At 40.0% G+C, this 243,209-nt stretch overlaps 5 protein-coding genes, 12 non-coding genes and 1 pseudogene across 28 annotated transcripts; 7 read left to right on the top strand and 11 right to left on the bottom strand.

Annotated features, from left to right (window-relative positions):
* The first annotated feature begins 91,844 nt into the window (after positions 1 to 91,844).
* CEP295 (centrosomal protein 295) lies at positions 91,845 to 140,993 on the top strand. Its single transcript, XM_069470939.1, has 30 exons — positions 91,845 to 91,887; positions 96,462 to 96,595; positions 97,459 to 97,659; positions 98,354 to 98,478; positions 99,234 to 99,327; positions 105,369 to 105,464; positions 109,284 to 109,424; positions 111,430 to 111,613; positions 111,827 to 111,994; positions 114,607 to 114,828; positions 117,427 to 117,519; positions 117,675 to 117,778; positions 120,015 to 120,152; positions 120,574 to 120,671; positions 120,945 to 124,455; positions 125,455 to 125,623; positions 125,761 to 125,904; positions 127,557 to 127,709; positions 132,512 to 132,615; positions 133,175 to 133,277; positions 133,696 to 133,944; positions 134,731 to 134,852; positions 135,868 to 136,048; positions 136,700 to 137,361; positions 138,284 to 138,424; positions 139,985 to 140,078; positions 140,235 to 140,402; positions 140,587 to 140,686; positions 140,760 to 140,859; positions 140,955 to 140,993. The coding sequence occupies exons 2-30, from the start codon at positions 96,488 to 96,490 to the stop codon at positions 140,991 to 140,993; spliced, it is 7,812 nt and encodes a 2,603-aa protein (XP_069327040.1). The 5' UTR covers positions 91,845 to 91,887; positions 96,462 to 96,487.
* On the bottom strand, positions 129,400 to 129,495 carry LOC138385566 (U6 spliceosomal RNA; annotated as a pseudogene).
* Positions 131,937 to 132,044, top strand: LOC138385530 (U6 spliceosomal RNA). Its single transcript, XR_011233763.1, has one exon. It is a non-coding gene; the product is annotated as a U6 spliceosomal RNA (small nuclear RNA).
* Positions 132,736 to 132,815, top strand: LOC138385618 (small nucleolar RNA U2-19). The gene has a single exon (XR_011233838.1). It is a non-coding gene; the product is annotated as a small nucleolar RNA U2-19 (small nucleolar RNA).
* On the top strand, positions 133,018 to 133,088 carry LOC138385617 (small nucleolar RNA U2-30). Its single transcript, XR_011233837.1, has one exon. It is a non-coding gene; the product is annotated as a small nucleolar RNA U2-30 (small nucleolar RNA).
* Positions 140,994 to 141,058: 65 nt separating the features above from the next.
* TAF1D (TATA-box binding protein associated factor, RNA polymerase I subunit D) lies at positions 141,059 to 149,665 on the bottom strand. 6 transcript variants are annotated; one of them, XR_011233688.1, is made up of 12 exons: positions 149,572 to 149,665; positions 148,585 to 148,960; positions 147,545 to 147,720; positions 147,204 to 147,261; positions 146,659 to 146,825; positions 145,523 to 145,558; positions 144,329 to 144,379; positions 144,062 to 144,097; positions 143,309 to 143,351; positions 142,444 to 142,490; positions 141,436 to 141,931; positions 141,059 to 141,177 (listed from the first exon to the last, which is right to left on the bottom strand). XR_011233688.1 is itself a non-coding variant. In XM_069470941.1 (7 exons), the coding sequence occupies exons 1-6, from the start codon at positions 149,640 to 149,642 to the stop codon at positions 145,546 to 145,548; spliced, it is 861 nt and encodes a 286-aa protein (XP_069327042.1). In that variant the 5' UTR covers positions 149,643 to 149,665; the 3' UTR covers positions 143,338 to 143,351; positions 145,523 to 145,545. The 6 variants fall into 6 exon arrangements, 2 of the variants coding, with proteins under 2 accessions (XP_069327042.1, XP_069327041.1); XR_011233689.1 differs by having other exon boundaries at positions 141,842 to 141,931; XR_011233687.1 differs by having other exon boundaries at positions 141,059 to 141,931.
* On the bottom strand, positions 141,274 to 141,401 carry LOC138385608 (small nucleolar RNA SNORA25). Its single transcript, XR_011233828.1, has one exon. It is a non-coding gene; the product is annotated as a small nucleolar RNA SNORA25 (small nucleolar RNA).
* Positions 141,688 to 141,808, bottom strand: LOC138385612 (small nucleolar RNA SNORA32). The gene has a single exon (XR_011233832.1). It is a non-coding gene; the product is annotated as a small nucleolar RNA SNORA32 (small nucleolar RNA).
* Positions 142,203 to 142,275, bottom strand: LOC138385605 (small nucleolar RNA Z40). Its single transcript, XR_011233825.1, has one exon. It is a non-coding gene; the product is annotated as a small nucleolar RNA Z40 (small nucleolar RNA).
* On the bottom strand, positions 143,052 to 143,184 carry LOC138385609 (small nucleolar RNA SNORA1). The gene has a single exon (XR_011233829.1). It is a non-coding gene; the product is annotated as a small nucleolar RNA SNORA1 (small nucleolar RNA).
* Positions 143,422 to 143,560, bottom strand: LOC138385606 (small nucleolar RNA SNORA8). Its single transcript, XR_011233826.1, has one exon. It is a non-coding gene; the product is annotated as a small nucleolar RNA SNORA8 (small nucleolar RNA).
* LOC138385633 (small nucleolar RNA SNORD5) lies at positions 144,212 to 144,283 on the bottom strand. The gene has a single exon (XR_011233852.1). It is a non-coding gene; the product is annotated as a small nucleolar RNA SNORD5 (small nucleolar RNA).
* On the bottom strand, positions 144,421 to 144,552 carry LOC138385614 (small nucleolar RNA SNORA18). The gene has a single exon (XR_011233834.1). It is a non-coding gene; the product is annotated as a small nucleolar RNA SNORA18 (small nucleolar RNA).
* Positions 145,964 to 146,091, bottom strand: LOC138385622 (small nucleolar RNA SNORA40). The gene has a single exon (XR_011233842.1). It is a non-coding gene; the product is annotated as a small nucleolar RNA SNORA40 (small nucleolar RNA).
* A 3,229-nt stretch (positions 149,666 to 152,894) lies between the features above and the next one.
* On the top strand, positions 152,895 to 170,377 carry C6H11orf54 (chromosome 6 C11orf54 homolog). Of its 7 annotated transcripts, none has more exons than XM_069469064.1 (10): positions 152,895 to 152,937; positions 154,875 to 154,992; positions 155,695 to 155,842; positions 158,248 to 158,346; positions 161,134 to 161,207; positions 161,394 to 161,495; positions 162,461 to 162,637; positions 164,681 to 164,830; positions 167,813 to 167,929; positions 169,122 to 170,377. In XM_069469064.1, the coding sequence occupies exons 3-10, from the start codon at positions 155,788 to 155,790 to the stop codon at positions 169,293 to 169,295; spliced, it is 948 nt and encodes a 315-aa protein (XP_069325165.1). In that variant the 5' UTR covers positions 152,895 to 152,937; positions 154,875 to 154,992; positions 155,695 to 155,787; the 3' UTR covers positions 169,296 to 170,377. The 7 variants fall into 7 exon arrangements, with proteins under 7 accessions (XP_069325165.1, XP_069325171.1, XP_069325168.1 ...); XM_069469067.1 differs by having other exon boundaries at positions 152,897 to 152,937; positions 154,967 to 154,992; XM_069469068.1 differs by lacking the exon at positions 152,895 to 152,937 and adding an exon at positions 152,963 to 152,984 and having other exon boundaries at positions 154,967 to 154,992.
* An 11,883-nt stretch (positions 170,378 to 182,260) lies between these two features.
* Positions 182,261 to 203,209, top strand: MED17 (mediator complex subunit 17). Its single transcript, XM_069469063.1, has 12 exons — positions 182,261 to 182,672; positions 184,944 to 185,110; positions 186,896 to 187,115; positions 188,315 to 188,451; positions 188,544 to 188,628; positions 189,288 to 189,440; positions 190,310 to 190,440; positions 191,720 to 191,904; positions 195,366 to 195,503; positions 198,840 to 198,957; positions 200,721 to 200,880; positions 202,814 to 203,209. The coding sequence occupies exons 1-12, from the start codon at positions 182,423 to 182,425 to the stop codon at positions 203,023 to 203,025; spliced, it is 1,956 nt and encodes a 651-aa protein (XP_069325164.1). The 5' UTR covers positions 182,261 to 182,422; the 3' UTR covers positions 203,026 to 203,209.
* On the top strand, positions 191,396 to 191,494 carry LOC138385639 (small nucleolar RNA U13). The gene has a single exon (XR_011233857.1). It is a non-coding gene; the product is annotated as a small nucleolar RNA U13 (small nucleolar RNA).
* A 7,994-nt stretch (positions 203,210 to 211,203) lies between the features above and the next one.
* On the bottom strand, positions 211,204 to 238,044 carry VSTM5 (V-set and transmembrane domain containing 5). The gene is made up of 4 exons (XM_069469062.1): positions 237,954 to 238,044; positions 211,678 to 212,004; positions 211,425 to 211,565; positions 211,204 to 211,298 (listed from the first exon to the last, which is right to left on the bottom strand). The coding sequence occupies exons 1-4, from the start codon at positions 238,042 to 238,044 to the stop codon at positions 211,255 to 211,257; spliced, it is 603 nt and encodes a 200-aa protein (XP_069325163.1). The 3' UTR covers positions 211,204 to 211,254.
* Positions 238,045 to 243,209: the final 5,165 nt, after the last annotated feature.

The following is a 243,209-nucleotide window of genomic DNA, read 5'->3' as shown; positions in this document are numbered from 1 at the left end:
ATACTAGGCCAGAGAGGTTGAGAGGACAAGGGATGCTGCTAAATATGAAGTCAGCAAGCCTCAAGGTCCAAATTGGGGCAGTGGTATTGCAGTGTGGATTGCTTTAATTCATTATCATTGTAAAGGCTGTTTTCCTCTAAATATTATGTACATAACTTCCCAAGGCCACCGCTAAAAATTAATGAATAATTTTATGAGGCAAGCAGTGCCATCGATGTAGGATTTAGTCCCTTAATAAGGTGACTCCAAATGCTTCCTAATGCTAGTAATAATGTATATATTGTATCTTTCTGAAAGTGCCATAAATTATAGGTTAGAGTTGCATATCTTGCAATGCAAGTCTAAGAGGGAGAGTTCACATATTGTTACACTAATGGCTTCTAATGAATTATACCTGCAGAGGTGTCCTTGTGTAGCCCCCTCCCACATTGACCCTGGATTTGGCCATGGGACTTGCTTTAGCCACTGGGACAAGAGCTAATGAGACACAAGCAGGGGCTTTTGATGAGCACTGTGCCTTGCTACTTGCTCTCTTGGAATGCTGCCCTGAGACTGCTGTGAAGAAACCTGGTCCAACCTCCTTGAAGATGAAAGACCCTAAGGAGAGAAAGGCTTGACATCCCAGCTATACAACCCACCAGCTGAATTCAGCCACATGAGTGAGCCCCAGGCAAAGCCAGCCCACAATAACCCAGCCAACCCAAGAACTGTGAAAAATAAAATGGTGGTTTTAAGTCACTAAGCATTGGGGTGGTTTGTTATACAGTAAGAGATAACTGACACACATACCACTCATAGGCTTTTCTACAGTTACAAGGTCTTGGTGAAATTCACCCAAGAATCAGTATTCTCACTAGTGTTTTCTGTCATGAAGCATTCAGTGGAAGTCACTATGTCTAAGCTTAGCGGAGCGTCACATTTTATGTAAATACCCTCTTTCAAAGTCCTCACTGAATTGGTTACTGAGCCTAGTACTGTTTAAAATCCTTTTACACTCAATATAACAATGGGCAGGCAAAATCAGCTTGTAAACTACCAAAATCTTTAAACATCATGACTCCTTAGAACACCAACATCAGGTATCATAGAGGTTAGATATGTTTCTCTCTCCTACTTTATTGTAAACTCCTTAATGACAATTAAGTTTTTATTGACAAGATTTTATCATAGACCACAAAACATCAGAAAAGGAAGGGTAGTTAGAGATCATCTCATCTGCCACATTTTATAGATGAGAGCACTGGGGCTAAGAGAGATTATCAGAACCTTACAAATTCCCAGAGTCCTAGAGCTATCTCAGAGCAGAACCGAAATGACCCATTCAAAGTTTTTTATGCTGTTTGTTGAACTCCTCTGTTTTTCCTTTGTGACATTTGTTGTTATTGAACACATTTATTGTTCCCAGGCTCAAAATATGTCTACAAGTTTCCTTTGCATTTAGGACAAAATCAAAACTTTTAATGTGGCCCTGTGGCCCCCTGAGGGCTGGTGCAGCTTGCCTCTCCGGAGGCATTGGTTCTGCTCTGCTGCTCACGCAACACATTCTGCCATACTGGCTTGCTTTCTGTTCCCCAAAGCAGCAAGCTCTTCTCCGCTTCAAGCCCTTTGCACTTGCTGTTCCCTCTACTGGCATTCTCTCCCCCAGGCCCTTCATTTTGCTAACTCCTGTTTATCAGAACCCATTAGAGTTCTGTGGTTGCAAGCAACAGAAAACAATTCAGGGAATAATGTAAACAAAAAAAATATGGTGGACAGATAGGTAGCTCACAGTCTTTTCAGGCAAGTTTCAGAAAGGTCAACAACCGGCATGGTTAAGGTATCTAAGGACAAACTAACAGGCACCTGTCAAGGCTCCTTGTCAAGGAACAATGCACTCCAGTTTTTCTATCCTTGAACCACGCCACTCAGGATTCTGGACCTTAGAAGAAAGTCAGCTTGACCTTGCTTGGTCACACGCCCACCCTCAGCCAGAGGAGAATAGGACACCTTGAATGGAAGTCCCCAAAGATAATCATCAGAAGGGAAAGTTGATCAGGGATGAGAAAAACAACGAATGTCCACCATGTAATCTCTTAGGCCTTGGCTTAAATATCATCTTCTCAGGGAAGCTTTTCTTTTTCTTTTTCTTTCTTTTTTTTTTTTTTTTTTGAGACAGAGTCTCACTTTGTTGCCCAGGCTAGAGTGAGTGCCGTGGCGTCAGCTTAGCTCACAGCAACCTCAGACTCCTCGGCTTAAGCGATCCTCCTGCCTCAGCCTCCCGAGTAGCTGGGACTACAGGCATGCGCCACTATGCCCGGCTAATTTTTCTATATATATTTTTAGTTGTCCATATAATTTCTTTCTATTTTTAGTAGAGACGGGGTCTCGCTCTTGCTCAGGCTGGTCTCGAACTCCTGACCTTGAGCAATCCACCCACCTCGGCCTCCCAGAGTGCTAGGATTACAGGCGTGAGCCACCGCGCCCGGCCAGGGAAGCTTTTCTTAACCATTTTATTTGTTGCACTCTCATGGCACTCAGTTTTTCATGGTTCTCATCACATTTTATAGTTACATATTCATGTGTGTGTTTGTTTCTCTCCTATTCTCCCTCCACGAGAGAAGGTACTGTGCGTGCTTGCCCACTCTTATATACTGCATAGTGCCTGGTGCATAACAGGCTCTCAATAAATATTTATTAAATGAATAAATGAATGAGAAAACAAATGAATGAGTAATATAGGCCTCGTGAGTCTTCTGAACTGATCCATGTGAAGTTAACTTTGTAGGAATGGTGAGAAAAGACAAAGAGAATGTGGTGAGTATAGGTTGTGGAAGTAAAGGACTTCTTCTGGGTCCCTGCGTGAAGCCGTGGAGAGGACCAAGACTCCTGCAGGATAAATGTGCGTCAGAGATGAGCCGTGCTGTGCTGTGCTATGCTGTGCTGTTCTTGAGGGATAAATTAATAAGCAATGAAATAAGAGGGAGGAAGCCTAGAATGGTGAAGTTTGCACGTCTCAGAATGTTTGCAGAAGTAAGAACCTCAAAACCGAAATTGGGCCTGTGGCCTGGCTGCAGTTGCCAGGAGCTGAGGTCAGCAATGTGTGTTCCTAAAACTGCTCCTGCGGGCTCAGTGCATGCCCAGCTCTGCATTCTCTATAGCAGAGGGCCTAGACTTACCTGCTGGTGGCTGTGAGCCCACAGACAGGATTTCACAACTCAGAGGCAAAATGAAAGTAATAAGAGCTATGTAAAGCTAAATGTATGCAATTTTTGCATCAGTGATTATTATACTCGGGATAGCTTGGGTGCTGGATTTTTTGTTTCGTTTTAGTTATTTTTTTGCAAAATAAAAAGTTGACAACCTCAGCCCCACCCCCTACCCCAAATGTTTTTATAATGTTTTTGGTCCATGAAATCTGAAAGCCTCAGAAATTCCCACTTTACAATCTTAGAGACCCGGGAAATCCCTGCAAAGGCTTTAGTTGTTGTTGTGGTAGTGGTGGTGGTGGTGGTGGTTGGGGTTATTGTTGTTGGTTTGATCACATAAACCCAGCCTGTTTCCTTTTCTGCCTCACACCTGCTTGGCAGTCACATTAGCTCTACTGGTTGGAAGAGGCTTCTCTGGGAGGCATCTGTGGCCGAGGGTCAGGGGGAGCTGGGCCTTGGCTCTGTCCTGCCAAGAAGGAAGACCTGGACTTGAGGTCTGGTCAGTAACCATGAATGTGTGTGTGTGTGGTGGTGGTGTAGGGTGTGCACACGTGTGTGTAAACACGCACACATGCACGTGTGTACTTATGGCAGGGAGAATCCTTCTTAGGTCACCGACACTAGTCTACCTTAGGGGAACTACTTAACCCTAAGAGGAGATATTGTTTTTAATCCTTGTTTTACAAAGAAGACAACTGAGATTTAGAACATTTCAGTAATTCACCTCAAGCCTGACTAAATCCAAAGCTCAAATAATTAACCTCTTTGGTAATGCTTTAGGTGCTCAATTGGTGTTAGTTGAAGTTAAATCTGATATGAATTCTCAGAAGCCAACATTATGAAAAGACTCTTCTAGAACTAGGAAAAGGGTGAAATTTACCTTCCCTAAGCTGAGACAGGAAACTATCCAGCTTCTTGTATTTGGGAAATAATATAGCTTTATATTTCATATACATTTACATTTCCACCAGAAGCTGACCTATCCATTTTATACACTTAGCTGGAATTTGAATTCCCCAGAGAAAACCACTGCATATATATATCAAGTATTATAATAAAAATGTCTTTTTCTCACTGGTAGTAATATCTCATATATATTTTAAACAAAGACAGAACAAAATTATACCTACTCAATTCTACAGTAAAGGTAAGCTTGTTCATATTCGTAAAGCTGTAAAATCCCATAAAAGGAAAAGTTTTAAGATCTCTGCTTGCATTTGTATAAAGGCACTGGAGCACTAATGAAAAGTTCAGCGAAGATCTTCATGCTCGCTGCCTCTGGTTTTCTGAAATTTAAGTCTTCAGCTAAAGGATGGGAAGGAATCCCCGCCCCATTCCTGCTGCCAGCAACCAAATCAAGCCGAGAACACCAGTGGACTCTTTAAACTTAATTTCTTCACAACTTTCTCCCTGCTGGCAAATGTCAAGTTTCTATTTCAGGAGAAATAAGAGCGTCATTAACTTGCCTGTCTTCATGCTCGTCTAACTCCTTTCAGGATTTCAAGTTTTTTGCTTGGGAAAATAAGACCACACTAAAACCACAAGTCCCCAGAGTCCCATTAAAAGTGGAACTGTCAGCATGTTTAGAAAGGATCAGGGGAGCTCCACTTTTATTCCATAGGTTGTAAATAGTCCACTACGGTTTTTAAATTCCAAACTGAAAAATAACCCTTCTTAATTACCTTAACCTTCAGACCCATAACCTGCAAGATCTTCATCAGTGACTCATATGCCAGCCATCCCTTTTGGCCTGGCACATTTTTAACATCAAAAGGTATTCCTATCAACTATGTCCTTGTCCCCAACAGAACTTCATTAGTATCAGAAAAAAATAATAAGGTTTCTAGTCTGCACTTAACTCTTGAATCATTCCACATATATTTACTGAGCACCTAGTATGAACAGGCAATGTATTGAATTTTGTGAATACAGAGGCATCAAAGCATAAAAGGCACAGTCCTTTCCCTCCCTAGAGGAGCTCACAGAGCAGTGGAGAGAAAAATAAACATATAATTACAAATTATGTTACGTGCGCTGTAGGGAAAAAAAACAAGGTTCTATGAGAAAGTTTAATAAAGGGAATTAGTTTTAAATTAAGAGGTCAGGGAAGACCTTTCTAGAAATGATCTAAAAGCCAGATCAAAGAGTTGAACAGGTATTGGCCAATGAGGAGCCTACTGGGCACATGGTCCTCCTCACTCAAGGCTTCTGAACATCTCGGACAGCAACCGGGATGAAAAGTATAACTTCTCAGGGCATCACTGCTTTCAAAGAGGAGTCCTGGGATCCTATCTCCCCGCAGGTACAGACACAAGGCAGGGACTCCCCAGCATCTTCCACAGGGGCTCCCTTCTCCTCCCAACCCACACTCTGCTCTCTGAACCCTCGACTCCTCTCGGCTATAGCAACTAGGTTAGCAGTCCAGGTGAGTAGCAACTAGGTTAGCACTCCAGGTGAGTAGCACTTAGGTTAGCACTCCACGTGAGCATTTTACTGGTTCCTATGCATGTGCAGTCTCTACCCCTACCTGTAAGCTCCTGGAAAGCAGATGGTTCTATCTTATTCTCCTTCTATAATGTTCATGATGCCCAGAAGAGAACTTGATTCGTAGCCACTGTTCAATAAACACCTGTTTAGTGGAATTGAATTTTATCTCAACATTTAGTAGTGTGCCAAACATCTGATGTGAAATAAGAGCCAAATTAGACAAAGTAAGTATGCTTTCGAAATTCAGAGATTAAAAGAAAACGGCATGAAGAGCATTGATTTAGAGGCAACTCCTGAAACTTCGAGGAATCCAGCTTGTCTGGCTTTGATTGACTTTGATAAGGACACAATTCCTTGGTTCTGAGACCCCTCAACTGTAAGATGCAACACTGACTTAACAATGGCTTGTTTTTGAATGGCAGGAAAGGGCTGCTTTCAATATCTACATATGTTAATATTAAGAGTCATATCCTGACTTTGGAAACAGTAAAATGTTTCCACAAAATGTGTTTTATAATAAGAAAAAAAAATCAGTACTCATCACCACTTTTCACTTTAAGTCTAAGTTTATTTTATCTTTTGCCTGCCTCGTGTCCACACCAATTTTATTTTATTTATTTATTTATTTATTGTAATTGCACCTCAGATTCCTTTTGGGAAATTACTCTTCCCTGTTAGACACAGTCTGCTGGAATATTCCATCAAGGCGCCCAGCTGTCCCCTAGTGAAGGGAGGGGTGGGCACTTGCCCCACACTAGGCCACTCAGACGTATGAACGATGGTCAGAGTGGCAAAAGCCTGGCCACAGATGGAACTTACTCATTCTAGACGTGGGATGCAGATAAGACTGTCCTGAGCTTCTGCTACAAAGAGCCTCTAAAACTACATGGTTCCAGAGTCAGTTTCTATTATTTACAGCCAAAGAATTCTAAATGGGGTGGTGACCTTGACTGTTGCTACATCCAAAACTGGAGTTCTTAACCAGAGGTCCGTGGACTTGGGAATGGTCCGTGGGTGGATACCAGGGGGTCAATGGTCATACAATTTTTACGTCCATAGACAAGTACATTTTTCTGGTGAAGCGGTTTACAGACAGCTTTTATCAGATTCTCAAAGGGCCATGGATGAAAATGGATTAGAAATCATCCCTCCCAGAGCAAGGATTCTTAACAAAGGTCTGTGGATAAACCTGGATGGGGGAAAATTATATCTGTTTTCACTAATTTCTACTCATGTTCCCTCAATTATGAATGTGGGCAACAAACCACAGTATTGGCAATTTCTGTGAATTTGTCCCCAATAGAAATCAGATATCTTCATATCACATTATATATTGCAGATATCTCAAAATATAATTTACACCTCTCACTACTTTAAAATTAAAGTGTTATTAGACCCAAGCTAGATCTTATTATTCAATGTGTTAATTAAAAAGCATATATATTACTTGATCATTAAATATTTAAAAAAAAATTTTTTTTGAGACAGAGTCTCACTCTGTCACCCAGATTAGAGTTCAGTGGCATGATCATAGCTCACTGCAGCCTCGAACTCCTGGGCTCAAGCAATCCTCCTGCCTCGACCTCCCAAAGTGCTATGATTACAGGCATGAGCCACCAAGCCCAGCCTACTCTAATATTTTAAAGCTGCATTTCAACATAATTGGTTTCCTTATAATCTGCTTTATTTTATTCAAAACATTATTCTAAGAAAAGGTGTAAGAGCTTCATCAGATTGCCAAGGGACCCATACTAGAAAAAAGTCAATAGCCCCGTTAGGAAAATCTTAGTAGGACTGTCTCATAGCCTCACATGTGTTGGTTTTACAAAGCTGGGTTCTATCTGGTGGTTCCTCTCCTTTCAACAATCTAACATCTTAGTTCCCAGCATCGCAACCCCTGAATTCTTCCAAAGCAACACGCATTGCCTAAGGTCTAGAGAAATACACAAACTTGTGTGAACCCACAGGACAAAAACAAAAATGAAAAGAAGGAAGAGAGAGAAATAGAGAGAGCGCATAAATCCATAGAGACAGAAAGCATATTAGTGGCTGCAAGGGGCTGGGGGGAGGAGGAAATAAAGACTAACTGTTTAATGGGGGGACTGACAGCTTAATGAGTACTGGGTTTCCTCTCAGGGTGATGAAAATGTTTTGGGACTATATAAAGGTGATGATGGCACAGCATTGTGCATGTACTAAATGCCAATGAATTAGATATTGTAAAAGGGCTAATTTTATGTCCTGTGAGTTCTATCTCAATAAAACATAAAATCAAATAAGAACTAAACAAATAAATAAGAGGCAACTTCATTACAAATTCACCTGGGGATTATTCAAGGTCCCACTTAGAGGCATAAAGAGAAAATATCACAAAGTTTAATGGTATTTTGTTGTTTCCCTCTTCTCCCCCCAGCCCACCCTCCCCTGCCATTGCTCATGTACGGTGCAATTTTAGATCACTTATGAAATTGCTAATGTGTACTTTAGCCCGCACATTAAATTCTGGTTCGCACTTATGCATATTAAAACATACCACTAAATACTCATCTGACAAGCTATATTTTAAACCTCAAACTAGGTTTCATTAGTGCCTGGATGCATTTTTAATATGCCCACTAAATTTCAGCCAGACCGAAGGATGGCTGGCAATGATGATTCTTAAGGGCGGTAGAGTCTCTCACTTTCCATCCCACAGAGTCTGCTCCCACTGGGGGGTCTAGGGATTGGCAGCCCCTACTGCCTGCTGCCTTTGGGGAGATTTCAGGGAAAGATTTCAGGCATGACCTCAGTGCCTCGAGCTGGGTCTGGGAGATCACTGAAAGGCTTCCCAGTCTGGCAGCTCGCCCTGCACCCAGGACCTCAGCAAATCCCATCAGTGCTGGTCCTCGCCAGCCTCCATCAGAGCAGGCTTGGTTTAACCTTCCGCAAGCCCCTCTCACATGCTTCTCCATCACTCCTCTCTGCCAGGGTTTGGAAGTGCCTTTTCCTGCTCACAAGCCCTGGCGGCTCTCCACGGGCTGCAGGGTAGTGTCCAAGCACCTCAGCCCAGGATGGAAGAAGCAACATTTTATGAAGTCCTGGACAATAAAAAGCTTTCGCGTCGAGTATCCCATTTAGCTTTATGAACAGCACTACAGGGCTGCTAATGGTCATTTGGGGGATGCGGAAACTAGGCCAGGCTCATGCACAGTCACACAGCTACTTGAGCTTGCCTCACATCTCCCTGCCCCCTTCCTTTCCAGCCCTTTCTCTGCCACTCTGTCCTGTGCTTCAGCCAGGCAGGCCCCTGCTCCTGTCCCCTGACAGTGTCACACCTTGTCCACCTAGAAAGCCTCTCCCCTCCTACCCATTCCTCACGGTTTGGCTCAAGCTTCCCCTTCTCCAAAAAGCTTTCTCAGACCCCAGTTCTCTCTCCCTCCTGTGAGTTCCCATTTATTATACCACTGCTCACGGAACACACGCAGGTATCACCTAGAGTGGAGCATAAACAACTAAGCAATAAACTCCCTGAGGGCGGGAGCTGTCTCTCATTCCTCCTTGTATCTACTGCAGTACCCAGTAGGGTTGAGAGATGGAAACTACTTGATTCTCTCAATCAACAAGGGATTGATTTTTTTCAGGCCAAACCTCGATCCTTTTTCCCAGCTTCTGCACTTCTCCTCCCCCTTCTCCCCTGGGGAGGTCTGACAGGGCTTCCTCCTGGTCATCCTGTCCAGCCTGCCCTACACAGGGGACCCCGGCCTCACGCAGGGCTTCTTCCCTGCTACACCACCTCGCCTGGGTGCAGTCTGCTTCCTTTGTAGCTAGAACACGAAAAGGCTCTTTTTGCTCTTTTACATGTCTAATGATGACATCGTGCTTTTCAGACAGGGACTTTGGGAGAAGTCGTGGCAAATGAAGTATGGCACTTATTCAAAGAATGAGCAGTTTGGGCCCTGTCTCCAGGTGTCTGGCAGCTGCTGAGGGGGTAGTATGTGGCTTGTATTGGCAGGAAGAAGGGATTCAGTGGCACTAAGCGCCCGCAGGAAAGGACAGGGGCCTTGGGATGGGGCATATGGCTGGAAGGCACAGCTGCCTGCATCATGCGGTTTGAGGGATGCTGTTAGACTCCAAGGGCCCCCAACCACGTCCCTTCCAGCTTATGCTGCTTTCTTCTTCTTTTCTTCTGTGTTTAAAATTCTTATCATTTTAGGTCTTCTCTAATTTAGATTACGTGGTTAGCTAATATTTTGTAACAAAAATTTATATTTTCTTCCCTTTTTTCCTACCCCTCCTCCCTCTCCCACAGCTTCCAAAACTGCCTTATTTTTTTCAGGGAAGGTATGTGGCAGAGAAGAAAACAGGGATTAGTCAGTAAGTTCACTAGCCTTTATTTTCTAAAGTGCTATGTCCTTTAAAGACCCAAGAAGGTTTATGGAGGAGGTTAAAGAAAGACAGGATTCTCTGAATAGCTTGAGTGTTTGGAGCAAGGCATTGGCAAGAATGGAGGATTCTCCCAAGACCAGAGATTCCCCAGGCCAGAGCAGGAGAGAAGGAGGCTGAAGGGTCCAGAGAGGAATGGTTGTGAGCTCACACACACAAATGCCTTCAAAGGATCAGGAAGGTATTGTAAATGAATAAATGAGCAAGACTGGTGGGGAGGTAAGAGGGAAGGATAGGGACTGTGTCTACCTGAGGTTACATGTCCTAAGTACATTAATGTTTTTTTAAGATTTTAAACACTAGGATGGTGAAATAAACATATCTCAAGGCTTAATTCCACCCATTGGCAATCTCTGAATCTAGCTAGTTGCGATGGTCTTGTAAAAGATTTTTGTGCCTCCAAGCATGAAATAAAAGCTACAGAGAGACACTTGTTCCAAAAGGGCCTTGTAAACAATGGGAAACTGTGAACCAATGACCTCATGACCAAAGAGGCATCTCCCCACATCAGAGGCCTGGGGTATGCGAAAGAACCTGAAACTGTACTCCAATCCCTGGGCTTGGAGGGGGCAGAGAAAGTCCAAGAATGGCTTAGGTTAAGTAGCCCTTCCCCAGTCTCCAGCATAATGGGATGGGAGAAATTAAGTTGGTTTTTCAGAAATGTAAAAGGTACAATATTCATGTATAAAGTTTCAATTGGTATAACTACAAACGTTTGGGTTAATTTAATTCTCCGTACACTTACTGTGTATCTCCTATATATCACTGTTATGTTTATATGTGTCACTTAACATAGATACAGGATTAAGTTGTGCCAGAATGTCCCATTTGACCCTTGGAATAAAATAAAGCCACATCCCTGCATTCAGGGATGGAATCGCATATGAAGGAATGGACACTTCCAGTGTTGCTGGTCCTGGAAGAGGAAGTGAGGAATAAGAAGACAGGACTTAGACTGGGGTAAGGAAAGAATGTCTTCCCTTCTCTGGATGTGGCTCTCTTGAGCTCAGGCTCCAGGAATTTAGCAAGGACTGAATGTCCTCCACAGTGTGATGGGGGCTAGGGGAGATGAAAAATGACTCTTGCCATTTGGAGTTGGACAGGGAGGCAGATCTGGAGGGGCTTCCCAAGGAGGGGCAGGTGCAGGTGATGAGAATAACCATTTCTATAGACCAATAGTCTTACGCATCATTCTCTTCTATTAGCCCAAAGCCTTATCTAAGCACAGTTGTTCTGGAAGATATTAAGGGAAGAGAATTGGCCCATTCTTAGGATAGAGAGGTAAAGAATATTGATAGCACCTAAGGTCGTCACAGTGCTGGAAGCCACAATTACGGACACTCCCAAGGAAAAGGTGACCCTAGAAGAAGAAGTGTTAAGGGCATTGTAGGGATCTTTTCTCAACTGCCCACTCTGAGGGATCCCAGAGTGTTACTTGGTTAAGCCAGCTGGTAGGTTCCTCAGTCACACACTGCTAAATTCTGGGAGATAAGTAAGACAGTGTCTCTGCCCTCCAGAAAAAGTGGGCACATTTGTATGGTGGAAGAGCTTGAGTATGATGTGTCATCAAAGAGATTTAGAGTGTTTCCAAAGAACAAGAATCACTTCCCACAGCTGGTGGGAAGAATCAGGGAAGGTTTTTGAGAAGAGTTTTTAACAGTTTAAAGAGGAGAACATTAGTGACAAAGGGGTAGCTCAGAGGGTGTTCCAAGTGGAGGGAACAAAGGCATAGACAACCTTTGCTCAGGGAAGAGTGAGCTATACCATTTGGCTGCATAAAAGAGACATGAAAAGAGGTAAGCCTAGAGAAATACCTGGAATCACAACCTGGAAGGCCTCACTTGCAAGGAAAGAGGTTTGGTATTAATCAGAAGATGAAGGGGAGCTGTATAGTTGAGATTTCTTAGTTACAAACAACCATGTCAGGTAGTTTAAATAGAAAGTAAATTGATGAAAAGATATTGCAGATTTGACCGGGCGCGGTGGCTCACGCCTGTAATCCTAGCACTCTGGGAGGCCCAGGTGAGCGGATCGTTTGAGTTCAGGAGTTCGAGACCAGCCTGAGCAAGAGCGAGACCCCATCTCTACTAAAAATAGAAAGAAATTATATGGACAGCTAAAAATATATATAGAAAAAATTAGCCGGGCGTGGTGGTGCATGCCTGTAGTCCCAACTACTCGGGAGGCTGAGACAGGAGGATCCCTTGAGCTCAGGAGTTTGAGGTTGCTGTGAGCTAGGCTGACGCCACGGCACTCACTCTAGCCTGGGCAACAAAGTGAGACTCTGTCTCAAAAAAAAAAAAAAAAGATATTGCAGACTTGCGCTTATAAGATGAATAAGTTCTGGAGCCCTAATGTACAGCTTGGTGACTATAGTTAATAATAATGTACTGTATACTTGCAATTTGCTAAGAGAGCAGAACTCAAGTGTTCTCACTACAAAAAACGGTTAACTATGTGAGGTGATAGATATGTCAATTAGCTTGATTGTGGTAATGATGTCACAGTGTGTACATATATCAAAACATTGTGTTGTACACCTTGAATATTTACTATTTTTATTTTTCAATTATACCTCAATAAAGATGAAAAAACTGGGTAATTTTGGTAAAAATATAGAGATATTGGGTAACTCACAGGAACTCCGGGAGGGCAGAGAACAGAGCTTGAAGACTGAGCAGCTAAACCACCCTCTGTGCCAATTCCGTGCAGGCCTACAGTTCCCACCACTGGATACTAAACACTAGAACCTCATCTCCATCTCCAGAAAACGTATCCCATTTAGTATGGCTTCCTGGCAGGGCTTTTGTCTGAACCCAAGACTACTGCAGAGGGGTCTCCCAGCAGAGCCAGGGTCACATGCTTGTGCTCCAGCTGCAAGGGAGGCTGGGAAGGTGAGGTCCTGGTGTGTGCCTTGAGAAAACAGGACTCCTAATGTGCAAGTTTCCCTGAAGGTAGAAAGGCTTTCGGAAGAGGCTAAGCAGCCATAAGGCATAGGAAAGGTCACTGCAGTAGCCAGAAAAACTCTTCAAGAAGGAGAGTAAACACAATCTAAGCATGAGTTAGGAAGATTAATTAAGGGTGGGGTGGGTAATGCCCATGTGTTTTCTGGGAAGATGGACCCAACTGGGGAAAGGCAAGGAAGGCTAGAACGAGTAGCCTTTATTCACTTTCTGCAGAGGAGCGACGGTCACTCCGGGACACTGTGACTGGTCTGGGGAGTCAGAAGAGCAGGACAGATAAATAGGTAGTAGTGGAGGATAGTAAGCAAGTGTCCCCGGGGGAAGGACTGAGGGTGAGTGGGGAAGAGGACACTGACAGCACTTGACACAGGTCAGCCCAACCAGATTCCCGAGATGGGGCAAGTCCGTGCTGGGCCTGGCACCCGACAAGGACAGGCCACAGATGCAAGCTTGGACAAGTGACTGGTATCAGGTGGAGCCACAAGAGAGACGAAGGCACAGCCAGCCAAGAGCCACACGCAGGCAGGCAGTGGGAATGAGTAACATCCACCACAGGCTCTCAGGTAGCACAGAGCTCCAGGCCGGCTTTCGTGGGAAGGGGAGAGAGAAGCGGAGGGAGGCTGCCCTTAAAAGCAAGCAACCCTGCAGCACAGGGACTGAGGGGCTGAGCAGTTTCTCCCCAGAAAGATCCAGTCATGGGGTAGGAACCGAGAAACAGAAACAAGGCAGAAGCACATCCTGTTGCACGAGAAAAATCAAGGTCTTCAAAGAGAGCTGCACCAGGTTTTCATTTGTCTGCTTGCTTGGTATTTTTTATAAAATGCAGGTAACATTAAACTTGCTGTTTTAACCAATTTAAAATGTATAACTCAGTGGCATTAAGTACACTCACAGTGCTGTGTACCCATAGCCACTATCTAGGTCCAGAACATTTTCATCACCCCAAATGGAAACTCCATACCATTAAGCAGTCACTCTGTTCCCTTCTCCACCGGTCCCTGGCAACCACTCATCTGCTTACTGTTTCTATGGATTTGCCTCCTCTGGATACTTCACATAAATAGAATCATGCAATATGTGACCTTTTATGTCTGGCATCTTTCACTTAGCGTAATGGTTTTGAAGTTCATCCATGTTGAAGCATATGATGGTTAATTTTATGTCAATTTGACTGGACCACAGAAGCCCCCATATTTGGTTATTGTTGGTGCGTGTGTGAGAGTGTTTCCTGGGGAGATTAACATTTGAATTGGTAGATTGCTCAGTGTGAGTGGGCTTCATAGGATCCATTGAGGGCCTGAATAGAACGGAAAGACCGATTAAGGGGGAATTTGTTCTCTCTCTGCATGAATGTTTTCCAGCTGAGACACTGGTCTCCTCTTGGCTTTGGGCTTAGAATGTGCACCCATTCTCCTGGTTCTCAGGCCTTTGGGTTAAGACTGGAACCATATCATCGGCTTTCCTGGGTCTCCAGCTTGCCAACTGCAGATCTTGGGGCTTCTCAGCCTCCCTAATAGCACAAGCCAATTCCTTATAATACCTCTGTCTCTGTCTCTGTCTCTCTCTCTCTATATATATATATGCATATGCAAATACATTTATGTTAATACACACACACAAGTATATATCCTATTGGTTCTGTTTTCCCAGTTTTTCTAAAACTATGTATTAGATGATTATGTATTAGTCATCTAATACATAGTTTGTATTAGCACTTTATCCCCCTTTAATGGCTGAATAATATTCCACTGTCTGAATACATCACATTTTTTTTTATCCACACATCGGTGGGCAGATACTTGGGTTGTTTCTATCATGCACCAGGGTTTTGAGTCCTGGTTCCCCCACTTACAATATAGGGTGGCTTGGTCAGATCACTTACCCTCTTTAGGCATAATTATGAGGATTAAATGACAGAAAGCATGTAAGAGCCTGACACAGAGAGGGCAATCAACAAACAATCAGCAAGTTGGTTCCCTCAGCTGGAACCGGGGCCCGGAGCAGACGGGACCGGCAGCATTACTAACTTGCAATGGATCAGGGACCCTTAAATCCCCCCTCAAATCGGAACTGGCCCAGAGCCAGGGCAGGGTGGACACCTGCAGGGAGAGGATAAGAGGTCTTAGTTCTGAGGGAAGAAACTGGACCCTTCCTTACCCTCCTGTCTCTCCTTGGTGCACATGCTTGGGGCATTCGGGGTTCTAAATCAGGGCCCCAAAACATGGCTATGCCTCTGTTTCACGACATCTTAGGCCAATAAGTATGATGAGAAAATATCTCACATCTACACCATTAGAAATATCACACATTTTACAAATATTTGAAAGATAGGCATACCCTGCTATCATGCCCTATCTTAAAAATAAGTACTCTTGGGTTTATTTACAACTTTTGTTCAGATGATTCCATAGCATGCACTCACATTATATAAAACTCGTGAAAAAATAACACCTATCATTCCCTAAATCACAATAATTTCAGAAATTTACACTTACATTCATTTTTCTTTTAATGATCTGTAAGTGTAAACATCCCTCTCGTAGGTATCATAAAAGACTACATAAAAAATGAGTTTAACTGCACAGAGCCTTCCTTGCTGAAGGCATACAGGTAGAACTGCTTACTCCACAGTCAGGGGTAATTCAATAGCTGACCCAGGAATACTGGCCTGGGGTCATCAGGCCCTAGGTGCATGCTCCTGTGGGGCCATGAACATGTTCCTCAGTTTCCTCATCTGTACAATTCATTCATTCAGCAGCCTGAGTACCACAGTGGGTCAGGCACTGTGCCAGGCTCTGGGGCTGCAGAGATGAAGGAGACTTGCACCCCTACCCTCAGAAACCACAGTCCAGCAAGAAAAGAGCTAACACACTTAATGCACTTAATGCTTACTATGTGGCTGGGATTGTTCTTCAACTTTTACATGTATCAGTTCATTAGATCCTTCCAACAACCCTATTAAACAGTATTTGCTATGGTCCGAGTGTTGGTGTTGCCCCAAATTCATATGTTGAAATCCAAACCTAAAACCTTATGGTTTTAGGAGGTGGGGCCTTTGGGTGGTAATTACATCGTGAAGACTCATGGATCGGATTAGTGTCCTTAAGAAAGAGGCCCGAGGGAGCCTCCCACCTTTTTGGCCTTTGAGAAGGCTAAAGTGAGAAGATGGCCGTCAGTGAGGAAGCAGCTCCTCACCAGATGTCGACTCTGCTGGCACCTTGATCTTGGACTTCCCAGCCTCCAGAACTGTGGGAAATAAATTTCTGTTGTTTATAAGCCACCAGACTATAATATTTTGTTATAGCAGCTGGATCACTATTATTATAGATACCATGATCTTCATTTTACAGATGAGGAAACTAAAGTACAGAGCATTTCAGTGACTTAACCCAAAACAAACCTAGTCAAAAACAAACATTAACAACTTGGCTTTATAGAGTCCACACGGTTAATCACCATGTGATTGCACCTTGATGTGTATTTACATAATAGATCTTGATGCAAATAACACAGGAGAATAGAGCAGAGCAATTAATTTTATCTGGATAAAGTTAAGAAAGGTATCTGATGTGACTCTGTATCTCGGCCAAGAAAAATGAGTAGGATTTCATCCAGCAGGGATGGGAGAGAGAAACTCACCAAGGTCCCAGCGAGAGCAAACAACTGGGCTTATGGCAGAGCCAGGGACCTGGAAGAGGCCCCAGTGGAAAGAGCAAGGCCATAGAGGTGCAAATGAAGAACAAGGGCACCCAAGTCTGCTCTGAATCTCCTTTTCATTCTTAATCCTGTGACATATCTAACAACCCTACCTGCAATCCTTCATTTAAGGACATGCAATGCTTGTCTATGTGTTAACAATCATGCTGGGGAATAAGGAGGCATTTACCTACCTCTCTATCCTACCACCTAAAACAATTTTCCTTTAACGAGTTCTTATAATGCGTTGTTTATTTCAATGTGCATATTTTAAATACCTGGTGTTACTGAACAAACACGCTAAACATTCACTCCGTGCACAGCATCCTCTTCATTCTTACTGCACCACCTGAGTGGAGGGAGGGGCTCACGTCTTGCCTACAGCGTCTACTTTCTCCAATCCATGTCCCCTCTTCTGTGTGGCATTCATCTAATCATTCTGACTTCCTAAGCCCTGCCCCACGGCCACAGCTTCCAGCACAAAATCTGTCCTGGTATTCACCACCTTTCTCCATCATTTGCAGTGTGACCTTCAGCCTCATCTTCCGCCACTCCTCACCCCTCCGTCTTTATCCCATCTATCCCAAGCTCCAGCCCACACCAAGCCACTCCACTCCGGAGAGGCTTCACCTGCCGCCTGAATTGTCAGCCTTTCTGGGAGCCCCAGAGAGCTCTTCACTCTTCCCCGCCACTGCTCGCTGCTCTAGCTGTATGCTAGTGCTCACCTTGTCATCAGCCTTATCTAAGACATTTAGGTATGTTTCCCCAAATACCTGGGTCTGCTTTCCTTATGATCACTCAGCCAACAAATGCACACACATCTAGTGACCATATAAAAACCAGGCCTGCTAAATTATTGACTATTGGCATGAGTAGGTGGTCACTAATAACAAAAAATATATATGGGGTTTTTTTTAGCACTTACTAATTTTTTATTTTTTGTAGAGACAGGGTCTCACTATGTTGCCCAGGCTGGTCTTGAACTGGGCTTGACCTCCCAAAGTGCTGGGATTATAGATATGAGCTATCATGCCTGGCCCAGCATTTATTATTTAATATTCTTAAGATACACTTATTAATTAATTCACCAAATACATATTGAGCCTCTGTTTCTCGAACACACTAGGCACTGGTCATAGAGTAATGAGCAAGACAGTTTACAAAATATTCTAGGTGGGGAAATAGACAAACATGAGAAAAGACCTAAACATGACCATGAAAGGCTCCGATAAGTTCTCATCAGCAAGAAAGGATGTCATAATCAGAAGCAGCTGCTTAGATGGAGTTGGTAAGGGCAGCCTCCCAAAGAGGTGACATTTGAGCTGACACCTGGTGGATATGCATAAGCCATCTGTGAGAAGAGCTGGAACAAGAGTATCCAAGGCCAGGCCAAGCGTACAGCAAGTGCAAAGGCCCAGGAGTGGGAAAGGGCTCTATGAGTATTTGGAAGAAAAAGGAGAAAAGTGTGGCTGCTACGTAAATTAGAGAGGAGAGATAGGACTGTCATAAAGATTAAACGAGAGAAAACACGTAAAGTACTTAGTGGATGCTCAATAAACACTTTCTATCATCATTATCATGACAACATCATTATTATCATCATACCAGTTTGAAGGGATAGGAGATAGATCATGTAGGTCACTGCAGTCCATGATAAGAAACTTGAGTTTTAATCTGAAAACAATTGTAAATCAACTGGGCTTTTAGCTGGTAAGTGACATGGCCTGATTTGTTGTTTTGGAAGATTCCCTGGCTGTTCTGTGGAGGGGGATGACGGTGGGGTACAGAGGACGCAGATGAGTCAGGAGGCCTTTATGATAATCTTGGCAGGAACTTAAGAACATAAAATGTTTAAACACCTATATCTTATTTTGATCTTGCTACAGTTCATACAGATAAAATTCTGTATGTTTTTGAGTCTGCTACACACATTTCACAGAAGATGTTTATATCTTCCTTTGCCCATGTTTAGTCATGAACGAATTTATGTTGCTCTCTCAAGAATCCCACTGGAGTGATTTCCAACACCAAGGAACAATTCTCTAATTTTCTGAGTAGCAACTGAGTGTCCTACAATTCAATTTAACTCTGACACTACTCAGAGTTAGCGTCAGATCCCACAAGTTAGGGGCTCAGTCCCCCAACACTGCACTTCAGACACCAGTCACAAGTCCCAGAGCACCTGTACTTCTGACTGGCTGTAACTCAGGAGTTCCCATGACACCCTCCTCAGGTTTGACAATGTGCTAGAATGGCTCACAGAATCCAGGAAGTCAGCTTACTTACTATTATCAGGTTTTTTTAAATAACGGATATGACTCAGAAACAGCCAAATGAGACAGATGCATAGAGAAAAAAAAAAAAAAAAGAGGGTGGAATGTGACATTTCTTGTCCTCCCAGCACCTCAATGTGTTCACCAAACTGGAAGCCCTCCAAAACTCGTGGTTTCGGAGTTTTTATGGAGGTTTCATCATATAGGCATGATCAATTATTGACTCAATCTCCAGCCTCTCTCCTCTCCCCAGAGGTTAAGGATCGGGACTGAAAGTTCCAGACTTCTTATCAAGGTTTGGTCTTTTTTGGTGGCCAGCCACCATCCAGGATCCCACCAAGAATTACATAATTAGAACAAGAGATGCTCCTCTCACCCCATGACTCAAGAAATTCCAAAGGGTTTAGGATCTCTGTGTCAGGAACCAAGGACAAAGACCACATATATATTTCTGAGTATGCCACACCCATGATTGGACTAATTTAAGTATTTTTTCTGAGAAGAACTCACTTGTTAATTGCATTTAGAATCAAATATATGAATAAATAAAACACATTAATAGTCTATAAATAACTGCAAAGATCTGTTAGAAAAGCACATTTCCTGCCAGATGGACTTTGTTATTTTGTAATAACTCATTGACTTCCCTAGGTACTACCTTCATAGAAGTATTACCTCCCAAAGAGCAGACCCTATGATTTTTTGTCTTTGTATTGGTAAATGTTTGGCATAGTACCTGGCACATAGTAAGTGCTTAATAAACGTTTCCCAAATGCTTGAATGAATACTATGGAAACACCTTAGTAAGAAACAGTCCCTTCTCTCAAAGAGCTAAGAATCCATTTGGGAAGAAAGCAGAGACATGAATCTTTAAATAATAATTTTTTTTCACAGTCCTCACAAGAGAAGGACCAGTATGTGGTTAAAGCGCTTAAACTTTGAAGTTAGCCCAGGCTTTAAGTACACTCGCTGTGTGCCCTTTGGTGAGTTACCTCACCTCTCTACATGTTCATGTCCTTTTCTGCAAAGGGTGGTTGTAAGAGGTGGACAATCTACATAACGAGCTTATAGCAGTGCCTGAAACAAACAAAAGGATATCCATTTGAACCCAAAGGAGGATATAATTTTTGTCCTGAGTAACACCGGAGTCAAAGCCAAAGTGTTTTTGTTTGGGTTAATAAGAAACAAGATCAATAATGAGATGATGGAAAGCCTGTGTGATCTGGCATCCTGTGAACCTTGGGGGATTAACCCCAACTCAGCAGAGCAGTCTCTGGTCTTCAAAAGAACAACTTGTGTTGGCAGTCCCTGCCATGACACCGGGACCTTGGCTGAGTCCTGCTCAGAGCCCTGCTGTGGAGTGTTGGCTCAGAAATGATCCACGGGTTAGCTGTGGCTGAACCATCTCCAAGAAGCCAGTTACTCTGCTTTCAGCTGGAGGGAGGCTTTGGTGGCCACGACTGCCAATTCCAGCTGGGCACTGGCCACGCGCTGGCAGCGAAGCTCTGGGAAAATGTGACCTCTTATTTCGCTATATTCTGCACAGGTTCATCTCCAGAGCTGGGTTTTGGCCTCAGCCATGGAGCTGGTGCAATGCAATGAGGCAGTAGCTGCTTCATGGGGCGAGCGATTCATTAGCTGGGGCTCTACCCAGGTGATTTAGTGTCAAGCAGACTACCCCTGGCTGCCTCCTCTCACCCTGCTCTAGCCGGAACGTGATGCCTCCCAGCACTTTCCCCTTGCTGTCTTGGCAATACCATGGATTTAAAATGCTGAAAACAAGACTCAGAGCCAATCCGTCATTCTGCCCCCTCACTCCCATCCCTCACCTTTTCTAAACCATCAAAGGTATGTCACACTTCAAAAAACTGAACCAGAGAAGCCCAGCAGAAAATAAAGGTGATGTGCTAAGGTGCTCAGCCCTTGACACATCCAATTTCTCAATTGCCCTCAAATGTTATCTGACACATTCCTAGAGCACAACATTTTTCCATAAAACTGAATATGATTATGGGCCTGTTCATTTCTAACGCTGCCCCAAATGTGGTTCAATGACACAATCTGTTGCTCTTCCTCTCAATTGCCTGTTTCTTTTTCTACTTATATAATATATTCATTTAAATTAGAATTGGTCATATATTTTATCTTTATTATAGGGAGGCAGAGTAACATGGTGATTAAAATTCATTTGATGGAGCCTCATTGCTTGGATTGGAATCCCAGCCATGACACTTACTAGCGGGTAACCTGGACCAAGTTATATAACCTCTCTCTGCCTCAGTTGCCTTCTCTGTAAAAATGAGATAAATGGGATTTTCATGAAACATAAATGAGATCATACGTAAAATACTTAAAGGAGCACCTGAAACGCAGGAAGCCTTTGGTGAATGTTTGCCAGCAACAGTCTAATTCCCAAAGCCTCTAACCAGTTACTCATATCATTACCTCATTCCATTCTTTAGCTCTACTGATTACAAATATAACAGGCATTTAGTTCATTCATTTATTAAACTTTTTAAATAGAAAAGTTAAGTATTTTAATTTATGCTAATTGGCCAGAGTTCTCTAGAGAAATAGAACCAATAGGATATATAGAGATATATGTAAGAGGAGATTTATTATAGAAATTGACCATGTGATTACTGGGGCTAAGTCCCACAATCTACCATCTGTAAACTGGTCAACCAGGAGAACCAGTAGTCTTATTCAGTCTGAGTCCAAAGGCCTAAGAATTGAGGGGCCGATGGTGTAAGTTCCAGTCCAAAGGCCCAAGAACCAGAAGTGTCAATATACAAGGCTGGAGAATATGTACGTCCCAGTTTAAGCAAGAGAGCCAAGGGAGTAAATTTGCCCTTCCTCTACCTTTTTTTCCTATTCAGGCCCTCAACAGAGTAGATGGTGCCCACCTGCATTGGTGAGCTCAATCTTCTTTACTTATTCTACTAATTCAAATGCCCTTACAGACACACCCCAAAATAATGTTTTACCAGCTATCTGGGCATCCCTTAGCCCAGTCAAGTTGACACAAAATTAACCATCACAATCATAATAAAAATAATACTAAATAGTAGAAGTTAATATTTGTTTAGTGTTTTTCCATGTGCCAGGCTCTACACTCAGTCATTTGTACATATTATCTCATTTAACCTTCATAATTAATGGATTCCAAAGGCTAGACATAGACTAGTGCTGGTGTAGGACTAAAGTTTTTACCAGCCTAAAATAAGGGCTTTGGAAAGATATTTTTTAAAAGACATGTCCATTTAAAAGAATTTATCGGCCGGGCACGGTGGCTCACGCCTGTAATCCTAGCTCTCTGGGAGGCCGAGGTGGGCGAATCGTTTGAGCTCAGGAGTTCGAGACCAGCCTAAGCAAGAGCGAGACCCCACCTCTACTAAAAATAGAAAGAAATTATATGGACAGCTAAAAATATATATAGAAAAAATTAGCCGGGCATGGTGGCACATGCCTGTAGTCCCAGCTACTCGGGAGGCTGAGACAGGAGGATCGCTTGAGCTCAGGAGTTTGAGGTTGCTGTGAGCTAGGCTGACGCCACGGCACTCACTCTAGCCTGGGCAACAGAGTGAGACTCTGTCTCAAAAAAAAAAAAAAAAAAAAAGAATTTATCCTTACCAATTTTTCGGGTTAAATACTCTTTCTTTCATGGTGATGGTAGATGATAGTTTCTTTTTTGGAACATTCTTACTTAGAAAAATAAAAGGTTGCCAACCATATATTAGTCACTAGACTTTGTTTGCTTTGGGCCCATTAAATGCAAAAGTCCAAAATCTGTTCCTCACTACAACTCTGAGGTGTAGCTGTTATTACTTCTGTTATATGGACAAGAAGCCAAGGCTCAGCGAAGTTACATGACTTCCCCAGGGCCACACAGCTAGGAAAAGGGAGATCGCAGCGTCTTAGCTTTTAAGTTTTTGATAATAAATTTATTGATTACCTATTGCATACAGGGCACATATCTCATTGCATTCCCTCAGCTGCCCTGTGAGGGGGTGTGATTCCCCATTTTACAGAATAATGGGATTTGGGAAGGTTAAGTATTTGCCAAGGTTCTACAGTATGAAAACATGAGAGCAAAACTGGAGCATTGAGCTCTTTGATTCTAATTCCTGTTCTCTGTGCCAGACACCCTACAAAAGGTATGCCTGTCACAGATAGCTAAAAACTGTGCTCTGGCCTCAAGGGGCTCACCATCTCTGCAAGGAGACATCCAAACAATTTGTCATCATGCCCCAGTAAACACTATACTGAGGTGTGTCTAAGCTACTTTGAGAGCACGAAGAAGGGAGAAGATAATTCTGAAGCTTTTGCAAACATTTCTGACAACATTGTAATGTTTTGCTATATCATTTTTAAAGAAACTTTGGATTTCATATGGCTGCTTTTTATGTGGCAGAAAAATCTTTTCCATCAATAACATATTTTTTTTGTATCATATAATGCTCTGATTAGTTCAGTTGGTGAGGATTTTCTGCAGTCTTGTAGGCTAACACATTTTATTTTTAAAGTCAAAAAAGATTTTTAATAACAAAAAAAAACCCTGCAGCTTCTATTGTATCCTAAAGCAACAAAACATTTCTCCTTGTGTCTTTAATTGTGGGACTTTGACAAAAGACTAAAAATATCTTGATTTAGCTTGATTTTTCAGCTGATCCCACCTTGCTCTGCATTCAGATTTTTATCTAGCAGTACATAAATAATAAAATAGGAAATACAAATGCAATAGTAGATGAAATCTACACCAGAGCAAAAAAAAAAAAAAAAGAAGAAGAAAAAAAGGATGAATTTGGAATTTCACTTTAATCCCCCAAAGAGGTAAACAGGTAAACAGGTAGCAGGTGAAATGTCTTCAGGCCAAATTCTTCCCCTCCAAAGTGCACTGTGGAGGCTGAGTCAGACACGCTGGACACAGGGAACTCTCACTGACGTCAGTGCAGATTTGAAGAATAGGCTATTAAAGCTGCAGTCAGGCAGGGAGCCCTTGCAGCAAAATTGTGCCCTTGGACTTTGCCTTTGAGGGTTAATGTATCACCACGCTTTCAAAAGTGAGGCCAGCCAGCTGGCTTTCGACATAGGGTATTGGGAATTGCCAAGTCCTAAGCTATGGGGAGAGATATGTTTCCTGGCCTACAGGGCATGCGCCTCTGCAAGTTACAGTGTCCTTGAATCTTGTTCATTCAAAGTAAATGATTCTTGGACCCAAGACTTAGAGCCTAGGCTTGCATCGTCCTACAGATCATTTTTTTTCTTAATCCATTTCCTAGGCATCTATTCACTCTTTTAAAAATATTGAGGACTTGCTGTGAGCAAGGTCCAGATACATGGAAGTGCAACCGCACACATGCATGGCCCAAGCTGGTATAAAACCCAGAGTGGAGCTGAGAGTCAGATGTTAATCAATCAAATCAATGACACCAGTGAATGTGTGATACAGAATAGGGATAAATAAACTCAGGAAGGAAATAAGGTTTTTTAAGAGTGAGTAATAAAGGAATCTGACCTGGACTGAGGACTCAGGAATGAGGAGGTTGAGGATGAGATTTCCAGGCACAGGCTGGGCTTCAGGAGGGACTGAGAGAAGGCAGCGTGGCTGGGAGCAGAGGTGGCATAGTGAGGAGGTGCTGAGAGCTAGACAGGGCCACAGGAGGCAGGGCCTTGAAGGGCTAGGTAAGGATTTGATCCTTGTCCTGAGAAAGATAGGAGTCTTTTGGGGATCCTAAGCAGGGGATGATGTGATCAGATATGCCTTTTGGAAAGATGGCCAAACAGCAGTGTAGAGAATAGAAGAGGTGGAGGAGGCTGTCAGATGAAATGTGGGAGGACCAATTAGAAGACTGTTGTGACTGACTATGCCAAATGCTGGTGAGGAGGTGCAGCAACAAAAATTCTCATCCGTTGTCAGTGAGAATACAAAACGGTACAGCCACTTTGAATGATAGTTTGGCATTTCCTTACAAAACTCAACAAACTCTTACCGTCTAATCCCACAATTGTGCTCCTTGGTATCTACACAAAGGAGTTGAATACATATGTCCACATAAAAACCAGCCCACAGATACTTATAGCAGATTTATTCACAATTGCCAACATTTAGAAGTAATCAAGATGTCCTTCAGTAGGTGGATGGATAACTGTCCTACACCCAGACAATGGAATATTATTCAGTGCTAAAAAGAAATAAGCTATCAAGCCATGAAAAGACATGGAGGAATCTTAAATGCACATTACTAAGCCAAAGAAGCCAATATGGAAAGGCTACCTACTGGATAACTCTAACTATATGACATTCTAGAAAAGGCAAAACTGTGGAGACAGTAAAAAGATCAGTGGTTGCCAGGGCTTGGGGTGAGCGGGAAGGGATGAATAGACAGAATATGAAAGACTTTTAGGACAGTAAAAGTACCCACTATGACACTGCAAGGTGGATACGTATCATCCAGACTATAGAATATACAATACAATACCATGGGTGAATCCAAATGTAAATTTGGACTTTGGGTAGGTTCATCAGTTGTAACAAATGTACCATCAGGGAGATATTGATAATGGGGCAGGATGTGCATGTGTGGGACTGAGGGTATATGGGAAATCTCTGTGCCTCCTCGCAACTTTGCTGTGAACCTAAAACAGTTCTAAGATAATTAAGTCTTTAAAAATAATATCTTGGAAAGAAAAAAAGGAAGAAGACCATTGTAATTGTGGTGGTCCAGCCAAGACGTGACAATATCCTGGCCTGGGGATGGTGACAATGAAGTTGGTGAGAAGAGATATTTAAGGAAAATGTGACAGGGCTGAAGATGGATTGGATACAAGCATGAAAGAGAAGGAGGTGTTAAGGATGGTGCCTAGGTGTCTAGCTTTTGGAACTGGGAAGATGTTGGGCCCAAAATACTATGATGAGAGACCTACAAGAGGACCAGACGGTGAGGGGAAAGGTCATGATTCAGCCTCAGCCACAGGAAGTTTGCAGATACCCAGGTGGAGATGACCCTCTGAGCATCAGACTCATGGAGGCCAGAGGTGGAAACACGAGCTTGGGAGTCATCAGTTAGCCATAGCCATTTGAGATTGGAATGAAATCCTGAAAATCAGGGGAGCATATAGCATTAAAAGAGAAAGGGGCTTTGATGTGTCTTTAGGAATTCCACCATATGGCTTGATAGAAGACGATGGGCATTAAAAAAAACCTGAATATTTGGGTACATCAAAAGACCAGACTTCACCACTATACAATATATACATGTAATGGAATTCAATTTGTACCCCCTAAATCTATTACAACTTTTTTTATTTTTTTATTTTTTTTTTTTTTTATTTTTTTTTTTTTGTTGAGACAGAGTCTCACTTTGTTGCCCAGGCTAGAGTGAGTGCCGTGGCGTCAGCTTAGCTCACAGCAACCTCAGACTCCTCGGCTTAAGCGATCCTACTGCCTCAGCCTCCCGAGTAGCTGGGACTACAGGCATGCGCCACTATGCCCGGCTAATTTTTTCTATATAGATTTTTAGTTGTCCATATAATGTCTTTCTATTTTTTTTAGTAGAGACGGGGTCTCGCTCAGGCTGGTCTCGAACTCCTGACCTTGAGCAATCCACCCGCCTCGGCCTCCCAGAGTGCTAGGATTACAGGCGTGAGCCACCGCGCCCGGCCACAACTTTTTTTAAAAGAAAAAAAAAAGCCTGTGGTAGATTTGCCACAAAATAATTCTCTGCCTTGTGTGGGCCCCATCCAAGGCCTTTTATTCACAATGTTATACTCCTTTAAAACAGCCCTCAAAATTGAAAACACTTCAGGCTCCACAAAATCTGGTTGTGCCCTGGCATTCTTAGAGGCAGGAGAAAATTTAGGTAAACATGCCAGACACAAAACCAACAGAAGAGAGTTTTCACATAGGAGGGACTGTTCTAAAATGTTAAAGGCTGCTGAGTTGTAAAGTAAAGTAATGTCTAGAATGTAGATCTGAGAGTACTTAAAAGCCATCAGGTAGGTAGGAGGGAAGGAAGTGAGGGAGAGTTGAGGATCCCTCCCAGGTTTCCAGCTTGTAGGACAGGGTCGGTGGTGGTGCTGAGGTAGGAATTCAGGAAGAGGAGCAGGATTGGTCCAGCCCTCTCTCAGGGCCACACGGAGTTCCCTTCCAATCATGGAAATCACCCATCATGATTCCACCAGGCCTCAACCTCCTTTCTTTAAGTGAGGGATCACCTTTTCCTTCAACTGTTCTCATTACTTTCCTCTGGACAAGCTCCACATTCAGAAACCGAAGGCTGTCTTCCAGGTGTAGTCAAGCAGCCCAGAGGAGCTCACTCTGCTGCCCAGTATCGTCATTCTAGAGACGCCATCTTGGTGGTTTTCCATGGGCAATTCCTTTCACAGCCTTGCTAACTTGTCAACTAATCCACCCCACTTTCTGTTCATGTTCTGCTTCTAAGCCACATCTCCCCCAACCTATATTTGTGCCACTGGATTTTTTTTTAGCCCAAATACCATGCTTTAGCTTTGTCCATGTTCAATTTCAAATCTGTAGATTTAGTCCATCTCTACAGTTTATTAAAGATGTTTTCTAGCCCTGATTCTTAGTGTACTATCTCTTCAGAGATATCTATACCATACTGTGGCATAGTCTCCTGTACAGTCGCCAAAAGAAGGCATGCCATGTATTGAGACAGGCAGATAATAAGAATCATCACTGCATTATATAACATGTTCTCTGCTTACAGAGTCGGGCTACATCTAATTGAACAGTCATGCATGCATACATGCTTTAACTTACTCATTAAATTAGAGTTACAAGTATTGACATGGATAAATCTAACACTAGGACATTAAGCCAAAACAAAAACCAAACTTTAGAATATCTGCGGCACCGTATTATTTGTATAAGATTTTGAAATATGCAAACAATACTATTAGTTGTTTATGAATTCATGCATACATAGTATAAAATATGCAAATAAATGATAAACACCAAATTTAGGAGAGTGATTGCCTTTAAAAGGGAAGAATGGGAATGGCATTGGGAAGGGGGTCTCAGGAGGCTTCAACTGTATGTACAAGTGTTAGATTTACTTTTAAGAAACATTTGAAGCAAATAAGGCAAAAATGCTAAGATTTGACAAGAATGAGTACGTGGGAGTTTATTTTATTATTCCCTATAGAGTACTTTTCCAGGTGCTTAAAATATTTCAAAAAAAATTTTAATTTCACAATCTAGTGGGAGAATAATAAGTGATACAAGAGAGGCATTGACAAAAGATTTTGGAAGTATAGGAGAGAAAAAAATTTGTTCCAACAAAAGAATTTATGTTGCTAACCTCATCATCAATAGAAATATGGCCGATGTATGTGTCTGGTTGTTTTAATTCAATATATAACTACTGAGCCCCAGCATGTTAGTTGTCAGAGGTGCAGGTGTGACTACGACAGGGTCGATAACATCAAATCATACACAGTCTAGAGAGGGAAACAGACTTTGCAGACACAATGAAGTGATAACCAACCAATGCTATGTGAGGGCTAAGTAAAAGGTTCTGAGACCCCTATGTCTGCCTGGGTAATTGGTAAAATCTTCACAGAGGAGGAAATATCTAAGCTAGACCTTAAGAAGTAAATGGGAAGAAAGAGAGAAAAAGGCAAAACAGGTGGCAGGGACAGCATACAAAAGGTGTGGAGTTGGGAAAGATAGAAGTGACTAAACATGAGCTTTGAGAGGGAGCAATTTATGAAACGGCTCTGCATGGTGCATTGAATGCCTGCCTGTTCCCAGTAAGTATTTGTTGAAGAAGGGAAGGAATCTGTATCTCATCCTATGGACAAAAGGCAGCCAATGGAAGTATTTCATCAAGAGAGTGACAGGATGTGATTAATTAAGAGGCGTGAGAAGGAAGGTGTTGGCTGGAGTTGAGTTGGGGAGGGAAGCAAGGCAGGAGGCTTTGACACTGCTGCAGTGGAGAGATCTGACGACCTGAACTAAGACTGGGTAGTAGAGAGCATGAGAGCAGAGAGCAGAGAGAAATGTTTGAAGTCAAGTCAGGAGAACTTAATAATTGATTCGTTTTAGGGGGTGACAGAAAGGAGGAAGTTGAACACATTTTTAAATCCCAGTGGCAATCTAAATCAACTTTACAAAGATATAATTTACATAACATAAAAATGCATCTATTTAAAGTATACAGTTTGATAAGTTTGGGCAAATATATATATACCCAAGTAAACGCAACCAAGATATAGAATATTTCCATCATCCAAAAAATTCTTTTATGACCTCTATAGTCAGTAAACAACTCCCCCACCCCACCAACCCAGAGAACAACTGATATGCTTTCTATCACTATAAATTAGGTTTTTTTTCTAGAATTTCATATAAATAGAAGTGTACGGTATCAACTCTTTTTTGTCTACATTCTTTCACTCTGCATAATATTTTTGAAATTCACCTATTTTTGTTGTTTATAGCAGTAGTTTCTGCCTTTAAATTGCTGAGTGGTGTTCCATTGTGTGGATATACCATGTTTTATTTATTCACTCACCTGTTGATGGATGTTTGAGTTGGTTTCAACTTTGTGCTATTATGAATAAAACTGTTACGAACATTTATTTACAAGTCTTTGCGGACATATGCTTTTATTTCTCATGAGAAAAGTAGCTAGGAGTGAAATTGCTAGAGCACATGGTAAGTGTGGACTTAACCATACAAGAAACTGTCAATCATTTCTCCAAAGCGGTTGTACCATTTCATATTCCCACGAACAATATATACAAATTCCAGCTGCTCCATATCCTTGCCAACATGAGCACTGGCAATCTTTTTAATTTTAGACATTCTTGTGGGTGTATATATATATATATATATATATAATGGTGTCTCATTGTGGATTTAATTCTTATTTATATGGTGACTAATTATGTTGAGCATCTATTCATGTGCTTGTCCGCTTATATATACTCTTTTTAAAAATGTCTATTCAATCTTTTGGTTGCAAGAGTTCTTTACATATCTTGGGAGAATAGGAAAGTAGGAAAGGCATTAACTGAGAAAGGGAGCAGTGGAGAAAGAGCAGTTTTAAAAGATGGAACAATAAGTTCACCGTTGAACTCCTTATGTTTGAAGCACATACAAGACATTTTGGCTGAAAAGCAGGAAGAAAGCTGGAAATGTGTTGCAGAGCCCACAAGAGAGTGATCCGCAAATAGGTTGAGCTTCCAGACATAGAGGATTACCTAACGGTGTCAAATGTCACAAAAAGATCAAGAAAAATGAAGACTAAAAAAAATGGGCTTCTGTAGAGGTTTTTAAACTGTGGGCAACAACCTTTTAAGAAATCAATTTAGTGGAGCTTGACCAATATTTTTGAAAAGATGAAATAGAATGGAAAAATGTGTCGCAGGTACTAAGGTTAAGTACAGTTTTGTGAAACTTTTTCTCTGTTATACATGTGCATTATGTACTGGGTCGCAGCGTAAAATATATCTTTTACTTTGGATTATGGTAAAAGAAAATCTTTGTGAAAAAAAGGAGGCCACAGACGTCCTCCCCAGTGTTATTCTAGAATAGGGAAGTAGCTAAGAATATGGATTCAGATCTGCCTTCAGGCTCCGGCTTCCTCTATTTGTGAGATGTATGATCTTGAATAAGTTAGAGAAACAGAAACTCTCTAATTCTCACTGTCACGTTCCTTAAATATGAATCGGGAATAATGATGATATTTACTCAAAGGGCTATTGACAAAGCCGCTTTTGTGCACACTACCACCAGGACTTCTCCCAGGACAGACACAACCTGAGCGAGGCGCTTCGCGGAGCCAGTGGAGTTTGGGTTGGATATCGGCCCTGCGCCCTCTGCTGGGCTGCCTGGTGTGAGACCAAACCGCCCAAGTTTCGCACTACGCCGAGTAAATGGGACCGTGCTTGCTAAGCACGCTGCACCATGCCCAGAATAGTGCGAGCTCACCATAACCGTTGGCTATCCTCTTTACTGGCTATTACTCTTGTTAGGGAAGAAACTGGATCCCAATAGATTAAGGAAACAGAGAGGATGCATAGGTGCTACCCTTAAAATAACCTAAATACAGTGGAAACAGCCCAAATGTCCATTAACTGATAAATAAATGTGCTATGTTCGTATAATGGAATATTATTCAGTCATAAAAAGAATGAAGAACAAATAGCGTGCTACAAAGAGGATGAACCTATCCAAATGAAAGAAGCTAGTCACAAAAGGTCACACACTGAATGTAAAATATTCAGAATAAGCAAATCCATAGAGACAACAAGCAGATTGCTAGGGGCTGGGAGAGGGGGAGAGCGAGGCATGACTGCTTAATGGGCATGGGTTTCCTCTTGGGTTGATGGAAATGTTCTGGAACAAGATAGTGGTGATGGTTGTACAACATTGTGAATGTAATAAATGCCACACTAAATTGTACACTTTGAAATGGTTTAAGTGGTAAATTTTATGTGTAATTTATCACAATTTTTTAAAATCCCCATTCAGTTTAGGAATGCTTCACTACAGCTCTTTCACCATCTCCCCAAGCTGTCTCAAAAAAAAAAGAAAGAAAAATTTTGCTTGGGAGCACAGTGAGAACGATGAGCTCAAGAGGGTGGTGGCACTGGGGGAAGGTTTTCCTGAGAATGGACAGAGCTGAGCACGTTTGGAGGAGGAAGGGAGCCAGGAGAAGAGAAAGTGGCTGCGGAAGAGGGGAACGATGTCTCCTTCACGGAAAACTTCTGCCAGCCTCTCTGCCAGCACTCACTTCTGTGCAGCTCTGAAGGCTTCCTAAGGACCCGTGCTACCTGCTGAAATGTTCTCAGGGCCAACCCACGACATTCTCTGTGTTAGAAGGACCCTGACGGAGTGGAGTAGGCACAAGTGTATCCTTCCTGCCCTCATTAGAAGCAGAGTGTATATTGTTGCTGTTCCTAAGGGAGAGAGGAATAATTGGACAGATAATTAATAATAATAACCCCTCATGACTGCCTCTCTGGCAGGTGCTTAGCTATAGCCCCAGGAGCTTAGTAGCTAAATAATTCTTTATTATAAACTGATTTCTTGGTGAATGGTATTATTGGTATTAACAATTAGAGTCAATTTACTATTTCATACACTATTGAGTGGAGCAACAATGTGTATAATCTGGAGCACAAGATGATTTTGAAAATGCTTTGCATTGTGTTACAGGTATACAACTCCCCTTCAATATATTAACTTTCTTGATTATGTCTGACTTAGGATCATTTGAAAGTCACTTTGCATTCCCAGAGGTGGCCATGCAAGCATCTTTCTCGTGGCTCCTTTCCTCCCTCAAACATGCTTAGCTCTCCCCATTCTAATAAATTTTGGCCTTAGACTAAAATCTGTTTTTTATAAATAACATCATTGAGAGTGGGATATATTAGAATGATCATGGCAGTAATTAATAAGTCTCAGTCTAATCTGCCTTAAAACATTTTGGAAATATTTACTAGTCAATAATATTTAAATCTCCTTGTTAGTTATTCATCTAATAAACAAATTTTTAGGGCCATGTAGCAGGTGCAGATACAGAATTAAATAAGATGTGATCATTGCTCTCAAGAAACCACCAATATAGTAGAAGAAACTAACATAGAAACAAACATTTGCTCTCAAATTTAATAAGTATAAGGAAAAAGCAATCAACTCAGCCTGGGATCAAGGCCTTCAATGAAAATACACAGGAGCGCTACCTAAAAATATTGCTTTCTGTAGCTTCAAGATATTTTATTCACATATGTAGTCCCAACCCAACCAGACATTATAATATGCCTGTCTTCAGTGTACCTCAGACTCTCTCTGTTTAAACAATTATTGATATTTTTATTTTTTCATTTATTATTACTTTTATTGCATTATCATTTTTGCATTTATTGACACATGCCAGCATCTTTCCATCAACCTAAAGGAATTACAGAAGTTGAAAAGTGTAACTGCTTATGTTGTGCTAGCAAATGTCTCAGGCCCAAAGTTCCTAAGTGGGAGTTTTTGACCATCTGCAAGAGGACTGATGATCACACCCAGACTTTAGCTGTGGGCTAAGGCAGATCATCTGCAGGACTTTAGACACCATGGTGTATAACATTTGTTCTTTTCTCTTTCTCTCCTCAACCTGTGTTGTGCAGTATAGTCGAGGCACTCTAGGTCCAGGAAACTGTTAAGGCATTGGTGATTAAGACACTAGTAGGATGAGAAGTGAGCACAATTTTCATCTCTTCCAGGCCTCTAGGTAGATATCACTGCAGCTCAGTGTTCTGCATATCGTATTCCCTCTGGCTGGGCAGAAGTCTCTTAAATACTGTCCCAGGGGAAGAGTAAAGAAGGAGAAGGTAATTGAATTCTAGGGTTGGAATGGACCTTGAAGGTCATCTCAATTCATATCCCTTGTTCATTCATTTACTCATGTGTCAATATTTAATGGGTGCCTACTATATACCAGGCATTGTTCATGGTGCTAGAAACAAAATATGCTGTATAGATTGGCTGACCTATGGAATTTATAGTCTGACAGGGGAGAAAGACAGGTAACAAGTCAACAGATAAGGCAATAACATCTGAAATTAATGTGGGAATGGGTGGGTTGAGGGGTGGAGTGGGGTTGAGGGTGAGCGAGAGGTGGCAAGCACTTTAGAGAGGGTGGTAAGACCAAGTAGGGCCAGAAGATTAAAGCCAGATGTCACCAGATTAGGGTTAAGAAATTGTGGCTGGATGAGTGGGAAGACTATAAAAATATCCCACAAGAGTTCTATAAGAAGAATCTAAAAGAAGGGTTTCTCTCTGAATCTGCAGAGAGGTTTGAGCTAGCTTTCACAGGGCATAGAATTTTAGAGATTATCTAGCTGTTAGGGGCTGAATTGTGTCTCCCAAAATTCATATGCTGAAGCCCTCACTCCCAGCACATCAGAATTTGGAGATAGGGCCTTTAAAGAAGTGGTTAAATTAAAATGAGGCCATGAAGGGGCCTCAATCCAACCTGATTCGTGTCCATATAAGAAGAGGAGATTAGGACACACACAAAGATACCAGAAGTAGCTGTGCACAGAGAATTGACCAGGTAAGGACACAGTGAGAGCATGGCCATTTGCAAACCAAGGAGAGAGGCCTCAGAAGAAGCTAAACCTGCTGACACCTTGATCTTGGACTTCCACCCTCCAGAACTGTAAGAAAATAAATTTCTTTTGTCTAAGCCTCTCAGCCTATTATGGTATTATGCTACAGCAGCCATAGCAAACTAATATACTAGCCCATGATCACTCATATCAGGTACTTATTAATTTACAGAAACTTGTGTCCTGTGCCCCATCCAGACTAACTAAAGCAAAATTGATGTGGGGAAAGGGGTAGAAATCTGGATTTTACATAAGCACCCCCTCCAAAGAAAAATATAGATTCTCAACTACATTGACGCTTGAGAACTACTAGCATTAAGGTCAACTTGTTCATTTTGGAGATGAGAAAACTGGGGTCCAAAGAAGGAAAACAACCTGTGGAGCAGGGCGTGCATGCCAGTCTCTTAACACAGAGCGTGCTGCTCTTTCCTCTGCCCCAGCAGGGGCCTGGGCTTGTGCCACAGAGCGTTAGATCTAGGATCAGAGCAGAGACAGCCCAGCAGTAGTGATTAGGCAACTGGCAGTTGTAGCTCCAGTAATCTGTCTCGCTGGAACTGAGATTGGGGGTGTGTGGGTGTGGTGGGTAATGAAAAGTAGGGGAAGGAGCTCCTGATCTCTTACCTATGCCAAGGCCCTGCCCTTTGCTAATACAGCTCAGTCACATGGACTCAATAATTTTATAATGAGGTTGCATTATAGCCTCTGAACTCTTCTTGCTTTAGTGGAAGCCTATTTCTTGTTATTTTCTCTGCCTGGCAAAGAAAAATAATTGACCACTATTTTTTATAATAACCTTTTATATAATTAAAGGTATTGACTGATAAAAATTCAATTTTTTTTCCTTGAGCAAACAACCACTTTTTAGCAAAGCCCATTTCTTGACCCTTTTATCAATTTGATTGTTTTTCTAGTTTTCCAAATGCTTTCCATACTATGGGACCCCAAACTAGCCATAGTGAAAATTTAATACATGATTTTTAAATAATTACATGAATAAATGAAGGAATGTTTCTCCTTGTGTTCCCTCCTTGCCTCTAGGCTATCAGTTTCTGTGGTTAAAAAAAAAAAATCTATAAGGATGAAAGAATTCATGCATTTACTCAAAGAAAATTAGTCATGCAAAATGTTAGCTTATAAGAGATGCAGATGCATTGTGTTGATCTTAACGGAATTACCAGCTTATGCTGACCTGGTCTCTCATAGCCTTATCAGGTTCTTTAGATATTGTGTTCATTTTCTATCTTCTGATCTTTTATCTCTGTCTTGTTTTTATCACCTTTTATTATAAAGCATTTTTTTCTTTTACATAATGAGAAGTTGTCATGGAAAACCTCAGTTCTGCTATTTACTTAGCTGTATCAGGGGCTCGCAGATAGAAAGTAAGGGATCTTTGGGGACATGAATAGATATTAGGCACATTAAGGTAGCTATGTAAATAAACAAGGGTCTCAATGAGATCAGGCTGGACTTACATTTAATAACTTATCAGCACATAACTGGATCTTGTTATTCTCCTGCTCAAACACACACACATGTTTAGCTTTGCATGGATCTTGGCATAGGTAAGTATTAAATATATGGTAGTAATTAATTATGAGGCAGAGGGGAATAAGAGATCATTTTCCAGGCAGCCAGAGCATGCTTTCAGGGATAATGAAAAAATTTGTTAATGGACATGTCCGTAAGGGGGAAAATGCTTGATTAGGGGGCATTTTCATGGGCCCTGAGCTATATAGGACTTGAGGGGTGCATCTACCTAAATGCCTGGCCCTTCAGAGCAGGACAGCTGGTAGCTAGTATAGCCCAACAGCCCATCAAGTCTCAGTCCCATCCAGCTGCCTGGCTGGGTCTGTTATTGGTATTGCCAATCACAGGATCCTGGTCTGAGAAGCTCAGAGTTGGAAGGGGCTCTAGAAACCACTGCAACCAATATTCCACCCATACACAATAATGGCACCACCTCATAAGACTGTCGTGAGAATTAAATGGATTAATATTTGCCAAGCATTTGGAACAGTGTCTGACACACAATAAGGCCTTTATGAGTGTCGGTTAAACACCCTTCACTGAGTGCCAACCAGTCAAGACGCTGGACAGACGTTATATCTTTAACCCTCTCATCCGCCCTCTCACCCGTCCTTACTCCATTTCACGTAGGAGCAAGCTCAGCAAGCTTGAGTGACTGGTCCAATGCACAGTGTTAGTAAGTAGTGTCGCTGGGATTCACACTCAGTTTGATCTCAAGCCCACATTCCTCTTACTGTTAACTTTGACGTTCCAGTGTCCTTGACAAGAAGTTCTCCTTGGGTTTGAACAGTTCCACAGACGGAGAATGCATCCTTCTGAGAGGAGCCCATTCTACAGATAAAAATAAGCACAACTGTTTTGAAAAAAGAAAAAAAAAGCATTCTTCATATTGAGCTGAAATTCGCCTGCAGTGATTGCTTCTCCTTGTGCTACGTAGAGTAAGTTTCCTGCCCTTCCACTCCACAGGCCTAAACAATACTTGAGAGCAGCTAACAGGAGAGATAACAAACCTGGAGCCCAGAAATCACTCATCAAACCAGTTTTCTAATCTGCATGTTGGGTCAAAACTGGAAGAGAAAGCTCTGACTGCCCGGCCACTGTGCCCCTTAGCTTTTCCTGTCTAGATTCTCGGGGACCATTCTGCAGATGGGTAGACCTGCGAGTGGGGACTGGCAATTGCTGCTGTGGTGCAGGGGAGTGGGGGATGGGATGGGGGGAATCCCTGAGAAGACGTTCCCGCCAGGTTTCATTCTGCGGGAGCCAGGAGCTATCATTTCAGCAAGCCCTCAGGCTGCGCCAAGGGACTGCCAGTGCTGTGACGCTGCTGTCCAGTGGGGATCTGCAGAGAGAAGGCTGACTGTGAGGGAGGCGGCAGCCAGGAAGCCAGCATCAGCCAACACTCAAAGACAGAGAACGCACCTGTGCAGCTGCCAATAAGACAGTGATTACAGACCCCCGAGCTCTGGAGACTGACGATTGAATCCCAGACTCAGCTCTGGCACTCAAATAACCAAGTGACCTTGGGCAAGTTACTTACTGTCTCTACGTCCCCTCCTCCCCGCCTTTTCTTCCTCTATAAAAGGAAGGAAATTATTATTATACCGATAATGTAGTATCTGTGCTATAGAGTTGTTTTTAATGATTTACTGAAATGAACATGTATCAGATATTTAGAAAAGTGTTTGGCATCCCAGAAATGTTCAATAAATAGTAGTTGTTATTGTTTGAAAGTTCCCCATATGCATAATCTTCACAGAAAAGCTTGAAGCCGATGTTACTAACCCCATTTTGTAACTGAAGAAACTGAGGTTTAGAAAATTAACTAACTTGCCCAAGGTCACCAAGTTACAGACTGAAGAGTGAAGATTCAATGTGTCCGAGGTCCTCTTTTCACCTACCCCAGCAGCCAACGAGAAAGCTCCCAGCCCTGGGAAATCGGCCCCAGCAGGTCCGAGGGCCTGGTCTGGAGAAGGCAGGGATGTCTTCTCCTGTCCAGGGATGAACGGGAGACAGACAGCATGACACTGGCATGGAGCCAGGGCGTTTAGTGAATAGAAGATGAGAAAAACATGATTAAAAGAAAAAGGCATCAAGTTCACTGACCTGGTTGAAACTATAGCAAAAGGGTTACGTGCAGAGCATGCTGGGCAGATGACCAGTAACTTATTCCAGGCAGAAAGTCTTCCACGGCCTCCACCTTCCTACCTCCTTCATCCAGGTGGGGAAGTGGTCGGCATCGATTCAGTGTCCATCCTCAAATTACCCCCACCCCCACCCACACCTGCTGTGCCTGCTGTCCAAGAGATCTTTAATAAAGTAAAGAGCCTTTTAATCTGCAATCTGAGAAACTTTTAAAGCACATCTGCTTAAAAAGCAGATATTCTGGGGAAAGCAACAAATTGACTTTAAAACTATATGCTTTTAGACTATAAGGGTATCTGCTTTGTTTATTGGTAAAACACCAGCCTCTAGCCTTGCACATAAAAGAGTGTGTTTTGTGTGTGTGTGTGTGTGTGTGTGTGTATAACAAATAAATATATAAATGATAACAAAATATTGCCCGAGAACAGGTTTCCTAATGTTATTTATTGAGACAGATAGTGCTCAGTAAATGTGGAAACTAAATGATGTTGTTACAAGAAAAGTACCTCGTGAAAGGAGAGAAGATCAAATTAGCCAATTTTACAATTTGTGAACCAGTTTTGTTATAACCACTCTTTGCTGTTTGTGTAAGACTTTGTATTTCTGGTTTGCAATTGTGTAGGAAGAGAAAAGAGAGTGATCAGAAAGAAATAGCACACTTGATTAATGTTATTTAAAAGTAGTGAAAATGTGTGTGCGTGTGTGTGTGTATCTTTAAAGATTTTTGGAACTAATTAGTAAGGGACAGTTTTAATAGATTGCATAGACCAAATAGGCCTGACATATTCCAGATATCGAGCTCGATACATGTCTGACAAATTAGCTGAACAGTACTGCATATGTACGTATATATGGAACTGAACTTTAAAAGAGAGTTTCAAGCAAAGGTAAACTTTGCTTGAAAATAGAGACCAGTTCAGGCTGGTCTCTACACCATTGTGTTGGTGCATTTATTTTGGTGCAGTTGAAGAATTTACTTTAGCCGGAGCTGAGAAGTAGATTAGTAAATACTTGTATTGCTCTGTTTGGGGGCCTCATCCCTTGTTTTAATCTGTCTTCTTCCTTTTCTTTCTTGTTTCCCTCTGTTCCCATTTCCTTTTATTCTCTGGAATCTATAACATTGCCTCAATCATTTTTCTCTGTTTATATGCACAAGATGTGTATTAATGACAAGGAGCATTCACTCACTCACAATTAAATTTTTCTCAAGGGAGACGCCTTGGGTTATGGTTCATTTCTCATGGACACTCCAAAGTTCTTCATTTCCCTTTCAGCAGAGAAGCGTTTCCACAGGTGCTTTCCGATCCTGAGAATTGCTAGGCTTGTGTAAGTGATTTAAGATCAACTTGTAAATCAGTCATCTGAAACTACAATGTTTCCTTAATGTCTTAATAGTAACGCCTCAGCTATATCAAGTGTTGTCGGATGGGTAACAATAATGAGCAAGTAAATGATTAAGGGAAGTAATGAACGAAATTTTTAAAAAAGAAAAATGTTTTTTCTGGCTTTGCCACAAATGAAATATTCCTTATCAATAAAATTTAAAGGTAGTGGAAACTCTATCCCCAAAACATTTTAAGATTTTAAATATTTTCCCACCTTAACATAAGTCCGTTGAACATAATACTTGCTTGATTGTTCAGAGTCATATTTTTATGTGTTAATAATACAGAAATATGCTTGGGGATTATTGAAGCACTTTATTCCCTACATCAAAGACTCTGGATTGGGAGGCATTGCGTTTGGATGTTACTAGACCTAGTAGATTATATCTCCTCTTTCAGTATTGCATTACTAGCAATTACAGCCGCCACTACCAGCACAGGTTGTTTCTAATCACCAGCTGGCTAAGAAACCAGACATTCAGGTAGTTTAGAATTACATCCAATATAAGAGTAAATCTATTCTGAGTGAAGAGTCATGAAGTTCTATTACAAGAAAAGTGTACGAGTTTAAGTTTGCTGATTTGAGGCCATCTGTTTTATTTACTCAGTATTTGATTTTGCTCCAGAGTTTTTTTGTTGTTTTTTGTTTTGGGGAGTGGGGCAGCTTATATTTTATTTTTTGCTTTATTCGAGGTCATCTACTTTGTTTTAGCTAGTTGAGGCTGCTACCTAAGTGACCTCTGATTAGTCTTTGATCCTAAGGATCAAAGACTAGGCTAGTCTCAATACTGTGTCTTTCAAGGGAGAATATTTTGGCATTTCAAGAATTAATTGAGTAGAAGATTAGATTATAAGAAACTCTGGACTGGGACTCAGAATTCCTGGCTTCTAATACAAAATCCCCTAATTCACTGTCTGGAACATGGCACATACTCAAAAAAATACCAGTTCATGTCCCTTAAGGCCATGCTTTTAACTCCATCCTCAGAATTTATATGACATTTGGACCCTATAACTTGTTTTATTTTTCTCCTTCCTTGGTTAAAAATAAACTGGCTTAAAACACACATAAATTCTCCTTCATTGAGTTCCCACTAAATTTGAACTCATGAAAGAGCAATGTGAAGTTTATTTTTGAAAGGTTACTAAGGTGAACAAAATTGCAAGAAGAATATTGAAGGGTGAAAACTTAAAAATGTGCTGAAGGACAGCACTTTAGAAGTATCAATTATACATCGTCACTATGCTAATTACAAGTCCTTGTCAGCTCCAGTCACAAAACTGGCCCTCCAAGAACATCCACCTGGCTAAATGGGTACCTGGTTGGAGTTACTATTTGTATTTAGACGTATTAAAGTTGCATTTCTTTGAAAACAGTCCATAATTCAGACATTTCTTCTCCCCGGTTAGTCTCAATAAGCAAGGTTTGGCAGAGCAGCCTGGAGAAAGGAATTGAACCAAAGCAATGCTGCCTCTGCACTTTATTCATTTTTCCCTTTCATCTTACAAAAGGAGAGGGATTCTAATCTTTTGATTTGCCTAATGTATTTTGACAGCATGTACTCCTAGCTGCTCTTACAAAGACGCTGAGTCCCAGGACGATCCTTCACTGGAGACATTATTCCTTTCCCCCTGTACCTTTTAAGCCTGGCATCCTCCACAGGTAATTATTCTTATATAGATGCGGCGGGCTGTATTTTAAGAATTTCTTAGTTCAATCAGCATAATGGGTATACTGCAGGGGAGATGCATTTTAAAGTGTTATTACCAGGTGAGTATTTCCCAAATCCCTAAGTCATAAGGATAGAGACAGCAATTTAGAAAGAGTATAGCAAAAAGTGCATTTCATAAAATGGATTGTGCTTCATGAATTTCAATGTGGCAGGATATTCACTCTGCTGTCCTGCCATTACCAAACAAGATGCTTGTTATAAAAAAGAAATATGCATGACTGTTGAGGATGTTGCCTTATTAATGACTCTGTTCTGCACTCTGTAAAATACTTCACTGGAATGTTGTCACCTGCACTGAAAGATATATACAAACTTTCTTACCTAAATTATCTTGCTGAAGACATTCGGAATATGCTAACTCCACAAAACCCCAAATAAAAAGCCAGTTTAACAAGCTCCCATGTCTTTAAATTTAATGTGGGAGTAAAATACCATAACCCTGACATCTATGGGTGATCCTTTTCCAGTGAGCGGTAAGGTATTTTTCTTTATTTAATTGCTCCAGTGCAGTTAGTTCTAATAAGCAAAAGCTGTGTAAAAAGTCAAGTGACTTATATTTTTAATCTGAGAACATATGATTGGCTTATGGGGCGTTGTTATAAGTAAAAATGCATGGTACTTATCAGGGCGAAGATAATGGGCAAGACTTCTAAAGAAGGTGCCAGGATTTCTTCCGTATGTGTGAAAAGAATAGATGTGCCTCCTCTCTGAGACTAAGCATTCCTTCCCCTGACCTCTTCTCCTGAGTTCTACTTTTTCCAGGCTCTTTCAGGATTTAGCTCTTTTTAATATATCATTAGTCTCTCCTTTTTCCACTAGCTCCTCCCTTTCAGCCTAGAATTCTGCTCAAATCTGCCTCAGCTTGAAGACCTTTCCTATTTTTCACAATAGTATAAGGTCTATTCCTAAAATATATCCCTGTCCCATAGTATTTATAGTGGGTCTGCTTCCCCCCTCGAATCCTGTCTGATACCCCAGCCTTACCACTGCCTTTATTTTCAACACTCAAACCACTGCCTTCAGGGCCTAACTGTTCATTCTCCCATCAATGCATCTTGACCATCGCTGCCAGACTCATCCTGATCATGAATATCGAAGGATGAAGAGTATCAGCCACTGCCTCCGAAATAAAATCTGAAGCATGGTCAGGATCCTAGCTTTTCAGATTTATTTCCCACGTTCTCCCTCCATGAATCTTTCTTTTCTGCCAAATTGATCAACTCACCATCGCCTGATACTCCTTGCTCTTATCCACTCTACATATTCCTTGACTCCACTTATCATCTTTCTCCTTCCTTAACTTCTAATTCATTTATTCAAAACCAATACACCCTAGAGGAGCCAGTGCAAAATCCACCTCCTCCGCAAAGCCTTTTCTGTCCCAGTGAGAAATGATTGCTGTCTTTACTGAGCCACCTCCCAAAGTAATTAGGGCCTTCTCTTGACACATCCATCATGTGTGCCAGAATGCTGATTCTGAAAACACTTTCTTCATTGGACACAAGATGAAACTGTAATATAGAATTTGACTTTTAGTAGACCTTAGTCACCAGTGAAAAGGAAACAAGCACTATATAACTTTGAAATGTATTTTCAAACCAAATAAAATGTATTGTTTATAAGAAGCTTTATAACTCCCTATCTTGTAAAGTGAATCGGACACCCCCTCCCCTTGCTCAGTGCTGAGGATTCAGCTAACACAGCTGGTGAGGTCAGCAGGGGCAAGGCCAGAGGTCAGGCCAGTGTGGTTAGACTGGTGGAGCTGGGTTGAGGAGACATCCTGCATGGCCAGGAGATTGCCTACACACGGGGAGGGAGGACACAATGCATTGATGATGATGAGAGAAGGGAAGACTAGAACATGCCCATGGTGATTGGTTGGAATTGGAAGTATCAATGTTAACTTGCTTACTGACAAATATAGCAATAGATGTGTGTGTCTGTGTGTGTGTGTGTGTGTGTGTGTGTGCGAGTGAGTGTGTTGCAGATTGGGTTCTCCAGAAGCAAATGTTGAGATGAAGTTTGGAGTGTAAGGTATTAATTAGGGATCAGAACCTGTGGAAGGAAGCAGATGGGGCCAAAGGGGCACTGGAATTGCAATACAAGCGCAGGAGAGCCTCGGCCAGCTCCACTCTGGAGCATGGATCGCCTGTCACAGTTGCTTCTCCTTGGGCTAAAATGACCAGTTTTATACCTGGTCCCTGATCAGCGATTAGGTATGAGCTGGCTGCCCCAAGGAAGGGTGACATTGGGCAAGGCAGTTCTCTGCAACAAGTGCTCCCTTGAAGGAGGATCTGAGAGGTTCATGTCCACGTCTACCACAGTATGTGTGGCTGGGTGTATACATGTGTGTGTACCTATATTCTCTAGCTCTGGGAAGGCCTAAAAGCAATGAAACCCCAGCAGAATGAGCATCTAGTTCCCAGGTCTTGGTTGCTAAATATCATTCTCCACAAAGTATCTCCCCATAAAATGCCTATTAATTACTTATTAAATAAGGTATAAAATATTATTTATGTTTACAGTGAAGAAAACTGATTAGACAGCATTTTACCAAGTAATAAAAGTTAACGTCTCTAGTAATGGGACCAGTCCGCATCCTGTGCCTCCTGGGACGATGGACTAAGCAGAGTACAACATCGCTTCTGCGGGATTCCTGCCACCAGGGCATACACCGGATCTAAATATGAGGAAATGTCAGACTAACACAAACTGAAGGACTTTCTGCAAAGTAACTGTCCTGTACTTTTAAAAAAATCAGTCATAAAACACAAGAAAAGACAGAGGAACAGTCCGTGGTGCATTGGAGCCAGCTGGTTCTGGCTCAGCCCTGCTCTAGACATCTGATTGTGTACATCTCGTCCCAACTCTGCGGTTCAGTGTTACAAAGTTGGTAACTTGAATGTCAGAATGGGAATATGCATACCAAAAATAAATTAATAAGCATTTTATGGGGAGATAATTTGAGACTATTTAAATATCCAGTTCCTCCTTAAACTTTTAGTTTTAATATTAGTTTTAATATTAGTTTTAATATCCCATTGATGATTCTTGCCTGATCAATTATTTCTATTATGGTTGCCAAGTAGTGACTTTTTAACATTTCACTAACCCTTCTACAATTATTAGTTGTCATCCTATTGTAAGATGGATGCTTCTCTTCAATTTCTTCATTTATATTAATACGAATTCATGGATTCCTATTTTATTCAATGGCAACCACCACAAATCAGAGCCCCCAGCCCCCAATGTGAACAGTTTAGCAGCACAGCACTGGAAGAGTTCTCAACTGAAGGAGAGTAAGGACACATGACAGCTAAATACAACACATGCTGCTGGACTTATAAAGGACATTATTGGGGCTATCAGAGAAATTTGAATGGGCTCTGAGGATTAGATGGCAGTATTATATCAGTGTTACCTTCCTGATTTTGGTGACTGTACTATGCTTATGTAGGAGAGTGTCCTTGTTTTTAGGACATACACACTTAAGTATTAAGGAGTAATGAGCCACCATCATATCTGCAACTTATTCTCAAAGGTCTTTAAAAAAACCTATGTGTATAAATGCATATGGAAAGAGAATGAAAGGCAAATGCGGTAAAATGTTAACATCACATTAGGGAAATAAGGGTTAAGGAATGGGGTAAAGGGCATATGAGAGTTCTTTTTACTATTCTTGCTTCTTTTCTATAAATTTGGAATTTTTTCAAAAAAATTAGTAGGGAATTATGTATTTATTTACTTTTTAATATGAAGAGGGGGGTGAGGAGGGCGATTCAATTTCCTTTTCTTTCTTTCTTTTTTTTTTTTTTTTTGAGACGGTCTCACTCTGTCATCCTGGGTAGAATGCAATGGCATCATCATAGCTCACAGCAACCTCAAACTCCTGGGCTCAAGCAATCCTACTGATCCTACCCGCTCAGCCTCCTGAGTAGCTGGGACTATAGGCCCCTCCACAATGCCTAGCTAATTTTTCTATTTTTAGTAGAGACAGGGTCTCACTCTTGCTTAGTCTGGTCTCGAACTCCTGAGCTCAAGCAATCCTCCTGCCTCGGCCTCCCAGAGTGCTAGGATTACACTGGGGCAAGCCAGTGTATTTTAATTATTTTATTTAATTTGATTTAATATATTTCAACAGCATGCTTTTAAGTCAGTTATATGGCCCCCTTCCTTTTATGCTAGGAGCTGAGTTCCTTTCACATTCAGCAAAGTTAGAGAAACACCAAAGGGGGAAACAGTGAATTTACTAAGTATTCATTTACAGTACCGTGTAACTAAATGCCATCTCGGCTGGGCTGTTGTCCCCTTCCTCTTGGATCTTTAGAAATTCTGTTTTGTTTTGTTTTGTTTTGTTTTATTGAGTAAATATAGGTACTAAGATATTGGTAGTGTAATGTTCTGAACCCTCATTACTAGATACTAAATATTATTTCTTTAAAAGTGTTAATTTATTAGCTTTAAATATTAAGCATTGAACCTCTAATAAATTCTTAAACAATTCAATTTATTTATTTTTATTATTTAACTATTATGGGTACATAATAGTTGTATATATTTATTTATAGGGTACATGTGATGTTGTGACACAGGCATACAATGTAAATTAATCAAATCAGGATAATAGGAATATCCATCATCTCAGACATTTATCATTTCTTTGTATTAGGAACATTCCAATTCCACTCTTTTAGTTGTTTTAAAATACACCCTGGCTGGGCGAGATGGCTCACATCTGTAATCTTAGCACTTTGGGAGGCCAAGGCGGGAGGATCACTTGAGGCCAGGAGTTCAAGATAAGCTTGAGCAAGAGTGATATTCTGTCTCTACAAAAAGTAGAAAAATTAGCTGGGCATGGTGGCACATACCTGTAGTCCTAGCTACCTGGAAGGCTGAAGTAGGAGGATCGCTCAAGCCAAGGAGTTTGAGGTTGCAGTGACCTATAATGACGTCATGACATTCTAGCCCAGATGACAGTGAGAGACCCTCTCTCAAAAATAAATAAATAAATAAATAATAAAGCATACTCTAACTTATTGTTGATTGTAGTCACTTTGTTGTGCTATCAAATATTGTTTATTCTACCTATCTAACTATATTTTTGCACCATTAACTGTCCCCACTTTATCCCCTCCTCCCTGTTACACTTCCCAGCCTCTAGTAACCATCATTCTACTCTCTGTCTCCATGAGATCAATTGTTTTTAATATTTAGCTCCCACATATGAGTGAGAACATGTGAGATCTGCCTTTCTGTGCTTGGCTTATTTCGATTAACATAATGTTCTCCAGTTCCATCCATGTTGTTGCAAATGGCAGGATTTCATTCTTTTTGTGGCTATATAATATTCCACTGTGCATACATACCACAATTTCTTTATCCATTTATCCATCAATGGACACTTAGGTTGATTCCAAATCTTGGCTATTGTGAATACTGCTGCAATAAACATAAGAGTGTAAATATCGTTTTGATATACTGAATTGCCCTCCTTCAGATGTATATCCAGCAGTGGGACTGCTGGGTCATATGGTAGTTCTAGTAAATATTTTCAGTTTTTTGAGGAACCTCCATACTGTTCTCCATTGTGATTGCGCTAATTTACATTCCCACCAACAGTGTACAAGGGTTCCCCTCTCTCTACATCCTCAGCAGCATTTGTTATTGCCTGTCTTTTGGATAAAAGCCATTTTAACTGGGGTTAGATGATATCTTATTGTAGTTTTGATTTGCATTTCTCTGATGACTAATGATGTGCATTTTTTCATATACACATTGGCCATTTGTATGTTTTCTTTTGAGAAATGTCTATTCAGATCCTTTGCCCGTTTTTTATTTTTTTTTATTTATTTATTTTTTTTTTTGAGACAGAGTCTCACTCTGTTGCCCAGGCTAGAGTGAGTGCCGTGGCATCAGCCTAGCTCACAGCAACCTCAAACTCCCGGGCTCAAGCGATCCTCCTGCCTCTGCCTCCCAAGTAGCTGGGACTACAGGCATGCACCACCATGCCCGGCTAATTTTTTCTATATATATTTTTAGCTGTCCATATAATTTCTTTCTATTTTTAGTAGAGATGGGGTCTTGCTCTTGCTCAGGCTGGTCTCGAACTCCTGAGCTCAAACGATCCGCCCACCTCGGCCTCCCAGAGTGCTAGGATTACAGGCATGAGCCACCACGCCCGGCCTGCCCATTTTTTAATCAGTTTATTTCATTTTTTCTCATTGAGTTGTTTGAGCTCCGTATATATTCTAGTTATTAATCTCTTGTCAGATGGGTAGTTTGCAAATATTTTCTCCCATTCTGTGGGTTGTCTCTTCTCTTTGTTGACTGTTTCCTTTGCTGTGCAGAAGCTTTTTAACTTGATGTGACTCCATTTGTCCAATTTTGCTTTGGTTACCTGTGCTTTGGGGGTATTACTCGAGAAGCCCTTGCACAGACCAATGTTCTGAAGCATTTCCCCAATGTTTTCTTTTAGTACTTTCATAGTTTCAGGACTTAGGTTTAAGTCTTTAGTCCATTTGATTTGATTTTTGTATATGGCAAGAGATAAGGGTCTAGTTTCATTCTTTTGCATAGTGATATCTGGTTTTCCCAGCACCATTTATTGAAGAGACTGTCCTTTCCCCGCTGTATGGTCTTGGCACCTTTGTCAAAGATAAGTTAACTATAGATGTGTGGACTTATTTCTCAGTTCTCTATTCTGTTCCATTGGTCTATGTGTCTCTTTTTATGACAGTACCATGCTTTAAACAATTGAATTTTTTAAAAATTTCATAAACAATTCAATTTAAAAATACTGAACAAAGATCAAAAGGAGAAAAGAAATTTGTTTCAAAATTACTTCTCCTCCCTTCCTTCCTTCATTCCTTCCTTCCTTCCTTCCTTCCTTCTTTCCTTCCCTCTTTCTGGTGGTAAATAAGCACTATGTGTATGTTTAATCTTCTCAAGTAGAATCAGTGTTCCTTGAGGCTTATGCTTCTTTTGTCCCCCACAATACCTACCTTCAGTATTAACCTTTTACATGGGTGATTGGGTTGCTGAATGGGAAAACAGCGTTTATTGCTAATGCTGAAAGAGACAGTGAGACCCTTGGGGACAGTAATCTGAATTTTCACTGTGTTGATCTGAGAGTCAGGATGGAACTAAGTCCTGACAAAGAGCCCATGGTGATCCGATGGGAATAAAGCTCTTCCCCACCTCTCCCATTGTCGCAAAGCAATTTATAATAGAAGGTAGGAAGGCAAAAGGCTGGCTGTGAACTCATTTAGCAACATTTTTCTCTTGGGCTGTTCAGATTTGTTGAATGCTCTCAATCTGACATTTAAGAGGGCCCTGCTGTGTTTCTCTTTAGGGAAGATTAATAATGCCAATCACCAGTTTCTGTGCCTGTTTACTTGTAGTCAGGTAAGTTCCATCTCTTCCTTAAGTTCTAAAAGAAGCAAAAAAGAAAGTCCTGAGCACTTACATGAAAAATTAACAGGGTCTGCTGCACTGTAAGTGCATTTGTGAGAGAACCACTAGCCACCTAAGATCAGGGCCTAGGAGGAGTGGCTGGGCTTGAAAACACGCCCTCTGATTCTGGCAGCTTTTTCCCAGCTTGTGGGCCTGCATAAGGACAACCACATAGACTTGCGCTTAACCATTGAGAGTGGTGTTTCCAACAAAAACAAATAAAACTCACACTAACAAATTGTGTGTGAACTATTTTAAACTCGGAACTATATATATGAAATCAGTTTAATTTTTTGCAATCTTTAAAATAAGCTTTTCTCTGCATTTCTATACTCCCTAGTGACATTGCAAATAAGGTCCTTTTGCAAATGGGCCTTCACATAAGTGTCCCTTAGGGAGCAGGAGGAAGCATTTGGGGCTGTCACCCGTCATTTCCCAGTCTAGGGCCCTACCTCCTCCCCCACCAAAATCAGCCAACAATTAAAATTTTTGATTGAGGTATAACTTGTAGACAGTAAAACAATTAAATATTTTAACTTATTTTAATTACATTAAATAAAAACAAGAGCAGAAGGGATACATCCATGTGTACTAGAATTTATCCTTCAAAATATCATCATTCTGGAGTCTCAGAACTTCCCCTTTTCCCCAACAATTTATACACATTAATTAGTAATTTCTTGCAAATACAGTGTGCATTAAATTATAGCTTTATGTAAACAAAAAAGCAGGAACGGTGGAGAATAACCCTTTCAGTGTATCCTGGGGATTTAACTTCAAATGTTTAATCAGGTGTTCGACATATATTCTGAATGCGTATAATTTTTAAAAATTCCTGTATTAAAATTGTTCCCTTCTGTCACCTTTTTGTAGCTGGTTATGTTTAGTAACCATTTAAAGTGGCTTTTAATTACATTCTGCCAATCAAAATCTTGGGCACGGTGGGCTACGTTTTAGGCCCAGGGAAGACACCAGTCTTTAATCACCATTGCATTGTTCCTAATTTCACTTTCAAAGTATGTTCTCATCTGGGTAACACGATGTAAAAAAAAAAAAAAAAAAAGAAAAAGAAAAAAATTCTTACATTTCACATTTTGTACATACAATCTGCACAGGACACAATGGTAATCAGACTATATTGTTTCAATCCCAAACCTAACAGTGGTGGGAGATGGGGCTCCTAATGGAAAGAATTAATCAAGGGCTTTTTTGATATTCATGGAAGGGGGAGATAATCTAGCTGCAGAGTGGCATCCTTTTGAGAGAGCCCAGCTTCTGGCTGTGAAACCCATTCCCACGCGATTTCTTTCTAACAAGCCAGAAAGCTGCTTTAATCTTTAAACATGAAGCATCGTGCTTACGGTATCAAAGGTAGGCAAGTTCTCCTACTGAGGTTCAAAAGCAGATAATAATAAGAACCCAGTTGCTAATGTCAGGCTGATGTCAGGCCTGAAATCACTCTTCACTTGATTGAGCCATTTTGTCCTCAGGATCACTTTGTTCTGTTCGGCCGAATTTCCTCTCGCCCCTAATTGTGAGCAGCGCACCGAGGCTTCGCCAGCGGCTCCTTGTCAGAAGCTGGAGCCCCTGTGAAATAGACACGTTATTTAACATCCAAAGTCCGAGTGGCCTTGGGGACAGCAGCGGAGTTCTTCTCCTCAGTGCTCCAGGCGCACTTGTCTGGCTGCTGTCACTTCCAGCCCGACTCCGGGAGGAACCAACCAGACAGGCAACCGGGGCGCCAGACTTTCCTCTTTTACCTGGAAGGACTAGCAAGATGCTGGGTTTCATGAAGATTTTCGGGATTCACTTGTATAATTTGAGGAACCATCCTGTAAAAAGTCTTCTACCAAAAATATAATAAGTGAAAGAGAGAAAATAACTCTCACAGTGAAGTTCCATTAGCTAAAGGTGAAGCTGAGATAAAGGAAATCCAAATAAACACAGCCTCACAGATCACTGGCATCTAATGACGTATACACTACAACTCCAGATTCCAGGGAATGTACAGTCTGCAGTTGGGGGTAATCCAAGCGTTGGGAAGTCCCCAAACTCCGACCATCAGTCTCAGGCTCACCTTCATTTCTTTAGCCACTAAAGAAATTTTTATTTGTATTATACCCAATCAGTCTCAGGCTGTCTTTTAGAGCCCAGTTCTGAATCAGTTGTGGAGTCATTTTATTTTATTTATTTTATATTATGTTATTATTTTATTTTTTGTAGAGATGTGGTCTCACTATGTTGTCCAGGCTGGTCTTGAACTTCTGGCCTAAAGCGATCCTCTTGCCTCAGCATCCCAAAGGCTGAAATTATAGGCATGAGTCACTGTGCCCGGCCCACAGCTGTATTCCTTAGACTTCCTATCTTGGGGCAGATTCTGGCATGACAAAGGATCTTTCTCTCTGTCCCCTAATATGATTTCCCTGTTTTATGAGTATCCTATGGCTGCTATACCAAATTACCACAAATTGGTGGCTAAAAACAACAGAACTTATTCTCTCCTAGTTCTGGAGAGGTTCAAAATCAAGGTTTCAGCAGGGCTGTGTTCACCCAGAGGCCCTGGGGCAGAATCTGTTCCTTGCCTCTCTGGGTCTGGTGGCTGCTGGCATTCCTTGTCTGGTCACTCTAATCTCTGCCTCTATTGCCACCTCACTTTCTCCTTTTTTATCTGTGTCAGATCTCCCTCTGCAAACAGCTTATAAGGATACAGGTGATTGCATTGAATGCCCACCTGGAAAACAACCTAGGATAATCTCACGATGTCAAAATCCTTAATTTAATCCCATCTCCAAAGTACTATTGTGCCACATAAGGTAACATGCATAGGCTCCAAGAAGTAGGACATGGACATCTTTGGGGAGTGGGGCATGATTCATCCTACCACACTGTTACTGATTGCTGAAACATGACCTTTCTGTGGCCTGAAGGTAGGGGCTAAGAGAAAAGGGCTGAGTAGCACATCCCAGCTTGACCTCATAGGGCATCCGAGGCTCCTAAGCCTTCCTTTATTTAAACTACCAAATAAGGCAATTACTCAGTTTCCAATCACATTGAGAGCCTCCAGATAATAAAGTAAATTATAGAAGGTTTTTCAAACTGCCTTAAAACTCCCTTTTGGAGGATCCACAAAGAGCTACTTAAATTTGACCTGTGTTTGACTCAAATAAACATACCACGTAAACTAAAAAATTCACAAGCAATGTCTATGTCTAAAGGTTCTAGGGAAACTGCATCACATTATCTTACTATCTTTTTGGTCACCCATTCCTATGAACAAATAGTTAATTGTGCAGGGCTTCAACAACCTACAGATCAAAAGTTGGTAGCATTTACAAAAAAAAAGAAGTTGGTGGCATCTGAATACCTAGATTTAGCCTATAAGTCTTACTAACGTGACTTAGGCTAAAATCCATTCTGACCTAAATCACATGGCTTGCTGTCCTGTGCCAATCAAATATACTGGATAATTTTGCAGTATTGGACTTTGCTTTGGTTGGGCATATACATTTAGCTTAGCTTATCAAGAGCAGCAATACAGCAGTGCAGCTTGGATATATAGAAAAACCAGACCTCAGCTCCAGCACTGGATTTAATGGGCAATGCATAAGTAATGAGAAAAGCAATATGTGAAAAATAAAAGCAAGGGACCAAGAAACCTTGCCAGTAAGCTGATGAGACATTGAAAGCTTTCCTTATAAACCTCAAAGCCTTCTTGCTCAGCTTGTGATCTAGCCCCATCCGGAGCTGCCTAGCAGTAAAATCTACTCTGTATTAACTCTGAATGCATTCATATTGCAAAACATCCAGTAATAATGATGTCCCTGAGCTGCTAATTGATTGTGAAATGCTTTAAGAGCTTTATGACAGAAGGAAGGTACAATTAGTTATTATTAGATCATGTAATTTATTAACTTTAAGGGCAAACAAAACCTCAATGGCAAGTGTTTCTTCATATTTCCTGTGGGAAAGTAGACTTGTCAAGCCCCTGTTCTCTGCCATTAGCAATGTCACCTCCTTGCCAGAATGGAATTTGCATATATTGTCACAATATGAAGTTTTCTTATCAATATAGTGGGAAGCAGAGATGTAAGTGTGATAATTTGGAGGGGATGCTTCATCTAAACTATAGTTGGACCTCATATCTAATAACCAGAATTCAAGCGTAAATGCTTTTTCAGTGTCTTAAATATCATAGAGTTAAAAGCAGAGAGGGAAGTTATGATTTGACACTATTAGAAGCCCATCAAAAGAATTCCACTTCTGTAATAGAAAAAAAGGTTCAAAGCTATAAGTTTACTTTAAAAAGAAATATTTAAATGGTACTTACAAAATAATCTTTCTATGTGAATTAATACTGGATACTATCTCATTTTCTGTTCCCGAAAACATCTCCTCAATGAGAAGTCTGATTATCTTCCTTTGATAATCAGCCTACAGCTATAGGCCAGCTACTATTCTAAGCAACCTCTCTAAAAATTGGGGAGCCATCGATTGAAAGATGCCCTCAAGAAACAAACCTAGAAATCAATGTTTTTGGTCTGTTTTAGTTATTCCATTGGTTAGACAGAAAGATAGAAAATTTGCTGAAAGAGTTTCTGTATATTCCATCTATTGGGAAATTGCCTAGATTCTTTGATTGCCAGTGGACAGATACCCCAACCCTGCCATTCTAAGCTAGGGAACGTGTTGGCTTATATAGTCACAGAAACAGTAAGGATGGAGCTGGTCTTAGAGACACCTATATCCAGGGACTCAAATGCTCTGGGGACTCTGTCTAACTTGTCTCTGCTCCTTTCTGCATTCCAGCTTCATTTGCTTTATTAAAAGTGGAATTTCTCCACATGGCAAGGGACGTGGCACAGGCTGCTCTGGGCTTACAGCCTCCTAGTTGAATGATCCAGATGTAGTTAAAACATTCCAGGGAAGGACTGCAGGTGGCTTGTGTGAGCCACATGACTATACATAGACCAATCCTTGAGGACAAGGGAATGGTATATTATAACTGGCCTAGCCTAAGTAATGTGCCTGTAATACCCCCGTGATTATTTATTATTATAAGTAAATAAATAAGTAGAGGGGGTATCTTAGTCCTTTTGGGCTACTATAACAAAACACTTCAGATTGGATAATTTATGAACAACAAATTTATCGTTCACAGTTCTGGAAACTAGAAAGTCCAAGATCAAGGCACCAGCAGGCTGCGTACCTGGGCTCACACTGTGCTTAAAAATGTACTTTCTTGCTATGACCACACACTGTAGAAGGGGCAGACGGCTCTCTCAAGCCTCTTTTGTAAGAGCACTAATCGCATTCAAGAGGATAGAGCCCTCATGAAATAACTCCTAGAGGTCCCATCTCTTACTACACCACAATGGGGAGTAGGTTTCAACATGAATTTTGGAGGGACATGAAGATTTAGATCACAGCAAGGGGATAGCATAGCTACAGCCATAGTCTCAGCCACTAAAAAAAATATTTAATGTCATCTCCCACATTTAAAAATTTTCATAGAAGGCATCATTCTGTACATATCCTTCTGCCCTTACTGTTTTTACTTATCATGACTTTGAGATTTATCCATGTCGCTACATGTGATTCTAGTTTATTCATTTTAATGGCTGAATATTATTACATTATATGAATAAACCCATTCATTTTTTCACTCCCCTACTAAGGAAGAATTAGGCTGTTCTAATTTTTTTTTAATATCATAACAAGTGCTTCAGTGAACAACCTTTTGGATTACTCCTCATGCCTGTGTAGGAGAGTCTCTCTAGACCTACCCATAACCCATAACCATACAATTTCTGGGTTGTAGGATGTATGCATTTTCAACTTCATGGAGTTTTAAGTTTTAATGTCATTTGAATTAATCAGTTTTTTTTTCCAAGTTGATCTGAGCTTTGGTATCTTATTTAAGAAATCCTTCTCCACACTTAAGATCCTAAAAATAATCTCATAGTCTCTTCACTTGTTCATATTTAGCCCTTTAATCTGCTTGGAATTTGTTTTTGTGTATGGTGTTGTTACAGTAAGTGTTACAGCGGGTGATCCCGAGGCAAACCGAGCGGCACAAGGAGAGTCGGAGAATCAAGGTTTATTCATCAGGGGGCTCAGAGGGGTCTCGCCACCAAATTCTGAGCCTTGTCTACCCAATTTTTCCCACTTTTATTAAGTTGGGGTGGTCCAAGGGGTGGGCTCTCAGGTGGCTAAGGCCTGTCAGGTAATAGGTTAGTTGATGTGTTGGTATAGGTTAGTATTAGGTTGATGCACCAGGTAATCGGGTAGTTGATGCACCAGGTAATAGGTTAGTATTATGCTGATGTGCCAGGTAATAGATTAGTTGATGGGCCAGGTAATAGGTTAGTATTATGCTGATGTGGGTCTTCTGTGAGGGGTGGGGGTCTCAGGTGGCTGCTGTGCCTAGTAATAGATGGAGATTTTCGTTATCAGTGTGAATTATGAATCTAATTTTGTGCTTTTTCATATGAATGGCTGGCTGTCCCGAACCATTCTTTGAAGAGTCCATTCTTTCTCCACTGATTCATACTCTACCCTGCTTGCACAACCATTCTTCCATACAGCTGAGGCTGACCCTCAGCTCTTTGTACCCTTCTAAATTCTTCAAAATTCTCTTGACTCTCCTGGGCTAAGTGCCTTCCTAAGAAAAATTTTTAGTTGGGTGAGGCAAGGCTGACAACTTAAAGGAGTAAAATATTTGATGGAAGAAGTTTAATTAAAAACTCTTTAGTACTTTTTGTCACAGAGCAGAAAGCAGGCTTGGAAAGAGTCTGAACATAAGTGACCTTCAGATAGAGAAAGGAAGCAGGGAGTCTGACTGGTGTGGCTCAGGCTGGTGAGGAGCCGAGGTAAGACGCTCTGGAGAGCTGGGTGCTTGGGGGAAGTGGAGGCAGCAAGCCCCGGTTGGCATCCTTGCCAGCTTGCTGCAAGGAGCCCCTGCATTGCTGTGTCTCTAACCTTCAGTTACTTGATATATACGATGGATATAAAAATACCATCTGTCTGAAACTGTCCTTTATAAAATTAACAAAGAGCCACAAGGTGGGAACTGTGGTAGGGGCCTGAACTCTGCAAAGGTATAGGCAAAGTTTAAAAAATATATATTTCACCAGCCCTTGTCACCTGGTTTGCTTTCCTATAATTGCTACGCAGGAGTCACATAGTTGATGGTCATAAAGATTCCTAACTTTCTTAATTACTCCCATAGATAACATCACCCTTGTGAAGCTTAAGGCTAGTTTTTGAAATATATTCCAAGCCCTGCATTTCAGGGGATCGGCTGACCCACCCCGGCCAGTGGCCCATACCAAGGAACTGACTCAACTGGTCTTGTGACTCCCACCCAGGAACTGACTCAGCACAAGAAGACAATTTCTACACCCTCCCCCCACCCCATGGTTCCACCACAAACCCGGCTAATCAGCAGAGCCAATCACCTAGCCCTTTGCCCACCAAACTATCTTTAAAAATCCTTTCTCCCAAATTCCTGGGGAGACGGATTTGAGAACTTCCTCCCATCTCCTCACATGGCACCTGTGACATTAAACTCTTTCTCTGCTGTAACGCCTGTTGTCTCAATGTATTGGCTTCCTCTTGAGCAGTGGACAGTGGGCCCTGAGGGGTGAGAGCCACGTGGAGAGACAGACTACATGGAGGAGAATGAGGCAGCCCAGTGGAAAGTCAGCACCAGGTCCCAGGCGTGAGAGACAGGCCTTCAGGGACCCCCTAGCCCGGTCCATCTGCCAGTTGAATGCAGCTGCATAAGTGAGCTCAGACAGCACCACATGGAGCTGAAGAACTGCCTGGCCAACCCACAGAATTGAGGAAAATAAGAAAGTATTGTTTTAAGACTAAGTTTTGTAATGCTTTGTTACCCAATAGAATAGATAACAGAAACAATCATAGATACAACAGCTTAAATATGGTGATTGCATTCTCTTAAGACTAGCCAGAAAGCCTGTTTAATCCATAAACATTATACATTTGCAGTGAGAAATAATAGAAAAATCTACATGCTGATCCAGAATGCCCAGAAAGTCCAAGGGAGGCTTGCGTATTGACAGGCAGATGAAGACAAGAATTCCTCATCAGCATCAGACAAACTAGAAAAGCACTCGAGGGCTACCTGAATTCCAATTCTTTGCCCTGAGGCAATCTGTTTTTTAAAAAGAAAAGAAGAGAGAAAGAATCATTTAAAAAAAAAAAACCTTCAGTTCCAATCACTTTTCAAACTTAGGCAGAACGACTTTCACAGCTTCAGTCAAGTTTGTCAAAAAGTAATTTTCTACCTAATTTACTTTCGCAGGACACAGATCTTCTCAGAGGCTGGAGGAAAAATCCCTTTCCGACAAGGGTGAGAATGGAACTTAGATTTTCTCCAAGGTTTCCTTCCTTCTGGCTACTTTGCACGTGTCAGGGGCACCATGGACAGGCTTTATTTAACCCAGCAGGTGGCCTGGGCGGAAAGCATGGAGAATCCCTCAGTGGTGGGACCAGGAACTTGCTTGCAATTCCCTGTGGTGGCTGCTCTGTTAGCCCCAGAATCAAGGTCAAGTGGAAAGCGAGATCCTGGTTTTGGGGGGCTATAACAGCTAAGAGTAGGAGAAAACCCAGTGTGGCCTTTTGTTTACACAGGGGTCACATGGAGATGGAACAAACTGAAAACAATTTTAACTCCAAGTGTTACTAAGTAATTTATGACAATGTGCACAGTAAAAATCTTCCCAGAAAAGGAAAGCAAACAGGTAAATTTCTGTGGTTTCTAAGTGATCTGTAGTTTTTTGCTTATCTTATCTTTTTTTCCCTAAATTGTTCCTTTGCCTCATTATTTCTGTATACAAATGAGAAGATTTTGTATTAGTGAATGGCCCTGAAGGACAACGACACCATTTCCCAGCACGGACACCTCTATGCCTGGTGTCCCCACCACCATCAGCACACCCCAGTCTTTTCCTCCGTGCCCCGAATCCAATTGCAGAGCTGTCATAAAACATTAGTGATTTTTAATTATAGAGTCTGATTACAGTGAGAGAAATGATTATGCAGAGAATAATTTGGTGCATGCACCGGCACACTCAAACCTTTTCACTGTGCTTTTATTTGCATTCCTGGACTCACCTGGACATGCCGTGTGCTGAGGGGAAAAGCTGAGAAGGTAGCCGAATCCCCTTGCAACCTCTGCAATTAAAATGCACAGAATATGGGCGGTTTGAGATAGTGGAAAATGTATGATCTTTGCCGGACCTAACCTCCCACGGACCATGGGGAGCCCTATTACGTCCAGAGGTCAGCCTTGCCACAAAGAGGAAACTAGGGGACAGAATACCATGGCCGAGAGGGTGGGGATCGGCCTCCTGAACTGCATGGAAATAGCACCTGTTATGGACTAGACTAGACACTTTTTATATACATAAATTTTCTCCATTAATTCTCACCCCAGCCCTATGTGTCAGGAATTCCTGTCCCCATGTTATGGGTGGTCACTTCTCCTCCACCTTCAGCACTCTCCTCCTTAACCAGCCCTAGCTCCCTCCACCTGGTTACCTCCTACTTACCTTTAGGACTCGCTCAGCCATTACCCACCACCTCTAGGAATGTTTCTCTTACTCCCCTCCCCTGGGCCCCCGAACTCCCACAGCAGCCTGTGTTGAACGCTATTACAGCCAGTATGATGTGCTGCGTGGTAATTATTTGTTTACTTTTCTGTCAGCCTCCACTAGACTCCTGGAGGGAGGAATTTCATCTTATTTATCCTTGTGTCTCTCATACTTAGCACAGCGCCTGGCGTGCGACCTGTGCTGAGTTAACATTTATGGCATGAGCTGAGTAACCTGCCCACAGGTATACAGTTAGTAAGGGGGAAAGCTTCTGTAGCAGTTTAGGGCTGTTGGGCTCTAAAGCCTTCTCATGAGAGCTTCTATTCAAGTAGACATTTGTACCCCATAATATTCTGAAATTTAAAAAAAAGTAGACATAGTATGCAGAGCATTATTTCAGCAAAAAAGGGAGAGAGAGGAAAACTCATTATCTAAGTTAAATTAGGAGTTATGGGGAACCTTCCGGCATCCTTGGAGAAAGGGCGTGCAGTGATATGTCGCTGGTGAACACCAGGGTTAGTGCTGCAGCACTGTGTGGAATGAATTTTTTGTTTGTAGACACCAGAGTGATCCTGCCCCCTTCCCAATCTTTCTGTGGCCTCAATAGTGCCCCCTGCTGCCTCTCTTCAGAGTACAAAGACTTCAGAACACCTGGAATAATAGCCCAAGAATTTAATCTTGTTCCCCAAAGTAAAAGCTAAACAAACAACTTTAATTTGCAAGCTTTGGCAAGGTATGCTGAGTATTCAAGTGATGACCTTTAGTGGTAGATGACCATAATAGGCTTTTTTTCCACCAAGAAGACACAGGAAAAGGAACTTACAGAGATTGACAAAACTCTGCATAACAATATAATATTCTACATCCAACACGGGCAATAGCATTTTCAGTGGATCATGTTGCAATTAGAAAAATGTTTCATTTCATCGGTATGGATTTAGATTGTATTGTGTGAGTGTGTTGTTAGTGTGTGTGTCTAAGGGACCTGATAGTTATACATAGGATCACCCAGAAGCATGAGGGGCTCTATGTGCTCCTCATCCCAGCTAAGAGATCCTGAAGGGGGCAGTTAAAGTCCACCCTAAACTATTCTGTCAATTCCAGACTAGAGTGTCCACAGGCCGATCTCAGAGATAGTGCAGGTTTGCTTCCAGATCACCGCAATAAAGTGAACATCACACTAAAGCAAGTCACATAGACTTTTTTTTGTTTCCCAGTGCATATAAAAGTTATGTTTACACTATACTCTGGTCTATTAAGCGTGCAATAGTATTATGTCTACAAAAACAATGTATGTAACTTAATTTTAAAATGCTTTATTGCTAAAAAGCGCTAAGAAGCCTTCAGTGAGTCGTATCGTTTTGCAGGTGGAGGGTCTTGCCTCAATGTGGATGTCTGCTGACTGATCAGGGTGGTGGTTACTGAAGGTTGGGGTGGCTGTGGCAATTTCTGAAAATAAGGCAACAATGAAGTTTGCTGCATCAACTGACTCTTTTCATGAAAGATTTCTCTGTAGCATGTGGTGTTGTTTGATAGCATTTTGCCCACAGTCGAACTTCTGTCAAAATTGGAGTCAATCCTCTCAAACCCTGCCGCTGCTTACCAATTAAGTTTATGCAATATGCTAAATCCTTTGTTGCCATTTCAATAATGTTCAGGGTAACTTCACCAGGAGTAGGTTCCATCTCAAGAAACCACTTTCTTTGCTCATCCATAAGAATCAACTCATCCATTCAAGTTTTATCATGAGATTACAGCAATTCAGTCACATCTTCAGGCTCCACTTCTAATTCTATAATAGTTCTTTTGCTATTTCTACCACATCTGCCATTACTTCCTTCACTGAAGCCTTGGACACCTCAAAGTCTCCTTAAGGGTTGGAATCAGCCCTGGGTTTCAGGACTCCTCAGCATAGGATATTGAAGTCGAGCTTGAGTTAATCCCCTACTTTGAATTTAACCTTTCTGTGATGATGGAAATAGCCCTATATTTGCACTATACAATATAGTAGTGTGATATTGTGAAATACATATTTGGTCTTCAACCCCTTTTCCTGATGTACAACTGCTAAAATCCTTAGAATCTCCAAAGTGATGGATTTTGTATGCCGATGAGTTGACTGATGGCTGGCCGCCCCCATGTAGCTTCAGGATGGAGGCTGATCACTGGACTTCCAGCTCGCTCCCCAATCTCCGGGGAAGGGAGAGGGGCTGGAGGTGAAGTTGGTCACCAGTGGCCAGTGGTTTAATCAATCATGCCTATGTAATGAAGCCTCTGTAAAAAACCAAAAGAACAGGGTTCAAAGAGCTTCTGGATAGCTGAACACGGGAAGGTTCCTGGAGGGTGGCACACCCAGGGAGGGCATGGAAGCTCCAGGCCTCTTCCCACATGCCACGCCCTGTGCATCTCTTCCTCTGTATCCTTTGTAATATCCTTTGAAATAAACCAGTAAACGTGTTCCCCTGAGTTCTGTAAGCCGCTCTAGCAAATTAATTGAACCCAAAGAGGGTCCTTGAAACGCCAATTTGAAGCCAGTCAATCAGAAGTTCTGGAGGCCTGGACTTTCAACTGGTGGGAAGAGGGGGCATCTTGTGGGACTGGGTCCTCAGTCTGTGGTTTCTGAGGCTACCTCCAGGTAGATAGTGTCAGAATCGAATTGAACTGGAGTACACCCAGCTAGTGTCCACTGCAGAATGAACTGCTCGCTTGGTGTGTGTGGGAAACACCCCCACACATTTGGTCACAGAAATCTTCTGTGTTGATTGTTTTTGTTGGTAGGAGAGCAGAGGAAAACACTTTGAGTTTGACTGTGTTTCCCCTCAGAAGTAGCCACTAGACACATGTGGATTTGAGCTCTTAATATGTGGCTAATGTGACTGAGGAACTAAATTTTTCAACTTCTAAATTAAGTGTATATGTGTATATTAAATAGCTGTATTGCTTTAAATTGAAATAACCACACGTGGCCAGTGGCTACTATATTGGACGGCACAGGATTCTAGACCATCAAGTCAGGCAAACTTGAATTCAAACCCCAAATCTGTCTGACCTCACTTCTCTGAGCCCCAGTACCCTAAAATGGACACAATGAGATCTACCTCGCAGAGATAATGGATATAAAGTGTCCAGGAGAAGGCCTGGCACCTAGAAGGTGCTTTTTATGTCACTGTTGTAATCTTTCGGTTAATGCCTCTAATTCCTGCAGGACTGTAAACTTCACGAGGACAGGAAATCTATCCTATTCACATATGCATCCCCAGCAATTAGCACAGTAGACATAGTAAGCACTCAATAAATACGTCTTGAGAGGAATTAAATAAAGGATGGCAAGCTGAGCTAAAGCAAAGCCAACTAAAGATAATGGGTAGCCTCTGTCCCCTTCATCCCCCAAAAGTGCATTTTTTCTGAATTACACTTGGGGTAATACCATCTGCCTGTACTGGAAGATATTATGAGAAACAGTACCATAAAACTTGCGTTAGTGCTGTTGTGATGATGCAGTTGAGGATGTTGCTTACTAGGTTAAACAGTGTAATTTTATGAGGATATTCAGAATAATTTTCTGTCTTGATTTAGTAGTTATATTCTATTTTATCTCAACTATACAAAGACAAAGTTTTCATGTTCACATCGGCTACCACATTACATCTGGAAAGGCCAGAAAGATAGGGTAAACTTATTTTTAAACTGTATATTAGTTACTTTTTCAGACAATATGCTAACTAACATGGATCTATGTCCAAAATAAACGCACTATAATATGTCAGATTGCCAATCTGAAAAAAGGTCACTACCCTATGTTGTGAAACTTTTCTTTTGCCACTCTGTCATGCATTTATTGTACTTTTTTTCCAGGATAATAATTGGATCCACTAATTAAAATCTAGAGGTACTTCATTAGCAAAGATATCTGGAGATTGAGCATATTATTTGAAAATGTAACTAACATATTGTATACTAATAAGAGCAGGGCACGGTGGCTTGTGCCTATAATCCCAGCACTTCAGGAGGCTGAGGTGGGAGGATTGCTTAAAGCCAGGAGTTCAAGACCAGCCTGGGCAACATAGTGAGACCCCATAGCTACAAAAAATTAAAAAATTAGCCAGGTGTGGTGGCATGTACCTGTAGTCCCAGCTACTCAGGAGGCTGAGGCAGAAGGATCGCTTGAGCCCAGGAGCTTGAGGCTACAGTGAGCTATGATCTTTCTTCTGCACTCCAGCCAGGGTGACAGAGTGAGACCTTGTCAGAAAGAAAGAAAGAGAAAGAGAGAAAGAAAGAAGGCAGGAAGAGGGGGGAGGAGGGAGGGAAAGTTAAATGTAAAGTAACTACACAGTAGCTGCCCAGACACCCAATCCAGATAGTTCTGGCTCTGAAACAGATTTTGGAGGACCTGAATTTGTCATTCATTTAAGTAGGTTTTAATTCTGCATTTAAATCAGCAACAACCTCCACCCCGAATCATGTATAATGGTGAAAACCACTTATAAAAATCCTTAAGGAGTCTAGCTCTTGACTTCAGTTGTGGAACTCAGCCAAGAGGCTTTTTAACTGAAGCACAGACATGGTGGTGTAGCTTAATCACGTTGGGTCAAGATCAAATCTGACAACAGGGAAGTCATCTATTAAGGAAAATCATTCAAAGATCACAGCAGAATTGCTTGTTAAAAGCGATCGTAAGCTGTGGTGCAAATATTGATGTTTATTAATATTTTTATCATTGTCATTTTAAATGGATGACTTAGCAAATTATTTATTTATCTGTTCTGTGGGCCCCCCAACTTGACCCTAATGAGTTGTCCTTATAAAATTAGTGAAATCAGGCCATGCTGTAAAAGCTGGGGCTAAACAGTCCCTGTGAGGGATTCTCAGCAAAAACAACAATCAACATATACTGTATTACTGGACGGGGACAGTGCCACTCAGAATGGGAGAAGGAATGAAGTTGCCTTTGGCAAGAATATAAAATTAGATAGTTTTGGAGCAATGGGAGAGGAAAACACGTTTACATTTTCAGTTTCTCAGTCACCAATGTGAATGACGCTCTGTCTCCTACATTCTCTTTTTCTTTCTAGTTGAGCTTTTTCTTCTCTTGGCTCTACAGACTTTTCTCCACACTCTTTGATCAGAATAAGACATCCTTTCCATTCCTCTGCCCACTAACCTGGGCATGTATGCTCCTCTCTCCTTGTTTCTCCTAATCACACTGTCTTTGCCTATTTTATAATAGCAATATCTTGCTTCACTGCCAGAAGAGCAGAAAGCCAATGTCTCTGGTGGGACAGCAGGTGGGGAGAGCAGCTCTCATCTGCTGCCCAGACCCTGCCTGCATGTCCTGTGTGTTCCTGTATCCATGTTCCCGGGCTGGATGCTCCTCAGGACTCCATGTACCGTGCTTGTGAGCAGCTGACAGGCTCATGATCGGACCAGCTACGGCAGCCATGGAAGTTCTCAAAGAGTATAAAAGGGAACATGTAAAGTTAGCTTTCAGTGCAGGTTTAAAGAAGACTGGGAATTCTGAAAAGGCATTTTGTAGACTAGAACATTTAGAATACACTTACATGCATAAGAAACTAGTTACAGTAGTTTCCTCTGGGGAAAGAAACTGGGAGACTGGGACAGGGTGGAAGGATGACTTCACTCTATTTAAATCCTTTCCATGTTTTGGATTTTGTATTATGTGTATATTTTTATAAAATCAGGTTTTCATGGATCTTGGGGGTCACCTAGTTGAAGCTGAGAGGTAAGGCATAATTTTTAAGAAATAGAACCCTTGACAACTGTTCATCTGCCTCTCCCCTAGACCTCCCGGAAGTCCTCTCAGATGGAGGCAGCCCATTTGCCCGTTCCCCAGGTTTGCCCACACAATTGGCGCAAGAGTGGGAAGCAGGTGGGACTAGTGTTCATGCTGCTTCCAATTCACTTGTCATGTACTGTCATATAAACACCACTCTTTCACTGCTCTGCCCTCCAAGTATTCCATGCTTAATAATATCTACATTTGTTGAGTTTTTAATAAGTATATAGCATTCCTAAATGCTCTAAATACGTAATCTAACTTATTCCCATTTACAGATGTGAAAACTGAAACTAAGAGAAGGGAGTATATGGATGCTGTGTGCTGACACTGGGATTCAAATCCAGGTGTGTCTAAAGCCTACACTCTTAATTCCAACAGAATACTCCTTTTGCTTCTAGTCACTGTTTCTCACTTCCATTACTTCCTGTCACCCCATATTCACTGAAGAGTTTTCCACGTGACATGGTATTTCTATCCTCTCCTTACCTTATTTACTGTCATCCTAGGGTGAGGGAAGGGACCCAGGAAGTGCAGGTAGTGAAGGTGAAGGAAGGGAAAAAATCATCAGGGAAAAAATAACCATCAGGAATATCCAAGTACTACCTCCTTTTCACACTCTATCACCACCTCGTCCCCGCAACACGCACGAGCATACATACACACACACACACACACACACACGCACACAGAGTCATAAACACCAATACATATACTAAAGCTCTGACAACTGTGGATTCCATTGTTCAGAATGCTGCTTCTTTTATTTCTAAGACCTTGTGCTTGGGCTTTTTATTTCATCTTTTATTAGAAACATCACTAAGAGACTCACTGGAAAGGAGAACAGAAAGGACTACCTGGTGAGTGCCTGCGTACTAGACAGAGAAGAATACTCTCTCACAGGGGAGGCTGTAGGGGTTGGGATGTGTATAATCCAGAGTGGAACAGAGTGAGGAATTGGGACACAAAGGCTGGCCAGCAACGGGCTGAAACAGGAAGAGGAGGGTAACTGGGAGCAGGGAAGCTCAGGAGGACAAAAGGAAGAAAGACATGTGTCTTAGTCTGCTCGAGCTGCAATGAAAAATTGCCATAGACTGGGCGGCTGAAACAACGGACATTCATTCCTCACAGTTCTAGAGGCTGGGAAGTCCAAGATAAGGCACCAGCAGACTTGGTGTCTGCTGAGGGCCTCTGCCTGGTTTTCAGATGGCCGCCTCCGTGCAGTGTGCTCACATGGCAGAGAGCGCAGGGAGAGAGAGAGAAAGTGAAAGCAAGCTCTCTCTAGGGTCTCTTCTTACAAGGGCATTAATGTCATTCATGGAGGCTCCACCCTTGTGATCTTATCTAACGTTAGTTACCTACGAAAGGCCCCATCTCCCACTACCATCACATTGGGGGTTAGGACTGCAACATATAAATTTGGGGGGATGAGAGGGAACAAAAACATCAGGTCCATAACAGGATCTTTTTTTTCTTCAAAATTTACAAAGCAATCCTAGCAATGAGAAAGTTAATCATCTCTTTCCCCTTGCCTTCTGGCTAATCAATGGCCTGAACATAAATAACTGAATTATTGTCCTGCTCTCATCCCAATGAACCATCCTACAGCAAAAAAAAAAAAAAAAAAAAAAAAACCAAACAAACTGCAAGCAGAGCCTGCACTGGGAACAAATACCTAGCTCATCTTTGGTTTTCAAACTTGTAAGTGGTTGCCACAGCCTTCCTAAGGGATGCACGCGTGTGCACACACATGCACACACACACAGAGCCTAAGTAAGAAAATTATCTAGGTAGGTGTCTTGGAATCTTTTAAGTTTCCTACAGCCTGTGTCTCAGGATGTTTCAAGTTCTGACAGGGGACTGGCTTGAAAGAGAAACTTTGAAGGATTTAAACAGCTTTCTGAATAAGGCAAAACTCAAACTGTCAAGAAGATTCAGAATATTTTTCTTATTTTCCCTCACCTTTCTTTTTATTTCTCTTTTTGTCTCCCTTGTGGCACCCTCTGGTCGTCTCCTTTTTCCACTCTGCCTTCTCTCGTGCTTCACAAAAGCTATTAAACAGAGCAGCCAATAATGTTGTTTTAACTATAATCACAGTGTTTGGGGAATTAGAAAAAATAAATGCCAGACCTCATTAGAAGACTGCAAGCCCGGGAAAAAAAAAGAATCTAACTAAGAGAGGTGGAAGTGGAATATCTGGCACTCTCAGAGCAGCTCATAATCAGGGAGATGCATCTTCAGGGGATGGTTTCACTTCATCAGCTGGGTTGATGGTAACTGATATTCAAGTAGTTTTACTGAGGTTAGCGCCACGAGCACAGGCCAAGCCTGCAGCAGCTCTCAGTAAATATTACCTCATTAAGATACTTTCTCAGAACATATAAGCAAGGTCTTTAACATTGTGCCACTAGTTTGCAAGCCTCTATGAGCCCCTTTGCCAGACACACAGTGGCAAAAGAACCTGAATGCTTTTTAGAGGTGTTCTTTCTATAGGTTTGAACATTTGTGTGGAAAGCTTGGCGGGGATGGTAAAGAACCCTGAATTAGGAGTCAGGCAAAGCAAACAACACACACTGTGCACCAAACCTATGCTGGCAAGCTTGTGGTCTCTGCTCTGGATGCATTACAGTCTGTGCTAAGATAACACATAAAGAAAAAACAGTATACCAGGATCAATGCAACAATAAGGTTAAGAAAATGTATGGAAGAATTTACTCTGCTTTGATGGGTAGAGACAGCTTTCTAACTACCTGTAGCCTCCACATTCCTCTGCCCTAACCAGCTACATTCTCTTCTCACCTCTCAGTTCTGATCTGTGGCCATGAGCCCAACCAAATGCTGACATCACTCCTGCTGAGACAGCTTTGTAACAAAGATGCTTTGCCTGTGAAAACCCCTAGTGTGCCCCTGGCCCTGGCAGCTAGTAGCCCTTGGGCCCTTTGTGGTTCCCCTGGCTCCTCACTCTTACCTATTTCTGACCAGAATTCCCATTCACTCCTTAGCTAGGCTTCTGGGATGCCTGACTTCTGTCTGTCCCAGTCCACTGGTATCCTACTCTCATAAGTCTTTGGCTCACCCCCACCTAGTGATCTGGCCAATGCCCAGATTCCAAATTCTCCCTATGGACCCTCCCTCCCCCTGGGCTGATGAAGTCCTGATCTGTGTCTTGTTGGGTGGAGGGTCAAGACCCAGCATTCTTGCCCCAGTTAAGTGAGTTACATTATATTAATGGAAGAATGGAACAATGGCAGAATTTCCTCTTGCTATGACTTGTTATCCTTGTCTAGGTGAAATTACCCAACCAGTTCCTATAATATTTGGAATCCAGAAAGAGGTCTCCATGGCTGTAAGAGACCAACCAGGAGGTCACCCTGTCAGAGTGAGCCTCTTCCTCTTCCTACTTATAAAATGAATTAACCCCACAGAGGAAGTCAGCAAGTATCACTACCTTCAAGAGCTCCAAAGGGTACCACAGCTTGACCTTCCAAATGTTTGGGAGGCACTGAGAAAATGAATTTATTACGGTCTGGCTCCTGTGTGGCTTCAGTCTGCATGGGAAGGAGCAATGGGGAGCTAACAACAGGGACAGCCATGCCAGCTGCCTTCTCTTTCTCCCTATCTATACACCAGATGTGAAAACACAGCTCCTATGTTGGGGGAAGGTGGTGCTGAGGAGACATTGTGGGTCTTCTCACTGCATTAGAAACCTCTAGGCTGGAGGCAACAGCTTACCTATCTCCAGGTTCCTGTGCTCAGGTCAGTACCTGGCACATAGTAACGGCTGGATTGATGTTTAGTGGACAAATGAGTAGGTCTGTGTTTTACTCCATTTTGAATCTTCCAATTAAGTATTCTTTCAATTAACACTTCCTGAATTGAATCCAGTTCTCATTAACAGAAGTTAGGGGGCCCTTTCTGAAATGTTGGCTTAGGAGACCCCAAATTTTTAATTAAAGCAATGATTCTCCTTTTGTTTAGGTAGCACAATCTTCGGACAAAAAAATTAATCTGGGTCCAACCTAATCTGGATCCTTTCTAAGGTTGGTGTCATTGAGCTGTGACCCTCAGATATTAGTCTGGCATTTGGAAGTTGGAGTCTTGGGTGAACTAAGGTTGAGAGCAATGAACAGAATGGAATTGACTAAGACTTCCTCATTTGGACAAATTTCAAACATTGATGTAAAAATGATATTATATTTCTTTAAACACAGCAGGAATACCAATGGAAAGGAAGATACAAGCCTCTCTCTCTCTCTCTCTCTCTCTCTCTCTCTGGAGTAATTCCAAAGCACTTCATTGGAATCTTGAATAACAATGATGACTTGGATATGGCTTTTGGAAGCAGTGACAGTGCCTAAGAATCACTTTATCTGAGACTGAAATGCATCTACTTCTCCATGTCTACTACCTCAGAAAGCGTTGCACATGGAACCTACTGAAGATTAGTGGAGCCAGGACCGAGTCTGATAGGAAATCTGTTATATTTCCTTCAAAATAGTAATGTGTTCTACCAGAGATCATGCCAGGATCCAGGAGTCAATAAGGCATTTTCTAAACCTCTTAATGATGTCCCAGTTGCAAAGCCAAAGTCATTCTCTGTACAGTTTGGTCGAAATTATCACATTTGCTTGCCAAGACTTGGCTGCTTCCTAATGCGGACTAACTCTAGGTAAAACTGTAAAGGTGTCCACATTTGGCCTTGTGTCCTAATTCAATTCTCTGCATCTCCCCTACCTCCTCTGTGCCACCTTCCTTGGCCCAGCCACCCCTTAGATACCCCAGGCCCACAGGCAAAAGTTCTTCTCCTTTCTCTGTTCACAAGAAAGCCTTGATGTAAATTCAAGTGACTATATTTCCTATTCTAAAAGTGTTTTTGTGGAATGAAAGTCTTTGTTGTTGTTGTTGTTGTTGTTGTTGTTTTTATCTTTTTAAACACAAGGTACTTTGTTAGTAGAAAGTCTTTGTTTTTTAATTTGGGGTGGAGGGGTGGGGAGAGATTGGTATTCGTGCATGTATGTATGGGCTTACATGCCTAAGGAAACCCTTGTCTGGTACCCTTCAAGTTTAACAAATGTATTCCAAGCACTTTGCAAGGATAAATGGTGTTTGGGCAGTGACTCTCAACCTTGCCTACATATTAGGATCACCTGGAAGGCTTTGGCAATGTACCAATGTCTGGGCCTTACTCCTGCCTAGGTAACGAGACTCCTAGCCAGAGTTTAGAACCACTGGCACAATGAAACACACTTGGGCTTTGGCATTGGAAGATGTAGGTTCAAATCCCAACTCTGATACTTACAAATAGCACAACTTTGAATGATACTTAGCTTTAGTATGTTCCAGTGTCTTCCTATTTAAATGAGGTAGTGATACCAATCTCACTGCAGTGTAGTTAAATGACCAATGGAGTGCCTGATCCCTAGCACAGGCTCAATAATTTTGGTTCCTTTTCCCCAGTTGCTAGACACTTGAGCTAACACAAGAAATCACAGATGCAAAGAACCAAGTACCACAACAGTGTCTGGCCCTCCATAAACAGATACATTCCTTTTGAAGAAAAAACCCATTTTCTCTGCCAGTCCCAAAAACTGTATCCAGAGCAGTGATTTCTCACCTCTAGATATACATTAGACTCACTATCAGAATTTTAAAAACAAAATAGGAAAAACAAAAAAATGTAGATGGATATTGTCTCCACCCCCAAAGATTCTGATTTAATTGATCTAGGAGAGGTCAATGTGAGTCCAGAATTTAAAATATGCTTTTTGAAAACAAAGACATATACATTATTGTGGAAACAACAATAACTAAGTGGTCAATTGTACAACTCTTAGTGGAGGATTGAAAAAATAAAAAATAAGTGATGAAAAGATTGATGTGCCTTCCAGTTCTGCCACTTATAGTATGACCTTAGGCACGTCATATAAATTCTCCAAAATTAAAAAATGGAAATAATAATATTTGGCTTAGAGGATAGTCATAAGGATCAAATAAAATAATGTAAGTGAAAGCGGTTTTTAAACCATAAAGCTCTGTACAATTTTAGCTTTTATCATTCTGAAAATGACAATGTCTTGGGTTATTAACATTAATATATAGTCTTATTAATATACTCTATTAATATATATTCCTTCTGAGATTTTATGATACCTGGGGGGTGGGATGGAGGGTTTGGGCATGGGAATACATAAGGACATAATATTCACCGCAATAAGACTTTGCCCACTATCTCCAAATGGGAAAAGAGAAGATTTTTCTCTTGGTCAAGAATCCATCAAACTGGGCTGGGTGTGGTGGTTCACACCTGTAATCCTAGCACTTTAGGAGGCCAAGGCTGGAGGATCGCTTGAGCTCTGGAGTTTGAGGTTGCAGTGAGCTATGATGATGCCACTGCACACCAGCCTGGGCAATAGAATAAGACCCTGTCACAAAAAAAAAAAAAAAAAAAAGGAAAAAAAAAAAGAATCCATCAAACTTCAAGGCAAATATCTCACCATCCCAAACAACAATTTATCTAGTAAGCAGATGGTTATTGGGACTTCTTATTTTTGCAATACAGTTTCTACTTCCCAAATTTGGCTTCCTCCTGCTCCTACAATACTCCCCTACTGACAGGTCTTTGAGGTAGATTAAAATAGTGCATTATTCTAATCACACAGCTCCTGGGTATCAGGTTTAATTTAGCTGCCTGTGCAGTAGGATGCTGGGATATTTTCAAACCTTTAACCTCTGGCATGTAAATCAGTCTGAATGTCAGCCAAGAAAAGTATTGAGATGTGAGTTAGCCTTGTGTCCACAGATACCACTCAATACTTCTGTAATAAGGAAAAAGAAAAAAAAAATGTTGCATTTAAACCTGACTTTGTGGCAGGTCCTACATACCAGGAATGATGAATTGGGAAAGTTTTCTAAATGCTGCCGTGATTCCCCCCTCCCCTCAGTGTTCAGACCCTCATTGCAGGTTGTAGCCACGTGCCATTCCAAGATTCTTTCAGACAGTGGTTCTCAACCTTGGTTACACCATTTGGAAGTTTGGGAGAAATCAGAATCTCAGGCCCCATCGCAGACTTGCCAATTCAGAATCTGCATTTTAACCTGAATTTCCCACAGGTGATTCCTATGCACATTAAAGTTTGAGAAGCTCTGTCTGACAAAATCATCTCATCAAAGCCTCCCAAGCCAATATGGCAGTTAATATCCTCCATCTCACAGATGAGGCAACTGAGACTCAGACGGGAGAAATTACGTGATTAGGTCAGGACCATATGGCTAGTTACTGACAAGCCAAGACTCGTCCCAGATCTGCTGGTTCCAAGAGCAGAGCGCTTTCCACCTCACAACAACGGCCCTGATGTAGGGTTGTTTGGGTTTTTTTAAACTGTCATTGAGGACACAATGTCTATAATTTATTTTGCATCTTCTGCACAAAGCAGCTTCTCAGAGATTATTCCTAACAGATTAACTGCAAACAGAAGTAAAAGAGAAAAGTTTTGAGAGACACACCATCCAGAAAATGAAGATGACAAAAAGTAAGATTTCTACTGATTAAGGACTTTCACAAGAAAGCCGGAGAAAGGCTCCAATCTATGGATTTCTGGTAACCCTGGAAACCTGCACTTCTGTAGCACAGGGATAAAAACCCTCAAAGGACTGGGATGAAGATTAGTAACATAATTAGAGAGAAGGCAGATGGAACCCTTTGAGAAATAAATCAATACCCACACAGACGCAGAATACCAAAATAGGAACCCTCCTCCACCAGGTGATGCCCTGCAGCGAAACACTGTGGCCATGTCCTAGGTGCAGCCAAGCATTAGGGACATTGACTGATGACACTGTTCTGCCATCTTGCACCTTTGCCCTGCCTGATCCAAACTCCAGGCACTAGCAGTCCAGGCTGTGCCAGTGGCTGAAGGAGCAACACTACACAAAGGAAAAACATTGAAATGGATGCGGGTGGACTAATTAGCTGTGTGACCTTAGATAACTCACTTAATCTCTCTGAACCTCAATTTCTACATCACAAAATGGGAGATAATAAACCTGTCCTCTCTCCATCGTGGACTTTTGAGTATTAATTAGGTTAATTCATGTGAAAGTGCTTGAGAAATCATGAAGGCTGATGATAAGTTATAACTAGTGTTATAATTACTAGTTTTTTCCTGGCCATGCAGGCATTGACACTTGAGATCCAGATTCACACTATCTTGCTGAAAATATGACTTAGTACTATGCAGAAGCCATCAGCTGCTGGTCTGCTTGAACTGTGTGTCAAGCTGGGTGCTCACAAATACAGGTTGTTCAGAAGAGACAAGAAATAAACCCAGGAAGGCCCCCTAGCAAAATAGCTCCCCTACTGGCAAGCTACACTGCCTCATATTCCACTGTTATGGCAGTATTATATTTTCATAGTGGAAGCATTGTCCTTGGGAAGATCTGAAATGCAAATTTTCCTAGGAAAGGTAACAGAGTGACTGGTTATCAGTCATTTATACTTGTAGCCACATGCCATTCCAAGATTCCTTTAGACAGTGGTTCTCAACCTTGGTTACACCATTTGGAAGTTTGGGAGAAATCAGAATCTCAGGCCCCATCGCAGACTTGCCAGTTCAGAATCCGCATTTTAACTTGAATTTCCCACAGGTGATTCCTATAGGAATCTGAATTAGTCCATCCATAGATTCCTTTGGTACTGCTCTTACGTAAGGGAATCAAATGGTAATTTCAACAGTGGAGAAAAGACAGAGAATTCTGGAAACTGAAATCCTGCCTTGAGAGGCAATTCTTACATCCCTATTACAGCAGGATGCAAGAGAGCATAGGAGGTAAGAGTCCCAAACTAGTGAAAAGAACACTAAATAAAGGAGTGGTAGAGAAAACAGAACCAAACTCTTTTATACATTTTTCCCAAGGCCTAAAAGGGGAAGAATTGAATCCTATGTTCCTTTGCCTGATCCAAGTCCCTGTTAGCTTTGATTTCTTTGTCTTTTCCACTTTGGAGCAGAGTTTAGCTTGATATTGCTGCAGGTAATGGAAAAACAAAGCTAATTTAACATTCTCGACTATTGCTCCTCTTAAGTCATCATTTACTGCAGACAAGTAGCTAATCTGCAAGGCTCTCCTAATTGTAGCATCTTTTTATCAAAAGTCCGTTAAAGGGGATTGGAATCACCTATTTGAAGAAAAAAAGCATTCAGGGTCCTAAAAATGATCCTCTAAGGCCATAGGCCTGGAAAATATTCTAGAACCCTTCACTGGTGTAACATGCTGCCTCGGTTTCCCCAGGAAGATCAGTGTCTGGAGAACTAAAGACAAGCCAATGAGGGGATAGCACTGAACTAACTGAACAAAATGGATAGCTCACACTACCCAGACAGCCCTAATGAATCCTGTTCCCCAAACCTGCACATTCGTGAGCTTTTAAACCTGCCAGCTCATCCATGTCCCAGCTAGCACTGATCAGTGGATACAAACCACTCAGGGTGTCTATGCAGTCACCTTTGATCCCACTCTTGCTGTGAATCCCTGCGCTCCTCCGGTTCTCGTGGATTCTAACCTCGCTGGTCTTCCCTTTCATTTCTGGCCTTGCTCTCATGCATTGTACTTGACCCCTGAATTTAGATCCCAAATGTGATCCTCAGAACTCTTCACCCATTGTAGTAGATTGGATGTATTCATCACCAATTTTTCTGATTCTCCTCCCTGTGAGAGGATTACACAAGCCTGCCCTGTTGAACTCTCACATGGCCGATGAAAAGGGAGCAGAAATGCTACTCAGAATCAGAGCATGAGTTGCCATCTCTGTTTTCCCTCTGCCTCAATGACCAGAGATGTTTCAGGAAAAGGCTGGCCCATGTCTCTGGGCCCAGCATAGAGACGTGGAGCAGAGTTGCCACTGGCCCATGTTGGACATGGGAGTGAGAAATAAACCTTTGTTATCATAACATTGAGATTTGGGAGTCTCGTTTGTTACTGCAGCATAACTGATTGACACATCCTTGGATTCCTTCTACCTACAGCAACTTCAAACACACAGACGACTGCTAGATCTGACTCTAGCCCCAACACACTGTGATCATCAGAGAGGGAGGACAGACACAACAGCCAGGGAAAAGCAGTGTATTCTGTGATGACTTCAGCACCTGGGTAGTGGTGTGTAATGTTGAATCCCTTGGTCACATCTGTCTTTTTGCGTTAAGGCCTTTACCAAAATCTCATCCCAGAATCTAGCTTCCTACTCGATACCAGGGGCCTCTTTGGGTAAACTCAGCATTATTTTATGAGAAGGTTATGGTGGACTCTCATTACATGTATCTTTTTTAGACCTCACACAAGGAAATCACCCACCTGGCCTTACCTAGGCCATCTTCTAGTTGAGTAAATTGCCAAACTCTACTCAATACTACAAAATTGAATTTCTGAAAACCCAGTGGCAATCACTAGAGGTGTGACTTTCCATGTCAATTTCCTTCACATATGGATTTTCGTTTCTTCTCTTTATCACCTTCTCAACCATGGAAATAAGGTGGCAGGACTGAAAGAACGCTGCTCTGGAGTCCGACACACACAGCTCCTGATGATGCCGTGTTCCCCCGTGTCACCTTGGAACGCTTTTACCCTCTCCAGGCTTCATCTCCTCATAGGCAGGTCTGGGGCAACTTCTGAGATTGCCAGCTGCTACGAGGTGTGTCTGACACAGTGTAAGTAAACATTCCAAGATCGGTGGCTACTCCCTGTTACATCTTCCAAGCCCCGCATTTCCTCCTTATTGATAACAGATAAATCCCAGGGAGATAGCTGTGGGGGAGGCATCCCCTTCATCAAGCTAATGTGTCAAAACTGCGCATGTGTGTCTTCTCTCTCCCACCCCACCACTCCGGAGACTGTGGTACTTTGAGGATGAAGATGGTGGTGTGCTCCTGTTCGCCACGTAAGTAGTTACCGAACAGCCCAGAGTATACTAAATGCTCAGTATATGTTGTTAAAGAAAATAATGAATGAATGAATGAACTCGAAATAGTGAGCCTTACAAAATAAGGCTCACCACTACTTACTCTTTCCACTTCTTTCACCTTAGTTCTCTCTGTTTGTATGCTCAGTTGGGGCCATGATCAAATGAAGGGAATGTGAGTGTGCGTGTGTGTGTGTGTGTGTGTGTGTGTGTGTATGCACCCGTTGCACCCCGAGGTCTTCAGAAGAGGAGTGTTATGTAAAACAAAATATATTTTAAACAATGTATTTTGTTGAAATAAAGTCGGGAAGGAGAGATCCTGCCCCTCTATGGCTAGTTATCGGTCCTCATTCTTTAACTCTGTCATGCCCTGAGGGCTGCAGGAATAAGCAGACTGACTCTGCTGTGTTGGCGGATTTTTATTGTGTTCGGAGTGTACACAATTTATTAGCAGGAGTTACAGCCACCCAGTGATTTAAATTATACATGAAATCATGATAAAAATTTTAAGAGGCAACCAACCTCCCTGCCTGTGTTCGATTTTGTAGAGTGTGAAATATAACAAGCTTTTGGGTTTGTTCTTGAACAGATTTTTCCCTTACCTGGTCTCCTCCACACTTTCTCCCAAAGTTTGGGATTGGATCCAGGGTTTTCTAGGGGATCTCAATCCAGAGCTAGGTGAAAATTCTTTTCTTACTGTCAGCCAAGCCCTCATTTTGAAATGCTTTGGAAATAAAAGTTAGTTCTCTCCCCAAAAGCACTTTCAGTAAGTATAATGAAGCGCAGTGCTTTGTAAATTGTGTTCTGTGGCCATCTCCCTCAAAGTCCCTGGGATGGATGAGCTAAAATGCTGATTTCTGGGCTCTGCCCTAGATGGGTTGGATCAGAATTTCAGGGAGGAAGCTCAGGAATCAATATTTTTAATAAGCTCCCTAGGTAATTCTTCCACACACTAAATTGTGAGAATCACTAGTATATTGGTTAAGAACATGGGTTCTAGAGTCAGATGGAACCAAGTTTGAATTCTTACTGGCTATGTAACCTTACGCAAGTTACTTAACTTCCCTAGACCTCAACACTCACACATCTGAAAAACTACCCCGTAGTTTGTTGGAAAAATAAAATGAAATGAGATTACATATATAAAGCAGTGCTTCTCAAACTCTATGTGCATAGAAATCACCTGGGGATCTTGTTAAAATGCAAATTCTGATTCAGAGGATGTGAGTTGGGACCTAAGATTCTGACTTTTTGTAGCAAGCTCTCTAGTAAAGCCATTGCTGCTGGTCCTCCATCCACACTTTGAGTAATTAGCAGGCATAGAGTAAGTTCTTAATAATTGTTAGCTGTTCCACTAATCAGCTGGGTGCTAATGGAAAGAGAGAGAGTGTGCAGTGATTTTTTTTTTTAACCCTCATCATCCATTAGAATCACATGTGGTGTTTTGAAAAATGCAGATGCCAAGCCCGGTACAACGTGCACACCTGTGATCCCAGCTACTTGGAAGGCTGAGGTGGGAGGATCACTTGAACCCAGGAGTTGAAGCCCAGGAGTTCCAGGCTCACCTGGGCAATGTAGTGAGACACCATCTTTAAATGTAAATTAAAATGTTAGGAAATGCAGATGCCTAGACTCCTATCTCTGAAGATTCTGATTTGGCATCTTTATGGTAGAGCCCAGGAATCCATGTTTTTACAGTGCTACAAGTGAAACAAGATGGAGAACCAATGGATCTAAAGTAATAAATATCTTGGGTAAGAATTATTTTGTAGCCACTGAGAGAGTGTCCAAATGTCCGCCCCCCCCTCCCCTCCCACCCCCCACCCCATACAAAACTCTTGTTTACCATGATGCTAATCTAAAGTGCCTGAGTACTTTGGCCATTGAAAGGGGCGACCTTGCTGAAACAACAGGAAAATGTTTAACCTCGAAATTTCCTAATAACAGCTAAAGATCAATCCTATGAACTCTCTCTGCTCTCTCTGCTGGCAGGCATCCTGCTGGTTCCACTTTCACAACATCTAAAAGGAGCCCAACAGACAAAAAAGGAAATGTAAATCTTTCTGCTTACATTTGCCAGAAAGTGCTTTTAGAATACCTTTTAAAGCCTCAAGGTGTTCCTGAGAAGCTTCTGGACAGACAGCAGGGGAGCAAACTAAAGGCCTTAGTTTCCCCGCCCAAAACCATATCTCAGGGACGAAGTCACATCCCCTGCAATAAGCCTGACTACCTTTCAGAGATAACCAAGTCCCCAGGAGCAGAGAAAACAAGAAAAACAGAGAACCTCACACCTTGCAGCTGCCTCCTGCTAATTACTCCACAGCGATGCTTCTGTTACCATCTTGCCACCAAGAAGAAAGAAAAGGAGCGGATGCAGCAGTTTCTCACAGCACTTACTACTTTTTTCCTTTCTCTTTGTCCCCTTTATAAAATCAGCAAGCCACTTGGCCTCAGGGATGACACCCCTTTCTCATTCTTTCCTCTCTCTCTTCCTCTCTCTCTCCTTCTAAAAGGATAAAATAAACACTTTAACTTTTACATATCCTAATCTCTGTGTCAGAAACTTTTCTCCACCTGCACCATGAGAACCTACCAGGCTTTCCACCCGAACAGCCATCAAAAGAGGAGAAGGAAAATTTTGGCCTTAGACCCTAGACTGTTCTGGAGCCTCTAGCAAGTCTAGGGCCAGTCTCCATTGTCTGCTATCCTTTACTGTACAAAGGAATAATGGGTTATAGGAGGCAAACACCATCGGGCATCCAATTCCATCCATTACTAGCTATGGGATCTTGGGCAGGTATTTAACTTCCTGTTCCTCAGATGCCTTATCTATAACATGGGGATAATATCTTTCCCTGAGGACTCTATTGATGAAAAAAAATGATCTAAAAAATAAAGAAAAAAAACTGTGGTCCATGGATCATCGGTATCAGTATCACCTGAGAGCTTGCTTGAAATGCAGAATCTCAGATCTACTGAATAAAAATCTGCATTTTAGCAAGATACCCTCCCCACAGTGATTTCTATGCAAAGTTTGCAACACTGCTTTATGATATTAAAAAAATGTCTGAGGAAGGGTTACAAGATGAAATTGTCCTTGTTCTTTAGAGTCTCACAGTCTCATTGGAGAGGAGCAAGCCTTATACATGAGCAATTAGAGATGGATACAAAGCCAGCAAAATCAAGTGCTAAATACCATCCATACTTTTTCCAGAAAATAGAACTATTTAAAAACAATAGCAGCAGCAACAACATTATTTAACACTCTTTCTGCTCTGGTTATAATCATCAGTGCTCTCCAAATGTTTTCCTGATCAAGAAACAAAGAATAATTGTACATCAAAGTGGAATTAAAGGATGGGGTTGTTCAAGAACAGAGTCAACTGTTTCGGGTACAGCTTCTGAAACTTCCTGGCAAATCACCTGGGCATCTTGTGAAAATGCAGATTCTGAAATAAGGTCTGAGCTTCTGCATTTCTAACAAGATCCCAGAAGATGCCCAGGCTGCTAGTCCACAAATAGTACTTTGAGGTGTAAGGGTGGGGGATTCAGACCAGCCAGGCCCTGTACCAGCAGCCCTAAGGGCCAGGGAGGAACAAATGTCTCGGTATGCCTTAAGCCTTCTGTGGCATAACGCATGGAAAGTGCTACCCTAGCTCATCCCATGTATATGGGACCAGAATGCGTTGTTTCTGCACCTGAGGACATCTTTAGTGCCTGAGGCACATGGGGGTGAGGGTGGATGGAGAAACGTTTGCCTTACCTGTGCATATGTACAGCACCACTTAGTGGTGATGTTTGTCAGCCAATACTGCCGAGAGAGGAAGGGAAATAGCTATTGGGATATATGGTTCTGAAAGCTGAGAAATCTGTCTGTGTAAACTTTTCTGCTTCTCCAGAACCATGTAGCTGCAGTCACATACATGTCTCTCCTTGGAGCAGGACAATATGAGTGCACAGCTTCCAGGAGCTACACGATGTTCTTTCTCTGGCACCTGCTTTATGCACAGATGTTTAAAAACCACGTCAGCCCGCTCTTCCATGAACACCCCTGGTAACTGGTTTCACGTCATTTTGCCTTGTTACAGCATTCTTTCTCCCCATGTCCATGGGACTACACGTCTGATGGCCAGGTAGTGCTATATTACCTCCTTCTACCTGCACACATGATATAAGACTTTATCAAGACCTTTATCTACAAAAAAGAATATGCTTAATTAACATTACCAAGAAGGGCTGACGGCCTCAATATTCAAATATTCGTTCACATAACTGTTAATATATTCTTACTGGAGAAATCAAAAACCACAAGGGAAAAAATGAATATATTTAGACAAAAATTTTAATTTCTTTTTGGCAGAAACACCAAAAATAAGATTAAAAGACAAATGGCGGCTGAGCACAGTGGCTCACACCTGTCATCCTTACCCTCTGGGTGGCTGAGGTGGGAGGATTACTTGAGCTCAGGAGTTTGAGACCAGCCTGAGCAATAGTGAGACCCCATCACTACAAAAAATAGAAAAAATTAGCTGGGTGTGGTGGTGCACACATGTAGTCCCAGCTACTCTGGAGGCTGAGGCAGGAGGATCCCTTGAGCTGCGATGACACCACAGCACTTTACCCAGGGCGGCAGAGTGAGACTCTGTCTCAAAAAAAAAAAAAAAAAAAAAAAAAAAAAGGACAAGTGGCAAACTGAAGAAAAATGGCAATTTAAACAAAGATTTAATATACCAAAGAACAAGTCAATAAGAGAAATAGTCATAAGATTAATAGTAAAGGGACAAAGAACATAATCTAGGAATTAGATCCACACAAACAATGCATATACAAACGTCAATAAATATATACATGAAAACATGCAAATAATCCCAAAATGTAAACTTTGAAAAGAATTTGCCTGTCAGGTTACTAAAGAAGAAAATTATTGACAAAAACACTTTTGTTGAGGGTCTAGCCAATGGCACTGTCATATACTCTGTTGATGGGAATATAAATTAGACAATGTTTCAAATAAATCTTTAAAATTCATACCCTTGGAGTCAGTAATCCCACTCCTAGAAATCTACTCTAAGGAGATAATTGCGTTAGAAGATGAATATTCGTTCACTCATTCAACAGATATTTATTGAGCCCTTATTTGTACAAGGCATTAGATTAGGAGTTAGGGATACAGCCAGGAACAAAATAAGGAAGATTCTCTGCCTTCAAGAATCATTCTAGGCTGGGCACGGTGGCTCACGCCTGTAATCCTAGCACTCTGGTATGCCGAGGCGGGTGGATTGCTGGAGGTCAGGAGTTCGAGACCAGCCTGAGCAAGAGCAAGACCCCATCTCTACTAAAAATAGAAAGAAATTAGCTAGACAGCTAAAAATATATAGAAAAAAAATTAGCTGGGCATGGTGGCACATGCCTGTAGTCCCAGCTACTCGGGAGGCTGAGGCAGAAGGATTGCTTGAGCCCAGGAGTTTGAGGTTGCTGTGAGCTAGGCTGACACCATGGCACTCTAGCCCAAGCAACAAAGTGAGACTCTGTCTCAAAAAAAAAAAAAAAAGAAAAGAAAAAGAATGAAATTATGTCTTGTGGCAACATGGATGGAACTGGAGGCCATTATCCTAAGTGAAATAACTCAGAAAGTCAAATATCACATGTTCTCACTTGTAAGTGGGAGCTAACTAATGTGTACACACTGCCATAAAGAGTGGAATAAGAGATATTGGAGATTCCAAAAAGTGGGAGGCTGGGAGCAGGGTGAGGGATGAGAGATTACCTATTGGATACCAGGTACACTATTTAGACGATGGTTACACTAAAAGCCCAGACTTCACCATTATGCAATATATCTGCTGGGGCTCAGAAAACAGTGCCCCCAATGAAGGCCTCAGAAGCAGCCACAGGAGCACAAGTTTTTCTCTGACCTTCTCCTCTCTGGTCTCTCTGCCCCATTCTCCCCTGAGGTTAGCCATAGAAACTAGAATCCCTCTTCTCCAAAGCAGGTCATAAAAGCCAGAACCCCTTTTCCCAAAAGCCAGCCATAAAACCTAAAACTATTTTGTGTAAAAACTGGCCATAAAGTAATCATCTGACCTACCTTGTTTGACTAGAAGCCATGAGACCCCATTCCAGAGAGGGAGGAATGGAGGAGTGGAATGCATCCCACCCCGGAAGGAAGGAATGCAGGCTCAGAGGGGCCAAGAGAATCTAGACAGGCCTTGCTGGGTTTCCCTGGACTCACTCTATTAGCAGTAGATCATACCCTTTTGTCCAATCATATTTTTATTAGTACATGGCTGCCCACACTTCGTTAAGCCTAAACATAAACATGGACAATGTCCCCTGTACCTTTGGGTTTCCATTCTGAAGGCTCCCATGTATACACATTAAATCAATTTGTATGCCTTTTCTCCTATTAATCAATCTGCCTCATGTCCTGTGATTTTTAAATGAAACTTTAGGGGGCCAAGGGCCTTGGTCCCTACATATCTAAGTAACAAAACTGCACTTGTACCTCCTAAATCTATCTTTAAAAAGAAAAGCATTCATTATAATCAGGGGAGACAAATGACAAAGTGGGGAGGGTTGGGGTAGTGAAAACGGTAAGGAAAGTAAAGCAAGGTTAGGGCAATAGAAGATGCAATGGGCTGCTCCTACAGGGTGATCAGGAAAGGCCTCTGGTAAGGGCACATTTGGGCAGAGACTTGAAGGTGGTAGGGAAGCAAGTTGTAGAGATGCCTGCGAAAAGGCAATTCCAAGCTGAGGGAACAGCGCATGCAAAGGTGGGGGGGGGGTGTTGCTGCCTAAGGACCAGCGAGGAGGCCAGTGAGCCTGGAGCAGAGGGAGGGAGGGATGAGGTGGTGGAAGCAGAGGTGGGGTGGAGGGGTGGGAGCGGTGATCTGAGATCACTCTTGATGAGACATGCAGAACCGGAGGGCCTTGAGCAGAGGAGTGATGGGCTATGACTTGAATCTGTAAAGACTCTCTGGCTGCCAGTGGAGAACAGGCTGGAAATGGGCCAAAGTGGAAGCAGGAAGACCCTCTGGCAAACCATGACAGTAATCAAAAGGAGATATGATATGATGGGGAGGTGGGAGAAGGTGGTTGAATCCTAGATAGGTTTTGAAGATAGAGCCATCAGGATTTCCTGATGGAGCAGATGTGAATTGTAAGAGAAAGAAAGGAGTCAAGGATAGATCTGAGATTTGTGGCTGAAAAGTATAATATGTATTGAGATGGGGAAGCCCATGGGAAGAGAATTTCACCATGGGTGAAGAGAGGTCAGAGAAATCAAGGGCTTTCAACTTGTCGAGTTTGGGATATGACTTAGACATCTAAGTAGAGATGTCAGGCAAGCAGTTGGGTTATGAATCTGTAGTTAAGGGAAAGGTCTGGGCTGGGGATGTACATTTGGGAGAGTATGCATGGTATTTAGTCCTGAGACTGGACAGGCTGGACAGGATCACCTAAGGAATGATCTTGTAGATAGGGAAGAGAGGAGGTCTGAGAATGAAACCCTGGGATATTCTGAAATCTGAAGGTCAGGAATATGAGGGACTGAAGGGCAGTAGCCAATAAAATAGGAGAACCTCCAAGAGAGTGGTGTCCTGGAAGGCAAGTGAAGAATTCCAACAAGTAAAGGAATGATCAGCTTGTCAAGTGCTGCTCACAAGTCGAAGAAGATGAAGAAAAAGCATAGACCAAGGACTTGACAACACAGAGGTCATGGTGACCTTGACAAGAACTGTGTGTAGAGGAATGTGGATGCAAATCTGATGGAATGGGTTTGAGAGAAACAGGAGGAGAGGAAGCAAGGCTGGCATGCATAAATAACTCTTTCAAGCATTCTAGGTGTATAAGGAAACAGAAAATGGGGTGTAGCTGGAGGTGAAGTGACATCACGGAAGTTTTGGGTTTTTTTTTTTAAGATGAGAGCTATTATCTCACACCTGTTTGCTAAAGAAATAGTATGGCAGAAAGGGAAATGGCAAAACAAAACTAGGGGAGAACTGTTTGATTAAGGGAGATGGGATGGAATCCAATTTACAAAAGAAGGGATACCTTGGAAATAGCAGACACAAATCATTTATTACACAATTGTTTATAGTGGTAAAGAAATAGAAATTAATGAAAAGTTTATCAGTAGGTACTAGATAAGTTATTTAAGGGGTCTAACTACAATAGAATAGAGCACAATCATTAAGCATTGTGTTCATTAATAGAAAACAATCATTAAAACCATGATTTTAATGATTAAAATTGATGGTGAAGATTCTATATCTATCAACATGGTAACGTATACACAATAAAAAGCGAAGCAAAACAGTTAAGTCAGATCCTGACGAAAAATGGTTAAAAGTGCTTTATAAACATGAGATGTGAAGGTAGTTTTGTTTTCTTCTTTATGATATTCTGTACTGGTTAATTTTTACAATAAACACATATAATTTGCTTAAAACTATTTTCTTCACTTACAGCCACTGCCATAAGACAGACAGTAACCCTCCCTGAAGACCTTTGGGAGGCTTTGCATGGTGATTTATCATTTAATTTTTCAGGCCCTTATCCCATCTCCCCTCCCCCACAAACATCTGTTCAAATCTCTACACTGCCACTTACTAGCTGCTTGCTTTTGAGCAATATATTTAACCTTTATAAGCCTGTTCCTTCACCTGTAAAATAGTAATTTAAAACATTTGCCTCAGAAAGCTGTTGTGAGGCTCAAAGAAGGTGATATAGGTAAAATACCTAGCACAGTGCCCGGCTAACAGTATCGGGTTCTGAATACCAGGTTGTTATGTGGGTAAGGCTGCCCTAGGGCAGGCCCAGTATGCTATTCGCACTTAGGGAAGAGATCATGGAGGACTGCTCTTATCAATAGCAATGATCCTGCCTTTGCTTTTTCCTATTTTTGGTGACTCTGGTCTCTCTTCCCTCGTCTCACAAATTTGTGAGCACAGGAAAAGAAGAAATTCCCTGAGGCCTCTTGATTGCGGGCGAACATTCTAAAGTTTGGCTAATCCGCCCTCTAGTGGCAAACGTTATAATTTCCACCCGGCTTTTTTTTTTTTTTTTTTTTTTCCAACTGGAGTTGTAAAAAAATGCCCATACAGAAAGTCATTTGAGATATTCACCTCATCTCCTCCTACTGGTTCTGTCACCACCATGTAAAGTTAGGATAGTGCCTAAAACTGGCCTATTGCTGGCTTCCTTGTGTTCAAGCTTTGAAGGTCCTTCTTCAAATGCAAACATGTACCTAGGAAGAGAGGTCTAACTGAATCCTTTAGCTTGCATTAGCTAAGCCTGAGGAGTGAGTTGCCGAGTAGATGGGGACCAGGAAAGGCCATGGAAAGTTAGCCATAAAGGTGAGCCAGAAAGAGGAGCCATGTCAATCCCAAGGGTGGGGAACAGAAGGCACAAGTGTCAAAAATGTTTTGTCTGCTCCCTCAAAAATCATAATTGTCTGTCTCGGAGTAATACCTCAAGCAGAGGTGGATGTCATACAACTCGAACATAGGTCTCCAGGGAAAGGAATGCAAAACTTCCTAGCCCAAAGGTGACTCTCTTTAACATGTCAGTAGGCATTCATGCTGGCATCACGAGCCTAGATTTTGAGATAGAGTGCTACTCTTGCCATTGACAAGGTGTGTCATGACGAGCAAGCCATTTTAGCCTTTCTGAGCTTGGGTTTTCTCATGTGTAGAATAGACATGCTGGTGATAATTCTGCTCTCAGTAAGACGCTTGGTAAACCATAGACTATGCAAAGGTTTGGTTATTTTAAGTCTCCCTGAGAATGGTGTGTTGTGACTAGTGCTGAAGGTGAAAGAGAGGAATGTATAGGAAAGGGATACCCTGCTTTGACCTGGGCCTGGCGGCTTGATGACATCAGAAGAGCTTATGATGTCTCTGGCCCTTTGACAAAGCTGCGGAGGGAAAGTGCAGGATGAACAGATCCCTACTGGAGGACTGCAGATGGGGGAATTCTAAAAGTAGAATCCAATAGTGAAGTCTTTGGAGCAAAGATGGTGGGGAGAGAAAGAAAAAGGCAGAGAGAGTAGCCAGAAGTTTGAAACCTGGGAAGTGTTATTGGCAATAAGAGATTCAACTCAGAGAAATAAGATAAGGGCTTTATCTAAAGGAGAAAGGCCAACACAAACCCAAATGTGGAACCTACAGAGATGGTCTTAGTGTAACAGAGGGAATGGCCTGAAAAAAAAATGGCAAAGAGATTTTCTGTCTTTAAAACTTCCCCCACTCTTTTGGGAACTGCAGCCTGGCCTGCATCCCTGAGGCAGGTTAAGACTTTTGTTGAAACTCCCAGGTGAAACCAGCCCCTAGGTGGGCGGTTGGTTCACAGGCTTTGTTTTTGGCAGAGATGAGAGGATTAGAATAGTTAACCAAAGTAATTGCCTGTAGCCGAGAACCCTCCCTTTAAAAGCTCTGTATTCTGCCTATGTTGGGAGAAATTTGGGATTTTGAGACGAGAAGGTATACCATATTTCCTCCTTTGCCGACAAAGTAGACTCTCTTTCCTTCCTCCTCAAACCGCTTGTCTGCGTTTTTCTGATTCGGCCTCGTGGACAAGTGGCAGAGCTTTCGGTAACATTAGAGAGATGGAACATGCTTCGGGGGGTTCTGGGAGCTCCAGAAAAAGTGGTTCTGTCATGGGTGGTGCATAACAAATGGTGATGAGACCATTCTCAACTCATTTGACTTGAAAATTGGATCATGAAGTGCCGCTTGAGAACAAGTCAAGTAAAAGGTGGTACCCCAAGCACATTCTTATGGCCAAAGTTTCACCACATCAGACATACAGGGGTAAAAAGCTCCCTACTGGCCAATGAATTAAAGCCCAGAGTTATTTTTTAAGCTGGATTGTATTATAATAATCAGAACAAAGATCATGAAAACAGTCAATTATTTGTGGGTACCTACCTTCTTTCATTTGTTCATCATATATTTATTGAGGACTACCTGTGGTTCAAACACTGTGCTCTACCTGGCCCTGTAGAGGTGCAAGATAGATTAGACATGGTGGTTTCCTTCAAGGTAGAAGGTGCCATTAACGTTGAGCAGAGAAAGTTCAGGGTACAGAGAGATCACAGCTGGAGGAGAAACACAGACAGCACAGAGCATTGTTCACATAAGAACTCAGTAAATATTTGCTGGGTGATTGGGGTGGAATAGAATACAAGGGAGTGAGCAGAAAGGCATGAGAAGGATATGGACTTTAGTGTCAGAAAACCCCAGCTCTGTTGCTTGAATCATGTAACACTGGGCAACTTAAGGGCTCGATAAAATGGTAGGTATTAGAATTCTTAAGACTACATTAGCCCTGAAAGTTTTTGGATTTGTGGAAATGAAGGGAAGGGCATTTTTTATCTCATTACTTACCAGCACATACTCAGCTTGATGCTCTCAGGAATCATCCTTCCCACCTAGAAACTCACATAAAAAGCAAGCAGCACAGCAGGCATGCTGGAAGATGACAGCAACACTTGCTGTGATACAACATTAATTCCACCCTAATAAGAAGCAAGAAATCCCACATTCTTTGCCCATCCAAAGACACTATGATTTTATACTGCCCAGTTCTGAGTTGGGAATATGTGAACAAATGGAGTTTTTCTTGCATTTCACAATCCTTGCTCTAGTTTCAAGAGGAAATGTTACAGGTTGGATTGTGTCCCCTGAAAATTCATATGTTGACATCTCAACCCCCAGCACCGTAGAATGTGACTTTGTTTGGAAATAGGGTCATTGCAGATGTAATTAGTTAAGAAGAGTAGGGTGGGCTCCAAATGCAATGTGGAGTGTGTCATAAAAAGGGGAAATTTGGACACACACACACACACACACACACACGGAGACCACCACGTGAAGCTAAAAACAGAGATTGGGGTCTCCACAAGTCAAGGAACTACCAGAAGCTAGGAGGCTTAAAACAGACCCTCCCCTAGCACCTTCAGAGGGAACATGGCCCTGCCAACAGATACCTTGATCTCAGACTTCTAGCCTCCAGAATGGTGAGGTGATAAATTTCTGTTGTATAAGCCACTCAGTTTGTGGGACTTTGTTATGGCAGCCATAGCAAACTGACATGGGAAGTCTTTAAGGTTCTTGAGAAAGGGAAGAGCATGTTTGGGGTAGAAATAAGAGTTAAATACTCTCCATGAACAGAGGAAAGGACAAAAGGCTCCTAGTGAAAATGCAGGGAGATAGCTTAAGAGAACCACACACAGAGATGAGTGTCTGAGGCCAGAGCAGATGTGTGGATGATACTGAAAGGGAGGAAGTCAAACAGACAAGATTTCCAAAAAAGAATGACAGTGTACAACAACTGGTCATACTGATTCTAGGAGATAAGATCTGGATGTAGGAGACTGGTCCTGCCATAATTCAATCAGAAAACTAAGATTGCAATTAGGAAACAGCACCAATTGATCCAGTGATTCCAAAAGGTATAGCATCAAGCATATTTACTTCATATTGGGCTTTGTGTAGAGCAGTGCTTCTCAAACTTTAATGTGTGTACAAACTGCTGCAGATCTCGTTAAAATACAGGTTCTGATTCAGCAGGTCTGGGGTGGAGCCTGAGGGTCTGTATTTCTAACAAGCTCCCAGGGGATGCCAATGTTTCTAGTCCTTGAGCCACACTTTGTGTAGCAAGGCTGTAGATTACAGTTATGTTCACAGGTAAATGGAAATAATTTTGGATGAAGAGAATGCTATGCAAACAGTACTACTGATTCTTGTTCTTGTTCTATAAGAGCTATCAGTTAAAGCAGGTCAAATGGCAGCAACAAAGACATGGTAGTGTTGAAGTTACATGCCCCAAATCTGGACTGGTGGCAAAATCATAGTAGGATCTTTTATAGTTATTTGTATGCTTCTATGTAAGATATTTACAATTTTTCTATCTGGTCTTTACGACTTAAGTTTTTAAAATGTAATCTTTACGATTGCTCTATATGATAAGATAGGTATTAACATTTCTGGCACATGGAGTGTCCAATAAAGGTTAGGTATTTATATCCCCATTTTATAAATAGAGACTGAGATTCAGAGAGGTCAACAGTTGGTCCAGGAGATGTTCAAACCCACATCTTTGGACTGCAACTGCAAAACCCTTCCCAACCCTACCCAACTGCCCTCAATGGCTATCTATGTATCTGGGTCATAAATGATCTCCCTGCAGCAGAGTAGTCACCCCCTCCCCATAGTCACAGAAACATAAAATTGAGAGTGGGGAATATGTAACAGAGGGAATGGCCTGAAAAAAAAAGGCAGAAATATTTTCTGTCTTTTTAAAATTTCCCCCACTCTTTTTGGGAACTGTGGCCTGGTCTGCATTCCTGCCTTGGGCAGATGGTCAAGAGGAGCAGGGGGATGTCTTTTGTTCTTTGTGTTACAGCCTTCCCAGGCCCAGCACCAGCCTCCAAAGTGGGCAGAGGTCACAGGCTTTGTCTTCGGCAGAGATGCGATTAGAATCATTAACAACAATAGCCTACAACTGAGGGCCCTCCCTGTAAAAGCTCTGTATTTCTGTTTATGGACAGGAATTCGGATTTTGAGCTGAGAGTCTGCCATTTTTTCTCCTTTGCCAGCAAAGTAATAAACTTCTCTTTCCTTCTCCTCAAACCACTTGTTCTTGTTTTTCTGATGCAGCCTCCAGGACAAGTGCCAAGCTTTCAGTAACATCCCTTCTTTTTTTCTTTTTATCTAGACTTCCCTGTCTTTTTAAGCATGTAATTCAAACCATATACACTTATGCTTAATAAATGTTAGTAATTTTGATAACTACATTAACAAAGTGCTGAGAAAGATTTAAAAGATGGAATAAGACCAATGAATTTCCCTATTCTCTCCTCTCTTTTCTTCTCTATTTAAGTAAATGGCTCAGTTTCTTGGTTCAACTCCTGCCCCACATCTTTAGATAATAGCTATAGCCTTTAAAAGTCTTTCTCAGCCCATTTTTCCTGCCTGGCACTCTTTATCTCACTCCTGGTAGCAGCTCTAAATTATCCTATTGAGATACTGTCACTTGTTAAGCTCTTGTGGTGTTGTGCCAGGGAAAGAGAGGGCAATTGGCAGATGGCCAGATGGAAGGTCTTCAATTACTTCTGGCAGAGATACCGTTTCTTCTCAATTTTATATATAAGAATTGAGGGTTCCTTCCCACTTAAATGTCAGTTCTCATACTGGATGTGGATAAAGATTAAAGTGAACTCAGAACAGTGAAACCTGTACCATCAGAGAATCCTTTTAAACTGCTCCAATCCTAAATGGCTTCAGTTGCATTTTGAATAGAGGCAGCATTACATGGAAATGACACTAATGTCATTACTGCCTAGGGCAACTCTTCCTCTCTATCACTGGTTATTGATGTTCATTCCCAACAGCTTAACAACACTAGAAGCTAAACACACATACCTCTCCGTAGGCCTATAATGTACAAAAGGACCTAATTAAAAATCAAACCCAAAACACCAATGAACACACTACAATTTTGGGGTTTTCTTTTCTTCTGTAGCCTAAAATAAATGTATTAAAATATGAGCCAGAGAAAATAACATTTATTGTAGACTTTGTGCCAGGCATTGTCTTAAGAGCTTTAGACCTCACAACAATCTTTTGAGTACTTTTACAACATCTCTTTTAGGAAACTGACTTTTAGGGAGGTTCAGTAACTAGCTCAAAGTCACAGAATTGGTGAGCCAGAAATTTAAATCCAGGCAGTTGACTCTAGGTCTAAGATCTTAACCATTATTCTATATTATCTTCAAGATGTCCAGATGTTATTTGTCTATGAGAATTTAAATGTAAACCTACAGCCTCATTTAATTTGTAAAAAAAAAAACCCCAGAAATTCCTTCAAAGCAGCTTAAGTAAAAGGAAGGATTTAACGGCGCCTATTCCAAGGCCTTTAGAATGGATAGGCATGTTGCTGACCTCAGGGGTTTCTGGAACCAGGGATTCAACACCGCCGGGATTCTCTCTCTGTGTTCCTTGCTGTCTGTCAGACTCATTCTTTCAGACCAGCTTGTGGGGGACCACATGGTGGAGAACTTCCTGGAGAAAGCTCCAGGGTCATATCCTAACATAAGCCCAGAGAGAAAAACACTCGTCTCTGCTAGCCCCAGTAAGAAAAATTCCTATGAAAGACACTGATTGGCCCAATTTAGGTCATGTACCCACCCTTAGTCAGTCACAATGGCAAGGGACATAAAGAATTGTGAACCCATGACCAGGCACTAAACCTAACACAAGGCATGAAATAATAGGCACATCTTTTTTGGAGTGTGGAAGGGTATCTCTGAATCTGTATTGAGGCTGCTGAAGAGTATGTTTAAAATGAATACAATTATTCTTCAAGATAAGTATGACAGGAAATGGTGGCAAAGGCAGAGAAGAAGAACCCTAGTATTTGGGATGGGGACATAAATTCTGGTCCTGGTTCCATCCTTCATTTGCATGTACTCTTGGCCAAGTGCTCTGTAACTCAGCTTCTTAGTCTGTAAATCTGAGGTGGGGTCACGCTGCTTCTTCTCTGTGTGCCTGCTAGTTCCCTCCTCCAGCTTTTGATGTTTCTCAGAGTTTGGTCCTTAGCTCATTGCTCTTCTCACTGCAAATTCTCCCTAAGTGATCTCATCCACTCTTCTAGCGTTTGTTATTACTCATGTAACAATGAAATCCCTTTATGCTTAGCCCAGTTCTCTCTGTGGGCTATCTACCAATGTATTCATCTGTTTATAACACATCACTGGATGTCCCACAGGCACATGAAGTTCATCATATGCAGAGCTGAGGGCATTGCCTTGCCCTCTTAACTCCCATTTTTGATTTCTCCCTTGAGAATCAAGAATCAACATTGCTACCCTAGCTAGTGGCCTGTGAGATTAACTTCACTCTCCCTTTTCCCTCAACCTCACACGCAAGTGTTTGTCAAGTACTGCTAATTTTGTCTCCTAAACATTAATATTTCTGGAATTCATCCCTTTGTCTAGATATCTCATAAACAGCTCAAATTCAAAATATTCAAAACTTAACTCATTACTTCCCCTTCCAAAACTCGCTCCTCTTCTGTGTGTTCTGGAACTTGGGCATCATCTTTGATTTCTTCCTCTCTTTTGCCTCCTATAACCAGGTAACCTCCAATTCCTGATGTTTGGCTTCCTATGCAGTCTACCCACTTTTCCTCATTTTCATTGCTACTATCTTTCATTTCCTGCAGTGGTATCCTAATCAGGTTCCCTGCCTCTGTCTTCATTCTTCATTCCCTCTGACCTCTTCCACAGTGCAGCCAGATCTGATCATGTCTGCAGCTTCCCATGTCCACCCAACATTTTCTGATCCTTTCTTTCCTTCTGTTTTTAACCCCCTAGACTGCAAAATCTAGCATAGAAGTCATAATCCAGTTACTCTCAGATCCCCCGCACCTGGCACAATGTACTTGGCACATAACAGATGCTCATTAAATATTAACCTGTGCTCACCCTAATTGTAAGTTTTTTTTTACAGCAGATAAATCCCTGACATGTTCTAGCTGCATCGGATCTCTGGAGGCACTGGGTAACACGATATGGCTCACTGATGTACGAGCTGGAGTCCTTAAATGAAAATTATCTGACATTAACTGCATATAATATTATATAGTATCAATGAATTGTGTAGTCAGTACATAAAAGGATGCATATCCCAAGATATCTTGATGATGGGGCCTTAAAACCCTTATGCCTCTGGGCAAATATCGTCCCCTTCTCGGACCTCTGTCTCCTGATCTGTAAAAGGAGCACGTTAAGAGAGGAAGTAAAACTCCCAAGCCTTGGTAGGTTGACAAATAATGGACTTCTACGTAGGGCCGGCGCGTGTTTGTGCGCGTGAGTGGGAAGCGGGGAGCCGGGCTTTAAAGCAGAGCGGCCTTCCCAGCGGCCCGCGGGGGAGGAGGGACCGGCCGATTCCCGCGGTTTGGTCCCGCCATTGGCGGGCGGTTTGAATGACGGAAGTGACGGCAGCTCGCCAATGGCTGCCCCGCAAGCGCACAAACGGCTGTCGGGCAGCTGATCCGCTGGGGTTGCGAAGGCCGGCTTGCTCAGAGCTGCAACTCTTGAGTCCGGGTTTCGGGTCCTCAGGTGAGTGGCGGAGTGCGAGACTCCGGGTCCTAGGGAGGCGCCGCGTGGTGAACGCAGCACCGCCCGCGGTTCTCAGGCGCCCGGGCTGCGGCTGTAAAGAGCCCCCAGGTAGCAGGCGCGTAGGGCCCAGACCGACAGCTTGGTGCGAGAGGCTGCTCCGGGCCCTGTGCGCGAGTGGCTTTGCACGCCCCCCCGGGGCTGGGTCGTGCGGGCTTCCTCCGCAGCCTTTCTGGTCCCTGAGCTTCCAAGCCGGGGGGCGGCCGCGAGGGCCTCTGCTGCTGCCGCAAACTTTCCCCCAGGTCACCTGCGGGGATGGCCGGGCACCTGGTAGCTGTTAAGAGTATTGCCTAGAATCTTTTCATGCAAGAAGCGCGCTCTCTTTTGGTGTCTGCCGCCTTTGATTCCTCAGGTATCAAGACCTGTCAAAAACTCAGCTTTTAAAACGATGGCAAACGTTTGAGTCTTTAATATTTAGGATGTATTTGGCATATCACACTGATTAAATCACATAATCAGAGCACACCTGTTGAGGGAGATAGTATTACTTCCTTTATACAGTTTAAGAAAGTGAGACTGAGGTGACTTGGCCAATGTCTTCCTGCTAATGAGTGGCAGTGTTGGGTCTAGAACTCAAATCTTCTAAATTTAGTATTTTGTGATTATCGTGTAGCAGGTGCTTTGATAAAATCCTCAAGACAGAATCTTGTAAGATAAGTAGTATCATTCCCATTATTGGATAGTAATAAAACATAAAATTTAAAAGTCTATTTTTATATGAATAAGTAATACATAAGTGGAGCAGCAGGGGAAACTTCCTTAGAGTAGAACTCCAGTTGATAAGTGTAGAAGGAATAATGGACTTAGGAAATACTATTTGATAACACCACAGGAGTTGTTTCTAACAATCATAATTGGATACTAAATGTAGGGGCAAAAGTATGACGAAAAACGTGTTTCTCTAGCCTCAGCTATCTCTCTTCACCAGATACTTGTAAAGGAAAAGTATTAGCTACATTGGAGGAACCTGGTAGACATCACTTTAACCGAGTGATTAAAATTTACATCACCAGTGGGAAGACATATTGCCATCATTTACCTCTTGATATTATGCACTGAAAAGGATACATAATCACTTCTGTGGGGTTCTTGCCAAAAATGCATAACCTCAGTCTAATCACAAGAAAAATTAGACAAATCTAAGTTGAAGGGCATTCAACAGAATAACTAGCCAGTATTTTTAAAAATGGCAGGGTCTTGAAAAGACAGACAGACTGAGGAACTGTCCCAGATTAGAGGACACATGATAACTTTGGCAGTCATGAGAACGTGACTCATACCTTCGTCTCCTGCATTTTGAAACCCCCATTTGCCTGGTGGCCGTATTTCCCATGGGCTGCCCCTAGCCAATGACCGAGTGGTAGAGATACGAATGCGGGCCTATTCCTGAGAAACTCCCCACAGGTCTTTCTGAACCTTTCTTAGACTACATGGCTCTCTAAGAGGCAATCGACCCATTCTTAGGTACTTCTTTCATTCAGTGTCAGACTTGGATTGAAGCCTGAGGTGCTTCTAGGTTTTGCCAGCTCTCTCCTCTCATTCTTTCACACAGGCATTTCCCCTGATAAAAATCCTTGCCAGTTTAATCCCCTTTTTAGCATCTGCTTATTGGAGGACCCAGAGTTACACAACAGCAAATACACTGTGTTGTCCTTGGGTTGAGTTCCTGGTCCAGAAAGTAGACATTAGTGGGATAATTGAGAAAATTTGACTAGGTCTATAGATTAGTTAAAAGTATTAAGTTGGGCGCAGTGGCTCACACCTATAATTCTAGCACTTTGGGAGGCGGGAGGGTTGCTGAGGCCAGGAGTTCAAGACTAGTGTAAGCAAGGGTGAGACCCCATCTCTATAAAAAAGAAAGAAGAAAAAAGAAAAATTAGCTGGGCATGGTGGCACGCACCTGTAGTCCCACCTACTCCGGAGGCTGAGGCAGAAGGATTGCTTGAGCCCAGGGATTTTGAGTGGCCATGATGATGCTACTGCACTCTAGCCTGGGCAAGAGAGAGAGATCCTGTCTCAAAAAATATATGTATTGTATCAAGGTTAATTTTCTGGTTTTTAATCGCTGTACTATGATTACTTAAGATGTTGACATTTGGAGAAGCTGGGTATATGAGAATTCTAAATCTGAAATTATTTATAAATAAGTTTAAAAATTATACACAAAAGTTATTCTATTACATCTTAGGAGCTAAAAATAATAAATGTATATATGTTTTCCTATAATCTGATATGAGATGATGGATACCTAAAAGAATCTGAAAAAATCATAGTTCTTTCCTTTTATATTGAGGTATAACTTTGAATAAAATACACAAATTAAGTGTGTGATTTGAGGAATTTTTACATATGTATACACCTGTGTAACCATCATACAGATCAAAATATAGAATCTCCCCAGCACTCCAGCTATCTTCTTGTGCCCACTCCTGGTTAATAACCTCCAGAAAGGTAACCCCTATATTCATCTCTCTCATAATGGATTAGTCTTGCTTGTTTTTGAACTTCGTATACGTGGAATACTCTTTTGTGTCTGGCTTTTTTTTTTTTTTCATTCAGTGATATGTCTATGACATTCATCAGGAAATAGTTTTAATAGTTTGAATATGAGTGAATCTTCAGACACATTGTGAAGAATAAATTTAATCTTGTTCATTTTTCTTCTTTAGTTCTTCCCTGTTTTTCGGTCCTCACTTGCAAAAAATAACAGCTTAAACAAAATGTTTTCCACTCCACATGTTTTAGCATGTCAGAAAGTTAGGAGCCATTTGGAATAAGAAAACCAGATTCTTCCCTTGGCTCTGCCACTAGATATTGTCACTTAGGACAGGACCTTTAGCCCAAGGGGCCTTTGTTTCTAAATACATATGAGAAGAATAATCAGCACTTTACCCTTAACAAAGCCTTGTGAGTATCCAGTAGGATGCATTGAAAGATTTTTAAATGCAGTATTCCTTTTTGACATTAGGGTCCTATAGAAGATATTAGTAATGACTGTGTATACCTATGTAGCACTTTACGTGAATTAACTCAATGAGTGAGTCATTCAGTCAACACACTTACTAAAGTACCTACCCTCATGCAAGACACTATTTTTAGGCTATGGACATAAAACAATGAATAAGACCATACCTGCCCTCATTGAGCTTACATTCTGATGGAGAAGTCACTGGAAAAGTATTAGTCCCTATTAGGTAACCCCTCGGTCTCCCAGCCCCTATTCTTTTTACATCTGATTGAAAACAGTGTCCATCCATAGTATGTGAAATACTGCCTGGTAATTATTTATTAAAATTTTTAAAAAACTAGCCACCATTCTTGAGTTGTTAGGAATCTAGCTAGAAGGGACAAACTGTAATTGAAAAACTAGAGGAGGTAATACCAAGACAACATAAACTTAGTCCCCATATGCATGTATAGGTAATATGCACCATAGGTGGCCAGGTCAGGAGTGGGTGAGTGAGTAGAACAGGAATTACTAGAGGACAGCTTTATGGAGGACATGGGCCTTAAGCTAGCTTCAGAAAGATGTAAGTATGCAGAAACTCAGTTTGTCTGCCTGGTCATTGAGGAGACCTAAGAAATGTTGACATGTCTCAGGTAAAATCATGGTTGTGTACTGATGTTAAGTGTCTAATGTTTAAAAATGGTGACAGTGGGAACAAGTTGATATCAGAAGTACCTGAGGAGGGTTTTCAAATTAAACTACATATTATAATTCTTTCCATTTTTCCCCACCATACTACCCCAAATAGGAGCATGTTTAAATCTAGGGAGGAGAGTGAGAACACCCAGGCATAAACAGTAGCAACAGAAGAATAGATTATAGAATCTAAACATTTGACACATTGAAACAGAATTATTCTTCTACAAGGGATTTTTAATGGTCATTCATTTAAAAATTGCATCGTTGTAATTATTGTTTAGAGTATAGAGCATGATATTGATGTGATGTCATGACATGCAGTGACACTTGGTGATGAAGTTATATACAACAGACAGTTGAATCTAGGGACCAGGAGCTCTTGAAAGTGTTAAATTGTAGTTGTGAAAAATTTGTCCTGTGCTAACACATCTTTTTAAATCTTTGTGCTATTTTACATTTAAGCTAAGTAAACTCTGGAAATGCCAATCAGGAATAAGTCAGATTATTGTTTACCCAATACTCTAGGTAAATAATAACCTGTAGATGGGGAAAATCTTTTCTGAGTAATTCTGAAAATTCCCTCTTCTCATCTGAGTACTGCTGATACAAGTGCTGAATTTGAACTCGAGACCCCCATCTCTACAAATATAAAAAATGAATAAAAATTTAAAACAGTGCTGAATATATAATTGCTATTTATAAATAAGTTGGACTTTGTTTACCCAAATTATTTCCTTGCATGTATATAACCCTTTAAATGTCAAAGGTATAATATATATATAATATTAACATGAATTTTAAAAATTAATCTTTGCTGCCCTGTTTTAATGGTATATATCTTTATAGATATTTTTCTTTTTTAAATATTCAGAACCTGCATATATAAAGTATACAGAAATGAAAAGAAAAGTAGTGAATGCTGGCAAGCTGAGATTGAGTCCTAATGAGGAAGCCTTAATTTTGAAGGAAGATTATGAAAGAAGACGAAAACTAAGATTGCTACAGGTATGATTTATTGGGAATAAAGTTTTAAATTCTTTTGCCTTCCCCAAATTATTTGTATTTTTTTAAATTAGAATGTTCTAAATGTTGCATTTAAAAACCTTTTCTGGCTGTACAAGACCCTTGGTTCTTGCATATTAACTAGTTTTAGAACATTTGAAAAATAGGCTGAGATGATAAGAAGATTGGAGAAGACTTGGAGGATAGGTATTATTTGACTAAATATTGGAAAATAGTTCTTAAAATATCATTTTTTAAAAACGATCTGTAATTGATGATGATTAGAACAGGAAGCTTAGAATGACTTTGAAGAAGACTTATTGGAAAGGGTATTACCTGGGATATTACCTGAAACAAGTTTATTAGGAAGTTGTAGATTATCCTTTTCTAGAAGTCTAGAAGTAAGATAGTTAAGTCTTTGTGAAGCATGTTTTAGGTACTATTCTGTCTAGAATCAGTGATGATGTACCACAGAAATGGGGTTCTCATCTGGCTCTGTATTCCTCTGGGCTATAGATTTTGTTGAATTGTATTTTATCATTTTAGCCTTTTCTAGATTATTAGAATGATAATGGCAGTCCCATTAGTGCTTTGGAGGGAAAAAAATAGAAGCTAATCAGTTGGAGGACTTTAGAAGTAGTCTTGAAATTTTTATTTTTTCTACATCACTTGGATTTTCTGCTGTACATAGTCCTTATATAAGATGAATATTCAAGAGAATTGATACACCTAAAGACAATTCATTGAGTTCCTATTTCCAGATAGCTTTTCAAAAACTTTTAAACTATTCTTAGCTTTTTGGGCTGTAAAAGAAATAAATAAATAAAACTTCCTTTCATACAATCTGTTAAATACATATTCTTTAGGTTCGAGAACAAGAAAGAGATATCGCCTCACAGATAAGACAAGATATAAAACAGAGGAGAAATCAGCAATTTACTCGTTTGGCAGAGGAGCTAAGGGCGGAATGGGAAGAATCACAAACTCAGAAAATACAGAACTTGGAAAAACTATATTTGGCAAGTTTAAGAAATATGGGAGAAGGACATCAACAGGCCAAAGAAAATGTGAGTGAGAGCTTATTTGACTACCTGATTGTGGCAATAATACTAGTTAAAAGTAAATTATAGTTGTTGAATGCTTATATGATAAAAAATGTTTTCATGTATAGAATTTGTTTGGGGCAGCCTGAGGTTTTTCAGTGTTTCTCTTAATGAATTTAATATAAGTTGAGAATAATTGTAGGTTCATTTCCTAGTAAGAGTCATGTCAAGTAAAATTCATGTCAAAATCTGTCTTCCTATGATGTTTAAATTAGCAGTATTCTCTTCTGGTAAGTAGAAGCCTACTTACCTAGGCTCAAGTGCATTGGTGCAATGATAGCTTACCGTAACCTCGAATTCCTGGGCTCAAGCCATACTCAGCCTCCCAAGTAGCTAGAATTACAAGCACGTGCCACTTTGCCTGGCTGATTTTTTAAACTTTTAGTAGAGGCAGGGTCTTGCTACATTGCCTAGGCTGATCTCAAACTCCTGGCCTCAGGCTTTCCTTCTGCTACAGGCATGAGCCGCTGTCCCCAGCCTACTTTAAATTAAAATGTCTGTGTTTGTCCCTATCAGTAATATCATTACCATGCTTTGGGAAACACTGCTATTGTATGTAGGAAGAGGATGACAAAATTGAAAGGTTACTTCTGATATCAAATGAGATGCATTTCTATTAATAGTTTGACATTACATTTTAAGTAATGTATGTTTTTAGGAACCTGATTTGGATGCACTGGCATGGCGGGCAGCAGAAAGGAAAAGAAAAGCAGATATGAGGCATAAAGAGGCCCTGAAAGTACAGAAACATCAAAAAGAAATATTAATGAAAGAAAAAACTTGGTAAAGTAATCATTTTTACCTTAGTCTCAACTAAAACTGACATGGCTGGAAGTAGAGGGTACATAGGATAACATAAAAGCAGATATTAAATCAAAGTCACATAGTGTATCCATTCCATGTGTTAAATTTGGTTTAACAATAATGCAGTGGGGAAGTAATATTGCTTAGGTGAACATAGTAACTAATGAGCTTTCTCTTCTAGTTGTGGTTTGAAAATTCTGAGTTTGGCAGCAATTACTAAGTTTCTGGAGAAATGTATGGCTAGTTCACAATGCATGTCAACCAAAATCTGTCTCTGACGTAAAAAAAGAAATAAAAATCAGAGTGATTAAGAACATCAAAAGAGGTTGTAGACTGTGGAGTCATTAGTAATTTTTGCATATTGTAAAAATTAAGGGTCCTGTTACTAGTCAGCAGTGGTCATTTTATACAATGGCCCATTTTTATCAACATTTCTAGTATTTTTACTCTTAACTATTTTAAATTAAAGAACATCAGAAGTTTATTGGGCTGGTCCCCACTGTAGAGCTTTATGTCTTTGGATGTGGCTCTTTTGGTTGGTAAACATTTTCTTGCATGCCCACTGTATATAGATCCTTTCCCTTTATTAGCATACCCTTTAATAGCATACCAAGCCTGTGGGATCAAACTGGAGGATTTCTTGAGATCCTGTGACTTTTATGTTTTTAACCACGAGAGTTGTACTGTAGTATTACTACTGAAAGGTTAATTGATGCCTTCTCTTGTTTTTCAAGGCATATAAAAGCTCGAAAGGAAGCACTGCTTGTGGAAAAAGAGAGATCTGCCAAAATTACAAGTCTGCCCCCTCCTCCTCCAGCTCTTTTTGAGGTAAATTAAGTGTTAAGAGGAACTAGGTTATGATACTTTTTCTTTACTATTAGAATTCAGTGGAGGTCAAAATACTGTCATTTGTTTAAACTTAATTTTTAATTGTACAAAAACACTTCAGTATATCTAGAGTATTTTAAAATAATACTCATTTCACCTGTAAATACTTTAGTATGTATAGAGATACATACTAAATGTATAAGGATGGATAAGGACTTTTTTCTTTTTATAAAACTAATATTGTTACTAGTATCATCTAATACCTAGTATGTGTTCAGCCTTCCCCAGTGGTGTCAAAGTAGCTTGTGTTGTTTGAAAAACTATAATGGTTTTGTTTTTTAAAAAAAAACTATTAATAGTTCTTCCTTTTTTTTTTTTTTAAAATGCCCTTTGTTTATTGGGTAAAAAAAAAACTAAAGTATTTATCCTATAGACTTTTCCACATTCTGGATTTGGCTCATTTTAAATAGTCACCATTTTTATAGATAAAGAAATTAAGGTTCAGGTAAGTTAATAAATTTATACAAGATTATAAAGTAATGAGAGGGGCCGGGCGCGGTGGCTCACGCCTGTAATCCTAGCACTCTGGGAGGCCGAGGCGGGTGGATCGCTCGAGGTCAGGAGTTCGAGACCAGCCTGAGCAAGAGTGAGACCCCGTCTCTACTAAAAATAGAAAGAAATTATATGGACAACTAAAATATATATATACAAAAAATTAGCCGGGCATGGTGGCGCATGCCTGTAGTCCCAGCTACTCGGGAGGCTGAGGCAGGAGGATCGCTTGAGCCCAGGAGTTTGAGGTTGCTGTGAGCTAGGCTGAAGCCACGGCACTCACTCTAGCCCGGGCAACAGAGTGAGACTCTGTCTCAAAAAAAAAAAAAAAAAAAAAAATAAAGTAATGAGAGGAACCTATTTCTTTATGGGAGTAAAATGTGTACTTTTGTGATTTAGAGCTCATTTTTAAAACATTTAATTCATTAAGTAAAGCTGAAATTTTTAAAAGTACTGGTTCTCTTGTTCACATTAGCTTATTGTGGTTATTGAAATGTCTATTTGGATGATATCAAAACTACATAGTTATTTTTATCTGAAAAGTTGAGTAGAAGTAATAAAAACCCACAAATACAGGGATGTCTAATTTAATTTTACACACAGGTATGTTTTATGTATATGTGAGATCAGTATCAGAACTAGATATTTGCCTTGTAGGCCTTTCGTTCTGTCAGCTTCCTGCTTTTATGTTGAGCCATCTGCCGTGTAACATTTGATCCAAGCTTCAGATGGAAGAGTCATATTTCAGTCACTCCCCCAGTGCAATGTGAGATGATAAAAGGCAGGCAATACTTTATCCATGATGCCTGTTGATTGCCTGTGTCATGATTCCTAATGTTTATAAAAAGCCAAGGTCAAAAATTTATAAAAAGCAAACAAAACAGTTTGTGCTTTAGCAAGTATGAATTATATGTAAATATATGGTTATACTTTTTTTCCCCCAACTTCTTGTATGAAAATTTTCAAAATACGGAGAGGTTAAAAGAAGAGTACAAGTGCCTATTTGTATTGTGTATAGATTTCAAATAGATATACATGTATGTATACATTTAATGTAAATTTGCAGAAATAACATTTCACCCTAAATACTAAAGCGTGCTGCTTGTAAGAATAAGGACATTCTCTTGGTATCAATTGATCAACACTTACGTGCACATCGGGTGTTGGGCAGGTGGAAGGGGGGAGGTGGGGATGGGTATATTCATACCTAACGGGTGCAGTGTGCACATCTGGGGGATGGACGTGCTTGTAGCTCTGACTCCGGCAGGGCAAAGGCAATATATGTACCCTAAACATCTGTACCCCCATAATATTCTGAAATAAAAAGAATAAGGACATTATCTTACTCAACCACAATGTCATTATCACACTAAGAAAATTAACATCAATTCTTTAATACTACTTACTGTTAAGTCCATAATCAGAAATTCTTCATTTGTTCCTAAAATTGTCTTACAGTTTTTCTTCTTTTTTTGAAACCAGTCCAGGTTCACACACTGCCTCTACTTGTTTTGTCTCTTTAGTCTCTCTCAACTTAGAACATTATCTCCTCCAACTCAAGCTTTTTTCAGACCTTTTGAACAGACGAGACTAGTTTCTCACGTTCTGCCTTTGTCTCGTTGTTTCCACATGGTGTCCTGCACTACGTTTTCATTAAACTGGAATTTAATTTTAAAACCTTGATTATATTTAGGCAAGAATACTATATACACGGTGCTGTAAAGGTTTTTGCATCAATCAGGAGGCACATAATGGGAGGTTACTGCCCTACTAATGATGCTAAGTTTGATCGTTTTGGTTATGGTGGTTGACTACAACGGCCACAATCAAAAAGGTCCCTTTTTAATTACCAAGTAATCTTAAGACAGAATATATTTTTCATTTTTCCCCCTACCAATTTTCAGCATAAAGGGTTGGTGTAATAATGCCAGTGGTGGAAAATGTGTTTTTCCCTGCTCTTTTGTGAGTATCACTGTGGACTTGTGGATTTTTATTTATTCAATATCACATAGTCAATTATGGTCATTATTCTTTTTATTTTTACTGATGTTCATATGTGTGAAATTAGGTCAGTAGGAGGCTCTTTGAGTTGGCTCTATATCCTCATTACTCCATGAGCACTTCCTTGCTCTCTGGCCCAGCAGATGACCTAGGTTCACTATGTACTTACCCCGTCCCACTTATGGAACCTCCAAAGAGCCCTGGTTCTTTTTAGTGGAGAAGTGATACTTACAAACTAAGATCTGGGTAATTATATGCTTATTTGACTAAAAACCATTGTTTTAGAAAGAGATCCATTACCCAAGCCAATAAATGTGTTTGGGATAGAGCAGTGTCTCTGAATGTCTTGAGTTGGTGGTGAATATGGCACGAAAGGGAGGAAAAAGATTCTGGTTTGGGAAAGACATGGGGTATTGGGGGACCAGGGAAGCCGACCAGATAAGGACATTGTGTCATATACCCAGGATGTAGGTGCATCTGTATCCCTGTTTATCCAAGCAGATAAAGATATGAATGCTGAAAAGCCTGGTGAAATGAATCTAGACTATTTAGTCTTCTCATACCAAGAAGGTCTTTTCTTAATTAATCCAAGAAAATAACATTTTTTTGTGAACTAAAATCTTATGAGATAACTGTTCACCTAGTAAAGAGAATGGATACTTATTGTGTACTTACAAGATTTTAGTTGTACTGGGTTTTTTATTCATATTTTATTTAATCACATTATTCCTAAAAGGTAAATATTATTCCCATTTCACAAATGAGGAAAATTGAAGGTCATTGGTTAATTAACCTGACCAAAGTCATTTAAGAGGTGAGGGAACCAGAGTTTATATCAAGATCAGTCTAATTCTATAAATCTCATGATCTTTTTACTGTGACATTTAGCTTCCCATGAATATACCTTTCAGAGTTTGCTAACTGTTCAAGTTAACTATTTAGACATTAAAGTCTATAAATGTAAATAACCATAATCTTTTAATAAGACTATTAATAAAGTTTGCATTAAAAACCCTGAGATGCTGTACAGACTTACCATATATCAAGCATCTTCTGTAGTATATTATACATTTTAAAAACATAATACTTTATCTTTTCTGCACTGCTTTTAGAGATAGTTTGCCAGATGCAGGAGAAAATCAGCTTTGTTTTATTTATAGTCATGGGACTTCTTCCCTTCACTATACTTTTTTTTTTTTTTTAAGAGATGGGGGTCTCACTATGTTGCCCAGGTCGGAGTGCAGTGGCTATTTACCCCCACGATCATAGTGCAGTGCAGCCTTGAACTACTGGGTTCAAGCACCCTCCCGCCTCAGCTTCCTGGGTAGCTAGCGGGCCTGTCAGGCACTTACCACCTCCTCTGGCCTTTTTTTTCCTTCTTTTTCTTTGCTGTGGAACCAGTATCAGGTACCACAGAGTGCTGGCTTTGCCCTGTACCTGGGTAGGTAAGACTAGAAATAGTTACTGTGGAGCAAAACTAAGGCTGGAAGATAGAACACAGGAAGTAAACCAAGTGATTTTAAATCATTAATGAATCATCCTAACTGTACCAGCCTAAGGACTGATTTGACTAAACACTTAAGTGCAGTTCACTAGAAATCATGTTATAATTGATAAGGGTTGGTGGTAATTTAAATCTTAAACTGAACCCAATTTTGGAGGGATTCCAAATTCAATCTGTATATAATTGCCTTTATTCTGCAATTACTGGTACTTTAAAGTTGAATGTAAATTGAATCACATTTTTATGTCTAATTACATAATTTTAAAGATTTGTTTTCTTCAGTTCTTAACTTCCTTGTCAAGAAGCCTATAGTTTATTTTTTAAGGCATTGATTTAAAAGTGACTAAGATTATTTTGGGGAGTGAAACATTCTTATCTACTGTGTACTACCATCTTTGAATTTTTGTTTTGTGACTTCAGTTTCTTACTGAACTTTAATTAGAGTATTAACTAGTTAATGTTTTCATTAGTGGAATAAAATCCTTTTTAGTTTTATCCTTTACCTAAATTATAAGACCCTGAATAAGGTCTCCCTATTGTAACCGTTTGGATGTATTTCCAGGTACTTGCCATCAATTACCTTCTGATTTGTCTAGATAGTTCTCAACTTTGGCTGTACATTGGTCACCTGAGGAGCTTTCAAAAATACTAGTGCTATGCTCTATCCCAAACATTCTGATTTTATTTGGTTTAGTGTGGGGCCAAGACAGCAGCAGTTTTTAAAAACTGCTCAGATAATTTTTCTCTTGTGACACTGTTCATTTTTACGTGGTTTTCCTTAATCCCGTCCTCTTGCCTTATTTTTATGTTGTTTCCTCTTTTCACTTCAGTCCTTCTCATCGTTCCACAGTCATATGTGTTACAAGTATATCTTTGATTAATTCTCAACCTATTTAAACTTTTCTGCCTTCCAAACTTGTGTTGAATGTATGTCAGTGTTGGCACTTCATAATATTACTAGTGTTTTATCAGACATAAATTGATTACAATAATTGTCACAATGATCATATGATATAGTGATAGCTATATAACCTACTTTTCTTGAGAAAGCTGAGGGACTGAGAAGTTAAGGGACTTTGCTAAGGTTTCACAGCTAGGATAATAGTACAGAAGAGATTAAACAAAAGTGTTAGCATTTCTTTGTGCATTGTCTTTCCATCATGTTATATATAAAATGCACAGTTTATTATTTAATTTATGACTAATTGTTAGAACCTCTAGTTGTTAGAACTATTACTTTGAGCTCCTTGAAGGCAGGAGCCATTATTTTATTTTACTTTTCAGTAAAATTCATAATGCCTAGAATGTTTAAGACATAGTGCACACTTAAAATTCTTTGTTAGTTTAGTTGATTTAGTTAAACATCAGTGTGTAGCAGGTTATGATGGGCTAAATGCGTTTATGACAAGATATAGGAAAGGGATGGAGGGAAAGTAGTTCACTTTCATGTTTCTGAGAGTTGTTTTGTTCTGGAATAAGTGCAATTTAAATATTGGTGAGTGTTTTAGGACCAAAACTCAAAATATATCATTAAACATTGAGAAAAGAAGTAAGACTGGTGTGAACTACAGTAGAATTTTTGTGATTAGATATGAAGTAGGACATATTAGTGCACGTTTTTTTCCTATAAATATAGTGAAGTGCTTTTAATTTGATTTGACATACCCTGTAAGCGGTTTTATATTCGGGGATTTAAAAATGAAATGTCTCTTTAAATAACTTAGAAATCGAGTTGATTAAAAAACATTGATTATGTTAAAGACACCTGGAATATGTTTTGAAGTACTAGTGAATCTAGTATGGTACTTTTATTAAAATTTAAAATAATTTAACTCTGGGAAAAAAATTTATTTCATTGTGAGCAGATTTTACTTTATTTCAGATGAGAACAGATTAAAATATAGAATTACTTTTTTGCACTGGATTTAGCTTTAAATGAAAATTAATGCTTTTATCCTATTTTTTTGTGTGTACCATTTTCCAGAACATTGAAGTAAAGAGAACTTCTGCAGTGAAAACCAATAGTTCTACCTACCATCATCTTTACACTTTTGTGAATAAAGAGATGGACACAAAGCAGGTGATTGACTTATTGTTTGTTCAAACAAGCTTTGAATTTTCATGTCAGGTATATGATAGTTTAATATGAATGAAAGAAAATAGTTGGCTATTAAATGATAATATTTTAAAATAGTAGATTTTTAATCTTTTTTATCATAAAATAACACCTGCTCTTTGGGGAAAATTTGGAATAATTCACGTAAGTATAAACTAGGAAAAACGCCAGTGATTCCATCACCAAAGCATAACATGGTTAATATTTTAATGAGTTCATTATAGCCTTTGTTTATATATAAACATACGACCTTTTCAAAACATGATTTTTAACAACCACTTAATATTTTATCAAATTTATTCAACCATTCGTCCATTTTTTGCTTCTGTAAATAATGCAGACGTAATAAATTTGTACATTTTTATCCATATTGCTGATTGTATGTAGATTCCTAGAAGAGAAATTACTGGATCCAAACTCTATAACATTTGATACAGATCATAAATTGCCTTTTAAAAAGCTTCAGCAACATATGAGAATGGCCATTTTACCATACCATTGTCTACATATAATATTATGGTTTAAAAATTATTGCTAATCTTAAGAATAACAAATAATATATCCTTATTATAATTGCTATTTCTTTGTGACAGTGGCTTTTAATTTTTTTCATGTTGGATACATTTGCCTACTAGGAAAATAAACTTCAGTATAGCATTCGTATGGAGTTTAGAGTGCAACAGATATACATTTTGGTTGACTAATTAATTGTGAGTTTTAAAATCAATATTCAGTTAAGATCTTAAATGGATGTCATTGTCATAGAATGAACTTCTAAGATGCAAGAATAAATATGAGATTTATTTAAAATCACATAAAATATTATAATTTCAATATTATAGGAATAATTTCAGTCTGTTGCTAACTTGCTTTTGTGGTTACTATACTGCATTTTTGCAATATTAAGTAGATGTTGCCTTTCAACTAAGATTGATGAAATTATTTTGCCTGGCTCCGGTGTTAAATTAAGTCATTAAATTTTCTTTTTTGATAGTTAACTAGACCTACCTCCTCTTCAATTTCTGGACTTGAAGATTAGATCAGTAGTTACAATGCAGTTTTATGAAAGCAGTCCCACAAACTAAAGCTTTGTGTACTGATTGAAGAAAATGCTTTCTGAATATTTTCAGAAACAGATTAATGATTGTACACATTTTTATTCTAATATTTTTTTATTTGCTGCTTCACTCCATCATTTAGGAAAAACCTGTCCTTAAATCTTTGGATTTAAAATGTGACAAGCATTTTGTTTGGCTTTCAAGATAAAATTGTCTCTGAATTCTCATTTGTACTCAGCTTATATCACATGAATAATAATGTAGTGCCTTTCCTGGAGTAGAATGATAGGATCCTTACAGAAAATATCTTGTAAAAAATATTTGCACTATTGGTGTATATATGTTTGGGTATTTTTCTTTAGCTTTCTACTTTCATTTGTTCATTTAGCCTTTTTAACACATAAGAGCTGCTATTCTGTTTTTTTAATATCCTGATGAAGTAATTCCAAAATCTCCTGTATGTTATAAAATTCATCTTTGGCTAAAGTTCAATGATGAAAGTGGCCTGCTATAGTCCTACTTAGAGCCAGTAATTCTCTGCATGTTTTGTTATATTCACTTTCTGTATACCCCACTAAACAAAACATTATATGCTTGGCCTACATTACTGTGGCCTTCATCTTGTATGTTCTTTTGTCAATTACAAAGCAATTTTTAAAAATGGATTTTTCATTCTAAAAATATTTCTTCAATTAGATCTACTTTATTGTTTCCTGTGAGACCCAGAAATGTCTGTAGAAAAGTAAAGCTGAAACAGTTAAATTCATCAATTTACCATGCTCTATCATACTTAAAAAGACTCTGTCCAAATATGAGATCACAAGATGCAGAAGTATAGTTATTAATATCATTTACCATTTTGTGCACTCTTGATTATATCTCGTGAAAAATTTTTTCAAAAACATGTTTTTTTAAAAAAATTTCTTAGGCCGGGCGAGGTGGCTCACGCCTGTAATCCTAACACTCAGGGAGGCCAAGGCAGGTGGATCGTTTGAGCTCATGATTTCGAGACCAGCCTGAACAAGAGCGAAACCCCGTCTCTACTAAAAGTAGAAAGAAATCATATGGACAACTAAAAATATATATAGAAAAAATTAGCCGGGCATGGTGGCGCATACCTGTAGTCTCAGCTGCTCAGGAGGCTGAGGCAGGAGGATTGCTTGAGCCCAGCAGTTTGAGGTTGCTGTGAGCGAGGCTGATGCTACCGCACTCTAGCCTGGGCAACAGAGTGAGACTCTGTCTCAAAAAATTAATTAATTAATTAATTAATCAATTTCTTGACTAGGATTCATGGATTTTGCAAATTTCACATATCTTTTATCTTCAAGTACTGAAAATGGAATCTAACAATTATTTCACCAGATTTTTGCTTAAATTTTTCATTGCATTGACACAAATCTATAGAAGATTGTCTTCCTAAAACATTCTTGTAAAATCTCGTTTTGAAGTTTGGTCAGTAAGAATAAAATTTATTTGTGGTCCCTAATTTTTCTCTAAGCCTTTATCTTCTTCATATTCTTTATATACTTTATTATATCTGGACTGATATTTGTCATGCATGTTATATGCTATTTTGAAGTTTTTTCTTCCCTTAAAATTTTGGTTTGCCATAATTGACATTCTGCTTTTTATCCTCAAGATGTGAAGAATTCCTAAACAACTTTTTTCTTGAAAACCTCATGGCCTAAATGGATTGAAATATTGTTCTTAAAGTTTGTTTAATGTTGTACATGTTGATAACGCTAAATAATTCTACAGAGATTATAATTTTCTTTTTTTTTTTTTTTTTAATTTCATCTTGTTATGGGGGATACAGAATTTCAGGTTACATACGTTGCTCCTGTTCCGCCTTTCCCCCCAAGCGAGATTATAATTTTCATTTGATCAAATTTTTTTTGTTCTGTCTGGTGTTTAGATTTGCATAAATATTTATTGACTCAAAGGGAATATAATATTTTTAATAAACTTGTTTATATATAATATAACTGTTTCAATATAACTCTCAGTCTCTTTACCTATCTCTGAATTTGAAAATCTTTAATAATTTTACACGATCATCATAATTATTGTTTCATCTGACAGAATTTCAGCATGTCATGTAGACATAAAAAGATTTTGCACTCCTGTTTACATTTAGAATGTTTACCTATATTTGAAAGTGAATTAATGTGAGTAAATCCAGGTTATGTACCCTTTCCCCTTTTGTGTATGTGTTACTATTGTTACGTTAATGAGATACGATAGCTAACTATACGATGGCATAATCATTGGTTATGCATGAGATCTAGGAAGCCAGAAATTATATTAAAGTAAGTATTTTGGCTTTCCTGAGGCTGAAGCCAAGCAGCAGATGTTGGCTAAAAACCAGAGACAGGTCCTAGTTTCCCTGAATTATTTACATGACCTTAGATGTTTATAGTTTCTTCACTACTAGTTTTGTGTGTGTTTACCTTTAAAAACTATTTTAATGGAATTTCTTTCCTTTAAAAAGATGGAAGAATGTGTTTGGAGGAGTGTAGCCTAATCTGGTTTGAAATGAACCAGTTGTAAAACTTTATATAAACAATTTGATCCTTTTAATAGATACATGCTGTTGATAATTAACTCTTCTTACCATTTGATTTTATATAAGTAGAAAACATGCTTTTAAAGTTTTATTTTTCAGTTATTGCTTATTTCACACTTTTTAAAAGAATTATCTAAAATGTTATTGATTGACTGCTAGCCAGATGCTCATTTGGCTGCTGAAGAAGAAGCAAAACGATTGCAAGAACTACAAAAACAGGCGGCACAAGAGAGAATGGAACAGTCTGAAAAGGCACATGTACGGGGTTTCCAAGCAATGAAAAAGATCCATTTGGCCCAAGTAAGGATTGAATTCTACCTGTAACCACTACTGATGGACTTACTGATAGCATTGCTGGACTGATTAGGGAATGAGCTCAAAAACAAGCGGGAAGGGTGTAAATATAGTCTCTGATTCATATGATTTTTAGTTTCCCAACTTTCTTTGCCCTTCTGTTTCAAGTTCAAGTTTCGTTAAGCTATTCTCACAGTGTATTGCTATTCTAGAAATTTTACTAATGAATTTATTAAATGTTCAATATTTTAATCAGTGCAAAAATAGCCTGAGAAGATATTAATCACTTTTCCAATTTAATTTTTTGAATTGCATTTGACTATATAAATTTGAAGGCTTTCAATTCATTATTTATTTATTGAGCAAAGTACTTTTTGGCTTTGCCAGAATATTGCTTCTAAGGTAAAGTCATGATCCTGCTATCAGGAGCTTTTAAAAAGTGACTGTCACAGATCTGTAAAATATGTGTAATGAAAACTTGCTTTATTGATTTAGCTTCACTTCTGTCATGTGTATTGTTCATTTAGTGCTTAACTAGTGAAACAGAATAAAAATGATTCATCTTTTTGACTATTAATAACTTTGGATGTTTTAAACATCCATCTTAGGAATGACTTTTTAAGAAGTACTTAAAAACTCATTGGGAATTAAATACTTATCTTATGAAAGTTTATTTATATAGTTTGAACTAAATCATGAGCCTCTCCCTTAAATTTTTAGCCCTTATAGACTAGGAGTGAATTATGAGTAAAATAGCTGAATTTCTCAATTATCATCAGTAATTCTCATCTAAAGTTTAAACCTATAGAAAAATACATATGAAAACAGCCATAAATTGAACAGATTCTTCCATAAAAGCAATAGTGTTTAGTGGTTAAGAAAGTGGGCTCCAATTTCTGCTTGTATTTATCTCTCTTCTTCGCTAATCAGCTATTTGATCTCAGGCAGATTACTTCTCTGAGCTCTGTTTCATCATTTGTTTTGTAAGGTTTAAATGAGTTTAGAAAAGAAATGTGCCTGGAATTTCACAAGCTCACAGTAAATGTTAGTGGTAGTGGTCATTGTTATTATAAATAATCTAAGTAGGATAATATGCCAAGTTTTCAGTCAGCCAGAATAGTATAGTTATTCAAATAACGTTGAAGTTAATTTAATGAGATGATTAGAACCTTAATAAAAATGAAATAAATTCACTTGTAATTCTTTTTCAGGGCATGGCAAAAAAAAAAAAAAATTATCCCCAAATGACAAAATAATTTAAAACTTTACAAAAGAATAAGTAATGTGTATATGTTGTCATTTGACAAACACTTTCTTATGTATGCCCTCTCCACTTTATTGTAGAGTTGATGTCCCTTACATAAGAACAGTTGTTAAAAGACCATGCAATCTCACTGCTAATAGGATTTCCTTTGTTCTGTTTGAAACTTTCTGCTGCGGACTGTATTGTGTGCCAAGTTTCATACAAGCCACACTCATCAAGCTTAAAAGGATACATTCAGATCCCCTTTTAATCATGGGGATTCATAAGAGTGTGAAGTAGCAAGAAATATCCTCTGTTAAGCCACAGTCACTCTGAGGCTTGGTGCTTATCTGAGACAGGTATAAGGAGAACTGAAACAAAGTACATTGTAGGATCTGTGGCAACCTATACAGAAAATAACTTCATGACTTTCCTCAGAAAGTAAAACTGTAACTGGCTGATAATTTTTGAAGTTTTATGGCCTAACGAGAACCACCCTTTCATAGTACTTACTAACATAATACTACCTGTTTGTTGGTCTCACTACTAGGCTAGAGTCGAGATTGTGTCCTTAGCACCTAACATGGTATCTGTCATTCAGCAAATATTTGTTGAATGAATAAATTAATGTTTTTTGTGGCACAACAAATGGTAGAGGAGGGGGGACAAGCTTAGGCCCTGTCCCTCGTGATTTCTACCACTTTCCCCACTATTAATGTTACTTCCAAAATTTGTGACTCAGCTATCACTAATTCTTTTTTCTTGAAGAATCAAGAGAAAGTAATGAAGGAACTCAAACAGCTACAACAAGAGGACCTGGCACGTAGGAGACAGACTGTAGCACAGATGCCACCACAAGTGGTTGAACTTCCGTACAGACGCAGTGAAATGAAAGAAGACTGGCAGAGAGAGTTGGAATTTGCCTTTGAAGATATGTACAATGCAGACAGGAGTAAGATGTTTTCAATAGACTTTCAATAGTGCTTTTAAATGTTTTGGTGGGAAAATATGTTCATAATGATAAAGCATTTTGTGAAATGAGTTCTCGGTTTGAACAGGCCCTAATATTTTAGACTTGGAAACTATGATGGCCTTTAAAATTTTGTGATCAAATTCCTTTTAATCATTTTGGAATGAAAACATATCTCTATATTTCTTTATTAAGAGGTGAAAGGAAACCTGATTTTGCACCTTGAACCAGAGCCTTTGCCCACTGTGACTGATCCAATCCAAGATGAAGAACTGAACCTTTCAATGGAACAAGAAAATTTAGATGAAGCTGAAAACCTTCCAGTGACGGAAGCTGAAATAATATGTTCTAGTGAAACAGATGGTAAAAACCCCCTCTGAGATGAATATCACAATATTTCACAGAAAAAAATGCTAATCATTCACCAATAATTAGTAAAATCTGGTGTAATTTAAGGGCAAACAATGACTAACACTAATGGGAGTGGTGGCAAAAGAAAAGAGCATTCTCATTATTTCCATCATTAAAGATCCTTTTCATATACATAAGAGGAAAGTTATTTTATTCATATGTACATATAATCTGAAGATCTTTAGGTTATTTAAGTTATATGCTCAACTCTGAATATATTTGAAAGGTCAACGTAGACTTTCATCAAATCACCAGAGATCCTGCTGTGTTCAGTTATTGCTGGCACTTCATGTATGATGATGAATAGCACAAACTTAGATCTCCTAAACTTCATCTCTATCTCCAGCATTCTGAACTTTTTCGCTTGGCTGTCCCATAAGTACTTAAAACTCAGTGTTTAACAGATTTATCATCTTCTCTTGCCTGCTGAAACCCTCTCTTCCTATCTTCCTTATCTTGGTGAATGGTATCACCATCTACAGTTACCCAAGCCAGACCAATGTGAGTTTTCTTTAATACTTCCCTCCCTTTTACCTGTAGATCTCGTTAAAAACAAAATCCTCTTCATAAAATGACCTCTTTGTTCCCCATATCTACTGGTATTGGCTTTGTTTAAAACCACTCAGACTTTTTTAACATCTTCACCCTATACTGTGGATGTACCCCTTTGGGGTTCTAACTTTATGTAGGACTACTAGACTCGTCAGGTGGGTGCTCTGGGGTTAATCCTTATCTCCTATGCCCACACTGCTATCCAAACAGAAGTGTGAGGTTACTGTGTTTTGACTTTGGCATAAACTTGGCAGAAAGATGATTTCAGGACTCAATTGCCTGCCTTCCAGGGTTCTCACTTAAATTTCATTTCTGCACTATGCAAAATCTTTTACTTTCATGCCAAATCAGCAATGTCTTTAAAAAGATATTTCCACTATTTCATCCAACTTTTTCTATTATTTTCATTGGGAGTATCATTCACACCTCTAGTCTGTCAGAATTGGAAGCTAAAGGGACAATTACTCTTAGCACCTGCTGATCCCATTTGGGTTTATTAGCTTGGTGTTGCCAGGTCTTTTGATTTTTCAGAAGAAAGCTAGACATCCCATTGTTTTTTAAATCCTCATTTTAAAATATTGGCAACTAATTTATTTCTTAAAAATGAGTGATTAGGGCCAGGCGTGGTGGCCCACACCTGTAATCAATCCTAGCACTTTGGGAGGCCTAGGTGAGAGCATCACTTGAAGTTGGCAGTTTGAGACTAGCCTGAGCAAGAACAAGACTGTCTCTACAAAAAATAGAAAAATCAGCCAGGCGTGGTGCACACCTGTAGTCCCAGCTACTTGGGAGGCTGAGGCAGGAGGATTGCTTGAGCCCAGGAGTGTGGGGTTGCAGTGAGCTGTGATAATGCGTTGCACTCTATCCTGGGCAACAGAGTGAGATCCTGTCTCCAGAAAAAAAAAAGAACGGGTGGACTGATGGTGAGTGAAAGAAGCCAGGAGGGAAAGAATACCTAAGGAAATGATTGCATGATTATATGAAGTTAAAAAAAAAAAACGGGCAAAACTAATGTCTTCAGATTAGAATGGTGGTTATCTTTAGGGGTATATTGACTGGAAGGGGGCATGAAGGAAGCTTTTACGTGCTGGGAATGTTCTACATAATGATCTGGATGGTGTTACATAGACGTATGTAAAATTCATTGAGCTGTACACTTAGGTTTTGTGTACCTTAGTGTTTGTAAGTTATAACTCAATTAGAATTTTTTTTTAAATTTGGGTTAGATAAAACTACAGTCTGCCAGTTTTCAACTTGTTAAAGATATTCTTAAATTTTATTCCTTAATTAAATCAGAGCACTATGTACTTGCATCATTTTTGTCCTCTTAGAGAACTGTTAGTATTGTACTAAGTTTTGGCATTGAGCCATCAGCTCATGTGGGAAAATGTTTGAAGAAATAAATACCTTGTTGGTTGTTTTTCTTTCTTTCTTTTTTTTTTTTTTTTTAACTGAAGGAATATCTTTATGAAGATAGGTGGGAGAAATTTTTCCCAGATAGTACCAGAAATAATTTGGGGGCAATTAATTTGCTTTTATAGTTATATTAATAACTAGTAATGTTTTCCTCCGTAGTTTACTAAGAACTATACAGCCATATTTGGGACCATTCTCTAGCATAGAGTATAGAATCTCATAGCACATATTTTGAATACTAATCTTACCCACAAATTAATTAGAAGGTATGTAATTCTGGCATCATTTAGTAAGCAGAATAAACACCTTTCTGGTAAGTTTTTAAACTTGAAATTCATGTTACATGCATAATTTTGGAAAATAGTTGAATTTTGGCACCTTTGCTATTTAAATTTAAGTTGAAAAAATTATTCCTGGTTATAAAATAATGATTGGAGTCAAATAACATTGTTCTATGTACTATTAAATTTTAAATATTGAGGAAAATAAAATTGTGCTTTTAACTAGTGGTTATAGTGGTAAGTGAATATGAACTTAGAACAATTTGCCTGATATATAATAGGTGCTGAATAAGTTTTTTCTTTTTTTTCTTTTAGTTCCCTTGGCAATGAAGACCCAACAGATCCCTTCAAAAGTTCTTTTCAAAAAATTATTAAATAAGATCCGAAGCCAAAAATCTCTCTGGACAATTAAATCCATGTCTGAGGATGAAAATGAAATGGTTATGGCTGCTAGTGAAATTGAGAGTAAAGCACCAACAGTTGAGTCAGGAACAATTGACAGCGAAGAGAGAACATTATCCACTGGACAGGAACAAGGTGGTTCTAAGAATCTCATTTCATATAAATCCTTTTTAAGTTGTCCAAAATATGCTCATTCCTGAAAAATCAAAGAATAGAGGTCAAAAGGAAGAAAACAATCCTGCTACTTAAAGGCAACAAATGTTAAAACCCTTAGTGAATCTCCTTCCAGACCACTTTCAATATAGTATTATTCATGTACATATGAATTTTAAATATATATATATTCCAGTATAGTCAGGGAATCAAAATTAACCAGTTCCTTACTATTGAAGCATTTAGGCTGTTTCTGATTTTTCTTGGTATTTCTTGTGCTGCAGTGGGCATCCTTTCAGTGAAGTCTTGGGGTAATTATATGATGGTTCTGTCCCCCACTCACCCTGTAAAACTTCCTTAGGCCCCTTGAGCACCCCTTATCTAGGGATACCATGATGAATGAGAAAAGGCCTCAGTCTCGTTCCCTTCTTTCATATCCTACATCCAAACCCTCAGCAAATCCAATTGGTTCTACCCTCAAAACATATCCAAAGTCCAACCATTTCTTACTGCCTACATCTTAGTTTAAGCCATGTTTGTTTTCTAGTGTGGATTCTTGTAGTAAACTACTATCGTCAGCTTTTGCACTTACCTGCTATAGTCTGTTCACAGAGCAGTCCTCTTAAAACACAAGTCAGCTCATGTAATTTCTCTGGGTGAAACCACCTGATAACTACAAATTTTACTCAGTAAAAACCAAAGTGTATATAGTGGCTTCAAAGTCTGATATGATCTACACGTATACACCCCACCACCACTACTCCTACCCTCACTATCTCTCTGACTTCATTTTCCACCACACTTTCCTCTTCAACCATTGCACGGTAGATGCCAGCTGCGTCACTCTTCCTCAAACAGGCAAACATGTGACTTGTGGTCTTTGTAATTGCTTATCTTTTTGGCTAAAATACTTTTCTTGGCTATTTCCCTGGCTTGGCTCCCTTACTTCATGTATTTGCTCAACTGTCACTTTCTCAGTAAGGCCTTTTCTGACTATTCTCTATAAAATGGCAAGCTGCTACCCCCTCCCCAACCCCGCCTCCACCTCCACACCCTTCATTCTCTATTCCCTTTACCTTGCTTTTTCTCCATAGCTCGTATCAACATCTGATGGGCAATTTATATTCTTGCTTATTGTCTTAACACTTGCCCCGCTCAACCCCACCCAGGGGGGTAGGAGCTTTAATTTGTACATTCCTATATAACCAGAGCCTAGACTAGTGCCTTGTACAAAAAAAATTGCTCATTTAACATTTGTTGAATTAACTGAACAGCTTAAAGCAAGAGAGGTAAGTTTGGAAGTCAGACATACGTGATACTTAAAGCCATGGGCATGGAAGGAAGAACTCTCAGGTGAAAGAATTTGGTGAAAAGAGGGCTTATAAGACCATATAAAGGATTCCAGCAGATAGCTAGAGAAGGAGCAAAGGCAGTAAAAGGATTGGCCAGAGAAGTAAAATATGGTGTTGGAATCCAAAAAAGGGAGACTCTTTCATAATCAGTTCATAACCAAGTTCTTTTGAAAGAGGCCTTGTATGAGTAAGCTTTCTCCATTCTCATCTTGCTTCATTCTCCCCCTTGCCTGACTACACCCCAAGTGCATTCATCATCTTTATAGTTCCTTGAATGAACCAATGTTTGTTTTTTGTTTTTGTTTTTTTATCCTCATGGCCTTTCATACCTACTGATCTGGCTGGAGAGGTCTTCTATACATCCTCACATTCTTTCCTTGGCTGACTCTTCCTTACCTTTTAGGTATCTGCTTAAATGTCATTTCCTCAGAAAAATCTCATCTGACCCACTAATCTCTTATCTTTATTATACTCTATAGTATAACCCTTTATTTTTCTTACACAGTATTTATCACAGTTTCTAATTTTGTAATTTTTCCTGGGATAATTAGATGGTTCTGTCCCCCACTCATCCTGTAAAACCTCCTTGTGGCCTTTTCTGATTCATCATGGTGCCCCTACATAAGGTGCACTTGCCCAGCACATAAGTAGGTGCCAAATAAGTGAGTGAGTAAGTGAATGGATGCTCCATGCAGAGGGTCTGGCTACCTTGATATGATCAGAGTAGGCCACTTTAACTTCCTTCTCTGCTCTGGTTTCACAGATAATAAAAGTCTTCTTATTTAAATATAGATATATTGACATTTCTTTAGCTTCTGTTTTTTAACTCTGATTCCTTGCTAGTTTCTTTTATTCTTTTCTTTTTTTTTAACGGTCCAATTTAACCTTTGTAACTTTTATGCTTTTCAATTGTGTTTGAAACCACATCTTTTTATTTTATTTTTTAATTTTTAAAAATTTTTTTCTTCCACTCTCTTAAGATTTTTTTTTTTTTTGGCATATCTTTTTAATCAGTTCTTCACTTTTTCCTTTTTTACAATTTTAGTCTTCCTTCTGTCTTGAGTTTAATGAGTAATAATATATCTGGTCATCAGAAAGACAGCTGGATCTTAACTGAGACATTCAGATGGACCAAGATTGAATTGTTAATTTAAATGCCGGAGTTTTGTTATTTTTCTCTGATATCAGCTTGACAATAATATCTTCATAATGATATTATCTGTTACAGTTGTTGAAAGTGATGTTCTGACAATTGAGTCTGGACCACTTACTAGTGAAGATAAAGCACTTTCATGCAGTACAAACTCTGGAAAGAAACAAGGTATTTCTTTTCATCACATCCTCAAATTAAATGTGCTTGACTCTTTACATCTTTTTTCCTAATAAAATTATATGTAATAAATGAAGAAAGGACATTATAATGGTGTCAAAATTCTCAATTATTGAAACTAATTTTTGTCTGGGGGATTCTCTTAGAAATAAATGAGACTCCACCTATCACAGCTGTAGCTCAGAGTGCGGTTCTACTTCATCCTCAAGAAGAAGCAGCCATAATTAGAATGTCAGCAAGGCAGAAACAGGTAATTTGAAATTTTATTTTTAAAAGTTTATTTTTATGGTTCCCCCGGGTACTATAATTTTGTTTGACCTATGAAATTTGTCTTAGTGTCTGGCTACTTCTGATATCATGTTTTCTACTTTGTCTTACACAAACATTCAGCTGATAAAATTCGTTTTGTCTTTGCTCATACTACTTATTTGACCCTTGCTGCGTCTGCTTTGTGTTTTATACTTTTGTATATATTTTCCCTGTAAAATTTATATTTTCTAAAAGCAGAGGCTATCTCCTTAAAAATTCAATTTATCCTACATAGTGTCTGATTCAATCCCTTGTGCATAGTAAATGCACAACAAATATATGTTGAATTAATGGGTCCTTGTCATATTAGACACTCAGATGAACTTTGTCACCCCAAAAGTTTTTTTAAGCCAAATTACCTTGAAAGAGGCTAATTATTACTAAGCCAGTCAGTTTATAGTCATAGTTAGTTTTTTCAAAAACACAGTTGGAAAATGAGAATTATGTGAGCCAGTATTTCTTCTCAGATAAATGTTTTCTAATCAATAGTCTGAAACAGTATTATTCAATAGGACTTTCTGTAATGACGGAAACATCCCATGTATCTGTCCAATATGGTAGCTGGCGGCCACGTGGGCTGTTGAATACTTGAAATGTGGCTAATATAACTGAGGAACTGAATTTAAATTTTAGTTAATTTGAAGTTTAAATAGTCACATGTAGTTAGTGACTACTGAATTGATAGTCTAAATTCAGTGGTTCCTGTAAGTGAGAAAAAGTAAGGAAGATGAAGACAGTAACTCAGCTGAAGCCACTGTTGCCTGATTAGGAATAAACAGGTAAAGAATCAGATAGAGACATTTTTTATTTTGGAAGAAAGATCATTCTTCATTATCTCTAGTACAAGTGCTCCTCTTGATAAAACTTCACATGCATTCTTTTTTCTACTTATTCAATGAATACTTACCTGTGTATCAGGGACTGTACAGGAGTCCCCTCTAGCCCACAGGGGCTATGTTCCAAGACCCCCACTGGATGCCTGAAACTGCAGATAGTACCAAACTATATATATGGTATGCACGAATGTACAATTTCATGGATAGGAGATTCATTAACCATAGATCTTAGCAAGCTCATCCTATCTTTTCTTTCCTTATTAAGTCAAAAACTTTTACCTTTTCATTTAAAGGAATCACTTTACAACTTCTCTTTGGCATATCTCAATTACCAGCATCACTTCTCTTGCACTTTGGGGCTATTATGAAGTAAAATAAGGGTTACTTGAACACAAGCTCTGTTCCACTATCTTGACGGTCTCATAACCTAGACGGCTACTTGGCGACTTACAGACAGGTAGAGTTTAGAGTGTGAATACGCTGGACAAAGGGATGATTCATGTCCCAGATGGGACACAGCAGGACAGCACAAGATTTCATTATGCTGTTTAGAACAGTGTGCAATTTAAAACTTATGAATTGTTTATTTCTGGAATTTTCCTTTAAATATTTTTGAGCCACTTGACCGTAAGTAACTAAAACTGCTGAAAGCTAAACTGTGGATAAAGGGGGACTTAAGGTACTGAATTTGGCAGGCTAGTCTTTATCCTTATGAAACTCATAGTCACTCACACGTATGTTCATGTTACTTGGAGTGTATGTGTATTTGAATGATACTAAGAGTTTATGTGTCATCCCTCTGCCATTTTCTTCTTTTCTGTTTTGTGCCTGACAGAAAAGACACAGAATGTTGTTCATTGTACTATTATTTGGCTTCTGCATAACTATACCTCTTAATGGATATGCCTAAGAAATCAAAGTATTTTGGGAAGCCTCACTATTTAATTTCTTCAGTCATTATTTATACTGGGAACAATGTAAAATTAAAGGTGTGAACATAGAATTTGGCTACACATCATTTGCTGCTTCTCTGGAGGTGGTTCTTCAGTGGTAATCTATAATTTCTATGTTGTGCTCCCATAACAGAAATAGTTAATGTGTTTATTCTTTCTTTTCTTCTCTTTTTACTTCTCTCCTTTTTTCTTTTTTCCCCTTTTTTCTATCTTTCCCTCTCATCCTCCCTCCGTCAGTGGCAATAACTGAGATAAAGCATCACCATTTACCTCTTGGATAATTGGATACTCTTGGTTATGAGACCTATTTCTTTTTAATGTAATGCACATTAACTTTTCTTTTGTATGCATTTGTTGTTAATAGATCAATCGTATTTTTGTTACCTAGATAATGGAAATAGAAGAGCAGAAGCAAAAGCAGTTGGAATTACTTGAACAAATTGAACAACAGAAATTAAGATTAGAAACTGACTGCTTCAGAGCTCAGCTGGAAGAAGAAAAAAGGAAAAAAACTCAACAGACTGGGGTAGGATGCAGGAAATTTCATTCCTACATAAATCATTGGTGGGGGGTGGCAAGAAAAGATGAGCAATCAGAGCTTCTAGAAAAGTAAATGCCTTTCAAATTTTTATCTGATCATTTTTTTCTTTTAATAATGTATGTATATATAAATAAGTTTGTACCAGCACTATGGCTTTCCTCTTTTATTTTCTATAGAGTGCCAATATATATGACCCTGGTTTGCATGTAATGCATACGCTGAGCATTTGGACTTGGCATTAAAGGAGAATGGTAGATTACTTCTTTTCTAACTAATGAAAGTGCCAATCTTTTTATAAAAACAAAACTATGTAGAAGTTTACAATTACAGAACTTTAGTTTTTATAAAATACTTTAGTGCTTGTTTCTGAATTTGCCTTTTAATTAGTAACTTTGTCTTTTATTAGGTTGGTGCTGCTTCAACATCACGCACTGTAATTTGTGATGAAGATAGTCACAGGCAGATGATTCGTAACTATCAACATCAGCTTTTACAACAAAACAGGTATTAGCTATTAGCTAGGGTATAATTTATATATGATAATGTGTGGCTACATTTTTAGGATTTCTTATTTGATTTATATGAGGATCTGATTGGGATTCCCTTAGAACTATGGCACGTAGAACTATGCCCCTCTCAAAGGGAAGTGTGTTGTTTCTTTTCCACCGTGAGTGGAAAATCCTAGAGTGCTGTTGTTAATTTAATGTATAAACATTTGAGTATGTGGGGCATTTTTTTTCCATTAAAAAAGAAATAATATGTGTTTGTTTTCGGTAGGTTACACAGGCAGTCTATTGAAACAGCCAGGAAGCGATTACTTGAATATCAAACTATGTTAAGAGAAAGGTACCCATCCATGTCAGCTCCACCATTGATAGCTGATTCTGCTGTATCAGTACCACCACAGAAATCGGAAACACTTACTGCTGTATCAGAGCATTGTGATCAAGGTCAGAGACCCAAATTGAGTTCTAACAAATATCAACCCATACAACTAACACAGATCTCCAAATTAGAACAAGATTATTTTCAAGTACCAAGACAAAATCACATTCTACAAAGACCGGTGGAAATAACAGAAACATTTAGCACTTCAGGTGTTGTAGCTAAGCAACTTTTAGAATCTCAAGAACATCTAGGGCAATTCTCACAGACTGAAACACAGCAGAGAGACTATAAATTGGTCCCTAAAGATTCTCATACACTTTCAAGGGCTTTGTCAGATGACAGGCCACCAATATTACAGGATGCTACAAAAATATCTGAAACATTAAGGGCAACAGCTTTTCAAACTTTACAGTCCCAGCAAATATTCTCAGAGAATAGTGAAAGTATATCTTCTAAGCTAACTGAACCATCTTCATTCCTACCACTGGTACCTCAGCATTCTTTTAGTTCTCTGCCTTGTAAAGTTGAATCTGGAAAAATCCAGGAACCCTTTTCAACCACAGGCAAAAGTGCAGTTTCCATAAGCCATTCTGTGGTCAGCCAAATGCACGAGAGGCCTTTGCCATCCTCAGGGAATATCACAGCCCAACAAGGTAATTTGAAGGCTCTGCAAAAACAGTTAGACCTACAGAAGGAAGTTCTTCAGGCAAGACGGGAAGTGCAGGAACAATTGCTTTTGGGCAAACAGAAAGAATTAGAACAGCAAATTGGCCTCTCTATATTCCTTCCATTGGTAGCTCCAGATTCCTCTGCTTTACTGCCTTCTGCCAGAGCTGAACTGGGAAGAATCCAGGGATCTTCTCCAACCGAGACTGATACTGTCGTTTCATCAGACCATCCTGTAGTCCCACAACTTCAGGATAGGCTTTTGAGTTTTTCACAGCCTATCTCATTGCAGCAAAATAATTTAAAATTTCTCCAAGAGCAGTTGGATATTCAGAGGGATAGCCTGCAGGCGAGGCGGGAAGCCCAGGAAGTACTATGTGTACATAAACAGAGTGAATTGGATGGAAGAGAATGTTGGGAACAGGCTGAGCCCTCTTCTCTCCCATTTGAGGTTGCTCAGCGTACATTTACTTCATTACCTCCTGCTGATACAAAATATGGAAAAATCCAGGAGCAGTGTCCATCTAAGAGTGAGAAAGGACTTCTCTTAAGACAATCTGAAATCTCAAAATCTAAGGATAGGTCTTCAGGTTTCCTACAGCAGTTCCTACCTCTACATGATAGTTTGAAGTTGCTCCAAGAACAGCTGACTACACAGAGGGATACTCTTCAGGCTAGGCCTGGAGCTCAGCCTGAATTACTTTTACATCGACAAAGGGATTTGGGGGACAGTAAGTCTGGGCAGATGAGTTCTTTCTCACCAGTGGTTGTTCAACATTCAGTTGCTTCAGAAGCTTTTGCTAAAGCTGAACCTAGTAGAATTCAGAAACATTACTTTTTGGAGAAGGAGAATATAATTCCCTCTAGTCACTTGATACCCTCAACATTTCAGGATAAGTCTTTTATTTTCCCACACCATATCGTGCCACAGCAAGAAAATTTGACAACATTCCAAGAACAGTCACACATACAGAGGGTGATAGTTGGCGCTAAAGAAGAAATTCAGGGATTTGTATACAAACAAAGTGAATCGGAAAAAATAATCTCTTCTGAACAGACTGGAACCTCTTCATCCCTATCCCAGGTAGCTGAATCTGAGAGATTCCAGGAATGTATGTCAATGGAGAATGACAGTACAGTTCCCTTAAGCCATTCGAAGATCCCAAGATTTCAGGAAGGACTTTTGAGATTCTCACAACACAGACTGCCTCTACAAGGTAATTTGGAGGAACACGAAGAATGGCTAGACCCTGAGAAAGAAGCCCTTCATTTCAGCCGGAAAACCCAAGAAAAGACATCTTCTGAACAAACTGTCTCATCTTCATTCATGCCTCAGTTAGTGCAGCATTCTTTTACTTCATTACATTCAGCTGAGTCTGGTACAACCCAGGAAGCCCTTTCAACAGAGAATGATAGTAAAATTTCTTCAAGACATTTTCAGATCCCACAATTGCAAGATAGGCTTTTGAGAATATCACAACTTATCCAACCTCAACAAGATAATTTAAAGGCACTTCAAGAACGGTTAGCTACACAGAGGGAAGCCATCGTTCATTCTAGACAGGAAGCTCAGGAAGAACTGCTTTTACAGAAACAGAGTGAGTGGAGGGGAAGAGTATCTCCTCAGCCGGTTAGCACCTCTTCCTTACCCCTGGTGTTGCAGCCTTCACTTGCTTCCTTACCTCTTACTGAATCTGAAAACATGCAAGAACCTTGTCCAATGAACAGTGATAATACAGTCTCCTCGAGTCTTTCTGAGATACCAAGATTGCCTGATAGGCTATTGGGTTTATCACCTCCTGTTTTACCTCAACAAGATAATTTGATTGCATCTGAAGAACACTTGCATGCACAAACAAATTCCCTTCCTTCTATTGAGAAAACCCAGAAAGAACCGGTTTTGCTAAAACCATGTACTTTTGAGGAAAATGTCTCTTCTGAGCATCTTATCCAACCTTGCCATGGTGATTTGCAGGCACTTCAACAACAGTTAGATATACAAAGGAAAGCCATTCGATCTAGACAAGAAGTCCAAGAAGAAATGCTTTTGGAAAAGTTAAGTAAATTGGAGAAAAGGATATCATCTGAGCAGACTGGCTCTTCATTTTTATCCCAAGTAGCAGTGCCTATTGCTGACTCTGAAAGAACCGAAAAATCTTTCCCAACCAAAAGTAACAATAATATTCCCTCAACTCATCCTGAGATCCCAAGATCACAAGATAGGCTTTTGAGTTTATCACAGCCTATTCTGCCTCAGCAAGACAATTTGACAGGGCAATTGGACTTAGAAAGGGAAGTGGTATATTCTTCTGAGAAACCCCAGGATGAACTGCTTTTAAACAAACAAAGTAAGTTGAACAAAAGTGAATATGCTGAGCATGCTGTCCCCTCTTTGTTTCTACCCAAGGAAATAGAGCATTCATTTATTCCACTACCATTTGCTGAAGCTAAATCTAAAAGCATTTGTGAAATGTATTCATCCCAGAATGAACGTGTAGCTCCTGCACCTGATTCTGTCACCCCGAGAATTCAAGATAGACTTTTGAGTTTTTCACAGCCTATCTTAGCTCAGCAAGATAACTTGGGACTTCAGAAGCAGTTGGATCTACAAAAAGAAGTTCTGCATTATAGCCAGAAAGCCCAAGAAGAATTGCTTGTTCAGAGACAAACAGCATTGCAGCAGCAGATACAGAAACACCAAGAGACTTTGAAAGATCTCTTTAAAGACAGTCAGGTATATTTTAAACTTGAATATCTATGAATTAAATAATTTAGTTTTAAGCCTAGGCTTATAAGTTTTTAGTTACTGATAATAAGTAGTTTGACCTTAAGTGTACTTTGATTTTCTACCCTAAACAATGTAGAAATTAAAACAAAAATTGATCTACCTCAGATGGTGTTTATGATGTTAGTAGTTATTTGAAGCCCAACTAATTTCAAATATAGACACCACAAAAAAAATGTATTAATAGATTCTCATTTGGAGTTTCATTATAATGGGTTTTAAACTTACCATAAGATTAAAATTGTAAAAATAACTGGTTAGCATACTTTTTCTTATGCAGTAGCAGACCTTGTTCTCTTTATGGATAGCACTTTGTTGACATTTATAGATAAATCAAAATTAGTGCCCACTTTTTCCTTAAGTGACATTATTACCTGTTGCAAAATTGTCATAATCTTGGGCTGATGGAGAGCTGGATCTGCTGCTTGTTTCTGAATTGTTGAGAAGACTCTGGCACAGTCATTCATAGTCAGACATTCATAGTTTCTCTACATGAGAGACAAAAGTGTGTTCTCCTACATTTTGAATGTATCTTTTATTTTAAAAGGCCACTTCTTAAATTTGTCATTTAGTCTAAATAGAATTCTACAAATCCTTTGATGTTCAGAAGTTTGAGTTGAGTTTTAGGGATTTAACAGTTATTTGGAAGAAAAGTAATGGCAAAAGAAAGTCAGAGGCAGGTACTCAAGTATAATCTCTTCTGGAAAGGTGCAGTGGAGGCTGAGTTTTTAGGTCCCGGGCTGTGCATGGTTGTACTTTTCAATGAGAGTATCATCCTTTCAGTATTAGAAGCATATCTCATTTTTTAACTGTGGATAAAATTGTAAAGTATGATTGATGGAACTTTTTATTTGGTTGAGGTTCTAATTTAAGAAGGGAGATACAAATCTGATGAGTTCTTCACATGATCCTTCAACTTGTGTTACCCTCATCTCTCTAATTTTTCAGCCCACAGTTGAAAGTGATTTAAAAACCCAGAAGATGGGACAGCTCAGAGAGTGTCTTCCTCATATTGAAGACCTATCAAGAGATGATCAGGAAAACATTAGTCATGCAGATAGGAGCAACTCTGATGATAATGAGCTGGTTTCAGAAGATATTAGTGCTAAGCAAAGTGGTAAGATAATCATATTTTATTGTAATTATTCTGCTGATTGTTCTTTGTTTTCATCCCCTGCAGTTCTCTGGTTGATAAAAAGTTTATAGTATGTTAACAGATTTTTATTGTGCCTAATGTTGTCATTGACTTGATAGGTGAGCATCTGGAGAAAGAACTGGGTAGAAGATCCTCAAAGCCACCTGTAGCAAAAGTTAAATGTGGTTTGGACTTAAACCAACATGAACTTAGTGCTATACAAGAAGTAGAATCACCAGCAAGTGGCAGAACCTCTATACTAGGTAAACAGATAGTTTAAAAAAATAAAATTTTTTAGTGTTTGCAAGTTTTCTACATTTTTTTCAGGATGCTAAGTTTTTTTTTTTTTTGTTAAAGAAACTTAGGTTTGACTACTTGTGAAAAGGAGAAAATAGTTTACATAAACAGTATTTAAAATTTGAACTTAAAGAAAATGTGGCATTACATAACTATGTGTTAATGGCTTCTTTGTCTTGTATATGGGGGAACCAATTTATTATAGTTAAAAATTCTTCAATATCCCATCTTCTGGATATTGAAGATGGGATATCTTCAATATCTGTCTATTTCTTTTCATGTCTACTTCCTTTCATGTCTGCCTTCTAAAGCTGTTTCCTTAGGAGGTAACTTGGGTTTTTTTTTCTCTCCCTCTCTTTTCCTTTGCTACTTTTCTATTTTAGTACCTTCACTGCTTTTTTCTTGTATCTTTCATAGCAGTGGTCCTCAACCTTTTTGGCACCAGGGACTAGTTTCACGGAAGATAATTTTTCCACGGATGGGGGAGGGGAGAATGGTTTCGGGATGATTCAAGTGCATTTATTGTGCACTTTATTTCTGTTGTTATTACGTTGTAATATGTAATGAAATAATTATACAACTCACCACAATGCAGAATCTAATGCTGCTGCTGATCTGACAGGAGGCAGAGCTCAGACGGTGGTGTAAGCAATGGGGAGCGGCTGCAAATACAGATGAAGCTTCACTTGCCTCCCACTCATCTCCTGCTGTGCAGCCTGGTTCCTAATAGGCCATGGACCTGTACCAGTCGGCAGCTTGGGGGTTGGGGACTGCAGTTTTATAGGGTTATTATGCTTAAATCCTGGCTTTAAGGACAATTAGAACAGGTATATTTCTTCATTGTTCTCTATACATCCAGTTATCTAAAAAAAATTCCTCCCTGTAATTCTTAGTAAACAGTTCTGTTTGAATTTCTAATTAATTTTTAGGAGACTGGGGGATCCAACTGTTCAAAGTACATAGTTTTAAACATTCTGCCTGTTTTCAGTTACCTGGCACACATCTTCCTTTTGTATTAATAATACCTGGTGCCTTTAATTCCCAAGCGTTTCGGCGGTTCTACACAGTAAGTTAGCCCGCTGCTTTTGGGTGTCTTACACTCCTTTGATTAGTTGTTTTTGTTTTTGTATCAAAGTATACATTCAGAGAGATGCACAAATTATGTTTGTTTCAGTGGTTTATCACTGTAATAACCATACCCGTGTAAACACCTCCCAAGTCAAGAACTGGAACATTAGAGAACCCCATAAACTCTTCTCTTGCACCCTGTTAATTATTGTTCCCTCTCCTCTAAGCCCCATCTTGATTTTTTACATCAGAAATTAGTTGTGGCTATTTTTGAACTTTATGTGTATATATTATGAATGCATATTATACCTTATATTAAATAATACTATTAATGGTTAGTAAATTCTCCAGGCATTTTTCTTGTGACTAGTCAATACTGAAGCATAATCTGGCATGGGGAGGTAAGGATATCATTAAAAACTTAGTAAAATTGAATTAATATTTTAGATTTCTGCATACAACCTAAATTACCATTTTAGTTCTACCTAGCTCTAGAAACTTAAGTGGAAATTTAGTGAGTCGTCTTTTTTTGTTTTTTCTTCCTTCCCAGGTAAACTAGATTTTTATCAAGACAGAGACCCCATGAGAGTCTCAATAAGCAGAGAACAAAGTTTCCTTGGGAGCCCACTAGCCCATGGTCCATTTGGTTCTCTTCAACCAAATGCCCAGGAGAATGTCTATGGTGATGACTATAATGAACCAGGTAAGAGATAAATTGAAAGTAGAATTATTGTGTACAAGGATATGTAGACAAAAGATAGTTATTGTAGCATTATTTGTAATAGTGAAAAATGGTAAATAACCTCAGTGACTGTTGGTAATGGAATCATCATGGCACCCATACTGTGTTTTTCTGTGCAATTGTTAAATAAGGGGGAAAAATTTGTGTTCATACATAGAAAAGTATCTGGTATCGGGAATGATAATTACGAAAGTGTTGGTACAGGTGTACCTTTTTTGGAGACTGGGTTTCACTTTCTGTATTGTATGTTCACATATTATAGTTTTGGCTCTTAATAAACATATAAAAAGTTGAATGAGGGAAGTAAAGTTTATTTAGAAAATAAGTTATTTTGCTTTTAAATTGTTTTGATAAATAAATACTAGTAGGAAGTATACAAGAGCATGAATTTTATACAGTTGGCAGCTTCTATAAATTTTGTGTTTAAGCCTATTTGTAACAATCCACATTTAATTAACACATTAACTGCTTGACAGTTGCATTTAACTCATTCTAGTTTTGACCCCAGGGCTATGTGAAGCATATATGTTTATTTTTTTCTTTTTAATTTTTTTTTTTTTGGAGGGACAGAATCTCGCTCTGTTGCTAGGGCTAAAGTGCTGTGACATCAGCCTAGGTCACAGCAACCACAATCTCCTGGGCTCAAGCAATCCTACCTCAGCCTCCCGAGTACCTGGGACTATAGGTGCACAACATGACGCCTGTCTCATTTTTATATTTTTAGTAGAGACGGAGTCTCGCTCTTGCTCAGGCTGATCTCAAACTCCTGAGCTCAAGTAATCCTCCCACCTTGGACTCCCAGAGTGCTAGGATTACAGGCATGAGCCACCACACCAGGCTATGAAGCATATATAAAATCTTACTTGTCGATGTTCTTATTGTTACAATTAATATATATATATTTTTTTTTTTGAGACAGAGTCTCACTCTGTTACCCGGGCTAGAGTGCCGTGGCGTCAGCCTAGCTCACAGCAACCTCAAATTCCTGGGCTCAAGCAATCCTTCTGCCTCAGCCTCCTGAGTAGCTGAGACTACAGGCATGCGCCACCATGTCTGGCTAATTTTTCTATATATATTTTTAGCTGTCCATATAATTTCTTTCTATTTTTAGTAGAAACAGGGTCTTGCTCTTGCTCAGGCTGGTCTCGAACTCCTGAGCTCAAACAATCCTCCTGCCTCGGCCTCCCAGAGTGCTAGGATTACAGGCGTGAGCCACCGTGCCCGGCATTACAATTAATATTGACAATTTAATTCTAAAAACATGGATTAAATGAATAGAAGTCAATAAATTTTGTTTTTCTATTTATGTTTACCTTTAAATTATACTTGAAGTTTTTATTCTGTTTTTGTAATAAAACACTATGGCCCCAAGGAAAATTTCTAATTCTTTGTGTGTGGCAATCAATGTATTAAATATTGTTAAATATTATCTCTAGAAAAATTTTTTTTCTTTTTTATAAAAACGAGGTCTCACTATGTTGCCCCAGTTGGTCTCCAACTCCTGGCCTCAAACAATCCTTCCATCTTGGCCTCCCAAAGTGCTAGGATTATAGGTGTGAGCCACCATGCCCGGCCTCTTTTAAAAATTCTATCTGTGGCTATTCTAAATGACCTGCTTTATGTTTATTTTTAAATATTTGGAAGATAAAGAGAATTAGAAAGAACAGTCTTTTTTTTTTTTTTCAGGGCCATGCTGATCTTCTCCGTATCATTCTAATTTTAGTATATGTGCTGCCAAAGCGAGCACAGAAGGAACAATCTTTAAATCAATCCTACTACCCAAAGACAGCCAATGTAAATTTTCTTACTTTAGAGTTTATGCATGTATATAACAAGATGTTTTGTGTGCAATATCGCATACTGACTTTACAAAGCATAGTTCTAATACTGTTTTATTAGTTAGAAGCCTGCTTTTAAGATACTACCTTTTCCAACCAGATTTCATTTTAGCTGTCACATATACTTAAGATACTTCATATATTAGTTGTATCTACAGTTTAATAGAATGAGAGATGAGAGAGACCTGTTCTCTTAAGGGTTTTTAGAAGTCCAATGCACTATCCATTGTGCAACAGAGCCCGATGAAGGTTTATATTTTTAAAATTGACTTGTCTGGGAGGCCAAGGCAGAAGGATCACTTGAGGCCAGGAGTTCAAAATCAGCCTGAGCAACATAGCGAGACCCCCATCTCTACAAAAAAATAGAAAAATTAGGTGGGCGTGTTGGTGTGTGCCTATATTCCCAGCTCTTTGGAGGCTGAGGCAGTATCACTTGAGCCCAGGAGTTTGAGACTGTAGTGAGCTATGATGACAGCACTGTACTCTGGCCCGGGCAACAGAGGAAGACACTGTCCCCAAAAAGCAAAAAAAAATTGACTTTAACATCTCCTTTAAAAATTGTAGATTGAAATAACTGTAAAAAATATAATTTCCAGTGAATTATAATTTTTGACATTTTAAAATAAAATTTTGTCATTCTTTTTGATTTAGCCAATAGATACTTGTGTTTCCTTTTTATTCTATCTGTTGATATCCTCTAGCCAAAGACTAGCAAAGACATACCTGTAGTTGAGCAAAGCTTGAGTGTTCTGACCTGTTGCAGTGAAGGAGAATGCACACTAAGAGCAACCATGGGGCAGCTCAGTAAGGTGTACTAGAAAGGACTTGTTACAGCATTTAGGCTTGTATTAGGTGATTTAGAGAAGGGTTCAAGGAAACAGGACTTTGCTTATTAGTACTGAATTTTATCAGGAAGCAGGGGTAATTCTATTACTGGGTACCCAAGAAATTCTTATCTCAGAGGTGGGAAGAATGGAGTCAGACTAGAGCTGTAACTGGTAAAGATGCTGCAGTTATTCATATTACCCAGGATGACAGGGTGCTTGGTCATTTTTATAGTTTGACCATCGTCATAGTTTTATCTGTGTTCAGGCATTGAGGGGTCTGAATTTTATCTCCATCCATCATGCTCACAGAGTGGCCTTTTCTGATATTAGCATTCCATGAAATTGTTGCTGTTTAACAGTAGAACACCAATGCCTAGCTGATAATGCCAGGTCAGCTCCTGAATATCAGGGGCTGCTTTTCTGTTTCTCATAATCACCCCCGGATTCCGACTGTTTAACTCTGACCTTGCTCCTTTCTCTCACTTTTATTTTTCACTTCTTACCACTACCCAAATGCTACCTTCTTCATTCATGTCTCTGGGGGAGTCTTCTAGGTATATTATAGATAACAACAAGATAAATTGAAAAGCCTCAGATTAACTTCTCATCTCCCAACTAGCTTTTAAATGAGCTACTTCACTCGACTAGCCTAAGACAAACAAAAAAAGAAAAAAATAATACCTCACTATAAAATTTGCCATGTCTTATTTTATTTAAAATTTAGTATGTATAGAAGCAACTAAATAAGTTTAATAGTTAAATCTGTTATTTCACAATAATATATTTTTAAATGGACTAGAAGAATGTAAAAAAATTGAAGACAATAATATTCCATGGTATGTATAAAATATTTAAAAAATTTTTTTTAATAAAGTACCTACATGATGAGTGCGATGTGCACTGTCTAGGGAATAGACACACTTGAAACTCAGACTCGGGGGGATGGGGAGGCATGGGCAATATATATAACCTGAACTTTTGTACCCCCATAATGAGCTGAAATAAAAAAAAAAAATTTAAAAAAAAGGCAATATTTGCTAGTAGCTTTGTTTTCATATCATTAACCATGATATAGATATTATTTTATGAATAAATAACACACATATACAGATAGATATGTATGTGTGTGTGCGTTTATGTTTGTTTACTGGGTTGCCATTTTTAAAATATTTCTTTCACAAACATTTAAGAAACGTACTTTTAATATGCATGGTATCTTTTAATAATATGGTGATAATGAGGCAGAATTTGTTTATATTCAGTGGAACAGTTTCAATTTTATTCTGTTCAGAGCCACAGACTATCATATGCCTTGGCAAGCTTTCTCACAAATATTGGCTATTTGGAATAAGAAAAAAAAAATCAATTCAAAGTGCCTGAGTTATTAATATGAGACAAGTATAATTTTTATATGTTTTAATGTGTCAAATATAATTTGGAATAATCATTCATAATAAAAGCAGTATGTACTGATTGTGAATTTAGAAAACACTAAAACAGAGTAAGTAAAAATTACTCCTTTTGTGCTTGCTTCGGCAGCACACATACTAAAATTGGAACAGTACAGGGAAGATTAGCATGGCCCCTTGCACAAGGATGACACACAAATTTGTGAAGTGTTCCATATTTAAAAAATAAAATTACTCCTTGTGCTACCATTCATAAGCAACCACTGGTTACACTTTGGTGTATTTCTTTATTGTCTCTTTTATGTCCATTTTTCTTATCTTTGGGACCATACTGTATTTATGATTGCATATTCTTCTCAACTTAAAATAATTATAAGAATATTTCCCATCACATTGGCACTATTCTAGCTTTTAGACCTAATATTCAAATATTTTTAAAGCATTTTATTCATAAAATAACAATAGTCACAAATTTCCAGAAAAAGTATAATTGTGCTGACTAGTAAATGTTTTTAACAAGTAATAAGGTGAATTTTTTTTCATTGATCTAAAATAAAGGAACTCTAAAAAGCAAAATATGAAAATAAATTGTAGGAAAGCATGGGTTGGTGCCTTCTGATGCTAAGAATTTGATGTGTCCTAATCCAAACTTTTTTCCCCCATTTTGAATTCCAAAATCCATTTTTCAGTCAAGGTCAAGAAGTCTATTGTTGAGAATCACGCAGTATTAAGTTTTGCTGTTGAGGAAGAAGAGCATACATATCTGGGTCCAAATGTAAAGCCAGATAATGAGGTTAGTAATAATATTTACTTAATTTTTAGAGCTACTTGGCTCCATATTCTCTTTGTTTAGTTTACATAAGTTGTGAAATATTAAAGTCTGTGTTCTCTGAGATCTGCTCTTACTGAAGTGGATCAATGATGAAAATAGCCAAATCTGAGCATCAGAAGACATTCCAGTCTACCTGATGCATGATCTCTATAGTTCTGAGAAGCAAAACTACAAAACGATGTAAAACAATAAGGGATTATATGTCTGAAGCGGTGTGTGTGTGTGTGTGTGTGCGTGTGCATGTGTGTTTTCATAAAGATGACAGTGGATAACTGAGTGCCTGCTGATGCATGAATTAGATTGGAGGGGTGTGTTGTGGATTTATGTGTGTGTATGTATAGGTATGAAAGGCTAATCATTTCTGAGCGATGATGAAAAGATTTTTACCACTGACCTTTGTAACTATGAAGGTTTCTACACTTGACCTGAGCTCAGAATTGACAACTGCTGAGGCTGATGGTTTGGGGTTTTTTAGTTATTACTTCCTACGTCATGGTCTAATATTCCCCTTAATTTCTAGGCTAAAACACAAGAGATTTCTCATGACCCATTATCTTCAGTAACTGTTTCTACTGGGAGCTTTTTAAGTTATGAAAACACAGATTTGAGCTTTACAGATCCAGGTAATAATGTCAGAATGTTTGTAAATTAATTGAAACAGCAGCACCAGTTGTGTTGCAATACAGTGGAGGGAAGAAGCATTGCTTTTTCACAATACATTGCGGGGGGGACTGTTTCTCTAAATCTCAAAAGTAAGGTATTCATGCTTGGAAGAATATTGGACAGCATGGTATTCTAAAGATGACTGGAACTTAACAGGGATGCTCTCTGGATCCCCAGCAACACTTTTGAGAAGAATTTGCTAATGTCACATTTTCCCATTCAGTGGAAATCTAAGCAAATTTTTTGGTTGCACTGTTTTCTTAGCAGCATATATTGCCACACCTCTCTACCAAATTATGTCTCCAAAAAAGTAAGTAACCATTAAAAGGAATATAGTGTTGATGTCAATTAAATATTTTCATTAAACTCAATTTTTAGGGTCATTTGTAGAGCACATGGATGATGGGGAACAAGAATCTACCACTGATAAAGAAGAAGAAACAAATATTTTAAGTTCTATAGTTCCTTCAACAGAAGTTATTTATCAACAGCAGAACTCTTCAGACAGCCATAAATCTCTTTTGCCTGCAGTGGAAGAATTTACATCTGGTCACACACACTCTCAGCAGATCATAGACAAGTACATAAATGAAGCAAATTTGATACCTACAAAAACAGACTTGCGGGGTAAAATTATTTTAAAGGAATACTTTTATATAAATTAAGTGTTTCTAACTTTTCACCTTTCATCCTTTTTAGTTTTAAGTAGTGATTGTTTGAGCTTCATGTTTTTATGGCCTGCCGCAGCAGTTATACCACAGAAAATATTGAGGGAAATTAGTGAGAGGGCATCTGGAGTGAATTAGACTGACTAAAGAATGTGTAGAGGAGATTAGTTAGCAAATCATTCTTTACCATTGCAAAGTTTGCTCTTACAGCTGAGGCGGCATTGCCAGTATTGAGAGCAAGAGTCAGAAATCAGACAGACCTGGATTCAAGTCATAGTTTGACCATTTCCTAGCTGTAAAACCACGGGCAAGTTACTCTTTCATCTTCTGTAAAAGAGGGATGTTGACGATTAAATGAGATAGTGCACATAAAGTACAGGTCACTCCACAGTGACCTTGAATACAGCGGGCTTTTCTTTTTTAAGCTTACAACAATTCATATATGGCCTGTTGTTCCTCCTCATAAGGCTTTGGAGCTAGCAGAAATGGAAATGTATATTTGTCAAAAGTTTTGGTCACGAAGAGAATCCATATTTTTTGGACCTTTGAAAATAATCATGATTAAGACTTAATTTGAAAGGATCAGCCAGTCATGGGGAAAAAATGGCAATAACTTCGCACTGGTGTTATGTAAAAATAAGCTTTTATAAATGTGTTCTTACTCCTTTTCTGGGCTTTACTTTAAATTTTAAAAATTTATCTCTTTTTTCCCTCAAAATTCCAACAGTTGACCTTGACTTTCCAGAATTGGAACACGTTTTTCCAAATTTGCATCGTCAGCTATTTAAACCCTTAGAACCATATCCAGATTTTGATTTATCATCACCATCCTCTGGGATTTCTCAAGACAACAGACACTTTTACCAGGTATATTAAAGTAGATGTCACATTGTGGTGGATATCCAAGAACAGTTTTAAGTTTTCTGTTAGAACAATCAGTCTTAACCTTACTAGAATCATGTGGAAAGCTTTTAAAACTCCCATTGCTCAAACTCTACACTCCAGACCAATTAAACCAGAATCTCTGGCACTGCTCAGATACTGTGAATTTTTTTTAAAGCTCCCCCAAATTATTCTAAGGTGGAACCAAAATTTAAAAATGCTGCATTTGAATTTTCTTTATCCTGTAAGCCTATCTCCAACTAGTGATATGATCCCATAGAGGACTTGAGAAATTTTAACTATGTAACATATTTAAACAGATAAATATTCTGTGATTCTGTAAAAATTAAATAGTCTCTTCCTGTAGAGTAAAGGAGCTGAGGTTCAAACCTGGGTCTTTTTTGTTTCCACAGACTGACATCCTAGACTACGGTACATAGTTCGTGCTTATCAGAAAATTATCTCATCATGTTCTAAACTCTACCTGGTTAATTTACTATTTGTTTTCTTTTTTAATTTAATTTTTTCTTTTTGAGTCAGGGTCTTGCTCTGTTGCCCAGGCTAGAGTGCAGTGCCATCAGCATGGCTCACAGCAACCTCAAACTCCTGGGTTCAAAGTGATCCTCCTGCCTCAGCCTTCCGAGTAGTTGGGACTACAGGCACGTGCCACCACATCCAGTGGTTTTAAATTTTTTTGTAGAGATGGGGGTCTCAATATGTTGCTTAGGCTGGTCTTGAACTCCTGGCCTCAAACAATCCTCCTTCTTCAGCCTCCCAAAGTGCTAGAATTACAGCATGGCCCACAATTTGTTTTCTAAATGTTTTTTTTTAAAGTCTCTTTCATATTGACTGAAAAGGAACAATTAGATTTGAATAAGCAAATTATTACTGTGACAGTAAAGTGATAATTAAGGAAGGATAATATCAAGGGAATATCATGATTATTGATTCAATTGGTAATACGTAATCAGTATTTCAGCCTTTCCTTGTTTTCTGTCAGAGCTCAGATTCTTCATCTGAAAACCACCATGCTACTGTATCATCCAAAAGTACAGTTTCTTTCACAGCGTTGAGGAGGACTAGCATGCATTCTTCTCTTAACACAAGCCTGGATCAGCAGTCTGACACTAACCTGGCTCATGCTGCAGCTCAGACTTTTGCTACAGAAAATATTATTGAGGGTATGTATGACTAAGTTAGGAAAAGTTAAATAAAACCCAGTACTCTTTTTATGGTTCTTTACATCCATTTCCTTGGAAATTATGTCTGGCATCTTCTGGTTCGTCCTCACCCCTGTCCCTGGTGTTGTAAGTTTTGTTTCTTTAATTATATATTTATTTAAATAACAGAAGTAATATATACATTTTTTTTTACAATACTGAACTTTATAAAATAAAAAGCAGAAGTATTGCCTCTTATTCTACAACTTCCCTACCTGAAACCTTACAGTTAAAATGTCCTTCTAGAACTTTATGTGTATACAGAGAGAGAGAGAGAGATACATGTATGTCTTATGCTAAGTCTTTCTGCTATTAAAATTAATATTCAGTTCTCTTATGGGGAAAAGCATCCTTATAATATCTTAACAGCCATACTTTCTTTATTAAATAATATTAGAAAAGGATAACATACATGGTGTTAGTTGTAGAGTTGTTTAAAAATGACTGTGACCTTGTATTCATGTTTACATACGTCAACTTTCACTCCTAAAATTGCAGGTAGTAACCTGACTTTATTATTTGCAATTTACTTAGAAACTATTAGATACTGTGTCTATATCCCAGTTTTACAACATATAGTAATGATTAACTGATTTCTTAAACTTAATGCAGGATCTGAACGATCTTTTCAACAGCTTCTGCCAGAATTTTCTTCACAGGAGGGGAGCCAGCATGCTGATTTACCGAGTATTTTTAGCATTGAAGCAAGAGATTCTTTCCAAGGCATGGAAAACCAGAACTATTCCTCTGAAGAACATACTGAAATATTACAAAATAAAAAAAGTGTTCATTTCCAGCTCTCTGTAGGAAATGTGCTAAGGTCAGTCTCCAGTTCATCTGATGAGGCTAATGTATTTGATCAGTTGAATGTACAACATAGCACTCCATGTGGTTCTACTTCTAGTGAGTGCTCAATAAAACAGCAACTAGAAAGCAGAAAAGAAACACTGGGCTTTGAAGAACTATCAGAAAGAGGGATTGTTACAATGTTACAAAGTCAAGGACTCACTGAAGATGATAAAAATGAAACCTGTGGAGTTTTAGACATAAATCCACATGTAGACGAAATCGACTCTCAATTATGTGTCAGAACAGTGGAGATGGGAACTTCAATTCAGACACCACACTCATTAACTATTCAAAATGAGAAATATTTTGAGAATTCAACTGAAACGGAAACCCCCCAAATCATAAACAATCTATCTCAACAAGGACAATCAGAGCTCTCTGTAAATTCTGGATCATTTTCATTACAGAACTCTATTCCAACCTGGGTAAGTGAAATATGTGTTATATAAATAGCATTTAAGTTCCTTGTCAGGAAAAACTTTAGAAACACAAGAGAAGCAAAACTACTTGTAATATTCCTGAGATAATCAAGTTTGTGGTCACTGGAAATCTCCAATAAAACAAGAAAAAACTCCAAATTTTGAAAGCTGTTCCCAGAGAATTTTACGAAAGATCTTTTTCATCCCAATTCAGATATCCTTTATCCAACTTTCCCAATAAATGATGTCTCTTCCTGTGCTTTCAGTGTTAAGCCTCACTGCACTGCACGAAAACCATTACTGGAATAAGTGTTAGAACATTGTTCCTCATATTTAGCAAGTTATATATAATCTGCTTGGTTTCAACACCAAAAGGATATAGTTTTTACCTTCTAATATTATGTATAGTTTATCCTTTAACATAAATATACAGGTGATTGAAAATAAGAGCTATATCTACACCACAAATGTGTTTAATTTGGTTGCTTGTGTTTTATGTTTTTAAATTCTTGCTCGATGTTTAAAACTAAAGATACTTCCCTTTGAAAAATTTATAATGTGGCAGCAGTGGCCGGTATTTGGCTATAACCCGGTAGCCGGCCACCGCTCCCTTTAGATAGGATATGCACTCCAGTTCTGCATAGCTCCAGTCAGCCTGCACTCGTATTATCGGCCCGCCCCTGTAAGTTTGTAATCCTTTCAGTAAGTATTTTCAGTTATACTATTTCACCCCATCCCCAAAGCCCTCTCCAGTATTTCTACAAGTGAACACTGGAGTAGGAGGGCTCAAGGGGAAGCTGTTTTCTTCCATAATTTTCATTTATACAAAATGCACATGATGTATAAAGCATTTATTTACTTTTTGCACATTTTGAAAGTTCTAAGGCTATTTTTTTGACATGATTTCCCTTTTGCTTGTACTGAAAAGGAGACAGAATCTGGCCATGGTATAATGGAAGAACCAGAACTTACTTTAGTGAGCACCAGTGATATCAGCATTACTGAAGCAGATTTTGCAAAGTTAACACTAGAAGAAAAGACAGAGAATGAGGCAGAAAGCTGTTTTCAGGTAAATTTCATAGCTTTTATTCATACATTGATTTATTGATACAGCAATCTATAACAATTGCACACTGAGGTTTTTTTTTTTCCACTTTTCTTTCCACATGGCATCTTTTCTTACACTGGAATTGTTTGCAAACTTCCCCAATTAGATGTAAATGCAAGCTTAATGTGCTCACAGGAGGTGACGAGAAAAGGAAAAGCCCTCAAAATCTCCTAAAAGCAGTTTTGTGCCATTTTGTAGTCCTAATTATAAATATATATGGTGCTACAGATATCAAGTCTTGAGTTATGGGCAGGCGCAATGGCTCAAGCCTGTAATCCTAGCACTTTGGGAGGCCAAGGAGGGAGGATCACTTGAGCTCAGAAGTTCGAAACCAGCCTGAGCAAGAGACCTCCTCTCTACTAAAAATAGAAAAAAAATTAGCCAGGTGTGGTGGCACTCACCAGTAGTCCCAGCTACTGGGGAGGCTGAAGTGAGAGGATCACTTGAGCCCAGGAGTTTGAGGTTGCTAGCCTAGGCAAGAGTGAGACTCTGTATCAAAAAAAAAGTCTTGAGCTACAATTCATGCCTTCTGCTTGTAAGAGGCAGAAAAGTTGTCCTAGAAGTTGGGTAAAGAAATCCAGACCTGAGGAGAACATGGAGTGTAGGCTGTTTTTCGAAGTTTTTGGTCCTAAAGAAAAAAATGTATTTCCAGTACAAGCAAACCAGTTGATTCACACCTACCTCGTAATTTCAATTCTTGTCATTGGAGGGAATTATGCTATGGATTTAGTTCTTAAGTTAGTCAAGACTCTAAAACTTGACACCCCTACCAGCTGTTTGGTGCAACAATTTACTACTGTTGCAACTACTATGCCTTTTTCTCTTTTCATCACCATCAGTTTTTCAGAGAAGTCCCAAACATCCTTTTTCCAGAGTTCATACCTACCTCCTACACTATGGTGGAACTATTTTTATCATACAACTAATGTTCCGATGCCAAGTTAGAAGGTACTTTATACCTAAGCATATTCCAAGATGTTGAATGACTTCAGAACAACTGGTAATTGTTTTGACAAGGGAAGTAAGGAGGCGATAGACAAGTAATGAAAATACAGAAGTGGCATGGAAAAGAGATAGGGACATAAACAATTTTAAGAGAAAGAATGGGAAAATAGGGTTGGGTCAATGGTTAGGAATCGTTTTGTGGTACTGCTGGTCAGATGTATAGTGTAAGAACCAAGTGAGTTGGAATCACCCAAAAAACATGAATTTGAGAGCAGGCACCCACCCAGCATCACCATGACACCCACAATGAGCATGTTTAGATCTTTTTATCCAAGGAAGGCAACCTGAGATGAGAAGCTTCAAATACAAGAGCATGTGTTATCTGCAAACAGATACTGTGTTAATTGGGAAAACATCTTCTGGTTACATTTGAGGACAATAGGTGGTAATGTGGTTAATAAAAACAAAATTTTGAAGATTCCTGGTAAGTTGGCTCCTTCCCCAAGTAAAGACTGAGGGGTTACCCTTAAAAGCAAAAATTGGAACAAAATTGACATATGACTTTCTTACCATTAGGTGAGTGAATTTCTGCCTTTTGTATCAGAAACGGAAGCCTCAGATTGTCCAGCTGTGTCAGAGCTTTCAGTGGAGAAGCCAACAGTGCCTACAGGTATGCCTGAATATACTGAAATGTGTCCAGGGGCCAGTGTGAGCTCCCTGTAACTTTAAGCCCCCACAACTCTAAAAGGAAGAAAGAACTTTTCCATATTCCTGGCATAAAGCTAAATGAGGTGCATTATCTCCCAAGTACTTTTTCCCCCCACAGAAACTCTTCCGAAGTTTATACCTATACCAAGTAGTTTACAAGAAGCATTTGCAAAGAGGAAAAAATCATTTATGGAAAGATCTTACCAAAGGCAGAAAGAAATACGGAATAAAATTTGTGTCTCTGAAAATTCTCAAATGAAAATAGTTCCAGAGAAACCAACTATAGGTATGTTGACTTAAAAAAATTTAATCTTCAGCAACCACCGCCTCCCTGAATAGTCAAGGCTTTGAGGACTCTTCTGAGTAACTTCCATTCCTCACAGAAAACATTTGTACAATTTTTCACCTTTTTTCACAGATATGTTGAAAATCTGGACTTTCATTTATCAAACCACTTGTTTTTTTCTCAGGTTCATCTGTGAGTTGCCTAAAGGGTGTGAATAAAATTAGAGCCTCTTTTCCTGAAGACAGAAAGACTACACAAGCCATCATGCAACAAAGGGCTCTAAGGTAGGGTTGACTGATTTTCAGTGAGCCACTTTTCTCCATTATTTCTCTTTAATTTAATAAAAATTTCTTACAGATTATACAACCAACTTGCTACAGTGAAACAGCAAAATGAAGAGAAATCAAAGCAAGAAGCTTATGCCCAAAATAGAGCAAGGGCAAGAGAATTTCATAAGGTGAGCAGGATTCAGGGTGGGAGGGGGACAGCTCAAATTTATCAAGCTGAAGGTATACAATTGAAACTGCTACAATTTTTTATTCCCTCCCACAGAAAACACTAGAGAAACTCCGAGCCAAAAATACATGCTGACTTTCTACAAACAGTGTAAAAAGAGGTTTTTTTATTATGGCATTAAGCAAAATTATTTATTTTTTAAAAGTCAATAAATTTTTATTCAAGGAATTTCACATGTGATTCCTTCCACACTGTCCATCAAGGTAGCCTTAGTTCCTCAAAGGCTGGTGGTCTTTGAAGATTTACCTTCAAGATGGCCCTGAAGAAGAGAAACTTCAGTTATATGAGACATTTACCTTCCCATATCAATAATCATGGATTATTTAATGTCATAATAATGATGAGTGGCAAAGTCTTGTGCCTCTCCTCAGGAAAACATAGCACTATTTAGTGTTATAGCATCCTACAGAGAACGTCAATATTTGGTCACAGCGTTAAGAGCTCTTGGTTTCACAACTCCATGAGCCCTCTTTGAAATGACCAATGTCTTTCCTAATGTGTACAAATGTGTACATACCTTTTTAATAGAACAGATCCTCAATCCATAGTTGTCCTGTCAGCCCTACATAACAATATAAAAGTTACATTCCCAGAGATGATCATATAATGAAACAAACCACCTACTTATTAGCTATCCTAGACAAGGCACAAGGGATCTAGCTGTGCAGTAGTGGTCAGTGAGAATGTGAAATGTGTCTGTTGTAAATTTCATAGGTATTAAATAATCACATGCTGCTTGCCTTATAAACAGTATAATAAAGGGTTAATAAAATGTTCCCAGTAGGCTGATTGCTAGCAAAGTAGCAAATAGAAAACCTAGTGGGAAGTTTTTTTATGGTCATGTCCACAGCAAATGAGAAACTGCATTCTAAAAGCCTTGGTAATGACCATTATACCCTTTGGCAAAGTTGTTTTCATCTTACCAGAAGTTGCTTCCCACAATTCTTTTCATTTTGGCTTCTTTCATCTCCACTTGAATATGGACATACTGACGAAAACTTAAAACTCCCCACCTATGGAAAAATTTCTTAGTCAGTTTGCTTAGCTTCCAAAGTATCCTAACCCCCACCCCCGTGCCCACCATTATGTATTGAAAATTCTAGGCTTAAAATTGCTCATTCCATCATCTCTCTTTTCAAGTCAGCTCATTTAAATGAACATATAAAACACATTTTAAAATTAAGGCTGAATGGTTCTACTTCCATTCATGTTAATCTGCTCTATGATCACAAACACCTGAGACAACTATTTTGAAACATGCTTGTATACTGTTCTCATCTGGATTGATGTTCAGAAAGGCTATTTTCATTCAGCCCATTCAGAGCAGTTGAACATTTTGCCCATCATCATAACATCATATATCCTTGATAGCCAATGTGAATGCATACTGACATGATAAAATCTAGTGGTGACAAATCAACTACTAGACTTGGTTGCAATAGGATTCTAATAATCCTATTAGAATAAATACTTAAACATTAGGTAAATTGTGTAAAAGACCTGCATGGCCTTTGAGATAACTTACCAAGAATTTTTGGGATCTAATTTCTTCAAGCAAGTTACTTCAGGGTCCTAAAAGTTGAATTGTAGAACGTACATTGGTATTTTGACACATGATCTAATAATATAGTCATATACCACATAATGTTTTGGTCAATAACAAACAGCATATTAGAACAGTGTTTCTGTAAGATGACAATGAGGCTGAAAAAATTTCCTATTGCCTAGTGACCTAACACATTGTGGTGATGCAGCTGCAAGCAAACCTGTACTGCCAGTCATACAAAAATATAGCACATGCAATTATGTACAACACTTAATACCTGTATCTATAGTATACTTCTTAGTGTGCTTTCCCCTTCTACTTATAAACATGTTGTTAACTGTGAACAGTCGAAGGCAGGTCCTTCACAAGGTATTGTTACCATAGGAGATACCAGCCCCGTGAATGTTAGTGCCCCTGAAGACCTTCCAGTGGGACAGATGTGGAGGTAGAAGATAGTGATATTGATGATCCTGACCTTGTGTAAAAGCATCCCTGTCATTACACAATGCATGACTGTATATATTCTTTAATCATCTCTAATAGTGAAAAGTCAACATTTTTACACATATTTCCACTCAAGCTGTGCAAAATGTTACAGGTCTCATTGTCACCACTGCAATACATGTACTGTGATGGAAGCATAACCTGTGTCAATTTAGCCACATTAACAATTTTTGGACACTATGATCAACAGTGTCCATTCTCATGTAGAATGAGGCTTTGTAAATGTTCCTCTCCATTGTACACGCTATCAAAGTATCTGCATGCGGTTCTTGTTGTGCTGACAATGCTAACAATAGGAGGAAGCAAGCAGCTAGAAAGGAACAGAAATAGAAAACCTTACATTTTTAGAGTAGATGGATCTGCCTTGTTCTCAATTTGACTCCCTAGAAAAAGAAACATTAGTTAACTATTAAAGACTATATCAAACTAAGCAATATGAGAAAACTACAGAAATACTGTATCAATAGAAATACCAGGTTTAACATGCACAAAGCCAAGAAAACCAACGATGCCAGATACTGAATTTCTATGGCACTGACCTTTGAACACCCCAGCAGGAGTAAACTGCTGAATGCAGATACCATGCAGTGCAGTTATGACTTAACTGTCCCAAGGTTACAATGCTGCTACTGAGAAATACACAAATTCTACAATTCAAATTCCTGTTAATAGGTACAATAATTTGACCTTTATTCCTAATTGTCATTCTAATCAGGAAACTATATTAACTATTTTAAACTATAATGCTAGTCATTATTTGCCCAATCTCTATATTATATAACTTACATATGGAACTCTTGTTGCTCAAATTGCCAACTTATTAGGCAAAATCCCTGTAAAGCAATTCAATTGAAACAACATATCCAGGTATACGTATTAGTATAATAATGACATTCATTCTCGTCATTTTTCATTCTATACAAAAATACATATGTTGTGGCAAACTTTTTTGCCAAGATCTTTTATGACTAAAATAAAAACACTCCTGGTTATAACAATATTGGGATGCTGTATTCAGTATTCATAAAGTTATAAGAAATTTACATGTTTCTTTTAACTTTTGAGTCCTCAGCAAATTAAATATTTCACTTACCTCTTGGAAAAATGAGTGAGTTCAAATCATTAGTTCCTATAGAGAAAGTACCAAGATTTAGAAAGGCTGCCGTAAGTATTTCCAGTTGTTATACTAAAATATAAATCTAAGTTTAATATCCAGATTTATATGTATTATAGCCACATTCAGCTCTGTCAGAATTAAGTTTTAGTTCATGTCTGTATCATTCAGCAGTTGAACAGTTAAATTCATCATCTGAACTGTAACTGTATTCCCAAGATTGCATTGTCACCAATTAAAACTCACCTAAAGCCATCACACTCAAGAATAGTACAGATCAGTGGGATATGCCAATACCTAAGGTAAAAACAAATTATTAGGTCTTTCATACTTTTAGCAACTGTCTTGTAGTTCCTTCCCACAGATCTAACAAATAGTCCTGTGAGGAAAACAAAACCACAATTTTACTGTATGAGGCGTTTCCAACGATGTATGGCTATAGAAAAAGCCCCACCGGGATAGACCTCAACCATTGTTAATAATTTTTTAAATATATAAGCAAGTCTAAGACTCCATAGAAAAGCAATTATTAGCAAGAACTGTCATGTGCTCCAGAATGTTGAAAAACTGCAAAAATAGCTAAGAATGAAAAAGTTCCTACCACTTTAATCACGCATTTCATTATCACATGGTAAGGATTTTCACTAAGCTGCTTAGAAGCCAGATTAGACTAATAAATAAAAGTATGGAAAGTACCATCAAGTAGGTACTTTAGATGAACCAAATGAAAAAGAAGTATATACTTTGATTTTTATGAACTTAAATACTGCAATAGTTTTTTTCCCTATTAAGTTCACAGATTTCAGCAAATGTTAACTGAATTCTTTCTTTAGAACTACATCAAAGTATTATCTCCTATTATTTGACATCAAGTATAAAACAGGAGAATAATCTGGCTGTAAATTATGACAGGCATTATAAAGGATAAAGCAAATTTTAATTAGGCTTTGTGTCATTCAAATTTATAAAATCTTATGACTTTTGTAGTCATTTTATTATGCTACTAAATCTTGCATTATACTATTAAGTCTTCTGCCTCATTTTAGATTATGCATCAGTTCAACATGTTGTATGCCTCAAATGGGAAATCCAAGGTTCTGATTATAATTACAGACTAATTTGTAAATTTGAGACCTTCCAATGCTTGCAAGGAAACTGAGGCTGCCACCACACCACTATAGAATATATGAACCTAAGATTGCTTTTCAGATATAAATGTCATAATTGAAATTTTATTTTTTGTAGAGACGGTCTCGCTTCGTTGCCCAGGCTGGTCTCCAACTCCTGGCCTCAAGCAATCCTCCTGCCTGGCCCATAATTGGAATTTAAAGGAAGCAACAAATGTCTCTTAATAAAATGTAACCTATAAGAGGTTTAAATTAATCTGACAATTCACTAAACAAAAACAAATGTGATCCTAAAACTCACTTTAAGACATACCTTTAACTCCAGACATCATGTTCTCAAGATAAAGGCCTTAAAAAAAAAAAAAGCCATCTTGATATGTCAACATGAAATTAGAATACTAAATTAATACAGCTGAGATTTCTCATGTCCTAAGTTTTTTTTTTTTTTTTTTTTTTTAAGAGACAGCGTCTTGCTTTGTCACCCACGCTGGAGTGCAGTGGCTCAATCATAGCTCACTATAACCTTGAGTTCCTGGCAATTCTTCCTCAGCCTCCTGAGTAGCTAGGAGAAAGCACACCTTACTGGTTTTTTTTTTTTTATTTTCTGTGGAGACAGAGTGTATGGTTATGTTGACCAGATTGGTCTCTAGCTCCTGGCCCTCAAGTGATTCTCCCAACTAGGCCTCTCAACAGTGCTGCGATTATAGGCATGAGTCACCGCACCCAGCCAACCCCTCACTTTAAACTGTCTCATAATATTCCTTCTTATATGTATCAAAACTCATACTGAACAATGAGTTCTGGGTTGCAAAAGAGGATTTATTTTTTGCACCTGTCTGTAAGTCCTTGTCCACAAGTTAGACAAAAACAAACACAAGTGCTGTCATAAAATGCAGTATATATAACAGAGTAGTCTACAGTGGTGATGAAAATAAGTAAAATGGTAGTTGAAAACAGTATTAATAAAGTTTTCTAGGTATTTGGGAAAGGAAAATTAAGTTGTTAGAATACTAAACATCTGACAGGTCACATTTGGCTGAATAAAGTTGGATATAACATTTCAGGTACCCTAAAAAAGAGTTAGTTGCAATTTTATCTAAGATTTTCTTTTCAAAATTAAAATCTCTGCACTTCATTGTGTCAGTGCTCAGATGACACCTGTAAACTCTTACTCAGAAAACAAGCATTGTCAAAAACATCAGGATCTTCTTTTTATTATTCAGAAAGTGGTAATTTCTCAGCCTTTTCTGTGTAATTTCCTGGTGTTTACACTTTTTTCCTAATAATTCTCATTCTTTAGGAGTTTCTTTCACAACTTCTTCACAGGTATTTTTTGTTCTTTGGAATGTTCTTGGTTAAAGAATTTCTTCACGACCAGTCCAGTGTATATATCCACATTTATCTGTAGTTATTTCTTTTTATAAAAAGTCACTTCTTTATATTGTTTACCTTCTTTGATATTCATGTTCCTGTCTCCATGGTGTCCTCTGTCCAATGTTTTTGGCCTTTGTAGCTCTCTTTTTAGACACAGCAGCTTCTTTAGTACCATTCTTTTGTTCTACATGTACACTGATCTTCCTTGGGAAATCAGAACTTATTATGAAACAACTATCTGCCTACAAAAAAAAAAAAAATCACTATTAAGCAATAGCTCAAGTGGCTAAGTAATTACACTTAGCTGAGTGCTAGGTATATTCAAATAACCCAGACTATATTTAAATGTTAAAAATCCAAGTGAACACCTGTATTTTCTCATTTGCTATACTAATTACCAATAGCGCATATTAACATGTTATTTACTAAAGTAGTATTGAAAAGCCCGTGTTCTCATTACCAAGTATCCAAAAACTTATTTTTATTCTTCCATTTTTCATTAAACTTACTGAGCTTTACAAAAATTAAATGGAGCGTAAGACAAAAACTACAGAATACAATTGTTCTTGTACTAACTCCTGTCTTCCCACAATAAAATAGGAAAAAAATAAGTCACTTACTCCCAATTTAATATCACATTCATCCTGTTCAGTATGTGCTGCATCCTGATCCTCTGCTCTGTAACATTAAAATGTCACTTAGGTTAACAAAACCTTCTATGACCTAATTATTTATATACTTTGCTGTGACATACAACTGAATCATCAAGACTAGTCAAGGGAAACACAAAATACAGTATATTGGATGTCTTGTTTGGTAAGCTCAGCCAACTATAATAATCCCAACTGTCCTTTTCTGTGTTCACAAAAGTATTAAATAAATGATGACGAAATATGGAACAAATAACATTAAAATTTAGTTAAAATCTATGACCAAAGTAACTTCATTTGATTCAACTTACACTGACTCTTCAATAGGAGAAATGGATCCATCATCATCCAAATATTTGTATCGACGACTATCAAAATCTTCATTTTCTAATTCTTCGCCAACATCCATTTGTTTCAATGATTCTTTAAGGTGGTGCTCATACTTCAGTTTTTCAATGTAGTTGAAAAATCCTCTTGCAACAGCTTGCTATATATTAAAAACACCATATTTCGAGTCATGGCCTTGCAAGATTAAGATTCTTTCATGACTCAGCAGATGCCTAAAGAATGAATTAGCTATCTTTATTTAACTATGCTATATTTGTGGACAATTCCTGATTGTAGAAAAAGTTCACATAGAGGTTATTAAACTTACCAAGGATGATACCAAGAAGCACAAATCTTGTCACATTTTGGAATTATGAAAGGCATTTGAAATGTAAAGAACAAAATTTCTAATGTTTATTATAATCACTTAAGAGGTTAACAAGTATTAATCCTCTCAAACTATAGGTTCTGGCAAGGAATGATAAATTAAATATACATTCATTCAAGATTGAACTCTCAAATATTTTAAGAGCTTACTGCTAAGTATTTGGGTACTTATCAGGTAATCCCATCGGGAAGAGCTAGGCTTTAAGAAAACATCTACTGAACATCAAAGGTATGTGTGGGTTTAATTTACCTTAATGCAAAAAAAAAAAAAAAAAAAAGAGTCATGTGAGCTTCAGAGTTATGTTTAAAGAGAAGAGAGGATGAAGTCAAGAGATTAAAAACAGCCTTGGAGCACTACTATTTAAATTCAGCAAAGTTATATTCACTGAAGAGATTAACCAATGAAGATTCCACCCAGAAACTCAAGTGAAATTTGACCTGAAGGATAGGGGAGACTTTAGGCAGAAGTCAGTAAAGGAGAGTACTAGCAAAATTGGAGACTGTGTTCCAAGTATATCTTTTTTTTTTTTTTTTAATCACAAATTGGGAAGAACTGGACAAAGTTGACCAAAGTGGCCAAAAAATCATTTAAGACATTTTAGCTAGGAGTATCCATAAATATAATGTACTGACTCACCTCAAAATTTAAAATTTTTCTCCAAGGTAACGGTTTTCTGTCAGTCTCTGATTCCAAAAATGGGAACCCAGGTCCTTTGTCTTCCAATAGTTTCTTACTTATTTGTGAACGTCTAGTGTTTTTACTTCCTTTTGGTCTTCCCCTTTGTCTTCCTGTTGGTACGTATTTCCTCTTTCTGTATTTACGTTTCCTATTCTTGAATCTATCAAAAATAGCTTTTAAAGTCACTGGTTCTATAGATGAATCACTTGATGAATCTCTTGCCTGAACACTTTCAGGCAAAAGAACAAATGTTCTAATGGGGTTTCTTTGACTCCGTTTAGGTGAGTAAGGAACACACTGCGTTTTAAATAAGCTGCTACCAGAAGAGTTATCACTAGAAAAGCAGGAAAAATTAATCTTATCTTTTTGTCTTACTGAACTTATTACTATTAATAACCAATCCCAAATGCACATTTCTTCCAGGACTGATGTAGGAAAACATACCCAGAATAATTAAAAATTATTAAAAAAGAAAAAAGATGGGCTCAGTAGCAGCCAGCCATTGAGGACTGAGCACCCAATCTAAAATGGCCCATAATCTCATAGCAATGATTAAAAATTAAAATTTTACTTTCAAGATAAAATCTCAAAAGCTGTTTCTTTCCCTGCTAAAAAGCCTCCACTAAATAAAACAAATACAGCCTTCTAGACATAAATAGGACAATTTAGTCAGGAAGACAGATACCAAATCGACCCAGATAACATACCATTTCCCTAAGCAAAGAAAGCGCTCCACTATAATATATTGAGATTTTGAATTAAAAGTATTAGAACAATACTATTTCAATCTGTAATTGGATAAACCTGGAAGATCAGTGTAATCTCTTCTTCCTTCTTTCCCAAATCCTGAAAATTATCTTTACTTCCACCCATTAGATGTAATTTATGCCTTCCTATAAATCCAAATACAGTATCTATTCAGTTCTGCAGTAAAAATCCACTTACCTTTGATTTTCAGTTTCCACAGCTGAGTCCAATGTCATGTAGTCAAGAGAATCCATTCCTGACTTATCCATCACTTGCTCTTTCCTTTAATCACTTTTCTGAAATTATGAAATTTGGTAAATGTGATAGCCTCCCTAAACAAATAAATGCTGACACACACAGCTATTATTTACTAGAAACTTCAACATAAGACTATGCCACCATTAGTAATGTGGATTTAGGCAAAATCATTTACCAGGTTTTTAAGCTTTTCATGGAACAGTCCATTTAAGATCAATTTCTTTAAGAAAAAAACCCAAAATGCTATAAACTGCATTCACAGTTTAACCTTTCAGTTTTTACACTCTAAAACTATTTGATGCAACAAGATTCCAGAAAAGTACTTTCATTTCGAACAAAAGCAATCTTTTGAGTACAAGTAAAAAATGGTTTTATCATTAGCCACATACTAACATACAATTATCAATACAATATTAGTATAGAATGGCCAAAAGCCCATTTTCCAGTATCAAAGGGAACTTCTAAGAAAAACTTATACATAGAAAACTACAAAGCAAAGTGTGTCCTTTGTATACCAGCAAAAGCATCTCCATTTAATAGACAATTTAAAAACTCATGGTCAGGAGTTACCACCTCCTTCCCATTTATTCCCAGATTCATCTAAGTAACTAAACTGTCTTCCTTGTCACATCTTTGCCATTAAAGGTACAAATTCAGAGTTGCAAATTTTCAGACCGTTTTGATTAAAAGCTAAAACAAACTACAGTAGCTCTTTGTCTTCATTTCCATGAAAGAGTATACAGTAATTAAGTCAATAAAAACAAAAATTAAAGGTAACTACTTATTTCACTACTGCATCCCCTTTGGTCACTCTTCTTTTTGGATTGTTTTTTTCTTTGGCCATACTTGTGAATGACATGAGTCATGACAAATCCTAAGACAAACTAGCAAAATATTTCAAATATAGGAAGACAATGAGATCACTAAGATCTCAAATTTGTGAAATGCCCAATGGACCCATAATTGTATGTCCAATTTTGAATCAAAAGTGTAGTTTACTGTATCTCAAAGAAGCGGTACAACTAATCAAAGTATGCGCCTAAACTATCAACACAGTTTTGCCATCTTAAAGGTAGCTTTTTTATGCCAGCTTCAAAGAAACCTGGAGAGCAAGTGCCAATGAAATCGCAAAAGGCATTTTCCACAGCTTGTTGACAATTGAGTATTTTTCCTTGTAAGAAGTGGTCCAAAGCCTGGAAGAAGTGGTAGTTAGTTGGTGCAAGGTCTGGAGAATACAGTGGATGACAGAGAATTTCTAAGTCCAGCTGTTGTAGCTTGAGAAGCATTCTTTGTGTGACATGTGGTCGAGAGTTGTCTTGCAAGAGGATTGGCCTGTCTCTATCAGCCAATCTTGGCTGCTTAATAGCAAGCATCCTCATCATTTCGTCCAGCTGGTTGCAATAGACATCTGCTGTAATCGATTGACCACGTTTCATGAAGCTGTAGTGGATAATACCAGCGCTGGACCACCAGACAGATACCATTAGTTTTTTTTGATGAATATTCAGTTTTGGACTGTGTTTCGGCACTTCATCTTTATCCAACCATTGTGCTGAACGCTTGCGATTGTCAAAGAGAATCCATTTTTCATCACATGTAATAATACGGTGTAGAAATGGTTTGTCTTTATGACGTGACAGCAAAGAAAGGCAAACTTCCAGACGATTTCTTTTCTGATGCTCGTTTAATTCACGTGGAACCCACCTATCCAGCTTATTTATCTTGCCAATTTGTTTCAAATGGTCCAATATTGTTGGAATAGTAACATCAAACCTTGCTGCTAAATCACGTGTAGGTTGAGATGGATTCTCTTCCACTACAGTTTTCAGTTCATCATTATCCACCTTGGTTTCAAATCGCCCAAGTGGCTCATTTTCAAGATTAAAATCGCCAGAACGGAATTTCTCAAACCATAGACACACTGTGCGTTCATTAGCCACATCCTTCCCACACACTTCATTGATATTTTGAACCGTCTGCGCTGCACTGGTTCCACAACGGAACTCATACTCGAAAATAACACGAATTTTTGACTTATCCATGGTTTCACAAAAATTGCTCTAAAAAAATTTGTGAAAGATAATCACAAGCCAAAACGTGCCTCTGAAAGACTGAGGATGTACCTTCACAATAAAAATAAAACAAGAAGTGTCAAAGTGAAATGTCAGAGATATCAACGTCAAACTTAGTACTTAAGGAAATCAGACATTTCATACTTTAATTTCCTGGGATGTTTTATTAGCTTTCTTAAATGTAAAAGCCTAACTAAGTCCCTAAATATCACCGGCTTAAAAATGAAATTTCAACAATATGGTCCTATGGCATTAACGTTAGAACGTGGTTACATTTTTTTTTTTTTAAAAAACAGAGTATTGCCAAAATAAAGCTAGCTCAAAAATCACTTTTTCGGAACTAGTTTGGAAAGCATTCCTCCTTACCTGTCGCTTCCTATTCTGAGATTCCGCGATTTCTAGAGGCCACGTGGCCAGAGGCACTTTACGGAAGCTAACGTGTACTATGTATCTGTATGTGAGCTTGGGCAAGCCCCTCCGAGAAGCACCTAACCTCACGCAAGGAGAAAGGAGCCAACAGGGGTTACCTCACTTATGAAGACTGAATCAGAAAACATTTAACTTGTCTAGAATACATTTTAACATCTACATCCCAGACACAATGAACCACGCCCACATTACAATCACGTCGATAAGGGCCTCAGTTCTACCACTAGGCCCAGAGGAGCCCACAACCGCGAGCTCTCCCCCATCACGGACCGAGATCCGATGTCCGATCCTCAGAGCAACGCGGGGGAAACCTAGGCCAGCAACCTCTCCCCCAGCCGCCAGGCACAGGCGGCCATGTTCTCTCCGCTACCTACCCAGAATGGCAGACGGCTTGCACCAAGAGCCGCCCTAGGCCGGACCTCAGCTGCGCACTTCCTGCCCGCAACACAGGTCTCGGCCCAGGTCCCCTGACTGCCTTGGGGCATGAGTCCCTGGTGGTGTGCACCCAGTACCCGCCCTCAACAAGCCAAAAACCTCCTACCTTCTCCAAACGCGCGGAAGAAAAGGACAGGCTAATCTCGCGACCCAGCTAATAGTAGGGCTGAAATCTCGCGTTACAACTTAGCTCTCGAGAGGAAACGCGAGCGGTGGGAGGAGACAGGTCGCCGGGGGAGGGGCGGTATTTTGATCGCCGCGCGGGGAGGCGTGGTCAAGGTGGGCGGGGCCGCAGCGTGCCCGCCTAAAAGGGGAGGAGCTGACTGAGGCAGAGGTCGGGTTTCAGGTGTAGGATTCCCGGACCCTCTGGGTGAGTGGAGCAGCCAAGACCATTTCTGCAAACAGCAAAAGGAAATTGTGAGGTCAAGCGAGCGGAATGGGTGTGAACTGCAAGGAAACAGCCCGGCAGCCTGGTTTGTTTCCGGTGGTCTCGCATTTGCTGAGCTGTCGTCTGGGTTTCTAATGCTTGGTCCGGGGCGGAGGTGTGTGGGGGGTGGGGGGACTGTTTTGTCATACTCTTGTCTACTTTTGCCTTCAGAAATCTCTTCTTTGTTAAAATATTGGGGAATTCTCACACTTTGACCACGACTCCGAATGCGTAACCCTTTGTACTGGAGGCCAGTGTTATTACATGGCACATCCGGTTGCCCTCCCCACCTTGGGTCTTGTTTTGGTAGCTCAGCCTTTCACTCTAAGCCAAGGGTCTGCCTCCTAGGAGGAGGTGGTTAACAAATCACAAGAGAAACCAGCTGGAGGTTTTTTCCTTCCAGGGTTTCCCCACCTCCCTCTCATTAGTTGCCTAACTGGTTACTGAGTTAAGATATAACAATGTAAACTACTTTAGTTTTGATGGGGATTTTCCCCAAAGTAATTTTAAAAAGGGATGAACTCGTTTGATTTTTTTTCCGCTTTCAAGCCTCTTTTATCGTATGATAAACCCGTAAAGCTGTCTAATTTGAATTTATAGTTAACGTCATTTTCATTTTTTCTGAGTTTACATGAGAACCTTTCTAACTCCTTTCTATCACGTTAACTCCAAACTCTCCACACCTCCAATACACAAACAGTACATACACATACTGTCACACTGCCTTCTGTGCTGTTGGCCTGCCTGAAGTTCACATTTCTAAACCAGTTATTCAAGCTGCAGCCTCTCAGGGTTGGACTTTGTTTCTATTTTGGTGGGGACATAAAACAAAAACAACTCACCTTCTGTAAAGGGTATAAAAGTAAGATTATTTTTGAATTTTAACTTGAGTCCTTATTCCTACTGCAAGCAAAAATATCTAAAGTGCTTTTTTTATCCTCATTATAAATGAATGTACTATTCATTGTGCAGATTTTGGATGTTCATAGGTAAGTTAGTACCCTGCTGGTTGCCTGATAAAGAATGTGATAAAATGTTAACATTTGGGAAATCTGGGTGAAGAGTATACAGGAATTATTTGTGTGTAATATCTGTCAATCCGAAATTATTTCAAAAGAAAAAGTTAAAATGTCTCATTCCTGAACAATTATAGATTATTCAACTCCAAACTATATTTAAGATAATTGGGCTGGGTGCAGTGGCTCACGCCCGTAATCCTACCACTCTGGGAGGCCTGGGCAGGAGGATTGCTTGAGGTCAAGAGTTCAAGACCAGCCTGAGCAAGAGCAATACCCTGTCTCTAGTAAAAATAGAAAAAATTAGCCAGGCTTGGTGATGCTCGCTTGTAGTCCGAGCTACTTGGGAGGCTGAGGCAGGAGGATTGCTTGAACCCGGGAGTTGGAGGTTGCTGTGAGCTAGGCTGATGCCACGGCACTCTAGCCCAGGCAACAGAGTGAGACTGTCTCCCAAAAAAAAAAAAAAATGATAATAATAATTGACGTATGATTATATAGGATCCTGGCCCTACTATCAACGGTTATTTATATTTTATTTGGGAGATCAGCTTATGTCTATTAAATAAAAAATAATAAAAGCTGGTATTTGATAAAGTACTAAAGTATATGTATGCAATAGCATATTTGTAGAGGATATGTTATTGGAAATTATCATCTAACTAGAAAACCAGTTTCTAGGAAACCTGTGACTCTTTGGAAAATTAAAAAAAAAAAATTGGGGGGAAGAATATTTCAAATGATGTTGAGATAGCACCTTTCACTTGCTAAATAAACATGTTAAATCCAGAGACTATTCAGATTAATGAGATGTTCAATGAACAATTTTAATGAGAACTCCAACGATGCTATTTGAAATGCCCTTAGGAGTTTTGTCTGTATTCCTTGTGATTGGCCTGGAGTGGGATTCCCCGCCCACCTCACATTTCTTCTGCCTTCATTTTCTCTCCCTCTGCTAGCACACTTCATCAACTGAACACTTGAGGTAAGACACTAAACTCTGTGTATGTATATCTGCTTATTATAAAGTATATTTAGCATGTATTTTTTAAATATCAAATTATAATTGGTTAGATTATCAGAATAATGGAATATTAAAGCTGTTTACCAAGAAAGTATGTTTATTTTTAAATGAAAATAAAAGTTTGAAAAGGAAAAAGACAAAAAACAAAAAACACAAGGAGAAAAAAAGAAAAAAGAAAGAAAATTTGAATTTCAAAAGCTAATCATTCCATAGAAGTTTCCATTGCTATTAGTAATTTAAATTTTCTGTCATGAAAGTGATAGTCTAAGAAACTTGTTTAATTTTTAGGCTAAATGTCAAACATAGAGTAGAAAACACAAATTATCTATTACAGAAATACTTGAGAGTCCTATGCATACTATTTATCTACAACAACTTACACTTATTCATAAACCTTAATAAGTACCTTCTGCTTTAAGACCTATATTCTTTATACCAACCGTTAGAAAATTCCATGTTGAATCCAGATACATGGCTAAACAAAATGAATTGTATGTGCCTGTAAAGTCAGCCGCTGGGGAGGCTGAGGTGGGAGGATCCCCTGAGCTCAGGAGTTTGAGACCAGCCTGGGCACAACAGAGAGACTTCATATCAAAGGGAAAAAAAAATCTAAATGCCCTTTTGCCCTCTTTATATGACTGAAGTCTTAATGTTCACTTCCAGAGCAGCAGCTGTTCATGCTTGGTATACTGTGAACTCTTGTGGATAATTAACCAAGAATAGCTTATTTGTATAACCTCCTAAAGAAGAAAGAAAATGGCTTTTGCTGAGTTTTCTTTTCATGTGCCAAGTCTAGAGGAGCTTGCTGGAGGTAAAAACAGTATTAACTTTGGATTTTTAAAAATTATTCCAAGAAAAAAATTTTTTTAAAGATTCTAAGATATATCTATGTCTTACTACTTACCTATTAATATATCTTATAAAAATAATACTTTTGATACAGAATTCATTTTCCATTTCAGTATCTGTTCTGTACTATTTTTATTGAGAATTCTAAAATTCCGTCCCTGCAAGAAAACTAACCTCACCATTTGTAGATCCTTGATGATACCAATTTTATAGGATGAAAATGACTACTATAGTAATCTGATATTTAAATTTAAATTATGATGCCCAAAGAGTTGCACAATTTTGCTTTAACTTTTTATTAGTTACAATAGTGTTTAAATACATAACCTACTGTTGTATATTAATCATGTTACCAATATGCCACTTTTTCCCCCTCTCCCTATGACAGACTGTCAGTGAACTTTGCCTAGATTTCTTCGTGTATTTTTTTTTGTATTTTACCTGTTCAAACAAGAATTTAAGGCAGCTTCCCAAGATAAAAGGAGGGAAGATAGATTTTAAAAAAGAAAAACAAAAATAGGGACATGAAATGAAGCCAGGAGGCTGGGCATGGTGGCTCACGCCTGTAATCCCAGCACTTAGGGAGGCCAAGAGGATTGCTTGAGGCCAGGAGTTTGAGACCAGCCTGGACAACATAGTGAGACCCTGTCTCTACAAAAATTTTTTTAAAAAATTAGCCGGTCATGGTAGCACTCGCCTGTCGTCCAAGTTACTCAGGAGGCTGAGGAGGGAGGATTGCTTGAGCCCAGGAGATTGAGGCTATAGTGAGCTATAATTGTGCCACTACACTCCAGCCTGGGCAACAGAGTGAGATCCTATCTCTAAAAAAGTCATGAAAAAATAAAAAATGATGCCAGCAATAGTACTAATCCAGAACTGTCAGAATGCTGACCTTTAATTGACAGCCTTTAGGTTCTATTCTGGTGGTAACTATAGAACCTTCCTTTATTTTTCAAAGTGTGTTGTCCTAATAGTTCATCTGTTCTGATAAGATTAAAGTCCAGAAGTGTACTCATTTTTTGCTTTGTTGTGGCTTTCCTCTTCTAATCTTATTGTTTTTGTCCTAATTGAATGGTGGCTAGTAAACAGTGTGTATCGCTGGTGTACTTTAGCCTGTATTTCTTTTCTATCAGTCTTTCTGTCTTCCCTGATATGATAGGACAGCTAGGAATATTTTCTTTGAGTGCCTTTCTAGAACCTATTTTCACTTGTGTGTTTATGTTTCTGTTTTTCTTTTATATATACAGGATATATTCAGTACAAAACAGAAATGTAAATATAGGTTTTTTGGCTTAAAATTTATTTTCTACTTTTACAGAAAACCTTAGAGCAAGAACTTAGTCCCTTTGTAATTGGTATAAAATAGCTTTTGCTATATTTCCACACACTGACTTTTAATTTATATATTCATAAGTTTACAGTCATTAGTCTAGGCAGGTGGATTTTCTAGTCAATTTGGTTTTTGTTCTTATATAGATAAAATATATGGTATGGAATATCTATATGGCTAGATTTAGGATGACTTCATGTTCTTAGTCCAATTCTAAAAGATGGAACTAACAGCTGACACTACTATCAGAAATTTTGTAAGAACTTTTGATGCTTAAAAGTACATTACTCTTAGATTTATAACTTTGAATCTATGGCACCCTGAATGCAAATCGGATCTTATCTGAGTTATAACTGAGACACCTATGCTTTTTTACATTTTTATTGAGGTATAACATATCTACAGTAAAGTACACTAATCTTAAATGTACAATTTGATAAATGTTAGCATATGGTTACACCCAGGTACCTACCATCCAGATCAAAACATAAAATATTACCAGTATCCCAAAAGGTTCCTTTGTGCACCTTCCCAGTCAGTGTCTCTAACCCAAGAGGTAATCACTGTTCTGACTTCTGTCACCTTATATCAGTTGCCTGTCTTTGAAATACATAAAATGAAGTCATATAATATGTATTCTTTTGTATCTGGCTTCTTTTCCTCAACAGTTTCTCTGTTATCTTCATTGAAGTTGTTGCATGTGATTGCTTACTTTTTAACAATTTAAATGTTTACATTTCAGTATGTTTTTGGAATCTCCTCCCCAAAAGGAAGGTGGTCCTCACCTGAGTGGTCTGTTTACTTCCAGTGTTTAGTAATCACTGTAGATGAGATATATGTCTTAGTCTATATTGTATCTTATTATTATGTCTAATAGCTAATTATAGTCCTTAGACCGTTGCCCTCCCCCCCACCTCTTTTTTATGACACAAATTTAGGTTGCAAGTACGACACGCAGAAAAGTTTAAGGAAGATTTGATGTGTGGTAGCCAAATTTTTACCTCATGTTAAATAACCTTTTTCCTTGTCTTTATTAGTTATGCAGAAAGGACTAAAAGATAACTTTGCTGATGTCCAGGTTTCTGTAGTTGATTGCCCTGACTTGACTAAGGAACCATTTACCTTTCCTGTAAAAGGTAAGCAGTTTTTGCAGTTAGCTTTTGTTTTTCAGTTGTCATCTTTTTCTGAAACCAGAATTATTTTTAAGGATCCTCTTAAATTACCTACAAATAAAAGATACTGTCACAATTTTTAGGCTAAATTGTGCTTAATTTCTGTGCTCACTGTTTTCTGATATTGGTCAATTTCATTTTATGCCCTGTGGAAAAAGATTGTGTTTCATGTACTTCTATAACCTTCACAGGTTATATATAATAGACATTTGATAGGCTAGAATCAGTCTGGCCCAGTGGCTCACACTTGTAATCCTAAAATTTTGCGAGGCTGAAGCAGGACCATTGTTTCAAGCCAGGAGTTTGAGAGCAGCCTGGGCAACATAGAGACCCCATCTCTGCAAAAAAATTTTAAAATTTAGCTGGGTGAATGCACATGCCTATAGTCCCAGCTACTTGGGAAGCTGAGGCAGGAGGTTCACTCAAGCTCACGCATTGGAGGTTGCAGTGAGCTATGATGATACCATGGCACTCTAGCCCACACAACAGAGAGAGACCCCTGTCTTAAAAAAAAATAAAAAATAAATAATAAGCTAGAATCTTTGATATCACATAAGTTTTAAGTGCTTACTTTAACTTACTTTAATTTTTATGTTTTTATTTATTTGTTCAAGACAAGAAGGGATCTTAAAAGCCTTGTATTTGAATCGTCTATTAAATACTTACAACCTTTAACAAATTTGCCTGGTCTCAAACTCCTGGCCTCAAGTGATCTTCCCACCTGGGCCTTCCAAAATGCTGGGATTACAGGCCTGAGCCACTGCTTTTTTAATAGCCATGCTTCCTTCAAATATGAGAGTAATATATTCTCCCTGCTAATTAGTTAATTAATTAAAAGTAAATGAAAGTCAGAAAACATAGAAGACGACAAGGAAGAAGAAAGAATGGTTAATCTTCATTCTGTCATCCAAAGGGTTCTACTTTGAAAAAGAGTTTGCTGGTCAATAACTTGTGAGTCTTTAAATTGTAATACTAGAAGCCAGATACATATGTATATTTATATGTGTGATCTTTCATAAACATAGTTAGGAACTTTCTACATTAACTAGTCTTGCTGAGGTCACCCATGACCTTAGTATGTTTACTAGTATTATTTCTTCTCTTTACATATTTCATACTATTTGGCCATTGCTGCCTGACATTCTCTCCCTTTGGTTCTGTCTCTCTCCATGGTTCACCTCTTCTTCCTTGGTGCCTTTCCTACCTCTTTCTTCCGCAGATTTCCTGGTTCCTTTCTTTTTCTGGCAGACTCAGAAATATTGATGTTTTCCAGAATTCTTTCCTAAGCCTCTTCTTATTTTGTATAATCTCTCTGGGTTTTTCTATCTACTCTTGTGATGTTAATTACTACCTGGATACAACAACTTTGAAATCTGTACATCTCCCCAGGCTCTCTTTTTCTTAGCTAAAGATCAGTATTTCCAGCTGCCTATAGGACATCTCCACCTACATATATTACTATATATGCTAAGGACAACTTGGGTCAACATGTCTAAAATTTAACTCATTACTTCACCGTAGTTGCCTATTCTCCTTTCTTTTTTAAACTTCCTCTTCTCCATCTCTATAGTCACCATTACTTATCTTTTCCCTGGACTACTAGGAGTCCCCTAATAGTTTCTCTAAACTTCGGTGTCACTATCATTCATGAGAAAGTTTTATCCATGAGTAATTTCTGCTGATTCCATGGAAAATATTTCCAAAATCCTCAATTACTAATGGAAGTTATTAGAATTTTGTACATCTACCCTCTGCATAGCTGAAAAAATAGAGCAAGTATATCTACTATGTATAATAATATGTTAGCATGAAACTGACAAGACTTTTTTCTCAAGTAAAAGGTAAAGTGCCTTTTCCCATATTATGTCTAGCTGTACCTGTGATTTTAATAAAAAATGTAAGTAGAGGCCTGGTACAGTGGCTCACACCTGTAACTCCTAGGACTTTGGGAGGCCAAGGCAGGAGGGTTGCTTTGAGGTCAGGAGTTCAAGACCAGCCTGAGTAAGAGCAATACTCCATCTCTACAAGAAATAGAAACATTACCTGGGTGTGGTGCTGTGCATCTGTAGTCCCAGCTGCTTGGGAGGCTGAAGCAGGAAGATAGCCTGAGCCTAGGAGTTTGAGGTTGCAGTGAGCTATGGTGATGCCACTGCACTCTAGTTGGGGTGACAGAGTGAGACTCTGTTTAAAAAAAAAAAAAAAAAAAAAAAAAAATATATATATATATATATATGTAAGTTATTAGCATCTAAAGTTATCTCTAATTACTTCTCATTTTTATAAACAACCTTGATAATGAACAACTTTGACAAGAGGATTTCCCAGTATGGATCTAAGAATTTATATTCTACCAGAGCAAAATATTTTAAATTAAAAAACAATTTTAGCCAAAAGAAAAAAGCCACATCAAACAGACTTTTTAAGGAAAAAGGCATTGTAGACTAATGCCAGAAACCTCACCGAATGCAAACTCTGGCCCTAATTCTGGCCCTTGCCCTATCATCAGCTTCATATTGCCTTTATGCCTCCAACTATATCCAGTCATGCTTGGTTAGGATGATATTAGAAACATAGGTAGTTAAAATAGGACAGGGGTGTTAGCTACTTATGTTTTCCAACCCCTGCTATTGGTAAAACTCTTTATGAGAATAGAGAAATTAATAATTTAACTCAAATTGAATTAGTGTCTTGTAGCATTTTATACTCGAATTAGATGTTTGCCTATTTTTAACATGGCTTGTGTTTTTTTAGGCATCTGTGGGAAAACTAGAATTGCAGACGTAGGAGGTGTGCCTTACTTATTGCCTCTTGTAAACCAAAAAAAAGTAAGTGTGCTTTTACTCTTCATATTCACAGGGAGATTGCAGAAGTTGGGCTGATTCCTCTGTTTATTATTAGAAGGCCCATTGATCAATGTGGCAAGGAAGTGCTAATGGACTCAGTATTATTAATAAAAAGTAAACCAGGAAGTTTGTAAAATTATAATTTAAATATTTTTTCCTCATCTATAGGTTTATGATCTGAATAAAATTGCAAAAGAAATCAAGCTGCCTGGAGCTTTTATTCTTGGAGCGGGAGCAGGTCCATTTCAGACTCTTGGGTTCAATAGTGAGGTCAGCATATATATTTTTCTTTTTTCTTTTCTACCCCCCCAAAGCATATATAGTATAATTGTTTTATTTTATAAATTTGACATTTGGTTTGTATTTTTCCTTTTACTGCCAAAACACCCACTTTCTGAGTGAACTGTAAGTGGTTGATATCATATCACTCTACAGATTAGATCCTATTTGATACAGATTTGGTCTATAGCACATGCTGTAATTGATCCAACTATATTGGAACACTGACCTCTAGTATCAGATTTTCTTAAGGTATAGGTTCAGCCTGAGATAAATCCAAGGTCCTGGGTATTTTGCTAAAGGCAATGGATTATAGAAGAGTTTTATTCTTATATATTATAGGATTCCAGCTTCTCTATGTATCTTTGCTTTTGGTATGAAGGCAGCTTTGGGTCAGCAGATGAATGGAGTATTTAATGATCTACCTTCTACCAGACCAAATACTAGGAAACTACCATAGTAGTAGTATTTATAAAAGTTAATAGCTATTGGTATATATACTATTACTGCATAAAATATTATTGTTTCTTCGTATCTCATGAATAAGAGTGAATGACCTCTTCGGTCTGCCCATTCTCTCGCAGTCTCTTTGATGTGACCATTAGTAGTTACACAAGTTCTTTACAGAGAGGTCTTTCCTAGGAACATTAAAAAAAAAATTCTTTGCAGAAACATTAATATAATTTACCTAATGTTCAAGATAGAAAAAAATGTTTAAAATTAGGTATTTGAAAGCCAATGTTACGTTATAAATACACAGTAAGAAATATGGTAAACATTTTATAAAATGTTTTTCCAGGTTTTTGTATATAAAATTAATATTGCATATTTCATGTGTTCATATTAGGACTTGAAATAAAATGTCTTAAAGGGATGAAATATTTTGTAACATTATTCAAGGCATTCTCTTTGAGTAGAGATACTAAGATTGACTAATTACTTTATTTTCTTTTCAGTTTATGCCAGTTATTCAAACAGAAAGTGAACACAAACCTCCTGTGAATGGAAGTTACTTTGCCCGTGTTAACCCTGTAGATGGAGGGTGCCTACTACAGAAATACAGTGAGAAATATCGTGATTTTGGGTGTGCATTACTGGCTAATCTTTTTGCCAGTGAGGGCCAACCTGGCAAGGTGATTTTGTCCATAAAAATACAGTATTCTCTAAATGTTCTCAGATAGCTAAAAATTTGAACTTTTTTTTGCCCCAAATATAATCTTCCTTCAGAACTACCTAAGTCAGATTTCTTTAAATAACTCAATTATGGCCTGGCACAGTGGCTTATCCCTGTAGTCCCAGCGACTTGGGAGGCTGGGGTGGGAGGATCACTCGAGGCCAGGAGTTCAAGACCAGCCTGGGCAACATAGTGAAACACCATCTGTAAAAAAAAAAAAATAAAATGAAATGAAGGCATAGTGGCACACTCCTGTAGTCCCAGCTACTCAGGGGGCTAAGGCCGGGAGGATTGTTCAAGCTCAGGAGTTCCAGACCGCACTGAACTATGATCATGCCACTGCCCTCCAGCCTGGGCAACAGAGCGAGACATTGTCCCTAAAAAAGGAAAAAAACAATTATGAAAGATTCAGAGAGTACTGCAGGCAGAGCAAAAGTCGTCTTTAAAACTGAGGTTAATGACTTAGTAAGCAATAACTTTTTCTGAGTAACTAAAAGGTAACAGAATATTAATTTGGGGAATGAATTAGTCACTTGTATCAGCGGTCCCCAACCTTTTTGGCACCAGGGACTGGTTTCATGGAAGACAAATTTTCCACGGACAGGGGTTGGTGGGACAGTTTCAGTATGATTCAAGCTCATTACATTTACTATGCAGTCAAACCTCTTTGCTAATGATACTCTCTATTTGCAACCACTCCCCAGCATCACTGCCTCAGCTCCACCTCAGATCATCAAGCATTAGATTCTTATGAGGAGCACATAACCTAGATCCCTCACATGCATAGTTTATAGTAGTGTTCACACTCCTATGAGAATCTAATGCCGCTGCTGATCTGACAGGAGACAGAGCTTATGTGGTGATGCAAGTGATGGGGAGCAGCTGTAAATACAGATGAAGCTTTACTAACTCACCCTCCACTCACCTGCTGCTGTGCAGCCCAGTTCCTAACAGTACCGGTGCTGGTCCATGTTCTGGGGGTTGGGGAGCAGACTATGAACCATGCAACTAAAATAAATAATGTTTTACTTATAGGTAGTAAATAAGTAAATTACTCATTTCTGAGTGATTACACATTGTATTAGGATAGAAATGGTGGTAGCAAAAACATATAGCAAGACTGGGTGTGGTGGCTCACACCTGTAATCCTAGCACTCTAGGAGGCTGATGCAGGAAGATTGCTTGAGGCCAGGAATTCAAGACCAGCCTGAGCAAGTATGCGACCCCATCTCTACAAAAAATAGAAAAATTGGCAAGGTGTGACGGCACATGCCTGTAGTCCCAGCTTCTCTAAGAGAGGCTGAGGCAGGAGCATTGCTTGAGCCCAGGAGTTTGAAGTTGCTGTGAGCTATGATGATACCACTGCACTCTAGCCCAGGCAACAGGATGAGACTCTGTCTCCAAAAAAAAGAAAAAAAGTATAGCAAGAAGCAGGGAAGAAAAATTAATGCTTTACTTCGTATTTACTTCCTGTTAGTATGCAAAAAGATGATTTCAATGTTAGCATTTGTGAGGACTCTCCAATTTTATCAGCTACTTTGAGATACGAGATCGAGAAGTCAAAATACCTAATAAAGTGGAGATGACATAGTCTAGAATTGAAGGGAAATGAGAAAATGCAATCCTTTCCCTCCAACCCCCATTTATCCGAGGTTAATCCCCTTAAGCCAGGGAATTCTTAACCTTTTACCACCTTAACACATATCTTAAGAGAGTCTCTAAAGGTCAGTGTAGGACTTATTTATAATTCTGTCTCAGTTCACGAAAGCATGAATAACACTATTAGGGTAAATGATATATAACTGATATGTGTGTGTGCGTGTGTGTATATGTGATCAAGACCCACAGAGGATTGAGACACATAAACTTGGATCTGGGAGCTCTAAGCAAAGAAGAGAATATTTGCTTGATGGCATTAAATTATATGACGTTTCACTTTGGTAGATATTTATATAAAATTTTGCAGCTTAGCTAATGGTATACATATTTATATCCTCTGTAGGTCATTGAGGTGAAAGCTAAAAGAAGAACTGGACAACTTAACTTTGTGACTTCTATGAGACAGACTCTGGAAAAACATTATGGAGATAAGCCTGTAGGGATGGGAGGCACTTTCATAATTCAGAAAGGAAAAGTGAAGTCTCACATTATGGTAAGGGCCTATGTGTGTGTGCATGTGCTGAAGATCCTAGGATTTTTAAATATATGTTGGGAATTCTACCTTTAAAGATAAACAAATCCTTTCACTATGATTGTATTACTTTAAAATTTAAATGACAAACAATACTGGAAGTCATATTGTGAGGTTAATGTCTAGCTAGAGTTCTTTTTGCATGTTAATATATTAGAACTTTCTTTTCAATGTGTTTGTTTTTAAGATCAAGATAAATTCAAGTATAAGCCTTAAGAACTGCTTACTCTTTTCATTGCCAAAATCCCAAACTGAATACATAGTAGAATTTGCTATTAAGATGGTTGTGCTTTTGAGGAAAGAAAAATTCATTATAAAGATTATAATCTTATGGGCTAAATATATGTTTATAAGACATTAAGGATGGAATACTATATTAAGCTCGACCCAGAGCATTCAGGACTTTATTTTATAATTCTTGGTAGATGAATGAATGAAAAAATGAATGAGGTATAAAAATGATTCTAGGCCGGGCGCGGTGGCTCACGCCTGTAATCCTAGCACTCTGGGAGGCCGAGGCAGGCGGATCGCTGGAGCTCAGGAGTTCGAGACCAGCCTGAGCAAGAGCGAGACCCTGTCTCTACTAAAAATAGAAAGAAATTATCTGGCCAACTAAAAATATATATAGAAAAAATTAGCCGGGCATGGTGGCACATGCCTGTAGTCCCAGCTACTCGGGAGGCTGAGACAGGAGGATCCCTTGAGCTCAGGAGTTTGAGGTTGCTGTGAGCTAGCCTGACGCCACGGCACTCACTCTAGCCCGGGCAACAGAGCGAGACTCTGTCTCAAAAAAAAAAAAAAAAAAAAAAAATGATTCTAACTCAGTTTTCTTTTTATCAGTAAAGCCATCAGAAATTGCATTGCTTTAATGTTTTTCATCTTGATAATTTTAAATGGCAAGCCAGTTGATCCTGCATATAAAGAGGCAGCATTTGTGAACCTACATAATTGCTTTTCCAAATTATTAACAAGAGAATTATAGGCAAATCTAGTTGTAAATACAAACGACTATAGTATTGAATCATAATGTTGCAGAATTTTAGATCAAGAAGCTGTGTTTTATTTTTTTCTTAATCAAAATAAACCAGCTGTCTTCAAAAGTGCATAGAAGCACTCCTCCTTTCTTCCTAATTCTTGGGCATATATATTTCATTTAGGTGAAGTGTAAATCTGTCACCCTTAAAATTAATTCTTCAGTTATTTATAATGTCATCAGATGCATTAGTAACTTTTATGAGGAGCAAACAGGTGAATATTACCACAGATAATACTATATAAATTTATATTTGTAAATACATTTGAATTCAAGAAAGAATAAAAACCGAGGAAAGATGAAACAAAGCCTTTCTTCTACCCACTTTATTTTTAATTGTGGTAAAACACACATAATCTAAAATTTACCATTTTAACAGTTTTTAAGTATACCACTCAGTATTATTTACACTGTTACTGTGAAACTATCACCACCATATATCTCCAGAACTTTTCTCATCTCCTAAAACTGAAACTCTGTACCCATTAAATAGTAACCCTCATTCCCCTCTTCGCTCTGACAGCCCCCATTCTACTTTCTGTCTCTATGAATTTGAGTATTCTAGATACCTCATATAAGTGGAATGACACAGTATTTGTTCTTTTGTGACTGGCTTATTCCCCAGAGGATAATGTTGTCAAGGTTCATCCATGTTGTGGCATATATCAGAATTTCCTACCTGTTTAAGGCAGAATAATATTCCATTTTATGTGTACACATTTTGTTTATGTGTTCATCCATCAGTGGACACTTGGGTTGCTTCCACCTTTTGGCTATTGTGAATAATGCTGCTATGAACATGGGTGTGCAAATATCTCTTCAAGACCCTGCAGTTCTTTTGTGTATAAACCCATAAGTAGAACTGCCAGATCATATGATAATTTTATGTTTAATTTCTTCAGGAATTGCCACACCATTTTCCACAGTGGCTGTACCATTTTACATTCCCATCAGCAATGCATTTTCCCACATCCTAGCCAACACTTATTATAAATTTTTTTTGATGATAGCCATCCTGTTGGTGTGAAGTGATATCTCATTGTGGTTTCAATTTGCATTTCCATAATTATTAGTGATGTTGAGCATCTTTTCACATTCTTATTAACCATTTATATGTCCTCTTTGGAGAAATGTCTATTCAAATCCTTTGCTCATTTTTTAATTAAGGTGTTTGTTGAGTTGCACGAGGTCTTTGTATTCTGGATGTTAACCCCTTATCAGATATATGATTTGCAAATATTTCCTCCCATTCCATCAGTTGCCTTATCACGTTGTTGATACACATTTGTCGTTTGGTGCACAAAAGTTTTACTTTTGATGTAGTCCAATTTATCCGTTTTTGTTGTTGACTGTACTTTTCAAGAACTCATGGCCAAAATCCAATGTCATTAAATTTTTACCATAGGTATTCTAAAAGTATTAGCTCTACATTTAAGTGTTTGATCCAATTTGAGTTAATTTTTGTACATGGTGTAAGGTGGAGGTTCCTGCTTCATCTTTTGCATGCAAATACCCAGTTTTCCCAGCACCATTTGTTGAAAAGACTGTCTTTTCCCCATTGAATGGTGCTGACACCCTTGTCGAAAATCATTTGACCATATATGCGAAGGTTTATTTCTGGGCTCCCTGTTCCACTGGTCTGATGTCTGTCTTTAAACTAGTATTGCACTGTTTTGATTACTGTAGCTTTGTAGTAAGTTTTGAAGTCAAGAAGTATCAGACATATAACATTCTTCTTTTTTCAAAATTGTTTTGGCTATTCAAGGTCCAAAAATAGTCAGTAGAATGTATAAGAAGGCTAAAATTTTTAACTTAATGATATTATTTTTAAAAATTTTATTTCTCAATAATATTTAGTATATTTACCTGTTTAACAGTCTTTTTTTTTTTTTAACAATCTTCTATTGTAGCCTGCAGAATTTTCTTCCTGCCCCTTGAACTCAGATGAAGACGTGAATAAATGGTTGCATTTTTATGAGATGAAGGCTCCTTTGGTTTGTCTACCAGTTTTTGTCTCCAGAGACCCAGTAAGTCTATGTCTTTTATATTGTCCTGTACGACAATGATAATGCTTGATTTTTAGAATACTCTTTTAGAATTAGGTGCTTTTTGTGTTGTATTTAATAGTTACTTAAGAGCTAGGATAATCTCTAGAATTATTTTGAAAGGTAAGGGAGCAGCAGGTTGCTCACCACCCTATGAATTAGGAAGAACAGATTTTGTATTTGGGAAAGTGAAGGCAAGGCACTTTAAATAATACCTCAAATCATTTTATTGAATAGTAGATGTGGCCAGGCATGGTGGCATACCCTTGCAGTCCTAGCTATTTGAGAGGCTGAGGCAGAAGGATCACTTGAGCCCAGGATTTTGAGACCAGCATGGGCAAGCAACATAGCAAGACCCCAGTCTAAAAAAAGAAAAAAGAAAATTAGTAGAATCACAACTATTAAATAAAATTCAGGTCCTCTATTATCTTATTTGGTGTTCATTATATTCTAATATTATACACTAGAAAAAATATTATAGACCAATTCAAAGAAAATATCTACTAAAATACTGATCATATCTTTTTTTGATCCAGTGATTACATGTCTAGGATTTGATCCTTAAATATAGACATAATTATGTAAAATGATTAGTTAAAAAGTTATTCATGACAGTGCTGTTATAGTAGAGCAGAAGAATTGGAAATAATGTAAATGTCAGTTGGGAAGAGTTACGTACATACGATAGATAACACCATGTTAGGTGTGAAAGAAGGAGGAAGCTCTTTTCTGATCCGATATACAAACAACTCCAAACATCATATTAAGTTACAAAAAAAAAAAACCTCTGGCCAGGTACAGTGGCTCATCCCTATAATCCCAGCCCTTTGGAAGGCCAAGGCAGGAAGATCACTTGAGGCCAAGACTTCAAAACCAGCCTAGGCAACATAGGGAGAGCCCCGTCTCTACAAAAAATGTTTTAAAAATTAGCAGGACCTGGTGGTGTGTGCCTGTAGTCCTAGCTGCTGCAGTAGGATTACTTGAGGCCAGGAGTTCAAGGTTATAGTGAGGTATGATCATACCACTGCACTCCAGCCTTTGCAACAGAACAAGATGCTGTCTTTACTTAAAAAAATAAATCTTTATACAGAAAAGTATATACAGAGTGCTACAATTTGAGTTAAAAAAAAAAAAAGTAAATATTTGAGTACTAACAAATTGTCTGTTGTCCTAGGGTTTTGATTTGCGACTGGAGCACACGCATTTTTTTAGTCATCATGGAGAAGGTGGACACTACCACTATGACACTACCCCAGATATAGTAGAATATCTTGGATACTTCTTACCTGCAGAATTTCTCTATCGTATTGATCAACCAAAAGAGACCCATTCAATTGGACGAGATTAAATCAGCTGATACTTACTTGAAAAAGAATTAAGGTTAATTGATTAACTCACTAATTGATACTAATATGAAATCTAATAGAAATGATCTCACTACTTAAGCCCCACTTTTTATTGGCTTTCGAAATTAAGGGAATATATTAACATTGTATTCTATAGTATTTCATATATCTGTCTGAAAGAGATTATTGGGAACAAAGATACCTAATTGAGATGTTCTTTAATTTTTTTCTACATATATATACATTTATTGAACCAACTTCATTGTTTTTTGTAATATTAGCAAAATCAGTCTTATGTTTATATCTTAAATGTAAACATGATCAGGAATCATGTAATTATTCCTATTTCATAATAACATACATTTGTATGACTATTAAATTTTTCAAATTAGTCTCACAACTTCTAAGTAGATATTTCTGAGTATTAGAAAAATCAAGTGTTTAGAAATGTTCACTGAACTCCAGCCTGGGCAACAGAGTGAGATTCCATCTCTTAACAAAAGAAAGAAAGAAATGTTGATAGTTGTTGAATCCTTGTATTGAATTTTAAATATCTGTTCTAGACATCAGAGTATACTTTTTTTATGGAACAAGGTGGCAAAGGGGAACCTTCACCCTTTTGGTGAAGTTAAACCATATTCGGAAGTTTGCAGTTTGCCTTTCACAGACATTAGCAACTCGTGGTGTTAGCCATGATTCCTCCCTTGTTTGGATTGCCAATTGGAAACAGTTTGTACCTTGTTGGTTATTTGCAAGAAGAAAAGGGAAAAAAAACAGCATCAAAATACAACATTGAAGTGAGCATACTGCTAAACATGACCACTGTCCTCTGTGAAATATAAAATTATACTCTTACTGATTGTAATGGCTGAAATTTTCCTCAATGTTCTTCTATAATCATTAACCAGAAATCAACTCTCTAGTCTCACTAATGCCAACCTTACTAACATGCAAGATGCAGGAGCTCTTTGGTACTAAGCACTTAATCTTCAAGTAATATTTTCTGATGGTTTATTTTGGAATGTTAGCTATGTCTTGTAAGCATAAATTCCTAAATATTTTTAAATAAGCACTATTTTGAAGCAAAAAATAAAAATTTTCATGATATGATATTGTTTCTTTTTAATATCTTACCTCCAGACAAAAACAATATTCTTTCATTTAACAAATAATGTATTGAATACGTGTCCTGTCCTCTGGGATGTAAACTCCATGAGGGTGAGGGCAAGGGCTGCAATCAGCATTGTAGCACTGGTGCCTTTAACAGTACCTGGCCAGAGTAGGCACTTGGATGACTATGCCAGGCATTTCACTAGATACTGGGGATCTATCTAGTAGGGGAAGACAATAAATAAAGACATAATATCTGGTGGTATTAAGTGTTACGAAGAGAAATAAAGTGAGGATGGACTGTAAAGGATGTTGTTTTGTTGTGGCCACTCCACACTGAGACATGATATAGTCCCCACCCCAAATTTGATTCAGATATCAAGACTAATGAACTTGCACCCCAAGAGGGTATGAAAGGATTTGTTACTCACATCATGAAGCTTTCTGAGGAGAGCAGGGCATCCCCTAAGGTCCAAAAATGGCCTAAGAGAACAAGGGAAGGTGACTGGCTTGCATTCTTTATGGTGGTTAGGGGGAAGGGCCAGGGTGATGATTCCTGCATGCAGTTTGAATTTCCCATGGTGTCAAAGAAGGCAGCACCCAGGCTGTCTTAGCTTGCCAAAATATGCAGCAGAAGGGGTTGGGGTAAGGCTTAAAAGCTGTCAGCAGTCAAACATCATAAATGGAATCAGACTTTGGATTACAGATTTCAGATGTGAGAATTGTCTGAAGTCCTACACCTCTTCCCCTGACTACAGATACAAATACTGCTTTTATTCTTCATTAGTGTTCTCCAAAGTGGGGTGCACGAACAGCAAGTGCACAGGACATTCCAAGGAGTGAAGGAATATTAGAACATCTATTTACATATTTTATTTCATCCTTTTTAATTTCCAGTTTTGTGTAGCTTTCTTAGGAGTTTCAGCTCAAATTATTTTTGCTGATAGGCACAATTCAAAAAGCTTGGAGATCAGACACATTTACACTAATAGAGACAGGAAAAAAATCAAAATGCTTTTCCTGCTCTCTCACACTACATACAGCACAGAATGCTTGTGACCAGATGTATGTGGTTTTTTTCCCCACACACCATGCAATTCTCCAGCAGACACCAGCTGGGTGTCCTACAGTTTAATTCAATTCCCTCGCTATTTACCTACACATAGCATCAGATCCCACAGGCTAATGGCTCAGTCTCCCTCCCCCAAGACTGCAGCCAACTTCAGATGCCAATCATGAGCCCCAGGTTGTGACTTGTGCTTCTGACCAACCTGCTAATAAATTGCAGTTTCCATGCCCACCTCTTCAAGTTTAATTTGCTAGAGCAGATCAGAGAATTCAGGGAAACACTTACATTTCCCAGTTTCTTAATAAGAGATATAATAAAGGATAAGATGAATAGCCAGATGGAAGAGGTGCATAGGGAGAGGCACGTGGGAAGACGTATGGAGCTTCCACACCCTCTCTGGGTACACCACCCTCCAGGTACTGCCACATGTTCAAACCCTTTTCATTTGGGTTTTTATTGAGGCTTCCTTATTGTAGTCATGATTGATTACATCATTGGCCACTGGTGATCTCCTCAACTTTCAGCCCCTCTCCCCTCCCTGGAGAGTTCCAACTCTTTAATCACATGATTTCAACTCTTTAATCACATGGTTGGTTCCCCTGGCAAGCAGCCCCCAACCTGAAGCCATCCAGGAGCCCTAGCCATCAGTCATTTCATTAGCATAGAAAAAGACACTTGTCACTCTGGAGATTCTCAGGGGTTTTTAGGAGCTGTGTGCCAGGAAATAGGGACTAAGACTATCTTATAAATTACAATGTCACACCATCTTTCCAAACCTAAGGTAAGAACACAATCTAACAGGGCAACTTATATGACTATAGTAATGAAATATTAAAAATTGAATTTTCCACAGAAAAATCTGGTATATTCATTGGCCAAATTTATGGTTACTGTTCCTGGAACTCCTACCTTTGGCCTCATTTCTCTGATACATTCTGTTTTTCTGAAGTGTATTAACTACAGCAAAGATTAACTTCTTTAAATTTACACCAATACCTGATATTATTTGCATTAGCAACCTAGTATTTGCCACTACAGTAGATACCTAAAAGCGGACTCCCATTTGCTTTCGGTTTTAAAACCCCAGCTTCTTTTTAGATTATCTGTGAAGCCTCTGTGTGGCCTGTTCTTTCATTCAATAGCAATATACTGGAACATACTATACCAGGCACTGTGTCTACACATTGTGCTGGTACTAGTATATACTAACATGTATTGTACTGGTACATACCATGCCAGGTACTAGGAAGACAACATGAATAAGACATGGTCCCTGCCCCAGAAGACCTTGGTCTAGTGGGGATACTAAAATGTGCAGGAGTGGAGCCCAAACTTCCCTTCCACTCTCTGAAGGTTCATTGAAAATGAACTGACAAAAGGCAAGCTAATAGGGAAAAAAGTACACAAACTTTATTTAATGTGCATAAACATGGGGAATCGAGGGAGAATGATTACCTAATAATCCAACAAAATCCAGATGCTTATATACCCTTCTTCATAGGGGAAGAGAAATGGGGGGTGTAGGAGTAAATGATTTTTAGGGGAAATGAATGAGCCAAAAGAACCATGGCCTGGGACAAAGTTCCTCTAAACTCTGGGGGAGGTGGTGGCAAGATGAGGGGCAGAACGTCACTGTGAGCAAAGGTTGTTTTATTACATGACAAAGTCCCCCAGGTAATCTCCTGGAGCAGCCCTGAGAAGAACAGAGGAAAAGCCTCTCTGGAAATGGTGAAGATGCTCAGTCTCTTCTCTCCTTGGTGGCTAACCTTTCCTGGTCATCTGATGAGATTCCTAGGGAAGGGAATTGCATTTCTTTTGGAAAGAAGCTTCCATAGTCAGATAAAAAAAATTCCAGAGTACCTCCCTGTGCTTCAGAAAAAAATAAGATCAGAAAGACAGCGAGGCAGGGAAGGTCAGAGAGAGAACTTAGTCTTGAGGCTTATTTCGGAGGCCTTTTAATCTCCTTTAATTCAAAGCACTCAGCATGCTGAAATGCCATATTTGGAGTATCATTTTCTGAACCACAACTCATATGAGCAAATAATTGAAATAAAATAGGATAAATCCTACCAATATTGTCCTGTAAGGCACTGTACACTGTTAAATTAGGTTTAGCCTAAATCTGCCTCCTTACATATTTTACATTGGGCCTAAAGGTTTCTCCCTACCTAGTGAAACGTAATCCAACTGGATGCGTAAACAAAATGGAATCTACTCCCACAAGTGGCCGAGGTGGGAGGATCACTTGAGCTCAAAGAGTTCGAGACCAGCCTGAACAAGAGCAAGACCCCCGTCTCTACTAAAAAAAAAAACAAATAGAAAAAAATTTAGCCAATGGACTGAATAAAACCAGAAAAGAAAATCTCTAATAACCTCCATCAGAAACATGAAAGAAGAAATTACAACTGTGCCACAGAGATACAAGATATCATCTATGAATTCTACAAAAACCTTTACGCACACAAATTGGAAAATGTGGAGGAAATGGACAAATTTTTAGAAACACACAACCTCCCTAGGCCCAACCAGGAAGAAATAGAATTCCTGAATAGACCAATATCAAGAACTGAAATCGAAACAGCAATAAAAAACTTCCCCAAAAAGAAAAGCCCAGGATGAGATGATTTCACTCCCGAATTTTACCACACCTACAAAGAAGAACTGGTGCTTATCCTACAAAAGTTATTCCACAACATCGAGAAAGATGGAATGCTCCCCAACACATTTTATGAAGACAACATAACTCTAATACCAAAACCAGGAAAGGACGCAACAAAAATAGAAAACTACAAACCAATATCCCTCATGAATATACATGCAAAAATTCTCAATAAAATCCTAGCAAATCGAATCCAGGTGCTTATCATGAAAATAATCCATCATGACCAAGTGGGCTTCATCCCAGAGATGCAGGGATAGTTCAATATACGCAAATCTATAAATGTAATACACCACATAAATAGAAGCAAAAATTAAGACCATATGATCCTCTCAATAGATGCAGAAACAGTATTTGACAAAATTCAACAACCTTCTATGAACGCTTAACAAAATAGGCATAGATGGGGCCTACCTAAAAATGATACAAGCCAATTTTGACAAACCCACAGCCAACATCATACTGAATGGGGAAAAATTGAAAGCATTCCCACTTAGAACTAGAACTAGACAAAGTTGCCCACTGTCCCCACTGCTATTGAACATAGTGCTGGAAGTCCTTGTGAGAGCTATCAGGCAAGACAGCAGAATCACGGGTGTCCAAATGGGGACAGAAGAGATCAAACTCTCACTCTTTGTGGATGATACGATATTATATCTAGAAAACCCCAAGGATTCAACCTAGAGACTTCTGGAACTGATAAATGAATTCAGTAGAGTCTCAGGATACAAAATCAATACACACAAATCAGAGGCATTCATATATGCCAATAACAGTCAAACTGAGAACCAAATCAAAGACTCAATACCCTTCACAATAGCAACAAAGAAAATAAAGTACCTAGGAATACATTTAAGGAGGTAAAAGACCTCTACAGGGAGAACTATGAAACACTGAGGAAGGAAATCGCAGAGCAGGTAAACAAGTGGAAAATCATACCATGCTTGTGGATCGGAAGAATCAACATTGTTAAAATGTCTGTACTACCCAAAGTCATCTACAGATTCAATGCAATCCCTATGAAATTACCAACATCATTTTTCACAGATATAGAAAAAATAATTTTTATGCTTTGTATGGAACCAGAGAAGACCCCTCGTTTAGCAAAGCAATTTTAAGCAGTAAGAACAAAATGAGAGGTATTAATTTACCAGACTTCAAACTATACTACAAGGCTGTGGTTATTAAAACTGCATGGTATTGGCACAAGTGCAGGGACACAGACCAGTGGAACAGAACAGAAAATCCAGATATAAAACCATCCTCATATAGCCATCTAATCTTTGAATAAAGCAGACAAAAACATACTCTGGGGAAAAGAATTCTTATTCAATAAATGGTGCTGGGAAAACTGGATAGCCACATGTAGAAGACTGAAAGAGGACCCACACCTTTGACCTCTCACAAAAATCAAATCACAGTGTATAACAGACTTAAACCTGAGGTGTGAAACTATTAGAATTCTAGAAGAAAATGTGGGAAAGACTCTTATAGACATTGGCCTAGGCAAAGAATTTATGAAGAAGACCCCAAAGGCAATCACAGCAACAACAAAAATAAATGGGACCTGATTAAAAAGCTTCTGCACAGCCAAAGAAACAGTCACGAGAACAAACAGACAACCTACAGAATGGGAAAAAATTTTCATATGCTACACATCCGATAAAGGACTGATAACTAGAATTTATTTAGAACTCAGGAAAATCAGCAAGAAAAAATCAAACAACCCTATCAAAAAGTGGGCAAAGGACATGAATAGAAATTTTTCAAAAGATAGAAGAATGGCCAACAAACACATGAAAAAATGCTCAACATCTCTAATCATCAGGGAAATGCAAATCAAAACCACAATGAGATATCACTTAACTCTAATGAGAATGGCCTTTATCAAAAAGTCCCAAAACAATAAATGTTGGCATGGATGTGGAGGGACAGGAACATTCATACACTGCGGGTGGGACTGCAAAGTAGTGCAACCTCTGTGGAAAGCAATATGGAGATACCTTAAAAGATACAAGTAGACCTACCATTTGATCCAGCAATCCCATTACTGGGCATCTACCCAAAAGAACAAAAGACATTCTATAAAAAAGACATCTGCACCTGAATATTTATAGCAGCACAATTCACAGTCACAAAGATGTAGAAACAACCCAAATGCCCATAAATTCATGAGTGGATTAGTAAAATGTGGTGTATGTATACCATGGAGTGTTACTCAGCTATAAGAAATAACGGTGATATAGAATCTCTTATGTTCTCCTGGAGAGAGTTGGAACCCATTCTACTAAGTGAAGTATCCCAAGAATGGAAAAATAAGCACCACATGTACTCACCAGCAAATTGGTTTCCCTGATCATCACCTAAGTGCACATTTGGGAATAATACCAATTGGGTGTTGGGCAGATGTGTGGTGGGGTAGGGGATGGGTGTATACCTACATAATGAGTGTGATGCGCACCGTCTGGGGAATGGACACACTTGAAGCTCTGACTCGGGGGTGGGAGGGCATGGGCAATATACATAACCTAAACTTTTGTGCCCCCATAATGTGCTGAAAAAAAAAATTTAACTGAGCAACTAAAAATAGAAAAACTTAGCTGGGCATGGTAGTGCACACCTGTAGTCCCAGCTCCTTGGGAGGCTGAGGCAGGAGGATCACTTGAGCCCAGGAGTTGGAGGTTGCTGTGAGCTAGACTGACACCATGGCACTCTAGCCTGGGCAACAGAGACAGGGTCTTGCTGAGGCTGGTCTTGGCCTCCCTGAGTGCTAAGATTACATGTATGAGCCACCACGCCAGGCCTAGTAATCAGCTGTTTTAAAGTCCTTGCCTCCCATCCCTAACGAATATGTTCCCTATTATTTGTTTTGGCTTTGGATTACTAGTCACTGTTTCCTACTTCTTTGCATATCTATTATTATTATCATTATTTATTATATGCTGGGTATTACGTGTTCTGGATATCTTTCACCAGTGAGGGTTTCTATCTTTCTTTTCTTTTTTTTCAGACAGAGTCTCACTCTCTTACCCTGGGTAGAGTACAGCGGCATCATCAGTCTCCCAAATAGCTTGGACTACAGGTGAGAGCCACCACACCCAGCTAATTATTCTATTTTTAGTAGAGACAGGCGTCTCACTTTTGCTCAGGCTAGTCTCGAACTCCTGAGCTCAAGCAATCCTCCTGCCTCAGCCTCCCAGAGTGCTAGGATTACAGGCATGAGCCACTGTGCCCAATGAATTGAGAGACTGATTCCAGTATATAGTTGGAGATGGAGCTGGGTTGGGTTGGGTTGAGTTGCATTTTAAACAAGACTCAGTCCACCTCTGCTGTGTACCTGCCTGTCACTCCATGATTCCCTCCTTGGGTTGTGACTGAGAGCCTGGCAGATCCCTGTTTCCTCAGCCCTGAAAGACTGTGGAGGGTTCAGTTCTGCCCTTTGGAAGATTTGAGCTTAGCCCTATCAAGCTTCAAACTCTGACAAATATCTTAGAGGGAACACTCCCCTCTAAGCAGTTCTTATCTCATATGTATCAGAGTCTGCAGAAGATTTCACTATGTTTTTATGTGTAGATCTTTAATCTATTTGGAATTTATTTTTCATAATGGTGTGAGATAGGGGAATATAATTGAATTATTCTCCACATGTGATGGATTGTTGGCCCTGCTTCTCTCTTTATCTACGACTCTGCCATTTAATTGCGCAACTAAAAAGTTTGAGTGTATCTCCTCCCAACCCTTGACTTTTGGGTTTGGCTATGGGACTTGCGGATGGTGGAGACTTAATGCAGGCAAGGCTTACCTCTTGTACCTTTTCCATCCATCACTGTAAAAGAAAATAAAATTTCAGGACCCTCTAAATTTATTATGCTAGTGACGAAATTAAGCCTTGGAGACTGAGTCACATAGCATGTTTGCAGTTTGCTTTCTTAGATCATAGCTTAGCTCACTTCTTCATTGTTTTTATTTTGTAAATGACTAGCAGAGACCAGAGATCAGACGTCCCCACTTCCAATCACTGATCTTTGTTATTGTCCTGTATATAACTCAGACCAGATGGCTCCCAAGACCCCACGACAATTGCATCTTCAGTGTGGAAAATATATCTTTACTGAAAGAAAAAGACCATCTCAACTAATCAGATGGATTGTTGTAGCTATGCAGTAAGCCTTACATAGAAAGATGCTGAAATTCTATTAAACGTCCCAAGCTTTGTCTATACAAGTGATCTCAAATTTCTAGGCTTTGTAACATTGACTTCCATTTTTTTGAATCTGTGCTTCCTGGTCAGACTGGCCTCAGACTTTACACTTGAATAAACTCTCTTTAAACTACATTTCTTGATAATTTTAGGTTGACATTTTGGCAACCATGAAGGTGCCTGAATTGAGCCTCCAGGTATCCTCCACTTCACTAATAATCAAGGCCTGGGTACCAGCACAAAAGGCTTTTCATCCACCCAGCCTCACTGGATTTGGTAGGGGTCTCTTTTGAGACTGCTTTTGGGCTTCAAATCTCCCTTGTTTTAGTGTGAGATGCAAGACTTTATTAAGTGACCCAATTTCATACTTGATGGAGCTGGAATCGAAACTCTGCTTTTAAGGCAGGAGTTTTGTTTTTGTTCTCTAGAGATTCTGCTACCCAAGAATTTGTGATTTTCACTTTTCTCTGAAGTTAAGGGTTGTTTGTAGAACTACTCACCAGAGTTTATACACAGCCTCTTCTTTCATTAGAGTTTTGGTCAGGGAAGGAAATAGTCTCTCTCTCTGAAGAGAGGAAGTGAATGTTTTATACCTTAAGCAAAATTTGTAATTTTTACTAAAAATCTGGCCAAACTCTGAAGCTTGGTTCATTTGGCATATCTAAAGTCCCTTTTTGGGTGATCAAAACCAATGAAAAGCTTCCTATAAGGATGAAGATAACTCCCCAAAATAAGGAACACTGTTCCCCTGGGCAAAAGTCACCTTAGTCAACTAAGGTCTTTTAGGAGGGTTTGAGCTTATCACTTGTGATGTGAAACAGTCCCACAGGGAATCCTCAAAGAACATACAGGGAATCTTGCTTAACTCAGTGGGCACACATAAAGGGTTGATCTGCTAGTGCCTAAGCACTCAGAATTCCTGGGTTTCACCAAGACATGTTAAAAGGGGAGAAGTGACTCGTGGGTGATACCTCGAAAAGTAATCTCCATTAAGCAGCACACCAGATCCAAAACATCTTTCCCTTTCAGTCTTCGGTCACTTAAAGAAAAGAACCTAAACTATGAGCAATCATTTATTTAAGGCTGAGTTGTCCTTCTTGAGGAGACATCCACCTTTAGACTCTAGCTGGATTCACGTACAATACTTATGGAGTTACTTCCTGTCAGTATCTAGAAAAATGGTTTTACTTAACCAGTAAAGACCCTCAAACTACAATGGCAAAAATGGGGTACCTTTGAAATGCCTAAATTAATTTATTTACATGACAGTTAGAAAAAGCCAGCTCTAAAGTTAAACAAAATAATTGGGACAGTTATTTCAGTGGTACTTAGAAGTGTCCAAAAGAGGCTCTGACAAAGTTCTTTCCCTACAGAAAAAAAAAAAACCAAAAGGCTCTCTAAAACCATTTCTGAATTAAAGAAAACTGCCGAAGCTGCTTCTCCTCCTCCTGTTTTCCCGTATCTTCATCCTCCCATATCTGAACTGCCTTGCCCAGACTTGCCTTCTTTTCCTCCTCTTCCCACTCCTCTTTTTTTTAGGTTCATTTTGTGAATAGCCAGTATCTTGTAGAAGAACCTGCCTTAGTTTATCCACTGTGGTTAAAAATAGAACTTAAAGGCACAATTAATGAATTTCCTGGTCCCTACTAGGACCCTATTAGTTTTGCCAGATAATTTGAACTAAATATTCAAACTTATGACCCTGATCTGTATCAGCTACTTCACATATTAGTATAAGAAAATAAAGTTAAAGATTGGATAGCTAAGGCAAACTGGAGGAACCCCATAAAGGACTTTCATAAGTTTTCAGATCGAAAAGGTTACAAAGGCTATGCTCTAAGCCATTACTTTAGGCTTCCAAAGAGTGGTCGACTGGAATAAAATACAACAATGTCAAAATCCAGATAAGTCAGTAATGACATATTTTGAGAGACTTTAAAAAAATACTTAAACAATATTCAGCATTATCTGAAGAAAATTATACTAACCATCAAAATGATACTCCTCTCAATTCTGATTTCTTAAACAGGTTAGGTGAAGAATTGGCACAAATAGTAAAATATGGATGCCCTTGGGCTACTTCTTAAATTCATAATTTGGTTAATCTTGTTGATGAGTTATCTACTGTATTTTAACTAAAGAAGACAGAGAGAGAGAAGCCAAACAAAAGAATAGGGCTGACCAGCAGGGTGGCTCACACCTATAATCCCAGCATTTTTTGAAGCCAAGGTGGGAGGATCATTTGAGACCAGGAGTTCAAGACCAGCCTGGGCAACATTGGGAGACCTGTCTCTACAAAAAAATTTAAAAATCAGCCAGCCGTAGTGGCCTGCATCTGCACTCCTAGCTACTTGGGAGGTCTAGCTACTTGGGAGGCTGAGGCAGGTGAATCACTTGAACCCAGAAGCTCAAGGCTATACTGCTCCATGATTGTGCCTGTGAATAAGCACTGTACTCAGCCTGAGCGAAACAGCAAGACCTAATCTTTAATAGAAATAATGACAAAAATAAATATCATTTAAGTCACTCAGGCATGAAATACATATTATTAAGCAAGTATCAAAGTCTATTATGCTTGCTGAAGATATTCACTGTATTTCCTAGCCAGTCATTGGGCTAGAGCGCAATGGCGTTCTTCTTCAGTTTTCTTTCCTCCACCCCTTATCTACTTACTTACATTCACTCATTCATTTATTTGACAGAGTCCAGTCAGTGGTGTCATCATAGCTCACTGCAACCTCAAGCTCCTGGGGCTCAAGCGATTCTCCTACCTCAGCTTCAGCCTCCTGAGCAGCTAGGACTACAGACACATGCCACCACTCCTGGCTAATTTTTCCATTATTTGCAGAGAAGAGATCTTGCTCTTGCTCAGGCTGGTCTCGAACCCCTGGCCTCAAGCGATCCTCCCACCTCGGCCTCCCAGAGTGCTAAGATTTTACAGGCGTGAGCCACTGCTCTACGGACCTCCACTACTTTTAAACGAGTAAAAGCTTTACCTTTTGTACGGAACAGGCCCGGCGCGGTGGTTCACTCCTACAATGCTAGCACTCTGGGAGGCCACGGTGGAAGGATCACTTTAGGTCAGGGTTAGGTTTGTTCCAGGTGGGAACCGAAAAGTATGTATAGGACAGAATGTGGTTAATGCAAAACTCAGGCTTGTAGAACAATGGCCGCAGGTGTCTGGAGTATCCCTCCCTAACTCTCCTAATAAGGACGCCAGAGTTGAAAGATGAATGTGACTGGGACAGGGGTCTCAGGAGTTGGTTGTTTACAAAAGAATTAATTACAAACGACTGTTCTGGCCCACTTACTTACTCCACCCGAAAAAAATCCTCTATAAAACCCAAGGCTCTCCCCTTTTCTCTTGTGGATACTTTTCGCCTCCACCCATCTGCACCCAGCTGCTCAAAGTAAACATCATTTTGCTACACATGAGGCTTCGTGTGTGTGTGTGTCTGTGTGTGTGTCTCTCTCTCTCTCTCTCTCTCTCTCTCGGCTCCGGACCTAACAGTCAGGAGTTCGAGACCAGCCTGAGCAAGAGCGAGATCCATCTCTACTAAAAATAGAAAAATTAGCCCGGCAGAATTGTTTGAGCCCAGGAGTTTGAGCTTGCTGTGAGTTGGGCTGACTCCACGGCATTCTAGCCCAGGAGACAGAGCGAGATGTAGCAAAAACAAACAAATAAAACAAAACCGCAGAGAACAGCTTCTCCAGGATCTTGGCCCCGGAATCCTACCTTTCCTCCAGCTGCCTGCCTCGCCTCCTACGGGTCCGGAAGTATTTCCCGACTTTGCACTGGGATCCACCGGAAGAGCTCTCTGAAAGCCTCCGAGCTCCCGCGCCTGCGCAGTTTTGATCCGTGAGACTTGGAGGAGCGGGCGGGGAGGGGCCTTGCAGTGAATTCTGGGAAGGTGGCTGGGCCCTAAGCTTTGTTTCCCGCCGGAGAGTTGCGTTGAATTACCTGAAGGTCTGGGGAGGCACCACGGTTCTGGGGTTCTGGGGTTCTGGCTCTCAGCGGAGACGCGTCTGCATCCTCTCTCGGTTTTTGGCTCACGCCGGGATCCTCCAACGGCTCGTCGACGCCGCCAGCATGTCTGGGGTGCGCGCTGTGCGGATCAGCATCGAATCGGCCTGCGAGAAGCAGGTCCAGGAGGTAGGCCTGGATGGCACTGAGACTTACCTGCAGCCATTGTCCATGTCGCAGAATCTGGCGCGTTTGGCCCAGCGGATCGACTTCAGCCAGGGTTCGGGCTCCGAGGAGGAGGAGGCGGCGGGGGCCGAGGGCGACGCGCAGGACTGGGCGGGCGCTGGGTCCAGCGCAGACCAGGACGACGAGGAAGGTAAGGCCCGTGTCTGCTTCTCGAGTCCGCCGATCTGGGGTCCCAGTGGCCGCCCGGATAATGTCACCGTGTCTCTCCCGCGCTGGATGAGAGATACTGTGCGTGGGAGCACTTTGAAAGTGTCAGCTGTGCGGAATAATATTATGCCCATCGTCATTTTTTTATTACAGCCGGACAAGTTAGGGCACTACTTGACTGTTAATACTGGTTGTCTTTCTGCGAGTCTTTTTGAGTGGGAGCGTTTGAGACACACTGGTGGTGAAGTATTTTAAAAAATGCTTTTTGTATAGAGCGCATTTAATGTGGCGCGCTCAGTGATTGAGAGCCTGGTATTGGGTTTTTGCAACTTATTAGCTGTGTGACTTTGGGCGAGTTACTTTGCTTGCTTGTGTAGTGCGGATGATAGCAGCACCTGCTGAAAAGAGGTCTGTGTGGACTGGAGTATGAGGCGAAGTCTAAGAAGTAAGCAGGGGCCAGATCATATAGAGCTTAGTATAAGGCCAGGGGATAAGCATATGGTTTTTATGAAGATAACTGAGAGCTTTTGGAGGATGGATAGAAGCAGATGATTTTGCTAAAGATTACTCTGGATGTTCTGTGGTAAGTGATTTATAGAGGAAGCAAAACTGCAAGGGAGGAGGCTAGTTAGAAGAGAATGAAAGAAACAATATGAGTGGGTTTTGGATTCTCATTGTTTTCAGGGATTTAAGAGGGAAAAAAGTCACAATTCTTGATTTAGTTATGCAGCAGACCCATTGTAAATGGGAATTTAAAGATGGCATTTCAAGCCAGTGGTATTAGGACAATTAAGAGTCTATTTGGGGGGAAAACGGTAAATACGACTTCAAATCTCTCACAAAAATTATTTCCACAAGGGTTAAAGTGCTAAGTGAAGAAAATAAAACAAAATATTGAAGAAATAATAAGAGAATAATTGTATAACTTTGGGAGTAGGACTTTTAAGATAGGAAATACAGATGTTATAAAGGAAAAGATAGATATATTAGTATAATTACATAACATTTAAAAAAATAATAATGGGAAAAGATGCCGTAAACAAAGTAAAAAGATAAATGACAGACGGGGGAAAGTATCAGCTACACGTATGACACACAATTGGTTGATATCCCTGATAATCAGAGTCTCTTTAAACTGAAAAGAAAAAGGTGACTGATTAGAAAAATAGGCCAAAGTTTTAAAGAGTCAGCTCATAGAGGAGAGACTTCAGATGCCAATAAACATAGATTCAATCTCACTAATAGGGAGAGGCAAATTAAAACATCATTAAGAGACTGTTTTCATGCATAAAACTGACAGAAATTTAAAAGATTATTAATATTCAGTGTTGGAAATGTGAATTGATACTCTTAATGTTTATCTCCTTTGATCCACCATTATCACAGCTAAGAATTTAACCTACAGAAAAAGTTGTACATCTAGACAGGTATGCATCCAAGGTGTTCACCACTACTAGCATTGTTGAAAGCAATCTACACGTCCGTTACATAGGAATGGTTAAAAGTATTGTACATCCATGTTCCAGAATCCATACAGTGTTTAAAAAATGAGATAGATTTATAAGTGCTGATGTGAAAGTGTCTTGAGGACATATTAGTGGGAATAAAAAAGCAAGTGATAGAAAAATGAGAGTATATATATGTAAGCACACAGAAAAACTTTTGAAAAGGTAGGCTCCAGCTGTTAAAAGTGGTTACCTTTGGAGGGGAGAGAATCAGGGGTGGGAAAAGAAGGAACACTTTCACTTTTTACTCTATAATTCTTTATTTGTTGAACTCTATATAGTGAGCATGTATTTAAGAAAAATAATTTTTAAAAATATTTAAAGGAAGATATGCTAATAATGGCCAATATCAGTGCTGGCATTATAGGTCATTTTGTTTTTGTACTTCTCTGTATTTTGGAAATTCTCTACAATTACTTCTAAATTTAAGTTCTAAAAGCAGGAAGAAAAAAGATTATTAAAAAGGATTGCATAAATGTAAAAGGATATTTGAGGGTCTACATATAATTTTGTAATCATTTAACCTATGGAAATTACATGTCTTACATATCATATTTGTTTTGCCATTGTAGGAATGCTAATTTAAATGTTAACAAATATTCAAGAACGGATGGAGGGAATGGGGTAAAAGAGGAGCAATTTGACATAAAATTCATTTTTTCTCCTTTTAGTACTTTTAAACCTCTAAACAAGCTTTCTATCTTCTATCCAAAGTAACTTCTGTATTTCTTTTTTTCTTTATCTTTTAGGGTTGGTAAAATTTCAACCTTCCCTTTGGCCTTGGGACTCAGTGAGGAACAATTTGAGAAGTGCCCTGACAGAGATGTGCGTTCTCTATGATGTTCTTAGTATTGTTAGGGATAAAAAATTTATGACTCTTGATCCCGTCTCTCAGGATGCACTTCCTCCAAAACAGGTATCTGTGGGCTTTAATTGAATAATAAGATTTAATTAAGTTCCAGGACCATTTTTTTGGCTGTGGGCCTGTTGTTCCCTTTTCCTTTCTTGAAAAATTAAGACCAGATGAAGATTTAAAGGCTAAACGGTCTGAAAGCCATAAAACTGCATCTCCTTTATTATTTTATTATGTACCTGTGACCCTTGGAAGAGTTAAGTTTCGTTAACAATGTAATACTTTAAGGGTTACTAGATCTTAAATTCTCATAGCCTGGGTCCTTGATCTGTAATATTCTACACAAAAATGTGATGATAAAATGGCTTAGGAGTCAGGTAGACCTGGGTTCAGATCTTGCCTCTGCCCTCACTGGCCATCTGACCTTAAGCAAGTTATTTTCTCTAAGTCTCAGTTTCCTCCTCTAATTTCCCCTTCCTCTTTTTTTTTTTTTTTTTTTTTTTAGGGACTGGTTAAAACAGTTAGGCTAAATTATGAAGGGTATTGAAAGTTGGGTAGAATTGTTGATACTTGATAAAGAATATATTTAAAGTTTGAACATCTGCAGATGGATGAGAGGCAGCAGAAGGAGGAATTGTTGAATGAAGAGTCTGAAATCAAGGAGGCTACTTAGATGGTCCTTAAGGAAAACCAGCATCATGACCATGACCAAGTTAGTCATGGAGAAGAAGTAATGATTGTTAGAACCCATTTGTAAATAGAATAGAATTACATAGTAATAGTTTTAGAATCTAGAAACATTGTGCTAGAAGACTTAATAGAGTTAATTAAATCTGCTTCTTTCCTTTAACAGAAAACTAAGGCCAGGGAGATTTGTGATATGTTAGGTTGCAGTCAAGCCAGAGTTAGAGAGCCAAGACTAGAATGCCAGTACCTCACTCCCAGCCCACTGCTTTCCCCCCATTCTGTGCTTTTCCCAGAAAGGAGTCTCCAGGAATTTTCTTAACATCTCCAGGAACTTCTTTGAATTAGGTTCCCTAATATGATGAAAAGATGATTGTGATATTTTTATGAAACTTTTTATGCGATTTTGATTCTCATATAGCTAGAAAGCTTTTTTTATTAAACTTGGCTTTTTGGAAGTGTATCTGGTTAAAAAGATACATAAATTGGTAGTGATTGTGGATTTTTATATATGAATATATGATACACAGATTTTGATTTCTGAATAGTTTTCAAAAAAAGTCATCATTCAGTGAAGCACATTTAATACTAGTGCTGCATGATTTCAGTCTTAATTCCAAAAGCACTGTAATAGCTTATGGTGGTAATACAAGATAATTTTACAGTTATACTCATTGGTGTCATCCATTTATTCATCAAATCAAATATGTGCCAGACATTGTTCTGGGATCTTTGGGTATAGTGGTTTCTGCCATCACATAGGTTACATTCAAGCAGGGATTATAGACTTTAATCAGAGGTATAACAGTGCCACAAAAGGGTGTACATACATGTGGGTGGGGGCAGCAATATATAAGGAGAGAATTGGCAGTATATAAGGGACCTTAACCTGGGCTGGGTAGAGTTGATGCAGTGATAAGTAGTAATGACTAGAGTCCATTGTGGTGTTTTTAGTTTAACATAAGTCTTTATGTGAGTTGACCAAAGAAAGAGGTTAAGGTTATTATTTTTTAAAAAGCATTATTATGTGTACTTTCCCCTCCTGCTCTTTCCTTTTCTTTAATTTCTATCCTCTTGAATAGATATTTTATTATTGAGAAAATGTATAATTTTAATGTCATTTAAAAAGAATACAGAACTGCAGTTTTGGCTTGTTTTTGGTAGAATCCTCAGACGTTGCAGCTGATATCTAAAAAGAAGTCACTTGCTGGAGCAGCACAGATCCTATTGAAGGGGGCCGAAAGACTGACTAAATCAGTTACCGAAAACCAAGAAAACAAGCTACAAAGAGACTTCAATTCTGAGCTTTTGCGATTAAGGCAACACTGGAAACTTAGAAAAGTTGGAGATAAAATTCTTGGAGATCTGAGCTACAGAAGTGCAGGTATAGATAATTGTTAAAAACTATGCTTTTTGTGTATAGGGTTGATTGCATTGTAACACATTGTTCTCTAATATATTGTTTCTTAGCTGTGTTACATTTTGAAATTTTAATTTTCTGTACAAATAAACCAAGACCACTCTTATTGTAGCCTTATAATAAGTAGCCTAGCTTCAATTTCAAAACGTTTTAGGTACATTTAATAGAAAGTACAAAGATGGAGTTTATATGCTAACATCCTGAACTACAATTGACGTTTGAGTTAGAAATTAGGTTAAAAAAAAAAAAAATTAGGTAGGACTAGATAGACTCTTCAATCAAAGCCTTACCTGTAACCCTTAAAAACTGGACATAAAAGGAGAAAAGAAGAATTTCTATTCTTCCTTATTCTTTTCTTCCCTTTAGTCTGCTAAGCTGTTTTCACATCCTGGGTGAAGAGAAAGAATGGTGGAAACACTATGCTTTCTGTTTTCCTAAACAACCAACATTAATTTAGGAAATTACTTTTTTGAAGTACACTAAAGTTTGATGATGCTGAATTCATATCTTTTGGTATAAATTCTTTGTTGTTGAACAAAGGTTTTACAAGGTAACAATGGCAATGTTTTATAAGCTGCTAAGATAATCAGAGGGACTGTATGGGGAAAGTTTATGAAAATAGCAGTTACATTTAACCACCCACTCCTCAGATAATTCAACAGCCCAGAACCACTTTCCCAAATTTCTGACTGCATAAAAATCTAAGAGCTGGTTGCAAAAAGGGTATTGTATACACAAGTATCCTTTTGTCTTTCTGTTGCTGGATTCAGAACACTTAAGTTGCAACCTTATTACAGAGGCTGAGCTCCAGAATTATTTTATCCCTAAGGTTTAAATTTGAGGAATTATTTGCTAAAAGTACACCCATTTTTATTAAAATTCCATTGGAATAAAAAAATTTGAATGGCCTATGGAGTTCCTATTATAACGATATCATTAGACTAAGGATTTTTTTTTTTAAGGTAAATAAATTTTTTCCCTATTTCCTTTCTTCCCTTTGCTCACCATTTCTCACCTCTTCCCCACTAAACACATACATTTTTAGTGGGAACTTAATTTATGATTCAGTGATTATGTGGATGTGTAGTATTATATACTTAATAATATATATTAAATTAGTATGTCAAGTGTTTCTTATTTTCCTGTTTTTAATACCCCATTAGGATCTCTCTTTCCCCATCATGGTACATTTGAAGTAATAAAGAATACAGATATTGATCTAGATAAAAAGATACCTGAAGATTATTGTCCCCTTGACGTCCAAATTCCTAGTGATTTGGAGGGGTCCGCGTATATCAAGGTATTCGTTAAAGTATTTTTCAAGTAATTTCTTATTACTAGCCCTGAAGCTAATTTGCTGACTTTTTCTTAAATGTTTTTGTTTTCATACAGGTTTCAATTCAAAAACAGGCTCCAGACATAGGTGATCTTGGTACAGTTAACCTCTTCAAACGACCTTTGCCCAAATCCAAACCAGGTATAGTTATGTTCATCCTCTAACTTCTGGTCTTATCTGAGCTTACATTTATAAATAAACTAAAGATAAATGTAGGTAGAAAACTATAGGTGTTTTAGAGTAAGAAACATTGGAAATACACTTTTTAAATTTGGTAATAAATCATTAGTAAATAGCTGTACAATTTTTTTTTTTTTTTTTTTTGAGACAGTGTCTTGCTCTTGTCAGGGCTAGGGTGTAGTGGTGTCATTATAGCTCACTGCAACCTCAAACTCCTGTGCTCAGGTGATCCTCTTGCCTCAGCCTCGTGAGTAGCTGGGACTACAGCCACATGCCACCACACCTGGCTGATTTTTCCATGATTTGTAGAGATAGGATCTTGCTATATTACTCAGCTGGTCTCAAACTCCTGGCCTCAAGTGTTGCTCCCACTTTGGCCTCCCAAGGTGCTGGGATTACAGATGTGAGCCACCTCACCTGGCCCAATTTTTTTTTTTTTTTTTAAGATTGGACTTATTTACTAGTTTTTTCTGTAAAAGTGAGATTTTTACATTTTGGAAAGAATATGGTGTAATATAGTGTTTTTTGAGCTTTTGTTAGATATTCAGATCATTATTGAAGCTAGTTAATGCATAATATGGTTAGATAATTGATATATACATGTATCCCTTGTCTTTCAGGTTCCCCACATTGGCAGACAAAATTAGAAGCCGCACAAAATGTTCTCTTGTGTAAAGAAATTTTTGCACAGCTTTCTCGGGAGGCTGTTCAGATTAAATCACAGATCCCTCACATTGTGGTGAAAAACCAGATTATCTCTCAGCCCTTTCCAAGTAAGAGCAGCCAGCCCTTTTGAGACTTATAAACAGGACTTTGTGGTTTGGGGAACAGTACAAAGGGGTTAGTAGCTATTTAGGTGTGCTGAAAGGATGGTAAGAGCAAAGAGGTAGTGTGCACTCCATAGTGGTAGCCAGTAAAGCGTGTAACACAATCTGCCCTGATAATTCTATTGTGTCCTAATTAGTGTGACTCTTGGATTTTTAAAACAGTATATATTAAAAATTTGTGCTAGCATCTCTACTATTAATATTTAGCAACAGTTGCTTTGAAGTGAGATCTTTCAGGGATTCTGCCTTATTCTTTAAATGAGATGTCAATTTAAAAATATTTACTCAAAATATTTCTAAATTTGTAGAAATTGGATTTTAATTATATTATTCAAAAGCTGATAGACTTACCCCAGCGACCAGTTTATAGTTAGCTGTACAGCTATTTTTTACATAAATTTTAAGGACTGTCTTCTTAGATCTTGTCATGGACATACGCTTTAATAGTGAAAGATTCCATCCTGTTTCTCATGGGAGCGGGGAAGGGTGTGTGTCTTTTACTCTGTAAGACCAGATACAAACTCTGTTATTTTAAGGGCAGGAAGAAACAATGTATAGGTTTTGTTCACTAGTCTTTAGCCATAGCTCACGGTCAACAACCATATTATAGGTCAACAGAATTTGAATTATTAAAATACACGATAGTTTATTACATTCATGAAGTCATTTTGGTATAAAATATTAATCACGAGGCCTGATCTTCAAGTTTAGAATATATCTTTTGAGAATGGGTTGTGATTGTACTTTATGAAGACAGTTTGTACCTTTCCTTATTTTAGGTTATTTGCTTCTGTCCTGCTTCTTTTTATAAATAGGCTTGCAGTTATCTATTTCTTTGTGCCATTCTTCAAATGATAAGAAATCACAAAAATCTGCTACTGAGAAGCAAAGTCCAGAAGACCACCTTTATGTCCTAGAACATAATTTGCATCTACTGATTAGAGAGGTAATGAAATAAATGCTTTTCTTTGTATTGTGGTGAGCATATTTGGGGCAATGAATATGCACAAACATCCCCCCCCCCGGCCGAGTCTTGATGATTCACATGGCAACAACATTCACTATCTGCTGTGAAAGATCCTTGCTGTGTGCTGGGGGAGTATCAAGATACCCTGTTCCCAAGCATACCTTCTAGTGGTGGAAATATACAAGTTTTATAGTAGAAGTATGCTGAAGGGTACAGAGGAAAGAGTGATTCTGAGGGGGTTGAGGAAGGGTAAAAGGGAAAATGTGAAAATGTCTTGCCAGAGTCTGTGAACTGAATAGTTACTTCACGACATATTCTACTTATGGGTTGTTTACAACTGTGTTTCCAGAGTACTAGTTCACAGTTTAGGCTAATTTCAAAAGAATCTCCTGGCCAGGCGAGGTGGCACATGCCTGTAATCCTAGCATTCTGGGAGGCCAAGGCGGGAGGATCTCTTGAGCTCAGGAGTTCGAGACCAGCCGGAGCAAGAGTGAGACCCCATCTCTACTAAAAATAGAAAAAATTAGCCAAGTGTGGTGATGCATGCCTGCAGTCCCAGCTAGTCAGGAGGCTGAGGCAGGAGGAAAACTTGAGCCTAGGAGTTTGAGGTTGCTGTGAGCTAGGCTGATGCCATGGCACTCTAGCCCGGACAACAGAGCAAGACTCTGGCTCAGAAGAAAAAAAAAAAAAGAATCTTCATATTACAGCCTCCCCTACCCCACCCCAGAAACTGGTTCAGTTGATCGTGATGGTGCAAGAGTCAGTGTTGGTAAAAAGCTCCTCAGGGGTTTTGATAGGCAGCCAGGTTTGGGAACCTCTAATCTAGGGTATAGTTGAATAACTATTTACTGATTGCATATGTTCTGTTGATGAGACTGAATGAAAAATACTGTTTTATATTTTAAAACTTTTAAAATAAAAATTACAGCTTGAGATCCTTTTGTGGTTTCTAAGCATGTTGATTGGGTTTTCACACTCGTGTGAGATGTGCCTCCTCCAAACCTTGTTACTTCCGCACAGTACCCATCTGATGTGAAAAAAGAACACATTACAGCTTGAGAGGGACCCTTTTCTTTATAAATCTGCATTATGTATGACTTAGTAGATCATAGTAGTTATCTCTTTGCCGAGATTGTTTTCATATGTGGTTCAAATCCATTGCTTTCAGTGTTTCCAAGATGTGGGCTGCCTTTCGAATAAATATTGTGTAGCATTTACTGTGTAGGTATTCGTCATTTAAAAGGGGTATTTTTGTTAGTTTCATAAACAGACCCTGAGTTCCATCATGATGCCTCATCCAGCAAGTGCACCTTTTGGCCACAAGAGAATGAGACTTTCGGGCCCTCAAGCTTTTGATAAAAATGAAATTAATTCATTACAGTCTAGTGAAGGGCTTCTGGAAAAAATAATCAAACAAGCAAAGCATATTTTTCTGAGAAGCAGGTAAGGATGAACAAAGTTACTGTTTTTTCTTTGACCTGTAGTTAATTTTCCTTTATTCATGTCTTTTTTGGATTCTTTAACTTTTTTTTCCTAGGAGAGGAAGGTGACCACAAAATTGTGGCCATAGAATGGGTCTTGTCAAGTATGGGGAAGTCTTAGATCCATGGCCAGTCCAACAATATATTTCTAACATTGGTGCTAAAATTTTGCAAAGATAGCTGACTTGGTATATGCCTGATAACATCATATTTTCTTCAGTAACCCAACCGTGGGATACTTATTTCTGGATTGATTTAAATCTTTTTTGAAGCTGTCTGTATTTTTTGTTTGTTATACACTTTAGGGTTTGGAAGGCACTTTCCCATATGTTGACTTATGTAATCCTTGTTCTTTAGAGTAGATAATATTAACCACATTTTTTACTGATGAAAAGATTAAAGTTTAGAGAAGTTTATACAACTTGCTCAAAGTTACCCAGCTAAAAAGTAGTAAAACCAGGATTTATGACCAGGTCTGTGTAACTACAGAGCTCATTTTCTTTCTTTTATACACATTGTTTAGAAAAGAACTTGGCATTATGAACATAAATGTATCTTTTTCAATGCTAAAGAGTGTGCTTCTATTTTATTACTGGAACTTGAGGAAGAGGTCTGTTTTTTACTTCATTCATAATTGTGCCTTGATAATACATCAGAATTTAAAGTGGGTACATTGTCATACAATAAATGACACTTTATTTTTGATTTCCAGTTTTTTCTTGTTAATACAGTCATGGTTTTATTAGCACATTAGTTTGTAGCCTTAGAATGGAATTTAGGTCCTTCGGCTTTTAATGAAAGGAATTAGGAAGACATGTTAGAGAAGACAGCATGGTACGGTGAAAGGAATAGGGAATTTAGGGTGAAAGATACGTTTAAGCCAGGACTGGGCCGGGCGCGGTGGCTCACGCCTGTAATCCTAGCACTCTGGGAGGCCGAGGTGGGCGGATCGTTTGAGCTCAGGAGTTCGAGACCAGCCTGAGCAAGAGCGAGACCCCACCTCTACTAAAAATAGAAAGAAATTATATGGACAGCTAAAAATATATATAGAAAAAATTAGCCGGGCATGGTGGCGCATGCCTGTAGTCCCAGCTACTCGGGAGGCTGAGACAGGAGGATCGCTTGAGCTCAGGAGTTTGAGGTTGCTGTGAGCTAGGCTGACGCCACGGCACTCACTGTAGCCTGGGCAACAGAGTGAGACTCTGTCTCAAAAAGAAAAAAAAAAAAAAAAAAAAAAAAAAAGCCAGGACTGAACCACTTGCTAAGTAACTTTGAACAAGGCAATTAGTATCTGTGGCCCTCCATTTATTTCTCTGTCAATTGTGGGCATAGGAGTCTGATCTTACTAAATAATGTATGCAGAAGTTCCTTACAAACAAAACAATATATGGTGGGTTACTGTTACTTTCCATTTATACATTTCAATAATAAAAGCTGTTAACTTGAGTGTATTGCTGATCTTGTGAATTTCTGATTGACCATAAAGTTAAGTAGTCACTGAAATAAATGAGGGGTTTAGAAATAGCTATCTTTAGAACCATTATAAATTTCGTAGTAGTATGTATAGCCTTAGAAGCAGCAAAGCTTTAGGAAATTTTGCTTTCCCCCCCCCCAGTTATTGTAATGTTCTGGTATACAAAAAGTTTAATGAAGAAAAAAGGACCCACCTGTATAATACTATATGTAGTGAGATTCACTATTATTAACATGCTAATGTATTTTTATGTATATGTGTCCAAGTGGATGTCTTTATTTTTTTAAGCAAATCTGAGATTATAAAATTTTATGTCCTCCTGAGTTCGTACCTTAGAAGGGACACCACAAAAAGAAAACAAAATTTTATATACTGCCTTCACTTCATATTATATTGTAATTGTTTTCATCTTTTATTAATGCTATTCAAAGATATTATTAATAGCTGTGTAATATCCTACTACACGAATACTTAATGAATTCTCTTCCCAATTCTCAGTTGCTAGATATTTGTATTTCTAATTTGTTGATACATGTAATGCTGAGTGGAACATTCTCACATACATATCTATCTGTTGTAGGAATTAGGAAGCACTGTCAGGGAAACAAGTCATGGAAAAAGAAGAGAAAGTTGCTGGGCACTATGTATTCCCACACCTATAAACCCAACACTTTGGGAAGCCGAGGCAGGAGGGTCACTTGTGTCCAGCCTGGGCAACATAGCAAGACCCCAGCCTCTTCAAAAAATGAGAAAAATTAGCCAGGTACAGTGGCACATGCCTACAGTCCTTGCTACTCAAGAGGCTGAGATTGGAGGATCACTTGGGTTCAAGGCTGCAGTGACACTCTGAGACCCTGTCTCTTAAAAATAAAAATTTAAAAAAAAAAAGGAAAGGAAAAAGTTAAGAACAGATTGTAAGAAACCAGTACTGGAGCAGCAGTGTAAAAGAACCAATCCCAAGTCTGTTTGTTTAGAAGCCCCTTGTCCCCACTGTCTTTTCTCATTTCTTCCCATTTTCTCCAGACTTTTCCTTTCAGATAAAGTGCTAGAATCAGACAATTAGACACTGAGGGCCTACAGTGGTTTGGCTGATTTACATGATTTATGCTTTGGTTCTAAGTAGTGGCTATTGATTAGTGTGTCTAAGATATAAAGGAGAGATTACTGCCTTTGGAGTTAGATTCCCAGGTTTTTGGCTCTGGAGTTAGACGGCCAGGTTTTATACTCCAGCTTATAGCTGTGTGATCTTGGCCAAGTTACTTAACATTACTAAATTTTTTTTCCTCTTCTGAAAAGTGGAGATAATAATAGTGCCTAACACACAGGATTGTTGTTAGTAAGATTTAATAATTCAGGAAAGCACTTATTACAGTATTTGGTATATAATGAGCACTTAATGATTCTTATTTCTCATTTGTATTTATCATATTTTTCTTTCTTGGAGTATAAGGTTTTGATTGTGCAAAAAGTCTCTAGCTTCTCTTGAATATGATTATAATGCCATTACAGTAATGGGTCTAGGTGTGAGTGTGTCCCAAGTTTTTTGTTACCAGGGATCAAGCGTTGACATTTATGAATGATTTATATTAGGTTAGTACCCTAGAAATAGCTTTCTCGCTTGTGTCCTTATCAGCTTTCCTGAGTGGTGAAAAAACCAGTGGAGTTAAAAGGGAATAAACCCATCATGAATTGTGATGATCAGGAGTATGTGATGAGACTATGCTGTAATGTGAAACTGAGAACCAGCACATCCGCACAACGTGGAAGAGGTCCTCAGAAGCACCTCTGCCTTTCTTTAAATCTTTGCTTTTGAAATGGTGGTATTTTGTTAATAAAAATTAAAAAGTAGTTATCCGGTTTTTAAATTTGCATCAAATTGATGAGTGATTTAGAATCCTATCATTTCATATGGTGACTTTTTAAAAATTTTAACTTCTTTTCTTTAAAAGAACTGCTGCAACCATTGACAGCTTAGCAAGTCGAATTGAGGATCCTCAGATACAAGCTCATTGGTCTAATATCAATGATGTTTATGAATCTAGTGTGAAAGTTTTAATCACATCACAAGGCTATGAACAAATATGCAAGTAAGTGTCAAAAATAAAAGTTATGCACTTAATATGTTGCTTTTTGTGTATTGATGTTGGCTGAGTGATTATATTAAGCTTTTGTTTTTTACTTACTAGGACGGCATAACATTCCTGTAAATTATGTCAACTGTAGAGTGTTTATAAGAATGAGAGGGAAGAATGTCTAAAATAGTCTCTAGTAGGTAAATGTTGCTTATTTGAGCTATGGTAAAAAATGAACCCCAGCATTGAGCAGAAAGCTTCCTCACCACCTCAGACTCCAGGTCTGCTTCATTTTTGCCTAGTGGCTGTGGCAAATTCAGTCTATTTGAAGTGAGAAGGGCAATTTATATTAGAGCCTATACTCTCTGTAAAACAGCCTAAGTTTTTAGCTCTCCCCTTACCTAGTGTTGATTCAGGGTCTAATCCAGTTCATGATTGTGCCCTTAAAACTGAGTTAATAGCTGTGTATCTGTGAAGGGTGCAAAACGATTTTTGTCCCCACATTCATAGACATGCAGTCTACTTGATTTACATTCACAAACCACAAGTTAATACAATTGGCTAGTAGCCATGAAAGGGCATCCATGTGGGCCTCTTTGAAATTTACGAACTGACAAGATACAGCTGAGTCTCCTTCCTCAAGTCCGAGAGAGGTACTAGCAAACATTTATCAGGGTCTGTGAGTACTTTTTATTTTCTAAGTGTTAGTTGCTTTATTTCAGACAGACCTAACTAGCCACAGTGAGCAAAACAGACGGTGAAACACAAAATCACCACCCTTAGGAGTAGGGGCAGAAAATACATTTATAATGCTATTTTCCAATGTGGAGGTTTTAATTCACTTTTTTAAAATGAAAAGTAGTAGATAAGTATGAGATCAAATATAGTATATAAAAGAGTACATCATAGGAAGGAAATTAATCTTGAAACTTCCAGGGAATGAAGCTGGATCATAGCATTTGCTTCCACTATACCTAAAGAAAATAACTGGGGAGATTGGGGCAGGGATGGGGGGAGGAGTGGGTGTTGAAGAGAGATGAAATAAGTTTGGCCTGAGTTTTTAACTGTTAAGTCTGGGTGATGGGATTATAGGCTTTCATCATACTATGATCTACTTCCGTTTGTGTTTAAAATTTTCCATAATAAAAAGAGCGCAATGGAAAGGAAAAGAAAAAATTATCAGCATTGAATTGTTTACATCTAGAACTAAGACCAAAGCAACTGGGATTATGGTTACCAGACCCAGTGTAAATGTTCTAGACTTAAATAAAGAAAAGTTTAGTGATGATATAGCCTTGAAAGAATCAGAAGGAGAGGGAAGTAGAAGGGAGTAGTAGGATGCCGTTTTCCTCATCTTTTATAGCTGGGGTCAACTTATGTTATTTAAAGGTGAAAATAACTCTCAGAGGTCCTTAGTAGCAATCATTCAAAAGAGTTTCTTACACATCTTTCTAGGAAAGTCCATGCATTTAGAACCATGTATGTTCTACCTTTACCCTACCTCTTGTACACTGTTTTGTGTGCTTTCTTGAAACATCGATATATAATTCACATAACAAAATTCACCATTTTAAAGTATACACAATTCATTGGTTTTCAGTATATTCCCTGTGTTGTGTAACCATCATCACTACCTAATTCCAGAACATTTCCATTACCTCAAAAAGAAACTGTATGTATTAACAGTCATTTGTAATTTGTGTGATTTTTTTTTTATTCAGTATTTTTTATAGTTCAACTTACGCAGGTAAGTTTAATGATCAGAACAAAATGGGATCAGTTAGGAAAAATTGTATACAGGAAATGCTTTACAGAGTAGATCTTTTTTATTTTTGCTATTTTAACAGGGTTTAACATATGTGATTATTCTGCAGTCTTCTGAGTTGAAATTATTCAGGTGGTCATAAGGTCCAGAAATCCAGACAAATACACATAAATGATTTATTGCTCAGTATGTTATGTTGGTGAATAAGCCTTTCTTGTCAACACATCGATCTACCTCATTCTTTTGTTACAGCCTTACTGTATTCCATTTTATGTACCAAGACTTTTTACCAGGCTTCTGTTGATGAACATTTTTTTGGGTGCCAGCAAAATAATTTGTACATATGTAGGTATATCTGTTTATAGGATAAAGTCCTACAAATATAATTGCTGGGTCAAAAAATAAGGACATTTAAATTTTTAATATTACCAAATTTTTCTTCAAAGTGATTGCCACAAGTATGCTTCCACCAGTAGTGAGTGATAAGAATTCCTGTTCCTTCATACCGTTGTTTTTTAAAAAAAGAATTTAAAAATTTTGGTTAGATTTGTAGTGTGAATAGCCACTACACTCAAGCCTGGGCAACATAGCAAGACCCTGTCTCTATTTAAAAAAAAAAAAAAAAAAAAAAAATTACAATTTTATGTAGACAATTGGCAAAACACTTTATTCCCAGATAATTACTATAAAACAAAGTTATAAGAGGTATCATCATATATGGGAAGAAGACAGACAATGCTATTTTTTCTGCATTTGTTCATCTAGATTATTTGACTTGGAAGATTTTGAGTTTGTTGAACATGTTATATGCTAAAATTGTACAGGTTGTCTTGGAAGAGCATAGTGATCTGTGTATTACTTATTGGCTATTTTATGAGTTTATTTGACCTAAGCCAAGAGTGTACATATTCTATATTATATATTAATAGAGTGCACATATTCTGACTTGTTTGCGGATTATTTCATGAGGAGAAGGTAAAGAGTTAAAAGTTTTTCCTTTTCTCTATGAGAATTTCACCTTTGGTTAACTCTGGCTCAGTCCCTTAGAAACCTGATAAGGAAAGATGTCATGTATATTACTTGGCAACATTGCTTATCTCAGATTGGTAAATTACATCAGGACTGGGAGCAATTTTAAATAACTGATGGGAATGCCTTTGGATGGAGTGACTTTTAAAACTGGGCATGTGTTGTGGGGACCCTGAAAACCATGCCTATGGAATTATTACAAGAGCTTATGGCTCCTGTGGGGAATGAGGTTTCTAAGTTAGAGTAGGTCCCACATATACCCAGTGTGGATCTCATCTTGTTGCGACAAAGATACACTGCTGCTGTATAGACAGCAGCATGGCCCCTGCTGGCAAGCTGAGGTTCTTCTGTAGCCTTCTGAGTAGACTGGTGCTCAGTGTGGTCTGTGGTGAGTTTGATTGTTTAGTTGAACCTAAGAAGACCCCTCTTCTTCCCCATAGATGTTGGCATAAGTTATTAAAACTGTTGTTTTCTTTTTCTTTGATGTTAAGGTTTTATGTTGCATTGTATAAGATAATTTTGAACATTTCTGATTTTTAGTATATGTGTCTATAAAGGTCCATTCAGCTGCAATTGAATATTGGAGTTGAGCAGATCCGAGTTGTACACAGAGATGGAAGAGTAATTACACTGTCTCATCAGGAACAGGAGCTACAAGATTTTCTTCTGTCTCAGGTAATAGCTGTGGACTAAAAGTCTAAAGCCTCTTCCTCTCGTAACTGCTAAAGAACAAATTGGTTGAAAAATAATTAAAATGTAAATTATATAAGAAGAAAACCATGTTTTTCTGCCATTTAATTTCTAATGCCCATTTTGCAACCTTAGTTAACTGGAAGTGTTGATAAACTGTCTTAGATTTGTTTTCACTTAGTGTGTGTTTGAGATGAAGAACCAGTTCTGAGACTAGCAAGTTTTTTGTTTGTGTTTGCCAAGGTTTACAACATCTCCAGAACCACAAGAGAGTGGAGGAGTATTAACCCAAGAAACCTAGAGAAAGGGAGCTCAGATATAAAACTATAATGACCATTATCCAAAACAAGTGGAATGTTTTAATCTTAAGCCCTAACAAAGAATTCTTCATGTTAAGGGGCAGTATAGAATGTAATGGGTTCTAGTCCCAGCTTTACCACAAACTTGCTTTGTGACACTGGACAAATTTCTGAACCTTTCTTTTCTTACCTAACAGTATTTTTCCTACCTTCATGGAGTTATCATGATCCAGTGAAATACTGAAATATGGGAGGAAGTGCTATGAAATGCTAACGTAAGATACTATTTTTCACATAAAATTAAAAAAAAATACACTTTCCATCCCAGAAGTAATAATCTTATATATACTAGTTTGCTTCTTTGGTGCCAAGTAAATAAAATGCATTTGTGAGGTATAGCAGCTCTTGGCTGATGACACCCAAAATGGCTTTTGTCACCTTAAGCACACACACAAAACTATATTAGAATGCTGTTGAGTAGCTCCAGAATCAATGGGAAGTCTAGAGAACAAGGTTTGCACATAGGTAGAGATATCAAAGAAAGCTAGATGTTGAGAACCACAGCCAGGGGAATGGCACTGTTGTTACCTGGCACCAAGGCCTTCACCACTGGTGGCAGAATGCATTCTAAATTGTCCCTGTGTATCAGTCAGGGTCTTAACAAGCAGCAGGTGGTACACTCAGGAGGATAATTACAGAAGGGCCTGTTTACTAAAGATCTATTGGCAAAGTTATGGGTATAGGAGAGCCGCCAGGTAACCTGCTCTGCTGGTAGTAACCAGGCCACAGGAGCTTAGTCGTCACCAGTCCTCAGCCAAGGTAAGGGGAGGGACAGGTTATGGGAACCCTAAAGGGGAAAGTCATGTGGAACTGGCCACCTTGAGAAGACCAGTGGCCTTTCGTCAGGAGATAGAGCCGGCATATACAACCTCACAGGGAGGGTGCCAGGGGAGAAAATACCCTGACCTCACTCCCCTGCCATCCTACTGGCTCCCATTGGACGAATCCTCTTACCTGAACCCAACCTGAAGCCAGAAGATACATAAGATGATACTGTAACCACGTAGGCCAGCCTCCCAGAGAAGAGAGTAGGGTGGAAAGTGGACTTGAGGGGGCCAATGGAAGATGTTCGACATGCCTGCTTCTTCTAGCGTTGCTCACATTCAGTGATCCAGGCGGAGTCTCCAGTTGGCCAAGTTAAGGTCACGTGTCTGTGCTCAAGCTGCCAGTGGGCAGGGGAAGCGAGTCAGGCAACTTAAGCTTCTGCAGTGGAAGATGGGGTCCTGCTCCCACCCCCTAATAGTCGCATAGAGGAGGATTTCTCAGACATAAGGTAGGACTGCTGTGCTAGTCAGTGAAAACCCCAACAAAGTTACTTTATGATCATGATGTCCAGTCACTGCAAATGTCTGTGCTGATTTTCAGTCAAGTTTCCTTTTTCATTCGCAGATGTCACAGCACCAGGTGCATGCAGTTCAGCAGTTAGCCAAGGTGATGGGCTGGCAGGTACTGAGCTTCAGTAATCACGTGGGACTTGGGCCCATAGAGAGCATCGGCAATGCCTCCGCCATCACAGTGGCCTCCCCAAGTGGTGACTATGCTATTTCAGGTACTTTCTGTTGCTTTGAATGAGAAGGGACCATTGGGACTTTGGCTTTAACATTTAGCTTTAATAATTAAATATAGGTAAGAGTAATTTATCTCTGCAATAAATGAGTTAATGTTGTATTTATACTGAGCATTTAGCTGATCATAGCCATTATTCAGAGCAAGAGATTACTTCTTTTTCCAGCAGTTACAAAAACCATTTAGCTTGACAGCACATTTTCCTAGTCTGAAAAGTGTCATCAGCATTGTTATTCCTGCAGTCCCAAACCTTTAATGGATAAAAGCTTTTTTTAAATGTATTGTTACAAACATGGGAAGAGTAAGATCTCATCCTAAAATGGTAAAGGAATAGAACGGGCCGGGCGCGGTGGCTCACGCCTGTAATCCTAGCACTCTGGGAGGCCGAGGCAGGTGGATCGCTGGAGGTCAGGAGTTCGAGACCAGCCTGAGCAAGAGTGAGACCCCGTCTCTACTAAAAATAGAAAGAAATTATATGGACAACTAAAATATATATATATACAAAAAATTAGCCGGGCATGGTGGCGCATGCCTGTAGTCCCAGCTACTCGGGAGGCTGAGGCAGTAGGATCGCTTAAGCCCAGGAGTTTGAGGTTGCTGTGAGCTAGGCTGATGCCACGGCACTCACTCTAGCCCTGGCAACAGAGTGAAACTCTGTCTCAAAAAAAAAAAAAAAAAAAAAAGGAATAGAACGGAGAGGAGAGAGAGGTATTTTATTAAGCACATACTATGAGCAGGCACTTTAATAGGTACTGACACACAGATTATCTAGCTAAAATTTAGATTTAGAGTGCTTACGGATTAAATGTGATCTTCTTTTCTAATGTCTGCCGTAAATACTTTAAAAATAGCCATGTGTCATTTAAAAATAAGGATATGTCCTGAGAAATGTGTCATTGAGCGATTTCAATAATGTACGAATAACATAGAATGTACTTAACATAAACCTAGATGGTAGTAGCCTACTACACACCACACGTAGGCTATATAGGATAGCCTATTTTTCCTAGGCTATAAACCTGTGTAACATGTTGCTGTACTGACTACTGTAGGCAATTATAACACAATGATAAGTATTTATGTATCTATACATACCTAAGCACAGAAAAGATACAGTAAAAATATAGTATTATAATCTTATGGGACCACCATTGTATATGCGGTCCATAGTTGACTGAAAAGTCATTATGTGGCACATGACTATATTTGAAAGAGTGAGTAGTTAGAAATATTTCCCCACAGGATCACAGCTTGTGAATCTGCAAGCTTGTTCATTGCTGGGTCTTTATTGCTAGGAATCTCTCAAAATACCTTTTTCTTTTTTCCTGATTAATAGTTAAAATTTCATTGAAAGCTGAAGTGTTTTTTTTTTGTTTTGTTTTGTTTTTTGAGATGGGGTCCTACTATGTTGCCCGGGCTGGACTCAAATTTCTGGGCTCAAATGATCCTTCTACCTCAGCCTTCTGAGTAGCTGGGATTACAGGCACAGCTGCCATTGCACCCAGAGAAAACCACCTTTCCTTCATCCCTCCCAGTCCTGATTCTGAGTATTTGAATTTTGTTACATATTTAGGTATATATTAACCAGTTTGTTGAATGATTTAATTATCAAGCAAATGCATTTAAAAAAAATGGTGATTTCCTGAAAATATATAGGACATTTGATTTTCCTAAGCCAAAATTGATCTTGCTTAATTTTTATAGTATAAACAGTAATCATGAATATTTATGCCAGCCTGGTATATACAAATTAATACTTTTTTTAAAGGTATAATGAAGCTGTAAAGCATTTTTTACAAGAGAGTTTAAGTTGGCAGACAAAGTTTTTGTATTCATGGTAGAATGACGTTGTGGGATTTATCCTTGTTTTCTAGTTTGGAGAATGGGTGTATTGATATTTTGGTTTTTCTCTGCAGTTCGTAATGGACCTGAAAGTGGCAGTAAGATTATGGTTCAGTTTCCCCGTAACCAGTGTAAAGATCTTCCAAAAAGTGATGTTTTACAAGATAGCAAATGGAGTCATCTTCGTGGACCATTCAAAGAAGTGCAGTGGAATAAAATGGAAGGTCGAAACTTTGTTTATAAAATGGAGCTGCTTATGTCTGCACTTAGCCCTTGCCTACTATGATTTTTTTCCAGACACTTTGACTTGAAATGTTTGCAGATCACCTATAAGCACAAGGAAGCGATAACTTCCAAAGGTGTATTATTTTTAAAAAATTATAATTCGCAGATGTTTACTTGGCATTTGAAACTGTTCACTTTATAAGTGACAAGTGCTTTGAAATGCAGAAGTTTATGTACAGTTTCAGGGTATATAGTATGGGGAGATGTAAAATAATAATATTTTTTATTCAGTTAAATGTTACTAATTTAAGTGTTTGAATTTGCTTTTTAAAATATTCTTTCTTCGATGTTGACTTCAAATAAAGTGTGTTCCTGTATTAATAAATGAAGTACTACTTCCTGCAGTTGTCGTCTTTATGCCTGGCTCTAACCTAAACAGATAGTTTAAGAACTTCCTCAGAAAGGACAGCTGAAGGCATAGAAGGGAGATTGTGTCTTTAGGGCTTCCTCCCATCCTTTTTCTCTGTTCTCCCACTTGAGTGACCTTGCTCCATTTGACACACTTAGTGCATGCTCATACCCAGCCTTCCTCTGGGGTTCCCCAGCCTCTACCCAGTGGCCCTGGAGAGCTTCCTCCAATTAAAGTCTTTTCCATTAGCTCTCTCTGCATTTTCAAAGAGAAAAAAACTAATGGATTAATGGATTACCGTTTCCAAGAAACATGTTTCTCTTTTTGGAAATAGCACCCCCGTCCCAAAGTGTGCCTGAGAAATTCCCATTAGTAAGAGATAGATTTAGGCTTATGAGCCTTTTAGTACCACAGAAAATAATGTCATATAGGTAGGGGTTTCTTATTAGTAAGCCTTTCAATTTTTAAAACAGATATTCTGCATTAAATAATTTATAAGATGACTATGTGCAGTAATAAAGCCTTTGTTTCCATCTTTTTTTTCTTTGAAAGGAAAATGGAGCTTTTATGCCATAACAACTTTGTGTTTTTGTTTTGTTTTGTTTCCCTTCTGATCAAGGTACTGCATCTTTCTATTCATGAAAATAGAAAGAATTGGTATAAACCTGCAGTCATTTAAAAATTTTTAGTGCTTTAAAAATTATGATGGCTCACAAAATTTGCCTTGGCTAATAGGCTAATCTGTACAATTACATTCACATGAGGCGTCTTTTATGTGATTTCAAAGGCTCAGACTAGTAGAGTGAGTCTTAAGCTTTCACTCAAGGATAGTTTTTGTTTTTCTGTTTCCATTCATTGCAGTTGATACTTTGGTAAACTGATAAAAATGAACTCCTAGAATAATGAAATTTTTAAAAGATACAAAATAACCTTTTATTTGATTATAATAGACATAAAATTGCTGTCAAAGGTTTCTGAATGTTTTGTTTTGGTTTCCATGCTTACCTTGTCGTGAACCAGCACCAGTTCATGGGCCAGGACCATACTTGGAGTGGAATGGATGGGAACACATGCATAGATACTACTGCCTGTTCTTTTGAACCCCGTCTGAGTAGGATAACTGAAGACTCACGATCTTCATATGTCTTCCTTTCCCCGTTCAGTTAAGCCACTCTTCAGTGGCTAGCCATTACCCACTTAAAGAATAGTAGAACCTAAAGTAAACCTGGTCTAGGTTTTGTTGCTGTACCAGCAACTGTTGTACCCATGTTTATTTACATTTTGCAGTTTAGTGTTTCAATCTGAATTACCCTGAGTAGGAAGGATGTGCTGTAGGACTCGGGAGGCAGGTCAATGAAAACTAATTAGTCCCTCAACAAGTATTAAGAGTTAAGAGGTTGGCAAAAGAGCTGTGTTTAAATGTTGGCTCTATTAGCTTGCTGTATGAACTTGGCAAGGTTACCCTCTGAACCTGTTTCCTTGTATATAAATGAGGATAAGGACACCTCCTCTACTAACCTCAAATGTGGTTCAAAGGTTTCAAAAAGGTTTGTGACAGATGTTAAATTCTGAAGTCCTATATGCATGAATATAAAGCATTAAGCGGGTATGATTCCAAGTCAAGCCAATTAGAAGCTGGAAAAAATGGTTAACAAGCCATTGTTAAAAATGCTTAACGCCACCTTGCTTTATCATTAGGAGAAAGCATTTCAGAATATCTTATATTCATATTTACAGATGTTTTGTATATGGTAAAGACAATGATTGCTTTTGTGGGTATAAAGATTTGGGGTTTTTTCCAGTTAATTTTTAAATTAACTGGCCGTGCTCTCTGCCTTTGTCTTTAATTTGTTCTTTACTTCCTTACTGCGGTTTTTGGGAGATGCCTTACATATTTGGGGCTAAAGTAAGGTCTCTTTGGATCTCATTTTAGGATGATAATTATTTCCTAAGCCGTATTGACATAAGGCAGTTCACAACTGAGAAACCCTATCTCTTTGACATAGCACCACTATACAAGTACTGCTCAGAAGTCAGTGACCATAGCTTTGACTTTGCTTTAACATTTACTGTTTCCTAATTGCAAGTTTCATGTCTAGAAATTTATCCTGTAGTAATACTTCACAAATCACACATTAACAAAAGATTATGGTGTAAGGATTATCACGGAGGTCTGTAAAAGTGGGGAAAAAAAATTTTTTTTTTGAGACAGTCTCGCTCTGTCACCTTGGCCAGAGTACAGTGGCATCATTGTAGCTCACTGCAACCTCCAACTCCTGGGCTCAAGTGATCCTCCTGTCCCTAGTAGCTGGGTCTACAGGCAAGCGCCACCACGCCTAGCTAATTTTTCTATTTTTTGTAGAGATAGGGTCTTGCTCTGGCTCAGACTGACCTTGAACTCCTAAGCTCAAGTGATCCTCCTGCCTCAGCCTCCCAGAGTGCTAGGATTATAGACGTGAGCCACCACACCCAGCCAAAAGTGAAAAATTTCGACCAATCTAAATGTCTTTCTGTAAGTTGATGGCTAAATAGATTATACTGGAGGAGCCCCAGGTGCAGGAGCTCATTTTTACTTCTCTACAAGTGAGGGCTCTAACAGCCTAGGAGATTTTCTACTCCCGATACTCTGGCTCTCCTTGCTTAGGAACCGGGAAAACTTACATGTCACGCTGTCTTCATTTTCCTATTTACTGATCACGAATGAGCTTCTTGCTGTATAGAAACATTTGTTGTAGTAGAATAGACTGTATTTGACTTGAAACTTGACAGATGAGGCAGAAGTTTGAGATACAAAGGTAAAATACAATCTGAAAAACTTCCTGATAATTTGGTGAGTAGGCCAAGGAGAGGCCAGTGGCAGAATGACCTCTCTCACCCAAGTCTAATTCACATCTTCTCTCCTAACTTTGTAAGTGCTCCTCATCTAGCCCCTTGCTACCCAAAGAGACGGTAAATGGGGTGCTCTGATCTGTGTTCAGTATTTGAAAAAGCCTAATGGAAGTCGTTCATTTACCCTCTAAAAGTCATTAGATTTCTTTGCTAGAACACTATCAAATCAAAGTGATAACCCCCGATTATCTCATGTTGATCAGGAATTCTAATTGGCACTTACAAACCATTGATGAATGAAAACATGAAACTGAATCATTTAATGAGTTCACTTTGTTTAGTAGGAAAAAATCCTTTTAAAACATGAAGTGCCTGAGGGAAACATATTTTTAGGATGGAACTGCCGGAACAATCACTGGTCTGTTACATCAAAGGAATTTAACCTACCTGTGTGTGCACTTTATAAGACCAAATCTAAAGCTAAAATTTTAGATTTATTTTACATTAGCAATATCCTCTCTTCCACCCCCAATACTCAGTCTTCGATAAACTTTACATAAAACCCACCAATATTATAAAACATTGACTCTGAATTCCCTGAAAAAGTAAGAGATGCACAGGAGTTAGAGTTAAATGTATTAGTCAACAAGAGGAAGTCATCTTGGTTGAAGGAACTAGTGTGATGTAATAGAAAGTTTGCCCAAGATTTTTATTTTTGTATATATCATTTGAAACAAAAAGTAGTTTTTTTCAGTGAACAATTATAATGTATGCATGCTACGGATTGCATTGTGCAGGCAAGAAGAATAAAGTTTAGGAAATAATGCCCAAGACACATTAATGAAAAAACAGGCAAGTTATAGGTAATATGCATAATAGAATCCCGTTTGACTAGAAAGAAAATAGGATAAATAGGTATATTGTGGTATATATATTGACAGATATGTTCATATATGCATAAGCAAGTCTAGAAGGATACACACCAATTTAATTATTGTTCCTTCTGGAAAGTAGGGTTGAAGAAGGAGAGAGAACTTTTACTTTATGTATGGACTTAAGTACCATTTGAACTTTAAAGGATTTATCAGCTTTGTAATTAAACCAAACCCAAAACACCCACTTAATTTTTAAAAAGCAGTGGAAGTAATGACCTCAGCTACCATGTTCTTCTCAAGGACTGGAAAAGCTGATAGAACAGGTGAATTCAGATGTGCAGAGTGGCGCAAGTGCTGGCAACTCACGTCATTTGTTAGTAGGACTTGAGTCGTGCACGGATGTGCTAACAGGGACCACAGAGATGTGCTCTGCTTTCGGTGAACTACGGATGTGTCCGATGCCTCTCTGGAAACCGGGCAGAGAACCCAGGCTGGATGCGTAAAAGTTGATGCCGGCAAGAGGGTGTTCGTTTTCCCCTTTATCCCTTCCCCTCTGGTATTGCCAAGGAGACTGCATCAGAGTCACATCCCTGTAATTGCGCCCTATCATATTTGGCTCCTTGGTCGTGGTTTCATCTCCAGCATTCTATTCTGCTCCCTCTTCTCTACCCACTGTTACACCTCCCCCACCCCTCCCCATGGTATCCTCCCTCAGGCCTTATCTCCGCATTTCTGCCCTGGGCAAGATGTCCCGATAACCTCCTGATCTCTCACTGCCATTGCTCCTCACCTCTGTGAGTATTGCTTCAAATCAGAGTAAGCGTGACGTGCTTGCAGGTTTTTGCCATCTTATGTGGGCTTCAGAGGGCATGGGTTCTTTCTTTCAGCTTGCTTTAGATACCCAGAGCACCATGAAATCAGAAAGTACAATATATACCTTTTTGGGTTCTTAGATCATAATCTCTGCAAGGACATTCTGTTGACAAACCACTTTATGTTCAATAGGGTGTCTTAGGCCCTGCTGGGTTAGCTGGTAAAATTGTCGCATCTGTGAACTAAAAATAAAATCCTAAGCCTCTCGCTAACTGAACAGACCCCTCTTGGCCAAGGAGACCACAGAAAAAAGCCTTAAAACTGAGTTCCCAGCCATGACTGGATGGGGAGTGTAAAGCACGATTACACATGTGCGGTTTCTCTTAATAAATATTCATGACTGCTATAACTTGTTAAATGTGTGTATTTCACCACCTACTCAGTCTAAAATCCTGTTCCCTTTTGTCATTCCCTTGAAACGTGTTCCTGGCTCATGGCTGGAGTAGTGTTTCCCAGCCTGTCAGAATAGTCACTGCAGGTTGAGACCCCTTCACGAGAAATAAAGCTCTCCTTTAAAAATATATATATATTTTTATATATATATATATATATAAACCTCATGGTTTTTCTAAAATTAACACATCCTTGTTTTAGCTCTCTCTAGAAACAGAAAGGAGTATTAAATTACAATTAATACTCTGGAAGCACAAATTTCAAATTGGTCATCTGGCTGACATATAGGGGAAAACGGTGGCACTAATAAGGGGATGTTTTTCTGAACTGCTAAAGAATGTTACTACCAGAACCAATGTGCTTAGCTACACTGTCATCTGAAATATGTGCCAGACCCGTGGCTACGGCTGGGGGTGTTATCTGTGCTCAGCGCTGACTAGAAACCACCCAGGGCCCCTGAGCTCTTGGCAGGAGTGGGCTCGCACACAAAGGACCAGGGCGTTATTTTCAGGTTTTATTTCATTCACTCATTCTTTTTTTTTTTTTGAGAAAGAGTCTCACTCTGTCACCCTGGGTAGAGTGCAGTGGCATCATCATAGCTCACAGCAACCACAAACTTCTGGGTTAAAGCGATCCTCCTGCCTCAGCCTCCCAGAGTGCTGGGATTACAGGCGTGAGCCACCACACCCGGCCTCATTCATTCCTTAAAACAATTTTTTTTTTCACAGTTTGAAACATAACTTACAGCTTAACATTTACACTGGCAAATCTATGATTTGTTTTCTTTTTTGAAAAATAAACAAAATCCTCAGGCTCTGGCATCAAAAACTTTCCACAGGAATGTTCAGGATAGGGGAGAGCTTTAAAAGCACAAAGGAAACCCTTTTTTCAAAGAAATGGAAAGCTGAGGGAATAACATGAGATTTTCAGAGGGGCAATCTAACTTACGTCTGAGTGTGCTATGGAGGCCTCTCACTGGGTATTCTCTTCCATCTCTCCTTTTATTATGAAGATTACCAGCCCTGACTTCTGACAAGCTGAAGAGCAGAGTTCTGAAAAGCAGGGAGTGTGAAAGAGGGCGCACTTGCCCTAGCTGGTTTTTACTTACTGGTGGCCTTTCTGTATGAAAGAGAAGAAAAAATCATCAGATTATCTTTGATTCCTTTTTTTCCTCAGGAATTCCTCACCATTTCTTCATGGCACTGGAAACTGTCCTGGCATGGGGCCTGGCTCCCTCCTCGGGATAGGGCACCGGTGTATGAGTTTACTGGTGTGTACAGGAGGTGGCCTGGGGGTGAGTATCTTCTATGGGTCAGATTCGAGAGCTACAAATCAGTTGTGTAGCCCAATTTCTCTCTTGCCTGTGGAAACAAGTGGTGCCTTCAGAGCCACTCTCTAGATCCCTGACAGTTCCTGCCTAAGTATTTCAAAAGATCCCTTCCCGTAGCTTTGGATTCACTGCTTAGGGAAAAGCCTCTAACCAACTTCTCCTGGCAACTCCTTACCTGTGACATGAGAAATAGAAAAGATATGGACATCGGGGACCTGACAGGAGAGAGAAGAGAAAAGAATGTTCTAGCACTTCTTCACCTTTACATGAGGGAATTTGCAGCAGAGGACAGGGAACACATCACAATCAGGATGGTACCTTGGGTCTGTAGTTATGATTATTGGAGAGAGAAAAGAGAATGGAAAATAAATTCATGCCTGCTATGAGAGCTTGCCAAATGGAAGTCAGGAAGGAGAAACGTTCAGGTAAACATGATGACCAACAACCTGAGAGAATAAGAGCCAAGGACAGCCGTGGTCCAGTCCCCAATCTCACCTGGAGCCCCAGTACCCCAGGGCATTTTATCAGTTTCCAGTACTCACACAGTATAGTGCTTTCCAGCGCCGTGAAGAATTCCTAGGGATGCTTAAGTTGCTCAGAGAGCCCTATGCATACTGTGCGCTCTTCCTGATCCCCTGACCGTGAGGTAGGTAAAGGCCAAGTGTTCCCCAGCCCAAGAAGGAGACAGCAAGGGTCTGACTTGGGACATGAAGTGCTAGTGACCGAAGGGGACAGATCCAAAGCCCGAGATTACTGATTTGCCTGCTTACACAGAGGTGGCATCATCCAGCTCATCAGGAGGCCGGAGGCCCATAGCAGAGACGAGCTGCTGTTCTCACACTGGTCCGCGTCTGGGCTATGGGAGGGACCATCCAATTAATGTTGGAATGAGGGAGGAAGAGAAAGATAATTTTCTCTCTATTCCTTGTATCCAAAGCTGGTCCCTCAGGAGTGCATTGAGCTCCTCTCCCTGAAGCTCCAAGCCACGGGGCCTCACCTCCGGGCCACTCACTACAGCACAAAATGGCACCCCCACCCCTCAGTGTCCCGCCTCTGCTGCTCAGGCAGCAGGTTGTCGGAAAGCCCCAGGTCTTCCCCCAACAGCTCCCACGGCAGTGCCCGTGGGGTATGAGATGGGGTTGGCAGGCGGAGCAGACGGGCACAGAGGCACAGTGAGCGCGTCCCCATGCTGGCTGCGCATCGGTCTGGAGATGCCCTGCCCTCTGACGCAGGGACTCCGCCCACGCGCCATCCCCCTGGCCCGAGCCGGCAGCCAGTCCCTGCCCTGAGCCGTTGGTTATGCGCCAGCACCGCCCCGAAGCTGCAGCCAAGCAAAGCTCCTGTTCAAAGCCTCAGTCACTCTTCCCCTTGAGCTTACTGTGACTTCTAGAACCGACTTTGTCCCACCCATAGTCATCGACTCCATGCAGTTGATTTTGTTAATGTCAGCTGTCCCTTCAGCAGCGGGCGGCAGTGGCAAGACCACAGGAGCCCAACACAGGGCTGCAATAGCTGCACTTGCTCCTTTGGTTGGAGAATGGTTTCCTCTTGAGGTAGAAATGCAGTTGGGCCCAGCCTTGGCTAACACTCAACATCTTGCAGCTCAATCTCCTCAGTGGTGCTTTCTGCAAAGCAAAGGACAAGTCAGTGAGTTGAAAAGCAGCCACGCCATGCTTTCTTAGAACAAGATAACGCGTGCCACCCCCAGCCTCAAAACCGTGCGTGGATTATCACAGGGCCCAGGGAGTTACCTTTGAGTTTGTGTCTTCTCTTCCTCTGGAACTTATACGCACACTTATTACAAACCCACAAGAAGCTGATTAATACTGCGGCCACGGCAGTGAGAAAAGCAAGAAAGACAGCGACAAGGTGCAGATCTTCGTAGAGGATCTCTACGGGGAGGGGGTGAGGAGAAGGAGAAGACGGAGACAACGTGGCTTTTAATATCGTGCAGTCGGCCTCCCACACACTCGCAGTTCAGAGGTGCCCGCCGGGGGCCCTTACCAGAGACATGTAGCATGATGGTGCCAAACTGGCTGCTCCCCACGTGCTCGGTCACGGTGACGACATAGTAGCCAGAGTCCCTCACACCCACGCTGAAGAGCTGGATGGAGCCGTTGTCGAAGGTGCAGACTCTGTCCTGGTGGCTTTGGGAAATGTTGGCCTGCGTCCCTGGCTTCCACTCCACAATCTTCTGCATGCCCCAGCTGGATGTATACGTCCATTCGATGGTGGGCACGCCGTGACAGGAGTACTCAACCGAAAACAGGATGTCCTGTTCCACAGTGGCATTGATGGTGGACTGGGGAATGTACAGCGACACGCCCTGACCTGCAAGATGACGGGCCAGATGTTGGGCCCACTCACACGAATGTATATCAAAGTGAACTTATACAATTCATTAATGCATTTCACAAATATGCAGAGTGCCTGTTACACGCCAGCCACTGTCCTAGGTTCGAATGCAGAAGCTACAGTGGTGAACAAGACACAGGGCTCCCTGGAGCTTACATTCTATAAGGGAGACATACAGGAGATACACAAGCAAACAAGATAATTTTGGATAATAAGAAATGCTTAAAGGATAACAGAACAGGGTAACAGTGACTGGTGGGGGTTGTACACAACGTTAGATAGGATGGCTAGGGAAGACCTCACAGAGAGGAACAACAAATGCAAAACCTACGTGGTGAGACTGAGCAAGGGGTGTCTGAGGGACAGAAAGGCGGCCAGTGTGCTGGAATGCAATGAGCAATTCGGAGCTTTAACAGATGAGGCTGGAAAGCTGGCTGGGAGCCAAGCCATGCTGTCAGGTAGCCAAGGGGGTGGGAAGCCATAGGAGGGCTCAGGCAGGAGGGTGATGTTCCCCATTAAGCCAAGAACGTCTGCCATGGGGAGCTTACTGTGGGTAAGGGGGTGCTGTGGGTTGACTGTGTCCCCCAAAGTTTATGTGCTGGAAACTTAATCCCCAATGTAACAATTCTGAGAGGGGGGACCTTTAAGAGGTGATCAGGATAATGCCGTTATTGTAGGAGTGGGTTCTTGATAAGAGGATGAGTTTGGCCCCCTTCCCTCTCTTGAACCCGTGTGCTTTTGCCCTTCTGCCATGGGATGACGCCGCAAGAAGGCCCTCACCAGATAAGGCCCCTCGATCTTGGACTTCTCAGCTCTAGAACCTGAGCCAAATAGATCTCTGTTCATTATAAATGACCCAGTCTCACGTATTCTGTCATAGCAGCACAAAATGGGGGGAAGAGTGGAAGCAGGGCCAGGTGTGGTGGTTCACGCCTGTAATCCCAGCATTTTGGGAGGCCCAGGTGGGAGGATCCCTTGAGGCCAGGAGTTTGAGACCAGCATGAGCAACATAGGGAGACCCCCGCCTCTACCAAAAATAGAAAAATTAGCCAGGCATGGTGGCACACACCTGTAATCCCAGCCACTCGGAAGGCTGAGGCAGGAAGATCGCTTGAGCCAGGAGTTTGAGGTTGCTGTCAGCTATGAAGACACCACTGCACTCTAGCTCTCAGGCAACAGAGCCAGACCTTGTCTCAAAAAAAAAAAAAAAAAAAAAAAAAAAAAAAAAAAAAACAGGCGAAGCAGGAGGAGCAGGAGGAGCAGGAGGAGTCAGGTGGCTGCTACAGGAGGTAGGTAAGAGACTGCCTTGGAGATTAGTGCAAAGCACTCTGATTTGGGATACACATTTGGGAGTAGGGAGGACATGCTAATGTGGGGGCAGGTGAGGCAAAGAGGCATCAGAGATTTCTGCTGAGTGTGTGGATGAACAGTAGTGCCACAGGCTGAGATTGTGAGTACATGTTCTTACACATGTCCTGAGTAGGTCCCATGTGCCAAGCCCACTGCTTCCTGCTTTGCATTCGTCATCTCTGGAAGCCTCACACGACCTGTTGCCATTCTAGCAAAGACTTTCATGTAAGAAACCCCAAGCTCAGCAGGACTAAAGAGCTTGTCCAAGTTCACCCTGCAGGGCTGAGAGTCACACAAGGGCTGCTGACTGTAAAGCTCACACCTTTAACCTCCATGCTCAAATCAGTCAGCAGTTGGCAGTGGAGGGCACAGGATGTGACAAATGCCTCTCCCACAGAGAGGGGTGGTCAGGGCTGGCCAGAGGCTGGAGAAAGAACCCGGCAGGATTTCAGCTTGGAGCCCACCCCGTGGTTTCCGACTCCACATCCTATCTAGCCGCTTCACTCTTTGGGTGCCCGGTTGCCCTGGATCCCCTGCTGGGCAGCTCCCGGTGGCCACACCTGTCACTTTTCCAGGCCTTTCTCATTGTCCTCTCCCGTCCCACCTGTGTCTCTCTCCTAGGGCCTGGCTGGGTGACTGGAGATGATCCAGTAAATTGCATGCTGAAAATACTGGGAGTCATAATGGTTTTCAAGAGTTACAGCTCCTAAGGAACAAATGTTTTCTCTCCTCAAAATTTGTATTTTTAAAAATGTTAAAGAAAAGTTGAAAGTCATGTATACTTTGCCATATTTTCTCTCTATATATATAGATATATAAAAATTTTAAGTAAAAAATTTTGCTGAACCATTTGAAAGTATGTTGCAGACATCATGACACTTCACCTAAGAACAAGACATTCTCCTACATAACCACGACATTATAATATATTCAAGAAATTAAACATCAGTGTAATATTTTCTAATATATGGTACATATTCAAATTTCTCTAACTGTCCTCAAAATGACTTTTCTGCCTGCTTTTTTGTTTTAATGAAGAATCCAATCAAGGATTGCTCACCAGCTGGGCGTGGTGGCTCATTCCTGTAATCCTAGCACTCTAGGAGGCCAAGGCAGGAGGATTGCTTGAGGTCAGGAGTTGGAGACCAGCCTGAGCAAGAGTGAGACACCCCCCCCCCCAACCCCCCGTCTCTACTAAAAATAGAAAGAAATGATCTGGACAGCTAAAAATATATATAGAAAAAAATTAGCCGGGCATGGTGGCACACGCCTGTAGTCCCAGCTACTAGGGAGGCTGAGGCAGAACTGCTTGAGCCCAGGAATTTGAGGTTGCTGTGAGCTAGGCTGACGCCACGGCACTCTAGCCAGGGCAACAGAGTGAGACTGTGTCTCAAAAAAAAAAAAAAAAAAAGGATTGCTCACCGAATTTGGTTATCATGTCTTATTAATCTCCTTCAATTTAGTAAAATTTTCCCACCTTTTTTTGTGTGGTTTTCATGACATTAACATTTTATAGAGTCCAGGTCAGTTGTCTTACAGAATGCCCCACAATCTGATGCATTTAGAATGAAGGTAAAAATACTGCAAAGGTGATGTTTTCATGTTCATCACTCCAGCAGGCAAGTAATGTAGGTTTGCCTCATTGTTGGGAAAGCTAAGTTTAATCACTTGGGTGATATCTGACAGGTCTCTTTTTTTAAGCAACAGCACCTTTTCCCCTGTCATTGGTACACCATCTGTAAGGTGATACTTAGCGACCATGTGACCACCCTGTCACCCAGCAACTGTGCACACACACATCTTAGCATCACCAATGAGCCTTGCCTGTGCCAGTTATTTCATAGGTGGATACAAAATCACAATTTTTCAATTTTATTATTCCCCCTAAATTTACATGCTAGCATTCTTCTGTAAAGAAAAACTCTTTCTCTGTGCACCTCCCCACTCTTTTTTTCTTAATGTCTCTATAGACTCATGGATTCTTTTTTTAAGATGTCAAACTCCATTATGATCATCATAATTTTTCCTGCTAGGTTGTCTTATATTTGGCCAGTGGGAGCCTCTTCAGGCCATTGGTGAGTTCTTTGAACGGTCTTTCACTGGTTTTTAAGCATTTCCTTGAATGGATTGCATTTTAACAAGGGCCCTCATGTTTTAAAGCCAAAGATTGAGAAACTTGGGATTGGGGAAGATTGGTGAGATCATTTTGAACAGGTGGTCTTTTTGCATTTTGTGCTCGTATCACATGGGGTGGCCACTGGTTCCACTCATGGGCCACCTTTGGGGATATAAGCCCAGGACAAAGAGTTCTGGTCTGGTATTATACACCCATGGGAGCTTGATAACTAAAAATCAGACTCTCCAAGGTGAAAGGCACCTTACTGGCCAACACCCAACTGGGTGGTGTGGGAATTGAAAGAGCTCACTATTCAATCTCTGCTTGATCTCTTCCTTATAGTGAGAGAGAGCTCTACTCACAGGGCAACCTTTTCCCACTTGGGGAAACTGTATTTAGAAATCTCCCTTTTATTTCAACCTGCAAACTTCCCCCTTTGTAGCAATGCAGACTACAGAAGTTCTCTCCCAGTATGTGGGAGCCCTTCAGATACCCAAGGACTATTCTCATGACTCCCTGGATCATTCCTTCTCATTCAAGCCCTCAATGTGTGACACAGTTATTCTTTAACACAGAACAAAGTTCAGAGTTTAACGTTACTGGATTAAAGAAGAACACAGAGGACAAATTCCAGGCCAGCCCTAGGAGGGCAGGATTCATGTATTTTCTTCACCCCTGGGTCCCCTGCACAATGCCTGGCATATAGTGGCTGGTCAATAAATGTTTGCTGAGTAAATGAATAAGTGAATGACCAAATATTTATAGCAACAGGAAGCATGAGCCATTTCCTGATAGGAAGGTTGCTGCTTTGGTGGTTTGAAAAATTAGTTACATCTAAAAGCTGACATACATATAGGGAAGAGAACTATAATTAATTAAGGCTTATGTGCCAGTTACTATATTATGTACTTCACAGTCATTATCTCTTTTGCTTTTTACATGACAGTAACATGCCCACATAGCTAGTAAATAAAGGTAGGATTTCAATGCAGTCTGATTCCAAACCCTGTATCTCTACTTTGTGACTATCTACCTACCTATCATCTATTTGTCTACGTTGCCTGATTTTTTTTCACAGTATTTGTTAATTGTTTATTTACCAAGAGAAACTATTCCTCATCCCACATATTCATAGCTCAGGAACCCAGGTCAGTGACAAATGTCTATGTAAATCAACCCAATATCTTTTAATATACCCAATATAATTTCCCCAATATAAACCCAATATAAATTCCAAAATCACTTTGCACTCTAAAAGAGGCCAGCCTTCCTCATCTCCTCAAAATCTTTCACAGAATCTAATTTCTGTAGAAATCTGCATATGCCTTCTTTCTTGGTTCAGCCACAGCAAACATATACAAAGCTACAACCCCCAGGGATATGATGAATGCTCTGATGATACAGAACCGCAGATGCCTGGCCACACACCTGAGGTTTTCTCAAAGCTCTGGAAGCCATGGTAGTTACTGTCCTTGATGGGTATGCCAACCTCAACACGTCCTTCCTGGGTGATGGAGAAATCTATGTTTCCTGATTTCTCTGATCTTGAATATGAGCAGTTGGAGTAGTGATTACTGTAAGATTTAGAGATCTACATTTATAACTAGTGACAAATCTGTATCATAACTTCTATGTATGTCATGCACCTTTTGTTAGCTGTGTTGGTCAAGGTTATTGACAGATTAATCTCCTGGGAGACTAATCCAGCCCTTTTCATAGCCTTAGGAAACTTCATTTTGAGCCTTTCAGTTACTTTGGCCCAAGAAACAGCAAAACTGGAAAACAAAAATAGCAACCCCTTTCTCAGATGCTAATATAGCTAGAAACTGACTGATTGGTTCTTGCTGGTTTCCGTATTTTCTCTTGACCAGAAAAATATCTTTTTTAAAAAAAAACTTAAAATATTTAATTGACAAAGATTGTATATACTGAAGGTATACAGCATGATGATTTGATATATATGTTGTGTAATGATTATCACAAATTAATTAACACATCCATCACCACCCATGCTGAACATTAGATCACCAGAATTTGTTTGTCTTACAACTGAAAGTTTGCACCCTTTGGCCAACACCTTCCCCTTTCTCCCAACCCCCAGCCCCTGGCAACCACCATTCTACTCTGTTCCTATGAATTCGATCTTTTTAAGTTCCACATATAAGTGAAATTACGCAGTATCTGTCTTCCTGTGTCTGGCTTATTTCATTTAGCATAATGTCCTCCAGGTTCATCCATATTGTCACAAATGGCAAGATTTCCTTCTTTTTACAGCTGAATAATATCCATATATATATACCTCAATGGGCATTTAGGTAGTTTCCATGTCTTGGCTATTGTGAATATGCTGTAATGAACATAAGAGTGCAGATATCTCTTTGATATACTGATTTCAATTCCTTTGGATATAAATGCAGTAGGATTGCTGGATTGTATGGTAGTTCTATTTTTAATTTTCTGAGGAATCTTCATATTGTTTTTCATAATAGCCGTATCAATTTAAATTCCTACCAGCAGGGTGCAAGGGTTTCTTTTTTTCCACATCCTGGCCAATATTTTTTTTTTATTTGAGACAGAGTCTTGCTCTGTTGCCCAGGCTAGAGTGCTGTGGCGTTAGCCTAGCTCACGGCAACCTCAAACTCCTGGGCTCAAGCAATCCTCCCGCCTCGGCCTCTCAAGTAGCTGGGACTACAGGTGTGCACCACCACGCCCGGCTAATTTTTTCTATTTTTAGTAGAGATGGGGTCTCGCTCTTGCTCAGGCTGGTCTCGAACTCTTGACCTCAAGCAATCCTCCTGCCTGGGCCTCCCAGAGTGCTAGGATTATAGGCATAAGCCACAATGCCTGGCCTGTTTTTTCAATCTCTGTGAAGAACACCATTGAAATTTTGATAGGGATTGCATTGAATCTATAGATTACTTTAGATAATATGGACATTTTTAACAATATTAATTCTTCCCACCTATGAACATGGGATATCTTTCCATTTATTTGATTCGTCTTCAATTTCTTTCATCAATATCTTATAGTTTTCAGAATACAGATCTCTCGCCTCCTTGGTTAAATTTATTCCTAATTATTTGATTGTTTTTGATGCTTTATAAATGGAATTGTTTTCTTAATTTCTTTTTCACATAGTTCATCATTAATGTATAAAAACACAACTGATTTTTTTTAACTTAAAAAAAAGTCAATAGATTTAGGGGATACAAATGTTTTTTTGATACATGGGTGCATTGCATAGTGGTGAAGTCAGAGCTTCTAGTACACCCATCACCCAAATAGGATACATTGTACCCAATAGGTATTTTTGATCCCTCACCCCTTCCTACTCTCTCCCTTTCTGAGTTTCCAAAGTCCATTATACCTAGGTTTAACTAGGTTTTAGGAACATACTCTGTATGACCAGATATACCCATGGCTTAGCTCCCACTTACAAGTGAGTACACATGGTATTTGTTTTTCCATTTCCTGAGATACTTCACTTAGATTAATGGCTTCCAGTTCCATCCAATTTGCTGCAAAAGACATTATTTCATTCTTTACAATTGAGTAGTATTCTATGGTGTATATATATACCATATTTTCTTTATTTACTCATTAGGTGATGGGCACTTAAGTTGATTCCATACCTTTGCAATTGTGAATTATGCTGGGATAAACATAAGAGTGCATGTGTCTTTTTGATATAATGACTTCTTTTCCTTTGAGTAGATACCCAGTAGTGGCATTGCTGGATCGAATGGTAGGTCTATTTTATAACTGATTATTGTATGTTGATTTTGTATCCTGCAAATTTACTGAATTTATTAATTTCAACAGTTTTTGGTAGGGTTGTTAGGGTTTTCTATATACAAGATCATGTTATCTGTGAACAGAGACAATTTTAATTCTTTGTTTCTGATTTGGATGTCTCTTATTTTTCTTGCCTAATTGCTCTGACTAAAACTTCCAGTACCATGTTGAATAGAAGTGGTGAGAGTGGACACCCTTCTCTTGTTCCTGATCTTAGTGGAAAGTTCATCATTGAGTGTGATGATGTTAGATGTGGGCTTGTCATGCATAGCCTTTATTATGTTCTGATATATTACTTCTATACCCTAATTTGTTGAGTGCTTTTATCATGAAAGGATGTTGAATTTTGTCAAACACTTTTTCTACATCTATTGATATGATCACATAATTTTTTCCTTCATTCTGTAAAATGTGTGTACCACATTTATTAATTTACATATGTTGAACTATCCTTGCATCGTAGGGATAAATCCCACTTGATTATGGTATGTGAGCCTTTTAGTGTGCTACTGAGTTCAATCTGCTAGTATTTTGTTGAGGACTTTCGCATCTATGTTCATCAGGGATATTGGCCTGTAATTTTCTTTTCTTATAGTATTCTCATCTGGCTTTGGTAGCTAGGTATTTCTGATCTTGTAAAATGAGTTTGGAAGTGATCCCTCCTCTTCGATTTCTAGGAAGGATTTGAGTAGGATTGGTATTAATTCTTTAAATGTTTGGTAGATTCATCAGTGAAGCCATTTGATCATTGGCTTTTCTTTGTTGAAAGGTTTTTGATTACTGATTAAATCTCCTTTCTCAGTATTGGTCTGTTAAGATTTCCTATTTCTTCATGATTCAGTCTTGGCAGGCTGTACGATTTTAGGAATTTATCCATTTCTTCTAGATCATCCAATTTGTTGGCATATAACTGTTCACAGTAGCGATATGGTTTGGATGTTTGGCTCCTCCAAATCTCATGTTGAAATTTGATCCCCAGTATTGGAGGTGGGGCCTGGGGGCAGGTGTTTTGGCTGTTGGGGCAGATGTCTCATGAATGGCTTTATGCCCTCCCCACAATGTTGAGTGAGTTCTCTCTGTATTAGTGAGAGCTGATTGTTTAAAGGAGCCTGGCACCATCTCCTCTCTCCCTTGTCCCTTCTCTCTCCATGTGACATGCCTGCTCCCCGTTCACCTTCTGCTTTGATTAAAGGCTCCCTCAAGCCCTCACCAGAAACAGACGCTGGCGCCATGTTTCTTGTATAGTCTGCAGAACCGTGAGGCAAATAAACCACTTTTCTTTATAAATTACCTAGCCTCAGATACTTCCTTTATAGCAATGCAAAATGGACTAACACAAGTAATTTCTTATACTTTTTTGTATTTCTGTAGTACCCATTGTAATGTTTCCTCTTTCATTTGTAATTCTGAATCTTTTCTCCTTTTTTTTTTAGTCTACTAAGGGTTTACCAATTTTGTTTATATTTTCAAAACACCAACTCAGTTTCCCTGATTTTTTTCTGTTGTTTTCCTGGCCTCTATTTCATTTATTTCTGATCTAACCTTTATTATTTCCTTTCTTCTGCTAACTTTGGGCTCAGTTTTTTTTTGTTTTTTTTTTTTCTAGTTCTTCGAAGAGTAGAATTAGGTTGCTTATTTGACATCTTTCTTTTTTCCTTACATAGGGATTTATAACTATAAACTTTCCTCTTAGAACTGCTTTTGCTACATCCAACAAATTTTGGTATGTTGTGTTTCCAGTTTTGTTTGTTTCATGATATTGTTTTAATTTCCCTTTTGATTTCCCTTTGACCCATTGGTTATTCAGGAATGTGTTAATTTCCACATATTTGAGAATTTTCCAATTTTCCTCCTGTTACTGATTTCTATTTTCATTGTGGTAAGAAAAGATACTTGATATGATTTAAATCTTCTTGAATGTGTTAAGATTTGAGAAAAACCTCCTCTTAATCAGTCAAACTAACCAGGCATTTAACTAGGTTTTAGGAACAAAGAGTTTTTCCACCTGTCAATCTAGCACATTTAATTAGGAATAAATGGTTTATAGCAAAAATGGAGAATTAACAGTTCCAAGGTTTTAAGGCAAACTGCTTGACAACTGTTTAAGAAGTTGAATGAATGAGTAACCACCTCTGCACCTCACACTAAAATCATTACAGAATATGTCCAGATTAACTTAGTGGCTAGGTCAGTATTCAAACTTGGCTCAAATGTTCTACTCAGCGAGGCTGGTTCACTACCTCAGATTTCACTTACAAAATAGATGCCAGGAAGCCATTAACAAGAATGAGCTTTGCATGGGCAAGGAAAGATGTCTCTGATGTTACTCAGTTAAAATAAATTTATAGGACAGGTGTGGTGGCTCACGCCTGTAATCCTAGCACTCTGGGAGGCTGAGGTGGAAGGATCGCTTGAGGTCAGGAGTTCTAGGCCAGTCTAAGCAAGAACAAGATCCTGTCTCTACTAAAAATAGAAAAAATTAGCCCGGTGTCATGGCACCTGTAGTCCCAGCTACTTGGGCGGCTGAGGCAGGAGGACTGCTTAAGCCCAGGAGTTTGAGGTTGCTGTGAGCCATGATGATGCCACTATACTCTAGCCTGGCTGACAAAGTGAGACTCTGTCTAAATAAATAAATAAATTTATAAAACAGCATAATATGATCTCATTTATATTTGTGTAAATATGTGCTAGTATGAACATATTATATATGGAAAAACATAGTAGTATATGCTAAACTGTTAACCGGAATTACCCCTCAGAGATTCGATGGCAAGAGAATTTTATTTTCCAAGTTATACATTTATATAATTTTGAATTTTTCAGTTACTGATTGAATAGATCATAAAACATGTATTTTGAAAAATCTTTTTAATTGCTCCTGATTAGACTAGCAAACTGGCCAGCAAAGTTTAACGTTTAAAAGTTTACCTTTGCATCTTCATTTGAATTCTATGTGAAAACAGAGAGGAACTAAATTTCTAGCCATCTCTCAGTTAGATGGGGATAGATAAAGATATCCTCCCTTAAAGAACAAGTCACCGAACCGAAGATTTTAGCAGGACAGAAGTCACTAGAACCTGAACCAAAGGGCTTCCTGAAAGCCTAATGTCCTGGAGCTCGTGAGACCCTCTGGGAGCTAATCAGAGAGCTATGGAGAGAAAAGACTCCAAGCATTAGGCGGGTAGAACTATTTACTGAGCAATGGGCTGGAATACAATATCAGAATGGTTACTCCTTTTCTTACAAATAAATTACATAAGTTGTGCTTTTTAGTTTTAAAAAATTGATTATTTAAGAGAGGGGATATATTTCCTGAAATCACAACAAAGATGCATCCAGACAACAGAGTGGACAAGAATAACAACTAATGAGGAAGCAGATATATCACAGACATGGTCTCCTAGTTTAAGGAGTCATAGAGATACATCTTAATTAGGATAACTCATTTTCACCTAATTTAACTGGGAACCACTTATCTAGAAAAAAAGTGATCATCAGATGCAGCTGAGAAGTAGGAAATAAGCAATATTGTCATTGTCATCCTTATCAAGCCTTTAAGCAGCCAGTATTAAGTCACAAAGCATAGGGTTTAAGAGTTGTTTGTTTTTGTTTTTGAGACAGGGTCTCACTCTGTTGCCCAGGCTGGAGTGCAGTGGTACGATCATAGCTCACTGCAGCCTTGAACTCCTGGGCTCAAGCAATCCTCCCCTCTTGCCTCCAAAAGTGCTGGGATTACAGGTGTGAGCCAACACAACTGGCCAGGCCCGGGAGCCTTAATTCAGAAAACCACTGGAGAGGGGTGGTGAAGTGATGAACCACATTACAAAGAATTATTTCAAGTGATAGTGAGGTGTAGGAGACACCTGATGTGGGACCTTCTTGCTGGGAGATCTGGAGAAAGTCCTTAATTTAGCAGAGCCTTGGCTCTCCCAGGAATGAGAGATGACGTGTCTAAGGCCCAGCAACAGGCCAGGCACTGAGAAAGGACATGGCACTCGGTGCTTGTCCAGGAGCTGCAGGCCCCACCACTCACCCTTCTCTGACCACGTCTGTGTCACTGGTCTCACGGTGACTGACCAACTGCCCAGTTTGCCCAAGACAGAGGGATTTCCCAGGATGCTAAAAGCAGGACAGTCATGGGCAAACCAGGGCTGGTTGCCTCATCTGAGTCTCAACAAAGAAATGCCAAAGAGCAGAGAGAAAACTCCAGATAAACAGTTACTTATTTCTGAGGCACCCAAGGGGCTCAGCACCGGAAATGCAGAGCCAGCTCTGGTAAGGTAAGGGAGAAGCAAAGCCGTCTTCCTTTAACCCCCTGGCTCCCTAACACATACCCCAGGGGTCAGCATCCCAGGCGCCCCCATTTGAGCTGGGACCTTCCGCTAGTCCCTGAGCCCAGCACCCAGCACCTCACTGGCCACAGCTTGCTCAGCACCGGCACTGGCTCATCGGGGATGGCCTGGTGGAGATATGATTATCTCCATTTTACAGAGGAGCAAATAGAGGTTCCCTGAGGTTAGGTGATTCGCCCAATGTCACGGTAGGTGGCTCAGCAGAGATTCAAATCCTGGGTACTTTTCACTGTCCTGATGATGAGCCCGGAAGTGTGCAGCAGTCGGGGAAGGAAGAAGACACTCATTTAGGCTGGGGCATAAGGGACAAGATTTTAAGAGCGCGGCAAAGGAGGCGCAACCCCAGCCGAGATTCCAGGGGCCCACCCAGGGAGGCAGGAGGGATCTGCCGGATTCTCACGTTTGGGACCTGGTGAGTAAGATGGGCAGGGTGGCCATTGCAGGAGGCATCTGTCAGAGAGAGGCGGGCAGAGGCGAACAGGCTGGAGATTACCCGAAGGAGTTCTCTCTCAGGCGGTGAGCACCCGAGGGTGTTCACACAGAGCGGAGATCTGGACTGGGCTTTGGGAAGGACAGTCTGGCAGAATTCACGATCTTATTTACACACATCACGTGGGCTGCCCGGGGCCCACCACAGGTGCTTGCCCTTCTGGACAACCCAAAGCTAGAGCCAAACAGCTGGGGACCGCTTAAGGCGTTGGGCGCAGCGGTGCCCTACATCGTCCGGCCACCCTGGGCCTGTGGGGTCCGGGGAGCCGAAGTGCGCACGCGCGCCACAGGTCTGCCTTGGACGGTGAGCTCTTTGTACAGAGTTCGCAACCTGTTCCTCTCGGAACCCCCAGCGCCCAGGACTGGGCCTGGCACTTTGTGGGCGCTCAAAATATACTGGTAAGAATGAACGAACGATATCCATGCCCTGCCTGTCAAACTGTTGCCAACTGGGAGAGATCGGGGAGGGATGATCGCTGTTGAGCTGAGGGACACTGGACCTGGTGGAGGGAGGTGCTGGCAGGACCTCTTTCCCAGCCCCGAGTGTCCTGACAGTGAAACAGCCAGGAGGAGAAATGGCACAGTTTTAAGCCACAACTAAAATATCTATGTTACTTCCTAACTCGTGCCATTCTTGAAACAGGCCAGCCAGGAATTTGGGAAACAGCTTTGTGCAGGAGGCCAGCACAGCACCCCCAATAATGGCTTTCCTGTTTAGCTGCAAAGAATAGTGTTGAATACTGACATCAATGTGATGTGCACCTGTTTACAGGGCATCTAGTCCTTTGGCTAGCTCAGGTGGTAATTCTCCCTCAGTGCCTGACTGCTCAGAAACCACCGCGGCTCATCCTGGAGGAGGCTCCCCTTTGATCTTGCTGCTGCTTAGTGGCCTTGGGAAGTCGGCCAGACCCAACGATATGGACACATGCAGGTTTAGGTGGAGGCTGCCAGGCTGCTCCCCTTCATGCGGTTTCAGAATTTGTAGCCAAATCAGAAAAATCACTCCAAAACAGCAAGAGTCACCATTTCTGTTGGCAACACTTGTTAGGTACAAGATGTTATACAAAAGTATCACAAGCCAAGGCTGGGAAAGTTGAATGATTTGTCTGTTCTCAGACTGGGAAAGATGAAGAAGTTTGATAACATTATGTTATCAGGAGTGTGTGGAAGTTACACTCAAACGTTACTGTGGTGATTGTAAATGGGTGTAACCTGCTTAGAGGGCAATATGACTAAATCTATAAAAATATTGAAATAGCACATAGCTTTTGACCCGGAAATTCCACTTTAAAGAATTTCTACAGTTAATATAGGTACATAGATGCAAAGATGTATGTGTCAGTGTTGTCATGAAGCATACTATGGTCAATTGTAATAGCAAAAGATTGGCGATATACCTATGTGTTTGCTGGTAAAGGACCAGTTAAATAAATTATCAATCAATATTCATGCTTTGGAATACTACAGAGATATTCAAAAGAATGAGGTAGATTATATGTATTGATATTAGATGATCTCAAAAACTAATGAAAAAAGCACAGGGCAGAACAGTGTGTAGAGAATGCTTCCACTTGAATGAAGTACTTACATGTGTATACACACATTCACACATACCTACCCAGATGAACCCACAATTAACCGTATAAATGCACAGAACATCTCTGGAAGTTTACTCTAAAAACCAGGACCTGTGGTTGTCTTTGGGGAGGAGACTGGTTATCTGGAGTGGAAGGAAGCTTTCAATTTCACTCTATACCCTTTTGAACAGTTGGAATATTTTAGCAAGTTTGTGAATTAAAAAATAAAAAAACTGTCACCCTAAAAATAAAAAAAAAATGCAAAGACTGAGTTTGAGGCCCAGATTTTTCACATTTGGAAATGTTAGTTATTTACATTCACACAATTGACAAAGTACTTCACAAGCATTATCTCAACCTGTGCAGGCAGGCAGGAGACTCGGACCAAGGGATTATGCATTCTCCTTCCTGGGCACTTGCTTATTTGATCACTACTTTACAGATGAGGAAACTGAGGCTCAGAGACATAATAAATGTCCACATTTTTGCTAAGTAAAAAATCAGAACTGAGACTGGAACCCAAGTCTCTTTTCACTTTCCCACAGCTGCCTTTAATAAGATAAGGCACTTTAGTGTAGAGGTGGAGTTTTACATGTCTTTTATATTTCCCCAAATAGCGCATCCCTCAGTGCTGGTGAAGATTTGACAAGAAGCAAGGGTCTAGACCTCCACTGTCCAACACAGTGGCTGCTAGCCACATGTGGTTACTGAGCACTTGGAGTTGGTTAGTCTGAGCTGGGCTGCATGCAGTGGCTTACACATGCAATCCCAGTGCTTTGGGAGGCTGACGTGGGAGAATAACTTGAGTCCAGATGTTTGAGGCTACCATGAGCTATGATTGTGCCACTGTACTCCAGCCTGGGCGACAGAGCAAGACTCTGTCTTTAAAAACAAACAAAAAGAGTATATTTATTATTTTAACAATACAAGCTGATAGGGGAGAAAAGATTTTAAAAATTGCCTAGTCTAAATTGAAATGTGCTCTAAGTGTAAAATGCACACTAAATTTTGAAGACTTAGTACTTAGTATATAATATAGGATGTAAAACATCTGATTAATAATTATTTTACATTGATTACATGTTGAAATGATGTTTTAGATATGCTGGATTGAACAAAATATATTTTTAAAGTTAATTTCACCTGTTTCGTTTTACATTTTTAATGTGACCACTAAAACATTTACATGTACATATGTGGCTCACATGTGTGCCTTGCATTATATTTGTATTGAACAATGTTGGTGCAGACTATCACTTCTCCATACTCTTGCCAAAAAAAAAAAAAATCCTGTTCCCTTGAGGTTGTTTCACTCTAGCCCCCTCTCAACAATGTGAGCTCTCTGTCCCTGTCTTTCCTCTCCATTCTTTAAGCATGCTGACACCTTTTACTGCAAGTCACAGCATCATCCCGGGTACCTCCAGCACCGCCATGGACAGTCCATCCAGCAACCTCATCTATAGGAACATCCCCTTCTACTCTACCTCAGTCTCCAGGAAAGCAGTGTGTACTGACCACAACCTTCTCTCCTTCCTGCTTAGCGTTCAACCCCTCCTTTTTTTTTTTTTTTTTTTTTAAATGGAGTCTTGCTCTGTCACCTGGGCTAGAGTGCTGTGGCGTCAGTCTAGCTGACAGCAACCTCCAACTCCTGGGCTCAAGCGATCCTCCTGACTTAGCCTCCCAGAGTACTAGAATTACAGGCGTGAGCCACCACGCCCGGCTCAACCCCTCCTCTTGGCCTCAGCAGTCCTTCCACTCTGACTCCCTCTACTTCTCCCCAGCCAGCCTCCTCACTGCCCTCCCTACCCAGCCTCTCTTCCATGGCCTGCCTTGCCCTAAGCACTCCTGCCAGTTCTTTAAACTCCAGCCTGTCTAGCTCATCATATCTACCTGGCAAGCCCCTAGCCCTGGATCAACTGTCCAGTGCAGATGTACTTTCTTCTCTGCCCCTATCTGAGTAGCCAGCCCTGCAGGAGGATGTCCCACTGCAGACATTCTTCAGAACAACAAAGCTCGTTGTTTCCAGTGTAGATTCAAGATCACCAAATTCAAGAGGGCCTCCATACTGCTAGACAATCTTACTATGTTTTTCACATAAATTCACTCTTTCTTTGTCCCAGTTACTATGACAATCTCCCTCCAATCTCTTTGGACCTTTAAATTCCTTCGCATTCTCAGCAGATGACCTCCTCCTCCTGGGACACTGCTGACCACTCTCTGCTGCTTGAGTTGTTTGTGGCTCTGGGCTATCACGCTCCCCAGGTGTTCTTCCTGTCTCTTTCCAAGGCTCATCCTCTTTGCTATAGTATGAATGTCTGTCCCCTCTGAAACTCATGTTGAAACTTAATCCCCAATGTGACAGTATTAAGAGGTGTGACCTTTAAGAGGTGACTGGGTCATGAGGTGTCTGCCCTCAGGAATGAATTAATCCATTCATGGATTAATGGATTAGTGAGTTCACAGGTTACTGGGTTATCCCTAGAGTGGGTCTCTTATAAAAGCCAGTTTGGCTCTCAGTGAGCCTCTTCACCAGATGATGGCCTGTGTCAACACGACTTGGGACTCTACAGAGAGTAACCACCAGCAAAAAGGCCTTCCAGATGTGGCCTTTTAGCCTTGGATTTCCCAGCCTTCAGAACTGTGAGAAATAAACTTTTCTTTATAAATTACCCAGTCTGTGGTATTCAGTTATAGCAATAGAAAACGTACTAAGATACTCTTTGATTTGCCACTGAATGATGGAGTTCCTTGAGGCTTGGTGCTAGGCCCTCTCCTGTACTCTGTATTCTCTCCCTAGGCAATCCCATCCATGCAAACAGCTCTTAGTCCAGTTACGTCCAAATTCATATCACCAACCTGCACTGCACCTGAGTGTCAGACTCATGAATCCAACTGTTTGCTTTACATCTGCACTTGACAGTTGACAGGCACTTCAAAATCAACATCTTTAAAGATAAAGTAAATGCACGCACAGTTGTGTCTATTTCCCTTAACTATCAGGGAAGATACAGAGGAAATTGGTAACTAGTTGGCTCCAGGGGGTAAGGGGAAGATCTAGGTGGCTGGAGGACAAGAGTGGGAGATGTTTAAGTATACACATTTAATTTTGGACTGTGTGCATACTACCTATTCAAACATAATCAAAATTTAAAAGAATTTAATCCATTTAAAACTTCCTATTTGGTTCCCTGTTACAGCCCCAGAACCCTGCAGAGTGCCTGGCACATGGATGGGAATTCCCAAGCCAACAAACCATCTGGAATAGTCTTCCTCACAGTCCTCAGAAGGAATCAGCCCTGCTGACACCTTGACCTCACACTTCTAGACTTCAGAACTGTGAGACAATAAATTTCAGTTGTTTAAGCTATGCGGTTGTGGTCATTTGTTAAGGCAGCCCTAGTAAACAAATGCATTGCCCTTCTGTGGCTTTTGTTTCCAGCCTTCAGGTATCTAGTTTTCCAGTTGGAAAGGACTGAATCAGCTAATCCAGTTATTTTCAAATCTTTTTTTTTTTTTTTTTTTTTGAGACAGAGTCTCGCTTTGTTGCCCAGGCTAGAGTGAGTGCCGTGGCGTCAGCCTAGCTCACAGCAACCTCAAACTCCTGGGCTCAAGCGATCCTACTGCCTCAGCCTCTCGAGTAGCTGGGACTACAGGCATGCGCCACCATGCCTGGCTAATTTTTTCTATATATATTTTATATAGAAAGTTGGCCAGATAATTTCTTTCTATTTTTAGTAGAGACGGGGTCTCGCTCTTGCTCAGGCTGGTCTCGAACTCCTGACCTTGAGCGATCCACCCGCCTCAGCCTCCCAGAGTGCTAGGATTACAGGCGTGAGCCACTGCACCCGGCCAGTTATTTTCAAATCTTAATGGAACATTAGACCATCTAGAGAAGTTTTTAAAAACACTACCCTATCAAAGTTCATCCATGTTGCATAAAAAAAATAAAAATAAAAACACTACCCTGGACTAATGAAACTCCCCGTGTGATTCCTGTGTGCAGCCAAGATTGATAACTACAGAGCTAATCCACACTAAGGTGTTAGCAGCTCAAGGCCACTTACATATAACTTCTTCACAGGGGCACTTTAACAAAGCCTAAAGTCAAAGGAATGTGTGTGAAAGAGGAATGTTTGAGACACTAGTGACAGCCCTTTCAGTGAGATATTTGTGGGAAGTGGACTATTTCTGGTGTCCCTCAAATTTTACTGTACCTGGATGGTCCTATTTCTAGTGATGCTTTGGGGCCTTAAGAGGAAGAACAGGTAGGTTGAGTGATTCTGTTTGCTGCCTCCACCCTCTCCAATACTTCAACTTGGTGGTTCTCAGCATTTAGCTGCATTAGAATCACCTGGAGGTGACTGTCAAAACCCAGATTTCTGGCCTCATCCCCAGTTTCTCATTCAGTAGGTGTGAGGTGAACCTCAAGAGTTTGTGTTTCTAACAAGTTCCTAGGTGATGCTGCTAGTGGTCCCAGGACTACAATCTTAGAACTCTGGCAGAAATGATTCTGTAAGACCTTAGGGCAAAGGGGGCACCGAGGATGCTCTCAGGATCTCAGCAGGCCAGGCCCCTCCTCTCCTTCACCAAGACTGCTACGGTCACCTCTGCCAGCCAAGGGAGCCCCCTGTGGACAAGCCTGTGGCATAGTACTTCCTATCTTGGAGAAGGGAAGTCTTTGGACACCCAATCATAGCCAGAATGAGGGCCCGTGGGTAAGGACTGAAAGAAGACAGGTTCTTGGGAACAGAATTGAAGCAGTGTTTGCAGAATGGATGCATTCATGGACTCGAGAGTCAGACTGCCTTATGTTCAAAATTTAGCTCTGCTAGAAACAACTGAGTGACCTGGGGTAAATCACTTAATTTATTTCAGCCTCTGTTACAGTACCTATGAAATAAAGACAGTGTAATAGTGCTGTGCCCACCTCCTGCAGCAGAGTAAAGTTTAAAGGAGACAATACACGTAAAGAGCTTATCATAGTTTCTAACACTTGGTGATCGCCCAATAGATACTAGCTGTTATTAATGAGAATTCTTTGAAGATGTGCAGAGCTTCTTACTAAAGTAGTGAGCTCCTCATCCCCAGGAGGCAGAAGCAGAAGCTGGAGTTGTACCAGGGATTGACCCAGTAGATCTGAGACTGGGGGCTGGGATGTTAGGTAGGGGAGGCAGGTTCTTCCATCCAGATCACATGGTAGGCATAGAACTGGAATAAGCATTTGTAAAGCTGTGATTCTTTTCTGAAAGTGTGGCAAGAGATTGGGTGACCTGAAATTCCTCTCTGTGGAATTCTTTCCGGAATCTTTCTAGCACACCTTTTCTAGGCACAAAGAAGAGCCACTCTTGCTGGAAGGGTGGACTCTTTTCTGAAAGGCCACGGGCTATGGAAATGTCACTGCCTTGATTCTAATCAGATGCCAAGGAAGTCAGGCATGATGGTGGTGACTGCCTCACCCTGCACAATATTGGTGGGTGGGGAACTGGAGGGGTTTGCCCTCTGAGAAGCTGGGCTGCAAGACGTACGGCCAGGCCGGGGCCAGTGGCCGGCCTGGGAAACTGGAGGGTAGGGTCAGTAAATGTGTTGAACAGGAAGACAAGGGAAGAAATGAGGTGGTGTGATCTCCTGACAATTCTTTTGGAGGGACTTTATGGGATGCCTGAAAGCACTTGGAAGAGGGTTACAGAGTGATCAAAAGATAATTCAGGTACATAGGTGAGTTAGAGTACCACAGGTTAGAGTAAATACTCCTCCAAAGAAACTAATGGGCCAATTCTTCTCTGTCCTTTAGGTTTTTGTTTAAACATCACTTCCTCCAGGAAGCCTTCCCCAGTTCCTCAGCACCAGGTGAGGGGCCCTAGTTCTGTGTTCCCATGGTTCCCTGTTCCGCTCTAGCAACATGTCTCTTCCACTCTGCTGTAATTCCTCTTGATGAACGGTTCACCCTCCTACAACTGTCAGCTAAGTGAACACAGGGGCTGGCCCATCTTGTTCTCCACTGAATCCCCAGAGCCTAGCACAGTGCCTGGCCCTGTGGGCTTCCCACAAACACTTGCTGAATGAATGAATGTCTTTAGGCAAGCCCCTTAGCCTCTCTGAGCTGCAGTTTCTGCACCTATTAAATGGGACCAATTGTGCCTCTTTGCAGGATTTCTGTGAAGATGAATCGAAAGCAGCTGTTACAGCACCTGGCATCAAAGTGCTTAGTAAACAGTCACAGTTAGCATTGTCCTGTAATTGTTATTAACAGTTATAAAAAACTCAGGAGATACTGGCTTTTCTTCCCTTTAGTTGGCTGGAGGCTATTAATAGTGATCTTTCTAAGCGACACATCTGGCTGTGTCTTCCCTGGCTCTGAAAGATCTCAGTAATCTGGTCCCAGTTTTCTTTCCCTTCCCCATCTCCCACGACTCCCTCCCACCCCAGTTCCAGGTGTACCAAACTGTGGACCGCTTCCCACTGGGCTTTTATCCACTCGACCTCAGCTCAGATCACCCCTCCGCTTCTCAGGTTCCCGCTTCCAGTCTCCTCTGCCAGCCCCGCCAGGCTCCCACAGCAGAGTTGCGGCCTGCCTTGCACTCGAGTTAGATGAGTGACTGCCGTCTCCCGTGTTAGAAGGGGCGGCAGGCACCTCATTGTGCTTAGGCCTGAATCAGCAGCGCACTGCAGTATGTGACATTAGGGATGACTCCTTCACGCAGGGGCTGGCAAACTGACCAACTACCTGACATACAGGAGCAAGTTCTGGTTCAAGAATCCCTGAAATCCTACCCCAAAGTATGGAGAAGGCGTGGCTGATGGGGAGAGGAGCGAGGAGTCCTGGTGTTCTGTTCTAGGCATTGGCTTCCCAAAGGAACATGATCCAGCCCCACAGTGAGCCCGGGGAGAGGATCTCCTATTAGTACAAAAGGACAGTCAGTTAGAGGAGCTTCACGTTAGGTTCCCTTGCCTGTGCCTGGTGCCAAGGGACCCAAGTGTCCCTCCTCCTCTCGCACTAGTGAAGGGTCTATCAGAGGAATTATTCCAGCACCTTCCCCCCAAGACCTTCTCAAGCTCCATTTCCTTAACTGTCAGGCAACTCGTTAGATTGAATACAGGGAAACAGACAGGAGCTGAAAAATCTGGTTTAACTAAAGAATGGTCACCCCTTCTATTGGCCTATGACAAGAGAAGCTGCTAGCGGTCACATACTCCACTGCTAAGAACCTTCTCTCTCCCTGCTCACCTGACTACCACCTACTTGGCCGTGAAGGCTGCCTCCTCCCTACTCTAAACCAAGCTAACTGCTTTTCTCAGTGCCCCAGGGCATCTGACATTAAATCATAGGTTCCAGCTCTGACTTCCCCTCCGGGCTACTCGATCCCCCAGTGCAGGCCCCAGCTCCTGGCATGCTGTCCCAAGCACCGTAGGTATTCAGCAACTGTTTCTTGAACCGAAGCAAACTTCACAGCCAAGCAGCCTTGTCTCCTGCCCTAAGCCTGGTGGAAAAGTATTTACAGGTTTGTCAGGATAAAACCACAAATCAGACATAGGCGAGACTCTACAACACAACGGTGGGTGTTCTGAGAACAGGAGGTGGGAGACATGCCTGACAAGCTGTGTCCATAGGGCCAGACTAAAGGAGGGGACCTGGAGATGGTCTAGTCCAGTAGCTTTCTGCCGGGGCACACACTGGAATTACTGAGGAGCTTAAAAGCAAAACGACGCAGTGCCAGGGTCCTGCCCTCAGAAATACTGATTTCATTGGTTTGGAGTAGGGCGTGGGCATCTGTCATTCTTGCAAGCTCCCCAGGTGGTTCTAACGTGCAGCCTTGGTGTAGAACCACTAAGCTCACCCACTCTCTGCCCAGTGTGCTCAGAGAAGAAGGCTGACCTCACATACGGGGCTTACGGGCAGTTCTGGGACTGCAATTGGTGCTTCAGACCCTTCCCTTCTGCCAGCTGGGGGTTCTCTGCAGCGGGGCTCCTCTCTGGGGCCAGCATGGCACAGGCTGAGCTGCCCCCCGGGGTGCATCTCAGCAGGGGGAAAGGCCTGTGTGCTTCCTTGACCAAGGAATGTCCTGTGCTCCCTTTACTGCCCAGTGTGTCATTTCCTCTTTGCCCACAGGGCTGACTGGTGCTTTCCCAGCCCAGCAAACATTTCATTTTCCAACTTTGAATTTGCCAGTCCCCTTGCCTCCCACTCCCATTCCTGCTGGATAAGTACGTCCTTTCCTGCCTGTTTCTTCAGGGAAAACCCAGGTACAGGAAGAGCAGCACGTTGAGTGCACAAGCTGTGGGGCTGCAGTGTCGGTGGGGTCTCTGAGGGGGCACTGGCTAAGTTCCAACAGGTGCATGCCAGCGCAACACCCACTCCCTCTTCTCTTGCGAGGCCCCCAGAGGAATTGTGCAGGTATTTTGTGAGCACCTGCTGTGTGCCTTCAGTGCTCTTCTCCAGCCTGTCCTGCTGTATACACTTGCTCAGTCTTTCAAAACCCAACCTCACGTTCTCTAGGAAGCTTTTTCTGACTCCCCAGGCTTCCCCAGTGACTGGCAGAAGCCACACACGTCCTCTCTGGAAGGGCTCAACTTCAGTCCAGGCCAAAAGAGATTGTAGCAAAGAGATTGCACCAAAGCTACTGATTTGTAACATGCATCCTGACTTTAGATAATTAAAATGTTTTAAAAGGAAAAAAAAAAAAAGGAGTCCTGTAGTGGATGAAGAATATAGCTGTCCTTAGGACCTGGGGATAATGAAGAACAGAGGGTCCCCCGGCCCCAGTCCCTCTCCCAGACCTGCAGGGAGTACACTCAGGAAGGCCCTTTGAGATCAGGAACGAAGAAATTTCTGGTTGACTCCCCCTCTCCCTCAGCTGCTTCAATTTAGTCCTCCAGGTAGCTTTTGAGTTCTAACCCCGTGGGGAGGTGTGTGTGCAGGGGGTGCCTGTCCCTGGGCATATCACTAGCACTCCACACATCACCCTGTGTTAGGGGTCTGTCTCTCCCCGGAGTGAGGGCTAAAAGCTGAAAGCTTAAATGCCATCAGGGGATGTGGCTAAGTAAAAAGTAGCATATTTACATGGTGACATATGTACAGCAGTTGAAAGGAATGCATTGCTTTATCAACATGGATAGAGCTTAAAAAAATGGTGTCAAAATTAAGTTGCTGAAAAACAAGCACAGCATGATTGCATTTTTTAAAAAGTACACTGAAAACTCACTTTTTCCAGTGGGTCCATTTGTATGTAGGCAAGACTATTTTCTATAAATCTAAAAGGCCAGTGCAGAATAAGTTCACACCTCATTTGTCTCTGTTTCATCAGGGGCCAGCACGCAGAGCTGGGCACAGCATAGGAGGTGCTCTGGAAATGTGTGCCACATGGAGGCTGCCTGGTCGCAGGGGTGATGGATCTGGAAGTCTCCTGAGGACCTCAAGGGGATTCCTCCTACACCAGCTCCCTCCCCTTCTCCTCCATCCCCATCCTCAGCTAAGCCCAGAACCCACAGCTCCACTCTGCTTGTGGCTACTCTGGGTCTGCCCACTTCCTCCTCAGACCCGGATTCAGCCCTTACCCTGTTCTATTTTCCTGGGGACTGGGCTGTGAGTGACTCACGGGGGCCACCTCCTCCAGCCCTGCCCCACAGTGTTAAAGGATGCACACGCACACGTGTGTGTGTGTGTGTGTGTGTGTGTGTTGGGGGAGCTGGCTGCTTCTTAGAAACTGGGGTTGCAACAAGAGAAGCAAGTTGACTGGGGCCCAGGCCATTAGCTAAACAGTCCTACTATGGTCTTGGACTGATCTGCTTCCAAATAAGAGGAAGCGCTGGGTACTATTAGGCCTGAGGGCTAATCTAATATGAAAGGACATGGACAAGGGTTGTCGAAAGATGCTTCACCCTGGCCTGCTGGGGAGGCCTGTCAGCTTTCCGAGGGGACAAGCCTGTAAGTCCTTGTCCTGGTCAGCTCAGGCTGCTGTAACAGATTACCACATACTGGCTGGTGTGGCTTCAACCACAGACATTTATTTATTTCTCATAGTTCTGGAGAGGCTGGGAAGTCCAAGATCAAGGTGCTAGCAGAATCAGTTTTTGGAGAGGGTCCTCTTCCTGGCTTGCTAACAGCTGCTTTCTTACTATGTCCTCCCATGGCAGGGGGAGAGAGAGAGAGAGAGAGAGAGAGAGATTGAGATTTGGTCTCTCTTTCTCTTCTTATAAGGACACTAACCCCATTATGGGGGCCCCACCTTCATGACCTCACATAAACCTAATTACCTCCCAAAGACCTCACCTCCAAATACCATCCCATTGGAGGTTAGGGCTTCACTATATAAATCTGGGCTGGGAGTGGGGGACACAAACATTTAGTGTCTATAACAGTGCCATTTATAGAGGAAAGACTTCAAGCACAGGCTGTCTCTGTGTGTTGCGGGCATGCTTTAACACAGACTTTAGTGTAAATGATGAATACCAGAGTTTCTGGATGAAAGCTTTTGACAGAGGCTGGAGAGGCAGCGAAGGGAGGCAGCTGGCGAGAGGAAGGAGGCCCCCTCTATCTACATCCTTAGGACTGGCCCTAAAGCACAGGCCTCATTCCTGCGGGCACACATTCACTCAACACCTTTTAAGGTGGCTAGCGTTGGGCAAGTGCTAGGGCCCCAGAGCTGAAAAGAGTGCTTGCAGCTGTGCAAGAGACAGGTCTAGTCCATGGATAACTGCAAACTTTTACCTGTGCTCCAGGTTTGCACATGCTGTGCTCTGTCTGGGACACCGTGCATTCCCTCTGTCCCATTCCCCTGGCTGCTCCATCCATATGTTAGGTCTGGGTAGGTGAGGCTCCCTAAGAAAGGTTTGCTTTGGTTTCCCAAGTCTGGGTTCTGAGTCTCTAGGGCTCCCAAAGTGAGGTGCCTTTTGCCTCTCAAGGCTTGCCACTCCAAGGGTGGAAATCTTGCAATCTTGTTTTCTTTTTTTCTTCCTCGTGAGACCCTAAGCTTCCCGAGGACAAAGCTGTGAAGCAATGTATCGAGTATGCACTGCGGCCTACTTCCTGCAGGGAGAGGGTGCAGTCAACGTGTGAACGAATGACTGCATCGTATGCTGTGGCAAATGGCTGGCATCTACCGATGCTGGTTAAGAATGGTGACTGGAAACCTGTGCTAGGGGGTTGAAAAACAACAGAAAACGCCACTGCAATGACAAACACACCCACACACCTGCAAAGACTAACCACCAGCTATTTCTTGATTCACAGCCGCCAAAGGAACATGCCCCAGTTTTACAGGGTTTCTGAGATTTGCAGCCTGCAGTGCTGGGTTCTAGCCAGAGAGGGTAAAGGTCGAGTGTTAGATTGCTCAGTTTGAGTCCTGGCTTCACCACTAAGTCGCTGGGCACCCCGTACAAATAACACAACTTTTTTGCCTCTCAGTTTCCTCACTTGTGAACAGGAATAAGAGTAGCACTTATTTCATACGGTTGCCCTGAGGATTCAATGACATGAATCTTGTGAAGTCTGACGGCTGGGGAAGGCTTAAGTGCTTAATAAGCGCTGGCTCTTACTGTAGGTCCTTTCACCTCCAGTGGCCCTGCTCCGGTCACTCTCTGAGCCTCAGTTGGCCATATGTAAGATGGGAATGATGATGTTAATAATTAAATGAGAAACTAAAAACTGCGTTATAATCTGCTGTTTGTGTCGTGGGAGTTTGTGGGATTGTGCCTTACAGACTCACCAGGCTGCAGATTCTAGGACTCGGCCACCCAAATCCATCTGCCATGCGCTCCGGTGGTGAGGACCATCTCGGCCTGAGGAATTCAGGCCCCAACGCCCAACCCATACCCCCAGAGCCCTTTTTCCTCAGGAGCAGGCTGCTGGGGTTCTTCTGAAAGGCCAGGGAAGCACGCGGAACGCGCAGATGCCCCGGGAAGCCCACGGAGGGGCGGAGCGGGGCCCACGGTAGGGGGCGGGGTCCGTGCGCCCTTGGGGGCTGCAGTCTGGTTATTCCAGGAAAAAGAAATCAAAATTGTTGCAGAGGAGACGGCCACCGGGCTGGGAGCCGGTTATCTCCGGGCCGGCTTCCGGCTCTGATAACTGCCGGCGGGCTCCCCGGGTGAGGCCGGCGCCCCGAAGTGGCCCAGGGCGCCGGGGCGCTCTGCTCTGCCCCGGCTCCTCCGGCCGCGCCCAGCCCGCGCGGAAGCCCCAGCCCGAGCCTGCCGCGCCCTCCGCCCGGCAAGGTGGGCGACCCGCCCGCGCCCCCGCCCCGCGCCCGAGCTTACTCTGCAGACAGCCGGCTGCGGCCAGGCAGAGGGCGAAGAGTCCTAGGGAGATGGCTCGGGTCTTCCTCCTGCAGCTCGGCAGAGGCCTCATGAGCAAGCCCTGGGCGGCGCGGGCTGGGCACCGGCTCCTCCGGCGGCGCGGGCCGGGCTGTGAGCTCGCCGCGCCGCCGCCCGCGCGCCGCCTTCGCTCTCCTCCTCCTCCTCTGGCTCCTGCAGGTTCTCTAGGGCTAATGCAGATGAGCTGGTTGTACTCTGGTTGAACCAGTTCCCAAGGAGAGAGAGAGAGAGAGAGAGAAGGGGATGGAGAGGGAGGCAGGGAGAGAGAATATGAATATGGGAAGGAATGGGAATGCACACACTCGGAGGCAAATGGCAAATAAAGAGCCGTCTCCTTCCGTTCACACCCAGTTTACTGGTGTTGATTCAAGATTCAGCTGGATGCTGGGTGGCAGGAAGGAGGGAAAGTACTAGCTGTTGCCTGAGGACCTAAAGCGACCATCTAATGGCTTCATAGGCAAAGGGAAGACTTTTGGGAAAGTGAAAAGACAGCTGGGGGTGCGAGGGGTGGAGGAGGGGACTCAGGCTGTTCTGGGGGGAACCACTGGACACTGATGATCCCCACCCACCATCCACCATCCATCCATCCATCCAACCACCCAGCAAGTGCCCACTGAGCCTGCTTGTTTGCCAGGGCCTGGCACATGGCAGTCACTCGGAGAACATGGGTGGAATGGAGCTGAGCACTGTGCTAAGTCCAGGGGACGCAAGACAGATGTGGGCACCTGGTTAGAAATCCTAGCAAGGGGTGTGGGCTGGAAAACCGAGCAACTGCTGCACAGTGCGTGTGTTGCTGTGCTGAGGGAGGCTCAGGATTCTACGGGGGCTCAGACAAGAGTAACTAACCCCCAGGACCGGTGAGGGTGGGGGGAGATCGGTGTTGGTCCAAGCTAGTTGTGAAATTCTATTTCACTTTGTCAAACCTATATTCTCGAAAAGGGAAGCAAAGCCAGAGCTGTGGGTGCTTTTTCTGCCCAAGGTGTCTCAGATTCATTCTTAAGGAACTGCGAACTTAATCTTCCAAAATGTCAAAAAGACCATCTTATGCCCCACCTCCCACCCCAGCTCCTGTGACACAAATGTCCAGCACACCAGGGCTTGTGGGATACAATCCATATAGACATCTCACCTTCAACAACTACGGGCTGGGAGGGAACCCGGGCACCAACAGCCGGGTCACAGGAGAAGCAGCTATTACAACATCTGGCAAACAACTGGAATTAACCAGAGGTGCCTTCAGAGTTAGGTCCTTTTGAATCATAAGCACAGCCCTTAAAAAAATTAAAAAAACAAAAAGCCAAATAAAAATACCTACATTCTCTAACCTCCCTTGCAGCTAGCAGGTAGCAGTGTGACAGGGTGCAAGACAATGATATTTAAGGGGAAGTCTTCTTGGGGTATTTCGGGACAAGTCTTTGCTTTCCTGATAAAAGGGACAGATAAGGCTGGGATATCCCCTCCCCCCTTTCCCCCCTCCTTAGAAACATTCATTCTGTTTAGATCTGTGGCAACTAACTTGCATCCATGAAGTTACATGGATGAGGATAAAAGCCATCATGCTAAGTAAGGATGGTGGAGCAGAAAGATAGACAGACCTAGAACACCATGGTAGTCCAGCATACTGACCTATCTTCTGGTTCCTGAGGCGGACTCCTTGCCAATTCCGTGTGTTCCTGGCGAGGCTGACAATAGTGGTACCCTGCTGACTGCCCTAGGGTGGGCTTGTCACTCAGGTTGACTAGCCAAAGTGTTTGGTTCCAGGATGGGCAGTCAGGGCCATCAGAGTCTTACCTGGAAGTGATAGGGGGCCACGGCTGGGATTGCTAAAAACAGGGGATATAAACCTGGAACTGGTGGGCCATTTTGCCTGTCCAGTGGAGAAGGCCTTGGATTAAGAGCAAAGCCAAGATGAGACAAACTGAGCTGGGAACTGAGGAAAGAGATAGAGGCCTAATAGCACCGTTGGAGCTCTGGAATTCTGCACCTTTGAGTTTGCTGGTTATCAGCAAATAAATGCCCTCTTTTGCCTCAGCAATTTTAAGTTGGATTTTTATGATGTAAAATTGAAAATGTCCTAACTAAAATACATAGTGTTGTTGGCATTGTTATGTTTTCTTTATTCCATTTTAAGGGCTTCAGGAGTGATTTGCATTTGTTTGTTTATTCATCAAACATTTATTAAATCTGTCCCTAGACTAGGCAGTGTGCTAGGCACTGTTCCAAAGATGAATAAGTTATGACCTCTAGTTCCAAGAAATTCACCAACTAGTGGAGATAGAATGATCCAAACTGAGAAAGGCCTCCAGACCCAGGGGCTCTTCCTGCTGTGGCCAAGGTGTGAGGACACAGCTGTTTGCTCACTGCGTATGCCTGGCACCTCGCACATGGTTGGTGCTTAACAACTATTTGTTAAGTGAATATATGGGTGATAAAAACTGAAGTCTGAGAAATATAAGTTAGAGAGAAGGAAGCATCTCGTGAGACAAAGAGCTGATAAAGGTTGGAGTGACTGAGTGATGCTGTGAGTTTATTTGCCTGTCACCTCCTAGGTCTCTGGCCATGGAGAAGTAACATCAACTCTGGATTTCTGAGGGGATTGGACTGTACCAGAAATTGTCAGCCCTGGCTGCACATTAGGAAAAAAACACTACATTCTGGGCCCCACTCCAGTTCAATTGAATCAGATTTTCTGGGAGTGGAGCTGAGGCATCAGTGTTTTTAGAGAGCTCCCTGAGTGCTTCTAATGTGCAGCCGGAGTGGAAAACCACTGCTCTAGACTGAGGCTCTTTGAGGTCATATGTGATGTCTTTTAGGTCCAAATTGATCAGATCTTTTCTTTAGTGTAGGATTTCATATAGGAGAGGGGGGAGATAGCGTGAGTCCATTTAAGACATGATTGTATTTACCATTTCATTCATTCATTTATTCATTCAACAAATGTGTATTTTAAAGTTTTTATTTATTTGTTTTTTAGAGATAGGGTCTCACTCTGTCCCCTAGGCTGGAGTGTAGTGGCGTCATCATAGCTCACCATAACCTTGAACTCCTGGGCTCAAACGGTCTTCTTGCCTCAGCTTCGTGAGTAGCTGGGACTACCAGGCACCTGCCACCACACCTGGCTAATTTTTCTATTTTTTGTAAAGATGAGGCCTTGCTATGTTGCCCAAACTGATCTGGTCTCATACTCCGGGCCTCAAGCGATCCTCCCACCTCATCCTCCCAAAGTGCTGGGATGACAGGTGTGAGCCCCTGTGCTCGGCCCTCATTCAACAAACATTATCTTAAATGCCTGCAAGATCTCAGGCATGGCATTAGCAGAGGCAGAGGGGGAAGGATGGGGAGGAGAAGCTAGAAGGGGACTCAGGTTTGGAGGGTCTGTACACTGAGGATGCTTGTTTTGCTAAAAGAATGTAACTCAAGATTCACACTGAGTTTGAAATGTTGGCGCCTCCTTTGCAATCTTTGGCATACACCATAGCCTGCAGGTATTTGGTAACATTTCTCACCAGTCAACCACTCTGGAAAAAACAATACCCAACAATGCTTATTTTCTCAAAATCTTAGGAGCCATTCTTCACTTCCAAGAGAAGTAAATGCTGTGTGTTTATAGTGACCTAGCTTTATGACAGTAACACGACCCCAATCATTTCTTTTTCTTTTCTTTTTTAAAAAATTTTTAAAAACCCAGTCAAATTTAGCAGTGGGCGGGTTGTATACCAACTTTAGTGACACTAATGTTAATAAGTTCTGATAACCCACTACCATCAGACCAGCCCCCCATGCATTTCTTATTCTCCAGGACAGTGCTGATTTGAAATATGCTATTATCTTCCTGTAAGTACATTTGAATTTGTGAGAGCATATAGCCTGGTATTCTGCAAAATTGATCACCGTATTCAAATGGCCTGTAAATTCTTGCTTCTTTCATCTGTCTTGAAAATATGCTTGCTGTTTATTACAAGATATGTGTTATGGTGACAGGGAGCTGGCTGAACTGGGAGGGATTGTGTTGAATGCTACAATATGGAAAGCATAGGTACAATATGGAAGCTTATACAAACCTTTGTTAAAGTTGGTTCCTTTGAGCCGGGCTTTTAAGGTGTCATTTAGTGCCCAAAGACTCTCTAAGGGGAGCTGGTTTGTATTCCCCATGTCACGCTGGGACCAAAGAGAGGCCAAGCCTACTACGGGGAAGACCCATGAGGGGGAGTCTCTTCCTTTGAGCTCTGATGGTCCAAACTACCTATACCACGCAGCCTGTGTTTAGCTTCTGTAACCACAAGTTGTGGTGATTGATGCACGCAAGCCTTCATTCACCTCTCAGGTTTATTCTCTTTGTATCCTGTCCACGTAATAGAGAGGTTGGGGAGCACGTTGGTTAAGAACTCTGGCTTTGGCCGGGCGCGGTGGCTCACGCCTGTAATCCTAGCACTCTGGGAGGCCGAGGTGGGCGGATCGTTTGAGCTCAGGAGTTCGAGACCAGCCTGAGCAAGAGCGAGACCCCACCTCTACTAAAAATAGAAAGAAATTATATGGACAGCTAAAAATATATATAGAAAAAATTAGCTGGGCATGGTGGTGCATGCCTGTAGTCCCAGCTACTCGGGAGGCTGAGACAGGAGGATTGCTTGAGCCCAGGAGTTTGAGGTTGCTGTGAGCTAGGCTGACGCCACGGCACTCACTCTAGCCTGGGCAACAGAGTGAGACTCTGTCTCAAAAAAAAAAACAAAAAAACAAAAACAAAAACAAAAAAAAAACAAAAAAAAAGAACTCTGGCTTTGGAGTTAGACAGACCCAGGAAAAACCCAGTTCTTCCACTTGCTAGCTATGTGGCCTTAGGCAAGCTATTAACATTTCTTTGGCCGCAGATTCCTTATCTCTAAAGTGGGATTCTGATATTACCGTTTATTAGTACTGTTAGGAAGGTTAGATAAGACACAGGTGTGAAGTAGGGTGGTTACATGGTAAATCCCTGATCCCTGTCAGTTAGTATCACAGCGTCCAGCTCAGTGCCTGGTCCAGCTCCATGCCTGCCATAATGGTGCTCAGGTACCATTGGATAAATTCCTCTAGTGCTCGTCATACTTTTTAGTCTTAGCCTCTAAGACTCCATAGTTCTGAGGGTAGAGATCATTTCTTCCCAACCTTTTATGGGCTGTCTCTTCTTGCTGGTTATATAGCAGGTACTCAATAAATACA

Source organism: Eulemur rufifrons, chromosome 6 (genome assembly GCF_041146395.1).
Source record: "Eulemur rufifrons isolate Redbay chromosome 6, OSU_ERuf_1, whole genome shotgun sequence".
Lineage (NCBI taxonomy): Eukaryota > Metazoa > Chordata > Mammalia > Primates > Lemuridae > Eulemur > Eulemur rufifrons.
This window is presented reverse-complemented; position numbering and strand designations above follow the sequence as displayed.

What these genes read in the sequence shown, in the direction of transcription:
- CEP295 (XM_069470939.1), top strand. Translation starts at nt 96,488, where the DNA reads ATGAAAAGAAAAGTAGTGAATGCTGGCAAGCTGAGATTGAGTCCTAAT. An exon ending in CAGCTTTTACAACAAAACAG is followed by an intron (nt 120,672 to 120,944) that starts GTATTAGCTATT and finishes TGTTTTCGGTAG; the next exon opens with GTTACACAGGCAGTCTATTG. An exon ending in TACAAAAACAGACTTGCGGG is followed by an intron (nt 133,945 to 134,730) that starts GTAAAATTATTT and finishes TTGACTTTCCAG; the next exon opens with AATTGGAACACGTTTTTCCA.
- TAF1D (XM_069470941.1), bottom strand. Translation starts at nt 149,642, where the DNA reads ATGGATAAGTCAGGAATGGATTCTCTTGACTACATGACATTGGACTCA. An exon ending in GTGGAAACTGAAAATCAAAG is followed by an intron (nt 148,961 to 149,571) that starts GTAAGTGGATTT and finishes CTGCTTTTCTAG; the next exon opens with TGATAACTCTTCTGGTAGCA. An exon ending in AATGTGATATTAAATTGGGA is followed by an intron (nt 146,826 to 147,203) that starts GTAAGTGACTTA and finishes TTTTTTTTGTAG; the next exon opens with GCAGATAGTTGTTTCATAAT.
- C6H11orf54 (XM_069469064.1), top strand. Translation starts at nt 155,788, where the DNA reads ATGGCTTTTGCTGAGTTTTCTTTTCATGTGCCAAGTCTAGAGGAGCTT. An exon ending in CTCTTGGGTTCAATAGTGAG is followed by an intron (nt 161,496 to 162,460) that starts GTCAGCATATAT and finishes TTTTCTTTTCAG; the next exon opens with TTTATGCCAGTTATTCAAAC. An exon ending in AAGTGAAGTCTCACATTATG is followed by an intron (nt 164,831 to 167,812) that starts GTAAGGGCCTAT and finishes CTTCTATTGTAG; the next exon opens with CCTGCAGAATTTTCTTCCTG.
- MED17 (XM_069469063.1), top strand. Translation starts at nt 182,423, where the DNA reads ATGTCTGGGGTGCGCGCTGTGCGGATCAGCATCGAATCGGCCTGCGAG. An exon ending in ATGCACTTCCTCCAAAACAG is followed by an intron (nt 185,111 to 186,895) that starts GTATCTGTGGGC and finishes TGTTTTTGGTAG; the next exon opens with AATCCTCAGACGTTGCAGCT. An exon ending in GGCTATGAACAAATATGCAA is followed by an intron (nt 195,504 to 198,839) that starts GTAAGTGTCAAA and finishes GTGTCTATAAAG; the next exon opens with GTCCATTCAGCTGCAATTGA.
- VSTM5 (XM_069469062.1), bottom strand. Translation starts at nt 238,044, where the DNA reads ATGAGGCCTCTGCCGAGCTGCAGGAGGAAGACCCGAGCCATCTCCCTA. An exon ending in CATCATGCTACATGTCTCTG is followed by an intron (nt 211,566 to 211,677) that starts GTAAGGGCCCCC and finishes CCCTCCCCGTAG; the next exon opens with AGATCCTCTACGAAGATCTG. An exon ending in GAGAAGACACAAACTCAAAG is followed by an intron (nt 211,299 to 211,424) that starts GTAACTCCCTGG and finishes TTTGCTTTGCAG; the next exon opens with AAAGCACCACTGAGGAGATT.